Source organism: Rhipicephalus microplus, chromosome 4, assembly GCF_043290135.1.
Source record: "Rhipicephalus microplus isolate Deutch F79 chromosome 4, USDA_Rmic, whole genome shotgun sequence".
NCBI lineage: Eukaryota > Metazoa > Arthropoda > Arachnida > Ixodida > Ixodidae > Rhipicephalus > Rhipicephalus microplus.
The window spans coordinates 66,424,418-66,712,775 of NC_134703.1; the positions used below are offsets into that span (position 1 = coordinate 66,424,418).

The window sequence follows — 288,358 nt, forward strand, 5'->3', positions numbered from 1 at the left end:
CCACAGAAAGAGTGGTGGGAAATTGACTGTATACGAACCAGCTGGCCCAGCTGCAAGCAATGGGTACTGCGCGTATATATCAGTTTTGTTTTGTACTTTTTCCATTACCTTGTTTTTGCTTACACTGAACGTGTGCAAGAGGGGGTTTGTGTTATGAGGGATACACGCCGATTTCACTGAATTAAGCTGAATGTGCGTAGCAAAGATGATCCAGCGTTAAGTGCACGAACAAAAAAAAAATAGGAATAACTGCTAAGGACTGTTAACTAGCCATAGGGAACACGCTAACAGAATTAAATAGAAATAAGGTTCAAGCTGACAAACGTTTTCTTTTTAGACGTTTTTCCTAAAAACCAGACGCGATTATCACAGAGAGCGGTACTCACTGTAGAACTATAATCTGCAACATGTGTAATCCACATCGCCATGTATTGAGGGGGTGTGAAGCTATTACAGAGCCACTTAGAGAAAAAATGACATTCACCCCCTTTGCACAATGCATCTGCCCTAATCCACGCCTCAAGCTTTGCGAAAACATGCATTTAATGAGCAGCAAGCCCTGATATGAATGACTTGCCAACTTTTCTAGTCGTGCATCCAATATACAAGCACATTTCGAAGTTACCGCTGTTCAGAATATATCCTGTCCTCATCCATAAATGCGTCCTCAGTCTTCGAAGGTGCCAGCAGCAGCTCAATGTCGCTTTTTAAAAGATTGCTTTTGTTAGCCCTTAGCCAGCATGAAACAATAGTGACGTTTGGATCAGATGCACTTCCTGCCGCGGGGTGGTGCCACATGCCAGAGCCGCGCTACATTTGTCCCGCTTTGATTCGAAGATGCAAGAGACCCTGACGCAAGAAAAAACCTGTCGCTAGTCTGTGCCAATGGGATTACTGATGATCCACATTCTGCGGTTGTTTAAAATCACAGACTCTTGGCAGACTTGAATATAGTATATCGGTTATTCCCCAGAATTAAGAGGTGACGTGGCATTTCTTTATTCGCAAGTTGATTATGAAAAAAAAAACCGATTCAGTCAGGTCAGAAAGCCCCTGTTCCTTGAAAATAGTCAAAACGTTATACAAAATTGCTACAGTGTTTCTTATTTCTGAAATATAAATCGTCTTTGATGAAGTTCTCACTTTATTTCATTATTTTATTATAGCTCATAAAGATGTTTCAGAACTGTATGAGCGCAGTTGGAGTGGCTCTTAATGTTTCCGAGTATCAGAGTCAAATGCACATTTTAGTGTGTCAGAACTCCTTAAAACACAAGTTTTCGTTGTCCCTTTCCTACGGTGATGACATGAAAACTCGTAGCTTTTTATGCGTTCCTTTTCACTCTCGATTCTACGTCACGCCACATCCTATACTTCCTATTGTCCTGTTTTTTGTGTCTTCACCTTATTGTGTAGTTTTACAAACGCGATTCCTTTTTGTCCCGTGCCCAAAGCGAAGCAGTTGGCCGCGTAAGTTGCTCCGCTGTGTCCCGATGTGTGTTCGACACCGCGATTTACAAGGAAGCTACGCAATCGTATTTTACGAGAGATCGAGTGCGCTGGCCGACTTTTACGAGAAAAGGGAGGACCCGCTGTTGGGCATCATTGACTGAGCCCCTTATTTACAATATTCCAGTTTTCTTCCCGTTTTTTTTTTCTGTGCCGTTTAGAAGGGTGCAATTCTAAACTACTTGGACACGCTATGGTCTATACGACGTGAACGGGAAGCAAGCACGTCCACGCTGTGGCAAACCCTGCAAGTTTGCTGTATGTTAAATTGTCGTCCTGAAGAAAATATCTAAGACACGCCAAGGCACAATATAATTTGTGAGAACGTAGACGAAAACACTTATTATAGTTCAAACAATAAAAATATTGCTGCAGCACAATGTATTCCCTTAGCGGACGCACTCTGTAAGCTGGTAAACTCGACCTACGTCCTGGAAATAGCGGTTTTTAAATTTCTAAATCTACCGATCCAACCTTATTGCTATCAATTCATTAATTTTTCGCGTGCAGCACTGCGTATGATCATCCTGGTGTCTTGACCTTGTTATTACGGCGAATATAGAGGCTTACGATATAACGCGAGAGTGTCGAAGAGTTCGCAGAAATTTCGGCGTTGGTGTCGGCATGGACGTGAACGTCGTTGGCTGTGAGCGAAAACTCATAATGTTGTCCATGACGGAAAAATCGAGAAAGATGCAAATAAAGTAAACAATAATATTACCTAGTCCGAGTGAGGATTGAGCCCGCCCTGTTTACATGGCAAGTAGGTGTTCTACAGCACGGCCGTGCCTCTGCTTGGAAATACAGTTGAAATGGCTTCGTTTGCTTGGAAATGCAGTGAAAATAACTTGCATGCTTTATAAACACACACGTCCTCTACCTAAGATTCATAATAGAATACGTGGTACAAGCGTATACATTGCCACCGAATGTCAGAACATCTGCTTATCATAACGACTTCATGGTTTAAAGCCAGTCACACAATTTGAAAAATGTAGATGCTAGTGCTGGTATACTTTTTTTATTAGGACTAGGTAGTGGGTACATAAGAAATTTTCAAACCTTTGACGAGCATAACTGCTCGTGGTTTAAAGGATGCTACTCAATGGACAGAATGCAGCCATATGCGAAAGCTTCCCTGACATCGCAACTTTTGACTTTATCGATCACAATGTTGGAATAAAAAAATTAAGCTTTTCGATCAAAATCATACAATAAAAGGTATGCACTAAAAGGCTGAGGTATGTGACAGAGAATCTCTATCGCATTCAACACGCAAAGACGAATCTTAAGGGTCCCCTGATTTCTCAATCTATTTTTCCGGCATAGCCTAAGTTTAAGAGTGGCGTTTAAAACTTTCATTGCGTTTATTATGTTAAGCATGATGAAATATTATAATGTGTTTATGTGTGGGTGTCCGTGTCAAATCGTGGTTAGCGGGGAACACAAGCCACTGGATGAGGACCGCAATATCCTTGCAGCGTATGAAACACGATGTAGCTGAAAAAGTTGGCCTGAATAACTAAAACACAACGGTTTTTCATAAAATTTTCAGGTTAGTCTAAATCAATCAGCAGTCACGTAAGAAAGTACAAAATTCCCAAAAGTAACAATCACTTCTAACGCGGAGGGTGACGAAGAGAACCACTGCAACGACACAAGACTGGAGCTGCGTCACATGTAGAGCAGATAACTGCTTGCCAGCGCTCGTGTCAACGACCTGGCAATCAACTGCGGACACGCATGCGATGCCGACACAGCCGGCACTGCTTCACCCTGACCCGCATTCTCTAATTACGCTCCTAACTCTTCGTAACGCTGCCAACGAGGCAAAATATCTGGTTCTCGTCACCTCGTTAGAGCGCAATCACTGGCTGAAAACGTATAGGAAGCAACAAAAGAACAAACAGCAAAAACAAAAAAGCGTCCCTTATATGAAGCAGACCAGCGTCCTAAAAGCAAAAAGGCGCGCTTTGTTGTCTGGTTCCGCGTCAACACACTTATATAGGCCTGCGCATCAACACCGTATCTGTGTAACGGGCAAGCAGAAAAAAGATGGGGGGGAGGGACGGAGAGATAGAAAAAAACAGCAATAACATCGCCCTTCTTTCAACGTTTTGAACTAGGAACGTGCCTGTTTCCGCTGCTGGTCAGAATAGCGCAAGAAGAGGCCTTCTTAGGCCATGGCCCTTCAGAAAATACGCATTGCAAGTTCCCCTAGCTTCAAGTTGAAGAATGCACCCAAAGACACACGACTTAAAATTAATGTTCGTCATTCAGCCTTTCCCAAGCGCCACAAGTAGCGTGAAAGATAGAATAGAAATACAAAGTCAAGCAAACTGAACAGCATTTCATGGCTTCGGCAGTTCGCGGAGATGAACACGGCCTGTTTTAAATGGTCCATGACGGCAGCGGCGCGTGTTGCTGGGATGATGAATACGCAGACCTCCCTGAATCGCCGCAGTAACAGCCGTACAAAGCGTGGAAACGGTCTGTTTCGCTAGTTTTCCGTGAAAACCAACAGCCGAAGCAATACAGAAGGGAACACTCAGTGTCTTCCGGCAGACAGGCCTCAAAGAAAATGTACGCGGCCGAAGTTCCAGCTTTTTTTTTTACTTTTTTGAATCCTACTCATGTTCCCACTTCGTAAGTGGCTGAGCGAGTTCTCCAACATATCGGTCCAGTGCAGCTTTTCAAGCAGCCATGTTTTGTTTATTCAATGTTTAATCCATATATTTAGTGACTCTGCGAATCTTCAAATCGGCAGTTTAACCGAACGCTAAATGACCATGTAGGCGCTTAATGTAAAGGCTGGGAATCCACTAGTGCATTCAGTGGCAGAGTAACTAGTACGAAACGATTACTTCGGTTGAGTTACGTCAAGTTTCGTTGCCGCAAGAAAACTGAGAATGGAAGTGGGCAGATGCGTACGGAACAAAATTGGGTCACACACACACAAAAAAAAAAAGTTTTCGCTTTAGTGTATTGCCAAACACCATTCTTTCACAGACAGCTTCACATCTTGTGAAACCAAGAAAGTCCAACTTGAGCCGTTCAGCATGCCACTTTTTTCGACATTGTTAGTCTTTTTGACTGATTTATATTTTACGCATTATTTCAATCTGAACCAAATTTTAGCTTTAGCCCAGTTGTGGTGGTCTAGTGGCTAAGGTACTCGGCTGTTGACACGCAGGTCGCGAGATCAAATCCCGGCTTCGGCGGCTGCATTTCCGATGGAGGCGAAAATGCTGTAGGCACGTGTGCTCAGATACGGGTGCGCGTTAAAGGGACACTAAAGTCAAATAACAATTTTTGTCAGAGTGAAAACTCGATGTATGACAGCATCTAAAGCGGCATTATTATGAACAATGGCGCCCTACGTACCGAGAAATCAAAGAAATGCACAATAACACAAGCGCCGTTGTAGGACATTTTCATAATGATCCTGATGACATCAGAAGGACCACCTACAATTAATCACAAGCAATCGATCTATCTGCACTAAATAAAGAACCATCTATACATCAAGAGATACAATGAAATGCTGCTTGTTTGTTTGTGCTACGATGGGGAATAGCACGAGTGGTTAAAAATTCAATTTTGCGTAGTTACACCGGACAAGTGCTGTAATCTAGTGGGGCGCAGTTGAAACAAAAAACGTCTGCAATCTCGAAGTCAACGGCGGGAAATTGATCAACGGCCGTTGTTGCTGCTGTCGCTCCCGCTGCTTTCATTCTGCTGATACTAGCGCAGTAAAGCCGGGCAACTATGTGCACGGCAACAGTGACGTGAATCGGTCCGGTTGGTCCGCTTCTTGAGGTGGGTATCTGAAGTGTGCCAACCCGATGCGGACCACTAAAACGTGATTTTATTTCAAAATAGGCCCTTTCTCGCCACAAAAGTAACACTAAGAAGGTTCTGGGCTACTATTTCAACAATCGATGTCAACTTAATAGTTGCCTTCAGTGTCCGTTTAAAGAATCCCAGGTGATCGAAATTTCCGGAGCCCTTCACTACGGCGCCTCTCATAATCATAAGGTGATTTTGGAATGGTAAACCTCACATAATGTTCAAATCAAATCAACAACATTGTGTTTCAAGGTAGTGTGGCAGTGGATTAATATAGCGGAAACATGTAACGTTCATGCTGGATAGGTTATACGAAGAAAGTAACTAAATAGAATAGGGTATATGGAGAAAGTAACTAATATATGGTAATTGACGAAGAGCTGAAGTGTGGAGCAATGGAGCGATTGCTGTCTGGACGTAGTGGACCTTCACCACTACCGATGATCTTGGTACTATAACTCGAAATAAAATACCGGACACCAGTACGAAAATCCAGTAATGTGCAGGATGTTAGTCTAAGTCAAACTTAGAGCAACAAGTATACAAAAACCTCAGTATATATATATATATATATATATATATATATATATATATATATATATATACATATATATATATTCACGAAGGCCGTGCCATGGCCGAAACGTAGAATAAACAACTATCAAATATTCGTAAGTGTGCTCCTTTATTCCTAATTATATTTGCACCGCACCCACAGAATTTCTTTTTTGAATCATATATATATATATATATATATATATATATATATATATATATATATATATATACATATATATTTATAGTACACTAACATGGCAATCGCTTTGTTTCAAATATGTAGTCAAAGACCGCAGAGCAGACGTCTCTGTGGCTATAACCTAATTTAATGCTGCCAAACGATAAAATTAATGGCACATTTATTTCTAATTCCAATTCTAATCCTAATCCATATGTTGTGAGACAATGCTCAGCCTCCAAAACTTTTGTTTATTCAGGCTCGAGCAATACAATACAATAGAATATATATATATATATATATATATATATATATATATATATATATATATATATATATATATATATATACGCGGTTTCGAACGCCTACGTCGATAAGACTAAGTTCTATGTGGATTGTTTTATTGGCAGGACTTTATAGTTAGCATTTTTTACAGTTATGACTTCACAATATATAGAAATATTGAACAGAGTAACCGTATCACCTGTACAAATTATCCTTGAAATATTTGCAGTTTAAAATTTATTTTGATAATAGCCATTTTTGTTCAAGCAAATTCTAACGCCATGCTTTGACATACCCTTCATTTATTTTTCGTATTGTGAAAAGTATATGGGGCACTGTTCATTCAGAAAAGAAAAAAAGAACATGGTGAATAACTTTTTTACTTTATAACATTCCTACCATCGAAGAAAAAAAGGCGCCTTATGTACACCAGGTAACAAACTTTTTGTGACAAAGCTTAGGAATTCGATGAGGAAAGTGTGTTGAAGTGGCTCCTCTATGCCATGTCAGCTAGGTTTCGCAAACAATTAACTTTGCTCACCAAGCTTCGATCTTGACGCAAAGTGTCTCAGGGCTCCTAAAACCAAGCTTATGCAACGCTCATTAGACTAAGAAACTAACTCCAACTTTCATTTCCAAATCTGCCATTGTTAGTGTCGTAGAGAAAACAGAAATGAAAACATTGCCGCTGTAACAAGTTTTTTTTTTAATGAATGCATGGAGCCTTCTACACTATGTTCTTCGTCCTTCATCACTCAACGTTCCGCCCGTCTTCGCTGTTTTGTAATAGTTGCGAAAGAACTGTCACTGGAGGGCGCGCTTGAAAGCATTCCTATTTATGCAACCTTACTTCGTCAGACTGTTCGCGAGACACAAGCAGCGACGTGAAGCGGTAAGCCACCATTTTGGGGAAACGTTTGGAAGAGAAATGAGTGAACTCACCAACCGTGAAGTCTTGAAATATTTCACGAAAACAACTGGAGCGGAAGGCCACAATTTTTCACGCTAGTGAATGCAAGGCAGTGAAAATGTTGATGATCTAAAGAACGAGCGCATCACTTTACGCTAGCTCTACGTGTGTGTACGTGACTTCAATGCCAGGTGTGGCGCGTGCCACTCGGGGTATTCGGTGTTTCTACCTTCATGTATCTGGCATGCGCATAGATAGACTCGTGTCATAGAGACTCATTGCGCAAGGCTCACAAAAAAGTTCATTAAGTAGAGGAGCGCGAGGCACGTGATGAATGATCTACCAGTAAGCTATATACCATGGTGTGCCGATATCACTGACATCCAATGCTGCAGTGGCATGTATTCGATGCTAAATTGCGAAACCCGCCAGACCAACTGAATGCAGACTCAGGCATAAGGTTCTGTTTTATTTTTCTTTATATTTTTCTATTCAAAGCGTTTCAAATGTATGAAGTATGCGAGCTCAAATTTTAAGTGACAAGCATCTTTCGTAAGAATATTGTTATTGTGAACAAAACGCATTTTGTTCATACGTGCGAAGAGTTTCAATTTGAGCGATGTCCTTTGACAAAGTGTCTCGCGACAGTGATCACTGCAGCAATCGGCAGAGATGGCTGCTTTTGAGGTTTGAGCATCACACATTTTCTGTTCTGTAGTGATATGCATTGTAGAAGATTCCCTAAATTGCCCTTTGGCTTGGCTGCCTCCAAGTATGTAATTTAGGAGCCCCAAGTCAGAGAACTTGCGTCATCTAACGAAGGAATGATAAGCCTTCGCTTGCTCAGTTCTCTAAGACAAATAGTTTTTCCTTAGAATAGACGCAAACATTTGTACCATTCTGTCCTAAGCTAGCAATTTTAAACATTGTCCGATGGGCGTAAGACAACAATCAAGATGGGTGATTCTTTCTTTCTTTCTTTCTTACGACTTTTCTTTCTTTCTTTTCCTTTTTTATTTATTTCTTTTTCTTTCTTTCTTTCTTTCTTTTTCTTTCTCTCTTTCTTATTTATCTCTTTCTTTATTTCTTTCCTTCTCATTTTCTTTCTTCATTTCTTTCTTTCTTTGTTTTTTAGTTGCGAAAGACAAGATTTTTAGTCCATGCTTTTGACCAGTAGTGGACGAAGCAAACCACACCGAGCAAAGTTCTTATTCAAACCATGTACGCCAGCTCTTCTTGTCTTAGAGGCCAAGAAAGGGACATATACACACAGAAGAAATAAGGAACGCTTCAGTAATGCTGCAGCCCATCATAAGTCCCTCCTGCCGCGACACGTTGTTGCCACGAAGAAAAAAGTAGTGCAGGAAGCACTAAATGAAGAGCATTTAAATGCAGACGTTGACTTGGTGTGAATTTCACGCGTCTATACCATTCGTGCAGTGTTGGTGGGGTGAAATTATGAGCGGCACATAGACGCACTGCTCTGCTGCTAATGCTTCGCTTATGTGACCTGCGCTCTATAGTGGTTCGACAGCTCTGATGTAATCATAACGCCGCATTACAAGTCAATGAGTGAGTGTAGAAAATCACCATCGAGCCTAGTATTATATGCGTGTAGAAGAAAGCAAAACCATGCTCAGATGAACTCCTGTTGCGAACTAGAAAGACAAATATATCTTACTTCTGGCTTCAATGCGCGGAGGAACGTCTTGACTCAGATCGGAAAAGTCGGGTCGCGAAAAGAAACAAACAGCTGCGGGATTACTTATACGCTTGCAGCCTGGGGAAGGTAAAAAAGAAAAAAAAAACGGTGGCTGCATCGATAGGCGCAATGCAACAGTGGGAGAACGAAGCAAACGAACCAATACAGGAAAGGGTTATGTTGTGAATCATTCGCATATATACTTTCACGTCGTCACGCCGACAGACTCGAGGGAAATAAAGATGCCATCCTGGGAGTGGCACACCGTGAATGGTAAACGTAAGCTGATGCGGGGCACCGATTCCTAGTCGTAAAGAGAAGCGGCAGAGACACTAGGAAATCTTCATTGATTGATACGTGGGGTTTAACGTTCCAAAACCACCATATGATTATGAGAGACGCCGATAGAAATCTTCATGATATGGGTATGGTTATTTCTCAAGACGTGGTTTTTAAACCTGTGGGTACAGAGAAGGATCTCAATTTACTAAGATGCTATTTCGGAAAATTCCGGAAATGTATTCCCATTGTTGTTTTACCATTTAGGCCACCGTCGTAAAACAAGTGTTGCACGTCGTGTCGTATCTGCAACACGTAACATTAGCTTTTATTCAAGGAAATTTTCAGGCGACTCTCTGTGTTGGCTCGAACTTTGTAACATTGGCAGATTTTCTTAGTCTATCTTTTTACGACCTTGTAATGTTGATTACAAAGTGATCTAGGTTACCCTCACAGTGGAGACCCGCTTAATATTCACATTCATTTGAACTGGCTTCTTGTGCGGCCTTGAATAGGTTGCCTTTTAAAAGAACTTTTTGTTGGGCGAGTCGGTGTTCGTTCATACCTGATTTTAAGGCACAAAAAAACGCAATCACACAATAGTGACACTCGTTTTATATGGTATTATGTGATAGTTGAATCAGTGATGACGTTGTCCCTTTACTGCAGCATGAACGCGAAAATCCGGAAGGATACGGTGTAGGCTACATCAACGACGGTGTCAATGGCCACTGCCAGCGAGGAAGGTTCAAAGGGATAGCCATTTTGAAAGGACATGTTGAGCATTTGCATGAGGTAGCGAATGTCTCTCATGAACCTCCACGCATGGGGTACCTTCGTTTGGTTGACGAAGTCAACCGGTAATGCATTAGAGGGGAAAGAGAATTTAGCCTATTAATTAGAAAGCTTGCTTCATTTATACGCAATTACCAACGCTTCAAACATTTCTCAACACCTTTTGTAACCTCCGTAAGCCATTATACACTTAATTGTTCATAACAAAAAATTTTACAAAATATTGTATAATTTCTCACTTTATCTACCAAACCATTTGCGAGTTAAAATTTTTGTTAAAGGTCTGGCTAGTTCTGGAACCCTTTCATGGAGATCAGTGTGAGATAATTACCTTACATATGCAAAGCCTAACATAAGAACACAAATGACAGTCTCAAAACGTTTAAAGGATGTTTTAGTAAAATATGCAAAAGCTATCTCGAAACTTTTCTCGTCTATTTTATCTTGAAAGATCTAGTTGCGCACTGACAAAGATTGCGTTATGGCAAAGTGAGATCTTTTTTTCGTACAATTTGGAAAGCTGAATTTTCAAATACGCATTTCATGTTTCTCAAAGCACACACTGAATTTACAAGGACGGCACACATGACGAAAGTCCGGGTGAAATGGGGGCCTCAGGGATGAGAACAGGCAATGTTGCTTGAACCAACGTCTCGACAGCAAGACCTGCCTTCAACAATTTTAGCCCTGAACAAAACAAGTCGCCTTCTCGAAATGTTGACTCCACAGATATTCCCCGTTCCACAGTTTTTGCACATACATATTTAGGTGATGCATAAACAGCCCAGTGAAAGACATTTCAAATTATTGCCCGAAAAATTGTGCGCACTCATATTAGTCAGAAGGCAACCTTTATAAAACGATTTGTGGCGATATTCACTATTTGAAATATAAACTTCAATAATTCTCTTTTCCTTCCGCAATATCGCTCATTAGTTGTTAGTAACCGCACTGCATCCACTTTTTTGTCATTGTTTTTCGAAAAACACAACATCTCGTTATATGTAATACTATTCTACAGTCTCGTACCTGCTAGAAAACGCATACATTCAACTGCACTCGGCATAATAAACAAGCACATAGCTATCGCGAGTGGATCCGCGAACCGCCAGGGAAGTCGAGCAACGCACGGGACGCAAATCACGCCGGCTGCGCTGCCTGCGGTGCGCCGCGCGCATCCAATTTTACGAAGCTCACTACATGCGCACCAAGTCAGCAAATGAAGACACGCCGGCGCAAACTCCACGCCTGAGACCAACCACGTCGTTCGGAAGAGCACTGCGCGGCCACCCCGCCGCCCTGTGAATCTCGCTTGCACTGCGACTCGCGTCGAGTTTCGGCTCCCACCGCGGGTTATCGGGGTGGCGCTGCTCTCAGCGAGGCCCTAGAGCCACGGCTGGTGGCGCAAACATTTGAGCGAGCGCGCGCTAAAAGGCTCCAGCCGGAGTCCAACTCGTCCAGAGAACCCGTGGCGCCTGAGAGAGGGAGGCTGCCTTTGCCGCCGCCACGCCGATTTGCAATGTGCCCCTCGCTCCGCAAAGTTGGCTTCGCGTCGCATCGTCGCGGTTCTCTTTGAACGCCGCCGCCGCCGCCTCTTTGGACGAGTGTGTCGGAGCTGATCTTGCCGCTCGCTCCGCACCCTCCCCATCCCGGTGCAACCCGCGTTCCCTCCGCGCGCTCTTCGTTGTAGAGTCGCAAACTTTGAAGTGTGAGGCCTGCGTTTGGGCGCTTGTTGTGCTGATACTTCAGGAGTTGCACTTGTTTGTTTGCAAAGAACCCTCTGTACGTCCCAGCAAAGGCAGCCCGGGAATTAACGCTGCTTGGAGGCGCCCCGTTTTCTTTTTGTGCACAGTTGTGTGACTTGCTTGGAATAAGTGTTGAGTGGTGCGGCGCGCCGGCGCTGTTCGGTCCTTCGTGGATCCTCGAGATCAACAACTTCTAGGATTGTCACAACCTACGTGTGTGTTTTCCCGTGTGGCGAATGGTACACCCAGAACCCAGATATCATCTCGGAAGAGGCTTCTAGCACTGCAGTGACCGATAATACTGTGTGTGATCACGCGTTCTCAAGTGGCATGGGGACGGGTCGAGGACCGTGAAAAAGCATACGATCGCGATTGACACTATATGAACGTGATTATGAGTGGCCAGAAAGTACTTACAAGACTACTGCCGTCAATGTCGTTGACGGACATCGTGTCTTCACTTACGAAACACGTCAGGCGCTAGTGTGTCAACTAGCGCACTTCATCGTGTGTCAACCGCATTTTATCGGCAGGATATGTCGACGTCTTTTCTCTGCTCGTGGACAGTGCTGGCGGCGGGAGCAGCAATGCGACTTCTCTTTCACATTCACGTCTCAGCCGCGTCCAGCGAAGGCATCATAGGTGAGACACTGAAATCATTTAGTTTTTACACTGCGAATGACAGGCACGCACCCAGAATCACAGGCTATACGAATATACTAGGTGGAGTAGCTATGGTAAATAACTGAGTCACATGGTAAAATACCTCGGGATGAACTTTCACCTTCGGAAGGAGACACTCAGGGACGTGGCATTTTAGCAACTGCGTCAAGAAGATTAGGTTCGGTATTCTACTTGGAAGTTCTTCGGAATCAAAAAATTTTTAGGTAAACAAAAAAGTGCAATCAATGACACATGCATGATTTTAAGGATCGTATTGTACACTTAGAAGAAGTCAAAGTATATTAGCTATGCTTGATATTATTGACGATATATTTATGTGTTCTACCTCATAATATATAAAAAGAACAATAACCTCAACAATTATTTTTAGTAGTATAGAAAATCACAGATTCCCATTCGCTGATTGAATTCCCACTTACCATTGCTGCGCCAATTGGAATATTTGCCAGCAATGAGGTCTGCAATATAGCTAAGTAATAAAACCAGAGGCAATGTTGAGTTACAATTACCACACTTTTACCTCATCATTGAAAGCTGCCGCATATGACATACAACAATGTGGCGCCCTGCGAAAATTCTTTTAAGAGAGAGAAAGAGGTAAAACGTAGAGACAGGGAGATTAACGTGGTAGAAGGGGTATACACACAATAGGGGTATAGTTACTATAAGCCCAAGTTTTATAGGTATGCTTGACATTACTGATGACATATATATGTCTTCTTCCTCATAATAATTAAAGAAACAATAACCTTAACAGTCATTCTCTAAAGAAATCTTTTCAAACAAAATCACCACACGTAGCAGCCAAATAATTACTATTTATAGAATATATATCATTCAAAAAAGTGGAACTGGTAATTTGTGCCATTTGCAGCCTTTAATTAAACCTAGCAGAATTTTAAGTTTACAAGGTGTTCATCTCACGTGCAACGGTGGCATTCATTACACTGCAGAATATTCAGAGACTTGGTGCACGTATGTCTCGCGTAACGCCTTTTTTTTCTTGCTTCTCGATGTCACCTTTAAAAGTTACAACGACAGGAAATCGTAGATTATTCTTATCAGAGTCTTGTAACAAAATTGTACAAACGTTGATCTTGCAAGAGTTCCCACTGACCTCCTAGTGGACATTACAAGTTTTCCCGAACTTTTATGAGAGTGATGAACGTTGATAAGTATGTTCCCCCACAAGATTCTTCGTAACCGATGCTACATTTACGTTGTTATGGATGCTTCTTGCTTCGAACTGCTTTCGAGTGGCTTCTGCTTGCCTATGAATTGACACCTGAACGTCAGCAGCTGAAGAGCAACATCCAATAAAACTGAATCGTAGCCTCTGTCGACTAGAATGCGAGAGGAGAGACAAGGACAGGGCACAGCGCTATGTTCTCGGGTCTTCTTTCATGTGCCCACGTTCTTTCACGCTTAACTTTAAAAATATACAGATACCTCAGGAGCTCAATGAAGGTATTTTCAGACTTGGGCAGACAAGTGCATACATACATACATACATACATACATACATACATACATACATACACATACATGCATACACATACATACATACATACATACATACATACATACATACATACATACATACATACATACATACATACATACATACATACATACATACATACATACATACATACATACACACATACATACATACATACATACATACATACATTACAAATGTTCATTATATATCACCATTACGAAGTGTGCTTGTCCTAGAATATGACTCACTAGATGAGATAAACCAACTTTTTTTCAATTTTTCTTGGTCATACTGCAGACGTTGACAAATATTCTGTCAGCAGCCCATCATAATTGGCAGATTTTCAAGTAAACAATGATGACATGACATAAAAAAACTTCTAAGCCTAAGCATGATTCTTGATTTAGCTTAACATCAAACGTTTTACGAAGAATACACCAATATTAAAGAGCCTAGGCTGAGGACCGTATGCTTTTTCTCGAACCCTTCTGGATTCTAAGAAAAATTCAATAGATAACAGCATAACGAACCCTATGCGCAGAGATTTCATGGCAAAGCCGCTTTAAATGCCCCTTTCGTGGTGGGTGCGAGATGAACTTTTAAACTCGCTGTTCAACGCAAGTGTCTGTAATGACGATTAACACCATATTTCGATTAGCATTCTATTACACGAAAGAGTCGTTGCTGAAGCTTAATTTCTTTGTCGGACATACAGAACTAATGGATGCAACAGCTAACAAAGACAACTGCGCCACCATTTCAGTGAATAGAAAGGGCACCAACTATTCAGTTCTTATCTTGACAGAGTGTTGTAAATGTCTTTCCAGGATGCTACTATAATTCAGGGTAGTTAGTGGCTCACCCACAGGCGTTGGATTACGAGCGCACTGTTCTTCTAGCGAATGACTATCTTTACTGCAATCTTGAATAAGAGCTTCAAATAGTCCGCTCACGAAATTGAATGGGCGGAAAACTCAGAATGCACTGCAGTGGCCGCTGTGTGCTTTGCGTGGGCAGAGTTGAATGAGCGGAACGTTATCTGCGGAACATCCCTTTGGCACGCTGAGGAAAAAAAAAAGAATCGTTTTTTTTGCGTATTCTTTGAGAGAAACGATGCCTTTTTTGTGAAGCATCCTCCATTACGCATATTGCAGCGATCCATTTAAAGGTCTTGAACATAATTCGGGGAGCTCTCTACGCAGCACATAGATAGGCTATGGTTAGTTACTTATAATTATTAGATTTTCACAATTTTCTTCAGTAGTGTTTAAAGAATTCTTTTAGTGTACATGTGCAACGCCGAGACGAAAGTGCAGCAAATTAGCCAACGACTTTTTCTCGCGTCTTTTATAAATGCCTTAGACACTGAGAACAGCAGTCTGAATTAACCTTAACTAAACTATGGGCGCATACAAACAACAACACAGTTGCGCGTTTTCATACATACGCCCTTCTTTAAAACATGTATTATGGGTTGTATCATTCAGCTGTAGCGCCAAGGAAAGAGGTGCTAAATACTACTCATTATCAGGGAAGTCAATGACCTTATATTTCGAGTGAACGCAACGCCTCATACATAATATATGAGCAGCCTGAACAAAATGATGTTAAAAGTCGATTGATTGATTTTAATGTGGGGTGTAACGTCCCAAATCCACCACATCGATATCAAAATTTGAACTCCGTATAATACAATTTCAACTTAACACGCTTTCTCAAGAATTATACTACGTTGCTAGCAAGAAAGAGAGAGAAGATAATAAGAAACGGAGGGAGGGGGGTTGAGTAGAATAAGTTCATTTTGCGACTCTACACGTGGGGAGAGGGGAACAAGGCAGTAAAAGAAAGAAACTGCCCAAAAGCCTTACCGGAAAGAAACCACATTATTTCACCTCAGTATCAAGGGTGATAGCGAACCAAGATTAGATAAACACATGGTAACAGCGTGTGCGATATATATTACCTCATTTTTTTTATTCTGCGCATGTTGAGAAAAATGGGAGTGCGGTAGAGCAAAATGGTATGGATGGTATGAGCATTTCGCGTGATAGTGCGAGGAGAATTTAGCTCAATAAACTTGTACTGTGCTGTTAAATAAATACTCTAACATAAAAACGCTATACATTGTTTTCCGTACGCGTAAATATATTACTTGCACGAAAAAAAAAACGTATATTGTAGCTTCATTAAGTTAGATAAACCAATGAAAAGAAAAGCTAACGAGTGACTTATTGCTGTTGTTCCTTTTTTGTCTTTCCCCCTAATATACGGTTGTTTTTTAGCTGGGCGGATCGCTTCATAAACCTTCTCAGGTTACAGAAAACCGCTAATTTCATAGAACCGCTGCACCAATTTGCAATTAAGCCTGCTGAAGCTTAATGAGCCTTGGAAGCACCTCTTTATTGATGCGCCGATTTTCGGACAGGCCGTGCACAACGGATATGATCCGCAAGTGGTGCAAGATGAAAACGTAGAAACAAAATGCAATTCAAAACCGAAAGATTATAACAAAAAAAAAGCTCACTAGCAAATGAAGAAGAAATCCTGGGTTGCGGCTGCTGTGAAACACACACATACACACCACACACACACACACACACATGCACACACGCACTCTCACAGACACACACAGACACACACACGCATACACACACACGCACGCACACACGCACACACGCACACACACGCACACACAAAAGCTATAAAACGAATGCGTAGGTAACAAAAGTAGGACATCTCTCGTGGCAGCAATGAATAATCTCCGAAGAACAAACGCCTGTCATAGCAAACGCTTCCGCACTTCCATCTTTTTTATTCCTTGTTTACTTTACCACCTAATTTAACACCATATCTAATATTCATGGCCAGATTAGTCTGTACTAATCAGGTGATGGTTCGTGCAATTTCTTTTCACTATATTCATTTTCATTCTTTTTCTGTATGTGAGTGGTCGTTCTTTACACCAATTTTCTATGCTTGCCCCAACAAGCATGCATCTACTACTTTTGTACTTGTGCAGAAACACGTAGCGCTAACTCCCAAAAGCAAGACATAGTTGAAGGAAGCGCCTTTTTTTTTTAATAGGAGCCATAGAAAATGGGTCAATAATGTTTCTTCCTACAGATAAGCTGATGTGGAGGCATACTGGCTCAATGTGCGCACTCCTACACACTCACACACGCATCCTTAAACAAATGAGTAACTGAAGAAATCAACTAATATATATATATATATATATATATATATATATATATATATATATATATATATATATATATATATATATATATATATATATATATATATATATATATATATATATATATATATATATATATATATATATACATATATTTTTCACCCATTTTGTCATACTTTTTGGATTCTGATATTTTTCTCCGCTCTTCAACTATTGTACCTTATTTTCCGTTGTAAATCTTGTCACATTTGCGCCGACTTTCAACGAATCTTCGCTAACAGTTCAACGCAAAATCATCGCTAATAATGATTGAAAGACATATTGAAAGAAATGCGCATAAATTGGCACAACACAATCAATATACGTGACTCCAGATAAATGGCATTTTGTAATTGTCTTTGTTTACCGCAACCCTTTTGTCAGTTGTGCTATGTGAAATCAGCTATCACGCGAAGTGCTCCGGTGAATTTGACGAGGTGTGGTAGATGTTTAATTCAACGTCTTTTTGGATACATCTCTCACTTAACGAGACAAAACACAGAATAAAAGGATTCCGTGACGGAATCACTTGTAACAACGAAGCTCGTTTGTAAGTACTTCATTGTTATTCGTCGAATAATCGGCATGTCGAGTCGTTACATGTTGACTTCTCAGATGAGCCTGCCAACTTGATCAGTGAGCATGGTCGGCTTTCGTTTGGCAGATAAGTTACGGGCTGGCAAGTGGACCTACTTATTAAGTTGTGAAAGTAAAGGAAAGAACGTGTACATCGCAAGCATATTTACGCGACATGATCTGTTCGATAAGAGCTGAATAAAAAATGAGCAAGTGGCTATGTTTACAAAGTGCTCGTGCAGACACCTTCGATTTATGCAAAAGAGGCACGAACTGTTTTTTTTTTCGTTTGCCGCTACAAAATGATAGCAAAATTTCAAGTACTGCGACGATGCGATCGGAGATCACTTCCACGTGTGAAGCGAATCTTACACGTCGAAGTAAAATGCGCGTTTTGAACGCTTGTGTTATGAAACGCAAACGACGAGAGTTGGGGTGACAGGAAAAAAAAAAAAAAGAAACGTCTCCGAAGCGTACACGCCCAAGCAATTTTTTCGCTTTCTTTTTTACATGCTTGCCTGGAAGAAGCCATATCAATAAATGCACGTGGAAGCAGGAAGATGAACGGTAGGCAAACACAACAAAACAACGTCGTCCCGCTGCAGCCTGAAGTAATCGATGAAGCTGGCGTCTTTAACGCGCTATAGAATATCGATGATATCCTGTTCCCTGGTACTCGTACCACGCATTCACACCAAGGCGCCACCCTCCCCCTTTCCCTTTACCGTGTTCGTAGAAAACTGGCGCTTGTCCAAGAGCCATAAAGTTGGGAGCCACGCAAACATATTTTACAGCTTTTGCGGCAGATAGCTGCCATCTATACGGTAACTGCACTGCGGCTGCGTCTGTCGGTAAACTTCTGTAGTTCACAACGCCACAATTTACTCAGAAAAATCGACGGGTGACATCGTGCTAGCAGACACGGACGAGAACGACACAGTGGTGCGAGCCCCATCGTTTCGTCCTCGCCCTTGTCTGCCAGCGCTATGTCACGTCCGGATGCATTTAAGCTATTAGCTCAAAAAGGCCGTTTATGAAGTCTATATACTGAGAAAGTTTGCTGCGTCGGGACCAAATATAAATAATTACTGAAACAAAATATTCCATTGGTGTTTGTCAGTATGAGTAAGTAACTGATACGTCAGTGAAAGCGAAGTTGTTGTGTGCCGGTTCTAAAATCATTTAGAAGTACTATAAGTTCCTTTTTTGGTCACTTTTGCCATTCATAATAATCGCCACATTAACGTTCTCTCAACGAAAATTCACAAACACACAAAAAGCATGAACAGAATCACACTCCATACCGCTGAGAACATTTATTCTTTATTTCAACTGAAGCAGCTGAAACACTTCGTTTGTGATGCGAGAACAACGAACAATGAGGTAATATTCTTTTAATAATCTGCCTATTAAAGCAAGAGGCGCCTAACGTAAGTTTCATGCTGTGACCGGTACCCATAGCGTTTGACAAACTTGTTACTCTGGAAGACATTTTATTGCATATAAACCACACCCCCGCACACCATGCCTTTAACAGTGCACGAAAGCAACCCCGGAACTCTTCCTTTACGACTTGACTGTAAAATTAAACCCTCGGTTTTTACGCGCTCTAACCAAGGTGGAATCATTACGTGCGCCGTAGTAGGCTGATGAACATCCCGTAAACGTTTACAAGGTGAGGTCTTTTACTATACATTACATCCAGGTGAATGGCTGTTTGTATTTGATTTTTATTCATTGAGATGCAGCCGCGACCCCTGCGAATAAACCACTCTCCACAGGCGTGGCCATCGTAACCTTTTCTTTTTCTCTAACGTAAGACCAGAGAGACAGACAAATCCTAACTAAACGAAAGCAAAGATAACCAGAGGCTAAATAGTTTTGAGCTCTGCAAACTGTATAAACTGTTTTCTGACCCCTGCAAAATACACAATATGCAGCGAAAGGTATAAAAGGCACCTAAATAGAAGAAAAAGTAGGAAACCATTAACGATGTATAATCACGTGGTGCTTTCGCACATTGTGTGACAGAGTGAACTAAATACTGTACAAGTTCGATCGATAATCATATATTGACTCAATGTCCATCGGCGGCGAACCCTACGACGTGACACAGTGTGTTTATATAAGAATGGAGAGAAAAATTGTTTCGCCACTTCCGAAGTGGTTTTCTCACAATTGTTCTCTGCATTTTTATGTACGTATTTACTATTTAGGTGAATCATGTGGTGGTTTTGGGACGTTAAACCCCACATATCAATAATTTATTTAGGTGTCTATATTCCCACATGAAGATATGTGTGCATTCTTTTTGCTGTGAAATTTTGTGTCAGGATGTTTTGTTTAAGAGAAAATGTATTTATGTGAAAAACTTTCGTTGTTTTTTATTATTTATTCCAAAAATACCAGTTGCTGAAAGAAGCGTTCAGGCCTTATCTCTCTCTTTCATTACAAGCAGTCCAAAATAAAAAGTCAGTACATACGACCCTGTCGCTTTAGTCACGCATTTATCAGAGTGTAGTGAAGTGGCGTGAGGTCTGACGCAGCGTTGTCAACCAAAATTGATTTTAAGGCGAAATTATGTCAAGTAGAAGTCTTGTTTATTTCAGCGCAAGGCCAATTTACGAAACGATGTGTCAGAAACTCACTTTTTTTTTTCAGACGACTGATCATAGATGGTGTCAACCTAATTACGCATACCAGGCTCTGACATGACATAGAGCAAGTCATTTCTAAGCGCACTCGTTACAAACCGCGAAGGGTGTAAAGAAGAAGACGCAATCCTATACATATTCCAGCAGAATAGCAGCCAGAGAGACGATAGTGAAATGGAGGCGGAGAAAAACAATAAAAAGTCGAGATGTAAAGAATAAGCGAGAAGAAATGCACAGTAAAGAAAGATGGTCCCAGTCGACGAGGGGGTGGTGCCGACGATCGTCTGACGTGCCCCGGCCGCGCTGGCTGAAATATTGCCGGCGATATATATTTCCCCTCGACAAGAGTGAAGCGAGCGTGCGGATCCCTGACGGGCGCCGCCAAGGAGGCAAGAACAATGAAAGAAAGGGAGCCGGTTGTATAGGCAAGGGGCACCGTCTCACAGGGCCAAGGGCGGCCGACAACGACGAACAAACGAGTACGCTGCCGAGCAACGCCCTCGCGTCAACCCGCTCGTGAAGAACGAGAATAGAGACGAGAAGGGGGGTGAAGGGGTGCCTCTGTTTTGCAGTATCGCGTGCCACAGCGAGTCAGCCGATCATGTCGAAATGCCAAGAAAAGGAGAATGGAGGGTAACCGAAAACGTCACGGGAAGAACGAGAGGTGGAATCGAGTCGTAGGCGGGAAAGCAAATGTGCCGAAACCATCTCCTACGGAGTCGAAAGGGAGAAGATGGAAAAACTGGTTTCGCGCGGCGTGTGTCTTATATACAGGCGAGATACGGAACAAATAAGAGAATGGGGTAACAGGCACAAAAACAATAGTGACGATAAAGAGCAGACAAAAGACTGCACAACACCTATTGCTAAACAAAAAAAAAGCTCATACATAGCGGAGGTTTCGCCCCCCACTCGTCGGCCCGTTTGCCTCTACGGTCCCACCATCTCGGCTGCCTATATAGCAGTTTCCCGGATGCCTCTGGTTCAAACGTTTCGGGTACGAAGGGAATGGGGACAGACAAGAAAATATTTTGCTCCAGTGGACTTCTTCGATTCGCTCCTCCTCTGGTATTTCTTTTTCGGTTCGCATCAACCAGTACACATGAGCACTATTTGTAGCACTTGGTGTTCCTGTTCTTTACTTTCGTCCTTTCTCAAGGATCCTTCTATACATTTTCAGACATGCTTCCCGCCATCCGACAGACCTATTTCTCCTTTTCCTATGGTAGCCTCTGAAAGCGTGCGAAAGATTGTAAGAGGCAGAGGACGTACGCAAACACAAACTCGCGAGAACACTGACATAAAGGAGGAGGAGAGAAAAGAATATACGTTGCGGTGGCTCGCGCTGCGACATGGTCGGAGGAGGCCGAAGACAGCCCGCCGCCCATGCCGCTATGCCGTGCGGATGTTATTTCCGTCTTTGCGTTGTACGCCACGCCGCCCCCACGCGACAGAGACCTACAACGCTATAGATATATACGCCGCTCACTGAACGTGGGCCGTGGTGCCTTATCGTCTGTTTGTAGGACTGCATGCCGCCTCTATGAGCGGAAAGCTGGAAATGGGACTGCCTTCGTTACATGGAGGCGCTGTCTAATAAAAGGGGGCCCCGCTAGCTGCCGAGAAGTTCACGCTTGCGTACACCTTCATCTTCTCTCTCTTTTTTTTCCTATTGTCTCGTAATCATCTTTTCGTCTTGTCTTTTTAATGGGCCGACAGATGAAAGAAAGCGAAGATGAAACGGTGATGTCTTGTTCTTTTGTTCTTCCCATTGTCTTCCGGCCTGTAGTACAATACGAGAGCCCGGAGAATGAGAGATAAAAAGGAAGACGCAGATAGAATTCTTAAAGGCAAAAAAAAAATGGAAAACAAAAGAGTAAAGGGTGGGAGTCGCCGGAATTTCTTTGTGCGTCGTCGCGTAAAGCGCAACCATTATTAGGTTATTCACACGCACGCTTTATGCACCCGCTCTGTACTCTGAAGCGGAAAGGACATCGTTGTATTTATTTATATTTTGTCCTAAACAGCTGCATTTTGCATTGTTTTGTTCATAAAATCTGCCTTGAGAGTGCTGCGAGAGAGAGAGAGAGAGAAAATTTTAATGCGGAAAGGCAGGGAGGTTAACCAGAAAACATATCCGGTTTGCTACCCTGCACTGGGGAAAGGGTAAGGGGAAAGGGAGGAAGAGAAGCACAAACACACATACACACACTCGCACACAGTAGTGTCACAATCGTTCTACGAGGCGGGTCGCTCGCAGAAACTTCATCAGCGCCTTCGTTGCTTTCTGGCGTGAAGCTCGATCTTTCCGACATTCCAAGATTGACTGCTCAGAAAATGGCTGGTCGTCGAGGCGAGCAAACACTGCTGAGAGGGACTGTCGCTGAGAGCTGTACTGGGGGCACTGACATAAAATATGTTCAATTGTTTCGTCATTGTCGCAATGGTCGCATGTAGCGCTGTCTCTCATTCCGATGCGGCAGGCAAAAGCGTTCGTGAAAGACACCCCAAGCCACATACGGCAGAGAAGGGTCGTCTCGGATCGGGGTAGGCCAGATGGAATAGTAAGTCGTAGGCATGGGTCCAGGCGGTGAAGACGGGTGTGGAGAAAACCGGGCGTATTCCGCATAGACCTTGCGACATCCTGCGCAAGCGTATTAATCTTTGCTGCTGCGTCGCTTCTTGATAGTGGAATAGGTTCCATCACTCCATTTTCGTGAGCATTCTTAGCTGCATTGTCGGCATGCTCGTTACCGATGATGCCGCAATGGCCTGGTAACCACTGAAAAGATATGTCATGTTCGGAATGGTGGTTGGGCTGCTTTGTCCTCCCTTTTTAGAGAAACACATACTTCTTTCGGTTAATCACATTTGTAGCTGTGTGCTTTTACAACACATGGTGTTATTTTTTCCTAATTTATATTCTATTTTTCTATCTCTATCCTCTTTCCGACCCTTTTCCCCACCCCCGTACAGGGTAGCAAACCAGTTATTCTAGGTTAACCTCCCTGTCTCTTCCTTTTACTTATCTCTCTCTCTCTCTCTCTCACACACACACAACACATGGACGAGTTCGTCCCTGTTTTGCGAGAACATGACTCCTTCTTCGTGTATTTATTTAGCCCACAGTTATTGCCCGCTACTTTGTGAGCTACATATTACTTAATTTTTTACTTGTTCTTCGCTGAATCCAGAGCCAGAAGAACGCAACTTTCAAGTTTCGAACTAAGTGCCGGAAGCGTCTGCTTAGCTCGAGAAAGAGTATAGCTGCAAATCGTAGCTTACAAAATACAGCAAAAGGCCCGCAGCAGTACCCGGGTAATTAGGCGCTCAGCCAGACGTCGAGTAATAAGCAAGGACGTGTTTGTTTCCTTTGCGCGGTAGAAATTGTGAGGGGCAAAGTAACTCCACCTTGACACACAAGCTTTCTATCGTTTTTATTACTCTCTCTCTCTCTCTCTAAAATGAAACTGTACCCATGCGTGCCTTGCCGTTCTGCAGTCTAATTAGCAGTGTTTACGCTTTGACTTATAGCAGACTTTCTACGTGGAATCTGCATGACACTTTCTGGGCGTCATGAAGCGATTCCCGGTAAACAAATTGTATTTCATGCGCCACGCATTTGGCACCGTCAACGGTTTTATTAAATTCTGGGCGCGTTGTGCAAACATACACCACGAAGTTTCAGAAAGAAAAAAAACTTCAATTTCAGTAAAACACGCAGGCAGATGCCATCGGCTCCAAGTGTTTATCTTTACTCTCTTTTTTCTTTAATTTCTCAGGCACCTTTTTACCTTTACATTTGTGAATCACTGGTGGAACCATGCGCTTTGCTGAGGCGTCCATACAGTGAAAGAGAAAGCGGCCGTCAAACATGGGCATTTATTTTGTTTTTGTCACGACGTAGCAAACTCGGTTGCCCGATGTTTTCGTATTAGGTGCGTGAAGACGAGCATTAAAAAGAAAAGCAGCCCACATTTGGAAAGGATACTGCACTCGGACGTGTACGGCGCTGCACTCGTAACAAAAGTGTTTATCACAGCATGTCAAATGCTTGCAAATAAATCAAAAGCTTTCAAAAACTAGCACGGTCGCGCCATCGATCACCTGCTGTATACAGACATAGTCAAATATCTATTTCAACGACAACCGAAAACAAGCAAGGGCGAGGCATCGTTCAGTGAGCCGCATGGAAAACTACGCGTTGGGAGAAAGGAATAGAATTAAAAAAGGGGGAAATTCAAAGGTAGTTAGGGTAAAAGTGAGGTATAGATGCCTGCGAGAGAGCCGAAGGGACGAGCAGTTAGATGGACTGCAAGAAGGACTGCCCCAGGATTTTCGGGAGGGGGTGTCTGACTCGGGCATCGTTCCGGTGCTTAATGGGCGACCGCCTCTAATGAAAGGCTGAAGCAATTTCCGTCCGGGGCCTTCTCCGATTTGGGGGGGGGGGGGAGGTGAGAGCGAATAGGGGAAGTACGATGGTGTACGCAGAGAAGGAATAATTGGCTTCTCGAAAGAGGCGGGTGAGGAGGAAAATAAGGAAAGAGGACAGCATTCATGGCTGGCTATCCGCTACTTACTCTACGTGTCTGGCGGTGTGCGCATCTCGGGCGAATGCGCCGAGAAGGCGGCCCAAAAGAGCAAGCAGAGGCTGTGGGCGACTGAAAGCGACCGAAAAAAAAGAGGGAATCACCGGCGATGCGGCCGTCGAGTGAGCATTAACGCCGGCCAACGAGGCCTACGTGCCGGTCACGCGGGGCACGTTTTTGGCGGGCCATCTGTCAGCGTCGTCGACTGCATCGTGTCCCAGCTCTTTAACGTGACTGCGCGCTTCCGACAGCAAACAATCCGCTCGACCGGGCTCCGCTCGGTGCACCACGCACGGACACCGTCGAGCCCGCTGCCAATTCGCTCGCGACGCGTCCATTTGCGAGCCGAGTCTATACCGGCCTCCGCAGTTGGTCCGCACCTCCGTGTACTGCCACGGGTTTCGTGTTTGCGCTTTCAGTTTGCCGGATGGCTGGTCGCCGCTGCTACTCTGTGGCGACGGCGTTTTGCGGCAGGCGGGTCAAAAATGAGGACCGCGAACGTGGACAGTTTTCACCGTGGTTTCTCAGTGTATTGGCACATACCCACTTTACGCGTCTGTCTATTCGTTCATCTGTCTGCTAGTCTGTCTGTCCATCCGTCCATGCATTCGTCCGTGCATCCAGCTAACGAACACTCCAAGCAGCGCCATCTACACACTTAAGGGGGGAAAAAGTGTGCGCTTCAATGCTCTCCGTCCTATCCTTGAGTAACGTTTAAACAACGTGTTTCAATTGCATGGCACACTGCGTTAGTTGTTTCCCACTTTTCTTGTACCCATTTTGCAGCAATTGGTAGGAAAGAAGTGACTGCAAATGAAATAAACACACACATAAACGCACACACATGCGCGCAATGCATTTTAATGAATTCGGTTGCTCCGACAATAGCAAGCATAGGCTCCATATGCATGAATAATTAATGAAGCTAAGAGTGAAAAGTAAAGGTTCTTTCTTATTTGCTGATGCACAACAATATGCAAAATCATATAAAGTTTATACACAGTGATTATGATCCCACTCGTGACTGTAGTCATGACACCAGCCATTTCCAACGAGAGATAGAGAGTGGAGCGAGAAATCAAATACACGCAAAGAGTTTAGGTAGATTATGTCTACCTTTTATAACTTAGGCGTTGTTAAGGCAATAGGAAACTAAAAGAACGAAAGAAAGTGTGTGTAATTAAGTCTACACGCCAAAACTTTTCTTCAACTCCCTTCCAAGTCTCTTAGTTTCTTTCGATAATTTCATTGTTGCCGGCAGGTAAAGCTTCATCAGCGTAGTTCTTTCAGGGCTTCAAAGCGTGCAATCACGTTAGCCTAAAGAATAGCGAGCACCTGAAGCACTGTAGTGTTTCCGACCCATTTTCCGGCTCCACGCTTAAAGCCTGACCCTCCTTAAATTCAGCTCGTTTGTGTGTACCTGCATCTGAGGAAAACAACGTAATTTATTTTTTTTATGTTGAATTCTCCTCTTTAGGTTAATAAAGTTTGGTATTCTCGGCATCCAGGTGAAGAGACCTCAAACAAAGTGTCAGGAGAAAAATTTTTAACTTTCAACTTTTATTACCTTTCTGAATCACAAAGTCATGGCGAGGTTTAGAAAGCATGCATAAAACTTTTTAACTGATTTATGGTAAGTACGACATAGTCCAATAATGGCAAAAATTACAAAACGTGTATTCTTCATGAACTAAATTGTGTCTTAACTGGATAGAGACATAAAATTGGGAATAAATAAGGATACGTGGAAGTTTTACAATTAAACGTAACAGATGTAATACGCACACCAAATGCTGTAGTACACCGTGGCACCTTTCAAATGTCAAACTAGTTTATCTTCTTTTGTTCTTACGCATTTTCGGCTATAAGCAACTGCACCAAATGGCATAAATAAATTTATATGTTAATAGCGTGAACAAACAAGGCTGAAGTATTGTGAAGTATTCCGAAAACAGGGGAGCTTTAATAGTGAGAGCGGAAATAATGGGACCGCTACTCACCTTTTCTTAACTATCGCGAATATTTAGTGAGCCTCGTTAATTAGTGGGCGTTCTCACTTGGCGGCGAGGCATCGTGTTTCGAGATGCAGTGGCGTTTCGCAATGTGCTGGAATATTACCACCGAACAAACTTTCCTTGGTGCAGTCTCAAACGTAGCAGTAACCAACAGATAGGTGATGCAACAAGGTGCACTGTAAAGCGAAGTTGCACAGCAAGTGAGCCAAGCTGCAAATAAAAAGAAAGAATGGTAAAGATAGTATCATTAACCTAACCCTTGTAACTTCGCCTTACTGTATGGAACAAATGGCTTGAAACATGTTCATTTTATCCGGCAGCTTTATTTCATTCCACCTGGTCTTGATGAAGGAAGAAAACAAACATTCAAAGTATAACCATGCGTGACGGCAGTAGACTTAAGTTGGTGTAGGTTACAGTAACAAATGCACGTAAAATTTGCTGTCGCGAACGGAACCAAAGATAGAGAAACGCTGTTTAACAAGCGAAACCCACACGCGAGATAGTGCTTCTTTTTACCCTCCGAGTAGGCATAACGAGATGGCATAGCGTATATTCATCATATTGAGCCATTTTTTTATAATGATCAAGTGTCTGTCCTGCCAGCCATAAGGTTATCTCACGAAGGAATGAATTTGTTAAACAATATTCAGGTATCGCTTGCCTTAAACAAATAATTCAAGGACAGCTTTATGGTATACACCAATTTTATTGCTTTTATATCGCTTATTCACTCATTTCTACAAAATAAAAAAAACTGCATTGCACGCTAAAAACGCGTTCAGCTGTTTCAGAACGTGATTCAACACGTCATATTTGTTTCTAAAGAAGCGAATGACAGTAAAAAAAAAAAACCAGTACTAGAACATAACTTAATTTGATATTGTATACTGTTTTCAGGAAGGCAAAGAATTTCCCGCGCCATTTCGCCCCAGATATTTTCTCGATTACCTAGATTGTGCGCGTTTCACGTTTACCCCAGATATTTCTCTCGCTCGTTCCTGAAATTCACCGCTTTTTTTTCCGCATTTTTTTGTTGTTGCTGCTGTTATGTTATAATGTTCCAAAACCCTCCATATGAATATGAGAGAGCCGTACTGGAGGGCTGTGGAAATTTTGACCACCTGGGGTTACTTAACGTGCACCTAAATCTAATCACACGGGCCTCATGTATTTCCACATCCACCAATAACGCGGCCGCCATAGCCGAGATTCGAACCCGCGACCTGCGAGTCAGCATCCCAGTGCCTTAGTCACTAGGCCTCCGCTATGGGTGGGTCACTTTTAGTGCCAATATGAAAACAACGAGTCCTCATTTCAGGGCTCTAGAAAGACGTCTCTGACTTGCATGGCGTACAGGACGCCAGAGGATACATTTTTATCAGGCCTCCCATTCAGCCACCAAGTACACCACCAACGGTGCCACGTCTGCGCGGGGCAAACACTGCCGGACGCGTGTGGACGTTAAGAAAAGGCCTCCAAGAAACTACAGCTCGGACGGCGCTTCCATCAGGACTCGCCCGCGGCGATCTTTTTCGGGGCCGCATAACACTGGGCCGCTTCGTTTTCGGGGCGGGGATTCTTGCTGCTTGCTGTCACTTACGTTCATTACATTTGCTTTATTCGTTCTTCTAAACGAAGAGAAGAGGACGCCAGCGAGATAAGGCGTGCAGTAGTTGAAGCGAAGCAGCAAGCTGAATCCACGCCCGGATGAGAAAAAGAAGAAGAAAACAAAACAAAGGCGAAGCTTGGAAAGAGGGAAAAAGGAGACGAGTGGAAGAGAGGAGACGGGTGAGTCTTCTTGTTTCATCAGGCACGGAGAAATGGGTTTAGCCTGAAGGGGAAGAAGAAAGAGAACGGAGGCAGCAGACATTGAATTGAGGCTTTTCCCGCTTTTGCTCGCATTTCAATCTTGTTTTTGTAAATCTAATCTGTTTTTATTAGGGCTTTCGTTTAAGTGAAGCAGCGTATGGCATGATTTTTATCCATCTTTACGACATTTACATTGTTTTCTTTTCCTCCAGGGACAAGGCCCATACTCTTAATTTTAAACGAAATCAGTTTCTTAAAGAACAAAAAAAAAGAAAGGATAGTCACCGAAACAAAAAAGCCGCAACTAGATTCTAAGGAAGCAGGAAAATGCCATTCTTTTGTACGGGCATGGAGTGGCGTAAGAAGAAATATCTCTACGTAGTTTTCGTTTCGAGAGGTCGCATTGTTTTACCCGAGGCTAGGCACTCCCAGGCTTCCCATCTTCGCGCCCGCCTTTCTTGCGTTCACTCCCATCGTGTGTTACCGATGACGCGTGCTTCCAAAAGGGAGCAGTGGGTTATTATTGTGCGGCCTTGTCGTTTCTTTCGTACTCTGAGTTTCCCCTTCTGGTTGCAACACTATTTTCCACAAACAGTGCCAGACAGGACTGATTTTCTGCGCGCAGGAAGAGGAGAGGAGGAAGGGGCTGGCCGGATCCTTACCGCCACCTGTTTTTATGGGTTAAAGAACATGCACTGTCTTAGAATAACTGAAAAACGTTCTTTTCTTCCCTAATCGGAACCGACCATACAGGCCGCCCGCTTGACGTTCATTAAGTCTGTCACATGAATGAACGCTGACCAGTTCAATCACTATTTCCCCTCCTCCTTTCGTAGTCTAGTTAACCTTCCTAACTTTCTGATATATTTTCTTCTCTCTCTATTCATCTATTGCTGCGTTAAGTATACGCTACGCCATGGGAACTTCATTATCTGCCTATATATTTCTGCATCCAGGCGGAAAAAATTGTTGACGTCAGTTTAGTCATCATGCTGTCTGTTGATAGTGTGAACTAAGATTGTATTTGGACTAACGTAACGCGAGTGCATTTTCAGATATTTGCTACCTAAAGTCCACCCTCGGGTTACGATCGTGCCCGTGCTGCAAACGGAAAAACGGGGTAGTACTTGCATCGCGAATTTCTCATGGACGCTAGCGGACCCCAATGTGAGTCTCAAACGTAAAATTTAAGTTGCCGGGCAATACGCGCTACCTTTCCAAACGTTAAGAAATGTACACATATGCTAACACATGCTAACACAAATTAAAAGATTTGATAACACGTATGTTAACACTTGTTGTTAACAAAGATAAAAAAATGTTTTGAAGACGGCATTAGTTTGTAGGTGATGACGCTACCTTGCGAGTGTGGACATGAGAAAATTTATTACGTGGCTGTATCTCTAGATAGGTAAAGATAAGGTCTATGGCTTCACACACATATTATAAAACAACATAATGAAGCATAGAACTAAAGGGAAGAATAAATATAGCGTGTTTGATTTTAGGCCATGATGTCTACTACGGTGTGTTACATTTGGTGTGTACATCCCAGTTGAGGGAGTGCCTCGAGTGCGGATGACATATTCACATACGATAAGCGCACAAAGCTCCCATAGAGGCTGAAGCACAACTGAGTGCCCACGTCTCAAACTTGCAACGGCACACACTTCAAAGACAAGCTACAGAAATTTCACAGCGACTGCGCAACACATCAAACCTTGGGACTGGATGTGAACGAGAGTGACGACATATACTATGCATTGAAGCTTAGTACTGTAAGCGCGGACGAATATGATTTGTACGAGCAAAGTTCCATGGTGCACCGCCGTTGTGTGCTCAGCTCTTGAAGACGCCGGCTCATTTTAAAAGCCTCTCGTAGGGTATTGTTCTCTTTGGTAACGATGCCTTCGTGTATACATCTCAAACACGGCGTTCATCTGTCTATCACATCACGACGTACAGCGAAGACGTTTACTTCGCCGTGTTAACGGCACGAGAAGGATCTAGCCACGAGAGCATCGGGTAAACACACGTGCGCTCTGCGAGTCTAAAATTCAATATTCGCCCGGAGATAAAGGAATTCTTCAGACAGGAGAACAGCTGCGGCAAAGGTTGAACCGCAATGGCAAGGAGAGACATGCAAACAGCAATATATGAAAGGAGGGAGGCGACCGATAGGAAATTAAAGAAAATACAGGGTCCTTGTAGAGGGCTGGTCCTGACACGTGTGACAGGCTGGAAGAAAACGGAAGGGTAATAGCTTCTATTGTGCGCCGAAAAACCGCAGCATAGGCCTTTCCTTGGTATACGGGTACTGCCAATTTCTGTTGTCTTTCACGAAGATTCGTTTTTTTTTTATCGGCATCGAAAGAGGCTTCTTTGCTGTTGATCCTGCTCGCATCGTACTAACACGAAATACAAGGGAATTCTATGCCCGAAGTGCGTTCAGAAGGAACAATAACGGTGACACATAGGCTGCGCCTGCAGGCTCAAAGCTGTTGCAAATGTTTTAAGGCATCCCGTGTTGCGTTTCCCTTCAAAGCTTTCTTTTTGCCTGAGTGCTGTGATATATATATATATATATATATATATATATATATATATATATATATATATATATATATATATATATATATATATATATATATATATATATATATATATATATATATATATATATATATATATATATATATATATATATATATATTAGGAATGAATTGGCAGCATATTTCAAAAAGCATGTCGCTATAGTTCTCTGTAAAAGTGAGTTGCGCTATAGGAATAACTTTTCGCGAAATGGCTCTCCGGTAAAAAAAGTACATGATTCGCGGCATCCCATTGATGAGAAGTGTAATTATTATACTTAATATGATACTATTCTATATGAATAAAAATATAATATATAATATTATTTTTATTATTATTATTTTCATTATTATTATTTTCTATTATTTACCGAATAAACATATATAATAAACTGTTCTACATTTATATGCATGCAATAGCAGGAACTCTTCCTGGAAGTTTTAACTTCACTTCCGTCAGTTTTGTGTTTCCTTTTTATTCAGTTACTTTCTTTGAGTGATTGATTGATTGATTGATTGGAGAAAATAATGTTGCAATTAATGTTTTACGCACCCATTATTTAGTATTCTTTCCTAACATACTCGGAAATAGTTCCGCCACAGGACCTTAATTAGAAATAGAATTATTCACACAAGGAATTCGAATCGTGGACAAGTAATAAAGATGAAAGGCCTAGCGTATTGATTGGCGATAAGAGTGTTATCGTAGCAATAACGTATCTTGCAGCAAAATAAAGACACATAGAGTGACTCGATATGCACTTCAAATCTTGCATAAAATGCTTATAGCATTTGAACCACAATCAATCAACATTTAAATTTGTAAGTAAACTAAGGCATACTTGAAGGACGAGAAAACTCATAACATTCCCGGCTGCGGCGGTTGCATTTCCGATGGAGGCGGAAATGTTGTAGGCCCGTGTGCTCAGATTTCGGTGCACGTTAAAGAACCCCAGGTGGTCGAAATTTCCGGAGCCCTCCACTACGGCGTCTCTCATAATCGTATGGTGGTTTTCGGACGTTAAACCCCACAAATCAATCAATCAATCAATCAGAAAACTCATAACATAATGACAGCCGCAGCTCTTGCGGAACATGATCTATTCGAGGAGACGTGATCCGGTTCGTTTTGTGGGCTGAACCAACGCCATTGTTTGTATGGTATATTGTATGGAAGACGAGCGTATATTCAAACGTGGTTGCACTCTAAAAGACCTCAACACAAACTAATAATAAAATTCTTCTCGTCGACAGGAATTCGACTCGTAAGCATGCTTGTCTAGAAAGTGTGTTTCTTGAGTAGGTGTGCGGTTTCAAAGTGCATGACTACCGGTGTTCAGAACTGAGTTTGTAGCGCATACACGTTACACGTGTTATTTCTCTCTTTCTGTCTTGATATATATATATGCAACCAAATGCTCGATGAAAACAAGGCTTACCGAAGAGGCTTTTTCGTTTGCGCATGCAAACTAGAAGATATACTATCCAGGAAGTTTTACTATGTTTGCGCATAAAAACTACAAGAACAAATATTGATGTCATGTAGCGGGTAGCCTGAGAGACAGTCGACAACTGCAGCCTCTACTCAGGTGTCTAGCGCCGTGCTTCCATCCACTCTCCGGCACCAGCAATGTGAATGCGCGGAGTGTATATAGAAAGGTTGTTAGAACGATTGGGGTTTTCCTTTTCCCCTTCTTTGTCCACTTCTCCTCACGGCATCTCCGTTTCGTGGTCCATCGAAGAAAGGGCAAGTGGTGCGGGGCGAGGACATAAATAGGACCATCGTACGTGCTCATGAGAATGGGAGTACTGCGAAGATGTCGCGCTGCAGATAGGAAGAAGGGTGTCTGGAAGAGGCTATCACCGCGTGCGATGCCCCCCCCCCCCCCTTACGGCTAGTCCGATGAAATAATGTGTGGCAAGGCAGGAGGGGGGCAGGAAAGCTGGGATGGTATAGTGGCGTATAAGAGAGCCGAGTCCGCTTCAATAGATCGATTGGCCGCGCTAATGCACGCGGGCACGCGTCGAAAGAAGAGGCTTCGGTCGCCCCCCTTGGTCGTCGTCGTCGTCGTCACAGCCTTCGCATCAATAGAGGAGAAAATAAAATAAAGAGTAAGGCGCTCATACTCTGATCGGCTGCTTTCGCAGACGACAGCCCCCACCCGCGCCTCTCCTGGCGATGGACCCGAGGACCCGCTGGGCCGCCAGCCAACGGCGCCTTCATTTGCGCCTCCCGAGATGCTTTACTTTCCGCGCTCACACTGATGGCTTCTCCGTTTCGAGGGCAGAAAGAAACACGGAAAAACCGTGGCTTGCTCTTTATAATTTCGGGAAAACGGGTGGACATGCCGAACAAAACGTTCGACGCTTGTTACGAGCTCGGTATTCTGCAGCCAAATCTTCCACCACTTTCAACGCCCCAATGTTTGGGAACAAACTTACTATTAGTGCTTGGATTTATTAAGTAATATCTGTTACATAGGAATACCTTTAATATTTCTCATCAAACAAGGCCTCTTTCTTCCGCGAGCTTCTACATAAATTCGGATGTGAAGCGTGCCGTCTTTCACTTCAGAAAAAAAAAAGTTATACAGAGCAAGGACTGGTGTATCGTTCAACCTTAGATGAAGAGCTGGCATCATGAAGCCACTAAATATGCTGACGAAGCAATTCTTCGCAGTGTACACTTAGTGACGGCATGCGTGATTTGACAAGCTTGTTTGCAGCATCATAAATACTGTAACTCCTACTTGATGTCCTTCAGAGAGAATTGCGAACACATGAACACGACCTACCAGCTGTGTATAAATAGACGCCTTTAAACACGGCAGAAATCTGAACGTTGAGAATGGCGCCACTCATAAGCTTCAAGGTAGTTTGAATCAAACCTGTGGGTTATTGTTCATCAACATAGCGTTATAGTTGCACGACACTTAATTACTCAATAGTTGGTGCACACATCAAGCGGCTCTTCACTAGGTACTTTCATAACTGATTGAAAAGCTAGTGACTAATTACGTTAAGTGAACCGCAAGGCCTAGTTTCTTCACTGCATACGCTTTCTTCGCTTAGGCGCCTTAAATGTGGCACGTTCTCTTGCAAGTACTACGACAAAATGGCAGGGGAGGAAGTGCAGCTGAAGTATACGGGTCGCAAACAAGAACTTCGCATCTCAACAACATCCACGTGCTTTCACAGTGCCTCTAAGATGTCTAGGACGCGCGAAAAATATTGTCGCTGCTTCGACACTGTATTAAGCAACAAGTTCTAGTACAAAGAGGTTAAGGTTAGGATCAAGTATGCCGGAGAGCTGGTTCCGACAGCTCCTTCGCTTTTCGCAGAAGCAGCGAAGTCTTAGAAATCTCTAAAAGTGTGTAAGGCGCCGACGTGCTAAACAATGGCCGCGTGTCACTGCGAGGATGTACGTAGGACAATAGGTGCGCATCGTGGTGGTATCAGCGCTCATCGCAAACTTTTTCTCGGTCCTCGTCTGCGAACAAGTTACCTGAGTACACGCAGCGCCAGGCCCCGGCAAAGACTCTTTGTGATGAGGACAGAGGCGGGCGTTGGGGACACGTGAGTTTGCGCGCACGTTGAGTATAATAGGACACTGCACGAAAGTCAAGAATTTGGAAAATGTCTGTAGTCCAAAATAGCGTCTTACACTTTTATTTTTTTATATTGTTCGTAGTATGCAGATTGAATGCAGGATTGTGAGCAAAGAACGCCAGATATAGTATCTTCAGACATGCGAGAGCGGGAGCACATACAAGTGATGAAAGGAGGCTGGACAACTACTTTTGCAGAAATGCAAAAGTGCTCGAAAGAAAGCTTAATACTTTAAACGACACAGTTGACCACACACTTGGGGCTAACAAAGTATTTTCGAGCACAGTGAAAATACGTTAGTGAATATTGCGTGCAAGACACGAAGATGGGCAATAATGCTCATTCATAAAGGATAAAATTTGACATTAGAACCCGTCATTCACTCACAAGAAAATTTGGTATCGATAAAAAACATGCAACAGGCAGTGAAAGGAGAGATGTCGAAAAAAAAAAAGCTAGTCACAATAATCGCTGCGTGATGTCGCAACTTTCAAGTGCACGAATCGGGGTCCGTAATACGTATTTGTAATCCCATGGACGTACTGGTATATGTATGCTAAATAAATAAATTGCAGTTCACAGCGAATTCTTTCCTCAACGGCTCCTCAACCCTTTGTTCGCTTTCCAACTCTGCACATCATCATGAAATTCCAACACAGTACCGAACCTACACTACGCTTCCCAAAGTTCGAACAAAATTTACCGACTTCGTAACCCATCCCTGAAGGATCGGCTAAAAAGTAGGCCGGTTCTTCTACCAGCCTGTCTTTACTCTTTATCAATTTCTCGCTCTCTGAGCCACGCTTTTAGGCTGCCGGTCGAAAAATTGAAACCACCACGCAGCTCTAACTATTTGACGCTTCTCAACCACCGCGCATAAACGGGCTCACGCACCGAAGCTCGGGCACAGTGTATAGCTCTTGGGCTCCCTACCGTAACCGCAAGGGCGTGCTGAGCGAGCAAACCCGTGTGAGTCCGGAGGGCCGTGATGTTAAAGCGGGCGTTCCACACGCGTGCTCCAGACAAATGGTGGCGAGCTGGAGCTCATGATAATCCACTCTTTTCTCTCCTTTTGCGGTTTACCGCGCTTCGGTGTTTCTTAATCTTTTATTTTTAGTTTCTTTTTTTTTTGCTTCGTCACACAGGCCCCACAGGAGCTCGAGTGGTCATGTTTTAGAAAATCCGCAGCCTACGCTTCCCCTCACACACTGACAGCGATGAAACCCTCTCCACTCCCATCCTGGGTTTTTCTACGATCCGCTAGAGTTGTTTCTGAGCCCATCTATTTTGTCTCCGCTAAGCCGCAGAGAGTATTGCGAGGCCTCCATTAGCAAATTGCGGTGCGAGCTGACTCGAATATGCGGAGCACAAGATCTCTCATTTTTTTTTCTTTCTTTCTTCTGACTCGCTTCTTTGTTTTTTTGATTAAAGCAGTGGAAGTGAAATGACGAATCAATTTTTATTTGAGTGTAACGTAAGTTTCCGCGCGTTTTGGGCTGCCTCTCAGTCACAAATTGGCATCATAATAGCCAGGCGCTCACTAAACAGACAAAACTAGAGCAGTAACGTTTAATTCTTGCTTTTTTAGCGAGTCGGCTTATTAAATCACCCCGACACGGTGTTAAAATTATGTGTGAATGGGCCTGTTTACTCTTTTTACCACTGGCTTTTACAAAAAAAAAATGTGCGCGAAAAGTAACGCCACGGCTATGGTCGATTAACCAAGCTGATAATACAGTAATTTGTTTTCAGAAGTACGATAGGTCTTGTGACTGGTAATCGAACAGCTACTAACAACGTAAAACGTCTGTAACACTGCGGTCGTTTTTCTTGAGTGTATTCAAGGGGCTCCTGTCACTATGAAGTTTGTCCTGTCATACTTATCAAATGACATTGTGAATCATGCTCAGAACGGATGTCGATGAAACTTGAAGATAGAACATATCTATTCTTATATTCTTAGTCTCTTTCAAGTTAGGATAGATGATATCTTAATTTGAACTCGCACCACTATTATTCTGTCATCAGTCGCAAGTAAAATACTCACAACAGTGCATTCTGTAGTATGAGAGTTCACGTCCACCCCGGCTACTTTTGGTAGTCTGTCAAAAATAGTAATTTATTAACGCATCTGTCTTATCTTTATTTACTATATATTTTGAACTCATAACTTTTCAATTAAACTACAGTTGATATGATTTATCAAATAACGTGTCCTTCGAAAAATGTGCCCTTCGCATTGCTTATATTGTTTTTATTATAGACTGTTTATAAAAACTGAGGGGAGGAGTTTTATGGCTGGTAAATGTTTAGTGTCGTGTCATTGTACGCGTTATTTATTAGCATTTTTTTCGAAGAAGTCGGTTATGAGCACAATATTTATGTAATAAGCTTACCTATAAAAGTGATGGTCACCCGCTTACTCTATGAGTCAATCGATCAATCAACAAATCAATAATTCTCTTATTGCCAAAAAAGAACCCGGCTATCGCACATTTCCTGTGAGCTGAAAGACCAACATCCAGACAAAATGAAGCACTTACAAGCTTTTCTAGGTTTGTTTACAAAATGGTTTAGTTGAACGAATGTGCAGTTTTTTATGTTTAAGTATGAGCAGGAAGGGTTACTAAGTCGTACTATGTGACAGTGACTGCGCATAACTATACAGTCACCACAAAAGACAGAAGACAAAATTGGTGCTATTTTAAAGCAAAAGTCTTCTATATGCTTCACCAAACGTCAAGATCAACCATAGGTGTTGGCGTGCGATGACGTCCGGCCTATATAGTGATGCAAAACATTATCATGACGCAATGAAATCGCCATATGACAGGACGATGACATCACAAATATAAAGCACTTCTGACGTTATTATGACGTCATCATCACATCATCACAATGCCACTGGCACATCACGGGACGTAACGTCGCATTAAAACGGGAACACGTATATCATAATTTGGGCAAAGGTGATCGGATCGTGGAGGCAAGTGCGAAACCTCATTAGAGTACCTCAGATCTTGGAGGCAGTACAAAAACACGTTAGATGCAGAAAAATTTCAGAGGCGGAAGGCGGGAGTGAAATAGCAACTGAAAAGTGAAAGAAGATTGCTTCAACCTTCGAGTCTTTTTAAGGCATTTTAAGGGACCGTATTATTTTTAACACAGCTGCTAGCTATAGCTATACACTTAAAGCGATACATAAAACTTTTAGAAATTAGTTACAAAGACACCAATGCGCTTAGGCCCATTGAAGCAAGATTATTTATGGCAATCATTAGCGAGGGTTTTTAGCTCTAAATCGTTTTCAGCACATCAAGCAGCATAGCGTTATAAAGCTACTCGCAACATTACAGCAGTAACGCATGAGTTATTCAGCTGAGAGTACACGCTAACATGACTCTTACTGAGTTGAAGTGGCTAAGTTTCCACGAACATCATCTCTTAATTAATTCTTGTTTCATTCTTGGGTATCACCGATCTTTTACGCTTGTGCACATGCTCTAAGTTTTGGGGAAGCCGGCGGGAGCGAGGCATCAGAGCCCCCAACATCTCCAGAGCGAAAGTTAATAAACCCCTGCGCTCTCCGGTTTCCCAGGAGACCCGAGGCAGGCGGAAAACAAACAAGTGGATCAACGCCGCCCTCGCTCGCCCTAAGACAACGGAGGCTCGCGGTAGTTTAAAATTTTCATTCTTTTGCGATAGCATAACAGTCGCGTGGAGTTGAAGCAAATCCCGCCGCAAACACGCGGTGAGCTGCCTGCAAGTTTACCAGTTTCGCCGTGGGAAGTTAGGAAGGTGGGCGACAAAAACAGTCGATAAAAAATTTCTTCATTATGCGGTAGTGAGAAGATACCGCGCAAGCCAGGGCTCCCAACGATCCTTCCAAGGTGACGTTGAGCAACCAATAAAAAAGAAAGGCCGGATTGTGAGGTAGGGCGATGGGTAGGAGTGAGGAGAAATGAGATAGTATGGCGATGGCAACACTGTTCACTGCCCAGACGCAGCATAGTTAACTGTGACCGAGGTGCAGAGTGCCAACACTGGTTAACGCGTGTTCGACACTACTTAGACAACACTGTTCCTGGCGTGCACCCCATTTGCCCTAGTGTTGTTTAACTTCTTATGTGCTAAAAAGATGAGGTGCCGCTAGGCTTTTAGCTGAAGTAGAGAATTTGGGATTTGTTGTTCGTGTTTGAGTCAGGATGCTTCTGTATTCCATAGCTTTCCAACTTAAAACGTGGCCTAATAAAAATATTAGACTGACTGGAGCAACCAGTTTACAATTAATAGCCTGATTGGGTGTACTGATGCAAATATGATGTTTGTATCTAGCCTCGTTGGTTCATATATATATATATATATATATATATATATATATATATATATATATATATATCTTGTGATGTAACGGTGAACGCAACCTTTAAGGCACAGAAGACACAATGAAGCGACCAAGCCCAAGGCACAGAACTCAGACAAGCCAAGTCCCCACAGCAGATGAAGAACGACCACTAATGATGATGAATATGTGTAAAAATAGTAGATGTACTTAATGAATGCCTACACTATATATATATATATATATATATATATATATATATATAAACAAATGAGACTAGATTCGACGTTAAGTTCCACAAACATCATATTTGCTTTGCATGAGTACAGCCAAGGAGTGAGAAGAGCTACATGACATGCTATACGCGGTGCTTACCAGTCATATCTACATGTGAGTGATCATGTTTCTTCTTGTTTCCTTAATGTTCATCAAGCAGCTATACAAACACAAACGTTTTTTGGCTATGGCTGGGCACGTGTAGCGCCCGAGAAAGGTCAGGAAGGGGGACACGCTCATGCAAATTAAGAACCACGTCTGCAGACCTGAAAGCAAACACATATAGGCTGCCGGTATACCCTGTTCCCCCATCTTTGCACGGAATGTTCCACTTAGGGACACTGCACATGGATTTGTAAACGCTTATACCGCATACGAAGCGAATGACTCGCACTGCTAACGTGCTACTTTCGTTGTACTGCGCACTAACGCTAACCGTTCACTCGGTGGTAGCCCGAGTGCATTAATGCACGAGGAGTAAGCGCGAAAGGAAATCTCCGTGGTTGGTTGTCTCGCTTTCAAAGGCTGGCAGGATAATTAATATCGGATCCTTTCACTTTTTACGGATATGCTGAAACTCGTCAAGGAGGATCTCGGGTGAGGACATTACACCAAGTGCTCTTGAGCACGCCACGAAACAATGAACGCTACGCGGGTGGTGTCGATTCGTAGCAAACGGCGTTTGGGCGGTGTGGAGCTGGTCAGACTGTCGCTTGATTGAAGCATTTTTCATCGTTGCGATTCCTCGGGGAAGATGACTCGCCTGCTGTGGCCGCCGCGCGTGGGCATTACAAAGCGAACTCGAAGGGCGTGTGCTTCGCACTGGGCGTGTCAGCTCTGAGTTACGAGCAACGGAAAAAACAAAACAAATGCTAGGCGGGAAAGAGGCGCTGCAAAGCGACGTGTGCCCCCGTGGCGGGGGTATAAAAAAGGTGCCACTGTTGGCTCGCGCATGCAGAGCCGGAGAACTTGGTGCTAGCTGGTTCGATTGTTTTTTTTTTCTTTACGAGCTTCAGCGTGCATGTCCCAGCATGGCTCTCGTAATTGAGCCGCTCGCGGCATCGTCTTTTCATTTATTGAGCGTTACCCGGATGACCACATTCATTGAAACAAAAATATAGAAAGAAGTCACTTAAGCAACAAGCGTTTTGTACGTGGCCCTCCGCCACACGGTGTTTATGGAATGCTTGCAGTGGCGCGGGCGCGCACGAAAAATGAACGTCTTCGGAGTATACAGGGACGTATTTCTGGATTATTGAACAGCACCAGCTATGCATGTTTCCGGTTGTTTCTTTCATTTCCTCCTGTTGGTTAGGTCGGACGCCCTTTTCGGAAGCACTCGACTTCACGTCCCTCGGTGGAAAACAGTGGCCGCGACATCGATTTCCTTTTGACCTGCGCGTAATATTCTTTCAGAAACATAACTTCTGTCACACGCTGACGTGTTTTTATTGTGACATTGTTTTCGTAAACGTTGGAGGTACCTTGTTTTGTTTTCAACGATAAGGGAACATTTGAAGACACGAAGGGATCGCCATCTATAAACTAGGCGGCTCCACACAACAATGTATAATGTTTTTGAAATACGAGAAAAAGAAAACCAGAGCGTCAAAGCCTGAAAACACGGTGCCATACATTTTTGTTTGCTGTATAATTTTCACAGATATATTTTTTTACCTTTTTCGCGTAAATAAAAAAAAGAAACAGCTAATAAGGCTTTGCGTAGAAAGCGCAAAAAACGTTGCTATCTTTATTCGCTATCAACGAAATTAAATGGTTTATAAAAGAAGCAACTATCATTGCTTTGTTAGTATTGATAGTGCCAACACTATTATTCATGGCTACGGGCCAATAAAATGATAGAAAATAAACTATTTTGGCTCGTAATAGAAAAACAAAGCCCAGTGAGAAACAAAACAGACTGCCATATGACCTGCCATATGGCTCCTTGCAGTGAATATAAACCGGCGCCTCGCTCGAGATGAAAAGGTTCCCGGAGGAACGGCATCGTGAAAGATTCACACGAGAGATGGACACATCGCAAGTCAATATACAGCAAGCGTTGCAACACGGGCGCGACGTAATAAGTCTGTATCTTGTTTACTTCATGGTAAGAAAACAGTTTCGTCTTCCGACACTGTAAGAGCACCGTTTTATTGCGGCATGCCGCAACCCGAAAATCAATCCTTTTAGTTCTCTCTCTCTCTTTCTATCTCTTCTACTTGCTCACGGGAAAATACCTTGCCGTGAACTTCTAGGTGTTTCGAGTGCTCCTTTTGACCTGTCTGGCGCGAAGACGGCAAAAATTACAACCGCTTCGCTAGGCACGCAGGGATAACGGTTGCGCAGTTCTTGAATCGAAGGAATCGATTACGATCCACTTCGGTGCTTCCGAGAACGAGGTGTTCTGTGGAAGCCATTCATGTTCTTCATTCATGCCCGCTGTAGTGAACAGTGTCTCGTGAGGACATGGCGGCCCGCGAAGCGGCTAAATAATTTCTTACTTTATTTACGAGTGGGTGAGGTGACGGTTCGGAAGTCGGGCAAAAAACGCAGATCCCTGCTAGTGGAAGATTGTAATATTATTCTTTCCTCTTGCAGCTCATTGCTCTTCCAAGGGAATTTAACGGAAAAAAAGTAAATAGCAAGGCTGAACGGATGAGCGGTTTATTACTTAACGATTATTCCGACTAGAGCGTGTCTTCAATATAGTGGCTTAATGAAAATGATAAAAAAATTACAATATTTTTAAGAATGTCAGACAGCTCTGCCGAGACACATATTAACACTTACGAAAGGCTTTTTATGTAACACATGTCAGGTAGATGTTAACCAGGGCACGTAATAATAGTAATAAAAAATGTGTTACACTAAATTCGTATGAAAATATCTTCGTCAATCACAACGCTGGACATATCATTAGCGAAGCCATCTAAACAATAGCAAAACGCACTAACGAAAAATCTTCTGTGAATTCAGCCCCAGATAACTTACAACTATTTTGCATTGGGTTATAAAATAAACATCTATTTTGAACGATGGTGTTCCGCAAAACGTATTTTTTTTTCCTGTCATCGACATGAATTGCAACTTTTGAGACCCAATTTAAAAAAAAATTTCTACCCACTACATCTAAAAATGAACATTATAAGAGTGCATTTCAAGTGAGTACGCTTCAAATTTCATTTAGGCATGCAACGTGCGTTTTAGAAATGTCATTGTATATAACTAACAAAAAATGGGGTGATGACAGAATTTTCGACCACGTCTTTTCGCAACGCCTTATTCTTACATTATTCTGTATGACATGATATTCTCGAAGGAAGAAGCCATCGCTGGCGCAATCCTATACGAACGATTCTCCTTTGCGCGCCACAAGATGTGAGACACGGGCTGTTGACCGATGACAGATTCGGTGTAGATTCGTAAGGACACGTCTCAAGAGAGCTTGCCCACCCGTATGAAATCAGCGGTTGCGCTAACAGCAGATGGATGATGAATAATACTTCCTTGGGGACATCTGCGAAACGTAATATACTTCTCTTTAAACCAACGTATGACTAATTTTACGAGGCAACGACACTTTCTATTCTCATGGCGCTGAAAGTTTTCAAAATTGAGAAAGTGAGGTAGGTTTTACGCAATTACGATGACCCATCGCTTTTTTACCTTTTATGTTTAGGTCAAGTATGTATATCACTAAGATATTGAAAGTGAGGTGATTCGTGTGTCTCTGAGTGTGTAGAAACTGTAATGAAGAAACAAGCCAGCACGCTCTACCTCTAAGTGTCTCCTCATTTTCACTAGCTTGTCCTCAGGATTTTCCACCATTTATGGCTAGGAATGATACCTATCAACGCATAAATCACCACACATGAAATCATCTAGGCGCTATTTTTATTTCGTCGGCTGGCGTAACCAAACGCAAAGTTTGAAGCACACATTTCCTAAATGTAGTGACAGTGAAACCAAGATATACAACGCAAGATAATTGGAAATATCCCAGGTCGATATAAACAGGGAAGCCGCACGTTTCATCTTCACTGGTATAAGTGGCGTAGGCGGTGACGCGGAGGGACGTTTAAGCCTTTCTCTGAAATTTTGAAATTGTGCGTGTGTACTTATACACGCACACGTACAAATACACGCACGAACATGTATATACAGTATGTTAGAACCCTCTCTCTATAAAAAAAGAATGTCTGGCAGCACTGCGGCTGCCTTACCATGAGGATGAACTGCTTGGGCGGCGATAATAAACAAGACATGACTCGTATTGCTTCTCCTTGCTAGTGCCAACAAGGCAGGAATTATATGACGATACGTATGTGTTCTCCGTCGTAGTGGTTCGCATATACACAAAATATCTTAAAGCTAACGACTGCACAAACTAAAGCGAGTCTTTTATGATATTATTTTCCTGTAGGTTCCTCACTAGGTTGATCTCATAGCAAGGCTTGCTTCAACATTGGGTAGGTTTTAATAGCTTTAACGTAGTTTTAGTTTAGTTGGTGGAACTACATTGTATGGGCGTTTTTTATTGCTGAGGCTCTTTTGCACATATTTCATATCTCTGAAATAAAAAAAAACCACCTCTTTACAAACTCTTGCTATTGGGCAATGCATCATCTTTTGTATAGGGGTCATTTCCATTTGAGAAACAGGCAAGAAAACAAGCAGGCCGTAATGGTACTTGAACGATATACCTGTTTCGGCGAATCTTAGACCACGCTATAGTAGACAATTCAGTCACACAATTTCGTCTTGCGAGAAAACGGTACTGGTTTATAGGTTATGCAAACTTCAAAGAGCACAAACGCCATATTTCAGTATTTTTAACTCAATTTTAGGTATTAATGAAAAGCTGTGGAATCGTTTAAAAAAGGTATAAGCAAAAATCTCACAGACTAGAGCCAATCATAAGCCCAAACTTCATCAACACGCCCAAACAACTACTTTAGCCCCAACTGTATCCATTCTGCTATTGACCATATCAGTAGCAGAGGCAATTGCTCAGAGCCACAAAATTGTTACGAGCAAGAAATAACTGTGTATTGTTCAGATATTGATAATGAGAAAATGGAAAAGAAATGTCTAAAGCCATTTTCGTTTCGTTGCTGTACAAAGTAAGTTCGCCATGTTGTTAACTTGAAGTGCTGGCAAAAATGATAGACTCAAGCATGCAATGACGTGACCGAATAAATAGAAAGGAGAAAAAAGAAAGAGCAAATAACGTTTTACAATATAACGCTTTGGTGGTCTATGGCTTAGATTTCAGTGATAGTGAGGCACTTGACGTAAAATACCTGATAGCAACCTCTTAAAATAATTTTAAATTGAAAGAACTAGAGAGAAAGAGTGGATGACGTTCTACAAAATAACACTTTGGCAGTCTATGCCTTAACATTCAGTGATAGTGAAGACTTGCATAAAATCTTCATAGCCACCTCTTAAAGTGCATTTATCACCTCTATTCCTTTCGCTATTACTTAACCACACTCTGTAATTTTTGTATGCGTTAAAAAGCATAATGCACCGTACCCTGTGATTTGAATAAATTGTTATATGCGTGACGACGTTCATCGCAGGCGTGCAATGACTTGACAGCAATGAAATATAACAATACGACAACAAGAGGAAGATGTATTTCATAATTTTCTCTAGAAGAGCGAGGTACTTCAACTTTACCCTTATCTTCGCAATGCACCGAATTTAGAAAAAAAAATTGCGGTTAAAGGTGTTGAGGCAAGAGAACGATGGCAAGGACACGTGCCTCAAAAGTAATTTTTTATGCGTTAGGATACACCCCTCTAATAGCTATCCCCAGCTTACAGTAAGCGATGAGAAATCAGTCGTGATGGCTGTCCTTCGTTCTGCCCACGTGTATCGTAGCCAACCAAACACGTGTTTGGTGCTTTAGAGCGGCAATTTTTGTGAGTTGGTATCAGTTCATATTTTCATGTAAGAGCGCCCAACAATCCTACGCAAGATGGTGGCGACAATTTTTATTACGTGCACCTGCTTGTTACGTATATATATGAGCAGTTTTCATTAAAGCGTTCAGTTCCGGGTCAGTGCTTGCATAGTGAGCCCGTGCGTCGTTTTCTCGGCTGTGTGCTGCTAGATTAAAGTATGAACGCGTTTTGTTAATCTCATTACCATTGCTGTTCGTTCCTCCTTCCCCCTGTAAAACTCAACAGTCGACAATGCATTCTGCAGTCTGTTAACTTTGTATAAATAACGTTCAATGATGACTAATGTCTGTAAATACTAATTATTACTTCTGAACTATGGCAGAATGAAGGCTAATTTCTGCAAGTGTTGATTGTCATCTAAATAAACACTGACTAGTGCTGAGTTGTTATTAGCGAGTTTCGGCCACTCTTATTATATGTTAACTAACTGAAACTCATTGAACGAACGTAAAACTTTAATAGCAAAACACAAAGTAGTGGTAACTGCGACCCTACTTGAATGTACTAAAGCAACGAGATATTTCCTTTCTTTGGAGTTGATTTTTATTCATTCCATAGATTCACAACTTCCTTTCATAGCAATAAAATTAAAAGTATATAGTCAAAGTTGATCACCGCTATTTAAAATAGACAATAACTTGTGGTGAACATACATACGACCTCCGTTGACCATCAGAAAATATATCAGACACATTTCGTCACGAAGTTCCGAATGGGAAATGTCAGCCGTTACTTCGGTATACTTCTTGTATTTTTTGAAAAAATAAGATTTGTTGAAGGATAATCTTCGCGGGCGTTGAAAAAACATGTGCGCTTATTATTCATCTGAAATCTCATTTAGCCACAAGATTAGGCACCATATTTTCTATTTCGAGCATGTCAAAATTGAAATAACGTTGTAGCATAACGGGGCAAAACCAAAGTAGCTTAAAAAAAGGGGGAGGGATTTGTTGAAAATGTAATAAAGTAATTTGTATGTAAAAATGCATTGAGAATGTAAAAAGGCTTACTACATACCTCTAGGACGTTTAGAATGTATCGAACGAATGCGGTGCTCCTATCATACAACTATGGTTGCTACTTTGACGACTCCCTCAATCTAATAAAACTGGAATGCAATAACGCTCGTGTTTCCCGGGCCTTGGAGCAATCCGTGCGGTTAAAATTAATCCTGAACTCTCCACTACGGCTTCGCTCAAGCAGCTTTGATGCATTCAGTCCCAGAATTTAATTTTTGATAACACGCGTTCTTGTTGTGTTGTCTTTCGTTCATAATCCTACAGTAATAAAGAATGAGAAGCGCGAAATCATTGGTACTGTATACAAAGTGACAAATCCTCCCGCTTATATTGTTTCTTGGTTCTTTATTTTAAAAAATAACATGGCTGATTCAGAGCATCACCCGGGGATAGCAACAGAGCGTGCTCTGGGAGCGTGACGGAACTCGCGCTGCCCGCTGTGAGCCAAAAAATAACGAGAACAAATGTGAAAAATAATGAAAAAAAAGGCCGGGGTCTCTCAGTTTAAACGCCCAGGGGTCAGCGCCGGATAGGCGTAGCTGCGCTCTGCCCCGGGGGTTTTAATATTTGATGGGCCGAGCGGCGCGACAACCGGCAACAGGGCGAGTTGGGAGAAACGCCTCGGGGCAGCGCGCGCCGCCGCCTCGCACATCGATCTGAGGCCGCCAAGACGTTGGCCCAGTGTCGCAAACGGGGTGGATTGCTGGGTTCCCCCCTTCGGCCGACCGAGGAGGGTCCAGGAAAAAAGGGGGGGGGTTGGCGGTCCGGGAGTGCGTGCCGTAATTTGGGCGAAACTACGAAAACGCTAGTCCCCCAACGCCGCGCGAGCGTTTTCTGGTATGGCATTTTTCTCCGAAAAAAAAAAAACGACCCATCGCTGGTCGAACTCGACCGCTCCCTATCTCACTTCCTTGTATCCGCTTTGGTTCCCCGTTTGCCTACGCTCATTTTCGCCCTCCGCCTCTTTCGGTCGTTATTATTCATCCCGCTATCGAAACGAAGAGAAAAAGCAGCATCAGGAAGCTTTCAAAATTGTTCCTAACGTAAACACGTAACTGATAAAGTACTTTGAGGCATCTTCATATTAATAATATACTTTTGTTTACTAGAATTCAAAGATTGCTCTCGTACGGCAACAAGACTAGCCCCCAGTGTATTTTTCTTTAAACCACCCGCTGCACTGGTGCAACTGTTACGATGTTCGGAAGCTAACCCGAAATTCTAAGGCTTGATTCCGAGCACAAAACGTGAGACACTTGAATACTGTCAGACACCAGCGCACGTTAAGGAACGCCTAAAGGTCGAGACTTCCGTAGCCCTCCACAACTGAATGCTTCGTAATCATATCGTAATTTTGAGACATAAACACCTCGAAGAGGTTTTGTATTGTCTTTCTCTCGTCTTTCTTGTCTGACGTCATCAACATGTTTGATGCATCGAGATGTCACAGTTCACCCGGAAAGCCACTCAAACTTTAGACCAGCTTCGGTGACTTAAGGTGACAAGAAATCTGTAGTTACCAAATGTTGCATTACCGTATTTTCTAGTCAGATTCATAGGTCGGGAAAAAAATTGTAGCACACTCAGGCTCACTTTAGAAACATACTTTGCTCGGAGGTCTCACTCATACTTAGACTCACTGTCACAAACGAGTGCTCATGAAAGCACATGTCTCCAATTTCTAAAGGCTGAAACAATACCGAGCGCTGATCAGCTGCGATGAAGCGCCACAACATAAAAAAAAACAAGCATCAGAAGACGCCGAGCACGCACCTCTTCTCCCCCTCGACGACCACCTCAGATCAAACACAGAGTGAATTCTAGAAGTATCTGGAAGAGAGGGGGTATGCACTGCAGCGTTACGTGATGGAACGCGGAAACTACGAGAAAGATCTCGCCCTTTCACCAGCAGTAGTGGTGCTGCGCGACAATCAAATGCCGGGAAGCTTCTAGAAGCCAGTGTGAGCGTATTTAAGAGAGCGAAGGTGGAAGGTGAGCCCAGTGAATTCACTGTGTGATTGCGCTAGTGGACAAAGGCCTGTCCTGCAGTGGCAGTGCGTAAGTGCCTGATGGTGTAGCCGAAGAAGTTTTGTTTTTGAAGTGCAGTAAGTCTATCTGGAAGAATCAAGTTACGACGACTTGATATCGGGCGAGTTTTGAAGAGCGTTTCCTGGAAGAAAAACCTCGGACGCAGCGGGCCAGGCGACAACCGGCGCTGGATGTAGTGCGAGTGTTTCTTGGAAGAGAAGCATTCTAGATTAGTTCCAGGAACTTTTAATTCAATGTTTTTGATAAACATTCCACTCTTCAAGTGTCCTCGGGTAGTTAATGCATAAGATTGCAGTGTAGCATGAGCTGTTATTTGTACCCGTGGTTTTTAATGTATCAGAAGAAATACCTTGTAAGTTGTAATGTATTGTATATGGCAAATAGACAGTGTTCATGTTTACGTAGGGTTTGTTCTCCCTTATCTGAGAATATATTTCATTTTGTTATCAACTCTCGCCTCTGTCCATATCTTTTAACAGAAATCGGCGATCACTGGCGCACCTAAGGAAGCAACACTAAATTCTCCGCGCTCTTGTGGGGCGTTCCGGGGGCCGATATGTCAGCTCTTGGAATCATCCCAGCGATTGCCTCCCAATTAACAGAAAAAGTGACTTCCATCAAAAGTTTCCTCAACCAGACTGACTCGGTTACTCACTAAACTTTGTTTCGAGCGATATCACTCGGACTCAAGCTCAGCAACTTATAACTCCGCCACATTCACTCAGGCTATGACTCATGGCTTGACCGGTGTCTGAGTGAGTCCAGGTGAGTTGACTCTTGAGTCCATTAGCGTAGACTCTACTTTTTCGATCGTACTCTGAACGCTCTATGTCCCGTAATGTATGTCCCGTAATGGTGCCCTACGATATACTTTTTGATCAAGTACCGCCTTGTACGAGTTACCATTAGTTTTAATCCAGTAAAGACATTTTTATGAAATACATGACTACCACAAAATATTTTTATCAAGAACGTCTCGCGAAAGAGTTTGTGGGGGGAGGTTAAGCCATCCCTACATCCTCGCTAGTTTAAGTCATTGGTTAATAAACGTTTAGGTGGTTCCTAAGCGTTACTGCCTCGAGATTGGTGTCAACAGAGTTGAGTGCAAACGTAAAGCTGATTTACGCTGAAAACAAGTAGGCAAAATCATTACCAGATGGAGATCATTCAGACTCATGCAAGAATTACACGTCGCGTCTGGAAGTCACTCGAACTCAGATTCACCAGTGCTTTTTTTCAGTGAACTCAGTGGGACCCTAACTCACGAAAATCTTGCTGAACTAAACTCCGACTCAAAGCCTGATCTAAGTTGGGGCGATTCTGAGTGAGTTGGCACAAGAGTTGATGTTGATGATGATGATATGTGGGCTTTAATGGAGCAAGGGCTGCACTTGGCCAGATAGCGTCATGATAATAGTCTCATGAGGGAGTTTGCCCACCTGCAGTCAGATTATGGCACGTGTTACCACGCCTTCCAAGTTGTCAAGCTTCATTAGGTGTGCTACTGTGGTCCCGGTCATAAAGGGCAGCGCGAGATGTTCTTAGGAGCACGGTGAGTTGGAAAAGAATGCTTGAGAGTGGCGAAAGGAAACTTGGAGCTGGACTTTTATAGGAATGTTTTGTTCATTCACCCTGGCCATAAAACAACCACGCCATTAGAATGAGATATTCTAGCTAGTTCATGGGCCAATACACTGTGTGATAATGGATAATCAATGTACACCACTGCAATAAAAATTAGCAGATCCCGCGTACAATGGGAATTGATGGTATGCGTAGCATGAATGAGAAAGGTGAATATTTCACTTAAAAATCAGCCCAATGTTACGACGTGGAGGTAAACGATGCCGTGCCTGACTTTCGTGTCATGATTATCATGTTTGGATGTGTCGCTTACCTTCGTCATCTATTCACCAAATTTAGTATATCTGAAGTTAGCAAAACAGCTGCGAACACATCATGAAGGGCCCAATATACTCCAATGTAGCGTTGACGCGCGCGCACGCTGGGCACAGCGACGCTACGTTAGCAAAATGCAAGCACTCTATAGTCGGACGCCTGGCGCGACAGGCGCGACCAGCGTCCGTCAGCGCGGCCCGACAGCAACTGGCGCGAAATGCGACATGCTGCATTTCGCGCCGACGCATAACCCACAAAACTGCGTCTCCCTTTTTTCGTGACGGAGGGACGCCGGACGTGCCGAAACGCGCATGCGTCAAAGCAACGCAGTGCGGCGTGCGCCTTCGAGTACCGGCAACGAAATGAACGCCGGCGAGCACGCGCACCGTGTCACGTCGAAATGTATTGACACCTTGACTGTGGCATGTAGTCATGTTCTCACATGACACGCATCTGATGACTATCATGTTCGCACCAGTGGCATACCTTCGTCCTTAGTTGGCGTCACGTAAATACCATATTTGGCATATGTGAAGCTAGCGAAACGGCCACGAGCGTATCATGAGTGCGGCATGTAGTCATGTTGCTACATCACATGCATGTCGTGCTTATCATGTTTGGGTGTGTCATTTACATATGATGTCCGTTCGCGTTACGTAATACCGAGTTTGGTACAAGTGAAGCTAGCCAAACGGTCGCGAACACATCATGAGCATAACATGTAATCATGTTGTTACATGACATGCATCTCATGTTTATCATGTTCGCTCCAGTATCATACCTTCGTCATCCATTCAGTCCAGTAATACCAAATTTTGTATTAGTGAAGCTAGCGAAACGACCGTCAGCGCATCATGAGCGTAACTTGTAGTCATGTTGACACATGACACGCAATTCATAATTTTAATGTTAGGGTCTGTCGCTTGTGTTCGCCATGCAATCATGTCATACCATACCAGTTTTGCAACATGACTTGTGAACAAAACCACCGTAAGAGCTGCAGGACTATGAAATGTAAATCATGACATTCATGACATACATGTCCTGATTTTCATGTCATGACTAGTCAAATATGATCTTTATACAGTCGTGTTATGCCATTCCAAGTTTGGTATCGATACCATCATCGAAACGGCCATGAGAGCTAAAACTGGTAGGCGACTAGACAGACAGACAGACAGACAGACAGACAGACAGACAGACAAATAGATAGATAGATAGATAGATAGATAGATAGATAGATAGATAGATAGATAGATAGATAGATAGATAGATAGATAGATAGATAGATAGATAGATAGATAGATAGATAGATAGATAGATAGATAGATAGATAGATAGATACGATCAAAGTCGCTGAAGTTCGCTAAGAAATGCTTCGCATTTAAATATACATATATATAGTTTATAGGCGAATATGCTCCTAGATATTGTTCTTTTCAAATAGTTATACAACCTAAATTATTGCAAATGCAGTTCACGTCATTACTATGTCAGTGCGTTCGATAAAAAGCCGAGTACGGTTACTGCAATGACACATCAGCTTATCTAACTTATGAACTGAGAAAGAAAGATTGGTATAAACTAAATGCAAGAACAAGGATCAAAAGTGAGTATGTGTTGCTGGCCATAACGCTAGACGCATTGCGAACGCATAAGGTGAATCCAAGGAAACTAAAAACATTGCATTTTTAGTCGCTTTTATATTGCAATATTGCGCCAGTCATTCTGGTGATAACAAGTAAGCGTCTGTGATAACCAACTGCGACTCTATCACTGACCTGTATTTGAATAAACGATAGAAACTAGCAAGCTTCTTTCTAATTTTAGCTACATTTCGCATCCGCGTGTTTTATCAGCAGCCCTCATTGAAAAGCACGTAAGTTACTTGTGAAATGTTTGCACTTGGCAGATAATGCTAGTCCTTCTTTTAGTATACGCAGCATGCTGAAGCTACGTCGTCAATTGAGAATAGAAACGAACGCTTGGAGATATATCTTGGTTAATCAGGCAAAAAGACCGCAACAAACCTCAACTATTTTATTCAACCACTCAACTACATTCCCTTATGAACTTCGTCATTTTGCTAGAAAACTTGTTTCTGTCAAGCTATACGGTCTCAAGCACCTTATAATTCACCCAACTGTTACACCATAGTCTGCACAACCACATGCATAAACTTCATTTTCAGTGTGTTTTAGTGCATTAGGTTTGCGCGAACAAATGATTTCATAACAAAACAACTAAAAAAAACAAGGCCTCCACACAAAAATTACAAACTGCATATTGAATGGCAGTTGCACAATGTACTCTCGGTACTAGCAAAACGCGTAAGATGTTCCTCTCTTCGCTTTTTTTTTTCTGAAAAAAGAATATCTTGTAACACATTTTCTTCAACTTACGTGGTTCTTTTCTTCCCGGTAAAGCTAGTGAAAGAAAAAGAAAGACATAATGAGAATAAAAAATGACGTAACCACAGATTAAGTGCTCCATTTCCCGTTTCGTACGAAAGACAGCACAGATTCGACAGCCATAAGAGAAAATAAATGCGAGAACGACTGAGCACAAAGAGATCTAAAATGCAAGCGCTGAAAAAAATAAATGGGAAAGCATAAAAAAGGAAACACACCTCCATGACACTGGCGGCAGGGAGGAGCCGCGCGGTGGTACAGAAGAGAGGGGAGTTTGGGGAGGGGGAGGGAGGCAAGAGCCGATGCGTAAAAAGGAACGGGGAGGCCGGAAGGAGATGTCACGCGCCTTGCCGAGTCGTCAAATATGCATGCAGCGAGCCGTTTTATTACGCTGTCCCCTCCCCCCGCGACGTGTCGCCTGGTGCCGGCATCCCGCACAGAGTCATCCCGCCCGTCCAGCATTGGGTGTCGAGAGACGCGAACACCAACCACGCAGTCCATCGCAAACCACGCAATGCCAGTGACGTTCCCCGTGCTCGCCTTATGTAGTCGCATGCAGCATACGTGTTTTCCATCTCAACTGCCAGAAGCGGAGACGGGTGGCCAGCGCTTGCGATGTGTTCGTTAGTGGGCCAACGTTGGCACTTCGGCTCTTCGGCCTATGCCCCTTCGTGCGTGCGCACACGCACACTTGTGCGTATGTGTCCGCATGTTTGCGCGCTCCCTCGCCAACGCGTCTCAACGTGCACATACGATGTTCCCGCTTCCTGCTCTTGTATGTTAGTGCGTGTACTTGCATCGTCCCTCGCTCACACACACATGTGCGCCGCCTGAGTACTAACTAGCTGTGGCCTTATTATGTTCGTTTACGACTGAGTCCCATGTTTGATCGCGAGGCGTGTGTCGTATACGTTGGTGGGAGACATATTACCAGCTCACTCGCTTGCTGGCTCATCTAGACGCGACGTCGGCAAATCATTGGCGCAGTTTTCCCACCAGTGGTGTCAATTTGCGACGCCTACCCCTCCTGCTTCGTCGCACGCTCCGACGCACTGCGACACCGGTGAGGGGAAATATGTGTTCAGGTCACCGTCTTGCAGAACCGTATATTCATGTACTACCGCGCAAATACAACCGATGTTTCCATCGTGATTGCGTATTCATTTGTTTTGACGTTAAGAAAATTTCCTTTGTTGCTCATAGACACTTCAGGTTTCTTAGAATCCAAATGAGCATCATAAGTAAATGTGGTGGTACCATGTGTTTACGACAGCCAAAAGCTAAATGTTTCAACTATACGAACCATGAAACAAAATCTCGGTTTTATGGGCCCCTACCATACGATTACAAGGCGCGTCGTAATATAGAAACGAAATTATACTTGACAACATAGTTTTTTGAAAATATGCTTTTCGAAGGGCTGCTCGTAAAGTGCACGCAAAACAATATATGTTGTACATAAATATAGCCAGTGCGTAGTTAAAATAAAAAGAGCTATGTACCAGAGCGTAAAATCAGTAATCAATGTATGCCAAAACACGAAACTCATTTTGAAGATTACGCTCAGTGACTCTTTGTCCCCGAGTTGTAGGAGTTCTTTTGGTAAATGCAGAGGGAAGAACTTTTTAGGTTATGCGTACGGTGACATCATTCCACTAAATGAATGAACCGAGAGATGCTCGAAAAATATTGCACGGGATTACAAAATCACAAGAGTTGGCAGGAAAGCGACTAAAAAAATTTTTTTATTAATGAGTCTGTGATTTCAAAGACGACTTTGCAAGACAGGCCACTAACCATTCATGATGACCACTAGACAGCCTCAGACTTAGTCCTTAAAAAAAAACTCCACAGCATTTTTACTGACAAAGTATTTCAGTGGAAGTAATGGTAGGTGGGAGATCCTGGTACTTACGGCAGTGAGCGCAGAAACAAAAATAAACACCACAAAAACTTCGAATGCTAAGCTAAACGAGAACGGGTAGTAGTTGGGTGTCTCGGAGAAAGATGAAATAGTCGGGGGAACTGCGGAGGAAAATTGAAGTTGATGCATGTCTTCTTCCGAAAGGATTGCGTTCCGCCAGTAACATCGTAAGCCCTTCCCTGAGAAGCGTATCACTCAAAAGCTTATCTTCATCCCCTTGCGAGTTCTGCCAGCACCAAAGAAAGTGCATCTGTGTTTCTTTTTGGTTCGAGCAAAAATAATCGTGGAAGCAGCAAGTTTTCATGTGTGTTTTTTTCCTCTCCGAGAAGTTCGTTGGTGGGAGAGTCTCGAAAACTCATCTTTGGAAACTACTCCAGGAATTAAAAAGAAGAAACAAGAATTTTAAACAGGAAAATGAGCAAACGGAGAAGCGTGGGAAACAGTACACCCTCGAAGAAGAGGTGAAAGGAGACAAGGATTTGTACCATTTCCGGTTCTTTTTTTTTTCGTATTGTGCTGAAGTGGCGTTGTCAGATGGAGCTGAGAATATTTTTTGATACCGAATGACAGAGAGATAGTCGCAACGAAATTGTAAAGATAAACGTGCGAGTAGGAGTGCAAGGGCTGGGAGTTGAAGTAATACAAAAAATATTCCAATACAGAAAAACGTGAAACTATTCTGTCAATCTCGTGGTTTGTTCCTAAGCAAACCGTAATCCATGCCACAATACACAACAACAACAAAAACAAGGGATACCAGACAACGCTTGTTTTGTCATCCATGCCACAACACACACACGCGCAACCACATAAAAGAACAACAAAAAAGGGGATACGACACAGCGCTTGTTACAAATGAAACCGAGAGTGCAAACAGTAGCGCAATTGTTGCTTAAACACTAAACTTACGATCAAAGCGAAAAAAAATGATGAATTGTCACATGACTTCTTATTCATCGCCGCCATACTTTCTTACGCTTCGTGTTAGCGTATCAATCGGTGCCAGCAGCACCCCTATGCCATCGCGTTTCTCCAATCTATACGATGGGACGACCATCTAAGTCGGACGAATACATTTAGAGCGCTCATCACTACCCTCTTATGCTTGCATGCGAACCGCAGAGGAGGGAGGATCTTCTCGCCGCTCAGCCGCCATTTCAATTTTCCGTGGCAGATCGCTCCGCACGGCCTTATTTTTCCTTTCGTTTATACATCTATGTATCTTCCTCATCGTATCCGGAACCACCAAACTTCCCGTTCCCTTTCCGTCAGTAGATTTTATTTGCTTTAGACCTTTCCAGTGGACAGGCTTGTGGTGCTGCGGCCGCCTCTCTTTCCGGCCTCTTCGCCTCAGTGCGGGGGCACATAATCCATTAGGAATCTGACAGCTTCCCCTAATGTAATCTATTCTCCACGAACGTAGTGCGCGGCACCATCTCGCTCCACCCAGTAAAAAAAAAAATTAATAACAAGCGGCGACTAGCGTGCTGTCTCAAACCCCCACTTTTTTTGTTGTTGTTGTTGCCCCTACTAAGCAAAGCGTGTTCGAATCCAGCGTCTGATGCTATGTAGCGTGCGTCGCGAGCTTTGCTGTGGCGAAAGCTTCGGCGGCGGAGATATGGGTGCGCAGTACGCCTCAACCCACCCAACCCGGTCTGCGCGGACATTCAATCCATCTGCGGCTCGTGAGAGATGGGAACAACGAAACACGACACGCGATGCCGGGAAGAGCGGAAGTGTCGAGCTGCTGCACTTCCGCGTGGCCGCTGGCACGATGGGCGTATCTTGTTGCGCCGCTTTCCAGCTTCTTTCGTGGTCGCCTTCATGTATACTGCTTGCATTAGCTCTACGAACACTTTTCTCTTCCTTTTAAAAGAAAGTACAAAGCATCACGAGCATGCTGAATGCGTTGAGGTACACGCTATGTTGAGAAAGATGTTAGCATACACGGGTATTGAACTAGAGACGGTAGTAACGTACGTCCTTTACACGTGACACGAATGTACAACTATGGTGGCCTGTACATGAGCGATATCTTTTGTGCACAATGTTAAGAAAGACATTAACGACGCGTTGACAACATGCGATTACACTTCCGTATATCCCACACTCGTATAAATATGAAAAGAAGCGAATAAGGTGGTGATAGCTTTGCATCTCTGCAAATCGCAAATGTTGTTTCCGTGTAGAGATTGCCTCTCTGTTCTAGAGACGCAGTAGGTTACTCCTTCTAATAAAAGAAAGACAAATATAGTAAGCCCAGTGGGGATAGCAAGTGCACCGTGTGCGTGCAAGGGATAAACTTCTTCCTCACAGTATTGTCGTACATTTTGAAGGAGATGAACAACATTCTGCGTTACACGAGCAGAAGATAAACAGCGCTGTAGAATGTTTTGTCGTCTCGGCACGCATTGTGGTGTGTTATGGGGCGCATGCAGGTACGCTAAAAGAGCGGTATTTCTGCGCATATTTTTTGCTCATTGAGAACAATGTCGCAACACACGGTAATGGATCTATCTCTGAAGACTCTGCAGCAGCTCTTCTGAAGAGAGTCAGAAAGAAGGAAGGAAGAAAGTAAACAAGTAAGAAGGCGGGGAAATTAAAGAATATTGCTGGTTGAGTACCCTGCACTGGGAGGAGAGAGAGAAATGTAAAGGAAAGGGAAGTTGAAATAGCCGGCTGGCCACCATGTTTATTTGAAGGGTTGGTGGGTTGGGACAGTATGAAAAAGAGTTTGGGATGAAACTACAAGTTTAAAACAATAGCCCTGTCCAAGTACTGCCCATCAACTTTTTCATTGAACGGTACCAATTTTACACTCAGTCTGGTTTCTCCAGAAAACTGTATTGACGCTATTGTTACGGCTCGCGGTTAAGGTCGGGTATGCCAGTACCCAAGCATTTTGTTCTTTAGGACACTGGAACACCCAATTTCATGAAACGCCTCAAACAATACTGTGGAGCCCAGGTTTCGTCCATTCAGTGGACGAAACCTTTGTGCGGCAGCGTTTTGCGCATGCAACAAGTGAACACGTACGTTGTGCCCGCAGTGGCAGCCTTACTAAAAGACCACCATTTATCACGGAAGCCGAACGCATGAAACCGTAACTCTAACTACGCCAGACAACAAGGAGTGGGGGACATGTGGCTCAGGCCCGACAGCACTCTCGCCAAACCGTACCTCGCCAGCCTGCACATCCAGCCAATAAGTCTTTCTCTAAACCTCATCACTTCAATAGTGTTGACGCACCATGGGCCCGGCCGCGGAGACTGCGGCGGTATAGAGGAATTCCATCACTCCGCACTGGCGGGACGTCAGAGAGGAAACCGACTGCGTTCGTGGGATGGCAAGCTATATAATGGTGACTAAGGATTTCCCATTCTGCGTGCGGTGTATAGTTATTAATCTCCATAGCTCGCGCGGCTCCCTCATATTGCGCGAGCGCAATGCGCGCTTAAAACACCGCCGTCGAATGCCTCCCCCCTCGTCCGCTCACTCGACCGAGAATGGCGTTTGCAATCAATCTTCGGCGCTGCGAAATTGTGGATCCCTATCCATATATTGGACTTCCTTTGAACGGCCGCCTTCCTTTTGGGTCACGTGGTAAAGCCGTATCAACGTCGTCGACGGTGCTCATCAATCCGCAGTGCACGCTTTGTGTGCGGACCGACGGCTGCTCGGAAAACTCCGGAGCCATTGCGTGCTTCGCGCAGATCGAATAAAAGAATGTCTTTCTCCCCTAGCCGTGGTGCGTGGTTGGTGGTTTGTGGAGGAAATTTTGTTCACTCTCAAATTTGAAAGCCTTAATAACGTCACCGATGTGAGGAGGATACTTCGTGAGGAAGCACTATTTTTCTCAAAGTGGGCAATATTATACAGCAAACATGCACGGAATATCGCGTGCGTAGTTTGTCTACAGGCTGTGTTTAGCGTATCGACCACTCATTGATTTGAAGTGTGCAGACATACTTGGAAGTTTTATTACGGCGATATCGCATCGTGGATCGAAGAGCTTTGTTAACAAATGCTGTTCTGAGGAGATGAAAAATCGGAGTTCTCTGAAATGATTGAGGAACGAAACGTTCGGAGTGTCCGGCGTATCGTATAATGGCAGTGACGCTCTTTGAATCAATGTGTACTGGTCATGTCATACGCCAGCAAGAAATATGAAGAAGGTTGAAGTAATCGATACGTTTTTATAAACCTTTTTCAGTAGTACAATTTTTCCGATGCTGAAAGTATTCTGTTTCTCCAGCGCTTTAGTTTTGTATGGGTATTTTAGGGGATTATACAGGCTTGGAAATAAATATTTATTAGACAATGCCGACCATATGTAACAGGTTATTAATAGATAGGCGTTCTTTGTGGAGTGCACCGGAAATAAACAGAAGTAAAATCGCATTTGTTACCTGAGGCCCTGTAATTTTAAGCGCTCTTGACAATATAAAACTATTACAACAATGCAACGTTGAAAAATTGCAAGTGATAATAACTCGCATCATCAAGAGATAAATGTAGAGCATATAGAAAAGAAAAAATGCATTATTATGTTAATTTCTTTCTTCATTGCAGTACTATGCTTACAATTTATGTGGTCGTGGAAGCAGCTGCTCTCACGTGTGCTGTAGTTTTCACGAGGAGTCATTGAATAATTTGCATGTGTTGATTTATATGTGGGGTTGAACGTCCCAAAACTACCATATGATTATAAAACACGCTGTAGTGGACGGCTCCTGAAATTTCGACCACCTGGGGTTCTTTAACGTGTGCCTAAATTTTAACACTCGGGCCTACAGCATTTTCGCCTCCATCGAAAATGCAGCCATGCTGCCGGGATTCGATACCACGACCTGCGGGTAAACAGCCGAGTACATTAGCCACTACACCACCATGGCGGGGCAAATTGCGTGTGTTGAACATCCTCGCCGCAAAAACAGATATTTATCTCACTTGGTGAGCTATTGGTTGCATGGAAGAGATGCAGTTTGGTATTTTTGTTTTTCCTACTTTCAAAATTTTATATTTTAGGGGGGGGGGGGTAATTTTCGAAACAGTTCTTCAGATTAAACACCAAGCTCTACTCTTAAGTGGCTCATTTAACAGGCACCAGAATTATGAAGCATACTTTATTTTTGAACAAAACTTTTTAGACGAATACTTAAGCTCTGGCAGATTTATCAAATGATTCATTGATTTTAAGCAAGCATCAGTGTTACGTTATGTCACATGTTTTTACGAGCCTGGGAATCTGAAAATCTCAAAGCGTCTTTTTACGCAAACGTAACCACAGCTATCGTCAGATCACAAAGCGAAACAGTCTAACATGTCTTCCTTCGGCATCAATGGCATCTCCTTCTTGTATGTTTGAAATACGCCACCGCGCCAGCTGCAAAAGATATGTCTACCCGCTTCGAGGAACGCGTGAACAAAGCACATCGTACGAAGAGCTGCTACACACTGCTATTATTACGTGAGCTGTACTTAGACAGAAACGCAGATATACACTGATGGGTCCGTCTCGTCCAGCAGCTCATCAGGTGCCGCTGTAATTCCGGCTGCAGCAATGACAATCAAGTTTAAGTTGTCGCATATGACTACATCTACGGCATCAGAGCTTGCTGCTATAAGGGCTGCTTTACAATATCTCGTCCAAGACGTTCCAGGAAAATGGGTCATATTCTGTGATTCGAAGGCAGCGCTTCAGAGTTTGCAGTCTGCCATGCGTAGGAGGAGTCATGACCAATTGGTACAAGAAATAAGACATTGCCATCATGAAGCTCTAGCACGAGAGCATGGTATTATATATCAATGGCTGCCTGGACATATCGGTATTACCGGAAATCAATTAGCCGATGATGCAGCCCGCTTAGCTCATGAAGGAACCCGTGTAGTCCCGATTCCTCTATCAAGGAATGATGCAGCAAGACAACTTTACCTGCTGGCTTGATATCTCACACGCACGTTCTGGTCATCTGCCAGCTTCCAAAGGTGTCAATTTTATGAACTGGATCCTTCGCTCAAGCTAAAGCTACTATCACAACTTTCCCGCTCCGATGCGACACTGTTATGCCGCCTTTGGTTGGGTGTTGCATTTACAAAGGTGTACTCCTTTTGCATTGGTATGGCAGACACTCCTACATGTGACTACTGCGGAGCTGAAGAGACCATCGAGCACGTCCTGTGCAGCTGCGCTTGCTACGACACACAGCGATGCCAGCTCCGGATGGTTTTGAATCAACTTGACCCCGGACCACTTTGTGTGCAGAAGATACTAGGACCTTGGGCATCTGCCTCAGTTGCGCAGAAAGTGACTAAAGCACTGCTACTTAACTTAAAGTCAACAAACTTGAGCGACCGGCTGTAGACTGTGTGTGCTCCCCGAGTGTGCTCGTGATTGTGTGTACCTTCTCATCTCTCTGCAACCTGTTTTCTCCCCTTTATCCCTTCCCCAGTGCAGGGTAGCAAATCGGATGTGCGTCTGGTTAACCTCCCTGCCTTTCTTTGCATCTTTATCTCTCTCTCTCTCTCTCTCTCTCTGGAGCTTCGGTTATGACCAGCGACATTTCCGATAGCAGACTCTTCTTTGGAGAAGCAAGACATACGTCTTGTTTGCTTGCTTCCTTAGAACTTACGTCACTCTGTTCATATAGGGTGAAACTAGAAAAGCATAGTGAAAAACTAGAAAAGCAGGAAAAGAAGGCTTTAAGAAGGCTCCGAGAAATTGCCTTAACAGAACGCTTGTGTTAGCTCGGCTAGGCGTCTAGTCCATCTTCGTCTCGCTCTTCGTATGGGAGCTGTGAAGCAAGGATGGCACGAGAGAAGATCTAGGGTCTGGGCATTTTCTCGACGCCACGCCTTCCTGTCCAAACACGAATAGCCGGTAATCGTAGAAGAAGCGCAGAAGGCCCTCTTGTACGAACGAAGGAAAATTACGTGCCTGAGAATTGTTTCCGGATAGGACGAAGCAGAGGAAAATCTCGCTGCCCACTTCTCGGTGTCCGTGTCAACTTGAATGAGTGCCCGTACTTGGGACGATTTTGTGCAGAGCGTTTTGGCGAGTTCTGTCACCTCTTATTCGCAGGATAGGGTGAGCGGAGTAGAAGATGACGATTTGTTTTGTTTCCATATTAATGGTAGACATGTCAAACGTTCTCACAGTGCGAAAAATTATAGCCGAAAAAACGCATATAAAGCGTTTGCGTGTTACGGAATAAATCATAGATATATCAGAAAGAATCTAAAATAGAGCGGGCAGGAAAAAAAAAGTCAAAGAAGGGCTAGCAAAAAAAATTTGTTTCTTAAAGACTTATTGCTTAAATACAGCTGGGAATCGCTGACAGCAGCAAATACGCCGATAATTGCTTTTCTACCGACTAAGAATGTTGGAAGGTGCCTGAAGACTAACGATCGGGTCAATAGTACTATTTTCCTGGTAGTGTATAGATTTTTTCTGACCATTTAATTTTTTCCCTATCACTAGGTGTAGAAAACTTGACTTCCGCCCTTGAATAACATGATATATTTTGTTCTTCATAAAGTCTATATTGTTCTTACTAGGTGCGGGGATGAAGGAGTTTTATTAGTTTGAAAGAATGCTCGGCGCTCTAAAAGTTTACGGCCATTTATAACGTGTGTTGTGACCGACCTGGTAGACTACTAAACTCTCACATTTACATCGGTAAAACGGTTCCAACTTCTTTCCACAATAAACCCAGTTCGAGGCAAAATAACACTAATGGTTGCGTTTGTTGCGTTGGGATGAGGGCGTCCAGCTACTGAATCCTAAAGTAGCGGAGACAGTGGTTTGAGTCTTCAACTAGATAACCAAGCGAAAGTTCTTTTCTTTTGAATGAGAGACTTAGCTACCCGGTTGTCCTTTCATTCCCGTCAGTTTCATGGCGGAAGTACACGCGTCAATCCTACGTAGAAATAGCACAGAACTCTCTCCTGCTAGAAGAAAGCGTAGTCCAATAATAAAAAGTGGGTATATACAGTAAGAACGGCAAAAGTGAACTCCAAGGGAGACAGCGGTCATTTGCCTCGTCTCCAGAGCTGTCACAGCCTTCAAGCTCCCAATACAAGCGCTTCGCCCTTAGCGCCTTTCGAAGGAGTAGCCGGCCCTAAACAGGACCGGGCCCTCAGACTGGCGCACAGCTAGAATACAAACAGCAAGACGAATCGAGCGTTGGCGCGTGCACTTGGCAAATACCGAAGGCAAACGGGCATAGCAAACGAAGAGCCTGCTGCAGGCATTCCACGCCTGCTCGCAAGAACGCTAAGAAGCGAAGAAACGGTGGTAAATAAAGTGCAGCAGTCTGGGATTGCAGTGGCCGCGCGACGAACTGGGACCCACGATAACACGGCGGGGCAGGATTGCGCAATATGCGGTGAGCAAGGGCAGCATCCACGCTCTCCCGGTATAAGGTATCGAATACATAAAAAGGCAAAAAACAGTGAAGACACTGAGGACAGGAATGGCAACCCCACAGGCACAGGCACGTACCCGAAGCGAAACTGCCGAAAAGGATAGAAGGGGAGATAAATAAAGGGACTTCAGGCAGATAGACAGAACAGCAAGACTCGGAACCGTTTTCTTATCCGTGTTTCTTCTTTCGGCTAGCTTCGTCCTACTCCGCATGACTTGCAGCCTCGGGCTTGCGGTGCTGTGGTGCCTCAAACATGAACGAACGCGGTTCTTTGTGAAGCGAAAACTGCTGCCCGATCTTTTTTTTTTTCTTGTTTCACGGCTATCTCCCTTTAAGGAGAACGCGCGCCGTCTGTCGCACGCGAGTGGCCACAGGACCCGCGGCGGCTGGCAACCTTCGTGACAACGCTAAGGAGGTGGAAAGGAGAAAAAACGCAGGGGATGCGAGGGGCTGGCACTCTACAATGAAATTGGTCATCCGATCGAAAGATCTGAGGTGGTGACGCAAAAACGGGCGCCCGTCTCACCACCACACACACACGCACCCTCTCTCTCTCGCTTCGTTCCCAAAAACAGCCGGCCAGTGCCTTGTCCCACATCGTTCTTTTTTCTTCTAGGCGCTATCGCTTCTTGGGGTGCCTGAACCCTGCATTGGTATAGAGTAAGAAGGGACGACGTGCTTGTCGGCTTCCCCATACCGCTCGCTTGGCGCGACGGCCAAGCCCTTTTCAAGCGTGTCGTCTCATGTACATTTGCTTTTGTTCTTTAATGTGCCTCTTCTCATTTATATTTTGCTCTCTTTGCGTGTAGGTCTTCCCTTTTCGTTACTTTATTCTTACCAGCTGCTCGCAGGCTAGAGACGTTGAACTTTGTACGTTCGTACACCATCGTTCTAGGGCCGCGTCCTTTTGTACAACTTTATCTGGGGCGGAAGACTGCAGTGTTTTTTTGTGCTCGCTTGCGGGATTCGCCTCTAAAGGCTTGCATAGTGTCAATGTGCAGCGAATGCATGTGGCACGTGCCTGGCAGCATTTATTCTCGGAAATGCACCAGTGCTAGGTTTTTACGTCCCTACGCTCGAAGAACACGCAAGCGGTCCCGAGGCGCCCGCAGCGGATTGAGCTGGTTGGGGGCTCCGCTTGAGGGGACAGCTCGTGGACCTCGGAGGAGACGGTCGGCGCCATTGTGCTGTGGTGCGTTCCGCATTTTCATTTTTGGAAAAGAAATGAGACGGGCGCACTCAAATGCGCCAAGATCGATCGCTCTGGGCGGTTCCTTGAGCGCGCCTTATCCGCTTGTCGTTTCGAGGCGCGGGCTTTTTTTATTTCTTTAAAAGTGGCTCAAGGAAGGGACATGCTTAGTACCGGGTGACAACGTTTATACCACTGCGTATGAAATCAAAAATGAAAGGCAAGGGCTTTTATTTAATATCTGAGGTTGTATGTACTAAAACCACGGTAAGAATATGAGGCACTTCGTATAGTGGAAGCCTGTGACAATTTCAACCATCTCGTGTTCTTTAACAAGACATTGCACAGTACACGGACCACTATAGCAGACGGCTTGCATCGATATGCGGCTACCACGTCTGGGATAGAAACCGTCGCCTTCGCCTCACCCACTGTAACCGCTACATCAACTCAGCGACGCGCCTTCATCCCCGCCTTTCTGAGCTAGTTTTAATTTAGTAACTTCATATATAGCACATAACCTATGTGTGCTTTATGGTTCGTGATGGAAGCGGTTTGGAGCTGTCCTGCACTACTTGAAGAGCATTTAACACTCCGAGGCAATCACATACAAGACAAGCAGATTAAACTATAAGGTCACGAAGAGTTAATAACACAATATCTTGCAGTAAGGACGAGAAGGCAAACACTACGTTGAACAACGTCGGAGAAAACAATTTGAAGACAGGGAGAGAGCTTAGCACGGTGAGAGGGAAGAGCGTATAATGAATGAATCTGGCATGAAATGAAGATGATGCATATAACTGTAAACGAATATTCGGGTTTGTGCACCGCAGGAGCTTGACGGGAGCACGAAGAATGCTTTGCGCCAGCGTCCATTGCCTAAGGACTTTCGCTTTCAAATCTAACGTCTGTATTGTGTTTCACTTGTGGTGCTTCTTCTGTTTTCTTCATGTTTCGTAGCTATTGCGCAGCAGTGGTTTAGTATGCAACACTTACTCACCTGCACAGTTGCTCTTGATGGTGTCAAATGCCAGGAAACCAGAGCTTTCGTTAACGCTGCTTCCAAACATAACAAAACAGGAGCGTTAATTTGCAACTATCAAGACTAATTAGCTGAACCTAGTTTTTGAGTTACTCGAACGAACTGCGATATGTAAAGGCGTCTTCCATTTTTTTTTATTTCTCTACGTCCGCACTTGACAGATTCGTGATTCAAACTTGGCATTTGGGGGCGTTAGCTTAAAGTATTTAAGAGAGACCTAAATAATTTCGTGGGTAGCACTTCATCTGTGGCGGATATTGTTCTTACTTGAAGAAATTCTAAAGAATAATTGGTGTAAGCGCGAGGACCCTTCGAGGTAGCATATGCTGGCATTGCTTCTTTAATATATCATCTGCGTTTTCATCTGCTGCCCCAATTTTCCATCTCCTACCAATATTCAACTTCACCCTAGAACTCTTGCCAGACACCTGCTGCCCACAACACCAAAGCGAGATTCCACAGGATTCGATCAAGAGAGCATTCTATTTGAATGCCGAGACAATGCGGGGCAGTTATTTCATTTTCTTCTGCGTCCAAACGTTCATTTCCCAAGAGCAAATCACAAAATTTCTTTTCATGACTTTCAAGACTGTCACTCGCGAAATATGCGTTCGTGGGAATCTATTTTGGTCTCTCGCGCCGTCACCACCGACGATCGCGGCGACAACCGGAAGTCACAAATCTGGAAGGCGCCCCAACTTGAACGTGCCCAGCGGCACTTCCATTTCCGCTTCTGGCCGATCCTTCCCATCGCTCATTTGGGACGCCGTTCATCAGGCCAGCGAAAAAAAGGAAGCGCCAAGTACACTTCCTGACCCGCACGGGACGCAGGAGAGGTCTTTCTCTGTTTCCTTCTTCTCCATCTCTTCTTCCGCCTCCGCATTTATCCTTGGTCTTCTTTCTCCACAGCTCCCATACCGCAATCTCAAAGCGCACCCTTCCGCTTCGGGCGTCTTCCTGTTCTTCACGATGTAGGGAGCTGAACGCAAAGTGTTTCTTTCGAAAAGCTATTCGGACAGAAAAAGAGTGAAATGCCTTTACAGAAAGGAAATGACATCCCGCGCTTTTGTGCACTAGAAGTCGCAGAGTTTCAGGCCCAAGTTTTTAGGTTCAGAAAAAAAAATATCTGGCGTGGCTCCTTGCGAAAATTCCGAGTACTGTTATTAAACAATAGTGAAGGTGGGAGCTTTGGTCTCTCTAAGCCACGTCATGCGGAGCCGTATGGGCCCTTGGGTGCTGTGGCATGGAATTGAAGAACTAAACTATGGCCGCATAGAATTAGAGCATATTGTGATCGCCAAAATATAAACGCTTTATATGCGCCATGAAAGACGGGGGCGGACAGACACTCATCATGAGGAACTATTGAACTGGTATTGCTAATAGTGTAGTTGGTGTCAACGCTCAAACGAAATAGCTGTGTTGTCTGGGGCTACAGTCTTCTGTACAAGATCCTCGTTATTTCTAATGTTTATCTGTAGCCCCAGATTTCCTTTTGTTTAGAAAGCAAATTTCTTACTCAAACTTTTTTGTGGCTCTTGACCAATTATATTTTAGTGTTTAACAATACACGTTCTTTCTTTCTTCTTTTGTACCATTGAGCGCGCTCATACCCACGCAAGGGGTGGGAATGGTACAAGAGGGCAAGAAGCTCGCTCGTCAGCGTGCGTCACGTCTTTCAGCACTCTGTTGTTTTATTCCTTGTATTATTTTTGCTTTGCGAACTAGTGGCTTACTTTGAAGTGTACACGCAAGGCAAGTGAGCGCACACGAGTTGGCATCCTGCGGCGGCTGCGGCAACTACGTAGCTCGGGATGCTGAGTTAAGTCAATGACCTTACAAGGTGTATTTATGGGACATTCATTCGGTTTTGTGAGATCATTTGTCAAGAGAAGAGTGAGCGCGATTTCTAGCTGACTTCGAAAATTTAAAAATTTTGGCCACGTGCCACACTATAATGCTTGGCTCACGTTTTCTCAAAGCATCGACTACCGTTCGGCAGCGTTTTCTTACTATGCTGAAAAATGTTGCAGGGCTCGTTTGAGTTTACCATAAATTTAAGTTATACCATAGTTTTATAAGCAACATTTCTTATAAGTGAGAATTTTGTCGACAGGAGGTGGGTGCAGGAGCCGACATTTGGACATGTCTGCCTGTCTTTTTAGCCTTGAAAAAGACAAGCCCATTTGTCTAAACGTCCGCTGTAGCACTCACCTCCTGTTTAAGAATTTCTCGTTGCAAGCTTCTAACATCCCTTTCTTGCCTTTCTTTTCGATTTTCTCTTGAGTCGGGTTCGTTCGTTCGTTCGTTCATTCATTCATTCGTTCGTTCATTCATTCATTCATTCATTCATTCAATAACGAATCTCATATCAAGATATTCTATCCAAATGGCCATATATGCTGTGTCCACTAGTCTGCACCGGTCGTATCATTATATTATATATTCTAACACTTCCGATGAAACAAAGCCTACATCCTCAAGGTTTATTGATTGTTGTAAAAACAGCCACTTTCCTCTCACTTGCTTCGGATTGCGAAACTGAAATGACTCCCAGCTCGTGCTCAGCAAGAGATGAGGCGTGAGTCGTGTTCCTAATGTTCCCGTAAAAAGGGCGTGCGTTTCGAAATCGCAGTTGAAAGAGCTGCAAGAAGTGACGTTAGCAAATCTAAAAGAACCAAAAATAACGAAAGATATAAAACATTGGAAATACAGATAGAACCTTAACCAGTTGTCTCCGGACACGAGCGGACGCACCGAGAAGGCATATAGAGATTCTTCCAATTTCACACTGCTCGTTTCCCAAATCCCCCAATTTCCGCACGCTATAAAGTTAAATCGGCTGCTGGTCTCTTCTAACTGGAGCCAGTGGTGCCGGCCGAGGTGAGCACAATGCCACGTTCATTCTGCTCCAGTTGTGTACACCACGGCGAAATCAGTACGGGCCAACTGGAGTTACGCAAAACGCCATTATCTGAGCTTCTTATTAATTGCTTCGTGTCTGAGGAAGACATTTCGAGGTAGCTGACAGCTTTGTTGATGACGATGACAATGTTGACAATCATAATCTTCGAATGAGAAGCGAACGAATGAAAAGCTTGTGTAATTGGGCCTTTGAGAGTACGCGACGTATGGAAGTGGTCTTCATTTCACCGGAATCTATATGCGGCTTCGAGTCTTCTTTGCCTGCTCATCAGCTACAGCTGATGTTTGAGAGCGGGACATAGCTGATGTGGCTCCTATTCGCAATGAGGGACAGGTCAAGAACTGTGTAGTGGTACCCTATATTAATGTCTGGAAATTTTACGTAATAATGCATATCATAGGTAAGTGCAGGCCTCTGTTCTTCCTCCCCTGCGTTCTTTGTTTAATTATTATTATTATTATTATTATTATTATTATTATTATTATTATTATTATTATTTTGTAGAAGTATTAGTAGTAGTAGTCGCAGCACTAGTAAGAATACTAATAGTTTTAATAGCAATAATGCTAATCACTTCTTTCATTTTTGGGCCTACGAAACGAATTCACTTGGGTAAAAAGTAATAGTATTATTTGGGTATGTTCGTGTTAACAGAAGGATGTAGTTACGAAGCGTACCATAGTGGAGATCTCTGAATATATCAATGTCATTTTTTTTATCTCCCTCCCACTGACTTGGCATGGTACGCAGTTCTCCAACGTTACGACACCATTGAAATGCAAAAAAAAAAAAAACACTGCTGAGAACAACAAAAAGAAGAATTTTGATTGTGCCTTTAATTCGCTCTTAAATAATTGATAATTGACCGTATCCCTTTTTCTAGGCACAAGCTGGAGCAACCTACTCGACATCTATTCGTTTTATAACAAGTAAAAGATGCCTGTCGTTACGTTAAGGACAGCCATTCCCTTCGAAACGTGCTTCTGTTAATCGGCGCTGATTCTTATCTGGTTTGCTTGCATCTCTATTCTGGAAAATACTTAACTATTTTCTTATAAAGAATGCAATATCACTCTGATAGCGTGTATGTTATTCTGAACCTAAAAGTATTAGAGGCGGAACAATACGGCGAGATATTGTTACGCGATAAACACCGCAAATCTCGATACGCGGGAACGATAAGTTTGACTGTTTTTAGAGTGCGCACAGGTGCTCGTGACTAGCGATCACAGAGGCAACACTTTGGCCAGCAAATGCCTCCGAAAGCTGCACCCACTACCCTCGTTACACCCCGACGTGGGCGCTATCCGTAACAGCGGTTGGTGTCATAAAGCCCACTTCCGCGTCGGGCAGGATTCTTCGCGGCTGACCCGCACTGCACCGAATTGTTAGCACTGAATCGGCACCAGTGGGAGACACAGACGAGAGCCTCAAATTACGACGGCTTAAGCGCGAGACGAGCGCGAAGCACGAGGGAGAGGGGGTAACAGTATCCTCTGCCGGCCAGCATCGTTGGGGCAGCAGCTGGACTGGGGCTGTAAGCCTCCATTACGCGCTCCGCGGGCCGCACAACGAGCGATGGTCCACGGCCCGCGAAGCGAGCACAGCTGTGAGTCCGGCTCGGTTAAGGGTTGTTAACTCGAGCGGTCAGTGGAATGTGTCGCCCTCACACATGGACCCATTCGCCCCAGTAGCTCAATGTTAGCCTTCGAACTTCGTTTCATTTCATGTGTAATCGAAGGGAGGGTGTCGAAAAAGGGAGACGCATACGAGGTCAGGCTTTATTGTGCTGTTTGTAAATAGGCTTTCGTTATTTTCTTTTTGCTAAGTGTCTTTTGAGAGCAACTGGCCGCAATAGAAAGAAACTGCTGACTTTCTTGCTACGTTTATAATTCGAACCAATTTTCGTGCGTGGCAGTAATACAATACCTCCTGTCCCATAAAAAGTGCCAATTTTTTTTAAAGAACAACGCATTTTTAAGGGTAAAACTATTGTTTGAGAGAATTAGTGTTTGAAATCTCACTCTTACTATTAAGCCGTTGCGCTGTCCCTCTAACACTCATTTCCATGTTTAGAGCTTAGCCATAGCTTGGTTAAAGCTCATTGGCTAAACTCAGTTTGATGTCTTCGTCTTTATTGCATCACTATATCTGTGAGAATCTAAACAAGGAAAAAGTACGGGGGAAACTTGATGGCTTGAAGGAGTTCTTGTGCTTTTTTTTTATGGAGCTTTGAGGTAGCCGAGCTGTTTTAAACAAAACGTTTTTTCGAAGTTTGGTCTTTTGTAAGACCAAATAAAAAAAAACTTGGTTTGATATCATTTGAGTTGATCACTTCAAGACGGCCACTTACGAGATGTTTGCTGCAGTGACAGTCTCTGTCGAAGAACAGTGAAAGTAATTTCCGTAACGTCTTCCCACAGGGTAAAATATAGTCACAAGTCAAAACAAAAATTATATTGTGAAACAGCAAACATCGGCAGACGCGTATGCAAATTTTTTGGCGTCCATAAACCCTCTAATGTGTCACTACAGAATTCCCAATGCTTTACATAGCCTAATGCGAAGCTGTGGCCTCGGGGCTAGAACCTCAAAAATGTAAGATGGGCTTTCTTCTATCCAATTTTCTAATGGTATTTCATCATGAAACACGAAAAACAGTAACGTATCAGAGCAGAGTATACGCAAGATGAGATCATGCTCTGTTAAATAGGCATACTCTGTAAATCTATACCCTTGACGACGTTATCGACCAGATTGATCCAGTTTCCTTAAACGCTAGTCATTAGAAGCCAAGAGTAGGGCAGGGCAAAAAATAAAGCCTCGCTTTTAAAAAAAGTAGTCGTGGTGATTTGGTGTCAAGCATATGCAAATACGCGTTTCTCTGCGTAATTTAACTCGTGCGCACGCGAACGCATGCACTAAACGTGAGCACTTCAATAATTTGTAGGTATTTGGAAAGCGAATGCTTGTCAGCAGTAACGGGTTGCTTATATATTCGTAACTTTACTTGGTGATACTATCAATTTTTTAATTTTTCTATTGAGTCGCATGACGCACTTATGTAGAGCAGGTGTAGCCGAACAGTTTAAGGGCTGTGCAGAAGCTACTCAAATTGCATATCAGAGACAAAAATTTCGTGAATATGGGGTGCCGCAAAATCCGACGTTCCGACAAGCGAACGTGTCTTTAACCACTTGGAACGTTCGCTTTAGCGATACTCCATATTCGTGATTTTGTTTTCTTCGAAGCTACCATCTTTGATGAATGTCTGCCTGTTTGCGCAAGTCACAGTGGCTCAATGCAATATGCAACTGCACAGTCATCAATGGTTACCCAAATTTATTTGTTTATAAGTTGTCTCGAGAGTGTTTTAAAAATTCTCTATAAAGTGCGCTCCTCCAGCTTTTGCTGAGGCAGTGGTGCTGGCTCACAACATGAGCGCTTATTTTGAAATTTCTTGTGAAAATTACAAAGGTAGCCATTGTCATCTCTTTATTAAGAAAAATAATTTTTTCTTAAGTGGTAGCCAATTAAGCTACACAATGCAATGATCCCAAGAACTAAAAACGTCGTGAATGGGGTTCCTGCACACTCTAAGCTCTACTCAGTTATTCATCGGACATTCATTTACTAGTTGCTCGATTAACTGCCAGAGGTAAAAAGGAAAAAAAGAAACAGTCCCTTGATTGAAAGTGCTGTAAGCCCGAGCGTTAAGGGATTGCGCGGCTAGCGAAGCATTGAACGGCTTAATGTGGCTTTTTGTTTGTTTTATTTGCCTTTGTATATGTATGTAGCGACGCAATATTTCAAAGCTTTAGGTTTACCAGCAACATGCGTGTCTTCCTTTATTTTTTAATCTTTTTGCTACACGCATTGTGGAAACTTCTCATACTCCATGTGGTAGGAACATCTTTGTGAACCTGCAGTAAGAACACTCATTCAAATGAAGAGTGACGTTATATTTAGGGTGTCAGGTTATAATGGTTATCGGTAATTGCGACAAATTAGAAATATATTTTCCTGTCTTGGAAAGATATGCTACGTTGTGTAGGTAGCATCCTGTGTACTCATAGAGTAATTGCTGCGATTGAAGCAAGGAACAATGAAATTTTATAGTCGTATTTTCTGTGCGTTAGGTTAAAGTACTGCAAAGTAATATTGAATGAAGAGGAAAAGTAGGTAAAATTATATGCTACTTAAAGCTGAAACGCAGGAATAAAAATATTCATCCGGAAATGTAAATGCGCGAGAATATAGACTGCCCTAAAGCGGCGCCCTACCTACGTTTTATGTTTTTACATCATATTTTGTTTTCCTAATGCTCATTTATTCATCAACTTTTTTACTCAAGAATTCTGCTTTTATGGTAACAATTATTCATGCATAACCCCATCAATTTTATTGAGCGTGCCGCACTCCACCACTCATTTCTCGCAGAAGGTATGTCTTCGTTAAAAAACGCTTGCCCTCTTGAAGGCTGTTTGCAATCAGGGTAAAATAAGCCACAAGTCGTTTCGCTCTTCTAAAGAACTACAGGGAACCAAAACTGCATGTGCAGTTTGACGCTCACGTGGGTGAAAGCATGCAATTAAATGTGGCATCATTTTAAAAAGAGCAGCAATTAAGCGTACAACAGTAGTCTTGTGCTGCTTGACGAAGTGATACTGTTTATAGCGCCTTTTGTTTCAGAACGAAGGTAGTTGTCTCCACGTGTAGTAATTAGTTCGTACACTGGTTTTTGTACAGTAGGTATTCAGTAAGGTTGTTGTTTGCATTTCATTAATCTGCTAGGAACTTCACATTCACACTGCAAGTAGGAAGTATGATCAATCAGATGCACAAGAAAACAGAAAGATTGTAACGCAACTTTGCTGAAAGTGTACAATAGACAGGTGTCTTGTGTTCTGGAGAAAAAGAACAGCGCATACCATTTTCAAGCACGAAACCTTATCGGTCACACAGGATGGTTTGAGTAACCCACATATGTTTCAGATAGTCAGGTTGAGGCACCTCGGCTTCGATGTACACGCCTGAGGTGACTCAAGATAAACTTTCGTCGTCGAGTACCTGTATCACCGAATGTCTCTTGACAATCTTTGAAGTTTTTAGATACCTAAAGCTACATACCATAGTTGCGACAAGAGTGCTAATGCATTTGCAGAAAACAGTTGGAATGCCACTGCTACTTGAAGCCACCCAAGCTGAATACAAGAGAAAGTCTGGTTAGGCGTATCAACAAAGGCAACGGCTAAGCTTTGGAACGAAGGTGTTCCAAGTATAAAATACCAAAACAGAACGAACCATAGCAAGTGACTCGTCAAAGTGCACTCCAGTATTCTATTTCTTGATACTTTCTCAGTGAGAATGAAAAGCCAGCACCAAGGCAACGAAAAAATACCAATATATACAAACAATAGGCGAAGATAAAAAATGCAAGCAGTAATAAAAAACACAGCTTAGAAGCAGACCTTCACCAGGAGTGGTCCAACACGTCCTCCCAAATCTGCGAAGCTTCATCGAAGCGCGAGTCTTTTACTTTCACGTGATTATCCGGGACTTCACGTATTCCATTCCGGAAGGATATACACAAGAACGCTTCCAAGCGGGGAGTACAGGCACCCACTGCCCAAGCGTTTGTTGGTTTCTCCTTTGTTCACAGGCGCAAAAGCACATGCCATCTCTGCCGTTCCGTAAGGAAGGGAGGACACTGAGCACTTTCTACTCTTCCTTATCTCACGTTTTGTTATAATGTATTCTTCCTTTCCTCGCCCGTTTTTTCTTATTTTACCACTCGTGTGGACACAAGGCTAGTGAAGTTCGGTGTCTTTGAGCCTCTCACGTGCAGTAAAAACAGGGAAAGAAGCGGTAAACGGGTCGCCAGCCGTTTGACCAAGCGTCGCGCATCGTCCTATACATACTGGGCCCATGGGTCACTCCCGGCGTCCTTTCTTCCTTCACATTCCCAGCCCCGGACGTCGCGTACACAGTAGCGAATCTCCTCGCTTGGCACAAGCGACGCAAAAGAAAGGATAGTGGATCCGAGTGCAATCGAATTTTACGTGGCCGACTCGCGAAACTCCCTCGGGGAAAGTTGGTGACGCCAGAGCGGCAGAAAATACGACTTTTTTCTCCTTTCTTTGCGCTATCAATTTTCTTTGTTTTCTTGTTGTTTATTGTTTTCTGCACTGCCTGGTATATTGATTTATATTTGTTGATTCTTCAGTCATCAATATCGGACTGTTGCGCGATCACCGTCTTCTACGCTTTAAGTAAATCGAGTTGGGGTGAGCGTTATCGCTGACGTCTCTGCAGTTGCGGTGAATGGACTCGCCTTTATTAACGCGAGAGGGTTGAAGAGCTCGTTTTTATGAAACTTCTGCGTCGGTGTCGGCATCGTCAGTTTTGAGCAAAAAACCATTACATTTTGCGTTAGAAAAAAGTCGAGAACGATGCAAATGAATTAAATGATACAAAAATCCTGGGGCTGAGTGGAGATCGAACTCGGATCGATTGAGTCCAAGTGGAGATCAAACTCGGATCATTTGCGTGACAAGCAAAACTTCTACCACCCGGCCAGCGTCTGCTTGTGTGTACAGTGAAAATAACTTCCTCTGTTCGGAAATGCAGGGAAAGTAACTTTCATGCTTTAGAAACACATGCGCACTGTATACGTTTGTAGAGGAACGAGACGAGACGGTGGCGGATGAGACCATGTCTTGGTCGCAGCTTTTTATATGGCGCGGGCGAAGAAGAAGGCTAAAGCAGTTGCGGCTGACATGTCTCGTAAAGCCCAGAGCAACAACGAGCCACGTGGCTCTCATCTTCTTTTTCGCATCAGCCCTGGAGATACATAGGGCCCCCTTCTTAGCACGTTGCGCGAATGAAAAGAAAATATACATACATAGAGAAACTAAAGCAACAAATGTTATATACATGTACAGCAGTCCGTATAATATCCCGTGAGAGGCCCAGAGAGAGTCCGTGGTCAGCTGAACGGGCAAGTGGAATGCTCCGGGTGTCGAGGCTGAGAGTGTCGTTGAACGAGGAGCTCGGCGGGCCCCAGGACAAGCTCGCGAATAAGAAGGCAAGACCTGTTCACAGTGTAGAACCTCACAGTCAGACGCGCGCTTCCAACGTGAGGATGGGAAATATACTGCTGAGAACACCACCTTGCAGGCAGGAGACGTCGGCCACAGCGCTGAAGACGACGCCCCGTGGTGCCTGCGTTCCCATACCCAGCGCCGCTGAACTCTGCAAGAGGGTTCAGCTGCGGTGTGCTCTGACTCAAGCCTGTAGCATGTCGAGGGAAAGTGCCGTGGACTCTGACGGCGCAGATGACAATGCTGAAGAGGTCGTCGGAAATCTCCCGACGCTGGCACGGAGAAGCCGGTAGTACTGCTTTCTTTGACTGCTGTTGTGGAACGCATATGTCCTGGTCGGGCCGTGGACAGGAGCATACTGATAGGCGACTTAGGAAGGCGTTCATTGAGACCAGCGTGTTGGCCCATTCGAGACAGTCCAGGCGCTGCGTCTGCCTCATGCGAAGGGAGCCAATTATTGGCGCTGATGTCCTCTGAGGAGTCATGCAGCAAGTCTATAGGTTGAGAAGTCAGGGGGTAATAAGAAGGACACCATGACGCCTTGCCGAGCGTCTTGATCTCGCCGGAAGGTCGGCGGAGAAGTTCCTTGTCAGGGGAAACGTCCTCGGTGTCTTGACGGCCGGTGGAAGATCCCGAACCTGGGTATTGCAACCCGTAAACATGTGGTTGATAGTCTGGTTGAATGTATGGTGATATTTACGGAATCGCTGGCTTAGTCGGTAGTCCGCAGGAAATTTCACGGCACGCAGAATTGCAGCCGCCATAAAGTCTGCAGTGCCACAACTGCGATTTGTCATCGTTGAGTGGAAACACGCATGGATGACCGGCGTGGACTCTGGAGTAGCACGCTTCTTTGTCGGCTGGTCGCTCAATTTAAGAAGTAGGGCTTCCTCATTATGCTGACCGGGCGTAGTATGGTATGCGCTGGAGGGGCGCCGTGAGGCTGAGCTACGTATCGTGGGGTTGGGATCCTGTGGGGGGCGCTGCTTTGTGGTGTCGTGGCCTTCCAAAGGTGTTAGTGCAGGCGTGCACTATTCAGGCAAACGAGGTGGCTTGGCTGGGGTTATCACATTGCTTAGGGCAGAGGGTGCAGCGGAGCAGGTTTCTGCAGCAAATTCTGCGGTGCACAGGGTAGGGCCGGCGTAGAATCCTTAATTGACACAGGTGGCAAACCGGCATTTGGATGCAAGAGCCGTGGGCTACGCGGCTGCAGGTCTCTCGAATGACGGGAAAAGCAGCACAGAACGGTAGCATTGGAGGGTCTCATATGTACGTTTTAACGCCGCAAAACCACTATATGACAATAGACAGTTATAGTATACTGGGCTTACCGGGATACCGGGCGTACCGTGATACCGGTATCGAAGTGCGCATGCGCAGATACGTACGTTACCCGTGGCGCGTACCATACGTGCGGTATTTTTCAGATTGAAGGTTACCCATGTAGCGTAAGTGCACGTAGTGTACGTAAACATGGCGGCACTCTCGGACGCCCGCTTCGAAGTGATTTTCACGTAGTTTTGATAAATTCACCTTGTTCGAAGCAAACGACTGTTTAAAGTGACTTCGCTTGCCTTCAGTTAGCTTCGATGATTGAGTATTACGGATAAGTTGGCGTAATTTTTTAGATAACTTCCCATTTTAAGCTAGTCTAGGCCTAACTACAAAATCAATGTAAACAAATCGACAACATATTTTTTTTTTTCACGTTTGGTGCGTCGTTCATATTTATTTGCTTTTATTATTAGTAAAATAAACTTGCCATAATGCTTCGCGCGGTGGCATAAGCAAACATTCTTGTTTTATTTTCCTTTTTACTGTCTTTTCTTAACCGTTCTATAGGTGGCGCCAGCGTCTCAGCTGGGGCATGCAAACCACGTAAACGCTTTTCCGCTAAACTATAAGACGCTGTCCACAACAAACATTTGCTGCACGGTAACGCCATTTCCTTAACCTCCGCTATCACGTTAACCTTAAAAAATAACTGTCTGATGAGGGATGCCGTAGTGGAAGGTTCCTGAAATTTTCACCACCTAGGGTTTTTTAACATACACCCAAATCTGAGCACACGGTGGCATTGGCGGGTCAAATTTCGGCCTGCAACTGTTGGCTGGCTGGTGCATGGTCATGGAACTGGGTAGCAGTGGTGCAGTGCTGGTCACTGGCTCTTGCGTCCGAGGTCGCCATTTGTAGAAGAACGAGACAAGTCTTGGTGGTGGATAAGGCCATGTCGTAGTCGCAGCTTTTTGTTGGGACGTGGGCGGAGAGGAAGACAAAAGCAGTTGCGACTGACACGTTCAGCGGAGACAAGAGTCGGGGCGTTCTGATCACCACGTGGCTCGCGCCTAACGAGCCACGCGGCTCTCATCTTCTGTTGTGCATCAGCCGCGGAGCTACACGTTCTTGGCGACACAACAAGGAATATTGCAGCAATAATGCGTGGTACAAGCGCCCAGTGTCAGTAGGCACCCGAAAATGTGATTATCATAATGATTTCGTAGTTTAATGCCGGTCACTAACTATAAAAGGCACACATGCTACTGCACTTATTCCCTTAAGGTGACGTGGTGGGTGCATAGCAAGTTGGAGAAGGTTTCATGAACTAACTGTTTGAAGTACGCACAAAGAAGATGACATCGCCATCACGTTTAACTCTAAAAGCTGATGGTTTAAGGTCCCTAATTTTTTATGCCTCAACTTTTGCTTCATGACTAATATAAGTAAAAGAAAGCTTCAAATTTTGTGGTTGCTTATACAAGTAACCATATCTTGCCTCAAAATAAATGAATGTGTTGTTGGCGCATAAAGGGTGCGAAATAGTTGGTTATATTTTCCTCGCATTTGTCGCGAGTCGATAAAACTTTTGTACAAATGTGGTCGTGGAAGCGATCAACCAATAAATCCTGGTTAGACTACTACCTCACCCCAACAGGCGTATTTTAACAGCGGAGTTTTCTGTGCGAGTTATTTGGTGTTATATGTGAACATGACATTATCACTAATAATAACCGACACCTGCTATGATCATCTGCTTCAGTTTCATCATTCATTTTTTTTTATTTTCTGCTATCTGCTTCTTTCTCTTCATTCTTTTTTTTATTTTCCACTTCACAACCCAAACACGTTGATCGATTTTTCTGGCATGAGATGCAATAGCTCTGATGGATGAGGTACGAAGTAGAGATAGCAAAAGAAAGGAAAGGTAGAAAAATTATAGGAAAAAGAAGGAGGAACATTGTTGGTAAAAAAAGTTTCAAGCTGGACTTGAACCTTCGTACCCATGATTCGAAGTTGACGGTGGTAACCACTGGACTATCCAGGCAAGCTAGCAGAGCATAGCATTGTCTTGTAGAGTAGGCATAGCAAGGTGGCAGGAAAAAAGATATGAGGGCGTGGAGGAAAGACTTGGGGATAAAAATAATTAAACGTTAAAATGTGAAAGTTAAGCATCGCATAGAAGAAGTACAAATTGAGTATTTTTGAGATGAAAAGAGAAAGAAAAGACGGACCGTGAAGGGAAGATAGAAAGAGACAGAAATATATATACACAGAAAGAAATAGAAAGAGAGGAGAAGAAAAAGTTAAAAAGAGAAAAAAAATGAGAAAAAATAGAAAAAACACAGACTATAAATATAAAGCCATAAAAACAGAAAGACAAACATAAAGAGAACCAAAGATACACGTGGGCGCTGGACACACGAGAAATATGGGTTCAGGTGATCCTAGGATTTCAAAGTTGCCGTAACTGGGACCAATGTTGCTGAGGTGTGAGATACGCTATTACGCCTCATGGTTCTGACACTGAAAAAAATATGACTCATTATGCTTGTAATGTTTCGCTTCATATTTGGAGGCGCACGGAACTTCATAACATTATTACGAGCTCACAATTACACGCAACGCTATATTTCCAAGCGGACTTTTGTCCTTTTGCCTTTAGAGCGTACTTCACAGCTAAACTACCTGGTACTAAGAGGCAGCAAACTCAAAAGTAATGGGGCCAGCGATCGTGATCGCAAGTGCAGATAACCTTGGTTTGAACTACACATAAACGTGCTCCAACAATCGCTAAACGTTTCGCCTCTATTTCTTGTTGAGGCTTAGAAGAAAAAGAAACTGAACGAAACACGCACAACCGTGGCCGTACTGCCTCCGAGACCACAGGCGGTGCCAAAATGCCTTAGAGGCAGTTGGAACTCATGACAGGTATAGGAAGTTTTGAGTAGGTGGAGGCAGGATGAATACGTCGACGGAAAAAAAAGAAGATTGCACTTGAATTCGACTCGTCTTGGGCGAATAACTAAGAGATTCTCCCATTATTGCAATTGAACTCAAACAGAAATTTTTAAAAGACAACAATAAACGCTTCATTTCGCTAAATGCCAGCCGCTCAGGCAGAAATAGTAGTCTACTTCTACTTTCTTCCATTTTTACAGTCCAAACTACCCCGAGAAGAACAAGGCTCCCGTGCGGAAGCCGGAACTTTCTTTTTTCAAGACAACGGGGCTGCCTTATTTCAAACTCAAGTCTCTTCGGTGATGTAATAGTGCAATAACTATCATAATTTGATTCCTGTATTAGTTGGAAAGCTTCCGTGTCACATTATTTGAAACAACTGAAAAGCTGATATAAGAGAAAAATAAAGGCGGGGGGAGGGGCAGTGATGAAGGTGTGATTTGGTGTGGACAATTGGAATATAACAGAGCAAGAAAGTACTTTTTTCTGCATTCATCAGCTTGTAATGACGATATTTTCAAAGTGTTATTCGTCATGCGATAGTTAGAAGCTTATGTTCTGCGTATTCCAAGTACTAAATTAAAGCCTTCTTGTCATCGAAGCCTTCTTGTGAACCAGCATCTCCTAATATCATATCAGTAACAAAAGAATAAGCTTTTTACAGAAGCTCACAAAAGTTAGTTATGTTTTACTCTACCACATATAACTAATATACAAACAGCTTGTATGCATGGGCACTTTAAAGAGAAATACGTTGTTACTGTATGGTTCTTATTGCCATGAACAAGAGAAATGAACCAAGTTCTTACATTTGTAGTTCAGTAGCAATGATCATATTCTCACTGGAAAATCAAGAGAAAAATTACTGTGAATACTAGCCAAAATCAACCAAAATAATCTAGAGACATCTTCAATTTTATACGAAGCAATGCACATTGAAGAGACGAGCTATTATTTTGGGGTTAGCACTCCGATAGCAGGGATCACAAGCTAGATGTCTGAAGTTTTGCAATGCGGATTGTCGAACTTACCATCGCAATAACTAATAGCTAAGGGTGCAATAAAAAAACAAAGACGAATTTCTATCCAAAATAAACTCTAACTACACCTCTTGGTATTGTTCATGGAGTCATAGCATGAATCGTTTTGCGCATATCTACTTCATGAAATGATGCCGCTCCCCTTTTATTTACAATTAATTTTGCAACAAAAAAAGGTGTAGAACGAATAACAATTCATTCCTTATGTTCCAAGTAGGGCTTTAAGAAGGACTTTGGCAACACCACACGTGAGGAACCTGTTCCTCATACGCTGAAATGCGTTATATGGCGCTTCTTGAGAAATAAGTACCATTAGGTGGATAATGAGTCAAATTCAAATGCTCCGCTTCCCCATGAAGCCTTGAGGCGAATGATACTATGCTTTTCATCCGCGCCGCAGAGGAGCATTTTTCATCTTTCTTTAAATTGATGTCTCTGAGGGTGTCTCAAAAGTGTGTTCTCGCAGAGCATTTGGAGCCGCAATCAAACCCGCGCACTTAATTTAAGAGACCGTGCACGAACTCACACGCGCTAATCATAACCTGTGCCTTTTGTCGAATGCATCCCTCAGGGCATTTGAAACACTTCATCCGGTTGCGAGGAGCGTTCCACTGTACATGGCTCTCTGTCTTAGGCTCGTGATAAAGGATGTCTTTCTTTCAAAACACCGTTTCTTCTTCTTTTTTGGACTGCTGAGTGGCTCACAATGAAAGATTCGCAATTAAAGCTGACAGAATATTGATTAAGACAGACGAAAGAATACAGCCATCGGGAAGTTAGCTAATTAGGAAAGAAGAAGTGCGTCTCCCTGTTAATGAAGAGCCTCTGTTATAGTAATAAATTATGGCTGCTTCTCTTTGTTTCTCATTCTCATTACGGGCTGGCCCGGCAACCACTCGCAATCATACAAGTTGATTTATCCCATGCGCTCTGATTAACAAGCTTAATTAAGGCAGCGGTGCAAGGTAGTTATGACCAGGATAGTGCGGTATTGATGAGAACGTTTGCACACATGACGTAAAAGGTTATATCTTACCTTGAACACCTAGCGTGCTTTAGCATGTGCGTGAGAAATGGGACGTGAGTAAGCTCTTGTCAAACAATGGCGTAATGAGGCTTGGAAGCACTGCTAACTGAGAAGTGTTTGACGACAGATGCAATCGGATGCAGCGTTCGCGATAAGCGATGCGTCACTTGTGCTTGAATCAATTTCCAGGAGCAACTTTACCTGAGCAGATTAGGTATTAATTAGAATGCGTGCATAGCCAACGAGGTCTCATAGGGTTCTTTCCTCCTGTATTTTTTACACGTTAGTAAACGGTTATGTGCAATTTGGGATTCATGGGATATGACGATACGAAATGTGCTGGTGTGCTTCAAATACTGACAGCAAAAGGCCTGTCGTGACTTCGTCTATCTGTGTTCACGTTCTTCGCATGAAGATTCGTAGTGTTAATAAGTGGCCCTGAATTGATGCAAAGCAAACCAACACGACAGTTTCTCGTATACCTTGTATATTCACGTAGCTAAAAGCTGCATTAACGTCCGCGTGGCAGTGCACCATCAGGTACAATGTAAAATGTTTATGATTATTTGATATAAAAGAAAAAACAGTCACACAAATGACAAATAATAAATGATGAAGCAGCTGCCTGCCAACTTTCACATATAATATTAGCAAAGCAAGAAGGATGTACCTCCTATCGCGAATACCATTTGGCAAATACCAATTTGGCAAATACCAAGAAATTGCATATGTGGCTTTGATGTTCAATGATTTCCATGCCACAAAAATAATGCCAGAAAAACATGGAGAAAAAAACAACAACAGCGCTTTGACTAGTACGCCTCCACCCTACCCCGCCAAAGAAAAGCAATACATCATTGCGAACGGTGTCAAGTAATGGAAGATGTGACAATTGAAAATAAGACCACGAAAACATTCGGTGCTAACAAGGGCGCAGAACGCATGCGCGTGGTTGTACGCCCGCTTCTTCGTGCAGCGTCCCAGTATAGCCCGGGGTGGTTCCAAGAACGTAAGGAGGAATAGAGGAGGGAAATGATGGTTGGATAAAGAGAAGACGACAAACGAGGCGTAGAAAGCAAAGAACAAAGTGGCAACATGTTCGGGTGGCTGTAAATAATCAGGAACCCCGGAGTAGCAGCGTCGACCGGAAGACAGTGAGGAAGAAGAAGGGGGCAAGGCGGATGAAGCTGGTGAGTGAAGGAAAACCGTACTGGGCGATAAAAAAGCACCAACGTAGAAAACCAGCTAAGCTAAAAAAAAGCACCCACTTGGAGAAAAGCCAAAAAAACAGATAAAAAACAGTGGGAGATTCATTATCCTCGAACGACGGGTTGTAGGGAAGGGGGCTAGAATGAGGAAGAGGGCATGTCCTCGCAGTTCATCATTTGGGCGGTAAATGAAGGGGAAAACAAGCCGCGAGCAAGACGCGTGGTAATACGTCGACGGGCAAGTTGGTCATCTCTCTCCCTTTTCTCCCTCACCCCAAGCCTCATGGTGCCCTCTCTACTCCATCTTGATAGGTTCAACAAATCAAGCACGAAAGCGTGGTCGGCCCGGCTGTCCGCGTCTCAAGACAATGTGTGGCTCTCTTGTGTTTCTTTTGTGTGTGCTCTTCTTGTGTTTCCAGGGCACGGGGATTCCCCATCGATGCTCACCGGATTCTCCTTGTTATTCGCGTGTCGCTGAGAAAGTGTAGCTCGAATGTCGGCAGGAGAAGCGGTGCGCAGACTGTTAGAGCCTCGACGTGGTATGCGGATGCAATCTCGAAGGGCGTATCTACTTGGCCAATTGAATAAAAAAAAACGTGTTCGGTAATGAACCACTTTCGCAACACTGGCGGGTATTCTATAGCTTCGACCCCCATAACTGGCATTACGTAGATTGTTGGATCAGTAGAGGTTTTCTCAGCAGTGAAGTATTTGCGTTTGACGTCGACAACTGGGTGAGTGACAGTAATCTCTTCTTTAGCTTGCACAAGATCGTTTGGTGCACATTAGGCTTGCGTGCGACTCTCTCGCGTACGATATTGCGTAATCTGATATCACTTAGACATAGCTGCTGCCCATAGGCTTTTGAAGGATGAGTTAAATAAGTAGCAAACTGCCTACAATATGCCACTATCAACTACGGCAGAACTACATACAAAGTGGTGATGTCTTCTTACCGGCCTCGTGCTCAGACGTCTAGACCAACAAGGTATTTAGTACGAATAAAAGTCGTAAGAAGATCTCTGCTCCATCGTCATTTCGTCGAGAAACTGCCGTCACCTTGACTTGTTCCCATAACAACCACCTCATATATACCCGGGGTACTACGTACAGTTGATCACAGATGCTTGCCTGCCCCTTCATTTTCCACATCTCCATGGGAAAATTGTCTTGTTCAGAACATCTAGGTTTATTATATTCAGAGTAGCTACGAATAGTGCGCAAGAAACTGTAGGCATGTGCACTCAGACTTTCACAAGGTGGCGCATTGATCGACTTGTGACTCATTGCAAAGAGCAAGATACTGCAGAGGTGAAATGCCTGACCACATTTGTTTCAAAGCAATCCTGCTTGTGGGAGCGCAATTACTTTCATGTCTACCTTCAATTTCAATACCCAAGCAGCCAAATGAACAGCGATAGCTATAGTAATATAAAGAAAAAAAGAAGTACAACAATATTCCACAAAAAATAACGCGGACAGATTGCATCTATGAAAGCAGGAAGAAAAAATATCAAGGTCTGTTAACAGGGACGAGCTTGACTGCAAGAGCAATGGGGCTTGTCATGCCGCCACCTAAAACAAAATATTTTTATATTTAGCTCTTGTGAACCCAGTCGGTGCTTAGCTCACTTTATATAGTATTGTTCATGTTATTATCTGCAGGTTTACGTCCCGAAACCGTGGTACATTTATCAGAGCTGCCATAGTGGAGGGCTCCGGAAATTATGACCACCTGGTGTTCTTTAACGTGCCCCGACACACACAGCCCACGAGCCTCCACCATTCTGTCCCCACCAAAATGCGACAGCCACCACCGGGGTCAAATCAGCTCACTTGATATGAACAAGTGGTAATATTTTTTTACAGATATACCAAAGTACTCTTTGGCTTGTTCTTTCTTATCTTAATTATTGTTCTTTTACAGACGTACCGACTCGTTAGCCTACAGAAACCAGATTATTTTGGCAGATCAATATTAGCATAAATGTGACAAATTACAAAGTTTTCCTCGGGTACCTGCGGCCAAACCTCCGGTCGACTGATTATACCAGCCTCCGGTTGACTCATTATACAGTCCTCAAGCAATCGACCTATAACGTTCATATGACTGACCAAGAGTTTTCGAGGAGCCTTAATAAAAAGCAGTTGCAAACGCTTTCTTGCAAAGTTTTACCGCTTGTATATTTGCCTTGCCAGCGCTCTGATTTCATTGAAAAGTACCACGATTAGAGACACTGAGAAGTACGACGACAACCGACTATCTATTGAAACGCATCAAGTACGCGTCTCAATAGATAACAGGTCACACAGTCTATGTTTAATATCGCTACGTGATCGTAGTTTTTCGCATACAGGTTTTATTCTATTTTTTTAAGAGTATACTAAACATAGCAAGATGGTTTCATAACATACACAAGGTTTTTATTTTACAGCACGCATGCATAACGTCGACCTGAAATTTCAAAGCAGCTGCTCTGTAACATCGTTAGGTTAGTCTAGGTACATGTTGAACTAGGTGAAACTTTATATTGAGAGCGACATAGGGATTGTACTCGATGCTATTCGCATATGGTTGTTTCCCCAAGAAATAGCACATAGTTCAAACACACGTGGCAGGATACGCCGTGGGCGTAATGCCCGGAAATTGGCTAACGAAGGGCTTCCTATATATACGTGTTGCATGCATTTTTTTCAGAACATCGATCATGTAAGCATTGTTCAATTTCACACCACTATGGCATGGAGACTTGAGTCTAATGCTTTTATCTTTGCGCGGCCCACGTCACAAATTTCTTTTGAGGAATCCGCCAAGGCTAAGGCTTGATGATTGGTTGTGTAGTATAGCTAAGCAAAGTGTGCCTTCAATATAATAATAATAATAATAATAATAATAATAATAATAATAATAATAATAATAATAATAATAATAATAATAATAATAATAATACAATATCAGGAGGTTTACATCCGAAACACATTATATGATCATGAGGGATGTCATAGTGGAGGGTTCCGGAAATTTGAATATCTGGTGTTCTTTAACTTGAACTGACGTAATAGTTAGAGCATAGGGATATTACCTAGGAACTCACCTAGTTATTTCCCTTCCCCCCTCTTGCAAGTTCTTTCACATGGCGGCGAAATTAACAGCAAATAACTAAATCGTCAGTGAGTTAGCGAAAAGCAATCCTGTTTAAAACTATACTAAAAAGTGAAGCTCTCACAGGGACATCACGTACTTTTACGCTCTCACTTTTTCCAACTGTTACAAATCAGTGGAAACTACATAACTTCACCCATAACAATTATCACTGCACTTCATTTGTCATTGTTGAGCTCGTAGCACGCCTTTGCGCAATCAGCGATGACACAGAGATGCAATGTCGTAACAATTTTTCGTGGTCGACATCGTCAACTCTTCTCGCTATAACCATTATGTTACGAGACAGTACGTTAGATGTTTCGCACAAGCGGTCGATATAAAGTGGCAGCCCTCTGGGCGTTTTGTGAAATGTCACTGAATTGCTATATAGAAGAGAACACCGGAAGAAAGAAAAATAATAATACACTGAGAAGCTGGAAAACGTGGGCAACGGGGCACGCCCGATCACTGGCAAGGCCCACCCTGTCTCACTGGCCGAACATGCTTCCGCCGCTAGCACTCTCGTCATGGTCGCTGCCATATAGCATATCCTGCATGCGCGGTGCGGCAATCACCCGTGCGGCACGCGCCGAATGCAACGTGCCGCCGACACACCGCAAGAGGCACCGGTCACGTTTCCAACGCACCTTGGGGCTATTTGTCTTGCTGAGGAGCTTCCGTTCCAACTGAGTCCCATTGTTGCTTGCGACACTATTATATCTGTTTGTCTATCTGCAACCATCTCTCGTTTTGCCTTTTAAGCTTTCTGACGGAGTATTCTTTTTTTTTTCGCCTCCCCATACATGACGCGCCTAACAGCAGGGACTGAGGTGGGCGTTGCGACATTGCTCGTCTTTTCACTGGGGGGTGCATATATACAGTGGCAAACGCGAATTGTCCGCTTGATATATGACCACGACAGAAAGCAACTGCCGCAGAACGTTCCTTTGTGTTTGTGACATTGAGGCTTCTCCGCTTCGCCGGTTTCCCTCCTAAGTGAATTATTGTGGGGGGCCTCATTTTTATTTGAGCCCATTCCTGCATGTCATGGCATCCCATTTATCTTTATTTTTATTTTAGCTGCTCGATTTGTGGTCGCCGCGTGTTTTATTTGCAGCGCCAGCTAGTGCCGAGTGCAACAAAGTAGACATCGTGATACTGCACATGTGAGGCGGGAACGATTCGTCATGAGCGTTGAAAGGTCTCTGTTTGGGGCTGTTCGGCACGGTCTTCATCTTAGGTTTTATGTGTGTAGTTACTTTTACTGCATTCAATTATAAAGACACTACGAGCTGTAATCAGGCTTCGGCGTTATCATGGTGCTCTGCGCAAAATCGAAACGGGATAACATCATACCACTCTGGCTCGGTACGCTGTGACATCGAAAGAACGTATGCGATTGAGAGCACCGCCCTCGTGAGTACAGGAGCCAGGGCATCTTATCAGGGACGTTGTCAGGGCCAAGCGCAGGGGAGCGAGTATCTGTTGCAGATGTAAAGCCCCTATACCTTCGGGAAAGTACAGCCTTCTTTTGATCTCCACCGCTTCCTCTTCTCCCCGCCGGAGCAAGCTCGTGGCGCGTTACGGAAGGTGTCACTAGCGAAAAAAAAATGGCCCCGTATCTGCATGTTAATCTGCAAATGTCGTCGAAAGACGATAGTCTTGCGTGTGGGGAGAGTGAACAGAACATTCATTTGATGTTCTGCGCAAGAAACTCGGTGAATGGTATTCTGGAGGCACTGCGTTAGAGTGCCTTGAGCATGCAGCGGAGGCAAACGAGCGCATTAAGTCACGTCACACGTGAGACATGATCGCCATCTGGCAGATCGCCATCTGGACGAACAGACAAATGTACAGACAAACCAAAGTTTTTGCGTCGAAGGTCCCCAAGAAGCCTTTAAAAAGCGACGCATTGGAGAGGAGGCGGCGAGGGGGGAGCAGATCGCGGTACTTTTGCAAAGAAAAAGTACAGCGCTTTTTTTTTATCTGCGTCACTTCCTCCTCTCCCCGCCGGACCAAGATCGTGGTGCGTCACAGGGGGCTCCATTGTCGCAAGCAAAAGGAAAAAAGAAGCAACGCGCCTGAGAGGAGGCGGTGAGGGGGAGAGGAGATGGTGGTACTTTTACGAAGTATATAGGGCTTTATAGCAGATGGAGCGTGCAGCGCCACCTCTAAGCACCACATGGAGTGGAGAGACCTATCCCGCTCTGCGTACGAGGGTGCAGTGTCATGTCATGGATTGCGCTCCTCCAATCTTCAAAGTAGTCTGCGCCGATTCTAAAGGCTGAGCGAGTCACATTGCTGGTCATTTCCTGCTCTCTCTCAATACGCGCGTTATGCTGTGGCTCCCGTTATCTCAAAGAAGTGACAACCGAGGCAATGCATTGCCGCTCGCGCTGCTAATCAGGCTGATGTGTCCGTCAAATGAGACATGTTGGTTTATGTCTACTCGTTCATGACATCACGCTCACGAACCTGTTCAATAACTAGAATGTAGCGTCAGCGTCATCTCTTTTCGTCGTCGTCATCATCATCATCATCATCATCATCATCATCATCATCATCATCATCATTTCTAGTCACCACTACACGCCTCTCGTGCAGCTCATGCAGAGAGCTCGAGGTGCGAGCCAGATTTAGCGCACTAGGGCACTTGGTGGTCTGGACCATACTGTTTCCCAATATACACTAGAGGGAACTCTTACGCTAGTGTCTATGGAAGCTGCAACACACGGTGCTTCAGCAAGCATGGCAGTAATGGTAAAGCACACAAATTCGTCTAATATTCGCACTTCTGGCCTGCTTTTGGCTCAGTGTGTATTCGTGTGACCTGAAGCTCTTTTCTCGGGACACAAAAATCAGCAAATGCTCACGAAGTTCAAAACGATTCGTTCTTTCCTTTGAAACAAAACCGAAAGAGAGCAATAAACGAAGCCGCAAGTACGAATACTAGGCAAATGTGTCCACTACCCCTCATTCCCATGGTCGCTCAACGGTCGCAGTGACAGACTCCCCTCTAGTTAAATTTAGGAAATTCTATGGTCTGCACGCTGCAGCCGCAGCCGCCACACTTCTTCGACCTTGAAGAATTAAGTGGCGAGACAACGTCATGGCCACGTAGGCTACCGTCACGTCTTCTCTCCTCTCTTGTCTTTCTCGCTAAATGCAATATAAGGAGCTGATATAACTATGAATCTTATTCGGCTTGGCCGTTTACTAAATCGCGATCAGTTGGTACATTTTTTTGGCCCAAAAGTTTCGTTTTCCTAAAACCATGCTTCATCTCCTGCATGAACGCCTTCTACCATGTGAGTATTTACCAGATATAGTGTATCAGCGTAATCTACCAGAAACGAATGAAGCCAGCACGTATAATTAATTTCATTTGCAAATCGTGTTTTGGTCAAATTATTTAGCGAATGTGAAAACAGGATCAAAGGACGGCCCTTCGTAGTGTTATGGCTAGTGTCATTTTTTCTGCTTAGCAGCCGAAATCTCGGCACAAAACTTTGTTCTCTTTTTCTCTCCTTCTTTGTCGGATAGGACATATGTCATCTGTGAGCCAGAGCTTTTCCCTACGGAAGCTGGCGCCGATGCCGTTATCGTTACTCACGGGGAATCCTGTTCAGTATAATCCTCTTTCTCACAAATCACGCAAGTGGGAAGCGTAGCATGTTAATCTTTTATTAGCACTTAGCTGCCTAATTGATTTGAATTATACCAATTTCTTTTCATATCCATGGGTGGATAAGCAATAACAACGGGACTTTCATCTTGAGCAATTAACAGAGGAAGTAGTGTCGAATGGTTTTCCGGTTTAAGCGATACAAACAGGCGAGCGCGAGGCCCTCATTTTTTAAAATTAATAAACATATTACTTGAGAACGTTCTACATTTACGAAACGGAGTAAGCACGGCCAGTTTATTGGTGAGGGGTTTGAAAGTTTCTTTCTTTCGTTTTCATACTTTTTTCACATATAAATAAAAGAATAATATTACTAGATTCAATAATGCCGCATAAATTTCGCCCAGCGTAATAGTACCGGAAAGGTGGGGTGAAAGTGAAAGCAGCAGAATGCTGGTTTCATTAAAATGCGAGTGCGAGGACGCAAAAAAATGTCCAATAGAGAACGAGAATTTCGAAACACCAGGCAAGCCTGATTTATTAAAGCAGACCTTGCTAACGACTTTGCGATGCGTGCCGTACTGGCACAAACACGACATTAGAATTCATTTTGTTTAGAAAAAATGTTTATACAAACTAATTTCAATCTGCTTCAAGGCAGTACAACAGTGCTCTGAAACTTGTTGCCATGTGGCCTAGGTCATGATGGTGTACACGTTTTTCGGACGAGTTCAGCAATCTATGCAATATGCTCGTTGCCGCGTAAAGGTACATAAGAAGCGACTGTTTCACCAGATTAGAAATTCATTTTACTTAAGCTGTACCAAGTTTTTTACGCAATCGTCGTACATTTATTTTTAGTCTGACTGCTTTACCAATATACCCAGATTAGATCTGCAATAGTGTCGTTACATAATGAAAAACAAGTTATTGTAGGGCCGCCGTCATGGATGCTCCCACTATCTCGCTTAATTAAGTATGGGATGAAAATTAACTATTGGAGAGAGATGTAGGAGTATGAAAATAGAAAGACATGGAAGTAAAATATTTAAAAAAATATGCTTCGTTTGGATACTGCACGACTGCACGAAAGTAAAATAAAATTAAAGAATGACTGCACGAAAGTAAAAAACGGCCGCACGGGATTAGTGTACTTGGGAATGCAGCCAGTAATTATTCGAAGCAAATGCCAATGAAGAAAACAAACTGCCTCCGAAGATCGTACGTAACATGTGTTTAAAAGAGCCCAGTAGTGAAGAAAAAAACAGAAAAAGAGCTTGCAAATTCACATCTTTCGCATATCAAATCTGATACTTAGGTAGAGTAGAACATACTAAGGTAGGTAGAATGAGAAAAGAGAAAAAAACTAGCTAGGAAAGTGAAATGACATTTGCAAAGATTGTAGAGCCCCCCTACAAGTCCGACTGCATGGCAAGGAAGCTTGTGACAGACAGAGTGAACGGAGTGAGGAAAGTCTTGAGAATGCTCTAAGCAAAACATCTTACTTTAAACGTTAGTAGCGCAACTAAACAGCACAACCAAAAGCGATAGATGGACACATTTACGCCTGCATTTGTCTACTCCTTTCTTTGCGCTGCTTCGTTGCGCCACTTACAACAGCATTGATGTCCAAACACCAGCTCGACAAGCAGTCAACACTTGTAATCCAAAAGGTTCGCATATTTTCATTGGCTCACCAGTCCCACAAGAATCTTGCGAAAGTTCAGGGCGGGTGCAGTCATATTCACAGCTCTAGAGGAGCGCAATGAAATCATGGCTTAATAATAATAATAATAATAATAATAATAATAATAATAATAATAATAATAATAATAATAATAATAATAATAATAATAATAATAATAATAATAATAATAATAATAATAATAATAATAACAATAATAATCTTTATTGTCATCTTGAGTTGTTCAAAACAAATAATAGGCCTGTCAAAGCCAGATGGTGGCTTGGAGGACTTGGCTCGGCACATCGGCAAACGAGAGATGACATACATATTGAAAAGCTTTTCATGTAAACAATCAGAGAAAGAATACATGTAGCTCATTTACGCTACATTTAAACACAATAACAATCAAGAATAAAATCAGCGGAAGCAATACTACCTAAACAGCAGAAATGTGAAGATAAGTAATGAAAAATTTTAAACAGATTTTACCCATAATGCGATATCTGATGCAGCATTAAAAAGACCTTAGGCTGTTTCGTAGACTGCGTTTAGTCGTTGCCGAAACAACACTGTCGGAGATGTCATTAAAAACAGTAGGGACATATAATAATAATAATAATAATAATAATAATAATAATAATAATAATAATAATAATAATAATAATAATATCTCAAGTATTACGTCCTACCACCCCGCAGGACATGGTTATGAGAGATGTCATGGGGAAGGACTTTAAAAGTTTGCTCCATTTATTTTTTTTAACGTCTACTGTCATCGCACAGAAGAGGCGCCTCTGGTATTTTGACTTCCTCGATATTCAACCGCCATGGCTGAGATCAAACCCGCAACCTCCAGGTCGGCAGACGAGCACTATAGCCATGCTTCCACGGTGGCGGACAGAGCTTAATATCGTTCGGACCGCTTGAGGACTGCTAGCGTGTTAGCATTGCGTTTCTTAGATCGTAGAAGCATTCATACTGAAGTGTGGCAGCTTGGGCTAGTTGTTATGGCATGACGATAGCTATAGCGCGAGAACAAAACGACAACACAGAGACAAGAAGGACACGAAGGACACGAGCGCTCGTGTCCTTCGTGTCCTTCTTGTCTCTGTGTCATCGTTTTGTTCTTGCGCTATAACTATCGTCATTCATGCTGCTTCGGCAGACTGGTACAGCGCAACAAGGAAAAGGAATAAAAAACCAACCTGGTCTTAAAAAAGAACAGAGCACTGATAGCACTGCTACGTTGCGGTTCGGTCAGAACAATCTTTACGCATTGCGCGTTCGTCCAAGGCTCGATCTTTTGCAAGAGATCAGCAGACGTTGCCCGTATCTTCGAGCTGAGCCCATCATTATTTTATTCTTCATCCGTCAGTTGCAATTTCTTTGCGCGGATACAGAAACAAGAGGGCAGACTTTGGAGAGGCAGTGTTCTCGAAAAAGGTGGCGCCGAGCTAATGTGTTGGAAAGCAGGCTCAAATCGACTGTGCTAACGGTCGAAGATACTAGAGAACACAACGAGTCTACGAAAAGGAGTACTAGGAGCGCTATCCAGTGCCAGCTGCGAGTTCCAATAAAAAAAAAGCATAGATGAGTCGAGAAAGAACACAACCGAGACAACAAATCGCGACGCAACCAGAAAATACGGGGGAGTAAGTTGTAGTGGCGTAACGCACCGGAAAGAAATAGGGAACAAATCGATTGTTCTTTTCTCACCCGGAAGGGGCTTCTGCACTGTTAGCGACCCAGCCCGCTCCTTCTCCCGCACCCGAAATTGATGGCTTCTTGAAAGCGTAGGCACGAGAAAGAGGTGCTCATGCGTTTTCGCAAAATCGCTGGTGTGGCCTGGTGGATAGATCGCCAATGCGAATGGAGCGGCCGAAAGCGACTCAGCAGATATAGCCGGATAGCGACAAAAAGAATAACTAAAGCGCGGACAATGAGAAACGCTGAGCCCGCGAACAACACATCGAATGCTTTCCTATTTAACTGGCTTTCTCATTGTTTTTTCTCTCTTTTTTTTTGCCACTGTGCGTTTCATAGCGCGGACACTGTAGTGTGTGCAGGGCGGAGAACAACCGAGACTATTCTACTTCACTTGCTTATGTCGTGCTCTCTCTCTCTCTCTCTCTCTCTCTCTAATGCTAAGAGGCTTTCCAATTGGCAATTCCGCAGCCAAGCCGCGGGAACACAAATTGCACTCTTGTTACAAAAACAAATATGTTGATGTATATAACACGAAAACAAATAAGGAGATATTCATGGAGCAAGTTATGAATATTTTAACATCAAAGTAAGTGTCGTGTTAAGAGACGCAGTGGACATTCACTGCTTTTAAACACATTCATTTATCATAACTACCGCTGTCTTGACAAATGCTGCTCTAAACAATTCTTTTAAACGAATCAAGCTAGTAGTCAAAACTAAACCCGCCTTTATCGCCTTAAATAAGTTTAGTAAACGTGACATGTTCACTCAACGTACCAACCTCAAATTAGCTGTTAAATTGACGTTTGAATGTAGGACGTTTAAGACGTGATATTTTGTTATTTTTGTCCTCATTTTCCTCACTGTTTCCTTTAGAGCTCTGCTCGTAAAATTTACAGTTTGTCAAGCAAGCAAATTTTATACTGTCACTCTATTGAAAAATGTGACAATGGTAACAGTACAACAAAAAGCCTCCAAAAATGTCATTTACAAAGGCACTGCAGTAGGCTCATCAGCCGGCACAAAGGGACGAATAAACAGGCCCAAGAAGGCAAACTGCGCTGACTTGGTAGCATGCAGAACAGCAAACAAAGCACGCCTCGCTTGTTCGAATGATACCAGACACCGATCGCATGCTGAAGGCCATTCTAAGAAAACAAGAGTAGAATGGGACGAGATGCACCGCTCCCGAAGAGATTGTCAGCAGCGTTAACAATGCCGGTGACCTGCAGAACGTTACCGCACCGAGTCATACATACGGACCCAATGATGGCGCGAATATTGCGTTGGCGACTGTGTGCCGTGCGGGAAACAACGACCGATACTGTGGCCTCCAGCTTCATTAGGTTAATGACTGTGGTCGAGGCCAAGGAAACCGTCCTGTGCAGATGCGAGAAAGAAGATGGAAAAACGTAAAAGCACCGAAACAACATTAATCATTGTACTTGCGTCCTTAGCAGCAGTGGTCAACGCAGCGGAGTGGTACTGGGCTATTCTCTGTTCCAGCCATTCCGTACTGTTAGCCTCAGTTACTCTATTCGCTGTACATGTAGCACACGGTTTTGACTGGAACGTGCGTATAAATAATTGAGCCTCGTGCGGACGAACTAACAAAAATTAATGCACCGTTGCCACAATGCGCAAGAAGCTATGGACGCAGTCGGCGATCAATTACAGGTGCCTTCTGCAGTACTCCACAACGACTGTGTAGGTTTGGAGTAGTTGCAAAAACACCTATACTTGATAACGCTGTCAGTAATTTTTCTGGCCAGCAATATGTTTACGCGGTAGGTATTCATGCGGCCCAACTTTTCCATACGTAGCTATAAAATACGGCTATGTTGTGGGAAGCCGGAATGAGAAAGTAGAAGTATAGTGTTAAAGAACCAGAGGAGTCGTTAAATTCACGCTCAATCGATGTTTAGCTGTGGTGTAATTGTTTCACATGCAACATGTTGGTTTGTGAGACGCAGGGTTTGGGTTTTAAGTTAGTGACATGAAGCACTGATGCGCCTAGTGCCAGAATTTAGAACAGCCGATATCTGAGCCAGTCATGTTGCTTGAAGAAGAAATGGCAAAGTTTATTTGAGGAAGTGTAACGTTTAGGCTCGTCATGGGACAGCGTGACTGATATTGGGTTCTCGCGTGGTCACTCATCTTCAGAAAGCAGGTGTCGCGACTTATTTTAGGAATTTTCGAATGCTACAGACCTCGCATGTGACTGGTGATAAGTGACAATTATGTTTGGGGCATGGTGCAGCGAGTACGGGTCCAATACTGCATGTGGGATAGCACCGAGGCCATCGGCTTATGCAGGCTTACGTCGCGCTATGCACGATTTTTTTAACAGCCTGCTCATGATTAGTTGAAACACAAATAAACGAAAACACATTATATACAATTTAAAAGTGGAAACTGGGTGGGGCAATCGCCTGCAAATTCTGCGAGGTTAGAACCACTGGCTACCCCCAACATCCTAATCTTAATCCTAATCACAAGAGAAATAATCATGATAGCACACACAATGTGGTAACTAACGACTGTGCTCCAGGACACTCGTTTGACACGACTTTTCCAAAGTAATCCTTGTAACACCATGGAACACTTTGTTCCAGCGTCGTGTGTGTAAACCTTCTTTGTCGTGCCTGGTGATGTTGCTGGCATTTTTAAGTAACATCATCTCGAGAACAGTGCTTCGAGATAGATAATTATGCACTTGAATTTGTAAAAGACTATGTCTACTTAGGACAGGTAATAACCGAGGAGCCGAACCACGAGACTGAAGTAAATAGAAGAATAAGAATGGGGTAGAGCACATTTGGCTAGCACTCTCAAATCATGACAGGTAGATTGGCACTATCCTTCAAGAGGAAGGTATATAACAGCTGTATTTTGCCGCTACTTAGCTACGGAGCAGAAACTTAGAGATTTACAAAGAGGATTCAGCTTAAATTGAGAACGACGCAACGAGCAATGGAATGGAAAATGGTAGGTGTAACCTTAAGAGACAACATGAGAGCGCAGTGAATTGGGGAACCAACCGGTGTTAAGGATATCATAGTTGAAATCAAGAAGAGGAAATGAACATGAATTCGGTATGTAGCACGTGGACAGGATAACCGCTGGTCACTAAGGGTAACTAACTGGATTCTTAGAGAAGGCAAGCTAGTTAGGGGGAGACAAAAGGTTAGGTGGGCAAATAGGATTAAGAAGTTTGTGGGTATAAATTGGCAGCAGCAAGCACAGGACCGAGTTGACTGGCGGAACATGGGAGAGGCCTTTGTCCTGCACTGGACGGAGTCAGGCTGATGATGATGATGATGATGATGATTATCTATACCCCGCTATATGTCCTTCGCGCACGCACGCACACACACACACACACACACACACGCGCGCGCGCACACACACACACACACACACACACACACACACACACACACACACACACACACACACACACACACACACACACACACACACATGGGCACGCGCATGGGCACAAGCACGCGCACCAGTAAAGTGGTAAAGTGGCCGATATCACTATAATCTATTGAAGCAACCATCTTAGACACTTATTTGCACACACTTAGCAGTGCACTTCTATTGCTGTTTAGTGTTGTGTTATAGGCACTACAGAAATAAGCAACTTGAAGGTTGATGTCATTTATGCGTTAAGCATGCACACCCTATGTCTCATAAGTCGACTGTTTATGGGCTGTATATGGTACAGCTAACCTGTACTTTCTGGCTTGCGTGCAACGTGCCTTAGTACTTTGGTGAGTCTTCAGGCACGATCACTGAGAACATGCCTAGACCTACCACGGTGTACGTCAACCTCTGACACTATTGAGGAGTCTCGCATCTACCCTATACTGGTTTTCACGTCCTGTGAGCTTCCTCGAGTGCACCGTCGTCTGCTGACCCGACATGCACAGCACCCGTTGTCTTCACTCCTAGTGGACCAACCAGGCTGTACCTATTCACGATGCCTTGATACACATAGGCACATAATCCCTTCAGGCTTTGAACCTGGCATAATCCCCGACTAAACCGCTGGTGTGCCTTCACATACGCGGAATTTCGTATGCGTCACATGTTTCTGATATTGCCCTCAAGCAACTCACCTTGGCACATTTGGATGACCAATACAGCGACTCTGTGCACATCTACACCCATGGATCCGTAACTTTGTCTGCCTCAGCTGCAGCTTTCGTGATCACTCAACTTGGTATTTCCCGACAGTACAAATTAGATCACAGGTCATCTTCGACAGCTGCAGAACTTGTTGCTATACAGGAAGCCATAAAATTTGTGAATGGCCAAGCACCGCATGAGTGGACTGTTCTATCTGATGCAAAATCAGCTCTTCAAGCCATCCATTTTTGCTCAAGAAGAGGCCAATTTTACGCGTTAGCGTTAGGATTCATCTAAGCATTCGTCCTGACGCATGAGTGGTCACTTAATTACACTCCAATGAATTCCGAGACACTGTGGTCTCGTTGGTAACGAAATAGCCGATAGTGAAGCAAGAGCAGAATAATACAACGCTCCTATGTACGTCAAAGTACTTTGTTCGCGAAGTGATGTCAACACATTGTTGAGATCATGCGCTAATGCACCACCACTTACTGGTCGCTACCAGATCATCGGAACAAGCGTCTGCGGGAAACAGACCCCGATATGACTTTTCGTATTCCGGCTGAAATCAGCCGAAGAAATGCTAATATACTGAAATGGATTCGCCGGGGTGTCGCCTTCACTCGTCATTACACCCACCTAATCGGCCGTGGGGACAGCCCGAATTGTGAGCGCTGCCAAGTGCGAGAAACTTTAGCTCACATATTTTGTGACTGCCCAATAAATGTGGCGCAAAAAAAAAAATGCTAGCTTCAACATTGGCAAGCATTGGACGAACGCCATTGAGTGAAAGCCACATGTTGTCAACAATGAATGACCAAACAGTGTCAAAAACTGCTACAAAGGCTGTTTTAGACAGACTTTGTAAAAAGCACTGAACTAGATACTAGACTGTAGGTTGAGAGAGAGAGAACATAAGGAGAAAGGCAGAGAGGTTAACCAGGGCTGAGCCCCAGTAGGCTACCCTGCACTGAGGAAGGGAAGAGGGGGAAGGGAAGTTATAGAGGAGGAGAAAAAAGGTCACTGAATGGGCCGACGCGTAACAGTTTCACATCAGAAATGATGAAACAGGCCAGTGTCATTGAGAAAACGCAAAAGCGCTTTCGTTGCCTTTCGGAATTGGGATGGGCAGTGCTAAGTGACTACTGCACTAAGCATCACCTCTTGTTGTCCTCATCAGCATCCTTCACCTCTCTTTCCTTCGTCCTTCCTTTATCCCTTGTGTAGAGTAGAAGGCTAGAGCGAGCTAACTCAGGCCGACCTCTGTGCCTTCTAACAAATTCTCGCTCTCTCTCTCTCTCTCTCTCTCTCTCTCTGATAAGTCTATCTTGCATTCATATTGATTTCTTGAGTCAAATATAATCAGTGCCGTTAAAACTAGGAAATATCTAATATAGATCAACCAACTAGAACGTGATTTTCTTCCGAGTGTAAATAGAACCCCACAGTCAATACAGACAACAAAACTTGTTTAACTTTAACCTCTATGCACGTACCTAAGGCTCGTTTCGGGGATATTAACTGAACGATCATTACAAACTATACAAACTCGATCCGGTGCTAATTGAAAAAAGTAACATTTTTAAGTGCATGCGAGTTATGAGCACGCATTTTTTTTTTCGCGAACCATTAGAGTCGTCTTTCAAGCTCACCACTAACTTGAAGATGGCCGGTACGCCCAGTATATTCCCCCAACCGCCTTTATTGGTTATCTTGGCTCTCCACGCAATTTATGCGTCGCAGCAACCGCCGAGCAGCGCTCTTCCTTTCTTCATCGACAAATTGATTCAGCGGGGCCAATAGCCCTGCCATTTCTGAATAGAATTGGGTCCGTTATTTTTAAGCTCTGCTCTCGTTCCCGCGCTGCCGTGGCCCGCGGGCATCGTTCTTGTGGTCGATATTTGCCCTCCCTTCCTTAACAATAGCCAGCGCGCGTTTATTCCTCAGAGCCGGCGCAGCACCTCGCCTCTGTGAACTTGCACAAGTTGCCCGCGGGGTTGGCGCAGTGGAAAAAAAGAAAGAGAAGCTCAGGAAGCGAGAATAAAGATAACCAAAGAGGACGTACAACGTTGTAGCCATGGCGCGAGGCCAGAGGGAAGAAACTAATATGCATGCCACAGTTCCGCCTCGCGCTTATAACTATAGTGGCAGTCAATGTTGGTTCAGACATAGATGGCTAAAAGGTAATTTTGGGTTGTCGTGAGTGTTTACACTAGTTCCTCTGTTTGCCGTCATGGAACGTAGACTCTAACCTGTAATATCAGTGAATTCTATAAAAAACTAAAGGATACAAGGAGGACTTGGGCGGCTAGACGTTGAAAGATCGCAAAAATATTGCAAGAAAGGATACGAACAAAGCATACAAAGATCTTTCCCTCTTCTTCCAGTAAGCGTTTTTGACACATCTGCGTGTTGGTTAATATAGATACACTGGTCAAAATCAAACCTACGGATGTTGGTTGGTTGCCCAAGATTTAGTGTCTAATGACTGCTATTGAATGCTTCCTTTTTTACGTTACAAGCGCTGACTGCTTCAAGAACCATAGGAATTTGCGAGCAAGCATTAACGTGTGCAGAATGTTGCCTTAGTTCTTCATAAAACAGTGTCTGAATGTAATGGCTTTCTGTTGAATGAACAGGTGTGAGCAGATATACATCAACTGTATACTCAGTGAAAATAAAAATAAGCTGATTTCTAGTTATCAAGGTACGTAGCCTAATTCCTTGTAGCGTGCTGAATAGTTTGAAGTGTCAAGTATAGGCTCCTGTGTTCACCAATAACTGTCGTATATAGTTGGCAGAAAATATCGCCTTTAGTGCCTGATCTGATGTATACACACCCTTGTTCAAAGAAGTACATCTAAAATTAAATTTTAAATTAAAAAATATAAAGTGCATTTATTCAAAGAGCGTGCTGTTATTCCACAGTTCGTTCAAAGTTATGAAATTTTCGTGAAATGCTAATGAAAGATAGCTTCATCACTCAAGAAAAATTTTAATACGATTCCATATATTCAGAAGTCTCACTGCAATCATTTCTGAGAACACTGAATTTCAGCAATGAGTATAACAATGTTTATTGTACTAGTATTAAGAAGCGAACTGATATCTTGCGGAATAAAACGCACGATACATAATCATACCAAGAAGCTTGAAAATACACGTTCGCTTGCGCACAAGGAAAGATTCTTTCTGTTACAGGTGTACACAAATGTTCGAGTTTTCTTTTTTGTTTTTTCCGGCTTACTTCGGCTCCATCAAACAAGTAGCCAAGAAGTACTTACATTCAGAACTTCATCTAGAGGGCGCACAATTCAAAACAATAAGAGCAGACTTCTAGGAGAACGTTAGAGAACAAAGCAGGCATTACATTTACCTCCTACAGGTTCGAAAAGAACGGTAAACAAAAATGGAAAACAACAAAAAAGCGAATGTAAGCTTGAGCATAAATGTTCGCTTCGGAGCACGTATAAGCAGGAACGGCAGCAGTGTACACATGGTGTCTAAACAAAAGACCGCGACGCCGTACGAGGAGGTAGGAAAATTGAAAAAAAAAAAAGGCGGCAGACGGGATCACTCCGAGTCTAGCAGGTGTGCCGAAGACAAAGTCTTATGTACAAAGGATGCTGACAAACAAACAACGAGCCAGAACGCCTCTCCATAAATTGACTTGAGCCATCTGTGCCCGCTTTAGGGAAGAAAAAGAAAGAAAAAGAGAACAAGGGGAAGAGCTAGGTTCTGGAAGTAAGCGAGGGCAAGGGCGAGCTTCTGCAACCGGCTAGTCGAGCGACTTTAAATGTGAAACGTTTAGGATGTTCCTCCCCTTCCCGCTTTTCCACGTTGCGTGAGATCGATATATACACAGATCCTGCTGCTTATGCTACCGAGACAGAGGCGCCAAAGGAGCCGCTTCCACCTCGCTCAACGGGTAAAAGCTGGTGTGTACAGTTTTTTTTTCTTTCCTTCAAGGTATTCGAACTTTATTTTGTGTGTGTGTGTGGTTCCTACGCTTTTTCGGTTCTTAGTTCTTACTTGATTCTCCTTTTCGTCAAGTTTCAGCGAAGAGAATCAATATTTGCGTTGCTGTCACGAACCAAGGAGGCCGGTTTAGCTCTTTCCCGGGACACGAAAAGAGCAGCCCGCGTTTTGAGGAACTTCGGCATAAAAAGGTATATCGGATCTGTGACCGTGCGATAGCATCCCACGCAGCGTATCTTCAACGCAAGCGTTGAAGTACATGTTTGTGTGCTTTATAGTAAGGGAGGGAAGAAAATCTTTGGTGACAATATTATTTTAGAGGCAGGCTTTCGAGACAATTTTCAGGCTCAATATGCAAAGGGAAGTGGACTGACGCGATCAATGAGTGTTCGCGTAAAGCTCTGCACTCAGAAAAGCGGGAAGTACCACCTGCACGTGAAATCAGTGGAGGCCGCTTATAAAAGGTGATTCGTAGGAGTACAACATGCAGATGTAAAGCGGACTTGGTCATTTTCATTTAGTTTTTTTCTACCGGGGACCTTCTGAAGCCATGAGCGTATCTTCCCAAAGGCAATAAAAATGCCCTAAAATTATAATAAACTAAAAACAGAATGTGTCTTATCCAGTAATATGTTTATTATTGCATAGGTTTGTGTCCGTGTGAGGTCAAAGAAAATTCGGCTCTGCTTCTCTTCTGCTCACAATATTTATATTAAAGCTGGCACTAAACTTTTTGCCCCATTTCATGGCCTAGAGGCACAACTGGGTATTTGACAATGTACATGGTCATCATAATCAGCCTCACTTCGTGCACTGCAGGCCAAAGACATTTCTCATGATCCATCAATCAACCCGCTTATGTGCTTTTTGTTGCCACAATATACCCGCGAACTTCTTATTCTCATCTGCTCATCTAACTTTCTGTCTCCCGTTCGAGCATTTTCCTTCTCTGGGAATCCAGTCAGTTCCCCTAAAGACCAGCGGTTGTCCTGCAAACGTTCTATACGTGCCCAACCCATGTTCATTTTTTTCTTTTTTGTGTCGACTAATGCGTCCTTAACGCCTGTTTGTCCTTAGCATGTCTTGATCCAGTGGCTGTGCCTTGACCTTCAGCAATCTAAAAGTAGTTGTAAAACTACTGGCAGAACAACAGGGGTGTAGCCAGAAGCCTGAGATACAGAAGCAAACGTTCGCCAGATGAGAATGGCCATGTCGGCGAGTTGGTGAATGTAGATTTAATGTGTTTGCAGCTTTTAAAGTGTTTGCATGGCTGAGAGAAAAGAGATGCAGTGAAGTAAGCGAACCAAAACGTGATGAACGCGAGCGCTGTTGCGAATTTCTTAGGTATAGGAGCTGCCACCCAGGAACACGGACACACCCTTATAGATCGAGGTTTTCATCTCCGCACCTAACGCGACGCAAATGACACTCAAGCATTCACTGCGATGTCGCGGTGTTGTTCTCGCACTACCGCATCGTATGCCAAAAATAAAAAAAAACGCACGCCCCTCTTTTTTACTATCGATCACTGAGACCACACCACACGGGGCGGGCGACTTTGGCGAAGACGAGAATAGTAGCCCACGTAAACGTGGCATCTTTATTGCCGAGGTCCTTTTCTTCCCTTCCGAACGGCCTACGTTGTCGTGGCGTGACGAGTTCGATTATTGTAGTCGGCGCTCCGACGAAAGGTGCTCTGGGCCTAGCCCGGAGGGGAAAAAAAGTAAGGGAAAAATCCGGAGCATGGCTCTGTGGTGAGAGGCGGGGAAGCTGGTTGGGGAGGGGGAGGTCATGATCGGTTGAGACAACAAGGAGTGCGCGAACATTGTGAGGAAGGGCCGTTGCTCTATCCGTAAAAAAGTATTGGTGCCCACGTCGGGGTGAACTTCTTATTACTTTTCTCTTTTTGCTCGCTTCGTTCCTCACTCTCTAGGCAGGGGATTGTCGTCGTGCGCTCGTGTGATGACGGGAACGCGTTTCTCCCCCGCCTCCAAGGCGTTTGATCTACGGGGCCCCGCGGCGGGGCTTATCGGTTTCGTTCAGAGAGGCTCGTCTGTGATAGAAAAAAAAAAGAAAAAAAATCCGGCTGCGCAAAATGCGATAGCGAAAACAAGCTAGCCATGCGTGTTTATCGCGACACCTGAGCGCGGCGATACAAGCTCGCTTTCTTTTTCTTTTTAGACTCAAATTTGTTACCGAACAACTTTGCTCCTCGTTATCCCGATCGGTATGATTGAGTAGGAGCGTGGAAAGATGTGGTTTGAATTTTTTTTCTCGCATAACGCTGTTACCTGTTTCCTGCGTGTCTTTAAGTTTTACAAAACTTTGGCCGTAAAGTGCGAAGGAGACTATTAAAGGTAAGAAGGATGACATGATGTTTGCTACTAGGTCGCTGATCAAGGGGACTAATTAATAAGACGACTCGAAAGAAGTGTTTTTTTTTTTCCTTTAGGGATGGATGACATTTTCATCCCTTTGCCTTGCCGCGAATGGCGAGAGTTTTCAGTGAACGAGAAACCCTGCGCGCCTTTATGAGCGATTGAAGCTAAACCCGTCAAAAAGGCAAACAAAGAAGAAATATATATTTGGCGTCAATCTGTATAATATTGCACTTCTCCACATTCTCCTCATTCTTTTTTTTTTCAGGAACAATTTATTGCTATTACAGTAGAGAACATTACTTTAAATATTATTTCCCAATGCTGTAAAGAAAGCTTATTGAGCTGTAACCATTATATTGCCACACAGATGACGATGTATATTCTTTAATTTCTTATTTTTATAAAGAGGCCAATATGTCCCATAGTGATGTCCCGAATTCTTTCATGGATCCCACTTTTTGTAACACGCTGCTCCATATCATGTTTTTGTTTCGAAGCTGTCTTTCGATATCGGACTTCATTTTCGGAGTACTGAGTATTTTTAATATACTACGAAACTTATAATACCAGAAGTCTGATTCTGGTGGTGCTGTCGTACACTGATCTCGATTGCCCGAAAATTCAACGCTTCTTTACTTCACGTTTTTATACATCATTCTTTTATTTGATCACTACTTTTTATGCAGAATACTACTTGATTATAAACCCAATTTTGCGGTAGTGGGTGTAGTATAATAAAGACAAATTACTTTGTATGCGTTTACTGGTAAAATGAACTTCACCTTCACACAAGTTATTATTCATATTGCTTATGTGACGAGTACAGAATATTTAAAAATCTATTTAAATTAAAATGGGATTTCGCTGCAACGCTCTGCAGACATCATTGCTTTACACGAACACTCTTAAAAACTTGGAAGTGAGAAGCACTCGGGGAATAGCGAATTGTAAGTTCTAAATGATACAATGAAACAATGCTTATTGAAAAAGCCATATAGACTCGTTTTGAGATGAGCAAACTTTGAGTGGTGCTGTCGAACGTGCTGGACTCCCACGCCGGTTCTTATCGGCAAAAATATGTATCACTCTTGCCGAAAAAAAGGGTCCCTTAAATGCTGCACCGAAATCAATAAAAAAATCTCACCAGGTCATACCAAAGACCTCGTGCTTGAAAGCCGATTAGACAGGACACACGCCCTGATGTTGACGGAGTACAAAAATGGCGTGCAATTTCAAAATGCGAAACACGTCTCTTATCTCGCCATGCTTGTCAATTCTTGTCACTCCCGTATTTGCATATCTAGATCCATAGCGGGAATCGAAACACAGCACACGCAAGAACACACGCACGCACACTCACACACACACACACATACACACAAAAATCTCGTCATTTGAAATAGGTTACGAAAGACTGGCGATCGACAAATGAGCGAGTTGCGACGGCCAGCACAACAAACATTACCGAGATGCGGAAAAGACACCTTCTTCTCATCCTGTATACGACAGCTCGATGAGCGATTTCCAACCTTGCGATAGAGAGAGCAAATCGGGGCGAACACGAAATGAGACAACTACGTAACCAGGCAACATGAAAGAAAAAGACAAAAAGCGGGACTTCGACCGGTGTCCGTAGAAGGAGTCCGTTTCGAAGACATTAGCATGCACGGGGCGCATCTAGGACCCCGTCCTCTAATGATCCGTAAAGTCGTTAGAGTCGCTATTTTGAGCCCGCACGTATGTATGTATAAGCCTCTCTTTTTTTACCTCTTTCTAGCGCTTCTTCCTAAACCTGACTGTGACCCATCACGTCGCTCGCCATGCATCGGTTGAAGAACATGGATTTGTTTCTCTTCATCTACTGCGTTCCTCCCTCTTTCTTTACCCTTTTCTTCACTGACATCATCTCCATTCACGTATATGCGATCAGTCGCTCTTGCAAATGCGTGCCCGCCTTTCATAGCGGCATATATACGACTGCCCGATGGCGAGCCCTCCTATTTGCGATTGCGGCCCCTCTCTTTCATTCTCCCATACTCCAATTGGTAACGGAACCGTTCTCTGCGCTGCTTCTTCAATGTTGGTTCATTTTCTTGACAGTGCTTGCAGCCAGTCGCTCGTTTCTTGAAAAGCCACCCGCGAGACCCTCATCACGCCCTCATTTTTCTTGTTTTCTTTTTTTCAGAACAGCGACGTAATGAAAATGGACCGTTTTGATGCAGAAGTATTCACCGCCTAAGATTGGGGCCGCCGCGTGGTATCATAATAATTCCCTGTTCTGGCTTGTTTCTTTATTTTTAGTGCTTTTAATAGCCGGCGCATTACTGAATTGTGGCGAGGCTGTTACAAAAACGGTTGTGCTTGCGCTGTTCGATGTGACTGCCCCACACGTGCCCTTAAGGCCTCAAAAACAGGAAGCGAAGATAGGTCAAATGCTTGAACATTAACATGAACAACTCGTGTTTGTTCCTTTCTTTTTGCAACGACAACATTAACAACAACAACAAGAATATAATAATAATAATAATAATAATAATAATAATAATAATAATAATAATAATAATAATAATAATATTAATGGTTGGCATTTAAGTCCCAAAACCTCCACTGGCCGTGATAAGGCACGTCTTTGATGATTACCAGGTTTAACCTCTGAAAGAAGACGCTTCACCATCAATCACTTCATGTATATAGCGTTATTTTCTTACTTTTCTCGCAACGCGTTGCCCATGGCAGTGACTGCTCAGAGGGGCAGTGGGCTGGAGCCTAGTTTTTTTAGAGACGATAGTCTGTTTAGAATACTTTATTGTCACAGACGTCAATAACGTTTACCAAAACATTTCTCTCTTAGACATACAATAACGATCATGACAAAACAGACGTCATTTAGATGAACCTGGGTATGAGACGACGTTGAAAGAGCATGTACACTCAATGGTTCACACAAAAACATTTGTACAAAAATGTGTCACAAAAAGACATGCACACATATGAATATTGCAAGGTAAACAAGAGACACAAATAAAACATGAATATGTACACTTTGCATAGTTACATGTTGGCATGCCATTTCTCCCGGCGCATCAACATATCAGCCTACCAATACCAGCCCGGCCGACTCGTTTGTCACAGACCGACACAAAAAGGCAAGACCAATGGCGAAAGAATCCTTCTTCACCAAGGAAGAAGAGCTCCTCCGACCAAACAGACATCAGCTCCGAGTGCAATCGCTCTAGGATCGGGAAGAGCGCGCGGCGGCGGCAGCCCACTGCAACCGCCTCGCAGCGGTTGCGCCAGAGGCAGAAACAGTCGGCAACAATGAGAAGACAAGCATAGTGGCCTCGCGAAGAACGCCCAGAATGAAGAAGCGATTTTCTCTGAGGCAGTGAAATACGGCATATACGGCTCTCCGAAAAACGCTATCAATGACACAATGCCTCAGAAAAATGCTGATTTCGTGAAGGGAGCATTTCGGGAATGTTGCTGACTGAACCACTCTCCACCTTTCGAGGTGTTCGAGAATGAGAAGCACACGCCATCCTAGGCGCCACATGAAGTCCCGGAAATGTCCAGGCAGAAAAGAAGCTTTTAAGGTGCTCCAAGAAACCCGTCTAGAGCGAGCACGGCGGGCTGGGGGCACCAACGAAAGCAACAAAGCAGCAGTTGTCTCAACTATGTGGTTGTTCAACCCATCTAAGCCAGGACAGGTCGACTGAACACGGCGAAAAAATGCAACAGTTGTTGAATAAAACGAAGGAAGTGTTATTTACACCCCCTATTAGGTGCACATTATATAGCGTGAAATGCCGAATGTGAATACCCAAAACGTAGGATGCAAGCGTTTCTGCGGGAGATTCCTCCCCTTGCACTAGGTGCAAACGGAAGCGCAGTGCCAGCAACCAACAGCGTATGACACAGAAGGGAAAGCAAAGCCTCCCTGAGAACGCTGCTGTCGCAGTGCCGCACGAGACACCAACTCAGTGCCGCCTGACAGAAAAAAAAAAACACAAAGCCGACGGCAGTGATAGCATGGTACGTAAAGGCGGTAGCGCAACGTGAGAAAGGTACCGAATGCGACCGCAAAATACAGTCTGCGCAAGGTACCTTTGCTCAAGAAGCAGAAGGTCTGAATCCCGTGCTTCCTGAATTTTAAGTCTTACTTCTTTGAGAGCGTTTAAACAAACGGATTCGCAAATGCCTTAGTGGTTTTATAAAATACCTAAAATATGAAGAGACGTGGCCGACTGAATAGTAAAAACGACGCTTAGCCTGGAGTTTGGAGAGCCAATGAAGAAATACAGAATTTGGAGATGTTCAACGCTGCACCTGAAATGTCGCCATGCTGAAATAATACACGCAGGCTGCGTGAAAGGTTATCTTCATCTGAAAGGTACAAGGTTATGTCTTCAGCGAAAGCTGTGACTTTCATGACATTGCTACCAGAAAGCGCAAGACCCCGGACGCGTGAATCCGCTTGAAGAACACGCAAATATGGCTCAAGGCTGAGGACAAACAGCACAGGGGAGAAAATGGACAACCCTGACGGACACCACGTGTTGTGTAAAATGCAGCACTTTCCTAGCCATCCAGAACTATACTTTTCAGACCAGTGTATGGATTTTTAGTCATTTCCACAAACGAGTGAGAAAAGCCAAAGGCTGTGAGCACATTAAGGATATACGCGTGCTCTAGTCGGTAAAACGCTTTTTGCTGGTCCAAAGACACAGGGATACCACGCGCAGATCGCGACAGAGTATAGGCTATCATATCCCGTGTGGTAAATAACAAGCTGTGTATTTCCTGTCCATGCACTGATGAAGCCTGGTGATGACTTACCAGGGCGTTGAACAGACAAACGTTGAACAATTACCATCGCGAATATCTTATAGTCAACGTTCAGGAGCGTGATAGGTCTCCAATCTGCAAGATTAACAGAGGTAGCATCACCTTTTGGAATACGCACAATTCATTCATCTCGAAAACTTGATGGAAAAACACCGTCCTCGTAACATCGCCGGATAACCAACCGTGTTAAAGGCAGCACCAATCTCTTTACAAAATGTCAAGTAAAACTCAACAAGAAAACCGACTGGCCCAGGGACCATTCCACGTTTCATAGATTTCAGTACCGCCTTTACCTCTACCGACGAAGAATCGCGCAGGCAATCCATAGCTTCTTGATGAATACGGGGCAAACTTCTAAGCATTGGCGGTGTTTCATCACAGTTTGTCCGCATGGCCAAACATGACATTGTTTCCAAATGTGCCAAAAAAAAAACAGATCAACCACGCGTAGGAAGCGGCTGCGCAGGTGTTGTTTGTGCTGCCACAGAGACAGATGGCTGTGATTGCCAAAAAACGACTGTCTCGCGTATCGCAGCACCTCAGGATTTTGCACATCGGTTGTGTCTACAGCGCCACGCTGCCGCCAGGGACAAAGCAGCAGTCAAATGCTGAAAGCGTTCACGCTTACAAGCTCGCATCAGAGGAGAAGACATTTCGGCGCGCAAAGCAATGCGTAACTTCATTGAAGTATCTGCAAGCTCTTCAGAAACGTGTCGACGAAGCAAACGCCCCTCTACTGAGCAGTGCAAGATCATAATCTTCAGGACCAGACGCCGTGAGCGACACACGTATTGCGCATGACAAATCTGATCTTGAGCGCACGTCCTGCAGGACACGAACATCAAGACGCCATGGCTTTTCCGAAAAAAAAATAGAACTTCGAGCTTCAAGACCATATGCCGATGATCAGATACATACACAGGAGAAGGTGGGTAGGACGGAACGCATAAATCGCAGACAAACGCTTCTTACGCATGTGGGGTATAATCCGGTCGAGTCTGCTTGAAAATCGTCCACGTCACCATGTCCAAACAAAGGTATTTCCGTGCACTATATTGTGCGCGTCCGGTAATGAAAAGTGGTGGACAAGGTGTCGCACCTCACGTGAATTCCAAGGAGACAGGCCACAGCCAGGACCTTGTACATCGGTTCGCGTATTTATAAGGCAGTTGAAGTCACCAATTAGAATGACATTACGACCGCCGAGAAAGAACACATCCAGGTCTCTAAAAATGTCATTAGACTGTCCAGCTTGTGATGGCCCATGCACACACAGTATCCTTAATCTGCGGGAAAAGTAGCCACACTTTAAAGCCAAAATCCTACCCACACCATCGTAAAAAGCATGATGATCCCCCAATAAAGCCCTATTAAAAATAATAATACCTACTCCCGCAATTCGCTCTCTCACTCAAACCTTCATAAGAAAAAAATATCGACGGGAATGCACTCTGCGAAAATGGCGTGTCAAAGACTCAGCATCGCCTTAAAAGCTTGCCGGAAACAGAAGAAAACATTGTCTTTTTAGACATAAAATGATCCCGAACAAAGTGAAAAATAAAGACATGCACACACAAAAAAAATTAAATCAGCAGGAATTCTTTCCCCACCACAGCCACGGGGCAGCGTATTCTTGCAGGAAGGAAAAGAGCCATTGTTTGCCAAGAATTGCGCGGGAAGACATCCATCTTCTTCGCCGTGTGAGCGAATCGCATAAGAGACGCCGATCTGACTTGGCTTTCAACGCAAACCAGACCACGGCTTGGCTCCCGGGAACGCGAGCTCACCTCGTACACTCCAGCACGCCGCCGCTGGTCAGCGCCGGCATTTCCATCTCAATCAATGAGTATGCGGCGAAGCTGGCAGACTAAAAAAAGAAAAGAATGGTGAGAAAGAAGCGGAGGAGAGGAATGGGGAGAAGGGGAGACGGAAGTGTAGGGAAGCATGTGCGAAGTGAACCGACAGATGTGAGGGGCCCAAGAAAAGTTAGATTAGCCACAATGGCATAGCGTTAAGGAAACAACGGAAATACTGAAAAACGAGACGTAACAGCATGGAGGAGGTACTATGTGATGGAATGGAGAAACGCGTTCTTACAAATGCGTGGAGTCTCGTGTATTGGAAGACATTTGTGAAGGCGTAGAAAAGGCGATACACTAAATGAAGCAGTTTAACTCACTGCCTACTAACAGTACACATCGTAGCGAAGCGTTTTTTCACCGAAGCAGCTTATAAAATATGTCTTATTCATATAAAGTATTTTAATAGCACTATTTTTTCTTCAGTCACAGGTGTTCTTTATAGAAAAAATGCAAACATAGTTGTAAAATATGTTGAGTCGTGCCATTTCTTTTCTCAGCGGCAGTTTTAATAGCGGAACTATAATGTTGCAAAGAAGTTAAACATGGCAGCTATAGCTGGTTGTCTTTTCTCGCGATGTATTGCCCTTAACGATGCACTGATTTCTGTGTTGTGCCTTCAGGTGTTTAATGGCCATTGGTGCATACAAGTTTCAAATAAGAGTCATTTTTCACTTTCTTGATTACACTGTATTAATCCGCAATTTCAACTTCTCCAGCAAAAGCAAATATTAAAAAAAAAACATGCACTGAGTGGTTCAAGCACACATTAGAGACAGCATATCACTATAGCGTTTAACTCTTGAAGGCGAAGCTTAAGGATCGATTCCAAAATTTTTTGATAACTTTTTTTAAGACTATAGTCTTTCTTGGGGACCTTCAACGCCAGAATTTAGGCCCCTCTGTATGTCTTTCAGTATGTATGTCTGTACTTTTGTCTGTTTATCCGTGGTAACGGTTTCTCTAAAGGCACCAAACTAAACTTCAAATGGTCAACCCCATTTGCAGTGCCCGCCAATATTGCTCAAGTTTCAGCATTCATACTTGTGCGATCGTTAATTAAAAGCAGTTATTGCCCATATCTGAGTCACCATAACTACACATTGATGTTTTTTGATGAGTGCCTTTATACTAGAGAAGGCACACACAAGTAATTCTAAGGACCGTAGCGTTTATCACGCTGCCCTGACAGTGCAATGCGATGCTCAAGAAGGAAAGTGTTTCCAACACTTTGCTAAGACTAGAGTTACTGTATATGCTACCTTTAGATAGCTACCTAAAGGTAGCATATACAGTAACACTAGTTAAGACGACACGGAGGTAGCACCTGCCCGTCGCTTTGCGTTCTACTCCTTATCGCTTTTCTGAGACAGGCGCGCATCGTTCCCCGTGAGTGTTCACGCCTTCATTTGTTTTCGAAGATGACTGCCAGATAGCGCTCGTGTCTATCGTGCCTCGATGCGCTCGTTCGCCTTCGCTGCACGGATCGAGAAACTCTAACGCAGCGCTTCCAGAATACAATTCACCAACTTTCTCGCGCAGAACATCAAATAAACGTTTTGTTCAATCTGTCCACACGCAGGACTACCGCCTTTCGACGACATTTGCAGTGAAGCATGCAAATACGGGGCCAATTTTTCAAATTGATAGTGTTTGACGTGATTACGCACTACAAAGAGGTGGGCAGTGTTATTTTATTGTCAGTTGCAGGCCAGCGCTTGTGCACCGTGCGCTATAAATGTAAATCCTGGATGGCCTATTGTCATCCCTAAAGGTAAATATGAAGGCCAAGCAAACTTTCAGGAAGGAGAGCGTTGTTCAAAAGATGCAATAGCAGGTCGGATTGCGTTGTGTGCTTGCTCGGTAGCCGGGCTACCGACATTCTATTCACCGCGATTTTATAGCAGAGCTCTCATGTTAGCTCTGTATGAGACTTACGCCCCACACTAGCTGTCGGCAAAGCAAGAAATTAAAAAAAAAAGTAGTGAATAGTGATGTCACTAAAGAATTAGAGAATAATAACGATGAAACGGGACTTTCGAGAAAAAAAATGAAGTTATTCATGCGGTGGAAATATTCTGTGGAGATATCTTCTTTTTTTATTAACACGCGCAGGGCAAAAAGAAATCCTTTCAAATTACAAAAAAATACACCTCCATTTTTCATCTTTTTCTGCCCCCGCCTTCGCTGCGCGCCTGATGACGCTTGCCTGGTACGCGAGGAGTTATCGTACTACATAAATATTTATCGTCCTTTACTTTCGGAGACGCTGGGTGTCTCATTTAAAACCGACCAGCGGGGAGATATTCGCGCAGAACACCGAGACACCACCCTAAAATTGAAAAAAAAAACGTTTTGAAATGCCAGGGCGTCGTTGGGCGCAAATAAAATCAAACGTGCACACGGCCCGTCCAATCGGTGAAGCGACGCCGTAGCATATCACTCTCCGCGATGCCTCATGAGCCCAACGGGCGCATCCACTGCTGAGCCTGGTTGCGTCGTGCGTGGCGCGAGCCTTCATCCTGCATTCACCCTCCTCCTTCCATGCTTGCCGTATAAGGAATAGGGCGGCCAAAGGCTGTGCATGGGAGTGGGAAAGCAAGAAAGAAGTAGCCTAGACTACAGTAAGGATGAGCCTCCGTATAGCTCTCGTACTCTACGTCTCCTCCTCCCCCGCGGCCTCTCAACCCTGGGGCAAACCGGAGGCCTCGCTCACCGAGTGAGGCCGAGGCGCCGCGAGCTACACGAGGGTCCCCGAGATTGATGCCTTCTCGGGCCATCTCGGCGGCCAGATAAACGAGCGGCCCGGGCCTCTTTTTTCTTCATCCCAAGGGCTGCCATTGGCCGAGCACTGATTTGTTTTCTGTCCCCGGCACATTTTTTTCCTGTCATTTCCTTCGCTTCACCTTTCGGCCCCTTATCTTTCACTCTTCTCTCGTTTGCTGCTTTCTCGCGCCATCTCGCCTACTTTGTCCACACCCACTTTACAAGTTTAGCTTATTCCTTTCTATTTAGCCACTTTCTTCTTTCCTAGCACTTTTTATTTCTATCTTGACGAGCACCAGTGGCCTACGAAAAAGAAAATAAAAGTCTATTATTTTTCGTGAGACAATTTTTTGCAAGTTCCTTCAAAAACACTTCTGCATTTTTTTCCCCTTGTCGAGCCGGCTTCACAAAAATGGCGTTCCTCCCCGATGACGACGTTGCATGACGTTGCAAAACAAGATCTTATGTGTACAAGTATAGAGCGCCAACACGAAGTGCCTCATGCGGGAAAAAATACGTCCTCCCAGAATTCAAAATACAAATAATAAAAAGACAGGGTTTTCAGGCCGTGTTTGGTATGCAGATGAGGACTAGATGTACGAGAAGAAAATGACGGACAACGACGCTTACTTTGTGTAAGCATAGCTAATGTTACATACACGGCTAGAATATGTCGACGATCGTTTTGCTATGAGAGAACCTCTCAAGTGTGCATTTCTAATTCAACCTCCACCGTTTTCTCTATTTTTCTTTAAAAAACTAAAGCTAACCAACCATTTTTTTTTCAAAACAGAAAGGGCTGGTATAATAAAACTACATAAATAACATCAATATTTCCTTTGTTTTTAGAAGCACCGACAGCTGTATAAAAAAAGAGAAGTCAATAATTAAATAGGCTCTTCGATCTGATGTCATTTACTCGCAGAAGCAAGATTTCCGTTAAAAGCATAAGTTATTGGGAGACACAGGGATATTTTTATCTGTTGAAAATCTTTGAGCAGCACGTTAAGTATATTACCATTGTTTAACTCCGGCGCCTAGAAGTGTTGTAATCGTAATAAACATAAAAAACTCTACCTAAGTTTTAAGCAGCGTACTATGTAAGGTAACCACTAGTTTAGAGGTCATGCTAAAAAACCAACAAACTAAAATGATAGTTACGACAAGAAGTCAATGATCAATAAGTCGAGTCTTGTCTTAATAATCAAAATTTTTCTTCACTGCACTTCAGTTAGATTGCTAATGTGCCTTCTCTTTCTCTCTCTGGAAATTAACTACTCTGCATACTTGTTTATAAGTGGCTTAACAATACTTTTCTTACTTTAATGCATAGTCCTCTGGCATTTAGTATTTTCTTTGTAGCAGTCATATCATCTAAGCGTAAGTCGGGCACCTCGTATGAATGACGAAAGAAACTTACAAGCTTGTCCTGCAACTTTTCTCTGCAGAGGGCACTTTGAAGCTATGACTTCCGTGTTACAAGCGACCTTCGGCCACACAACGCAACAGTTTAAAGTAAACACACCAGGATAACTTCATCAGGCGTAGGGTTGACACTCCCCCTCTTAAAAGGAAGTTGGGTTATCTGGCTCCTCGGAAGATTTTCTTCTATTCATCCTTCACACTTCTTTTATTTTTATTTCTCTTTCTTCTTGAAGAACGCTGAAAGCCAGTGGCAGCGATAAAAGGTCCGTGAAGTATAGCCTCACCCATGCAGGTCGCTGGCGACCCACTTTAATTTCGCCCAAGGCAATGAAGCAACATGAAAAAAGGAAAAAAAGAATAGCACATGGAAAATCACTGGGAGTTTGGGGAGTAAGGGAATGAAGGACGTAGTCAAAGACGTGAGAAAGAAAGGCTTGTACAAGAAAAGGAAACGTGTGCAAAGGACAAGTACTAAAAAGTGGAGTTGTGCGGCGCGAACGGAGGCCATGTCATTCGATTCATCACAGGCCGCCTACCAAGATCGCTCGTGCTTCAACTGTGCGCTATTCGTCACCGACACACCAAGTGGACGCACCCGTTGGAACTGCTACGTGGAAGAAAGAAAATAAAGAGGTGAAGTTGGTGAGCGATAAAAGGGTGGAGGCAGCAAACACTGACCACGTGAAAAATGTCCCGCTTTGCCGAGAGAACCGAGTCGCAGGCCGGCGGCACCCGTAGAGTCAAAATGAAACAGCATCGTAAAAATGGAGAATCAAGCAGGACGTATAAGAAGGGGAACAATGTTATTGATACGAGGCAGCCGACGCTGTTTTCGATCAGGGAAAGTACAAGTAGACCTCTCAATAAAGCGTTAAATCGGTGCGCTATACGCTTGCGGGTGCAGTTCTTCGTGATAAAGGCGCGAATGGAAAAGTAACGAATATTGTCGGCGATGTCATTGCGAGTTTTGGAGCTTAAGGCTGCGGACTTGCTGTATAATTGTGATCAAGACCAGTGCAGTAGTTTCGGTTTCAGAAAATGGGCATAGATAAAAGAATCCTTTTTTACGTTATTCTTTATGCTGCGCGGTAGAACGCAGCTGCACCTAATAGAAAGATGACGAACCTCAGTGCTAGTCCTGGGTATTTCTGATTTTTCTCTAGCCTCTAGAGTATAGTAGACAATTACTATGCCTTCGCAAGGAACTCGGCAAACTAGATAATCAACCTCTGTCGGAGGAAATAATTTTACAATATTGACAAGATGCAACATCACAGAAAAAGGCCCTGAGAGTGCTACTGCACTTTTTCCGATCGACCGGCCTTTCGGAACGGCTGTAGCCAGAATGCCCTTCCTGTGTGCGTTTTCGTTTCTCATGAGTGCACGTGCGTTTGTTTATTTTTCCTCTCTATCTACGCCCTCTTCCTTTCCCTATTTACCCACCCCCAGTGCTGGGTAGCAAACCAGATGCCAATATCTGATTAACGTCCCGGCCTTCCTTTCTCTCTCTCTCTCTATCTATTTCTCTCTAGTGCGTTGAATCTGCGCTGTCCAGAATTGAAAAACATGAACTTCAACACGTATAAACAAGAAAGAGATGAAATTATCTAGTTGCGAAGTTCTCGTGCCATCTCTCGGGGGTGACCCGCACACAACTGAAATCACCTAATACGCAATTTACAATGGCTACGTCATTGTTTAGGTGACACATATTCAAGGCGAGAAAGTTAATTAGGCTGTGTTCAATCTCACTGGTGACACAATTCTAAGGGGTCTAAGACGACATCAAGTCTACGGGAATCTGAAGTCATCGGCTGTAATTTCATTCTCAAAGCACCGTCCACACAAGTGGGCACATTAAAAAACGAGATAGTGTTTTTCTTCTTTTTTTTTTATTCAGGACAGAGCGAGCTTGAAGACTATATGTTGAACATTTCAGCTGGCGACTCCGCCAACCTCAATTCTTCCTAATTCTCTTACTGACAGCTTGTCTCGATTTTCTGACTGAAACAAACGAGCCGCACACCCAGTGGCATGTGCTCTAAAGACAGAAAGAAAAAGAATAAGAGGCAAAAAAAATAAAATACATGGCGACCTGTCTCCTCGTAGTCGTCAGAAGACCATTTAGGGAGTGCTGTCAAAAGAAAATTAACGCGCAATTAATGCCACTCCGTGTTAGAATTAACGAGAGGCCCAGAATGTTAGCGCCTTGTACGCGCATGCAGATTCGGAGAGCTCTCTGTCCAGAACTGCTCGCATATCTTTTTGTCTTCATCTCAGGACGCGCGCCCGATAAAGATGGGAGGGTTGAGAGGAAGGGCTAGTCGCGACCGAGATGATCGCGGAGAACGTTCGGCTGCGAAAGACAGCGCATCCAACGTGAGGCACCGATCGCCACCTGGGAGCTATCAAACTTCGCTCAGCGTCACCACTCTTGATTTTCTCTCCGCTCTTTACTGGCTCGTTGACTAGCGAAGCTCTTCGCAGACACTTTCTTGTCGTAAGCAACTTTGGCGCCAGATGGGGTACGATGTCATGAGGAAGAAGCCGAACGTTATCACTGAACTGTGGCTGGTTAGAAACTGTTAAAAGTAATAGTAAGCTTCGAAGTAATGCGGTAGAGAACTTTCTTCGTGAGAGATAAAGCAGCGCTACACTTCAAAACAGAGCCTAAAAAAATGTTTTGTGCATGTGCTGTAGTAAATGTACTTCACATTTGGTGCAGAGGAAAAAGAAGAGTTCTGATTATCTTTTGCGTGAACTTGAACGCACGTGTCTTATCACAGCCATCGCTAAGCCTGTTAAGAGGTCGTTTAGTTCGTTCATAGAAATAAAGATGCACAAGAAGAACAGACTACGTCACTTACTTGAGGCTCATTGATTGATTGATTGATATGTGAGGTTTAACGTCCCAAAACCACTATATGGTTATGAGGGACGCCGTAGTGGAGGGCCCCTTGAGGTTCAGTCATCAGTAAAAAAAATGGATAATATAACACATTTGGTGAAAAAAAATATACGTTTCAAATTACATGATATACGGCTACTTAGGGGCTGACGTATCTAGTATGTATGAACAACCCCGCTGTCATCGCTAAGCCCATTCGGAGGCTGTTTTGTAATGTTTAAAAACAGAAATTGAATGAACAGTTAAGAAAAAGTACGTAAATACTTCAGGCGCCTGTCCAGTGCTTCTCAGTTCCTCGACCTCGTCTCTTATGTGCTGTGGCAACCGAGCATATTACAAACCTTGTCATTCCTGACTAGGCAAAATTTGACATTTTTGTGAGACTATGACGGCTCTAAATATATCGCCTCCACAGCGCATTTAAGAGGGCTCGTTGAAAGAAAATTAATCGAAATGCCGTGCTTTTTATACACAATGCGTTCTGCGTTAATTACACTAGCGCTGAGGACCTTAACCAATTGAGACCCCAGGATCAAATAAATTTAATTCAGCGGCAAAGTTCTACAAGTTACTCCATGTCCACTGCCCTGCATTCGATTTGGAATGATGCGACTAAATCTAAACTGTTAAGCCGCACGACAGGCAACCCTACCCCTCCTGTACTTAAATTTGTTTTTCTTTCTCTTCTTTATTAGACCGGAGTAAGAAATTTTTGGCAGGTAATGACCTGTGGCATTTAATAACGGGAATGGTGACCTCATGATGTGGGGTTGGAATGTATAAAAAGAAACAAATACACCCAGCACACTAAACGAACATCAAGCCAGTATATGTGGGGCTATATGACAGTACCTGTTCTGTGAGTGAGCGTACGCACACACTCCATTTTTGCACACACTCCACCACGCACACACGCGTATATATATATATATTAATATATATATATATATATATATATATATATATATATATATATATATATATATATATATATATATATATATATATATGAAAAAACTGAGATTCAGCGCGCGGAGCTATCGGATAACCGCTATTGTTCTGTTCTCTTCTGTTTCTGACTCGTTTCATTTCCTGCTAGGTGTTCGTGCCCCGCACGCGAGATGAGGCAGTCGCTGACAGCACCCCGCGGTATATGATGCCAGTGGGTGGTGGAGGTTAAGGGGAGGAAATGGAGGGTAGCGCGTCTAAAGCAAGGCAGATGCGAGAGTGTCAGCGGTAGTTGGTCTATACTGCGACCCCTCTTTTCTTTCATACGAAGAAAAAAAAGAGGGGGATGCTGTTACAGGCCTCGCTGTGCCATATAGGGAAAGGTGGGTGTTGAGACCAGTCGTGAGTGGTGATCGCATAGAATTGAGACCCCCGCCAAGCGAGCGCTGATCACGTGCAGTGCCCGGCGGATGCTCTGTTTCCTTCCTTTTCATCACCGTGTCCCAAGCGGCGTGTTACTTACTACGTGGTCGGGATGCGGCGCTTTTGGTACCCACCCCTTCCTTCTTTGTTCTTTTTCCTGCTGTCTTCTCCTGTTTTTGCGGTAGCGCTGGTCGCAAATGGTGGCCTTGATAGTGGACGGGTGTTCGGATGGTTCGGACAAGCAGGGTTTTGAGGTTACCCGGGATGTGCTTGTCTTCTGCCGCTGGTGGCGATTATGAGAGTCCTATTGCATGCTCGAGCTGTTGGACATGGTACCGCATCGCAGGAATACTTCCTGCCTGTCTCTCGTTCTGTGCGTGGGTTGGTGCACCGACCTCCTATAGTTTCTATGCTATGTATAAAATAAGTGGAAAGGCGATTTTACTACCCGAGTGCTTGTAAAATGTTGACCAAATTACTGGCTTGGCGAACGCTTCTCACTTGCGCCTCTCGCAAACTAAAGAAACATGTTACGCCTTCCGATATATGAAAAGAATATAAAAGCGCCACTTGGCTGTGAAACCAACTAATCAGCATGCATCAGCCAGGCAGCGTATTTATCGAGCTTGCGAGTCAGAAAATATCACAAACGGGAATCCTATAGTATGACTACTGAAAAATAAAAACTCGGCTCGAATGAACCAGTTTTAAAACATCGGTCTTCTTTATTAAGCCTTCTGAACACCCTCATTGCTCATAACAGCTGCGAAGTTTGTTGGCATGGGGGTTATGCTGCAATTAAAACTTTCGAAAACAATTCGATTTTCTATTTCATACCCAAATTGTTTTTCTGGCTTTGCGCATTATGTTCAATTCATTGTGCAGTGTTAAACGAAGGCAATTAGCCCTCAATGATTTGATTGATATGTGGGGTTTAACGTCCCAAAACCACCATATGATTATGAAAGACGCCGTAGTGGAGGGCTCCGGAAATTTCGAATTAGCCCTCAAGATTAGTGGTCCCGAGCCACTGAAAGTACGCGTATTGTAGGCTGCCACCGTTCGTTATTAAGCGCGCTCTTCGCGAAGCCGGTTCGCAGCTGCACCTGCAGAGAGAGAGAGAGAGAGAAAGAATTTTACAGAGACCTATACAAAAGGACGCGCCACTCATAGAACTCCCACGGCCAACTCTGCGGCCTCGTAACGAGGGGTGCGAATTCGCGACTAACTTCAGCGCAGCCCTTTCAACTAGGTCACGTATTCGCAACACGGATCTGCGTTCTAGAGTTCGGGCTCCCCAGCGGCGTTCAAAATCGTCCGTGCGGAAAACTTGGTTCCAAGCTCACCGCCGAATCTTCGCGCAGAGTGGCAGCCCGTTCGCAACCACATTTATAGGGCGAGAGATACAGAGAAAAAAAAAGGGGGGGTGGGGTGGGGGAATGATCTCGGTGCAGGGGGCACCAGCTGACGACCGTAATTGTCCCAAGCCTCCAGTGCGGCCTAGTTCGCAGATTTCTGGCACGCCATATAGGGCCGTATCGTTCAGCTGCTGCTGTAACGGTGTCCTTCATTCTATTTTCCCAGTGCGCCCTTTGCTCCCTTTTCCCCTTCCCGAAAACCCGACGGCGCAATGCCGAAAACGACACGTCTCTGGTTATTTTGCGCTCTAGCAACTCCCCGCTCTCATCTTTCGTTCTCCCTCTTTTTTCCTTTGTCGCGTGTTTTTCAGCTTTCGGTTTAAAACGACCCCGAGCGACCTAGCGCGCAGTTGAGAAATCAAAGGACCGGCGCATTCTAAAGCGCGACCGGTGACTCGCATACTAATGGAGCGCGCTTACTGCGGCGTTGCAGGCGCTACAGGCTTTCGCTGGAAGGTGCTGGATGCGAGACGACTTCGGGACGTCTCTTCTGGCGTTTTACTTCTTTTTGTGTGTCGTAGCTCGCGCTATTTCCTTAGTCTGTGCTCCATCGCTTTGTTATGAAACTTGGGCGCTTTTACCTGTTGCATTGTTTGCGTTTCTTTTCGTATCGCTCTGAAATACGCAGTTCTTTTGTTTGCAGGATTTGCTTGAAGACCAATGCTGAAGTAGTAATTCCGTTTGTATTCCGGATGGTGTGCTCACGCATACGCAATCGAAGGGTATATAGAGCATGGGGGAAAACAGGGCCAACAAAATGCTAGCGTCAGTGAGCCTTTATAAATAAAAATAAATAAGAGAGGAAGCGCAGTGTCCCCGAAAGAATGGGAAAGACAAAAATTTCACTTCTTGCCATTGCAAACAAAAGAAAACTTGTTTCGCTAAAGAAAGTGACGGAAAACCTGTATGCGACATTTGTGATGAGGTCGTGCTTTTTCCGTCTTCCACTGCGCGAAGAGAGAGCTTATGTTTGAAATATACGGGAAGAAATGTCGGATAGGATGCAGGAACGCAAATCCTCGAGATCTGCGATAGAAGTAAGCAAAGAAGTAATGATCAGTAAAAGAAAAAAAATGGTTGTGTGAAAACTGCAAGGCCACGTAAATATACGAGCGACTCGAAAAGTGATCATGCCAACCGTGCCCCGCTAGTCCGTTATTTTTTGTCAAAGTTTTCAGGTTTCGCCATCTCGTTCCTTCATATGTCACTCCACGAATCCTTGCCCTGGCAACTTCTCTAAGGCAGCCTATCAGTCGCTTTTTTTTCCTTTTAACTTGATCGCCGCATGGTGTGCAAAACACACAAAGTTACCCGCATGCATGCAGACCCAGCGGAGCTGACAGACGATGCGTGGGATTTCCTCCGCGCGGCACTACGACGCACGCTCCGACTTTGCCGCCAACGGCACCGTTCGCATTTCGAACGCCGACACGTGCGGTGTGTGCTTATGCGGAATGACTTCTTTTCTGCGCACGGGCGCTGGGCGGCTCTACCGAGACTTCCGTACGAGACTCCCGTACCAAGGTAGATAAGAAAAAGGCAGAGGGTGAGGAGAAGGAAGGGAATTGTCGGTTTTCGTGCAATGGAGTGAACAGCGCGAAGAAGTCTTGAAGTCACAAGAAGCTTGCTGAGTGAAATATGTAAAAAAAAGGGTGAAAGTAAAGTAAGGCGTCGAGAAAGCCATCGCCAAGCCGTGGCTCGAGATGAGGTATGCGGCAAAAACGTCACCTACACTAAGTTCTTCCTTTCTTCATACGTACACCCAATTTGGAGAACAGTTCTCTGGAAAAGCGAAGATCCGGGGCTTGCGAGGCAGGAAGATGCGAAATGAAACATTGCGAGATGCCGCTTCCGCATCGCGGGCCACGCATTCTCGTATCTGTTCTCGGTCTCAAGACACGGAATTTGGATCGAGTTTTTCCTAACGAGATACGAGCGAAACAAGAGTAAGTTGATACAAAACTGAGAAAGGAATGAAAGAATGAAGTATGCGCTCTCAATAGAGTCGAGGCGCGTCAGCGCCGTGCTCGAACATCGCGGTAGTTTAGAGTTATTCCCATTCCGGCCTAAATGGACGTCTCCATCCCATTTCGCAGGAATTCACGACGATGCTTCGGAGTCGGCCTTCAAATGAACACTGTTTTGCCAAAGCAGCACTATGAGGCAGCCAACCTTAAGAGAGCCCCAGGGAAAAACCATTTGAAGGGGAGGGGGTAACAAATATGTCAACTGCCCGTATAAGTCTCCAATCATCTTTATATTCTTCAATTAGCTTGGAATTTAAGCTTGTAGCGAAAGACACGTCAGTTGCAGTGATGAGCTCAACCTCGAAACGAGGTCACCCTTAGAAGCCTTCACGCTCAATAACACTTTAGGCAAACGGCGTAAACATTGAAGCAGCACTGAATACTGCGGGTATTGCAATGGATGACGGAAATTTGGTTTTTATCAGAAATGTAAGGGTGAGTACATACCTGGCGTTAAATTTCTAAAACGTGGTCACCGCGCTTGATCCTCAAGGTATTTTTATGAATATATAAATAAACTTTTTCGCATTCTAGCTATCTGTTCATCATAAAAACTGATATTTCTGTTGCTTACTGACGCGAAACTTTAGAAGACTTCTTCTTCAAGATGAAACCTAGAGTGGCGTCCTAATAATGCCAGTGTACTGTAATGTTACATTTTACGCATCGTTCTATGATGCTTGAGTAAGTGTGCAGTTATTTTTTATAGCAAGAATTACTTAAGGATATGAAGATATTTGCAAAAAATGAGGCAAAGAACTATGTTTGAAAAAATAATCTTTAACATTTTCACTGGCAAAATAAAGCAAGCATGAATCCAACTGTTGTTTATCGCAAGAAAAGCTCTCTGGCCAAGTTATCAGCATAGTATAAATATCATAATTGTATCTAGCAAAATTTTCAATTTGCAATCGTTCCTTTAGCAAATTTACCGTAGTAGCAAAAAAGAGCCAGGTGAACCTTCCTGCCCTTCAGACGCCTTCTCTTTTTTCCTCACCACCAATATTTCCTTGCGCTGGCATTTGTTTACCCTCACGAGGAGCATTGTTCGGTGTGATTTTGTGAACAATATTACCTACACTGTCTCTTCTGTTCACTCATTGTCCTACTAGGCTCAAGACTTCCCACGATCACCCGGAGTGGCCGTTTATCTTAACCTGGAAAACGCAGTTGAAAAGCCGACCTAATTTACCCGACATTTCAAAGCGTACTTTAGGTGCTTAGGGCTTGGAGTCGTAGATCTTAATAATGAAAACATACATGCAGACAGTAATTGGTTTTGAATCTAGACTCGTAATACTTGAGACATTTATCCAATTTTTCCTCGTATGATTTATGTTCTTTAACAAAATAAATATGATTGAGTTTCGTAAACTGAACTTAAGTGCGAGCGCATTTACAAGTTTCGTTTGTCATCAAGTATAACTAAAGGATTGATTGATTGATTGATTGATTGATTGATTGATTTGTGGGGTTTAACGTCCCAAAACCACCATTTGAGTATAAGAGACGCCGTAGTGAAGGGCTCCGGAAATTTCGACCACCTGGGGTTTTTTAACGTGCACCCAAATCTGAGCACACGGGCCTACAACATTTCCGCCTCCATCGGAAATGCAGCTGCCGCTGCCGGGATTTGAACCCGCCACCTGCGGGTCAGCACCCGAGTAGCTTAGCCACTAGACCACCGCGGCGAGGCAATATGGCTAAAGGCACGAGTGGTTGTTCGTAATGCCGGAAAATAAACCGAAAGCTATTTTGGGAGGTTATCATTCGGCGTGATTAAAGAAAAGAGTGACAAAAACTAGACAAAACACAAGCAATGATAGCGTGTAAGAGTTCAACAAACTCGGGTACAACATTTTGCAGAATAAGCTTTCATTCCAGGACGAAAAAAGCGAAGAAGTAGACATAAAAAAAAATGTTCAACGTGCTCCAATGCAAGGAATCCGGTGTAGAGAAGGAACGTCCATGACATGCACGCACCATTTTTCATTTCACCTTGGGCAACCTCTCGCCGGGTCGTTTTTCTCCCGGGGCCGCTCCTTTAGAACTTCAGCAATGTCTTATCGCTCTGGAATTTCGCGAGAGTAATGTGTTCATCTTTGTCCCAGGCGCGGGCAGGATGTCACTGCAGGGCACTCCAGTATTTTATTGATTTTTGTTCTTTTCAAAATTACTTCTGTCTTTCGGCCTACATTCACACGCATTCATCCAAATTTCACCCAAGTTTAATGAATATAAAAGTTTTTCGCAATTACTTTTCTATTTTTTTCTGCGTTCAAAATTACTGCATTATATAGCCGTGCCACAATCTTTTCAGGCTGTGAACACCCACCTTTCTAGTATAAAGAAAATGAGGACTGGACGGGAAAATCAAGAGCACATAGGAAGGGTACATTAAGAGTTGAAGAAATATGCATAATTGCACGCATAATATTTTAGAATTGGATAGCTGTGTGGCAACGCAACAGCCCTTATCATTGGAAAAAGCGCCTTACACCATCATCTTGCAGTGAAATTCACACGCAAATATACGAAGTCTAAATGCAGCAGGGCATTTTCTTTTTCATAGTTATCATAACGCAGCACAGCCGCGTTGACCAGGAGCATGGGACTGCTGCTAGGAGACAATCAATATCTGTGGTTTACGTCAAAAAATCATGATATGGATATGAGAGATGCCGTATAGCAGAGGGCTGAGTAAATATCTTCTATTCGTTTTCTTTTAATGTTCTCTGAAATCGCAGAGTATACTCGGACCTCTGCTATTCTGCCTTTGTCGAAATGCGACTGTCGCAGCTGGGATCCAGCTCGCGATGTTTAGGATATAAAATACGTAGTATCACATGTTATGTTTTTCCCCTAATTCTCCACTGCAGTAGCTTTTGTTTACTTATGCTCACAGCATAAGCAAGCGTCTATTATGTTCGAAGAAAATTTCGAAGAATGATTCATCACATTTTATTTTTCTTGAAAAGAGTCTGCAATTATTCGCACCTGAATTACCGCTAGCACGATGTTACTAGAATCTATCTTCCAAAGGCATTCCTGTAGATATTTATTACAAAATCAGTCTTTTTGTAGTCATACAATAAAGAAAACGTGACCTGTGGAGAGAGGGTTATCGCTCTTTCTGCTAGTGTTTAGAATCAAAAGCACCAAATCCCATAGCTAAACATTTCTTGGCAGGAAGCAACAGAGCAGAAGCAAGCTGATACGTAGGTACCATGAAGTGGCACGGCCGCATTAGTCTGCTCAAAGAAACGCAGAGTCTCGTAAAACCGCGAAGAACACACACGCACTCTTCTGAAAGTAAAACTTGACGTAATATTGATTCGCGCATACAAAACACAACAAAAAAGTGAAATACAGTATAATAGTTGTAACAAAAAACGCAGGACCAACCTGCACGTTTCCGCGATTGACAGCAATTGGCGGAGCTGTGCGGTGGATGTATAGCTCGCAATAACAGCCAAATTTACGACAAACATGAACTAGACGTGAAGGGAGTGTGCGGAGACAGGAGCCACACTCGCGTGTTTCGTGCTACGGGAGTTGAGAGGCCACAAGAAGAAAAATAAACACAAATAGGCACGAAATAAACGATGGACCCTATAGTTTGCTCCTAGCAGCCAAGAGGGAAGAAGACTGAGTCGCGGGAGTATTTCGCTTCACGACTCCCCAGAGAGCAGGCACAACGCGGTTTTTTTTTTCTTGCAGACCTGCTCGCACGCCCGGCCTGTTGCCCTGGCGAGCGATAACAACATTCAGCCTGTGGCTCGTGGCAAGAGTTTGTTCCTGCGCAGCCCTGCTGCTTCTATGCCGACAACCACCTTGCGCACGTGGTCATTCGTTGTTTCTTCGGAACAGTAAAGCGTTGGCGGTAAAAAGGAAAACGCTTCTCGAAGAGTGCCACAAACACACACTAGCTGTACGCTTGACTTCGCGTCGGCTCGCCATTTGCTTGGCCTTGCATCGTTAACCCTTCCGGCATTTGGAAGTACGTTTTTGCCGGAAAAGAAGCTTAGTTGTGTTTGCCGACCCATGTCAAAGCGGGAATATAGGAAGGAAGTGAAAAAAAAAAACACTCCAAGTTTGTTTGCTTTCCCATCTATGGGATGGAACTCGGCGCTGACTGACGCAGGTTTTTCTCTTGGTTGCTTTGAAGTCTTGTTTCGTCAAAACAAATTGTTTCCGCGAGCTTCCAGCACTTGCGTACCCTGATGTGCTTTCCGCGAAAACTTTGCTTCCTTTGGCTAAGTCGGTAAATTCAACAAGATTTAAGCATTTTAAGAGTGCCCATGGGATTAAATAAAATAATAACCGTCGAGGTTGTTTAAAATGTCAGCCGTGTTTTTTGTTGTTGTTGTTGAGCGTATAAAGGGAATCCGGAACGTAGGAAAAACAAAGAACCTACTTTGTTTTTTTTTTGTTCTTTCCCTTTTCCTTGAACCTCCTCGGTACCCACATTTCAATTCCGGTAGCAATTCAACTTTAGGCACATAAAAAATTGCACTGAGTATCATAGAGTACCGGGAAGAGCATTTAGCAGCGTACCCATTTTATTTCTGTGTGAGGAGTTTGTCAGCCTATCGCAAGGAGTTTTTTTTTTTTTTCACTGGTGGTACAAAATATGTACTAAAAAACAAGGCCTCCGCTAGACCAGAAGTCATCAATGGCATTGACCAAAAAAAAGAATCGTGCCTCAAGCTCATGAGAAAGCAAGCACCACCCAAATAGGCCCAAGAGACATGTTCAAATATAAGAAGTGTTCAAAACATTAGTGAACAAACTAGCAGACAGTCATAAGAAACAACCTTGTAAAAAAAAAGTGACGCATACCGTGAAGTAATTCCACTTAAAAACTTTAAACAAAGCTGATTCAGACACATAAGAAACAGCCAGAACATTGCGGTCATTAGGGATAGGAGTCTGGGACAATAAAGCTTACAAGCAACATCTATACAGACCCCACTAACCAAATAACAGAACCCAGGCTCACATATACAGGGACCCAGAATAGATAGCAGATTTTCAGGGAAAAAAAGACCCCGGAACAATGATGCAAAGCACGTATGTTTCTAAATTCTAACTAGTCCCAGAATTACCCATAGAAGCTACACGGTGCAGCAACAGAAACTGAATTGATATCTTAACTTTATATAGGGCTATACCACAACAACGAGCATGGAGGTCAGGTGGGTACGCCAGGATAACGGTACAGCAGTGTCTATGGTTACCACACCTAGAGGAGAAATAATGCTACCATGATAGAAAATGCTATATAGGACACTCCTTTTTTGAAGAGTTATGTGACCGAAACGGATATGCAAGAAATTTAATATGAAGGTTTGGTTTTCGTCCTTATTTTCTTCCTGAAGAAAAGAAGTTTATGTGACATTCACTTTTTTACGAACGGGAGGGCGAAGCCGGATGTCGTTTTTCACTTATTTCATTTACTTTTCCTACTACCAAGGACAAGAGACATAACAGAGAGACTTGTTTATATATTAACAAGATCACCTAAATTACATGATTATGACCATACATTCGAGATGCTTCATGAATGATTGAGACTATATACCTAACTGGACAGAGAGCGTCATTTCAGGTCAGACACCTACACTGCGCTGGTTAAATACTCATTGCCCCAACTGGCCACGAGCAGTGAGGCGATGACACGTTAGTGCAAGTTTACACTATGATTTTCGAAATGACTGCTTATACAACACGGTAATGTAAATGTCAAATAGAAAGAATCTTAACGTGGCTGTAATGACATCGCGAGTTGTTGGCGCGCAAGTATACAATGTACGCGCCGGCATAGGAAAAATATGGCGAGTGCCATGTAGAGTGGCTGGAAGTTAGGCTAGTTGGTTCGTCTTCATTGTGTTCATTGCTTGAAAATGCATAAGAAGACGTTCACAATAGAAATGCAATCAAAAGGGACCATGGAACAAATTGTGTTCAGCGTGCAACCGTCGGTTTCTTGGCTTTTCAGCTAAATATCGTGGTTTTCAACTGTCCTCCGGTGCAAGGCAAGCTCTCGTGAGATAAACACTTGATAAGCTCAAACAGTTCCCGCCACGTCATTGTACTTCGAGTGCTTTTCGTTTTTCTATGCGCAAGTTTGCTGAATAAGGCGTCTGGCTCTGCACCCAGCGTAATTGGTGTTTATTTAAAAATCGTAATTATAAGTGAACAATGTGAGCTTTGGGAACTGCGTAAGAATCGTGCGTGCTTCGCTATTGTTGTTTTTAGACATCCATTACAAGCCACGCGAAGTTTCCAAAGTTTTTTCACAAATGGGCTGTTCGGGTATGTTACCAGAACAAAGTGGGGTTTCTTGCTCGTTTTTAGTTTAAGCTCTACCACCACCATTTGGGCTAAATCTCCCACGTGGATGACACGAGCATAGACGGTGCAGCCGTCGACTTCCTCGGCTTCTCATACTTGCCGACAAGGTTAACCCATTAGGTAGAGCTCAACGAGGAATGTTTTAGCGGTAAGGAGCTGTTCGGCTACACGGAGCCGCCCTTTCACTATGGCACTTCCAAACAAATGGTGGAAATGTCTTCCTTGCGCACCTCTTGCACACGTTTTCATGCGTTCTGCACATTTTGGTGTCAGCAACAACATCCGTGACGATGAGTTAATGAAAGAAGGCCACAAACACAAAGGGAGAAGGCAGAGATGTAAATCACAAAAACTTTTGGCAGGCTACCCTAGTGGGGGGTATCCGGAAAGGGTAATAGAAAAAAAAACGAGAAAGAGAGAAGGAAGGAAATGAGAACATAAAAGAGGAACATAGGGAGCGAGACATTGAATTTACTGCAGCGTGTCAAACTGCACCAAATGGTAACAACGATTCGCGTCGGAGAGACAAGTGCTTTTTAGATACGATGGCCTCGTGAGCTAATGAAAAAGCCAAAACATATAAGATGCTTTCTCGGTTCAAATTTTGCATGAAAAGTAACTGCTATTCAGCTCCTCTAGTGTTCATCACTGAACGCTATCTTAGTGCTCCCAATTTTAACTTCTACAACATACTTATTTTTGTTTTTCGTTTTCATCTCCAAGTTTTTCCAAGGGCAGCGTAGCCACGACCGCGGTTAGCATCTCTGTTAGACTTTCCTTCGTTCGTCTTTCTTCATAAAGGTTTTTATTACTTTCTTGGTGTCCCTACGGTTTTGTTCAGTTCGATTTCTGTTTCATATTTATATTTCTTATTGCCAATTCTTTGTAAAAATATCTTTATCTGAATGAACATTGCTAATTGTTGTAAATTCTTAGTAGATTAATACACCTTCTTTTCCTTATCGCACTGGCGAATGCGACACTAGTATAAAAAATGTATTGCACTAAATATTTCTGTATGGCTATAGTCACAAAGCAGGTTTTGAAAACGCCCGATGATGAACAACGGTTCATATACAAAAAAAGAAAAAAAAAGAAACCAAAGACACGATGCACTGCAGCACTGTACTTGACCGCAAATTTCCGCTAAGCCGGCTTCTGAACGTGTTAGCGGTCTCTAACGAGCCCTTACGAATGTAATAATTTGTGCATTGGGGCCTACGTCTGCTCCTCGTGAATGAGCGGCTCCTGGGAGCCGTTCGCGGATGCAACGTGCCAGAGCGCCGGAAGCGGAAGAGGAACGCGCTCGGTGCTCGAACGTTGGCGTTCTCGAAAGCTTCCGCGGAGTTGGCGCTAGGGCCCTTCTTTCGCGTCGCGGGAAAAGTGTGCCGCTCGGCTTCTTCAGGTTCGAGAGACCCCGGGACGAACAAGATTAATGGCGCATCCAGCGAGCGGACAACGAAGAGGGTTTTGCGCGCAGAAGCCTTCGTGCGGTTAGGGACCCTAAAGAAGCTGAAGCTAGCTAAGGGAACGTAAAAAAACAAGGCAAATGCACGCAGCCTTCATTCTAGAGAGGCTGTACAGGGTCATAGCAGCGAGAAGAACTTCATCACCGGGATGTATTCCGGCTTGCCTGCTGTGGTTCTCCAGTCTATTCTTCTTTCGAAACGAACAGGCTAGGAGAAGGGCCGGGAAGAAAGGATCGGGTTGTGGAGTGCGCGAGGAGGAAGAGAGTGTGGAACGACGACGATGTGCTTCGCGCTGCTGGACGCGCCGGTCTACTTACGTAATCATCCATCTTGCCATTAGTCCGGACACTGCGGCGGCCACCGGACACGACCAACACAGCCCGTATAGAGCCCAGCGGCATGCGGAGAAGCTCCAGAACAAACGCCAGTATTGTTTCCTTCGTTCTTTACTTGCGGCTGAAGGAAGCAACACAAGTCGTAGGGGTCATCGGTGGTCCTTCGCTTGGGCGCCATCCGTCTGCTAAAGAAGCAAAGGCGAGAGCTGAAAAATGCGCAAAAGAGTGTCGGTAAAATATAGGCAATAGCAAATTACAAAAATAAAATAAATTATAAATGAATAGACAGTGCCTGTTTTTTTCTCAGTAACAGTTGTCGGCCTAATTCCTCGCTGCTTCCTCTGTGACTTTGCACATTTCTGCATGCTTGTATACTGAATAAAAGACAAGAACAACACGCAAAATTTGCACTGATTTTCACTGAACACCACCTAGCCAATTAGGTACGCTACCGAACTGTTGGCTCCAAAGAGAAAAAGAGTGCGTCATGAACGAAGACTTCGTAGAAACAAAAATAGCAATAAAAGTAAATAAAAAAGAGAAAGAACTTCGGGACCCGTAACAGGACAGCAAGACGAATGGGTTAAGAAAGGCGACATGGCAAGAATCATCGGTCTCGCTAAGCAAACATGACATCAAGAGTCGTGTATGATGAGAACACGCACATCCGAGAAAATCCCGTATTGCTGAAAAAAAAAAGGCGCTGTTGAGCCTTTGGTTATGCGATGAATTCAAACAAACAAACAAAACAGGTATACGTGCAAGAAAACGACAGGGGGATAAGCTCGAGGCATAAGCCATACGTTCACAGAAGCTAACGAGAAAGAGCGAGCCGCTGGGCCACTGTAATCCCCCAGCGTCCAAAGCGCGATGCTCGACAGCGAGCGGGCGTGGGCGGAGGAAAGGGGGGGGGGAGGTGCCAAAATGTACGCCGCTGCCAGTTCGTGATTAACGACCCAGTATCACCATTGACTCGGATGACAGCAGCGAGCGGCTCCTGCTAGTGGGCCCATGAACAAATCCCTGACTTGTGAAAAATAAAGTCAACGAACGCCAGAAGACACAAAGAATCGAACGTTGCGAGAAAACGCAACAAGGGCCACCGTATGCTGCAGGCTGGCTGCCGCTGTTGCCACGGCACGGTGCCCAGGCGTGCCCCGAATGCGGCACCCAAAGCGGGAAACGCAAGGGGTGGCGGCGAGAAGGCATTTGAGCAATACACGCCACCTGACGTCTTTGGCAACGCCGACGAGTTTTGGACAAATGGATGCCCGCGCGGAAGAGACGGCTTGCGTTTTCTTTTCCAGTGGCGCTCGAGGAAAACAAAGTCGGTAAGGTGGCGACCCTGGCACACGCGCGCACCGGCTGCCGATTCCTTTCTTGAATCGCGAAGCCCCAAACAAAAGGCAGAAAATGAAAAAAAAAAGAGAATAATACTTTCCAGTCATCCCGCGAGTACTGGAGAAAAGGCGAGGCCCGGGTATAAACAGAGTTTCCCATATCACACACCACGCCGGAAGGCTGTTGCTCAGTGTGATGATACAGTGGGTCTATCATCCTTGGTCCTAGTTTTTTTTCTGCCTATTTTTTGCTGTAAGCATGAAAGCGATAGAAGTTCTAAAATTTACGTTATATGCGTGCTTACTGGGCTTAATTGGAATATTTTAAAAGGGCTTGCTGCACACTGGCGCTTGATGCATTGTTTTGTCTGTATGACGATCACTCCTGCTAGCCGAAATTTTCCACGCATGCCTCGGGAATATAAAAGAACACTCTCCTTAAAAAATTCCGTTTTAAGCCGATGCCTTAGATACTTAATCAAACACGAAACGTAACCGTAGTCGTTGGCGTCAACACGTGCGGCTCAGGGAAACATCGCCCTGTGATCACGTAACCTCATAACGTCATCATTATGTGAATAATTGCCAAATTTTGTGACGTCATTATGACATGACGATAGTTATAGCGTGAGAAAAATACGACGACATAGAGACAAGAAGGACACGAAAGACACGAAAGACACGACCGTGTCTTTTGTGTCCTTCTTGTCTCTGTGTCGTCATATTGTTCTCGAGCTATAACTATCGTCATGCCATACCAACTAGCCCAAGCTGCCACACTTCTAAGTCATTATGACGTTGCTATGATGACACGTAACGTGCCCTCCCATGGCACTATGACTTTTTCAAATAGAGGTCCATTTTCTAGGCACTGCCGAACCATGTATGTTGCAGAAAGCTTCCAATGCTCACTGTAAATCAGTTTGCACTTCTAAGGGTGCAGTGTGTGTCTATAACTAATACTCTAGGATAAGGGTGCTTTGAATGACCAAAACACCCATGACATGGGCGTGTTGTTTTGTTTAACAATCTTATCGAAGGGTGTTGGTTATGGACACGCATAGTACTCTCAAGGGTGCACAACTGGTTTCTAGCATTTCGATCCCGGACGCAGTGCAGAACCATATTGCGTAAAAAAATACTTTCGAAGAAAGGGAGGGAGAGGGGTAGAAATCAATAATGGCGACTGAAAATTAAATAACATGCATTTTCACTTTTTAATAGTCTCAGAAAATGCATACTGGACCGTGTGACTTGTGTACGTAGAACATTTAGCGAACATTAACGTCGATTTTCAAGCCTATCTCCGTTAGATATGCCTTAAAGATCTCGCCGACCTTTAATCGGGTGGAACTATATTTATATGTAGAGTTAAACAATAATGCTCATTGCTGACATTCACGTGCTCGCACGGGGCATCTTTAGATGCAATGTATAGTTGGTATGCGGCTGCCCAAAACAAAGCAAACCCGGGGTAAGACGTATACAGTTTATTTGAGGCAAAAACCACTCCCAAGCGTATGTTTTGTCTGTCAACATGACGTTTACCCTGTTTTGTCTCTCAATCACTCTGACAGCGAGACTCGGAAAGAACAACAAACGGTCCGAATAAAAACAGCGCTGCGCGGAGCGAGCCAAATTGGCCTGACAAGGAGGTCACTTCCGTCATCTCGACAAACGAGCGCACGCAAATGCGAGTAGTCGCGTGCAAAGAGAGCTTACCAATTTGCACGCGCGGAACAGAATACTAGCGAGCACATACATGCGAAAGAAGGGAAAAAACCAAAGGTAAATATATGAAGCAGGCAGCGTAATAACCCGTAATCTGAACCCACACCGTAGAGAGGCTTCTGGGAATACAAGAGACGGCACCTCTGCGCTACGTGTATATGTAAGCCGAACACGCAGAAGCATTCATTTCTCGCGAGGATCTATCTTCCTCCTCGTTACTCGTTATCGCGAATAATCTTATTGCGGCGTGGGGAGTCTCACGAGCGGCGAGAAAGCAAATACGACAAGAGTGGGCCATCGTGTGGCTCGAGGTGCGGGAGGAGGGGAGGCAGAAGAACGCTGAAGAATAAGCGAGCTCCTTACCCGAGGGCGCAGGATAAACAAAACCTTTGGGGGAAAGGGCCACGTGGCTGACGCATCCAAGGCCTCAGTATTATTGCGAAGTTTCACCGTCGGTTCTCGACAAACACTCGTGCGCGAGAGAAAAGCGAAGTAGTATTAATAAAACGGGAAATCGCCAGCGTCCAATCCGCGGAGCGAAGGCCCGCGGTATATGCGGCGCTCTCGGCGTAAGACGAAGCGCGCATAATGAGATTAGACGCCGGTTTCGCGGTGCCGCAAGCGCGGTGAGGCGCCGAGCCTCGTACCCATGCAAGGGTTTGAGTGCACGGAGAGCCCTGAGAGGATATGGGGGAGAGACTTAGTATGAACGAGTGGCTCGGGATACGGAGGAGGCTCCCTCCGTTTCGTCCTATAGGAGCCCGGTGACCTAGTGAAGATTTCTGGTACCACGGACTGAAAGTATAACGAGTACTGAAAGAGTACTGAAAGTGCAAGTCTTAGCAATGAAAGTATACACATCGTGGTAAGCACTAGTTCCACAAAAAAGCATCGGATGCAGCGTGGGCTATAGAGAGCTGCTCTTTATGACCTTCGGAATGCATCCTCCTGCACTGTTTGGATAGCTACGAGTAAGCAATGTAACAAAGCGCAGGCTCATGATTGACCTTATTCGCGCATCCTTCTAAGTATCTTGTGTGGTGGGTATAATCAAAATTTATCTAGACGTACAAACAGGACACAGTCCAGACAAGAGCCTAAATATGTTTAGGGTAATGAACGCACATGCAAGAATTGTCTTTGTGCGAGCGGCCACTCTTCTTCAGTCGGTGGTACTTGCCGTAGCGACGTGGAATACTAGTTGTTTACTGACGTTGTTGGTTTTCTATTCAACATGACAGTGCTGTCGTCATAAGCAGTCCAAATTCATCATTCTGGCCCCGAGTACATGCCGGATGTCACAAAACGCAGCTGTACACGCATACACAAGCACAACTCTATATGAGTGGCCTCCAGGGCGCAGTATTGCGCAGATAAACATAGCCTAGCGTGATGGAATACTGCAAAGTTTTGTTATCTGCAAAGGTTGTAGCAAGTCCACTTTATATGGATGAGAATGAAATGGGAAGCGACGTACTCGCAAAAAGAAGACGCAGCAATAAGTGATTTTCTTTTGCCAATTCTGGCGCTGTCAGAAGCAGCTTACAATGAATTCGTAGAACCAGGAGAAGCAATTTCATTTTAGGCCGAATTAGCTTCCGCGCAAGCCACAAAGTATTGTGACATGAGAAAGCGAAATCTTTCAGTCTAGCACGTATACGCGTAAAATGTAGCTTTCGAGAACTTAAGAGGAAGAAACTTAAATTGAAATATGAAATTGAAGAAAGAATCAATAGGAGTAGAGCTGGAAATCTTGAAAGCAAGGCTATTTAAGTTTCGCGCTTATCCATACATTCAGCAGGCGGGCATGAAAAAAATAAAACGGAACATACGCGACAAAAGCACGAAGAAATAGAGACGGCCGGAGAATCGCATATAAATCATGTCGGTTGGAGCCAGGAAACGTTTTGCCGTGAGAGCACGATTTATTCAAAACTTTGAACGTCCTAATTAGAGCGAGCCGGATATGCAAAGTCGGACGAGGCGGGTGTATATTGGGTTTCCTGCTGTTATTTCGCTGTCTTCCTGAACATAAACTTTTTTTATACGAGAGATACATTATTTTCCTCATGCGCCACATGAAATGGACGAATGAATTATTGATCAGACTCGAGAATGAAATATATTTTGAGTGAGACCACGGTATAGCATTCGGTGAAGGCGTTTGCGGCCTTATCTGCTCCCTCAAGGGGAACACAGTCAGCGTTCCTTTATAACCTTGTTTGTTTTTCTTTAAAATACGAAGTTTGCCGTATGTATAGGGAACATCACCGTGTGATGCTCATATCAACGGGAAAAAAATAAACTTTTCTGCAAGAATTGTCTCGCCCGTACATTCATCTTTGTTATGCAAAGATTCGATATAGAGGCTTAGGATTAATCTGTCTTAAACTTTCTCCGTCATCTCCCAGCTGACTTTTTTATCCCGCGACATTTTTTCCTTGTATTTTTTGCTCGTATTCTGCCTCTATTTTCATATTCGTGGAAATCAAGAGACGCAGTTAGAGTGAGTTGTGTAAGCCGCATATGAATATTATTGATTTAGATCTCTCACAGCCAGCTGAATTGCATTAAGAGATATGTCACCGTATCTAGCGTACGAAAAATCATAGGGCAATATCTCTCCATCATTCTTTCTGTCTTTTAACTAGAATGCTGGAATTATTATTATTATTATTATTATTATTATTTATGGCCCTAATGTGACAACATAAGCAAACTATATGTGAATTGAAGTGTATATTTCAGTTGACATAAGGCTGCTTGGTATAAGGTTACAATAGTCACTCGAATCATAAAAAGTGAAACTTATCAAGACACTCAGAATGAAAGCAATGAATAGCCTAACAAAACGTGCCAAGTTTTCACAAAATACTAGATGAAACTGCACACCAAACTGTACAGGGTGATTATCGTATTTCAGATTGTCTTTGACAGCCGTTACTTCTATTGTATTTGTTCAGGGCTTACTCTTCCAGCTTTCGAACTCCCCACTCTTTTTCCCCAGTGCATGGTAGCATGCTGGTATTACTTGAAGGTAGGTTACCAACCCAGTTTTTTCTGTCGCTGCTTCTCTGTTCTCACTCACTGGATTAACACGCACATCACACACATATATATATATATATATATATATATATATATATATAGGAGAAAAAAATTGCGTGCGCGGACGCCAACAGAATAACAAATATGAAATAAAGACATTAGAGAGTTTTAGTACTGCGGAATGGTGCTACGTACGCATCACGCAAGCGCCGTGCGTTACGTGGCGTCGTTAGCCACTAATCGGCTTTTAGTACGCCGTATTACCCGCGTACGTAACGAGCGTGAAGCGTGTTGCGCCATCTGGTAGATCAAAATAGAAGCACGTGTTGTTGACCACGGCCGGGCTAGAGAGCGAGCGGTGCGCGCGCCCGCCGCTCGCTCTCTAGCCCGGCCGTGTGTTGACAGCCAATGTGAGCCCATCCAAGTGTTATAGCCAGATTATGGCCATATTTTGAGTCACAGAGCCGGTCGGTGCTGGCCTTCGATGCCACCATTTTGCAAAACGAAGTCTCGCGCTTTCGCGAACTTGTTCGATTGCGGCGCAATTACCTCATACGTACGCACGCACGCATCTCATGCGTGCGTACGTAGCGGCTGCGTACGTAATGCGATACGTGCGCGTTGCGGTCTGCGCATGCGCACTACGCAGAACGTGGCGTCCTTACGTACGCAACGCCGCCACGTACGCAGCGTACGCAGTACTAAAACTCTCTATTAAAACTTTCGTTGGATCGGCACTGTATATTTTCCCTAACATTGCGTCTGCTGGTTTCGTCTGCTGAACCAAAGTCTGGTCGACCGGACCGAACGTTAGTTAAGCTATACATTTACGTTCGCAGTGGATTTGGTTATGTAGTCGCAATAACTGGCCCCTGTTTTAGCTTTGCCAGCCTACTTTTTCTCTTCTCTCATCTTTCTACTGTCTCCCTTTCCGCTCGTGTATGGCAGCATGAAGATGTTTGAGTGGCGATTAACCTATCTGCTTTTCTTTAACTTGCATTTCTCGCTGTCTCCATTCACTTGCCTACACTACGCTAGATCTCAATCCTTCAACTATGCTGCGCAGGACGTGAGCACAACGTGACCGGCTTCGTGGGCGGCTCGGCCGTGCTACCGTGCGAGGTGGACGAGGCGAGCTGCGGCCGAGTCTACTTCATCACCTGGACCAAGAACGTGTCCCAGGACTGGCAGCGAGTGTACCTGTTCTCCGAGACGGTGAACCGCGTGATGGGCCCGCTGAGCGAGCCGCACCGCGCCACCTTTCAGCCGGGCAACGCGTCCGCCCACTTGCGCATCCAGCCACTCAGCGTCGAGGACGAAGGCACGTACAAGTGTGACGTCACCTACGTCCAAGGAAAGTGCCCCTCCTTGTCCTTCACCAGGCTACAAACGCTCGGTGAGTGTCTCAAATTCATGGTACCCCTAGCACGGCTCAAAGCCTACAGTAGACAAACATGTGTGGTCCACCATTCACAAAGGAAAACATGTTTTGAGACTGTAAACATACGCAAGAGATCATTTGTATAACATTTGGTGACTCCGAAAAGGACAAGTTACTAGAGGACCTTTTAGTACACAATACACTAAATAAGTGCTTCTGATTGACAGCTACGGGTTAATATATACGAAATGTGTCAGCTCGTATATGCATATACGAGCTCTGCCTATAGCATGCTATAGGCAGAGCTTGGGTAGAAATGTGTGTGTATGAACGTTCTATGGCAATGCAATCTCCGGAAAACAAACTGTACACCACCATGTTAAATTTCGCTTGCTTTTGCTCAATATACGTTTTTTCACCTGCTTGCTAAACTGTTATTTTCACTGCAGAAGTTATAAGAAGGGAGTAAGAGTGTTGACATAAGCTTCAACCACACTCCAGCAAACCAGTTAAAATTGAACAGAACAAGGATATGTTATTAGCCTTGAAGATATTTTCATGCATCAATGCAGCACTCGGTAGTTCTGTTTGGAGAGTGTAAGCAAAACTTCACCCAGCCACAAGTGATAGGTAAAGGGCAGCGCGATATAAAAAAAAAGCACGCTTGCATTTCACACAAGAAACAACTTGCTTGACGAGTAACATCCAATTATTAAGTACTGTCAAGAGACTCTTTGCTCTTTTTGTCGCAACATATACAATGCCAGTGACTTATTTATGCACCTGGGAAGTTTCCTGGTTTCTAACAAAACTTTCTTCTCAACGAAAATTTGCAAGTATTCTTCTTATATTCTTAATGAACTATCTACCATTGGTGAAACTGTTTGACAGTTAAAATGCACTCTCAAGCAAAAAAAAAAATCATGAAGTCTTCCTCTGGGTTTGAATTAGGCTTGTAAAAATATGTATGACAAAACGCTCGCGTGAGCTTGGTTTTTAAGCGGACTTCATTTAATTGGAAAACTATTGACTCTAGTGTCGCCATATTATAGACATAAATTTTAGGTTTCGCAAGTTAAACACTTCCGCCTTGCAATAACCCACACCAATTTAAGAGCAGTGATATACGGAAGCGTGTAAATAAGGTATTTTATTTTCTTCCCGCATTTTTTTCCTTACGCTGAACTAACTCGACTCATTCTTCTGCAAGGGTATCATTGGTGGGCCCGTTCTTTTAGTGCAGTCGTAAATATTTCGCCCCAATTAAGAAGCGGACCAGTTGCGCTTAAAATATACTGCCTTTCCTATCTCTAGTGATAGGCATAGTCGAAGTTTCGATGATATAAAACCATGGTCGCCAAGTATGGAGTGAGTGAGAAGAATTAAAAGGAACTTTACAACACTGCATGACTAAGCCGAGGCATGCGGTTTTATGACCCAACTAAGTTTGCGCTTTACGACTTTCATCCGGGATCCGGTACACCTACATTTGATAATACAAGGTGTGCACAGAGCCACACATACACACTCTGTGTGTCATTTCTCAATTCACTTCTCGTGTGTTGAACAGCTACAGGGTTCACATGCATAAATGTGTATTTTTATGTTGTAAGTGCTAGTTGTTGATTATTAAGATTGATGTGAGCTCATAAGATGCTTTGATGCTACTAGCAAACTGACGTTATGCGTGTGCACAAGAGTCTTTATTGTGTGTTGACGTTGGCTTCCTTCTTCGAAATGCATATTCACAGAATAAATAACAATCTTTACTACATGCATTGCTGAAACATTGTTCATTGTGTTTGGAACTCAGTAGCAAAGCGAGACAATAGAAGCTATAATTTCTGCCTTTGCGAAACGGGACACCCACTCACAAAGGAAAACTTTTTGTGGAATCTATCGGCGTAAATTTTCAAAAATTTGAAAACATAATGAACGGTCTAAAGCATCGTGATATTTCGTTGCATTTGATAAACGAGCCAACAGGCGCATTTGCGGTAAATATTCGATTGATGAGCCTAATTTAGCGCAACAAAAAAACATCATTTGTTTAAATCGTGCGGTTTTGAGCTCGTTTGTCAATGCCTCGTTACCATGCCATCTAAAACTGGGTCAGAAAATAAGAAGGAATAGTGGTACTTTGCTTTTGACTTGAAAGAAAGTTAAAGAAGACCCATATCATGTCACAGTAAACAAATAAAAAGAAAGACCTGCCTCCTATATTCAAAGGCATATTTATGATCGGTTCAGCTAATTCTGCAGTACTCTGCTGGAATATCAAAACTTTCGATCCATTCTATGAGGATAACAAGAAATTGAGAGAATGCTCCCGAAAGACATGATCACCTTACACATTGTAGGAAACTTTCATTATTTATCACATCACATCACATCACTTTATTCGACATTTCAATTGCATGGTTATTTTTTTGCCAAATTTCGTTTGGTGTGGACAGATTTCTGTATTGAAACATTTAGACTCAGTGCGCAAGAGCTGTGCTATGTACCTTTGTTATCTAGTTGGCGATGTCTACTGTGTGCAAGAAAACAGGAGTAGCCGGCGCCACGCGTTGGCACCAACTTGTCGTTGTCTACATTTTATTTAAAAAAAACAAAAGCAGGACCACTCGTCTGCCATGGCTAACAGCAGGGCCAACACTTACATAAAGAGGAAAATTAAACCGAACATTAAGACCAACTTCAATTGTTTCCCTTCTCTGCCTTGTAACCATTCCTAGTCCGAAATCTTCGAGCTGACTTTATTCTGTTCGATACTTTTCTCGAACAACGTACTCTCTGCAGAGCTTCGCTATTTCTATGGCATAACTTGATGTTGCCCCAAGCTTAATCTTCACCGCATTGGATGCTTCTACTATCGACGAATTTAATTTTGAAAACTTGACTTGGATTACTGAAGACGACAATGATAGAAAAGTGGGTTCGTGTGTTAGTTTGACCCATCTATTTTATGGACGCATTTGACTTTGCAGCACCCGCCTTCAATACGTATACGTTTAAGAAGTGAGTTGACCTGTCTGCTTGGATAGCGATATTTTTCTTTGCTTTAGATTCGGCTTAAAAAAGCCGGCAGACGACGTCAAAACACACTACAAAAAAAAAACGACCGTGGTATCTCAGCAGGTCAAACAAAAGTGGCCTTGCAATAAAGAAATGTCTTTTTGTTCGATAAGGAAAAGCCGGAAGCCCAATTTACTATCAAGCTGAGTCTTCTTTGCGTACGTAAACCTAACACGCTGTATTTGTGATCATAGTTAGGAAGAATGAAACTGCATGTTTTAGGATACAAAACAGTGTCTCCATTACAAATGTAGACTCTACAACGATAGCACTGGTGTGCCTTTGAGATACACTGGAGCTTTCATTTGCCAGAGTGACGAGCGTGTGTTTCGCCATAAAGAAGATCAAAATCACTAAGCCAGTGGTACATATCGTTGGAGTATGTTTTTTTTTTAGTTGATTACGCCGTCTTTTAGGTTGTGTTAAATTTTGTTGGCTTATGATGATGTTCTTTCGCAGAGTGGCTTTTTCAGAGAACATTACGTGAAGCAATCGTTAATGATTGAAATTGAATGCCCGAAAGAACAACAGATGTCGCGCAGTTTCAGTACTTTTAGGGTGCTTCAATGGGCCCGTGCCTCCGAGCACATTGAGGCACCCTAATACTTTTATTTCGAATACGAGGCCATAAATTCCGTGCACTTAATTTTGTTTTCGCAATCAGATATTATTCTTGAAAGAAACAGTAAAACTTTGTTGTCTGAATGAAATAAGAATGGATAGTAAAAATGAAGTAGCATTATGTAACTCCTTTGCAAAGAACATGAAATCACATCGTTAGACCATCACAATAGAAGCTCCCGTAAGTTTCCCAAGAACCCTGTTTAGGGGCATAATGCAAAAAAAAAAAGCAATGACCTTGCCCGTTCGAAAATGCACGACTCAGAACACCAGCCCAGAGTTCTCAAAAGTAAGGTGATAGATCTAAATTAAGATAAAAATACTTCTTTCACCGTTTCAGTTATCTCGCAACAAAAAATGTGTTAGGTGGTAACGACATAATTCAGTAGTTATCGCCTATTTTGTAAAATATTCTCCTCAAACTAACTCATGCAACTTCTCTGAAAACATGCAGAGTACCCAGGAAACGTTCCAAAGCCTGAAAATTGAGCCTTTTCGCATCCTTGGCTCCAATTCGTAGCTCGCATCGCAAACAAACTCTTAGAGAAGCAGAAGAATCGTTTTTTTTTTCTGCGAATTCGGTTAGAACTTGTTCCGATTCAGTTTGTGCATGTCCCAATCTTGAAGCTAGGTTTTGAAGAAGATAGAAAACCTTTTAACAAGCCCGAGAGAAAAGAATAAGCACGTAAAACTAGATCATATGATTGCAGCAGCGTCAGACACGAGGTAAATCTGCAAATTTGAAAACTTTCTACCTGCTACTTTTGTTGTTGAGTGGTGTGCAACGCGGCCCAAAGACTCTTCTTAATCAGACGCCTCAAAAAATGACAACATGTCGTTAAATAAACTATAAAAAGCTTATTTTTTCAGCGGCTCTCGGTAGTGCGGAAGGCCTCCTGAGTTTAAGATTGCGGAAACGCTTGAGCAAAACTTGAAACGTTCACGCAAGGCTGCGTTTAATCAAGGAGACGTTATCGGGGCCCCGGATTGCACTCCCAAATGCTTAGTTGGCCGAGCTCTTTTCACTTCGGCGTTGCTGCGCCATGTAAGGTGATCTGAAACACTCAAACTTGAAAAAACTTAATCTGAGAGAAAATTGCGCTCACGTAGAAATGTCTTGCAAGATCAGTAAAAAAGAGAGGGAGGGCGAAGTTGTGAAAGGAGTTACTCTCCAAGCTATCTCTTCGCCAAAGTTTTCTTGAACAGAAAAAGCATCAAGCTGGGGATTGACAAAACAAGCTTTTCGACTGCAATGTCCCGTAAGCATGCAAGTGTAAGCAAGTGCTACTCTTCTCGAACAATGTTGACCCTGTTGTAGGTCGCATAAACACAACGACGATTGTAGGGTCACTCCTAACTACATAAAACGGTTAGTACATGAGCATCTCCTTCCCCTACACACTGTTAATTATCTTGTCTTCAGTTTATTGCGACACAAAACTCTATTTGGAAGGTAACACTAAAGAAAGACTTGCTGTTCTATCGTTACGTAGCAATCTGATGGGCATATAAAAAACCCACAATACCCATCATTGCGTCGCTGCCAGAGATAAAATATTGCGGCCGAAATTTTTGTAAACAAAATTCGGGACGTTTGATTTATTATGAAAAACTAGTTATGTTTTCAAATAACTCGTCTTATCTAGATCCGAACAGCAAAAACTGACACGTGGCACTTTTTGAAAATTTCGTAAGATAGTGCATTGAGATAATTTATTGCGAAGCTTCATTGCGTTTTTCGTGTTTTGCCTGTTCCTGTTGCTTGCTGACGCTATATGCATACACTTGTGGAACATACAAAGACATAGAAAAGTGTTGCACTTTTCCTCGGAGTTGATGTTTTAGATGTGAAAGTAGGTTATTAACTACCGCGAATCAGTCCTGAGAGATATGGCATGCGGAAGGAAGGTTATAAAAGGATACATTGACGTTCACCTGCTTGTAGCACGAATTATTATTATTATTTGATTTGCATACACAGATTCACAAGGACACAGAGGAAAGAGGGAGAGAGCAAGCTGGCAACTGCCACCTGGAGGGGCACAACGCCTGCTCACTCTTTTGGGGCGAGGGAAGAAGCAGAGAAAACAAAGATTAGATGGGAGAGAGGGGAAAGAAGATGACGAAGAGAGAAAAAATGACGTAGAATTCGAGAAGTATGAGCGAAAAAATAAATTAAAATAATAAAAAGAAGAAAAGTAATAAAATAGAAGAAAAGCATAATAATAATAAAAAAAGACCGTCTATAAATGGATGGCCAGGTCCGTTTGGTTCATAAATGTAAGGAGAGCTCGGTGGGCCTGGTCGCGTCGGGAAGCAGTACCACTCGGAAAGAGGTAGTCATCTAGGGTCGCGCACTTGAGTCCTAGGAATTTATATTCCTTAATCAGCAAAGACCACTGCGTAGAAAATGTGGGACAGTGCACTACGAGTTGCTCAAGTGTTTCGCAGAAGCCACAAGCTGCGCACAACGGGCTGTCCACACGCCCTTGATGGTGTAATTGTTCACACACGAGCAAAGAGCCCACTCTTAGTTTGTACAACAGCGCTGGTACAAGAGAATACATGCAGATCTCTACGAAAGAAATGCTTCTTGTTGAAAAAAAATTCGCCTTTACGTGGGTGCAAACTATAGACCATCACCATTTTGATGTGGTAGGTGTTTTGATTGCGCTAACCAGGAGGATTCTAGTCGGCAATACAAGGCATAATCAATCAATAATTCGAAGCAAAGTAAAGGAAGGCTATGAAAGAAATTTCCAAACAGCCTTTTCTCTCCTAAGAACCTTTTATAAAATTATAAAATAACTTCTCGAATTCATACTTTATTTGTTGATCTACTTTTATCTTTTAAGTTACGCGGTCTTCTGTCGTTCATAGAAGTCCACACCACTTCTCACTTTTCCTTTATCGTACATTCAGTGCCAGTTTTGTTCTTGCATATTTAGGACAATGAACTGCACATAAGTACTAAACACGCTCTTGATGACATCTAGTTTTGTTCTCCGCGTTCCCGGATAGCATCGGTGGGAAATAAGAGCCTTAAAAATTGCCTGCTGATTTTCTACGGTTTTCATATTTGGCAAAATATATTCAAAGAGATGTTGTTTTGATCTACATAAAGACTATAAGAGATTCCACTGAAATTAACGCGCGTTCCTTCATGTGAAAAACTTATGAAACACTTCCCTTTTACCTAAAAAAAACAATATTGGAAAACGTGCTTACAGTTTCGACGTTAGGAGCTGGTGAATGAGCTAACCAGACGTTTTTTGGGGTGCAACGCTTGTGACCTTGAAACCTTCTATATTTGTTAAGAGAAGTGAACGTAGCATGCGTTTTAAGAAGAAAAGAAAGATCCACGGCGCACGACACGAGGAGTTTTTTTTTTTTTTTTGATTGAACAAACGGCTGCGTTGAGATGCGTTGCATGATCTGTTCAGGCATATTGTCCTTGAGACTTGGCTCATCTTTGAACAAACACTCTGGATTTCACTACATATTGCCTAACTATTTATCGCCTTCTGTCGCCTTAAGGTGGACAAGAAAGGTGAAGTGGTATTTAAAGCGTGAGATACTTCAACTGTGTAGTGCTGTGCGAAAAATATAAGAAAGAACAGTTTACATGAGATTCAGGCAGTGGACAAAGTTTTAAAGCATTGCTGTTTGCTGATATATGATACTGGTTTCAAAAAGTTCTGAAATACGAAAAGAATTTTAGTCGCCCTTGTCACTTCTAAATAAAACCAGTTTTATGTGGCTAGGTTTTACCTTAATGAAGGCAGAAATATAGACGTTAAAACAACATTTCGCGTGTCTGTGTATTGTGCAGAACTCGAAGCTAAACACGAGCTTATCTACCTCCTTCCCCTCATATTTCGGTACGTTTTCTCTCTTCTCCTAGTACTGGGTGCTCAACGGAGCTCAGTCTTGCTAACTTCCCTGCCTTTCCTTTATCACTCGCATCAACCTGATGCCTAACATCAGCTCATTTACCAACTTTCTGCCTTTTTTGCTGCCTCTTCTACATCCTGGTACAAGGCAGGAAGGAGGGCTCAACCTGGTCGACATTCCTGCCTTCATCTTAACACGTCTTCATTTCCTGCTTTGTGGATATAACTGTACTGTCTTATAACTTGTTTATCCACGCGTTATCTTCCTCACTACGCAGTCACGCCTAAAGAGCCAGTGATCAAGATGGACGGCCGCCGGCTGACCAATGGCTCTTTGTTAGGACCCTACTTGGAGGGTACCACTGTGGTGCTCGACTGTTTCTCGTCAGGAGGGCGACCAGCGCCGCAGGTGCTGTGGCGCAACGCATCCGCCCAGCTGCCCGTAAAGACGTCCGTAACGCCCCATTTGCGCGGAATTCATGATGTCACGTCAACGGCACGTTTCGTGCTTTCACGCTGGGACCTGGGCGCCCGGTTAGAGTGCGTCGTGATCACCAAGGCCACGCCCGCTCCAGTCGTCAAATGGGTCCAGCTAGACGTGCACGGTAGGCAGCGCGTATTTTACAAGCTCACGTGAAAGAATTAGATGTGGACGCGCGATGCCTGTTTGAGCAGCATTTATTGGTCCCACTGTAACAAACTTGTATTCTTTCAATTTGGAATGTAGTATTGAATTGTAGTATTGTGTTGTTTCCCTTTGTAATGTACTTGTAAAGCTCATGAAGAGAATTGCGGTATCGCGGCGTTCGTCTCGTGTGCTAGATCAAACTTCTAGAAGTTATGAAAACCAGAGAAGCGTTACATACTCTCTCTGTTGTAAACGACAGTCGGGCATATTTATTCAATCTTTCCTTTTATGAACATAGCAGACTGGTGTTACTACCTATGTATCCTTATTTACTATATTCACTTTTCGTGATGCCAGTTGCAGGCTTAATTGCAGGCGCACTAGTTGAACCTTTAATACCAGCTATTTCTTTAGTGGCTCGTTCTTTTATTCTGCCATTTATTCACGAAACGCCCAACAAAGTGGTCAAACATTAAATAACAAAAACAATTGTGCATTCAGAGGGACCAGTATTTCCTGGATTACACTTTCTATTGGTTTATTATTTTGGTCAATGCGCACACTGAACACTTAAATGGTGTTTCATCTGCACCAAGAAAAGAAGCGTTTGTTCTAAACAATGCCCTTCTTATTCGGCTGAATGCAGTACGGCCCCTTGCCCTACGGCTACGTGGTCCCAATCACCCGGTCGTGGCTGGCGAGATGGTGTCGCTCACGTGCATCGTAGAGGGTGCCAGGCCGGCAGCAAACATAACGTGGTACAACCGGTCTGAACTGGTGCGTCCACAGCCACCGGCTGCAGAGGACCTCATGAGTGACGGAACGTACCGCACCGCAAGCACACTGGTGTTTGTGGCCAGCCTTTACGACCACCAAGCAGAGTTCTTCTGCAAAGGAACCAATCAAGTGCTCAAAAACAGAACGGAAGCACCACTTCTGCAGGCCGTTCGACTAGAAGTTCTATGTGAGTTGATCACCACGCTCTTCTGTTTATGATGCTGGGAGAAATGCTGGTCATGGTGATGCAGCAGGTAGTGTTGGCCTGGCGTAATGAGTCAGCAATCGTCAAGGCTGAGGCTGTCATACATCTACATGTGAGGCGTCTGAGAGAGCTCTTGTAAGGCTCGTATCTAGGATAAAACTGCTTAGTCATTCGTCGACTCTTTTCCCGATTACTGCAGGCTTTCGAAGAAAAAAACTTCTTCGGAACTCGGGGATGATAAGCAGCTTTGTTTTAAACTACGCACTATTGCTTTTTTTTTTCGCGTCTAACTTGATGTCGCCAATGTCGCAACAAAGACACAAAGTGATTCGGCTGCCATCCAGGCTTCGCTATTGTAGCAAATACTATTTTGTCTATTGTAAGATCACTCAAATGTTCCGGCTATACTTGAAATATTGTTAGACATACTTTCTGCAGCAGTAAGTTTTAAAAAAAAAGATATCCTAAGCGCAAGGTGCTTCCAAAATAAACAAAAAATCTCTACGTATATCTGATCCAACGTAGCCAGCGGCTAACACCTCACTTCCTTCGCAACACGTTTTTTTTTTTTTTATTGTACAAGGGTTAGTCACTCTGTCATGAGAAAGACCAAGGATAAAGACAAGAGGTTTAGGTTGGTGGAAGAATGCACATAGGTATTAATTGAGGAAATGAAAACAGGGCACAAAATGATGAAAGATTGGTGAATGAAGATTTGAAGAAGCTGCTACAAGTGTACACTATGTCCGGTAGGCTTCAATAGGTGCAATAGAACTCTCGCCTTCATCTGCAGTAACGAGTCACATATGTAATCTCATCTTGACAGTTAGTCAGTCTGACATCTGGGGTACAGTGGTAGAAGGGCTTTTGTGAAACTTCTAACACTGACCCATATTATGCATGACAAATTTCTTTTAATCGCACTTTCTACAGGCTGTGGCGCAATTCGGCGACCTATATGGAAGGCCATTTTCGCATTAATCAAGCTACCGTTATGAATTCTCGGCATTTTCTTCGATTAAAGTCCGCTGTTATACGATGGTCAAGAAACTTGTCATTAACTTTTTTCACTTAAAAATATTACAATAAGGAATCAGACTACGACTGCCGTGTTGGTAGCGGAAGTACCGTGTGAGAGTGAAACTCTTGGAAATACCGAATGCTGATAAAAATGTAATATACTTAATTACAACAATAACAACAAATTTTCATCGTCCCTAATCACATCCGGACTGGTCTACTGACGCGTAATGGAAGCACTCATTTGTAAATAAAGCAATGTATAAAGGTAGAAGCTCCAATAAGAAAAATTGAGATAATCCTCAGCTTCTAATCCTCCTAATACTAGAGCAACATAAGGGTGTTTTTTTTTCGAAAGTCTTACTCAGTCTCCTGGCTAAGAACCTCCCTCAAGCACAATATTCGTGTATCATTTCTAGAGTGCAATATGTAATCATAAAATTACGGACTTTTATTTTATTAAAGTGCTTACTGGAAGAGCGACTGCATAACAAAAGACAAAAGAAGAGAGAATGCTAATTAGACGGCTTGTGCGCTTGACAGCGGAACTCGAGCACGAAAAGAAAGAGTGACTGAACAAAGCGTTAAACCTCTTGCGACAGCTTTGCTTCTGCACACGTAATACGGGTCAAGTAAGAGCCCCTTGGAAACATAAGAGTGGCTAGGCGCACGAAAGCGTAATTAGAAACTATACTACCGGATGTTGTTGAGCTGTGGAGAAAATCGAGAAACAAGTTGTGTGAACATGCTTAAGTGTCCACGATTCTATATACCATGCGTGATCTACTCAGTTTGACACATAGTAACTGGCTATAACAGGAATAGCCCTTCAGAGCTGCAGCGGATATCGAACTCACGTTGGTAGTACTAACATTAGTTATTACTTCGCTTCATGCGCTTAGCTTTGTTTCTCTTTGCTGCTTGGTAGTGGGTCGGCGGTCTTTTTAGCGAGAGAATAATTAGAAGCGCCTGGTGGGATGTGGCACGCGTATCTCTTCTGCTAGTTGAGGTACTTGCAATGTGCTTTCAGTTGAGCGCTGAAACATAACAGAATAAAAAAAAAACTTTCGCTCACTTGCCTTTTTTTCTTTCTTTTTGGTAGAATACTTTGAGGAATTGCCGAAAACTTAAGGTAGTGCGACCAGCATGCTCGCTAAAAAACCCCTGGTTGTCGAAATTTCCGAGTCCTCCACTACAACGTCTGTCATTATCATAGGGAGGTCTTGGGACGCTAAACCTCACATATCAATCAATCAGCATGCTCGCTCCGGCTATTGCTGGCATGGGGTTCTCATTTCAGTAGTTCTCGCAACTTCTGAGACATTATTATAATAGTAATGACTTCTTGTATCCTGGGAGAGTGACCTCGGTAGTTATGCACAATGTCTATGCGCTATTTTGGAAAAAATCGCGTTTAAAGGTGAAGCTCACAAAGTCGTGGGCCTGTTCATGCATATATTTTATGACCGGATCATAACCACCTAGTTGAATGAGTCACTGAGCAGGTGGCGCTATTGTAAGTGACAGATAGACAGTCAGACTGAGAGACATGTGGATGGATGGACGTACAGATGGTAGAATGAACAGACGGTCGGACGTCATTGCCAATGACTGCATCGTGCAGCACATGCTTTCCAAATACGAATTCAGATGTATCCATATGCAACCTACCACGGTACGAGGGACCTGCATTGACAGTGTTTGCAAACTTCCTACTGCAGCCAGTACAAGAACCTCTCTCGCTTTATTTCACCCACTATAATGCCATAATAATGAATGGACCTCGCAATTCAGCCAACCTCACAACAAAGAAATGAAAAGAACAGATAAAAAAACGAAACAACAAAGAAACAAGAACAAAAATAAAAGTCTATTTGTATAACACACGAGCAGTCTTACGTCTTTGTAAGGATGCAATGGGCTAACTTTGCACGGGAGAGTTGCGGTTTACCGATGATGTCCCCCTCTCGAGCTTCACACAATTATCATTTATTCCCTGGATATGGCGCGATTTTTTTTTTTTTGTCGACGCAGACCCACCTGCTGTGCGCGTGTTGCCGGCAGAGGGCGTGAACGTGAGTGAGTGGCACGCGTGCAACCTTACTTGCCACTACGACGCGAACCCTCCCAACGCGACCGAGGTGGCGTGGTACAAGAACGGAGAGCCGCTCCCGCCCAGAACCAGGGGACACCGGCTGCTGCCCAAGACAGTGCTGCTAATACGGAATGCGACTCGCAAGGACGCCGGTGTATACAGTTGCCACGTGAAGAACGCGTTCGGACGAGGAAACGCCTCAAACTCCGTATACCTGGACGTTTTCTGTAAGTATAATTAGCGAGTTTAATGAGTAATAATGATAGCGCAGCACCGAAAAAGTACTACAGCATTTTCATGCGCGAAAAGAAAGCTGCGCGCTATCGTGAACGCTGCCTATCCCACTTGTTTCAAGGCAGTAACTAAGTGTGAAAAGAACGCTGAGCTGCTTTTCTTCTGATAAAACGGACAATAGAAACGTACTCATTCGTGTTTCTCGATGCCTCGCTGAATGGCTGATTGAATAAAGAGAGAAAACTCTTCGCTGCAATCTTGACATGCTGTCTGACCACTTTAAACACTTTCTTTTTTCCTGTTGCCTGTGGCGCCGAAAGGACATTTATTTAGAACTCTCATGAACTGCAACAAGGCAGAAATATGTTTTTGAAGAAGGGGCCAATAAAATGAGGTCGGCATTCAACACACCTTTTAATATATTTCGGGGCAAGTCGAGAACTTCCTGAACATATATTTGGCTATTTTATGGGCGAGGGCTGTCACTAGAAAACCAGAACGACCCTACAATTATAATGAAGAACGAGGAATAAAATCATACAAATATAATCATTATGCTTAACAACTTTGAATGTTAGCAGGAAGATATTTCGACGAACGCAGTTCTAAAAGATGGCTAAGGCGTGTTCAAGTGTATTTTCATAACAGCAATGGCTCTATCAAGGACGTCTCCATTGAGAGCTGTTGAAGAAGGGATCATCTCTTTGTGACAATGCACACCAACACAATGCCTGTAATCGATATTTGGCCCGTGAAGTCATCTGTAGCTCGATGACCTACGAAGCATTTGAAAAATATTTTTGTTTATTTTTTGTGACTTCGTCCAGCTGCGAGACATTTTCCGTCACTCTAAATTGACCCTGCAGATACCCCGTTGGTGAGTGTCTGGGTGAATCCGTCAGTGGTGGCGCTTGGCGAGGGCCCCGTGCTGCTTCGCTGTGAGGCCGAGTCCGGTAACCCGCAGCAGCTGCGTCGGGTACGCTGGTACCGCAACGGCAAGCTAGTCAACGAGACCAAAGAGCCTGACCTGCTGCTCGAGGAACTGCGGCGATCTGCCACAGGCAACTACAGCTGCGAGGCAAAGAATGATGCCGGATGGAGCCCCATGTCTCCTCACAAGTCTCTCGTCGTCATGTGTGAGTGCTATAACATGAAGGCGTGTGTGCGTATGTATGTATGTATGTATGTATGTATGTATGTATGTATGTATGTATGTATGTATGTATGTATGTATGTATGTATGCATGTATGTATGCATGTATGTATGCATGTATGTATGCATGTATGTATGCATGTATGTATGCATGTATGCATGTATGTATGTATGTATGTACGTACGTATGTATGTATGTATGTATGTACGTATGCACGTACGTATGCATGTACGTATGTATGTACGTATGCATGTACGTATGCATGTACGTATGTATGTACGTATGCATGTACGTATGTATGTTTGTTCGTATGCATGTGTCTGTGTATGTATGTATGTATGTATGTATGTATGTATGTATGTATGTATGTATGTATGTATGTATGTATGTATGTATGTATGTATGTATGTATGTATGTATCTGCCAGTATACCGTATGGCCAATACGGATATGCATGCCGGGGGCTGCTGATCGCGGGTGATGATGCGCAAATCACATGCCCTCTCGGATAGTTCGAACGCACGCTGACTATCACCGCGTTAGAGGTCGTCATATGTAAACGCAAGCAGGCTTGTATGCAGTGCGTTGGTCGGACGTACGACATCCATGAACCATTTCACAAGATAACCATTGTGTCGATCATGCTGCAGGTAGTGTTGTACCCGATGGTTATCTTGCACTATTACGCTGTCAATTGGAGGTTTCGTAAATTTTCTTTAATCACTTTGTATTCTTTCATGCAGTCACTTTGGCGTCTAGGTGAAGTGCGCTTACTAGCATCAACAATTACTTAAGTACAGTGAAAAACTTGGGGTGAAAAAAAACGCTGTTTGTGTTAAAGCAGCTGTTCGTCCACGACTACATAGAAACAGCTCAGTCAATATCTTGAGATATATATGTATCACATTGAAAAGAGAGAACCCTTGCGAAATATAGAAAGCAATTTCGTAAGGCGGCCATTATTATCGGGTCCAGAAATAAACGCGCCCTCACAATGGACATGGCCTTGAATAGCGTTCTCATGGCAGCTTGTTAATATGAAATTTCCCATTTACCGTAGCAGCAATATGAATATTGTATTTATAGTCGTAGTACTCTTTACATCAATGGCTGTATTGATCCTATGAAATCAATACGACCACTGCATAAGAACACGCAGCAAAGCAGTTTGTACACGCTGGTAGCACGTTTTGCAACAGAGCTTCCAAGCGACTCGGTATACCGTTACGAAATGTACAAACACAGTCAAGCAGACCAAACAGTGAAGTAATGCTAGTTCGTTTTCCTTTTCCTGGTCAAGCACAGCAAGCCGCTCGTGCAAATGGCGTCCTGGACTGAGGGCCCGACCAAACTGCCTGCATTAATTTATTTCTTTATTATTTTTTCCTCTTGCTTTTTCTTCTGTCATTTCCTTCTGTTTGGATACCTATAGGATGCCTGAAAAAAAATTCAATAAGTCTGAATATGTTGGAACAACATCGCCCGAGGAATTCAGAAACGCACATATCTTCCAAGGAAGATGTGCAATATGTATAGAACCGAAAAAGACCAGCAATATACATATATAGAGAAAAAAAAACATTAGATAGACGCGAAGACTATGTATATAAGAAAAGCGCCAAACTATTGATTACAGCTCGCGTTAGGCAACTGAACTGACTGGACGCTGGACGTGCTTCACCACCCGGGGGCATCAAGCAGAGAAACCCGCAATACTGACCATTGCCCGTCAGGCGAATAGTGATGTCGACATCACTCGTCATTTTAGCGCTCGCGAAACCGTTTTTGTATCTGTAGTTTCCATTCCACGAAATCAGCCCCACTCGGCGGCAGACGGCACTGTCCACCATTCTTTGTCTTCTCTTTTTGGAGGGCAAGAGCCCAGTTGATCTGTTTTTTTCTTTTCTCGTGTTATGACTGGATTTTTTTTTTCGGGGGGGGGGGGGGGGGGAGCTAACCAGGCAGAAACTTCACCGCGTTGGGTGTTAGCCAATGGCGGTGTTCTGCATGGCGCACTGAGTTAACAGTGGGAGAGAGCGAGATGGTGTCATATAAGTGCCTTCTTTGATTCTCCGGTCAGGCTACACAAGGTCCACGGTCACCGGTGGCCGGGCTTTTATTTCGTGTCCGATTCCCAGGCGGTCCAAAGCCGCTACTTGTTCCCGCACATTGAGCCCGCGAAAGTCGCGCCACGGGTGCCGTTTGCGATAAGCTACACGTTATTGCGCTCACCCGTGCGGCGGTCGCAGTGTCAGCTTCTGTCCAGAGTTTGCGCCTCGACGAGCAACCCGTTTTTGTTTTGTGCTTTTCGTCGGCGATGTTTGTGCGCGGCTGTAAAATACGCTGGGCAAGTAGCGGTTTGTGACATTTATGCGGGACGCCCCTGAATACCCCTGGACTCGCCCAGCCGAGTCTTGTTTTATTGACCGTAACGTGTTCACGCAAAAAAGACAACTCCCTTGTCGAGCCAATCCGATACGTGCTTGTCTGTCTACGATGCAACTTTGAACGGAACAAAAAGTGATCGCCAGAAACAGGATTTCGAAAGAGTGTCGGAGAGAGCATTATGTCGACGTGGCTGCAGTAGCGCTATATACACGAGGTTGGGTAACATTTTTTCGAAAGGCAAGCGAGCTCTGAAATTAGGGTAAGGTTAATGAGCATAACTGTCAAGAAAACCAGGGGCGCTGTTGTATGCGCGGGCCGCTTCACTGGACACTTACCGGGATAAGCTTTACGGTATACGGACAGTGACGCGGCCATGGTGATGCAACATCTTGAAAACTGGGGAGCACTTCACTAATTGGCTGCGATTTCTCTTTCGTCGACAAGCCGCTTTTGCAAGCCCTGCTCGGAGTTTTGTGTAATGAAAGGCGCGTCAAATTCAAAGAGAATATAGCCTTTTGGTTATTGTTAAATGATCGCTGGTGCGGCGCCTGTCGTAAGCCCTCCGTGTGTATTAGTAAAAGTAACGTAGACGTATTTAAACGCCGAGTCCTCGCTCTTAAAGAATGCTTGCAACACCAAGCAATGATTTGATGCCTTGCTAACCTCCCTCTATCTCTACGCTTTGGATCTTCCCTCACGCTTAAGCCTGATAGGTCTTTCGCATTAGCAGCTTGTTTCGTTCTGTATAGTTCGCTTCGGGTCGTTGCGTAACAGCAGCTTGCTCTTGAGGCGCAAAACTGAGAATGGCATAGGCATGCATTTTGTCCTTGTAGCTTTGGCGCGTCAAGTGCGACTTCGCAATCACATTACACGCAGTTTTGTAGCCTTTGAAACGGCTACATGCTTATCTCTTTAGTCTGGTCTCCTGAGACATTCAGAATAACATAAGGGTGAGACAATTATCTTTAGGTGCCATTGAGGCTTAACATTTTAAGCTGCTTTAAAGAAGCTGGTTACGCAGGGAAAAAAATGTCTGTGTAGCATAACGTCGTCTGCTATTATAAAAATCATAAATGTATTATTATATAGGAAGCGTTATCAGACCATTGGCGATTGAAGTTAATATTGCCGAGAGAGTATGTGCTCGATTAACGAGGAAATACAAAATGAAATTGGAACTCATGTGTACGACACCTGCCACAGCTATAACAATCCAAGCCTCAGAAGAACTTACTCGGACACTGTTCGTAATTGTTTAGGTGTGGTTCGGACTAGTATGCGCACCTTGCTCTGTTCAGGTCCTGTTATACGAACCGTTACTGATGTTTCAGAAGTGAAATATTCATAAGGATATTAAGAATGAAATCCGTAGCTTCTTAGAAACTATTCAGTTCCTCTATATTTTTCAGCACATTACATTACGTGCACACAAGCTAGGCGTCGTAACAGCTACCGCATAGCCACCCCACCCCCCCCCCCCCACCCCCCCAGGTTCCCACCAGCTACGCACGGCAAAATCTGGGAAATTTACATTTACACTACTAAGGCATGGAAGCGTACACGTAAACTTTCAACAACTACTCGTCAGGCGTTTGCACCGACGCCAGTGTGTTCTTACACCACTTCTCTATGGTTCTGTAATTCATTACATTCATGTGATTGAAGAGCTGAAGCGTCGCTCTTCAAAGGAACCTAGACGTCAAAGAATATACGAACATCGCTGACACAGACATTCAGAGAACCTTTCGTGCACATCCACTGTTTCGGATTGCGTGCTGCGCATATAAAGCATAATCAGAAAAGTGAAAGTGCGGATGCATTCAATTTTATTGTATTCATTTGTTTAACTACGGTGCTGATCTTCAGCAGAAAATGCGAAGTTTATGCCATAAAAGGCAACTATTATTGAAAGGCTCGTGTAAAGCTCCCGTCTAGACACGTCTAGACATTAACACTGAGGGAGCACCAACCCTTTGCTCCATTTGCTCAAGCCAATCGCTTGCCCTGTGAGGGAAACGAAAACCTCTGCACACAGATGCATGCCCGTAAGCGGGTGCTACGTCAGCTTCAGCGCTTAGAATTTGTGAGTTTAAGTCAGCTGAGGAAAAGAAGCAAAGTATGGGAGGCCCGGGCAAAACCAGGAGAAACTCGAGCGAGAAAATTTAACTCACACGCTTTACGCTCCGGAGAGCTACTACTTTTAGCGCAGAACCAGTGAGCCAAGAGCAAAGGTAAGATAAACGCACACACAGCAGGAAGCAAGGCTCGCAATGGCTGTGTGACAATGTGTATGAAAATGTAAGCGGCCAACGGAGTAATAGGCAACAGGGCGGAAGAGTGCAGGAAGATCCGGGAAAGAAAGGAATTTCGGAGCGTTGAACATCGGGGCGGTTTTTAGAGGCCGGCTGCCGGGAAGGGGGCAGCTATGAAAAAAGGGGTGGAGGAAGCGAGCTTGTAAAGGGGAGAGGGTGGTTGGGAGAGGGAGGTTGGACATCGATCGGAGCTCGACGAAGCGCGAACACGCGTGTCCGCCAGCGGAGACATCGATGTGTGCTTTATCGACTGCGGCAGCCGTCACAGCCGCCGAAGCCGAGGCTGAACCGCTTCACTGGCGAGCTCGCGCGCTTGGTCGACGCCTGCGTTCTTTCGGTCTCCAGCGCTTCCTCTCTGTTTTATTTCCCCTCCTGCATCGGCAGCGGAGGCCCCTACAGGGAGGAAGAGGAAAGGAAGTTGCATCCCCGCTGGACCGACAATTGAGCACTCGTTTGCGTGCGTCGACCGGCGAATTTCGGACATTCCTCAACAAAGTTTGTTCACTCGCCGTTTTCCCTTGGTCGTCGTTGGCTGTCACCTGCTGTCGCCACGCCACTCGGGCACAGAACTGACGCGCGTGGTCTAAGTGACCCTCCGGTGGCGCTCGGAGCTCAGCGATTCACGGGCCTTATCTCCCCACCGATTCACTGCCTCTGGTCTTTTCGCCAATAGATGTTACTCCCGCGTTCTTGATTCAATTTTACCGTTAGGCAAACAGTGACATTGTTTTCTTTGTCTTACTACTGGCAGCGTTTATGTGTTTTTCGCATGTCCAAGTGACGCAAAAGGGGTTTTATTGAGGTACAGTTTGATTTCGACATGGAAGTTCCATCTTGTTTTCTACAGTCAGAACGTAACCATGCATTTGCGTTAGATTTAAGGCACACTCGATATCGCCATTTATGTTTGGCGTTAATGGGCACTCTATTGCTTTTAAAAGATGCCTGTTCTTAACGGGAGAAGGAATATCCAATTATTGTAGTACAACTGAAGGATTCCGGTCAGGTTTTCGTTCTTACCCTTCTCAGACGTCCAGTGACACGCGCCACAACACGCGCCTATAACACGTCGTTGCTATGCGTCCTCCCCGTTCCGTGGAAGCTTGTCAACGCCTAAACACACTTCGAGGTGGCGTAACACACCTTGAGTCCAAGCCTCGGTCCCTCTCATAGCATCCAATCATGCCTAAAATAGCTCGTGACGCCTGCCTGCCTTGCCTGGTTGTAAAACCACCTTACCCGCTTACTCACTAGAAAAATCGTGGTCCGGCGCGAGAGGGGACACTACGCGCACTATGTTTTTTTATAGTCTGGCCGTGGTCTTAAATCACTCTTCAACATTCCTTGGGATACTGACCTCAGCCCAAGATCTGCGTCTAATCAGCGACGTCCTTCTGGCTGTAACACGGCTTTCTGTGATTACACTCTCACCGTTCTTTATGTGTTTACACAGCTACCACAAATGTTCGTTTATACCACAGAGGTGCGTTTAATTATTGACCTTGGATGTTAGCCATCGTGATAAATACGTACCATGAAGCGTCAAAGGGGGTAAACGGCGCTATAGCTGCTAAGTCCCGATAAGCATTGTGAAAGCTTTTTTATATCAACGTATAGAGGAAACGCTCAACTACTTCTATAAGGAAACGTTTAACGTTCGAGTTACAATGATTTCTATGACTAATGTATCGACCACGTTTCCTTTTATTTACTCGAAACACAATGTCAAGTACCAAGATATAATATAACTAATTAAAAGAATAGTCACCACAAGAGCAGTGCTTGGAACATTTGCACGGGCGAAGTATACATGTCAGACAAGTGCTTACGTTCAATGTTTTATCAACAGATAAAGTTTGCGGGACGCGAAATGTTCAATAAAGCTGAATTCCCACTAGTATGGGAATGTAAATTAAAAATAAATGTTCCATACTGCACTTGGCATGCTGACCTATACAGTCCCCTACTGAATTACAAGCGTTAAGCACTGATATAGCATAAATCTTTACTTGTTGTGGATCCAACGTTCCGCTAACGCTTGCTGTTGATAGTACATTTAGATGCTTGCTATAAGTCCATATGTTTCTCAATCTAAACTTTGTTCAATACTTGCATTTGTTTTAACACCTTCGCATATCTGGGCGTTTGTTGCACTCCTTTGTGCAAACTCATTGGTTCGTGCATCAAACGGTACGTGTGTATTTCGTTCCAGGAATAATTTGTCACTAACCACGAGCTGACGTTTTCGGCATCCATCAAATAAAGCATGCCATGCCATGTTGTGCAGATTGCGTATTCCTAATACGAGGCGTGCCTCGAAAGACATTCGTCCTACTCAGTGACTTCGAGTAGAAGTAAGAAGTGCGGGCTGATAAAGTGTTTTGAGAGCGCCTGAACGAAGGACCGCACAGCAGCGTGCCACATGGTCTCGGGTCAGAGCATGTTTCTTTTGCCGGAAAGATACAAAAGCACTCAACGTGCGCTCGTGTACACTTGTCGTGCATAAATACCTTCTCTCTGTGAGTGTGACTGATGTGTGTGCTGATGAAGGTAGCTTTCTACGACGCGATCATTCTTCTGCATTTTGTTTCGCCCTCCTTGCACGCATCGACACGTCAGATCCCCCGGGCCCTGCGATCTTGGTTCCCGAGAACGGGGCCCTGCCCCCGCTGAAAGGGCAGCGCGTGACGATGCGCTGCCACGTCAATGACACGGGATTGCCGCCCAGCGTGGCGTTTCGTTGGGAACACGGGGGCGTGCCGCTGAACGTGACCGGAGCGACGCTGGTCACCGAACCCGTGACCACTGCCACGCAGGGAAACTACTCGTGCGCCGCGGTCAACCAGGTCGGCGTAGGCACGCTGGCTTTCTGGATACTCGACGCCCAAGGTGCGTGCCGGGAGCTTTCGTAGCTTCTTTTTTTTTTGTCATCTTCTCATTTTTCGCAAATGACTTGAGCGGCCAGTCATTTGTCATTGCCACAAGCTGAGCTTTGACATAGGTTTGAGGCGTGGTTTTTCATGAGCCTCGAGGAGTTCTTGCTGCTGGAGCAGGCAATTTCTTTTTTTTTTTGTTGCATGTCACGTTGTACGTGACGCTGAATATGCACACACGTGATGTTGTGCATTATGAGTCACCCCAGGAAGTTTGATGTCCTCTGGCCATGATATTTTCTTTCTTTTCTGCACCCTCTTTTTTTCTTTACGTCACGAACCTAAAATTAGAACAACTGCAGCCAACTAATCGTAATAACCTGGCCCAACTTCTTTTTCTCTAGCGTTTAGGGTCTGTCAAAACAGACAAAGTTATCACCCAAAACAAGACAAACGATGTGCTCCTAAAGAAAGTGGCAATATTAACGCATTCAGCAATACATTTATTCATATTTTATATTTCATCTGAAAGAATATATATTTCTAAACCCTACAGAAGAACAATTGGGCTACGTGAGAGTGAGCTCATGAAACTATTCTAAGCTGGGATAAAGTTTCACCACTGAAGTAACTCTCGCAGTCACAGTTGTTCAACGTGACTGAGGACGCTAATATATTACCTGAGAAATAAGATGAGTCAGTGGCACTATTCCACTGTTTTAGCATATATCAAGTTATATATACATGTATTATCACATTTAAACCTTTATTTATGCTGCCTATGGCTGATAGCATTATTAACACATGAATGCAGCAAGTACTGTGGAAAGTGTGATAACGCACCATATTGAAAGGCGAACAAGCATAAATTTAGACCTAGTCGTCCACCTGTTCTTGACCTCGGGATTTGTGAGCCTCATGACTGCGCATTACTTCCTTTTATACACGAAGCCAATTTACATGTGTATATTTGAAAAAATTATTATGCCTCAGGGCAGACTTCGACAATAATATAATGCACGCTTCAGTATATAGATTACAACAAATGTGAAATGACAACAAACGTGTTATAAATTGGTTGCTAGCATCGATGGGGAGAAAAAAAAAGACGTTCAGCCGTTGAATTTCTTGAAGCGCCATGCACGCAACTGTATGCGAGTGCAGGCTGACAGCTTAGTCTAAGTTAGAGCATTAGTATAGTACTAATCATTATAACCATCTAGAGCATCACCACCTCCTAATGCTACGCTTTTCCCTCCTACGTGTACCATCTCGTCAAGTGACCTGCTGGACAGCGGACAGACATGCAGACGGCCCAAGTTCGACTCAAAACAACTCACCCTAATTAATCCATGGGGATTCATTAGGCGGAGATAGGAATGGGAAAAAATGATGAAAATAAGGTTGGAGGAAAGGAAAAAAAAATGATGAAATGGTGCTCAAAGAAGTGCGTCTCAACGTAGAGCTATAGGCTCAAATTACATTACTAGCAATAATAACTAAAGTACCAGCGCAATATAAATGAGATCTTTTACGACAACAGTTATGATATCTTTATTTATAGAAATAGTTTGTTCCGCCTTCAACAACCACTTCAAGTCTGTTTTTACTTGTGATAACGGCATCCTTCCTGATTTTTCAATATCGCTCCCACCAATTCCAGACTTAGTCATTTCCGAGAATGGCATTTTAAACTTACTGCTGAATCTGGATGTTAAAAAATCAACCGGGCCAGATGGCATTCCAAATGCCTTCTTGAAGCGCTACGCAGAATGGTGTTCTCGCTACTTGTTTATTTTGTATACCCATTCGTTGAATGAGGGCCAACTGCCAGATGACTGGAAGATCGCCAAAATTAAGCCTTTACACAAAGCGGGAAACAAGTCATCTATTCCGAATTACCGACCGATTTCCCTTATATCAACATCATGTAAAATTCTAGAACACATTATTCATAAACATATAATTACCTTCCTTAATTCTCATAAAGTATAACAAATGTTCAACATGGGTTCAGGCGGGGCTTTTCAACGAATACTCAATTAGTGAAAATTACGCATGACTTTGTTCAAGCAATTGACGAAGAGAAGCAGACGGATGCCATATGTATGGATTTTCAAAAAGCCTTCGATAAAGTTTCGCATGCTAAAGTAATTCACAAATTAACTTGTATTCTACAAAACAAAAAGATCCTTGACTGGATAACAGCATACCTAACAAACAGGCGTCAATTTGTTACGGTAAAAAATACATCTTCTAAACAAGCTCCTGTAAACTCAGGCGTTCCTCAAGGATCCGTCCTTGGGCCTCTATTTTTTTATTATATATAAATGATATCGTCACTGACCTTTCTGTTCACATTAGGTTGTACGCCGACGACTGTGTCTGATATGAAAAGATCACCTCAGTTGACAATCAAATTAAACTAAATCGGAACTTTCTAAAAGTAATTTCGTGGTGTGACAAATGGCAGATGCCTGTTAATTTTGCTAAAACAGTTTTTATGAGAATTACCCTTAAAAAAGACTCTCTTTTGTTCCAGTACTCCACCAACAATAAAATTCTGTCAGAAGTAACTCAATGCAAGTACCTTCGTCTCTGGATTACAAAAAATCTATCCTGGTCAAAGCACATAGATTTTGTAGTAGCTAAATCTCTCCGTAAACTTTTTTTCCCAAGGCGTTCTTTAAGATCAACCACACCAAGTATTCGTCTCCTCGCTTACAATGCCATTATTCGTCCTATACTGGAGTATGCTGTGGTCATACGGGCCCCGTTCACTCAGACTGATATCCAAAAACATGAAAGGGTGCAAAAAAAGGTTGTTAGGTTCATTTATAACTCGTACTGTCCTACTTCGATTACAAAACTTCTCTTGAAAAGCAAATTTCCAAACATTCCGGACCAAAATCGAATATTGCGCTTAAAATTTCTTTTCCAGTTAATAAAAGGTCACTATGCAGTTGACACATCACATATCGTTCACTTTTCATTGGGTTACGGAACAAGACAGAGACAGAATCTTACTATCTCTCCATTGATGCAACGAACAAATTGTTTCAAATATTCTTTTTTTTTCCGAGGACTATCGTGGATTGGAACAATCTACATAACGATGTTGTTACCCTAAATACATTGTCTGCATTTGAAGAGTCACTGCAGAAATGATTGTTATCTACGTTTGTACCTTGCTTTTTGTTGATTCTCTTGTCTCGAAGAGTCACTGTAGCTATCAATCACATAAGTTTGTATTACATTTGTTTTTTGATTGTTTGTTTGCCTGTTTCCACTGATGTTTATGTTTATGTTTTGTACCACCCCTGCTATGATCTTGTAAAAGATCGCAGTACCAATAAATAAATAAATAAATACAAAATTTCAAGTAGAGCCATTCTTGACTACTAAGTCGCGCACATCGTTGTACAGGTTACCATGGCGGGCATACACAGAAAGTGGCAATTGCAGGCGCGGCAAGCAAAACGTGCCGCAGGCCAGAGCATCTCGCTTCAATCAGTATCTCCCTGGTAACACGCGTAATTATAAATTAATTACTCGGTATGAGAGTCCCAGCGCGTGTCTCCTGTCGCTTCATAAAGAATCCCGGAGTGACGAGCCCACGAGGCTGAAGGTGAAGCAACGCGCGACGGCGCCTCTCGGCTACCGTTATTGCATGCTGCACAGCTACGACATAGAACAGCGTCGTGCTCCACGCATGCCCGCTTTATATATACTCCCTGTACGAGGTAGACTTGTTTAGAGGCCGTAGAGAGGAAGGAAAACAAAAATAAAAACTCTTGTTTAGGCGTTGTCGACATGACGCGCCGTCCTTGGTGCTTCACTTTGGGAGATTGAACAGCGTGGCCGAGCTTTTTTTTTTCTTTTTTTTTTCACAAAGAAAGGGGCGTGTTTGGTCAAGCTGCTCCAAAGTGGACGCGAACAGTGAGTGGCGGGAAGTAGCAAAAATTATCATGAGGCAAAAAAAAAAATGATGTCACATGAGCACGCACTCGCGGTCGCACATGCGCGCACGTCACTTGCAGTGCGGTAACCGTGTTCCCAAGTAATCCTGCTTTATTTTTTATATATTTTGTTGCTGCTGTTTCCAAGTTGTTGTTCGCGGTCAACGCCTTCTCTGTGTCTCGGTGAAGATCACCGCTTCTCTTTCTGCATAAAAGTACGAAATGTAAAGAATATCTTTTTTTTTTTGTCGGCGACATCTTCGAGTTGTGATTCGTGCTGGAGTGAATACATGCTACCTATCCAGGAGAAAGTGCTTTCTCTGTAAATATATATATATATATATATATATATATATATATATATATATATATATATATATATATATATATATATATATATATATTTATATATATATATATATATATATATGCAAGAAAGAGACCACGAAACTTTCGTGGAAGCGATAGTCTATATATATATATATATATCATCATCATCATCATCAGCCTGACTACGTCCACTGCAGGACAAAGGCCTCTCCCATGTTCCGCCAGTTAACCCGGTCCTGTGCTTGCTGCTGCCAATTTATACCCGCAAACTTCTTAATCTCATCTGCCCACCTAATCTTCTGTCTCCCCCTAACCCGCTTCCCTTCTCTGGGAATCCAGTCAGTTACCCTTAACGACCAGCGGTTATCCTGTCTACGCGCTACATGCCCTGCCCATGTCCATTTCTTCTTGATTTCAGCTATGATATCCTTAACCCCCGTTTGTTCCCTAATCCATTCTGCTCTCTTCTTGTCTCTTAAGGTTACACCTACCATTTTTCTTTCCATTGCTCGCTGCGTCGTCCTCAATTTAAGCTGAACCCTCTTTGTAAGTCTCCAGGTTTCTGCTCCGTAGCTAAGTACCGGCAAGATAGAGCTGTTATATACCTTCCTCTTGAGGGATAGTGGCAATCTACCTGTCATAATCTGAGAGTGCTTGCCGAATGTGCTCTACCCCATTCTTATTCTTCTAGTTATTTCAATCTCGTGGTTCGGCTCTGCGGTTATTACCTGCCCTAAGTAGACATAGTCTTTTACAACTTCAAAGCACTACTACCTATCTCGAAGCGCTGCTCCTTGCCGAGGTTGCCCTTGCTGCTCCTTGCCGAGGTATATATATATATATATATATATATATATATATATCATGAAGCGGCATGTACCTACTCGGTGGGCGTTTATAACTATTTTCACGAATAACTTGATAACTCGACGCTAAGATCTTCTACAGGGGTTAACTGCGTAACGTATTCCTGAATGCCTGTGTACGCACATTACTCGTAATACATGAGCGCTCTTGTTCACATCAATCCACTAAAATACGGGAGGTTTCACGAGGCATGTAGTCGTTCGTAAAAAAGGCTCTAACTGTGACGAGCTGCTCACACCGTGTTGCATATTTCAAGCCTAAACTGTGCCGCACCCCTGCTTTGATCATTTATTCACTGCGCTGTGCACTAGCATTCGCTTTGACGCATAGACCAAAAGGTTCTTAGCAGGTGTGCCATAGTGAATACTTGTAGTATCGCTCCCGAATTGCAGGAAATTAGCATAGAACGATTTTCATGGTTCGCCTAATACTTATTGAGGTTGTTATAATTTTGCTCAATTTCATTGCTTCATTCTTAATGGCACTAGTGTGCGCTGAACTATCATGTTATCAAGTAATTGCTACACACGATGCTCTTCTATACACAGTATTCATGACATGCATCTCTGATACACTAGCACGCTACCCGCAAATACAGTTGTGCACTTGTCGAATATGCTCCAGCACTGTACAGATTACTTATGAATGCGTAAGTCATATGTCACAACGAGTGGCAATTTTCACTCACAGTTCTAAAACTATATGCCCCTTCACCGTCACAATATTTTTTAAATACTATCGAGGAAAGAGAAAAACTATAAGGCTCCATAATATTAGAAATAATATAAGCAACTGTGTGGCCAATACCTACAAGGTACTAGAAAGTTATTTAAAAACAGCAAAATGTACTATAGGTCGCGGTGAGTCTCATTCGAAGCTTACCTTGGACAAAAAAAAAAAACGCCGCCAACCCAAAATTGTACAAAACACGATTTTAAAAATGAAGTGGGCAATCAAGGTGCATGCTGACTTTGTTTTTTTTTTTTGATGAATAAGACAATCTTCTAAGACAAACTTATATAGGCCATCATCTTCATTATCAGCAGCAGCAGACGTCATGCAAATCTTTTGCGCAGCGCCGCAGGCCGCTAGGAGAGTGTCGCAAAGCTAACCTAAATCAAATGCGATGCTTTAGTCTTTAATGCTCTTGGCTTTCGCGTTTATGTCTTAGGCGTAGTGAAAAAAAACATCAGAACTATTATTATTATTATTATTATTATTATTATTATTATTATTATTATTATTATTATTATTTCCGCCCCACTTATTTGCTGTGTATTTTCATTCTCACTCAGCCAGGTCACCAACTCACTGCCACAAAAAAAAAAAATGATGAGAGGAAGAGACACAGAGAGATTCTGCTAAGGGTACTTACAAGAGCGTGTGTACACTATACCTGATGCGTCCAGAAGATAACGCTTATTAACTATTATCGCGCCAAGTAATCCCCAATGCTAACACGTTCAAATTTCCGGTTGGCGCCCCAAAAAGCGATTTGTTTAGGAGCTTAAACGCCGAACCAGGACGGGCGAACCGGTAATCGCTTATCGTTTCCTGCAGGAGGCCCATTCAGCGGGCTCTGGACAAGCGTGGTCTCGATCAGCAATTAGCGGAGCTTAGGGACGGAATCGAATCATTCATTACCAAGCACGTCACCATCAGCTCTTGGGGCCGCTCTCGCCCGATTATGGACTACGCACCGTCTGCTCATTAGTTTCATGCAGTGATGCGAAAGCTGTGCGAACGTGAACAGGTCGCGTATATTTAGTACATGGAGATGCCACTGGTTTATCACTAGTTTACAGAGAGAACTCTTCAACTATTGAAGTTAAAAGGCAGGTAGTTACGTCTATAAATGAAAGCACGAAATCAACTCTACGCAAAAGTTACTATAATTCTTGTGATGTGCGATGAGATATAATACGTAAACTTGCTTTGCTCTAAGCTTGCATATTTTACGCTATATACTTCGCTTTTACGAAATCGCGTGCTTTAACAAGCAGGTCAGGCGTACATGGTACACGAGAAAAGAAACTGAAGTAATGGTTTTTCCGTTTATAGTCAGCGGAAGAAGAACACATTTTCGTGCGAGACTGCAGCGTAATTGCGTCATCGAGTATGTTCATCGCTACTGATATTTGCTGCTGCACGACCTCCAGCTTTTACCACAATGCACCCAATTAGAGATGTTAAGCGCATCACATCTATCAAGAAAACGACGGATACGTTAAGCAGGTCGGGTCATGCATGAGCCGTTTTCGATGGGGTTTATGAGCAGTCGTTCAAGTACTCTGAGTTAACAGAGATGAAGCATGGTCAGTTATCTATATCGTTATTCTAAAGCCTGGAGCGGAGCCATTAAAGTACTACGGAAGGAATGTAGTGAGTTTATTGACGAATGAAAACTATGTGCGTACACAAATAAAACATTTACAAGAAGGGATTAAAGTTATACCGGCGTTCTCATTGAAAACTATCTCTCAGACAGGAAAAAATCTTTGCGAAACTGCGGTGTTCACCGGTACACGAGAAATAATAGTTACGAGAAAATAACTCGCGTCTTTGGTTACAGAAGAATAAAAAGGAATTTCTTCATGCATCAAATCAAGATGAGCATCATTTGTCTGTCAAGTCACGGAATCGAGTCCCGGTTGTAGCGGCCGCATTTGCGAGGGAGGCAAAAATGCCTGAGGCCTGTGTACATAAATGAAGGTTCACGTTAAAGAACCCTACGTGGTCGAAATTTTCGCAGCCCTCCGTTATGGCTTCTTTCATGATCATATCATGGTTTTAGAATTTTAAACGTCAATAGTTGTTTTTATTCTTAGTTTCCTAAGTTTTAAAGTCGCTATATATGTATAGCATATTTACAAGCTCTAAAATTATGTTTGATTGTTGAAGAAGAATGCAGGAAACCGAACTTTCAACGCATCAGCGCTGGTGGCCTACGGATAACAATAATGCACGACTAAAGGGCTATGAAATTGTACTCTAATAGTCGCCATCTATCTTGCGTATAATTTTCTTGCATTATTGCCGCTCGTCCTTTGTTTGGAATCTACGAAAAGAATGAGCGTTATTGGTATGACACAGTATTTTTGTTTTGTAAGAGTGACGTATCCCAAGCTAAAAAAAAAACGTTCTGCTGGACTATATAAAATTATTTTCAACTCACTTCAATGAATTCAAACTAAAAGTACAATCATGCTTCGGAACCTTATATACGCCTTCTTTTTTAAAAAAATGTAAGAACGCTTTCGTGCTAAAAAAGGGAGAAAAAAAAACAAGGGGGTCGGGGGGTAGGTTTGAAGCTAATGCAAGGCTTGAAATAGCAAAAATGTGCTATTCTGAAGACCAAGTTTGCTTCTGGGCTGTTTTTGGGCTTTAGCAAGGTGATGCTATTTTGTTTCTACGTTGATTCTCAGTGCATAGAGGTCTTGAGTTGAACGACAGAAAGTCACCGACACGATATGTGGTTTCAAACTTCAGAGAGAGATCCTCGCTCAGACAACAAGCGGTCCTGCCTCTCATGGATACGGACACGTCGTCATCGGCGCATGCTTTCCGTGCTTTCGGTGTCTTCTTAGCTCCACCGCTGCCTCTTCCATTCCTTAGTATTCTTTCGTTGGGCTAGCAGCTAGACTTGGGCTCGCCGCCATCACTTAGCAGCCATAGTTGGGCCAACTGTTGCCTTGTTCATATCTTTAGTGGGCCAGTGTGGAGTATAGTGGGACTTACTCGATTTCCGTGGCGTATAACCGTTCATGAATTCTTATACGGCATACAACTTACGGCTAGCTTGAAACCTTTTTTTAGAAGGTCGCTCATATAATCCCGATATGTTCACATAACTCTTCAAATTTCTTCTTTTATGGACGATTATGGTAATAAAAAAAGTGTATACTTTTTGCGGAGCTTACAGTGTGTTAGTCGAAGGGCACCCGCGTTATCTTCGAATGACTCCCTCTAACTAGCGTGGGAGCCATTTGTCGGTTGCAAGATCTTCTCAGCCGTTAACTGGGCAAACGCTGGTGGCCACCACATCACGGTTGACGTTTCCTTCCGCAAACAGTCAGAGCGATGACGTGCGACTTACTGGCGTTCGCTGCTTAAACACAGCGATGCGTGAATGGAACGCGACGAGATCAAAGCAGATTAGGCGACTTGTATACAGCTTGGCAACCAAACCATACGCGGACTCGTGTCGCAGTTCCCACGACCACACGTCGAAACGAACCGCTTATCGACACTTCCGGAACGCTTCGGAGCGTTATTCAAAGGAGCGGGGAGATAGAAACGTGGTTTCGGCAATGCGAGGCGCCACTGCATTGCGTCTGACAGCGGAGGATTTGTCCGGCGCGCAAGCCACGCAAGTTCGTATACAGTTCTCGGCGACAAGCGGGTGCGTGGTCCGGCCCGTCGAATTCCGTTACCACTTTCGACCAAATGGGCTTTCTCGTTCCGATAACGCGTCCTAGCATCCGACCGGATCCCTTCCGTCGGTCCTTCTGCAACCGGTACAATTTTTCAGATTAGACTCCGCTTGCCTTCCGTCACCGACAGCGGTAAAGCTTTGCAAATCGCGCATGGCCTCGGCTCCGCGGTGACCGCGTTTTACGTGGCTTCCACACGGGCCGACTGCTATAACTTGGTGATAGCCGTGATTTATTGGTCGACTTCGCACAGTTGTTCTGTGAGCGATATAGCGTCGTCATTCGCGTCCGCTACCACATTCTCCCTGCATGCGTTCGCCGTATAATTCGTGACGGCTCCTATAGTCACAAAACAGCAACTCCGCCCACGTTGTCTCGCTTCTCCGTTCGGGACTGACCTTCTGACGTAATTCGCATGAACTAAGCAGCGATTAGCTAGTAAACACTTAACGTATCTACCAAAAGATGCACCATGAAAAGCGTGATTATGTGTCAGTATATTTTCGTTCTCTGTTCTCTTGAGTTCATTCAGTGTCGTGTAATCGAAAACATAGAAAGCATTTTAAAGACAGTTTTACGGAACTGAACAAAAGTAAACAAATTTTATATCGCTATTGTTATCATCACCTGAAAATTGAATGACGTTTTGCGGTCATTGTTGAAACGTTCAATCTTTGAGAGAAACACTTAGACAATTACAGACCAAAGGAATGAACGCAGCGTGATTCACCAGCTTGTTTTCACATTTGTTTCAGCATATGCAAGGTATTTGAAGAAAATGGTCAAAGATCCTGGAAGTTGAAGAAAAAAAAATTGCTCGCTGCCTTTATAAATACCTCCTTTTTGTCACTGCAGACTTCTTTAGATTGCCATAAATATCAATCGCGGTAATAAATAAGAAAATTCGAACGAACTTTTAATTAAGTGGAGAAAGCCCGCGTAGCCACGCTCGTCAAACTGGAGAACTGATGTTCCTCCTGCATAAAGATTATAAAGAAAAAAAGAATGTGGGCTAGTTGGGATAAATAATAAAGGGTAATGAAATTCAGAAAGTTCAACGGTGAAACCGAAGCCGAAGTGCATTTGAGTGCAAGTACCAGTTGACCATAAAGACGTCACTGTTTACGAAAATGATTGCAGTGGTGTTATCGTTTTACATTCATTAATGTACACGTGCCACACGTGCTATGCCAAGAGCTGCCCATACACACGCGAAGCGAAGTCGATCGATGGTTTATGTGAGGATGCTCGCTCATTCTGAGCGTCTCGTAATAACAGTGCATGGTGCCGCTCTTCCGTGTATCGGTTTAGGTTCCACCGACGCGATCGCTCAAATTTCATCATTCTGATACATTTTTAGGAGCCACTGCTTTTTCGCAATTTCAAAGAAACCATAGCCGCATGGAGGATTTCAGTTTTTCTACTTGTAGCGACCACCTGTCTTCACTAACTGGATAATTATTTACATGTTTCTGTATTTTGCTTTAGGGTATGTTTCTAGCCGTTTGAAGCTGTCTGCCGTCACAATAAAAGTAATTGACGAGGCCGAAAAGGAATGTTCCATTTCCCTATTTTGATGATTTTGAGGCACATTCAATTTTTTTGAAACACTGTGTATAACAGTCAATAATGAATGTAGCAAAAACGAAGGTAGAGTACAATAATAATAAGCTTCTTCTGCTTCTTCCTATGCTTTTTTTCTTCCCTTTGATGCTGCATCGTTGCGATATACCGACTATATCCTAGAAATTCTCTTTGCCGAGGGGTTATTTTGTGTCGTCATCGTCATTTTAACTTCATTCTTTCGATGCATCAAAGGGCTTCATAAATTTTAGCTATTGTCCCTGCCATTCCTAGTTCATTTCTGTTGCTCATTATGTCGTAATATTGTGGTTGGAAGCGACGTTTCAGCAGTGACTGCGCATTGTTTATTTGGAAGCGCTGCATGAGCAGTCACCTGCGGGCGATAGGTGAAGGAACATCCCTTGCCACATTCCAACGGCGATGTTGTAGTGTCGCCTCTACTAAGCATCATCCCTTGTGTTCACTTTTGTATAACCTTTCAGCCACAGCAACAAAGCCCAATAGAATATATATCTGTGTTGTAGCAACACTCATTCACACACAAAAAAGAATAGCCCCAAAAAATCTACAGCTGCTCGTTCCACACTTTATACAATAACTTACTCTATACTACATTACGTGCACAACATGGACTGTAATTTGAGCACACGTGCCTTCTTTCCCTAGCCTAATTGAATGTGTTTTTGTGATCAAGTGGCACTTAACCTTTGTCTCTGCATAATTAGACTTGACGCTGGCTATGCAGAGGGTCTAAGTTTAGGAACTGAAACTACACATGGGAGCACCGTGTTGTACTTAGACTAATATTATAGGTCTTACGAACGAGTTACTTTAACGTGAAAATGATGCTTCTCAACCTCCTCCCACATTTTCCGTCTCACTCACAGTCATTACAGAATTGAAAGTGGTCTTCATATAAGCTTAGAAGTACGCGGGGGAAAAACGCCTCGCGAACAAATGCTCTATGCTATTTGTAAATGCCTAGCATTCTAGCCATGCTCGAGGGACGATTGCACGACAAGTTCACCGACCACGTCATTAGTGAGACATGCGAGCCGGCCGCCATTCTTTGCTCGTGCAATAAAAGCGCTGGCGTCAGACATAGAGACATAGCTTTACGCCAGCGGTTCTTCCATTCCGTAATTATGCAGTAAGAGATGACAACACTGGGAGAGACCAGAAAAACGACGGGTTAACACAACACCACAGTGGGCGCAAGGGAGAGGCGGAGAGGGGTTGCATTTCCGTTTATTGCACTGCCTTTTTATTTATCGCTATTGCCTCGTGCCGCCGCTGACCTCGTTACAAATGTATCGGTGAGAGATGAGGTTTACAGCTACGTTTTAGAACACGTGCGCATTTGGGTTCGTTCGCGAACGAGTTCGTCTCTCCACAAGCACTACGCGACTGAGATCACAGTGCTATAGCTTATTTTCGAGGTGAAGCGCTAATGCTTTCTTCCACAAGTTGCATATACCGCCGCCACTGGCTTGTTTACCGAGAATAGTCGTTTTGTCGTCCGTGCCAACATTGCTATCATTTGTTTCAACAGCATAACGGCGCTTATGCTTTTGTGCCTAAATAGCAAGCTCAAAGCACAATGCAGTCGTCACTCAAGTGTGGTGCACCAAAACAAGCACTACGGAATGGTTTTGCTGTAGAAGAAGGTAAAGTTTGAAAGCCAAATTGAAGAATCTGTTGAAATAAAACATTGATAAAGTAGACTTTTGTACTAAGTGTGGGCCACCAAGGAGGAGAAAGACACACATAGAAAAAATAACAGAGGTTGTGAGATGGGGCAACTAGAATAAGTATGAAGCTTTACACTCCACATACGAGGTTGAGGGGATATGATAGAAAGGTAACAATGGTAAAAATAGAAAGGTTTTGAAACAAAGCACCTTCACTCTATACCTTGGAACACTTGTCATAAACCAAAGGTGAAGGCCAGGAGCTATAGTTGTCAATACCGGTTAATGCGGAAGTCGGAATGCCACGATATTAGCCATCTTTCCTTCCAACGAAGGTGCCCAACTGTTTTTTAAGACGATTTTCAGACTCAAGGAGCATAACTACTGTGATAGTTCATGTAGCTAAGTAAGATTTGAAACATAAATAAAAACACAAGAAGTAGGTCAGCTATATATTTCGAATTTAAACTATAGGGTGCCTAAATGGGGTGCTGAAGTCCATCATATTTTCATACACTGCATTATAGAGCATCCCAGCGGGGTGAACTGCACCACGCTGTCACGTTAAGATGCAGCATGTCTCCGTATAGCCATGTTCCCTTTTCTTTTCACACGCAGCTCCCCCGTCGTTCCTACGCTCTTTGCCGGCCACAGGAGGCAGCCTTCGCAACGCGACCGCCGTATCGCTCGAATGCGTGGTCGAGTGCGATCCGGTGTGCGACGTGCGGTGGCTGCGCAACAACGAGACCCTGGACGAGTCGCCCTTCTTCCACGCCAGCCAGGCCGTGAGACCCGAAGGCGGCGGACACTTCCACTCGGTCGCTTCGATTCTCTCGTGGAACATGAGCCAGCTGCCGCCTTCCTCATTCGACTACAACACCTTCACCTGCCAGAGTAGCGAGAACGACGTCGGGCCCGGAGTCTCTAGCACGATGCTCTTTCGAGTAGAATGTGAGTACTGCGTAAGGCTTATATAATGTTATAGCGTTACACTGGTGGGAGTTTCAGACAATGTATATATATATATATATATATATATATATATATATATAGTAAAGTAGATCCTCCGTGAGCGGTCACAACGTGGTTTATTTTGACGTTCCGGCCTAGAGTCTGGCCTTCATCAGAATGGCCCTCACGCCCAATTCTGGCCTTCATCCTGATGAAAGCCAGACTATAGGCCGAAACATCGAAATAAAACACGTTGTGACCGCTCACGGAGGATCTACTTAACTGCTTGCAACGCTACGGCCACTCTACCACCATGCCTGAGTGTATATATATATATATATATAAATATATATATATATATATATATTATATATATATATTATATATATACATATATGTGCGTGTGTGTGTGTGTGTGTGTGTGTGTGTGTCGTTTCCACGCTAAGAAGTCTTGAAGGAGCTGTGAAACTAGTAGAATTAGTTAAGAGTTTTGACAAGTCGACATATTGTATTCTCCTTCATTTAGGTACCACTCCTGATATTTAAATAGTGCGTCTTGTTTCATTTATTCATAAACAGATGTCAATTCTTTTATGTACGCTACTCGTACGCTACTCGTACTGCGACAATATATGGCGTGCGGGCAGGAGGGGGGTAATCTCTTCTTCACGTGTTATTTTTATTATTAATAATAATATAATTTTTGCCACATTATTCAGAATCACTTATGGACACCGATGGCTTAGAAAGAGAGTAGGTTGTTTAGTTTCTTGTTACTGTTTCGTGCACAGTGCGCCTAAGGTGTACAAAAAGAAATATAGCTAGAAAATATGTTTAACAAGTCACGTTAGAAATGGCTATAAAGCCCTGAAACTACACCTATAATGAATCTCGGTGCTTGTATTGAATGCTCAGTTGGATATGTGCCATGGCATTATCATTTAAAAGTACAAGAAAGGCCAGAGCTCCGTGTTCTGAGCGAGCAAACAAAGCCCAAATTATCGAAATTTCCTCTGTCATCCGCTGCAGCATTCCGCATAATCGTATTGTCGTTTTGGCACGTAACAATCTAGATATTGTTCTGTAAGATCAGTTGGTGCGTGGGCACATATGTAATGACACAACGCGTGCTAATTCTGCAGAAATACCTCATCAGCAGTTCCAGTATCCTTCACCGCACGGCGAAAGTCCTTCGACTACGATAGGTTGTGCAAGTTTCACCGCAATTAATGTCTGTTACGCAGTGAAGGTCAACATCAAAACACAGGAACATTTTGTATGAAACGCATATAAGGTCTTTGGCCGAAATTAATCTCGCGTCTACCTCTACGGCCTGTTTTGTAACAGGAACACGTTTTTTTTTAATTCCAAGCATTTTTTGCGTACTGCAAGCACTTTTGGTGTCTATCTACGTATCAATCAATGAATCAATGAATAAATTATTCAACCATTCTATCTATCTAACTAGTCACCTACATCTGTGTGCTCTCGTGATATTAACTTAAGAAACAACCAAAATGAGTCTGGGAAGGTAAGGTGCTTTAACGAATACGACTCGCTGGTCAAGAGATGAATGGTGCCACAATCCCGTCGTGTAGGTCGTCAAACACTTTCCGCCAGACAGTGGCAAATACCCATGGGTGGGTGAGTGCGACTGATATGCGGGTATGTGCCACAGGTTGTTGACATTTCATATCTACCCAGGAACGGCTAGAACACACATGAGTATCTTGAACGTGCGAGCGTGAATAAAGTGGTGACATCTACTGCATTCAGCCATTGAATCTAAAGAAAAAATGTCAGGGTCCCAGCAAGAAGGAAATCACAGCATTCTGCGTGGCAATCATGTATCTACCACAGAGCCATGTCACGTCTCGCATATGCTCTTCGAACATACTGTAGAGTTCATGGAGCAACTATTGATGATGCAATGATGGCCATCAAATTTTATAAACATTGCATTTGTACTCTTAAGATACAGCCGTCACGTCTGGATATGATCAAACGTAGTTAAGCACAATGCACTGAAGGTTATTGACAGTTTATATCAATCAAGGAACAGGGTGAATAGACATTTGTAATAATAATTCAACAACGTTAGGAGATACCATTTCATCTTTACAGCGCGCACGAAGCGAATGGCAACAGGTTGGCGAAGCTGTCGGTGCTAAGGTCCATAATGTATACCTTGAAGTCGCTGACTGATATAAAGAAGTGAGATCAATGAACGGGCGCACGAATGGATGGGGAGGTGGACATATGTAATTCCTTACAGTTTAGTTGTAGCTCTTACCAATTTCTCTGGTGAACATAGCTTTTCGAAGAGGCAAGGACTATTATTGCTATTAGGTGAGCGTTTGTTCTTTGTTCTAGCTAATGTGGCGCTATAGCTCTGAGCGGGGTTGAGCACACATGGCTGAGACCATATGCAAATAGAGGCAAGAAGTGCGGGTGCGATGTGCGCCACCGACGTAGACAGTGAGAGGGAGAGAGAGAGAGAGCACACAAAGTTCAACGCATCACGTCCCTTTCCTCATCCCTGAAACTTCAATTTTACATTGGTACTCATGCAAGCACACATACAAACCAAATGGAGGCGTGAACGCAATGGAAATTGTTAAGGTAATGTTATCAGAAGCACGTTGAAGCGAAAGGTAACGTAGTAAAAAACAAACAAAAAACGATAACCGTGGTAAAATGGACGAAATTCAAAAACAAAATGTTTTTGTGCATTTTACTTTACTCTACGTTTTTGTTTTCCTACTATGTTTGTCCCCGACCAGATGAAATTCATTCGCACTCTTAATCATAAGAAAGCTATCCTGAAGCGTTTCATCACCCCTGACGTCACAGTTGATATTGTCAGCGTGGTGAGAACGATGAATAGCCATAGTTGATCGAATATCGTTAAAGTTTGCTTGCATCTCTATGAAAACTTGAACTTCACATCCTGTAGTTTTCTCTTACATTGCTATCACTGTCAAAGCTTGACTTCTCGGGCCTATGTACAATTTTTTATGTTTCACTTAAAATAGCCACAATATTGGCTGACACGTTATGTGTTTTGTCTACATGAGATTTCGTCACACAAAGGAATAACGAAATTCAAGTCCCCTTGTGACTTCAATTACACCTAGGTAGTGTTATGAGTGGCGCAGTGTATCGTTACGCCCATACACTCACCCTAGTAGAGCTCTGTTCTCTCTGTTTTAACCCAATAAGGCAGACACTTGCTTAACGCAGTGACTGCCAAACGCACATCTAATATCCATACATACGTACACCTATCACTTCCAAATTCCAGTTCAATGTTTCGAATATGTTCTTTTTCTATGCTCTGTGATGACCAAAGGAGAAGTATACAAGTAAGGACAGTTCGAAAGAGTTATTCTATTTGGTTATCATTTCCTTGTAAAAGCGATAGTTCAAAGCAGAAAAGTGTATGGCAAGAAAAGAAAGCTGTCAGTGCAGTAATTCTCATGCATACTGTCATAAACTCATACAGCCACCTTCCTTCCCCCCCTTCCCAACGCCCCCCGCAGTGTCAGTATAACATAGGCGCACATATAAATCGCCAGACTTATCCATGTCGCCAGCTAGTACAGAAAAAGCCGCAATGACCCAGGTTCATCAGACTACACACCGCTAGCAGCAGCAGTCACCAGACATCTCCGACTGCTATACGACATTTTGCAGAGAAGAGAGGTGTGTAAAATGAAAATGAAAAAAAGCGATACAACGAGTCTTTTTCGTTTGATCTGCGGCGGATCGTGAGAGACGAGGTTCCTCTGCGGGTTGCCATATAAAGTCAAACAGTGCCGTCCCTAATTTGGCACCAGCACGCGACATACCGAATGGAACGCGAAGGGGGAAAAAAGGGCAAACAGGGAGCAGGAAGCGATAAAGGAACTCACCTCCCCTCTGAAGCTGTCTCTCTTTCTATCTCCCATTTTTTTACTGCGCTACTAGCTACGTTCACACACTTGGCGCTCCACGGCGACAGCGCGGTTTTTATGAGGCCACCGCGCGACGCTGTCAGAACAACGGCGCACACAGCGCGACGGCGTTTTATTCACTTCGCTCTCGGTTATTTGAGAGAACCTTGCCCGTATAAAAAAGGAATAAGAAACGCGAACCCCGAGGCTCGTTATTTACGCTCGACACGGAGAGTCCCGCAAAAAACGAGTTCAAAAACGACCACCTCTATCCATGTTTTTTTTTTTTGCCAGTGCCAGTAGTTCCTCACTCCTTTTGTTTTTCGCGACAACGCAGCGCTCGTCTCTTTGTTCTGATCCCTAGCTGCTCTTTGACATGTAGTTCGCGATAGGGGTCGAGCGGGCACCCTTACCGAAAGTCGCGCTTCCCCAACCTCCGTTCTCTTCCCCCTACGCGCCATGATCGCAATATATTTGCGGAAATGTCGCGACTGTATACTGCAGGCGCAGACTGCCACTGCCGTAGTGGTGGTAATGCGTGCAGTGCATTGAAAGCTATTTCTCGCGTCAGAGCGACATTGAGATGCATGAAATGTGGAGAATGTTGTGCGAACCGAGTAATGATAAAGCTATTCACGTATAGACCAAGACATTATGGCCGGCTATAAAACCCAAAATGGGATAAGCAGGGCTGTACACAAAGTGTGCCTGCACGTTTTAGATCGTTCTTGTGCCTTTAGATACAGCTTTACACATTTCTTTTTACAACAGCAAAAAACAATGCCATTGCAATTGATACACAATAAATGAATGGGCACAAGTTGCCAGACGTTAGAAAGCTAGTTAAAGTATTCGGATTCTCACTCGCATGCAAGGAATTCACGTGCATTGTCAACCCATAATTTGTGTGCGCCTGACGCTTTAGCTTTAAAGCTTCCTTTGCACTATAAAATCCCATTGTTTCCGGGTGTGTTGAAGTAAGCAGCTCTGTAAAGAGCCATGAGCACATCTGTACACTATTTTACGCTATTGGGACGGGAAAAGACATCCCTTGAGTGTAGGTGACAATGCGCCTATGATGCGCTCATTTGTTCTGCCTTATACTCTTAACTTCCCGCCTCAAAGACTGTTTGCTGGCGACCTAATAATGCACCAACCAGTGAATGTTCGCACACTCCTACATCTCTACACAAACATATCCTTATTGTGTAGAGGCAGAGAACAATGAGTGTACAATATTCTACCACATCCACTATCATCTTGTTTTTTAACTGTGACGCTCCTGATCAGTCACGCTGGTAGTTATCCTTGACACTCTCCCCCTCTTTCTCCCTTTATTTATATCTCTCTCTTTCAGTCTGTCTTGTAAATAATTCATTTGTATTCAAATTGTGCTCAGAACACCTTACGGATGACCTAGCGTTAAACGCAATGCGAGACCATTCACCATGGGCTTTCAGCTTTTAGAACAGTGCCCACTGACTTTGCACAAGCATGAAAATTGGTTTTTCTAGGAGCGAAAAACCTATACTCGGTACTGTACGTTATCTGCATTGACTAACTAACAAGAAATTTTTACCAATCACGAAAACGTTTCGTCGTGCATGAACCCTTGTGCACTCGCTTGCTTGAAGGCTGAAGTCTGCACTCAATTCCGCATAAAGCGGACAAGATTTGAGTGTGAGTAGTATTGCGTATATAGATAAAACGAGAACCGCTACCTGCTGTTGTGTCGACTTCACACCAAAATTCTAACCTATCGAAAGAAGGTTGGAGGGCGTGTTTTGAAGTTGGGGAAATAAAAGCTTGAACACCATGTATATATTGCGGAGGAGAACGAAATAATCGAAGGGAACAGAGTCGCCGGCAGCTAGGAGAATAGTGGCAATAAAAATGCCGTGCGCGGGGAAAATGTCTCGCGAAAGCGCAGTTGACTGCAACTGAAAAGGCAACTGTTGGAGGTCCACGGTGGCGCGAAAAAAGAGGGGGCAATGGGGAAGTATAGGAGTGAAAACTTAGTTTATGCTTTTTCGATCATCGAAAGTGAGGGTTGGCAACGGGAACTTGTCGAATTGCGGCAACATTCGGGCAGCCATATGTGCAATGGAGCGCCAGTTGTCGCACGGAGGCTGTCCTTTCTATCGACCTATAAACCCAAGAAAATAAATTGCAGTAAGATGTGCATAGGAAGAGGAAGACAAAAAATACTACTCTGACACAGAATTTTACGAAGCTTCTCATAATGCTGTATGTTATAATGTGGTACTTTAAAATCACGGTTTTGTCGTATTCTTCTTGGTTTTCTTTGTACATGATGCAGATTGGAGTACTTATCACGTGACATGGTATCCTAGCTTGCTGAGCATGTTGATGGTGGCATATGGTTGAAACATGAATTAAAAAGAAGAAACAAAAAACAGGAAGGAGGCAGAAAAGGCAACGAAAGCTAGAGCATCTGTGGAAAGGCGCTTTGATCTTAAGGGCACGTGATTTCGAAAATTTGTGCTCTTGTATATATTAAGAGGACACTTGGTGACACCGTTACTTTGGTTTGCTGCCCATGAAGAGATACGAGCAATACACGTGAAGTAATGCTTGGGAGTTTAATCGCACTGAAACAGAAGCTTTGTCACAAAATCACCTCACTCGTAATTAGCATTTGTGGACATTTATACCCATATTTCATCGTTGTTTCCAGTGTCTAAGAAGGAAATATACTAATCACCAGATTGAGAGTAATAAGAAATCGCAGACAATAAACGCTCGCGGCAAGCATAATGCAATTGCGTTTAACCTGTCATATAAATATTTTTTGCTATCATAGAACATGCCTACACATGCCTGCACCTGAGGTGCAGGCATGTGTAGGCATGTGCTTTGAAATTATGTCAAGAGAACCCTTTTTGTGTTTTTAGCAACCCACGTCGAGGCCATGCTATAACCGCCGGAGCAAAGTTGCAAAGTATTGATATGCGAGGTTTAACGTCCCAAAACCACCATATGATTATGAGAGACCCCGTAAAGGAGGGCTCCGGAAATTTAGACCACCTGAGGTTCTCTAACGTGCGCCCAAATCTGAGCACACGGACCTAGAGCATTTCCGCCTCAATCGGAAATGCAGCCGCCGCAACCGGAATTCGAACCCGCGACCTGTGAATCAGCAGCCGAGTACCTTAGCCACTAGACGACCGCGGCGGGGCAGGTTTCAAGGAAACACAACCTTTAATATGGCAGAATGTTGCTGTGCGCTATGAAATAGGCACAAGACACAGCAGTGCGTGCCGTACGATGCTGTATAGGGCTATTTCTGTGCGCCTAAGTTGTTAATATGTGGTAGCGTTGCACTCATCGCAGCACGGCGTTCGCGTCGATCCGCAGATCCTCCGGAGAAGCTGCAGGTGTCGGTGGTGCAGCTCGACCTCTCGGAAGGCGAAGTACCGCCACGCGAGGTGAGCTGCTCGGCGTCGGCACACCCAACCGCCGAGTACCAGTGGCGGCTGGGCGCGCTCACCGTCTCGCGCGGCCCCACGCTGCTGTTCAACGCGACCGCTTCGAGGGAGATGGCCGGAAACTACACCTGCGTGGTCAGCAACCGCCACGGACGAGCCATGGCTGCCACACTCGTCACCGTCAGGCGTGAGTGGATGAGCGTCTGGCGTTTGCTTGGCACGTTAACTATGTAAAAGTGCAGTGATTTTGCGCAGATACACGTTCTAGTTAGTACATGTCTCTTGCGCAGCCCTTAGGCTGAGAAAATCAGGAAAACAGTGGCAACCTGTAGGCAAGTTTGGTTATGTAAGCTCATGTACTTCTTAATAATACTTCTTATGGAGATCAGTTGTTACGGTTTGTTAAACACGACTTTTCTGGGCTATATAACAGCCGCAAACAGAAGAACACAATTATACTGAGCACCAATTAACAGATTTTATAGAAAACTAAAGGAGGGGCCCAATAACATTCAGGACCTTCAAAACAAAGCGAATGTTCTATCTTTACACACATACTTATTGACGGACTAGTCAGTGAAGTTGGTGAAGTCAGTGATAAAAAAAACAAATTTAGACACCAAGACACCACATAAATGTGTGTTGTAGCAGTGCAGGTTTCATTCTCATGCTGAGAGTGCCTAGAACTGCCTATATAAATCGTGCTGTACATGTGGACCTCTCATCCCCTAAGGTGTGCCAAGATAATATCCTCTCTTAAGGAGTGTGAAAACACCTTTGGCTTGAAGGGGTGTCACAGTTCATGCGTTGAAGCAACTTTCCAATCAAATGGCGTGTAATATGGCCTTTGTGCAGAGATGTGTATGATCAAGTCGCTGTGACTCTAAGGGAGCATGCAACACATTATTATGAGTGGCTACGAGAGGAGTCCTCTATAACCTGATAGATGCTTTATATTACGCCCATCGTCATGTGGTTTATATATCCCTCAGAATTTGAAGGATATCAGGGGTCGTAATAACATAACAAGCGAGAAAAAATACAAAAGTAAGGGAAGGGTGTCCGGGAAATGTTTGATAGCACAATGACTTGGTGCGAGAATTTCGACACAAAATTTGCTTCAAAGTGGCCGGAAACAGCGGTAAGCAAAGAGTGAGTCATTTCTAGTTATATTTCGTGGCCCTGTGTGGCAGATGACAAATATTCTTTTGAACGGGGTAGAAGCATTGGGCGATACAATTCCTGCTCATTGGTCGTGGCTAAGCAAGTTATCAGACCGGTACATTGTCATTTTAGCGAACGTCAATACCCCGATACCCCGAAGGAAGAAGCAGTTATAATCACCTATGCGACAAATAAAAAGCAGTCACTGGATCCAGAGAGCGCGCCGTCATCGCGAAAAAGCAAATAAATGAAACAGTGCCCGAGGATCGCCGTTTCTCTCTCACTTACTTTTAAATGGAAGTATTCCCCGTTTCTCTATTCCCGGTGTCAAAGGCAGAAATGAAGACTTCACAAAATAAAAGAAGTAGAATCCTCCACCCACTGTCTTCCTTCTTTTTTACCTATTCTTCACTTTCCAATCTCTCAGGCTCTCACAATCTTTTCATTGCTGGAAACCATCGGTGGTATCCGCCTTTTGAGTTCAATTCTGGGCTTAATCGCTTCCTTTATCACACGAACGCTTTTCACGGCCCGCTGCCTCTCTTGTCGTTCCTTTGAAGCTTATCGACTGGAGTAGCCCATTTTTACTTGTGCTCTTTGTTGTATGTGTTGGTGCTGTACGCTAGAGCTCACTGACATCGGTGCCTGCCTTTGGCTGACGGCGTGACAGTCGCGCAGGATCACAGACCCGCACTGCCGTTGCTGGTCAACTTTTCTTTGCCGCTACTAGCCGCTGATGGCGAATTCATTTTCTGTTTGTTTTCACGCATTGTCCTTTTCTCTTGCGAAACCTAATTCTTTGAATCCCTCTTGTCGAGCTGTGGAAATCTCCAGATTGGGACGCTTACTGGTGCTTTGACGTCGTTCTCACTTCTCTCTCTCTCTTTTTTTTACTCGCCTCTCGTCAAGCTTAAAGTTTCCTCGCAAATTCTATCGAACGAAATAACAAAAAACACATATAAAGCCATGTGTTGCGTGACAGCGGTAAAAAAAATATTTGCGTAATGTGAAATAATGTCCGAGCAAACGTTCTAAAAGGTAAATGCAGTCACACAAGACAGAGAAACATGTGACAGGAAATATATCTGAAGGAAAATAAAAGAATTCACAAGAAACAGAGCAGGGATGCACCAACAGTGAACATGAACGTCATTTCAGCGTGGTCGGCCTCCTCTTTGTGTTCCGTTTTTACATCCTTACTTTTTCATCAATCGAAGCACTCAGAATGAACACAATGGCACACCGAGTTCGCCACTTTTCAGTGTCAAAAAAATATTAACCCGAAACCGCTCCAACGCTTTCTTTTGAAGGAAGACAGGGGGCTCATGGAGCACTGTTTCTTTAGCAAGCACGGCCGAATCGCGATTCGAGACGAGAATAGAGAAAATGTGGAGCTTAGTAAACGCCACAGGCACAAAAGGAAGCAAAAAGCTTACCAAAGGAAGACCTGAATGCGTACTGGAGAGGCGAGGAAATAGAAGAAGTGCTAGAAAAATTTGGAGGAGTGCAGGGGAAGGAAGGGTCGACGGGAATCCCCTCGCACAAGAAAAGTCGCCTTCGAGGTTGGCTGCGGCGGATGCCCAGAAGGTGGCAGCGGCGTCGGTGCCTCCAAATGGGCCTCCGGCGTTTGTGGTCAGCCGAGCAATAACGCAGCGTCGAGATCCAAGCACGCCGTGGCTGGGGGCCGAGTTTTGAAACAGGTCACAGCCCCAAGCTAGCTCGCAAGCGGAGGGTCCCCGAAGCACGTATGCGGTCAACGGGTTATGAGTTTTGTTTCACTTTTTTTTCTATTTTATCTTTAGGGTTCTTTTCCAAGGCTCTCTGGAAACCAGCGGAATGCTCTTCTTTTTCTTCTATTCCCTTTTTTCCCCTTGATTCTGACGGACGCAATATATACTCTCATATGTTGGTATCTGTGCCCGCGTTCGTGCGGATGTGTGTTTCTGCCCGCTTTGGGCAAGCTGCTGTGCACTATGAAGCCACGTACTGTGCCCCTCGCTCGGTTATATTTGATTTTTCTTTACTTCGTGACAGCCTACAGCAGTGGTTTGAGGCCCGGAGAGCCGCGCTGCATCTTCTTGGTTCGGCCGCTATGGCTCCCGACGATTGCTCTTTGCCTTGGGAAAGCCGGATGCCACATAGGGATTTTGGTTACTCTTGTGTACCGCAACAACCATTGCAAGAAAACAAAAGTCGAGAGTGAACGAGCGGCGTATTGCAAGGCGGAGGCTCCTTTGAAACCCTAAGTAAAACAAATTCACAAAACTCGACCGAAAGAACCATAGAGGCGTCTAAAAAGAAGCGATCAACGCAGATACTGGGTTGCGGCAATACTTTTTTGGTCGCCAAAGAGGAATGCATATTTCTTCGGGCGGGACGTGTAGGGGTTAGTTGGCGGGCGTGATACCTGTCTCTGCCAAAGCTGGGGAATACGTCAACGTTGTGTTTCCGTAACTTACGATTGTTCCTGCCGCTTCTCTTTGTTCATTTGTTTGTTTGCAACAAACGTTATTCCCTTTTACCATACGTCTTGCTCTTCCGCCAGCTCCCACGACCGCTTGAAGTGGAATTCAAGCCGGCAGCATTCGCATGGCCAGGAAGTTGGCTGCCGCAAAATGGCTTTCGCTTCCCTCGGCAGCTTCAATTCGAGCGCGGCGTCGGGTTTTGTGTCTCGCACTGTTCCTTCCTCCATTTCGTTAAACGTAAGAAGCGAAAAGGTGGTTGTTGATGTGCACCGTAGTGTTTTTCTTTTTCATCTGCAGCAAAGATGGATTCGCCACGGCAGATTGCTCTTTTAGTCAAATTTTCTTTCTGCTTTCCCGTCTCCGTTCCAACAGATGCATTAGTTTTCATCCCGAGAGTTTGTATGCTTACTTTTGAAGCGGCGTGCCGTGTTGGAGTGGTTGTATTATTGGTCGGCCACATTTCAAACGGAGCAGATTAGAATTCGCCACCTGAATGCTGCGCCACGTGGCACGCATACAGAATATGAAGCGAGAAAAAATTCGATGTATCATTGGTTTTTCAGATGGGTTTAGACTGTATTCGTTTGATAAAGGCGAGACCGGTCTGATTGAAACGAAGCTTTCACCAATGCGAAAAAGAGGCGACGAGTAAAAGTGGTTGCGCTTCTTGACAGAATGTGAAGTAAACTGAGTGAAATCAGAAGTAATGACATCTACATGCTGGAACAATGTACATTCTCTTAACATGCAGAATTGTAGCGATAGCATTTTTCATATTTTCTGTACGAGAGGAGCCAGGATAACAAAAATGAATGATAAGGAAAGGCAAGAACTTTCTGCTGGTTATGCTTAGAATATAAGGAAAAATTCAAGACAAGTGAGCTGTTATTTACAAAAAAATACAGTTAAATGACATTTGAAAAGCAGAGTAAGAAAAATAACACATGTGTAAATTCGGCAGACCACACGTACCTTGGGAATCGATGTCATGCGAATTATGCGCGTGGTAGGTGACTGTGTTGTAATTTTCTTATTGAGTGAAACGATACAATGTGCCAAAAAATATGTGCAATTACATTCAGAAACAAAAGTTAAATAGGCGCTCATGTTTTATATATCCAGTTGTTTACAGTTTCAATGATGATGTCAACAGCAACATAAATATTAGCAACACCAGAAACCGTAATTTGATATGAAACGCTGGTGCTCGCGAGGATTGTAGTCCTGGACACTGCAGCATAAGTCAACCTCAGCGGTGGCACATTCCTACAACTGACGTTAAACTGACATGACAGCTGTATAATAGGAGAACATGTGTAATGTTTCTGAAATTGGATAGCCAGCACTGCAACCACAATTGTCGTTTCATGAACAATAAGGTCTATTTGAAAAGTAGTTGAGAGACAGAGCGTGGCACGGCACTTGAATACTTCATTGCCATGCAGAATGCTGGGGTTTGGTTCGTTATGGGAGCTTTACGTTTATTCTTCGAATTAGTCGGTGTAAATTGAGCCGATTTCAGCTTTTTTTTTTACACCCACACGTTAGAATTACCTAAGTCTGTTCCCGCCATCCCTGGGTAGATATAAAGTGTCAATTACCTGTGGCACATACCCGTGTACCAGGGGCACAAAGCCGCCCTTGTGTTAGTGTCGCTGTCCGGCGGAAAGTGTTTGACGACGAGCACAACAAGATTGTGACATTTTTCATGTCATGACCAGCAAGTCATGTTCTTCAAGCCATCTCACTCTCCCATACTAATTTTGCTTTACCCTAAGTTAAAGGGGTGCTCACGAGATCACCCAGACGTAGGTGGCTGGACGGACGGACGGGGATACATACATACAGACAGACAGATAGATAGACAGAGACAGACAGACAGATAGATAGACAGAGACAGACAGACAGAGACAGACAGACAGAGACAGACAGAGACAGACAGACAGAGACAGACAGACAGAGACAGACAGACAGACAGACAGACAGACAGACAGACAGACAGACAGACAGACAGACAGACAGACAGACAGACAGACAGACAGACAGATAGATAGATAGATAGATAGATAGATAGATAGATAGATAGATAGATAGATAGATAGATAGATAGATAGATAGATATGATTGATGATTGATATGTGGGGTTTAACGTCCCAAAACCACTATATGATTATGAGAGACGCCGTAGTGGAGGGCTCCGGAAATTTAGACCACCTGGGGTTCTTTAACGTGCACCCAAATCTGAGCACACGGGCCTACAACATTTCCGCCTCCATCGGAAATGCAGCCGCCGCAGCCGGGATTCGAACCCGCGCCCTGCGGGTCAGCAGCCGAGTACCTTAGCCACTAGACCACCGCGGCTAGATAGATAGATAGATAGATAGATAGATAGATAGATAGATAGATAGATAGATAGATAGATAGATAGATAGATAGATAGATAGATAGATAGATAGATAGATAGATAGATAGATAGATAGATAGATAGATAGATAGATAGATAGATAGATAGATAGATAGATAGATAGATAGATAGATAGATAGATAGATAGATAGATAGATAGATAGATAGATAGATAGATAGATAGATAGATAGATAGATAGCGGGACGCCTCCCGTTCCGTCGTCATGGAGTCTACGTTGCCAAAGTTTGCAGAGCTGTCACATAGTCTTCTGATGGATTTATTGTGGAGGGGGTCTTGTTTTTGGAAACAATAAAAGACAATTAACTCAAAAGTTCTGGGGCCCAAGCTTCAATTCATTTCAAAAACACTTGGGTGTGGTAGCTTGCTTGCTTGACCCTTTATATGTGGCTCGTACTCACTGCGTGGGATTGGCTATTTCAACAGATGGCAATATAAGGTTTATTTGCCGTATTATTAAAAATAAAATTTAGATAAAGAAAACTGAAATAGTTGTTCGTTTAAGGATTATATAAATATAAAATTACGTTTTGAGTACAGAGTCTCGGCGGAGCCACTTCGCTCTCCTCGTCTTCGCTCGCTAGTACAAACGCTGATATAAGAAATGTAGAAACGTTGAAGTTGGCGTCGTTGTTCGGGTCGTCAGTTGTCAGTGAAAAAAAGTATTATTCGTGAGCGAAAATTCGAGATAAGTGCATGTAAAGAACTTACTCGAAAAGTTACCGATTAGCATACTCCCTAACGAGAATTTCGAGCCCAACTTCGTCTTGTGCCACAGTTATAGCGATGTAACACTGGTTACATATTGCCACAAAAGCTGCCAGCGTTTGAGTGCTACGTGCGCCACTCTTCGCACCGCAGGCGCCGTGAACAAAGCGAAACACCTACAGAACCATTACGAACATAGAGCTCACACAATAATTGATCAAAGCAAGCTGCAGAGCACGTGACAGCCTTGCATACGCTCGAGCTCCAACTGAGGGGCTGGCGCGTGTAATGGAGGAAAAAAGCGATGTTAGAGGCCAGTGGCTCGTGATATGGACAGACTTCGTGTTCGCTCTTTTAAAGACAACAATCTTTCTAGAGATACTTGAAACAGGAAAGTTTAGTAAATACTGGTAACCGCACTTTGTGTGACTACAACTGCACCGTGTAACAGAATGCCTTCAGTGGGACCTGCATAAGACAGAGCTTGGCACAATGTACTTTACAGCACTGCAATACAATCACAGATAAAGAACTCAACGCAGAAATTTTAGCCTGTCTGTACTTCTGATGAACTATTAATTTTAATCCTTTGCTCAACGCTCCCTTATCTTAATCTGATGGTTGCGTTTATACGTGTGAACATTTTGCAGTAAAAACAAATATGTATACTTGAGGCACAACATCAGTACGTAGATGTTAGGCAGAGTATCTTTTAGTTTAGAAAATGCGTAATTACGCAGTTTTAAATACCAAAGTGTATATTACGCTGCGCTTACAATGCGACGCTATGAACGAAATATTGGTTGTTTCCTACACTTCACTAAATAATTCAGCGGCTTCAACTAAAACCACCCAGTGTGGCCACCTGCCAGTGGCTTTGCGTTCGAAAAAAAAAAATTCGTTTCTTCCCATTACCGCCATATCTCATAAAGCGCCTCCAGACAAGGAGGCTACATTACTGAAGTTTTTGGCATTTTTTTTTGCAGTGAAGCATGAATTTACACTGCCAATGTTTTGTCTTTGTTCGTTCTATCGGTTATCCTGACGCCAAGAACACCAACGGTAACACCGCTCAACTTAGGCACGGATGGCTAGAATTTCTGCTGTGAAACCCAGGAGTTCTCCATGCCTAGCAACTGTTATACCTCAGTGCCACGCCCATGCTTGGAACAGTTTCAGAAAAAAACACTAGACGAATATCATGTAGCGCAACGAATAACGCATGCAATATATTTCTTGTCGGCAGCGTAGGATCGTGCCATGCGTCAAAATGTGATTTACGCAACGAATGCTAGTTTAAATGTGTGGCTATAAAAAATTGCAATGAAATGGGTAATTATCACCGTCAACAACTGGATCAACAAAGGTTAAAGTTACGCAGGTGCACGTGTCATCATAGGAACGTGTACTGGAACCTGGGTACTGGAATCTGGGTACTGGGTTCTGGGCACTGGGTACGGCATCACATACTGGGTAATTATTATGGTGTAGTGGACACTCCGAAACTAGGCATGCACTAGTTATTGTAGGATAGAATAAAGGGACCACTTTTACGCACGCAGACCCATTTTCCTTGCGGCAGGGCGGAGTTGTCCCACCGAGACCTGAAGTCAGGCTAGTGACTGAGGGTGCTATGTGAACGAGGTCCTTTTACACGCTATCACGTTCTGCTCCTAAAGGCGAAGCTCAAATGTCGTCCATGTTTTGTGGTCAGTATTTAAGAATATATATGAATTTATGATAACTAAGTGAATCCGGAACAAGAAGTTGTTATTCCTGCCGACAATAATTAAAGCACTGCGGTAAGAAAGATCCAAGCAGTTCTAGGGGCAAAGCGGCGGGAATGTCATGTTCATCGATTTCTTCTCAGCACCTTCCCCTTCGCATCACCCTCCTTTCCACGGCAGCTTATCACTGCGGCTGGAAGCTCAGCCTTGGTCCTGCTTCGCTTCGCTAATGGTTCGGTAATGAGCCCCAACGTCCGCCCTCGTTACAGGTGCATCGCTTCAGCCACGCGGTCAAATCCCCCACTTGATGCGGTGCTTTGTTTTTACCGTGTATCGGAAGTTTTCAACCGCGTCAGTTCACAGCAAGGGTGCCACAACGAGTCTCTGCACTTTCTTTTTTTATTTTTCTAGCGTTTTAAGCGCCCTAATCTTGTTGAGAATGAGGAGATGCATATTACAATAAGCGCAGAATTTAATTTGAGCGGACTTGCTATAAAAGAGTAACAAGAAGGTTCTGAAATTTTAAGTTCTTTATCTTAGGTGGTGCGAGGTGCGAAAAGAGGTAACTACTTCCATAGTAATGACAAGATTTCCGCCATGCTAAGTGCACAGGGTAGGTAAAATACCTTTCGTGTATTTTAAGGCTTCTTTAGGACACATTTTCTCAAGAACTACACTATGCAAAGGGTTCAGGTTTGTTTCATTTTATTCCTCGGCCTCTTTTCTTGCAAGTGAACAATAATTACAAATGTATTTTCAGGGATGGCACGTTCGTATTTTTTTAGCAAAAAAGAAAGATTTATCCACTGTTTTTGAAATAAAAATGCAAAAGAAAATGTTCCGGATAAGTAGACCATTCTATAGTTCAGTAGCTTTGTAGTTATGTTTGGTCCTTTGTAGTTAAAAGTCAACCTTCTGCTTTTACATGCTAACCGGGCAACTGTAACAAACATGGTGTATTTAAGATATTCTAAGTCCAAGAGAAAAGTGAACTTTATTTCATGTTTTATTCAGAATGAAGATGCGCTGAACAATTTATATATTAGCAACATGCCATATAAGTATCGCACGTATCACCTTTTCGCTTATTTTCTTCCTTTCCTGGCTTGTTCGATTATATCTCGTTTGTCTGTACTAGCCAAATACTGTAAATTGGAATTGATTTTACCCGAAAACATTGCAGTATTTTGCCTTGATTAAATTCCAAACGATGTTGAGAAAGTTTACTCTGACCATGCATGCCTTTTAGAAAGTTAGAACAGTTTCCAAAGTGGCAGTTCTGAGGGTTTTCTTTCTAAGGAACGTGATTCATTGTGTTCCCTACGAGTGTCCTGGTTCCTACACATTCTGTGCGAAGACAGCTACGCTTCATCACAGCTTGTAGTCGATACAGAATAATTAAAGAATGTCCATTGTTATTACAGACAACATTTTGTGCTTGCGGCGGCATGGAATGACGAAACTCACTCGCTAAAGCGATCGCACTAGCGTTCCCTGTCTAGTTTCTGTTATAGCTGAAGCGTGTCTATTTCTCATCATACCACGCTTCCTAAAAAGGATCGCTGGTTTGTCAACACGAGAATATTTTTTGCTCCCGCAAAAAAAGCCAACAAGTTTGCAACTTAACTCAAAATGAATGCACAGAACCCAATCACCATGCGAGTCTAGCACGTAGAAGGAAAATGGCCCCTTGAAGAGCCACGCGGGTTAAAATAAAATGCACTATGTGCCTTTCACTAGCACAAGTACCTTTTTTTTTTACAAATAGTCTATGCTCAATGGAAATAACAGTATAAGTTTTTCAAATGTTTAATCAAGGCAGAAAGCTCAGATTGGCACGGTTATAAAAAAGGAGGGGGGGGGGGGTTGGCTGCTCGTCAGTTTGTCTCGAAAGCTTGGCTCTTTTTAGTCAATCAAAAAGGCAGAAATGTGTGGAGCACACTGCTTATTGATACAGAATGCTCTGTCATTTCAGACAAGTAAAAACACATTTCGATTAAATTCCACCCTTTCTCATTAAAAGCAGATGCTGTTGCGTCTACGCCTTGTTTTGCATACGATATGCTCTTAAGGACCACTAGGGTATGAAGCCTTAGAAAAACAGTTGCTGTAGCAACAAAACCTTATCTTCCGATGATCCAATACAGTTAAAAATTTAACAGGGAATTGATGTGATTACATTTCGTGTATGTGCGCTTGTAACTTGACTACCACATTGCGTTTAACTTTTTCACCTATATGTTCTCGCTGCATCCCATTTGACATTAGTGTAATTTTGTTTGACCATCTTCGAAGTTGATAAGGTTCCACATCTTTTCATCACGTGCATAATCTGTTCGCTACAGCAATATATGCGAACAGAAGAAGAGCATGTGTCAAGTCTTGGTGAATATAGCTCTTGCCACCGTTTTTGTAACAGCACTGAAAGGAAATAGTGCTTCTTTCTGTTAAATATATAGTAGCTTGAGATAGAAAAAGAAAGGAAAGCCCATGTATCTTTTTTTACGTGTATAATTTGCCAACGTGTCCATGGCGCCACCAATCATGACGTGAACTGGTATGGCTTCATTCTATTATTTGTACCACTAGGTCACAGGCAATGATGCTACTCTAGGCTAGAAAGTTTATAAGCGAGATTCGCAACTGTTAAGTTAAACAGTGACACGCACCACCTCTAGTAGCATCACCATCACCAGCTCTTTCCTTCCGGCTGGTAACCACGTGTTTGATGAAAGGCGCCTTTGGTAATAAGCGCCCGCAGGCTCGTGACAGCGTGACGCAAGTCAGCATTCCTGTAGGAAAGACTGTTTCAGTACTTACAGAATATTCTGAATACACTTGGATGGTTACCACGAATGTTGACGTCAGTGCGCCAGATCTCGAGCTCCGGAGATATTACTCAGCACATGTAGAAATAGACTGTCCTTTTTGTGAGGCTAACAGAATACCTACACTGCAGAACAAGCTGTAGCATGGCCTGGTACATTTTGCGATGGAAAATTAATATTGCGTAGACAATCAGCGCTAGGAGGGACTTACTAGTGCTGTGTCGGCACTCTCTTTCTCTCCCTTTTTTACCCTATTTCCTAGAACATTGCCTCCTATAACACAAGGCCTGCAACGCGAGCAGCGAATGCACTGCCCTTCCTGTCTCTGCTCCCCTCTCCTTTTGATACAGTGACTAGTGCCTCTAACAGCGTTTCCTTGTAAAAAGGAACTACTATCATAACTGTTTCTGACAAGCTGTTAGCTTTATGCCATAGAACTAAGTCGTACGGTGGCGAGCGCTCCTTCACGGTGCCTGGTCGGAACACACGTCAAGAGGCGTGGCTTCTGCGATTGTCTTCGACGGGTGGTTTTTATGGAAAACAGTGGCGTTCCTGGCACATAGAAGAGGCGTTCCTTGGGGTATCGGTGGCATAGCAGGTTTCCCTTCTTGTTAGCTTCCTTTTGTTTTTCTTCACCATTTATCATATCTATTTTTCCCTCTGAACTCACCTGCATCTAACGTTTATTCAAACACACACTTTTTACCTAACACCATGAATCGATGGTTACGCACTCTTCAGTCAGTGTTCCACGCTCCTTAACCAATGCAGACCGCCCGCATTGTGCCGTGGTGAAGGAACACGACTCATCAGGCAACGTGGTGCTTCGCTGCGATGCCCAAGCGGTGCCTCCCGTTGTCGCGTTTATCTGGCTGCGGAACAATCGCACCGTGCAGGAAGACCGGGGACCACGCAGTACCTTAGTGGTGCCCGACCGGACCTCATTCGGCGCCTACTCCTGCGTAGCCAGCAACGCTGTCGGACACTCCGAGCCCTGCCAGCTGAAACTCACCAAGCTCCCCAGTGAGTGTCAAATCTTGCGTAATAGCATACCTCAATTTATTCGCGTAACCTTCGAAGTATCTAGAAACATGCGAAACTGCAGAAGGAAAAATAAAGATTGCACAGGGCCAGCGTTAGAGAAAAGACAAAAGAAATTCACAAAGGAACTATTAAATAGGAATGTCTTGTATGTTGTATGCATTGAAAACACAAGTGCTCTTAAAAATTATGTCCCTCTTTGGCCGAATCTACATTATAGTACCGTTATCACAAAGATAATGCTGATGCAAATGAGTGGGCTTGAGTATGGAAGAAAAGTTGTTCATGTGATACCGATTGCCCGGACACTCTCAGCGGGTTTTCGCCATCGCCAGCTCCAGCCTTCTTCACACAATGTCCGAATCGGGGACCTCACTTCGTGCTTGATATGTTTTATGCACTAGTAAAGGCGTGTGAGTTGTAAGAAAGAGTGCGGCTTAAGCAGATATTAATATAGTGGCCGTCACCCTCGCATGAAGGACACGTGCGAGAACATTGCCTTGCGTGCAAAGCCTAGCGTTGATGGCTCGTCATGCAAACATGATACGTCCCGTCTGAGCGTGAAGGGTGCCGCTGAAGGGGGGAGGAAGGCTGTGGCACACGAGCAGCAAGTCGTAATTTTGATCAAAAGAAAGCTATCTTAATACACATCACTAGATGGCTCATGTAAGTATGCGGTGGGCCATCATCACTTACATGATGATGAGACATCAAACTGTGGAAACCTCTGCGCTGCTTGGAGCGGCAGCGTTCACTTTAACCAACATTTTGTAGAGTTACGTGGAACTGCATTCAAGAGAAGTAGCTGCTAGCCTTACTTCGTATAACATCTTGATTTGTTGCTTTTTTTATTTATTGATTTGACGTTGTGGCGAAGCTGTAATCATTATTTTGCCATCTGCTTCTTACGTGTTACCCGATGCATTATTTGCCTCTTGTTTACTGAATGAGGCATCCTGAACTTTTAATAAGAGGTTTAATGGTTACCAATGAAGTACTCTTGAATATTACGTAAGTGAGACTAGCGTAAATTACCTCCTTTACTGTACAGTTTCCTGGTATAAAGAGTAGTTTTCGTGTAAAGCGAGAAACCAGTTTTAACTGAAAACTGTTTCATTTGTATTGTTTATATCGAAAAATCAAACAAACTAGATTTAGGTAAGCTAGACGAAAGCTTTATTGACAACACTGATTTCTTGTACAGTAAAGCAGGTTCAACGCATGTCATACTGGAGGTTCATGTACGTTTTGACATTATGTATAAACGTTATATTAAAACCTACTTATATACAAAACTGTGATATGAAGAAATACAAAGTTAACGTTGGACTGCTTTCCCAAGAGAGAGTCCATTTACGTTTTTATATCAAATGGAAACAAAAAACAACGTGCTAGATTGCAAACTCAAGAATATGTTTTAATGTTACACATTGTGCCCTGGTAGCCACTTGAACGTGTGTTACACAAGCAGTATCTTAGCGTAAAAAAGAACAAAAAAGAAGAAACTTTCCCGGTACCAACTGCCGTGAGTTTTACGTCCATTACTGAAAGCAACGTCAGACGCTAGGCTCTTTTATCTTCATCATCCAAGATGCTCACAGGATTGACGGGTCACTATGCTAACGAGCGATCGAAGGGAGCGCCCTAAGGAAAGCCGTGGAAGACTTCTTCGAAAAATAAGAGACTAAACGTTCTGCCCTACGACGACGTATCCACGATGTCAATGTCCATAGCTGCTCGCGTCTTGTTCACGATGGAGGGACGTTCACTGCTGCGGTGTAACGACCGTGCGAGCGTTCGCCGTGTCGGGCTAAGCTGTCCGGCGAACTCTTAGTTTGCAGTTGCTTTAGCGGTAGTCAATGTAATCGACGAAAAAGAGGCTCAAGACAATCTGGATGGCCGCTTATCGACGACTCTGTATAATCCTTCCACGCCCGCCTCCTGCCTTTTTCGTAGCAACGAGAAGAAGGCCTCGTGTGCCTCATTAGGTGTCCCTGGGCACTCGGCGAGATAAGGAATCCACTCTGTACCCATCCTGCGCTTTCCTCATTCCACGCTGCTGACACTCAATCGTTCCCGCTGGTGAGATAAGAAGCGAGACGCGCAGCAGCTGCTTCACTGCCAGCGTCACTTCCTTACGGAGGCGACCGCTTGCGTCGCTGAGCAATCATCCATTGACGTATACGTACGTAAAGCAAATGAGGGTTCATACGGGAACGAAGACGCGTCTTTAGGCATTCGGAGAGTATACGGAAACTTGACTTAGGATGCAGCGAGATAAATCTGTCAGGGAATAAAGCATCATGAAAAACGAACAAAAATGAGTCGTATTGATATATCCGAAAAAAAATCCTTACTTATTTCAATAATGCATTGACAATGTACATATTTTACAAAATATACAGAATCAAGTATTTTTCGAAATTGGTTCTGAAAGTTCACAGCTTTTTTTGTCTGTCTTATATCTACGTACTGAACAAGGATGCCTCATTTTCAGTTCTAAGGCGTGAAAACAGGGCTAGTATCTCTGCTCTTTACTCGTCTTATAGGCTTCCAAATAGGCGCATCTATATCTCAGAGTGTCGTTCACTAACTTAATATCGTATGCCTAATGATGGGTGTGTCAAGATGACTCACTAACGTCAATCGAGAGTCCGAGAGCAAGCATTTCATACTGCGAGTGACCGACGTGGCGAAGGAAGTGATCACACCAACAACGAACTTATGCATGTCATCGAAAATGCGTCGTACAGTTATCTACTCAAAGAAAGTGATCTTTAGAACTTCGTACGCTGCATCTTCACGTCTGCTTTACTGTGGACGTTTTAGCATATAAGTTGGTAAAGCACCAATTGATTGAGTTACCGGTCGAGCTTATCAATCCATAGCTACACAACCGCGGAAGACATCTTGGTGAATGTTTATTTTAACCATCATCTTGTTTATAAGTGCACAACATTAAAAAATTAATTACGCCGGGTCATTACCCCCTTCCTCGAATTTTTTTCCCTGTATTCAACGCAGCTGCTACTGTCGCGAAACTAACCTCGGACATTCATCAGGAAATCATTGCAGCCAGCAAAAGCAGTAAGAGCGGATGTCAACAGTACTAAGTTATTCCGAAAGGCAACCTATGTGTCGCATTATTCACGTCTGTCAAAAGCAATGCTGCACATTAACGCCGGAAAAAACTAGTACAAGTCATCTAAAAAACCTTGCTTTCAGCTACAAAGGAAAAAAAATAATCAAAAAAATAAACGGATTCAGTACAAATATGGACAAAAAAAAGCTAATTTAAAATTTACTCTGGTCATTTGCATATTCAATTTTCAATTTATTGTTTTCCGCACTCGAGTTCACAATGACAGGCTTTTTTTTTCTTTTTTAGCTTGTGGTTTCACCTGAGAAATGCAAATATGGTTCAGAGGCACGCAACATTTCCATATTCTGGGAAGAAAAAAGCGTTACTTGTAATCTCGAATTTCCAAGACTAACAATGAAGAACATTGAAACAGCGCATTTGTTTGAATATTCATAGTAGTCACACTTCAAAGAATATTAGTCGCATTGGAAACAATGCACGTGACGAGCTATATTATGCATGCAAACACCTTGATCAACCACCTCACAAATAATCTGTTGCCCGTGGTCGCTAAGAAATGCAAATGTTTAAATTCTGGGAGAAAACAAATCGATTTGATTATACGTTATGAGTGCTTTTTGGTGTCGATGCAGAATGGCCCTCGGGGTAATATAGAACATGTTTTAAAGAAAAACTTGCATTGGGTGATGTATAGGCAGCAAAGTTCACGTGTGTTTCATCCAAAACATAGCTGGTCATACTTTTTTAGAGGTAGTGGCATTTAGGAAAGATGAACCAAGCACACCATTTTGTATTAAACAAAAAAAAGTCAAATAACTTATCGACAAAGCACCCACCGTGTTATTCACTGCCCCATAGTAGTTGTTATTTAAAAGGCTGTACGTTGGAGGCGTGATGTATAAATTAAAATGCTATACTTGTGTCTATGAAAGTGGTAGGTAACGAGCTGTACGTATATAATTTGAGGTTTAAACCCCACACAAGGATTTGTTTTTTTTTTGTCTTTTTAACAGCGTATGCAGAAAATCAACGTAACATTAGGTTACCTAACAAAGCAAGCCAAGCCAGCAGTCGGTATTAGAATTTTGAGAGTCTTGCAGATGTGGTGTATCATTATTTGGGGTTGTTGTCGTAGAAAACGCAGCTGATACGACGAAACTTTCCAAAATAGTAAGAGTAACTCCATTTGAATAGAGCAGGGGGTTTAGAAGCTATTATTATTTAAACTATTTTTAAGTACAATGACTACACTCTAACGGTATTATTCTAGAGCGAAGCAGTTAAAAAAATAATGCATTCTTTATATTATCATAAATGCCATTGATAAAAGAATATATGAAAAAGCAAAAAAAGGCTTATCACAGGCCTACTTTTTATTCTATTTTTTGTTATTGCCGAACAGTAGGTTTCTGCAGCTAAGAGGATAAGAGCGTCTACTGAACAGATAACGTAGTAGCTGACATGTTCATTGATATTAAGAGGTAAAAAAATGAATCTGAAGAAGGTAATATATTCATGAACACAGAAGTCACCTCGTTCTCATATACCGCTATCTAGGAGCCCACTAAGAACACTTTACCGACAAGATCTCGTCAGTTTAGCAATTGTGTTCAACAAACAAAAGTTTGTGAACTGCACTTATACTGCCAGCTCTACGCTTAACAGTAGTAAACAGGCCTAGTCATCGAGCGCTTCGAGAGCAACGGATCTCGCTGTCGTCAAGCGGATTCCTATTTACCCTTACGCCTCTCCCGCGAAACGACGAAACGTGACGCTGCAGACGTGATGACCCGCTGTCGTAAAAAAAAATAATAATAAACCGTGCCCTCTTCGCAGGTCCGGCTGGCTGGGCACAGCTTCTGCTGAAAGAGGAGAACCTCATCATCATGGCGGGCATCGCCGGTGGCGTGGTCATCATCATCGTTCTACTCATCGTTATTATTAGCATCGTTGTTATCCGAAAGCGCATTCAGTGTAAGTGGGTACATACGTATTACAAGTGTGCGCGCCCCATAACTGCCCGTTCCGTCATACGCACTTGCATTCTGTCGCTTTTCCTGACATCACTTTTCTTTATTCGTGATATGAGCCGTGCGCTCTTTCATCTGACGCGCGTGTCGCGGTAATTTCCCTCACGCGCCCGTTTTGATTTTTTTTTTTTTGAGACCGGGAACAGCCGTTTTAATGACTCTTGCATTGAATATTCTAGCAGCGATGCTCGCCACTGTGGTATGACCCATTTTTGAAATCGTTTCCCTTCTTATGTGAGGTCTATTAGCGAAGAAAAATATAACAAACGTTTAAACGTCCCGTGCTTCTCGGAAGAGTTCTGTGGAGTACAATTTTCTCGGGGACCTTACGTGCTCGCGAGTGATTGTTATAGGAGGAAGGACTTTTCTTTTCTAGAAGTAAGATGGGGTAGGGTTGTTTTGAAGACGTAATGGCGATGCTGTAGCATTTGATGGAAGTTCGCACGAATATCATAATCGCGATAATTTGAAGCCTTTCGGGGACCTAAACATAATGCGTGCGTTCCCTGACGGTGCATAATAATTTAGCTAAAACGGATGCTTGGTCGAGCTGGTCCACACTTCGAAAGATAAAACAAGGAGAAAACAACGCAAGAAAAAGAACCGAGCGCACTGAAATAAGCACAGATACAGAACAGACGTAGTACTGTGTCAATACATCTTTCTGTATTCTTCTTTTGTGCCATTTGGGCTTTTCTGAACGTGGGAAATAATAAGCAAGCTGATAATTTTTCTAATTAAACTTGCTTACTGTTTCAATAAAATACCAAGATGATGCATGGTATTGTATGAGAGTACTATCAGAAGCACGTGAAAGTCTGAGCGTTCATCATGAAAGTCTCCAAGCACAGTGACTATAATGAAGTCATTAGAAGGCTTCATGAGGCCGCCACAAATATATTATGTGACGGCGTTCAAGCTAGTTGAGACGGAAGTAGTAAAGTGTACACATGATTGTCGCTACGTAGGAAAAACAAATATAAATGTCACCGTATATATTTAGAGATATCACAGATGAATTATTAGTTCAAAAAGCACAAAAAAATAGACCGATGAAACGGCTTTCAAATAAAGAGTCACTATAGCTATAACATTGCTCACAGTGGCATGGACAACAATTCTTCCTGAAAAAAGGGCAGTTACAACCATTGTTTGTATATGTGCGTGCATGCGCTTATATGTGTGCATATTCACTTGTACACGAAAAGTTTTTATAAAAAGTGTTGAAGGGCAGGGCAGGTTGAACTCTATGCAAGCGGTTGCTAACTTCATGCTTTCATGTGTTTAAGCTGTTAAAATTACAATGATTGGCAGAGAGGCTCAATAAAAAAACGACAACACTCCGGTGCAATTTACTTCTAACAACAACCAGAAATAAAAGTCAATTATTGAAAAACAAGTCTGACAGGAACGTATATGTATAATCACCAAGCGAATGTGTGAAAAAGTGTACTAAGTCTATCGTTATGTTGGAATGACACCGGAGTGTTGTAGAGAGGGCAACAAAGGTCGGCTGGTATAGTCTTAAAATCAGAGAAGCTCAGTATAGGTTTGCTTGAAATATATGTGATAGCTAGAACCGATGTTTTTTTTATCATAATAGGAAGGAGTGCCAGAAGAACACAAGTGGCAATCGAACATGCCAAAGGTTCAAGGGGCATTATAGAATTCATAACTTTGTAAGTGTAGCACAACCTTCGCTGGCCAAAAAATGTTTGTCAGACACTACTATAAGGTTTGTCGCTGCAGTGGTCACAAAGTATTTACGTTTGTGACTGCTACAGCGGTAACGCCAAATAAGTCACGTAGAATGACCCATATAGATGAACACAACGACCCCTGAAGTGAACATGTATTTACAAGCATGTGCTCCTGCATGTGCTGGTGTTTTTGCGTGCCCGGATACACTTTAATAGAATGGCATATTAGTGCTAACATAAAAGAGGGAATGATTGTTTCTCACGATAAAGATATTAGCGTGCAATGAATATAGACAATGGTGCATTGCAGGAACAACCAAAATAAGGTTCGTTTATTTTCCTTTTCTTTCAGCGAACACAAAACCACGTCTCGATGAGCGTGAAAAGTGAGTAAAATGCTTTTGCTAAGGAAATTCGTCATTGGGTCTGTTCTTCGTACAACAGCTGCATCACGGCGCAGTCAGATATTATAACGCGAAAATTTCCTGAAACATTCTCAACTCGTAATCTGTTGCGCCAATGGTTAATCTTTCTCGAAGTGAATTAAGCAGACAAATAGTTTGTTGTATGGAGAGACCAATCTGAACGAATAAGTATTAGCTGCCTAACTTACACCAATATATGAAAACATTCTGTATGTTTGCCTGACTGATAGAAATGATTTCATGTCGCAACAATCTGAGCTTTTCCTGACAATGCCTTGTGGTTATGCGTTGAGCTCTCTCTACAGCCTATCAGAATTTTTCAGTGACTGTGGTGCCGTTGAGAATTCCGAGTATAGGAGTATAGGAGTATAGGAGTATAGGTATAGGAATAAAACGTGCTAACCATGAAATATTATAGCACCTCTGATGTCGTTTCGCAGTGTGTGTTTTAAGCATGTGATGTCGAGCAATCAAACAACCAGCAAATCAATGAATCGTATAGGCTCGTTATCATCTTCTGGTCAACTATACTCTAATTATGCATACAAATTACATGCATTCGCGTAGCTTCACCTGAACGTCCTCAACGCTGGCACCAGAGTTACCTTATGCATTGCTCTTTGAAAGAGCGGTTGTTGGATGCCACATATACTTGAATTACTGAGCACAAGTTCCGCTAAAACACTGCGTAGTGAAGGGTAATATTATGAAATTTAATACTTTTTATCTTCAAGTTTTCTTAACGTTTTTCATAAATTTATGTAGATGAACTACGTTAAGTACCGGTAGCTGCACTGAATAGGCAACTGTTAGAATTAAAGGTTGAGTCCTTGACGAACGAATATACAAAACACCGAGAAATGTCATATGCCATTATTGCGAAAAAAACAATAACAAAAACAATAGCTGGTGGCGTTCTCTCGTTTTACAGAGCTATTGTGGAGATTGGCCATGGCAGCCCCCAAGGAAAGCTCTCTTTGTTGGCTGACATGAAACGCGGTGGTAGTCCGCTTTTCGAAGAAGGTACACATCCTTCGTAGAATTTCTAGCTAAAAAGCCTGCACGTGTGCTTACGTTTCAGATATGTATTAACATCGTGTAGGTCTTTTAACGACACTCCTGCAGCATTAACAGTAAAGTCACACGCCGCGTTCCTCTTAGTTATCAGCTTGTTGGGCGCTTCAGATAGTTCTTCACGTAATTTTTATAGCCAACGCCTTTACAAAGATGAAATAAGGGCTCAAGGCAAAAGACATCCGCAATGCAATCGTACAAAAAAATAAAGTGTGTTCTGCAACAATTTTTGAGATGAAAGTAGTGATATAAAATAACTAAAGACCATTTATCAAAAAGAAACGTGGAACTTATTGGGCAAAAACATGTGCTCGCCACTGACTAGTTGAGATTTTTTTTTAATATGTATGCTTACACCTATAATTGAAGTTGTGATGCTAGTGAGTTCAAATATATTCTTATAAACAACATCGGCTCTAGCCTTTTTTCACTCAGTCATATGCAGTGAGTACTTTCAGGTTGCTTCTCATTTGAATTTCTGATAGTGGAAGAGTGTGAGTACAGTTTTACGATGTGCCCACGCTTTATATAAGCGTTGTGTTATAAGTAATTTACTATCCGCGGATTGTCACACTCTTATTTTGTTTTGATTGTAGTAAACGATGACTTGAGTTATGCGTTAAGCAGGACGCGTCACAAATGATTACGCCAGTCATAGCGCTTCTTTGCTCACTTATATTTGCAGACTACGACAGCGAAGATGGGCACCGGTCAGCGACGCGGCTTGTCCGGCGTGGAACGCTGGAACTCGGCTGAAGCCCGCGCACCACCAAGAGATCCACGCGCAGACCATCCATCACACGACGATAAAGTGAGTGGCGCACCACGCGGAGAATACGAATTGCCGCTGCTCTGCTACGCGAAGGCGCAGCGTCGGGCACAGCGCGTGGCATAGGTGGGCCGCTTCCGGCCCGCCTATCTTGCGACCCAAATTAGGGGGCCCCGGCTAGTTTGGAATATTAAAGAGCCGAAGAGTTGGCCAGTGAACGTTAGGCAGTGTAAGCAGCCCAGGTGTGGCCCTTGAGATCGCCGAAACGCGGGGTTTGATCTCGTATAGGGAAGTGTGTGGCCACTTTTCTAGCTTTGACAAATCGGAATGTTTTCGTACTTAACAAAAGAAAGCATGGGTTTTCAAAGGTTTCTTCGTGGGCAACAGTGCAACAAACTGTACTCGACAGAAAAACCACAGGCAGAACGTCCTAGCTTTAAAGTGTTTCATTTCGAATTTACAAAGTATTTTACACACAAGGGCCGTCTGCGCCTATATTCGTGATTGTGTTATGAACTGAAACATTTGTGATGGCTTTCGAGGTAATCTCACAGATAATCGGGACATAAACCCCTGTAGACAGTGTACTTTGTTGGTACAGGAACATTTCGAATCTAAATGCAAAATAATAGAAGTAGCCGGAAAGAAGCCATATAGTAACCACGAACTTTTAGTCCCAAGACGAGGTTGTGAAAAAAACAAGTGCAAAGCAGCCACTCAAAGCAACCCTGAGGTCAGACGTTAGTGTTCGTCAAACTTTCACAGCTGAAAGCCGCGTGTAATACCAGCATATGCATTGAAATGCCATTCCGATCAACATCGACCGAATGATACGTTGCACTTAATTGGCGTATGGTGTGAAACATGAGAATTGAAGCTTAGTGCTTCGAAGACGGAATGTATTACATTTAGCAACAAAAAACAACCCCTAGAATTTGCCTATACTATTAATAATGCTTACATTAAAAACCAATATGGAAGTATTTAGGTCCTACACTTACAAACAAGTTAGCTTGGGAAACACACATAGAAAACTTGCAGCAACACGCTAAAAAAAGCTTGCATTTTTGGAACTAAAACTATGTTGTACGTCGTCGACCGTAAAGTTAACTGCACACAAGCCTCTCGTGAGACCAAAATAGAATATGCTGATGTGATCTGGAGCCACACCAAAAGTACTTGATCAGGGAATTAGAAAGAGCGCAAAACATAGCCTTGAGGTTTATGTACACTACATACTCACATTTTTCCAGTTTGATGGTCTTCTGTGACAGGGCCAAATTGAAAAAAAAAACTAGCTCATCGCGGAACTGTATCTCGCTTGAAACGTTTATATCAACTACAGCATGGTCACTACAAAATACCGCGTGAAAACTACATAATTGAGCCCCCATGAGGTCTGGTCATGCAAACCACAACAAAACAGTCAGATAGCCGTTCCGTAATCCTAATATACACCTATATTTTCTTTTTCCGCATGCTATAACACAATAAAATAAACTACCCGAAGAAGTAGTAAACGCTAATACTGCTGAATCACTTGTTCACTTTCTAAATAATGTTTCGTTTGATATGTAAAGTTATGTTTATGCTGAACAACTTTATGTCAGTTAACTCTCGCGTTAACTTTTTCATGAGTAGTGTTCATCTCATGTGTTGAAATATTGTACATGCACGTTTTATCACTTACTAAGTTGTGCATTTGTTATTGCGAATCATATATATTTATTCATTTTCTTCTGATTGTTGATTATGGTTTACTACTCAAATTGTCGATAGTTGTAAGTTTTAGTGTTGGTATTGTTTTTTCAATGGTATTGCCACTCCTGCTTGGGCCCGAGTAGGGCCTGCAGTATTTGTAAGTAAATAAATAAATAATAAGAAAGTGTAACGCTGTGCACTGAGTGTATTTTTGTTGGTTCGTGATCACACCTCAAATTTATTGATTTTGATATTTGATACGAATGCGAAAATCTTGAAGGGGTATATATATAAGCCTAAGAAAACTCAGAAGTGTGTGCACACACACGCACACACAGTGAGAGGTAGAAAGAGATAGAGGAAGGTCGAACAGCAGCCATGACCATCCGGGGCCCCGATGCATACATATGCACAAGCAGAATTTTGCATGTGCAAAGCAATATAAAGGGTGTGAGCTGTCACTTAATGAAATACAGGTGTCGAATTCAAATTCAGTGCCCAATCATGATATGTTTCTCAAGAAAGAAAATCATGAAAATTGCCTGTCTAAGTAAGTCATGTCAGTTCTGCGAATTTCACTTAGAGCTTTGCACGTGCAGAACATTTCACTGGCGCAAAAACAAAAAAGGGCAATAAAAGAAAGTAGAAGTGAATCTGCTTTCAGCACCACCATTGACTAGCAGAAATCGCCGTTGGTAGGCTGTCTCACGGGAAAATGATCAAGAAGAAAGGCGTGTCTTCAGTGCACAAAAGAAACAGAGGTGCGAGCTAAAGGTACTCAACTGGCGCTGCTGTCACGAACACTTAAATTAAGAGTCTCAATGCTGTTGCATATTTATAATCATTCTTCATATTTAGACGTCAAAAGCAAGCGCATTAAAAAAATTTGCGCCGTATATGCATGTTACACTGCAAATGTCGTCGAAAGACAATAGTAGTCAGCGCAACGTGATAAACTCTACCGTACTTAGAATTACTTTTGTATGCATTTTCTAGTAAAACACACATTCAGAATACTGACGTGTTGTTATGGTGCCTCAGATATGCACAACAGCTGATTTTTAATTGCCAATCACACAATTATGAACGCCGAACCTTGAGGAATATTGGTGGGCGCGCCAGATAGTGTCGGCCATTTGGGGTATCGTCTGGTGTCGTTTATGGTGCCGTTAAGGGATGAAAAATAGACATAAGTACAGACAGACAGACCCAAATTTTTGCGTCAAAGGTTTCTAAGAAAGACTATCGTCTTTAAAAGTTTGGCATCTCCGACTTTTCAGCACAATAAAGATCCCACTTCCAGTGACATTTCGCACAAGAAACGGCTTAGTAATTTCAATATTTCTTAACAGAACTTTTTTATACTGAATTCAGTTAGGTCTAAGCGTAAACTGTGTAATACGTGTGCATCGGGCATATTTTTAGCCTGTACAGTTATGCACTCGAGAGCTGAACGGTGCCGAAAACGACATCTTGTCGCGCTTCTCTACGTCTCACCTTCAATATCCAAGTACATTCAAAAGCCTTGGTGCACCGAGTGTTAGCGTACGCCACTCACACTAAAGTATCTTTTACCGCAGGTACCAATTATGCAGGTTTTACGCGCTGTGCCTCATCTCAACATACAATTCTGTGTTATAATACTTCTTCTACGCCGCAAGCCTAGTTTCTTTAGGCACGTTGAATTCCTCCAGGGTAGAGATGTCAAAAGCGCGACACTTCTGATCAACTTTCGCCAGGAACGGAAAACGGAAGAGGGTTGGTGCCTTTATGAATAGTAGCCCCCTTCAACATCCTCCTTTATCGACGCAGAAAGTCACGCTCGTTCCAGAATTCCTCGCAGTGGATAGCGGGAAATACCTGCAGGGCGTGCCTCAGTGATATTACATCTGCATTGCAAATTGCTTCATATCGAAGTTAGTAGGGCTTCTACGTGAAAAAAAAAATCTAGACGACTGCTGAAGGAACGAGGTGTGTATGGCAGTCAAGTAGTTGGTGGATGTGGAGGCAGGATTTCCTCTAGCATTGCGGTCGGTGAGAGGAGAAATGGTAGTTGGCTGCTTACTTTAGAAAAAAGCATGGCTAACTGATGCGAATAGGGTCTCCGCGTCTCTCCGCCATGCCTTTAGGGTAAAGGAATTCTTCAACCTTACATTTTCTAATTAGTCGTCTGGTCGTGAAGTCGCGCTAGTTTAACGTAATTTGCAGCCCACTCAGCGACCCTGCTCCAGGTTTCTTTCCGTGGTTCGTTTGCCACGTCTCCGTACTCGCGCTACTGTTCGCATTCTTGTGGGGACATGCCCTCGGGGGAAAGTCAGTCTTAAGACCGCAATAGCGAGCACCAAGGGAGCAAGCATACTTAAGAGTAATCGGCATAGCTCACCGCTTTTGTGTTTCCTTTACCCTGATGAGTGCACGGCGCCCTTTCGTCCTAATTGCATAAACGCCGGGTCTGTTGCGATCAATTTCTCAAGAGCTCACTTTCTCGCTCGTCGGGCTTTGAAGAACTTGACGGTGAATCAGCCCCTGGCGCTCTAATTATAGATGCCGTGCTAGAAACGTGGACATCACTTTGTTATTCTGCAGCGAGTACTTATATTATACCGCAATATTTCCACCTGCAATGAATGTAGTATAACAGTCAATGATAAATTGTGAAGACGTGAAATGTTAGCAAACTTCCGCGCAACATTTCGTGCTGCGCTGTCCCGAGCAAAAGACACACCCGCGAAAGGATTTCATGAATGCTGATCTGCATCATCAGGCTACCTAGCGCGTTCCCACTGACCTGTATGCGGTGTTGAGGGACATGATCTCTGCTTTCGGTTTAACACCCCGATAGTGACAATTTGTGTCGTACTTGGAGCACCAATTTCATAAAACTCTGCAAAATAGCTTTAGGTTATCAATACTATGCGAGAAAGCGGGAGAGGTTTGGCTGATGAGGCTGCTCGAAAACAAAAAAAACAGAAGAGGCAACGCAATAAATACAATAATGATTGAGAATATGTAAGCAAATAATAATGGATAGACATGCAGTGTTCATTGGTGTCCAGAGAAGAGGAGCTCAAGCAGCTAAGAATTTTCAGCGATGTCATGCCATTCAGTTTAGGTAATCCGCATGCCCACATGAATTATTCTAGCTACAATAATGTTTTCTGTACGTACCGAAACAATTAACGTTGTATACGTTTGTTCCTTGAATAGGCTGTTTTCTTTCTTATTTTTTCCCAGTGGACTTTAGCAGAGTGGTGACCTGGGTCTGTTGCCTACTACAGAAGTGCATCAACCAGCACTCCCCTCCCGAAGCGACTTTGAGACACTGCTGTCACAGACGTTGAGGACATCGCTGGAGACAGATGAGGTGCTGCAGAAAGTGCCAGATAGGGGGCTTCAGCAAAACCCCTTTGCAACGAACGTAATCTCTAGAAAAAGGGATGAAAACATCACTGCTCATCAGCCGGGACTACTTGGTGCTTTACTACAGCATGGAATACCTTCGCATTACCTCGCCTGTAATGAAACCGGTCGCGATGAAGAGCGTGGGGGTGGTTGCTTCCCCGTAAAAGGAGAACAAAACAAAAGGTTATTCAGTGACGTTTCTAGTGAGTTTTGAAAGCGATTGTCGAGATGGCCTTTTCTGGTGGCAGGACATCTCTTGTCAAACGCACTTTGATGCCTTCCAGTGAAAGACCGCGAAGGGTGCGAACACGTCTAACCATTGTGACTGGAACCGTCCCAAAGTGATTCTCTTCTAGTGAAATCAACAGTGACACCAACCCCTTGACTGTGTGAGCGTGTCACCGCCACGGTCACCAAGACACGAGAAAAACAAACACTCAAGACAGCAGCGCCAGCGACGTCGGTGTTATTGACGCTTTTGTTAGTTTTTATTCTCTTTAGGTTGCATTGCGTATGTGTGTGCCTGTGTGTACTGTTTTCGATGACAGGGACTTGGTCCGCTTATATTTGTGACGGTTAGTGCGCTGTGAAAAAAAAGTGTGTGTAAGTTGCATTTTTACTCATTGCTTAGGTGTTTGAGTGCGATCTCCTGGTGGTACCGCTCGTGTGGCAAATTCTCAAAAGTCAGCCGCCCACGAACGCGGATTTCAAGCATTCGCGTTCTGGTATGCACACCTGAAAATCGAAGTTATGTGCTTTAGAAGCAGTCAGTGAACTGTGCTCATCAGAAGTGTGGTATCAAAACCTGTGCTTATACGTAAAACTGCGTCTTGAAAGCTCTCCGTCATCGAAACTGCGAAGCATAGTTTTTTCTTCGCTAGTCTTTGCATTGAGCGACTATACGTCGTAACGTCATCAGTGCAGTTTCTTCTTTCTCTTATCTAACCGTCACTTAATGCAGCGACAAGCTTGAGCAAAACTTCGAATCAGCTTAATGCTCGCATAAATACTCTCACATGAACGCAATACTCAATATTCAATTTGAAAGCAAGCCACTCCCAACCTATTTCTTAAAAAAAAACGTTGTTTGTTTGTCGATTAGTGCCATCGATCAAGTTTAGAAGCACGCTAGTAAGTTTTATGCTAACACTTCAGTTCTCTTAAAGGACCTCAATGTATATAAAATTCCAATGTAGGCATGGCGAAAAGTAGTCAAGTGTAGGTCTTCGTGTTCTGCTCCTCCCAAGCTTCGCAATTTCGATGGGTGGTGAGTTGAATGTAAATACTGCTACTTCCGCTTTGAAACCAAAATACGTCAAAAAAGGTGCTGGGATTGCGCACATCCTGGTTGATGTTAATGTACAGGGGGCGTCTTAGCAAACACAAGCGAACTCGTCCACAAGTCGCTTTGCTTTATTTTTCAATGTTTGTATAGCTCAATCGTGCAAGTGTTTGTAAAGTTAATCTGATTTTCTCAATGTTTGCAGCAAGAAAGGGTCAATGGTTACGTTTTTTTCGTGCAAGGTGCGAGCTTGAAAGATTGTTTTTTCCGTGTTAGTTTAAGGATGGCGAATATGAATGGTCATCAGTTGGGGGAAATAAGGGAGGGATAGACACCGCGAAAGTAATGCATAAAACATTTGTTGTACGATTCGTTTTCACTTACAATAAAACTATTTGCAATAAAGGAACAAAACGAGAGCCTCGTTTCAAATCATGGACATATCCACGTGGTTTTTAACATTATACATATATATATATAGCATCGAACGCATTATTTGAAGGTCGTAGGTTCGATTCCTGCTCACGGCTGGTTATTTTTTATGCACTTTTCTTTCTTCTTTCTTTTTATTTACATTGCATTGGTTCTAATAACTTCCCCTGTACATTCCTTGGCGTTACTGTCTGTTAGATCTCACTTAATATTGTGTTAAAACACGGAAAAACGAGCCCTTAGGTATACACTTCTTTCCCTTATTTTATATATATATATATATATACATATATATATATATATATATATATATATATATATATATATATATATATATATATATATATATATATATATATATATATATATTCTGTTCAATGTCCTGGTGTATTTTACAGGTTGCAAGACATGCGACATATTTAGCCTCTTCGTGCTCTATACATTAGGAAAATAAACACTTCAGCATGTTGACTGCGTTTGGAAAAACATTTGTGTGCAGAATTTTCAATTGAAAAGTTGACGAAAAAACTGTTTTAGTTCAGCAAATGCACCAAGAGAGCGTAGTTAAATATATCAAGCTACAAAAAAATCATTTTTGTTCAAACTTGCCGCAGGACTAATACTACCTGTGCTTTCTGTTATATCGATACAAATCAATCGAAATTTCTAGAACCATCGCACTGCGTACCATGCGAAGGCGAGAAATAAAAATTTCAGGAGTCACGCCAGTAAGAACAGAAAAAAGGAGCAACAGAGGAACATATTCAGGAACCTTGTCAGCGATTATTGAACGTGTCAAGGCATTTGACCGTCTGTTTTCTGTTTTTTTCGGATAGGCTTTTCTATATGTTACCTAATGATTTTTCAATAATACTGTCATGTCATGAGATTTTCTAAGGTAAACTTCATCCGTCGAATGCATAATAATAGACTTGAGACGATACGCAAAGAATATTTGAAATCAGTACAGCTTCCTAGGATGCTTCCAAGCTCGGAAAGTTCACCGATTTGAACTTTTTTTGTTTTGACATTCTCACAACGCTATAAACAGCGATGTACAATTAAAAAAAAAGCTTGAGCATTGTTATTTCTTTTATTTTCTGCTTTTTCGGTAAAGCTGGTACTGGGGGCCATATTCAAGTGAGGATAACTGCTTTTCTATTGTTATTCACTCGAGGAAAGTTTTATTTAGGAGGCAGGAAAAAGACGGATGCTGCAGCAGTGTTCACGGATCATCGAAGCTAGGTTGCTTATCCCTAAAGGCTACAAAAGAGAATAAAATGTGGAATATTGCTCTGATTCATTTCAAAGTCTTTCTTTTGTGGAGGTCGTTTCTACCGTGATGATTGAACTAAGACAGTTTCACCAAGACACAACGGCAGGCAATCAAAACATGCACACAATCTTCAGACACGTCTGCGACAACAAAAGTGATAGAACACTCTGGAGCCAAGCCTATGATATGCGAACAAAATGAAAGAAGCTACGCCTAATACCCGAGCTTCATTTTTAAGCTTGACTTGTCGACATTGCTTTTTACAGCATGGCTGTCTTGCTTTTCATTATACCAAGTCACGTCAAGAAAAAAACTATCATCATCATGAAACGACTCACTTTGTCTTCTGCTTTGGTTCCACAACACGGAGCTTATTTGTCCAGAGTGGGGTATATCAACTGACGGGCGAGAGAAGTTTTTCACAAATATACCTAGATATTTTTGTGACAGTGGCGTCACAAAATTGTGGAGCCACCGTCTATACGAACTTCTTAAAGCGCCTTTAGGTGGAAGCACTGGGAATGATGGTATATGTGTCTGCGAAGCTTGTGTTGGCTGGTGTTGAGTGAGGCTTCAGTTCGAAAGCGAATACGGCTGTTTAAATAAAGCTTCTCTAAAACAAAACGTTTATAAAAGGATCTCATCCACGCGAATTGTATTTTAAAACAATAGTCCCCTCACCTTGACGGCATATTAAAACGGCGAAAGAAAGAAACTTCTCTTCGGTCGAGTTCAGTGGGCATGCGGAGAGCCATCAAAGAGGACAGGTGGTGTTCACGATTCGTATCGATGCTTGGTGGGCACCATAGTGAAAACGTGATTTCACGCGCAAGTCGTCGGAGATTGCTGGCAGCATCGATCCTCGAAAGTGGTATGGCTTCTTCTCGTGTTCCTTCAAGGGCTGCCCGCGCGGCAGTATCGGCATATTCGTTCCCTATGATGCCGCAGTGACTTGGTAGCTATTGAAGCGTCACATGATGCCCTTTCTCGTGTGAAGTGTCGAGAAGGCATCGAATTTCGAAAAGAAGCTGTTCGTATGGCCTGCGACGCAGTGCTGAGAGCACAGATTGTAGGGCAGCCCTTGAGTCACTGAAAATCGACCATTGTTGGGGTGGTTCCCGATTGACCACACAAAGTGCAGCGCGCATAGCAGCTAGTTCCGCTGCTGTAGATGCCGTGGAGTGGTCAGTCCTAAAGCTGATGGTAACACCTCTTGCTGGGATAACTACTACCCCTGACGAACACTGGTGGTTCGTGGAACCATCGATGTATAGATGTATGCTGTCTGAATGTTTCTCGTGCAAAAGAAGAAGAGACAGTTGTTTCAGCACGGGCGACGAAAGCTTAGATTTCCTCCCGATTCCTGGTACACTAAGATGCACTGTTGGTCGAATAAGACACCAAGGTGGTATGGATGGTTTAGATGCAGGAGTGAAGCCCAAGGCAAGTTTATTGTTGTATTTCACAATCATTTTGGCGAACGATGCTTGGCGCCTCTCTGAAGGCAACAGTGCAAGGTGATGGCAGGGAGCACGTGCGAAGTGTCTGATGTGCGTTCTCAGGACTTCTACAACAATGTCAGTTTGTATCGGATAGTCACCAGCAATTGCAATTGTTGCTTCCGTTGACGTACATCTGGGCAGACCAAGGCACACTCTCAGCGCTTGGGCTTGTACTGCCTGTAGAACACGAACATTGGTCTTGCAGGTATTGCTAAGCATGGGCAAACTGTATCTGAGGAAACCGAGAAACAGGGCCCTGTAGAGCTCCATCATTGCGTCTACTGACATCCCCCAAGTCTTTCCTGACAGGAACTTGAACAGTTGGGAAATAGCGGTCAGGCGCTTCTTCATATAGGTCACATGCGGACTCCAACAGAGGTCCCTATCAATAATGATGCCCAGAAACCGGTGGGTTTCGGCGTAAGAAATCGGTCGCCCGCAGATTGAGATGACTTAAGGGGTCATTGCTTTGCGAGGGAAAGCCACTAGCGCGCATTTTTCTGGTGATATGCTGAGACCTTGTTTGAACAAGTTGGCAATCATAGTTGCTGCTTTTTGAAGCCGGGAACGTATCTGAGGACGTGTGACTGCCGATGTCCAGACACAGGTGTCGTCTGCGTATATTGAGATTTTAATGGTGCTAGGCAAGTATTCAGCAAGGCCAATTAGTGCAAGATTGAATAGCGTCGGGCTAAGAACTCCGCCTTGAGGAACACCCCTGGTAGTATAGCGTCGCGTAGTTGGGCCATCTTCTGTTAACACAAAGAATGATCTTGCAGCCAGGTAACTCAAAATCCACCGAAAGACTCGACCACCAAGGCCAACCACCGCAAGAGCACTCAAAATGGCTTCATGTAGTGCATTATCATAAGCGCCTTTCACACCCAGAAACAAAGCTGCAGATAGTCACTTACGGGATCTTTCATGTTGATCGTACGAAACTAGATCAACGACATTGTCAATAGAAGAGCGGTCGCGTCGGAAACCAGCCATTGAATTCGGATAAATCTTGTAGTATTCAAGATACCACTCCAGGCGGCCTAGTATCATCCGTTCCATTATCTTCCCTACGCAGCTGGCCAGTGCTATTGGGCGCTATGAGGTGAGTTCGAGTGTGGATTTGCCCTGCTTCAAGTGGGGTAACAAGCGGCTTACTTTCCAGTCATCAGGAACATTGCCATCCAGCCACGAGATATTGTGGAGGCTCAACAGTTCTCTCCTTGCACCTTCCCAAAGGTTGCACAAGGCTCGGTACGGAATACCATCTGGGCCCGGAGAAGTTGAACGCCTGCAGAGAGCTAGTGCCGCCTCGAGCTCCTCCATTGTAAAAAGGAGGTCCATGTGGTAGTCACGGGAACGGGGGACGTCACCTCTCACTGGAGAATCTGGACGAGTGGCTTGTTTGGCGATCTGCGCACAGAAATATTCTGCGACATCGATGTCTTGCCTCCTTTGAAAGAGCGAGCGCTTTGAATGGAAATCGCTGTTTCATAGGGTGACGCAGACCTTGCACTGTTTTCCAAATGTATGAGAGTGGCTTGCGAGGGTCTAGTGACTGGCAAAATGTTGTCCATCGTTCCGACGCTAATCTATCCATGCGACGCCGAATCTTCTTTTGCATCGTCCTGGCTACCCTAAGATCGTGAATTGATTTTGTACGCCGATACCGACGCTCCACCCGGCGTCGCAGTGCTCGCAGTCGCTCCAACTCTGTATCAAAGTCATTTCGTGTGGAAGATATTGTCACCGTGCGAGTGGCGTTTTGCATTGGGCTCCTAATTGTTTCCTCTAACCCAGATCGTAGGCCATCATTGCAAGCATCTTCCATGTCAGATTTGAAGTTGGTCCATTGGACTGCTCGAATGGTCGTCCGTGGACCATAAATAGACACGCCTTTGATGTTAAAGTAGATTCGAATATGATCACTTCCTCGTGTCTCAACATCTGGAAACCACTTGACGTATCTCGCGAGGGAGTTGGAGACAAAGGCAACGTCGAGACAGCTGCCGTATGTCACCCCTCGACGAAAAGTGGGGCTGCCGTCGTTCAGGAGAGTAAGGCCATAGTTGTAGGCGATGTTCGCTAACCTGCGTCCTCTTGCATTTGTCCGCGTACTTCCCCATGCGTGATTGTGCGCATTGAAATCACCTATGAGGACCCATGGTGCAGGACATACTCTCAAAATATTCGCTAATTACCTGGAATCAAGATTATTCGACGGCGATATATAAACGCCTATGAGAGTAAACATGAGTTTGTTCTTTTTCACGGTGATGCAGACATACTGATTGTCATCGTGAGGTGCAATTGGTTGCACAACATACGTCAGTTCACGACAAACGAAGACGATGATTTTTCTGCACGCACCGTTCGTTGAAGACATGACAGCTTCGTACACCGATAGTCTTATTGGTTTCGACAAATTGGGTTCACAAATGACGATAATTGGAAACACGTTGCTAAACACAAACTGACAAAAATCTGAAATGCGTGAATTTAGTACTCTGGCGTCCATTGGATGACGGATGCAGCCTTGACTTCTTTACAAAATGTTGAGGAGTGAGTAGCCATCTTTCTAGTTGAGAGATTCAAGCACTGGGCTTAGGGCGTCCAATAGTCCAAGTGCGCTTCGAGCAGATGATGTCTTCATGTCGACTAATATCGCTCGGATGGCTTCTATAAGGGAACGCAGCACCAAGATCACTTGACGATCAGTTTTAGGCAAATCTTCCATGGTTGGAGAAGGCTTTGTGTGGCCACAACCTGCAGAGGTTCCTTGGCAGAAGAGTGCGTCGGGAGCGTGGGCCATTCCTCCAGAGAAGGAGGCTTCTCTGTTTCTTTCGTAGAAGTGATGGGTCTTTTCGCGGCGCTACTGGATGGAACCGCTGAACAGTAGGAAGGAGCGTCTCGGGAATGTGCCTTCTTTGAAGACTTTGGATGATGCCGACGTCGACGCCGACGACGGACTACTTCGGCTGCCTCCGTGTGTGTCGAGTTGTCTCGGGCCATTAGTCTGAGAATCACGCGCTCATTTTGGATTCGAGGACAGTCTTTCGACGAGGCAGCATGAGGACCGCTGCATGTGTGCACTTCAGAGTAGTCGCCCGACAGGCGTCTTCAGCATAAGGTTCAGCGCAGCGGGGACACAGTTGTAAGTTGGGGCATACGCCCTTGACGTGTCCTAGCCTGAAGCACTGATGATATTGAAGAGGCTTTTGAATGAATGGTCGAACCGGATGTCGAAAATGTCCAACTTTAACGTGGGACGGTATGCAATCTCCCTTGAAAAACACTTTTACGCAGCGCGTATTTCCAAGGCGCCGCACTTGCGTAATGACAGTTCCCTCGTTTGCAGGCTTGATGAGGGTAGACAAGTCAGCATTAGAAATGGCAATGTCGATGTCATAACTTACACCGGCAATTGATTGATCATCCATCGGGATAAAGGGGCGCATTTTAATGCCATCTAGCTCAGTCATTTCCTCCAGCTGTCCTAGCGCACTCACATAGTGCACGTCTATGGCGAGAATGTTCTTCTTTGGGTTTACTCGTACGTCCTTAATTTGATGTGGCACCACACATTCGAAAGCAACGGAAAGGGCTTGCCTGTTCAGAAGCCGTAGGTTGCTTTATGCATCTTCGGGCATGAAGATGATGACGTGCGGCCAGTGCGCAGGCCTTGACTGCGCAGTCGCTGTGCTTGCAGGAGCTGATGCTGCTGTATTCGCCGTCCTTCTCTTCGCCCTCTTACCCCGGACAGGTATAAAGCTGCCATCGGATGTGTCGTCTTCTGACATAGAATAGAGATCGGTGTCCTCAGTGTCACTGGGAGAACCAGCTCGCTTCCTTGTGGTTGACGGGTGTGAGGACCTGTGACCAGGCGGGCCTCTGACATGCTCCACGGCCATCACCGCAAGACGGGGAGGCGAGGTACCTCAAAAGACCGATGATTTCACTAAAATAAAACAGAGCGCAGAAACAAGCGTTCTTTTAAAGAGACACTTCTTCTTCCTCTTCTTCTTCTTCTTCTTCTTCAGTGCAACGAAAAAACATAAACAGCTTATTACGTGCACATTTGATAATAAATTAACCATTTTAACATGAAGCCAGGCACGTCTTCGAGGTGTACAAATCCGGGACAAGTTTGAAGCTAAATATCCCTGTATTCCCTTGCATCCAGCAGCTCACTAGCACCAGATTCCCTCTAGTTAATTTTTTGAGAAACTCTATAAGCGAGAGAATGAGTACATATAGAAAATAGAAAAAGAAATTAAAAAAATTATATAAAGAAAGAGAAGCAAGAAGATAGAAGCCAAAAAAAATAATTCGGCAGATCCCGCGTACCTGGGAATCGACGTTATGCGAAGCATGTGAAGGTAAGATTGCCATGTTGCAATTTTTTTATTGAGCGACCCATCATGAAATGACTGTAAATATACGTACAAATGTTGCATGCACAGCAGACATATGTTGAGGAGTCGCAGATGCTTATACAGCCAGCTGTTTACACTTGCATAACGATTCGAACTGGAACATGATTATTAGCAACAGCAGAGGCTGATATGAAGCGCTGATGCTCCCGCGGATGCTGGTCCTGGGCACTGCTACACAAATCAACTTCAGCACATGACAACTAACTACAATGGACGTTAAGCTGATGTTACGGCTGTATCAAAGGAGTACATATGTAATGTTTATAAAATTGGGTAGGCAGCACTGCAACCATTATTGACGTTTCACGAAGATTAGTGTCTATTTGAAACAAAAGTTCCGAGACCGGATTGATTGATTGGTATGCGGGGTGTAACATCCCAAAACGACCATATGATTAGAACAGGCGCAATAATGGAAGGCTCCGGAAACTTCGACCAGCGGGTGTTCTTTAATGTACACCCAAATCTGAGCACACGGGCCTACAGCCTTTTCGACTCCACGGAAAATGCAGTCGCCACAGCCTGTATTCTATCCCGCGACGTGCGGCTTAGCAGCCGAGTGCCTTAGCCACTAGACCACCGCGGTGGGCTCCGTTCCGAGACCGGGCGTAGCTTTGTGGCAAAGTGCTTCATTGCATCGCAGAATGCTCGGTTTCGATTCCAGCTGGGACCCTGACATTTATTTTTCGCATTCGTCGGGTCGACGTTACCGATTTCGGACATTTCTTAACGCTCGTGCGTTAAAATTGCTCGTGTGTGCTATCGTCGTTTCTGGGTAGTATCAGTCACCTGTGGCACATACCCGCATACCAGTGGCACATACCCGCTCGTAGATATGTGCCACTGTCTGGCGTGAAGTGTTTGACGACGTGCGCGACGCGATTGTGACATTATACTGCCTTGACCAGCGCGTCATATTCGTGAAACTATCTTACCCTCCCATGATAATTTTAGTTCACGCCAAGTCAAGAGGGTGACCACGAGAGAAGCAAAACTTAAGTGGATAGATAGATAGATAGATAGATAGATAGATAGCTAGATAGCTAGATAGATAGATAGATAGATAGATAGATAGATAGATAGATAGATAGATAGATAGATAGATAGATAGATAGATAGATAGATAGATAGATAGATAGATAGATAGATAGACAGACAGACAGACAGACAGACAGACAGACAGACAGACAGACAGACAGACAGACAGACAGACAGACAGACAGACAGACAGACAGACAGACAGATAGATAGATAGATAGATAGATAGATAGATAGATAGATAGATAGATAGATAGATAGATAGATAGATAGATAGATAGATAGATAGATAGATAGATAGATAGATAGATAGATAGATAGATAGATAGATGGATAGATAGATAGATAGATAGATAGATAGATAGATAGATAGATAGATAGATAGATAGATAGATAGATAGATAGATAGACTTAAAGTCGCTGAAGCTCACTAAGAAATACTTCGCATTTAAAAAGAGCACAGAGAAAGCAAAATTGAAAAAAAAGGAAGAGGGGAAATGGTAAGAAGAGAGAGAAATATACAGAAAGAGTGGGAGATAGGAAGAAAAAAAACGGAAGCATAGTCATGTACAGTATATGATAGTGTAGTAAAAGCAAAAAGCACAAAATGGAAGTGCGAAGGAGTAGGATAGCAACGTCACCAGCTCAGCTGTTTGTCAAGCCTTCGCACCATCAGTACGTCAATACCCCTATCTTGTTTTCTTAATTCAGGCTTATTACCAAAGCTTCTATCACTCAAGGCATTAAGGCGAGTCTCACATTACATCTCACACCTCTTTCATTACCTCTCTCTGGAAAACACGATTCAAGCTTGGTTTCAATATTGTCGCTCCGAATACCCCGTACAAGACATCACTTTCAGAAACACTGGGTACGGATTTCCAGGCGTATGTTCAGCTGGAAGCGGCACACGAAAAAAGTGCTTAACAACGCAAACGACAGGAGGGGCTAGAAGAGACGAGAACCAAGTGCTCTGTTCTCGTCTCTTCTATCCCGTCCTGTCGTTTGCGCTGTTAAGCACTTTTTTCGTCTACCATGCAGCACCAACCAGCCCAATCAAGCATCTTGTGGAAGTGGCACGAGTACTTGAATACGCGCCTCACACACAATGCCGGTCGGCACACTTCTTCGGCGGCGTCCCATATATATTTCCTCGGCACGCTCATCATACCCTCTCGACAACAGAGGAACGTTGCGACATGACACGGGGGAACGAGAAGCAAGTCGACGGGTGGACACTCCCCAGGCAATGCGGGGAAGCTTGTTCCGAGGGCATAAGCTAAATCAATTCCAGCTCGCTGGCACCGGCCACAGGGACGGCTTTGGTGTGGCATGAACGAACACTCGCCTGTCAGCCGAGAGCCTCTTCGTCCCTGGTATTTTCTCCTTCGTCTCATACGTGCAAGAGAGAGGCTCGGAAAGTATCAAGAGACAGGCGTCGACAACCTTCGTCAAGTCATATTACTCCCGTTGCCCGGCGAAAGGATTACAAGAGGACGCATGCCTCTCGTGGCGTTCTTTCCACCCTCTCGCTGCTGCCACCCTTTTGTGCTTTATGAACGAGCTACTGCAGATCGAAGGCCAGGGTACTTGTCCGAGCAAAATCAATGAGCAAGGCTGCCTCATTCCACTCGTTTGTGGTGGTGCTGGTAATTTTCATACAAGCAACAAGCTATTTACCTTACTCGTTGTTTCCTAGTTCAGGTTTTTTTTACGTATGACCGCAATAACAAGGTTAGACACTCGTCAACAGCTCCTGGCGGGATTTTGTATGCGCGGGTGTTATGCGACTGAATCTACGGAGCACCGAAGACATCTCGCCCCGGGCGAAAGGAAGGAGCACATTGACAGCTATAGAGATTCCCACGATGGCCGGTCGATGATAGACGCCGCCAGTGCATGATAGTGACACCAGACACTGATTTTGCAAGGGAAACACACGTTATCAATCTTCGTCTTTGACGGGAATACATTGATTTTTGACATTTGCCTTTTCAGTCACCGCATTTCTCGTCCCAGTCAGAATGCACAAAAATGGTTGCTCTGCCGAGACCGTCTCATGCTTAAGAAATAGTGCGCAAAGCGTTCTTATCAATATTTAAAGCAGAAAGTTATATTGTCCCTATTCCCTAGCTGACCGAGCGGAGAGTTTGGGTTTGTGCCCTTCGCTTCATAGACCTTGAAGTCGGGTACCATCTGTGTTTTTGTAAGCCTCGGCACCCACTTGAGAGTTGTGGGTTTGCCGTCATTAGTAGGAAATTCTGACAACGCCAACAGTGGTGCTGGCGATAACAAGTGCTGAAAATTGGATGACTTGGTTTGACCTGCTTGAACTGGTCCAGTGCATAACGAGAAGAACATTTAGCTGAGCCGGCCATCACAAAAGAACAAAGCGCTAATTTTGAGTTGATTTCTACTGGCGAATCACGTGAAGTATATAGAGTTGTGCAAGCTGAAGAAAAACGTCTGAGCATAACGTCAAAATAATAAAAATGGCAGCATATCCACGGAGTAAATGATGGAGAGTTGGGCGAAGCATTCTTCTGTTCATTCGTTCTTGCTTCCGTCCGTCCATGTGTCTGTCTGTGTGACCGTCCATGCATCCATCCGCCCATCCGTGCGTGCATCTGTTCGTGCGTCCGTCCCTGCGTTCGTCCATGCATCCGCCCCTGCGTCCGTTCATGCGTCTATCCATGCATCTGTGTGTCTGTTCGTCCATCTATTCAACACTCCACCACAATCTCGCATCTTTTCATCATATATTCCTCATATAGAATCACCGCCATCCAGCAGACATTCCAAGGACTAAACGAGAGGTGGCACATCGACACTTTCTTACGGCTTGCGCTTCGTATCTACTTCCCACCTTTAACCACCTCGAGTTCATGGTATATACTAGTTCATTGTATTCGTGGCACTGCGGCTTAACGCTCGCTTAACCTTTCTAAAACTAACGAGGTTACACCCAGCGAGTATAACGTAGCAACCCTTTCTTGTCAGATAGTGCTCAATGTACATGCCAATGGCTGCTAATGGGGAATGAGAGACAGGAGCATTCGGCTTTTAGTTAACGCGCACACCGCAAACTTTTTATTGTTCAACAAAGCACAGGAGAAATCTCACACCGGCACCACCTTGCAGGTGCAAATATAACACTGGTTACACACTACGACTACGACAACGAGAGACGAACGGGTGCCGCATTAAGGAGCTTCGCCCCTAAAACAGCGCCAGCCCAATGTCACAAGCCAAAGCTACATGGACGATTTTGGAAGGCCAGTGCTTGTTCACTTAAGGGAAAGTAAGGGGAGCTGATCCGTCCGATTGCAGCACTTACTATAATGGCGGTAATGCGCCTCTTCAGCTGTATAATCACAGTCACAATAACGGATACTTCCGCAAAAAAAGATCAAGCTCTCACTGGGAGGGCAAGCTTTATTGCTCCGAAGCTGTTTCACAAAGCAGAAGTAAGGAGGTACGCAATGTACGTTGTTGCGATCCGTAGTCACGAATTATGAAGCAGAGCGCTATGGTGCACACATAAAAGCGAGGAAAGTAATTCTGCGTCTCTTAGCGCTAAACATCATGGAGATTAACCCTAGTATTTTCTATCCCCAACGCTAAGTGGATGGTATGATCTGCCTCAGTGGATCAGTGGCAAGGTAGCTCAGCTGCTGACCCGAATGTCGCTGGTTGGATCTCGGCCGCGGTGGTCGCATTTTGGTGGAAGCGAAATGGTAGAGGATGGTGTCCTGCGTGATGTCAGTGCACGACAAAGAACACCGTATGGTCAAAATTTCCGGAGCGCACTAGTGTGTCGTCTCTCATACACAAATCGTTGTTTTGGGACGTAAAGTCCCAGACGTTGATATTTATTAAGTGTATGTTGTAAACCAAAGCGTGGTTACACCGATGCTGTTCTACTCTGTGTATTCAGCGTGAAGAAGTTAAGCAGTGAGATACCGCGCTTGAAAGCAGCATGCATTCGCACTCACTCGGTTTTCGGGTATTAAAACTCACTGCACACATGATGTTTGTGCTCGATGGAACAACGCCTACAGGACAGAGCGAAAGGAGAGGGAGGAGAGAGGCAGAGAGACGCACACACGAAAACTGAAAGAAAAAGAAAAATATAGAAAGAAACGGCTCCCCTCGTTCATTGTGTTAACAAACGAACGTGATATATTTTTTTTTAATGTATCCCTTCCTGATTCTGCCTTTCTCCTTGCTTTATTTTGTGCAATAGTCTAACCCAGACTCCTTTTTTTTTCAATATTATGAGCCAGTATTGAGTGCAAGTTCAACATGCCTTGAGCCTGTGCACTGGCTTCTTGACTAAACGAATCTTAGTGCGGCAGAGCACGCTTTACAGTGTATTCACACATACCCACACACGCACGCGCGCACACAAAGTATTGCGCTTGTGGTACACGCCGGAAGCGCAACACCTTCTTTCTGGCAAGATCTTTTAGAGTGGAGTATAAGTAGAACTACACTAAGTTTAATTTGAAATAAAATATCACATGGAAACAAGGCTACCTAAAAAGAATTGACTGAATGGTATCTTCTTACATCAATTTGAAGAGGCAATGGAATGTATAGTAGCACGGTGTAAGCTCATGTGAGTAAGGGATGCACATTTTACGTAGTACGCTTTGTATTTGAGAATTCGATTGATATGTAGGGTTTAACGTCCCAAAACCACCATATGATTATGAGAGACGCCGTAGTGAAGGGCTCCGGAAATTTGGACCACCGGGGGTTCTTTAACGTGCACCCAAATCTGAGCACACGGGCCTACAACATTTCCACCTCCATCTAAAATACAGCCGCTGCAGCCAGGATTCGATCCCGCGACCTGCGAGTCAGCAGCCGAGTACCTTAGCTCCTGGACCACCGCGGTGGGGCTATATGTGAGGTGTTGGGGATCTAATGTGGTGCTAGCGAAAATTGCGAATTCTTTGCGCGAGCTCTCCTGCGATGAGTGTTTGTGGAAATACAGTAGAAGTGATCAGTACTTTCCAATGTTTTAATCACTATTTCTGAGCTCACTACTGCTTTAGGTATCCACAATCTCAATCCATGGTCCCTAAAACGGAACTATGAAGAAATAATTTAGGTTACCTTTTAGGGGCGAAGCTCCTTATGGCGTGGCTTGGGCGTCCCTCGTAGTACGTAACCACCAGTGGCACATACCCGAAATAGGTATAACATTTGACCTCCAAGGTGGTGCCGGTGAGAGATTTCTTCTGTGCGTTGTTTAACAATAAAAAATAGTGCTCAATGTACATGCCAATGGCTGCTAATGGGGAATGAGAGACAGGATCATTCGGCTTTTAGTCAACGCGCACGCTGCGATCCCCATTAGCAGCCATTGGCATGTACATTGAGCACTATCGGACAAGAAAGGGTTGCTACATTACACTCGCTGGGTGTAACCTCCTTAGTTTTAGAAAGGTTTAGCGAGTGTTGAGCCGCAGGGCCATGAATACAATTAACTAGTATATACCATGAATGAATTCGAGGTGGTTAAAGGGGGGAAGCAGATACGAAGCGCAAGCCGTAAGAAATAAAAGCTGAATCCTCGTGTGTCTCATTTCACATGAGCAGCCACTGGCATGTACATTGAGCACTATCTGACAGGAAAAGGTTGCTACGTTATACTGGCTGGGCGTAACCTCCTTGGTTTTAGAAAGGTTTAGCGAGCATTGGGCCGCAGTGCCATGAATACAGTGAACTAGTATATACCATGAACTCAAGGTGGTTAAAGGTGGGAAGTAGACCCGAAGCGCAAGCCGTAAGAAAGTGTGCGTGTGCCACCTCTCGTTTAGTCCTTGGAATGTTCACTGAATGGCGGTGCTTCTATATGGGGAATATATGATAAAAAGATGCGAGATGTTGGGACTTGGAGAGTTGAATAGATGGACGAACGGACACACAGACAGATGCATGGATGGACGCATGAACGGACGCAGGGGCGGATGCATGAACGAACGCAGGGACGGGCGCACGAACAGACGCGTGGACGGTCACACAGACACGTGGACGGTCACACAGACGGACGCATGGACGGACGATTGCTTTGCCCCACTCTCCGTCATTCACTCCGTGGATATGCTCCCATTTTTTTTAATAATCTGATATATCAAATTGAATTGAATTTGTTGTACGGTCATAGTGTCTTTTCCAACTTCGAAGGTTCATTTGCTGTTACCGCATTTCAATGAGCACTCTCGTGTGAAAAACGAAACTTTCTCAATGAAGCATACTGCAAAGACTTAAATCAAATGGTCCATTCACTAGCAGGAATGCTATTGGAATAGAGCTGCAGTTTTAACAATGAAAGTTTCACGAGTCTGTGCCTTTCGACGCGTCGTAACACGAAACGAATCAATTGCAGATACTTGCACAATATGTTTTTATTTTGTCACTGTCTACGTAAACAACAAGTTAGCAGCCATACGTTGCATTCTACAACGCAAAAACATTTTAACATGAAACCTTAAATAGCTTAACTCAATGCGGGGTAGACTCACACGTTGAATGAACGGATAAATAGTACACATCGGACAATTCTTTCTCATATTTTTTCATGCGTTACGTTTAGCATTTTGCATACATGTGAAATGCCAAACCACTGATATGTGTAATATGCTAAAGACGTACATAGGTCATGCATGCCCAAACAATGAAATATAAATACCTCACTACAGTGGCCATTTAATCCGTTCCTCGCCGGGGTCGTGCGAACAAAAATTTGAATTTTTAATGTCGCACCCCATAAATATCCGTTATGAAGCCATGTACATAAACAGCCTTTTTTTTTTACTTTAAACGACTGGAATTAAGGCCTGTTGCTACACAATAAAAAGAAAAAAATAAGCTTGAACCATAGCTTAGCAAATAAAAATCGGCCCGACGCATTCCGGAAACTTGCATCGCTGCGAACGGGAAATCTTTATGCACGCTTCGAAAAATGAATAGCGGAAGTTGTCTTATCAAGATATGCAGAAACGGTCATCCAGCTTCGCTCTATATCATCTGACGCTGTTTTTGCGGATGAAGAGCACATAGTTGACATTATGTACTTCTTCGCGTTAGAAACCATGCCAGCGTAGCCGCTTCAACGAACCCAGTGGGTGCGTCTAAAGAGATTGACGCTGAGTCAATAGATTCGCTTTGCAGTCCGCATTTTTTTCTTCGCTGCTCAGTACTTTTGAAGGGTTTCTAGTTGCCTGGTTTTTTCTTTTTTTTCGTCAGGCATCTTCTTGGACACGTAATTTATAACTCGTGATTTCTTTCAGTGCCAGCTTTTGAAGCTCGAAAAAAGAGGCTCCCCCTTTTCGTCCTACGTCTCTACCATTCGAAGATCATTGTGAGCTTAGTGGTCGAAATGGCTTGGTGAACAAGCTGATAGATAAGGCAGGCACTGCTTTCGATGCGTCTGGGCGAGGATAATAGGCGTCCATTTTCTGACGACAGCAACCCAAAAGTCGGGGGCGGACGTTCGACAATTTTTCTTTATATCATTCGTTTATCTACCACGCAGTCTCAAACAAAGAAGAGAATCAAAGTTCAACGAAGCGGCAACTGTATGAAGGCACTGAGCCAATGCGAGTAAGGCAAATCACCTCAAACGGGGGTCGAAAACGGTCAGAACTGCTGGCGCTATGATCGCTGAAAAGACGCCTCTTCAAAGATTGAACATCAAGCAAAAACGTCTTACCGAAACAGCTGAAGCAGAGAGATCGTCAAAAACGGCACTTGAAAACGTCGAAACGCAATTTCTTGTACAAACGCACAGACTGAACACCGAATCTTATTGTGAGCCTCCAACTCTCGTAGCAACCGTACGAAATATATAGCTGATCGACTTTAAACTGAGGCGAACAAAAGCGGATTTACAGACGCTGCCGAAAGAGTAGAGGAGGCACATTGAAAGAACGCGAGCGCGCGAGGGGCTCGGTAAAAAGAAATGAAAAAATAGGTACAGAGAGCTATCGCTTCCGTACAGTCGCGGCTACAATCGGCGATATCTTAAGAGGAAAGCTCGACTGCAGTGGGTGTGCGTTGGCCACCACCACTTTAACGCTCACAATGAAAACGCCGAGAAACATGAAGAAACTGAGGATATCGCCAAACTTCAGCTTTAAAGAGGAAGATAAGCAGTGTTGAAAGAAAGTCAAGTAGAAGCAAAATCAAGAAGATGGTGGGACTAGGGGGCAGTTGGAAAATGGGCGCCCGAGAAAGCTCGGCCACCGCTGCCACTTCTGAGCCACGAAAGCAATCCGGCTAAGAATTTCACAGACTTAATAAACAAAAAATAAAACGAAAGCATGTGGGTGGTAAAGCAAGAGAAAAAGGCAACAGCAATGACAAGATTCGTGCAATGAAAGCAGCGCAGCAGCGCAGACAGAAAGAAAACTCTTCAAGAGTAGGAAACGAGTGTAATGTCGGCATTTCAAAGCTATCGTCGAGAAGCTTGAAGAGATACAATGGCTTTAACCATGCCTGAATTTTTTTCTTCGTCTTTCAGCTTTCATGCACGTCAATTTAGAAATAAAAAAGGACGCAAAGCCTAAATACATACGGGAGGCAAATGAAGAGTTCTCTAGAGAACGACAAGAAGGAGATAAAATTGAGGGCAGGATGAAAGCGAAGGGCAAACTACGCGGCAGCCACACCGTAATGGTCGCAAGCTGAGGGTCCTCGCGAGGCTGTTCAGTATAACAGCGGAGGATGGAGAAACCTGGCAGGCGTGACTCCGTTCTCTACAAGCGGAGGCAGTCTCTCGTAAAACAACAACAAAAAGCCTATGAAAAAGACCCAGGAAAAAGTTGCGCGTAATGGTAAGCAGCACGGATAAAACAATAAAGCTTAGCCATACGAAGAAAGAAAAAGAAGTGTTTCAGAGAATGGTGGCAAAAGACGAACCAGCGCTACTTGAATCAAGAGCGACCCCTCGAGGAGTACGGGCTGGGAAACTGTGGAGCGGTGAGCGAGGCGGCTGGGAGTCTCGGGTGTGCGTTAAGGCGGCCACGAGTCTAGGGATAAGAAAGACGGGACTAGGCGAAGAGACTAGCGTGTCACAGCTGAGTGGTTATGACGCTGGCGGTGGCTTGGCGACCCGCTCCGGTGCTTGCGTTTGCCGACTGGGTTGCTCAGACTTGGGGTGCCTGCTGGTGTGAAGAGTTATGATGATGATTTCAGGAGTGAATCATTTTTAGGGGCAAAGCACCTCATGGTCCAGGGCAATCCCTCGTCCCTCCGGCGTACTCGCTTATCATACAAAGGATGGCGATGCGCATGCATAGAGATTCATGCAAACTGCAGTTGGGTGACGATATACTAGATGGCGCTGTACCCATTCTGTGTCATCATCGCCAATTCTCGTCTATTGTTCTAGATGGCGCTGTCCCTTTGAGATGTGTGCAATATGGTGGTTGTGTGAATGGACACTGGATGGCGTTGGAGGTGCCGCTGCTCTCCAATTGGCTGCTGCGCGGGCTGTGAGGGGCTGCGCCGGCGCACCTGTTATCTCTAATTTTCCTGGATTGTCGCCGTACCTGTTGGATTGCGCTTGGTGGCTCGAGAGGCTGCCGCCAAGCGGGTGCTGCGCTGGGCGGAAACGGAGATGGTGCGCACCAAGAACGCTGTTGCTACACGTGCGCAATGACAAGCGTATCCTGGTGCGGTGAGCGCCAAGGAACGCTTCTGCGAAATGGAATCACCCAGAAGTGGACCGTGGAATGCGAAAGCGCCGGGTAGACCCGGATGCTGTTCCTCGAATCATTCACGGAATAACCGATAACCTCCAGAGCTTCACCATCACCCACTCCGCAGAAATGCTGGAATTTTTTCGTCTGTCTTCAATTGAAACGAACAGCAGAACGCAAGCTCGTTTTATTTAGCTATAGCAACAGCCAAACGAAGATATGGCGACATCTTATTAAGTTAAATTCTGAGCGCAAATTTATGACGCGGCACCAAGATAGAATAACGCATACCACAAGCTCTGAACACCAGCTTGCTTAAATCGAGCAAAGACTGATAGGGTCGCGATGGCTGCGGTAGAACGTGTGACATGTAAATAGAAAGAAACAGTACAAGTCTTAGAGTTATGCGCCCTGTCACGTTTTAGTCAATATACTGCTTTGCAGGCAAAGAGGGTGCATGAGTCGATTACAAAAAATGTTATTCAATGCTCTCACAGAGAGAATAGGAATAACGACAAGCGCTTATGCCGACCACCAATTTTTTTGCGGGTATCAGAATAGCCTCTACCGTGGCTGACTCACAATGCGTTTAATAACGTGAACACCTCTTGAGACAGCTGTGGTTGGGAAACTCTTCCACTCATGAACAGCCTATTGATGTGTGTCCCTAGCATTCAATAAGAAGACGTAGCACGAAACAAAATACCGGAGTTTGGAATTTGACGGGTGTAGTGTCTCCCATACCTACGCAGCCTTGTAGCAGAATAGGTGAAAGTATTTTAGAGCTGCGTTGAGTTTCTGTCAGAATGGTAAGAATGTTTTACTTCAATTTTTCATTTCCGCCACAAGAAGGCTTTGCGCTGTCATCGATAGATCTCTGAAGAAACATACACGTCTGCAGATTAAGTCCTCAACGAATCCGCCTAGAAGGACATCTCTGGCCATTACCTGCGTGCTGTACGCAGGAAAACATAATTCCGTTTCCCTGAAGCTGTCATCTTCCAAGTTTTCTGTAATGCCCCCCCCCCTTTTTTTCGATTTTATTTTTGTTGCATACGCTACATTACATTACAAACTTTTTCCGCTTTAGATTCTAGCTTTGTGATCATTTTTATCCTCAGCTGACAAGGTATGTCATGATCAATTTTTCCGTGTATTCTAGACTGTCGAAAACGCGCTTGTCTTCGGAGTACTTTCCACATTTCACTTCGCTCATTGAATATTGCTATGATCGTGCCAGACTCAATGTAGCTTGCAAACTGTACCGGGTACGATGATTAAACCTATGCTTTTACGGTAATTGCCGGGCTCCATACAAGAGCAGCTTGGTTTTAGTAGCATTTTCATAACCTGCTTTACAATGAAGCGCTGACCATCTACTCATGAGAACGACCCGACATTGGCGAAATGGGTGTGTCGTATGTGCTATGCACTTTATAAACCATGCTTATCAGCCATTAAACGCTAACGCTACTGTATCAAACAGTTTTATAAACCTTCTATATTTCTCATGAGCAAACTGACCCACGCTTTCTGATTCCGCAGTGGGCAGATGATAACAACGTGGATTAAGGATCCTACTTGCGAGAACAAGCACTCTTCCGAGAAAAAAGAAGAACAACCCCATTATCAGTAAGCATGATTCATCGCATACCGATCTTCGAACCCAGCCTAAGCATTGGAAAATGAAGTTTCATTACACCGTAATATATTAGACGTATGCAACAAGGTCACACTTGATCTGGCCAATGCGCTGGCGAGTAAACTTAATCACCACGAGTACTCGATTTATTCCCTCCTGCGCGGCGACTTGTCACTGCCTTAAGACCTCGGATGTAATGAAACGCTTTCGCCGATCGCCTAATGAAGTCGAAGTCTACCTTGAACCGCCACTTGTACGCGCCTGGAGCTCCGTAATCGTGCGGTTCGAGCCCCCTTGAAAGCATGCGCAAACGATGCGCCAGTAAGGCTCGTAATGTATAATTCATTAGGGTCGCTGGTCTGTGGCAGCTCTCGCACCTTGATTCAGTGCATTACTTAGTGCCCATAGGCTCGCCCGCCGTGTGTACGCAGCCGCGTTCGACTTCCCAGCTCGACTGCAATTAATTGATCCTCCACTACAAAGCCTTTATTTTTCCCTGGAGTAGCTCTCGTGTTCGCTCTATAGGTGCGTCTCACTGCGGTCGTTATTTTCATGACTGCTGGCCTATTAGTGTTACTTTCTTACGAGTGTGGCTGGGGCCGCTTGAGTACGCTTTTATTACCCGAGAGGGCGATCTGAAAAAACGCTATTCCCGTTTGGGTTAGTCTTATTGGTCTATTGTTTTTCCCCTTGATATCGGCCTTTCAGGACTCTCTGCACAGGTGCAAACTCATTTTCTTCTTGGCAAAGAAACAAAAAAAACAAGGACGACTGATTGGCAGTCTCACGAAAACCCAATGAACGGCCTGCGAATACCGAGGAAGGCGAACAATAGAATTCATAACCTAAAGCAGCATTGGGAAACACGTACATCACATTTTTAGGACACGCTGTAAAATGAGAAGGATTTAGATTTTTAGGTAAAAGTTTGGCAGTTTCTATAGCCAAAATAAGCATTAGTTATAATTTATCGAGACCTCGCAAGGTTTAAAACAGCAAACTCGACAATTCTAAAGACTGATATGGTTGGTTCTGGGTTGTTTCTGGTGTTAGCAAGGTTAAGCAGGTTCCAGATTGCTCGTGCGGCCGCCCCTTGTCTGTCCATCTATCCGTTCGTCCATGCGTCCACCCCCTATGTCTGTCTGTCTGTCCGTTCATCAGTCCATCCATTCATCTGTATGTCCATCCGTCCGTCTGCCTATCTAGTGAACACTTCAAGTATCACCATATCACATCTTTTTATCATGTATTCATCATATACAAGTACCGCCACCCAGCGGACATTCTAAGAACTGCTCTTTCGGGTATGTACCACTGGTAGTTACGCACTACGAGGGACGCAGAATCCTCGACATAAGGAGATTCGCCCCTAAAAAAAAAAACACGCTCAAGTCAGGCTTAGCTACTTCATAGTTGAACTGTGCGTGACCTTACCTGTTTGCTTTGTGCGATGTCAAATCTTGGTTAATTTTACTTTATTTAAAACGACGCCTGCGATTGGTGATTTACCTGCGGACACTGAGGAATATTGTGTTTGCATGCAGAAAGAATTGTCTAATTACGTGCCTAATTCTTCACACTCTTTTCTGAAATGCTTCGAAACCACAAATGCACGAGTGAGCGCTTGGACTAAACCTCAGTTAACTTCAATGGGTACTGGAAAATCGGGGTGACAGTCTTTCACCGAAAGCGTACTTGGTTCTGTATAGAGACGCCCTTGTTAACTAAAAATTAAACATCTAGATGTTTTCTGTGGGGAAACTGGGCTTTCAGCAAACATTGGCCCGAAGTGGTGAAAGAAAGTTGGCTAGTGTAACTGTTCTGAACTGTCTAACTAGTCGAACACAGGCACTATGTTCGGGTGCGTTTTCAGAATGTTCTTTTTACAACTATTTTTCTTTTTGTAGAACAAACTGAAGATTTGAAAGGGGGTCGGTTTGGGACCAACTGACTCACCCATTTCAAGCATTAAGTTTAAAAAAAAAGTGCGGCGTGGACGGCGGGGACCAACTGCGTCGTGCGTTTTCGAGCTTGAAGCACTCCATTATCATTACCGTCCCCGTAACGACTGCCCAAGATATCCATCTTCATTCAACACGCTTCCCCCCGATGATTTCACGGATGTACGTGCGCGAGGCTAAACCAGGTAACCATTGAAAAAGTCACGCACAAAGAAGTAAGTAAAAACGAGGTGTCGACAGGAGCAGACCTAAGATAAAGCGTAGTGCGTAAATCAGAGGTTAACTTATTTTCCTCTTGTCAGTAGAAAAAAAAATGTCCCAGAAGGATCAGTATGAGAAGCGAAGCGTGCATGACTTACAGATATCTGAAAAGAAAAAAGAGCGGCGTTTGTACTCGCTAACAGCACAGTCTCCTTCGCTACTTTTGCAGTTTCTTGACCGTGGTGCAAAAGCGTAGCGCTCATCGTGCAATACGTATGTTTTGCAACAATTTTACAACCTACATCTTCGAGAGAAGCGGGGAGATTTAGATATTGCACTCTTTGAAAAGCTACGTCGCGCAGGTTTCAACATTGCTGCAGCACGCTCAGTCAAACCTTCAGAGAGGCATGTTTTTCTATTAGCCATCCAGCACACTCTTGGTCAAACGCACGCTAAGATTTGCAGTGACTTATTTGTTGTGAGTTTTGCGAAGAATATTTTGGTCTCTCTGCAAGATGTTAGCATTGAAAATTTTAAAGATGAATGAAAACCGAATAAGCAACACTGATGTAGTCACGTAGCAGGGAAAAAGTACACCTAAAGCCCTGAAACGTAGTACAAGCACAGTGGACGAGGCGTCTAATGCTCGATAATGGCTCGGGTGCGTGTGCATCTTAGTCAGAATAACAATACTGGCACAAGGAACCGCAAAAGGCAAGCATGGTCAAGTATCACCAAGTGTAAAACATTATCGAAAATAGCCAAGAAAATTTTGAATATGAAAAATTGATGTTTGGGACAGCTACCGCCATTGGTCGGCCAGGGTGGAGCAGTCGGACAGTTCAAGAAAGTAAATGGCTTCTAACCAATCACGAAAGAGATGCAAGTACAGCGTGACGGTACAGCAAGTACAGCGGTACGTGCAAGTACAGCGTACACACCACGTGATTGCGTGTGCTCTGTGGCTGCACACGCCCTCGCAGCCACAACTTGCTCGAGATCGGCAAGTCGTCATAGGTATGGATCCATCGTGGGCAGCAACCTCGACTGTGATACCTCTAACAACAAGTAGAACGCAATTGAATGCGAGCATTGCACGCGTCGTTGAAGATGTCGCGCCGGTTGAAGACAAGGCAGCGCGGCGAAGGGCCCGTAATGCCGAGCGCAAGCGGGCGAAGAGGGCCGCGGACATAAACATCATTATAGCGCGAATTCACTCTCACATATACGCGTAAACTCAACAAGATATCCCGAGAGGGTCTATTGGTTCCTGGGAATCACAATCCTCACACCATACATTGGTTCCCCGCGTCTGTCGGCTCCGTAAACGGCGTTGCACTGAACCCGAACGAGTCGGCCAACTCGGCAGCGCGCGCACTCACTGACCGCGCTGCTCTCGACCTGGGCGACGGCTCCAGTGCCGGCGACATGGGGCATAAAGACACACCTACTACACACAACGAGATTACGAAGTATTACTACATTGCGAGGCGGGCATTCCCAATGCCACATTCAAAACTCAATAGAGCACAGGCCGTCTCGTTGCGCTTACTTCAAACCCATTCGTACCCGTCGTTAGCATACCTAAACGCAAATTATCTTCACAAATTCCCCGATGCCGCCTGCCCCGCTAGCGGGCAGACCGCTACATCAGCACACACGCTGTGGGAGTGCGGGTCGCTTGGACCGACTTATAGCAAACCCGAGTGGGATGCGCTCCTGCACAGCCCAGAACTTCAGGACCAAATCCTGGCCGTTCAGTGTGCCCGCGACAAGGCCGTCAGGCTAGACCTGCCGGTCCCCACATGGGAGTAGCTGGGTGACGCGTGGCAACCTCAGCGTCTGCACTGGACCATAATAAAGTTGTTCTCACTCACCACAAGGGGGAGTTTACTCACTGGCGAATGCCAACGGATTTTAACTTTACTCCCCCTTATAGCATCACCCCGTGCATTCGCACTTACCCATGCTCACCCTCGGGGAAATGCTTGGGAGTTTTTGTGCCAAGGAAGAAGCTATTTTGAAATATAATTACGTTTTAGTGGTCCGCATCGGGTTAGCGCACTTCAAGTTATCCGCCTCAAGAAGCGGAGCGACCGGTCCATCTGATGTCACTGTTGCCATGCCCAACGTTGCCCGGCTTTGCTGCGCTAGTAGCAGCAAACCGAAAGCAGCGGGAGCCACAGCATCAAAAAGAGCCATTGATCAATTTCCTTCCGTTGGCTCCGAGATTGCAGACGCTTTTGTTTCAACTGTGCCCCGCTAGGTGGCACCCGTGTAACCACGCTAAAATGGAATTTTTGAACCACTCGCGCAATTTATCATAGTAACGTCTGGTGGTTCCTTTTTCTATGAATCAAACAGAAACGAAGAAGAAACATTTTCTAGCTTCTCTTGATGCACGGAAAGTTTTTTATCTAGTGCAGTTAGATAGATTACTAGTGATTAATTGTAGGCGGTCTGTCTGATGTCATCGGGATCATTTTGTAAATGTCTTACTGCGGCGCTTAGGTTCTTGTGCATTTACCTTAATTTCTCGGTAAGTGGGGCACTGTTGATAATATTGCAATTTTAGGCGTTTTCATGCATTCAGTTTTCACTGTGATGTAAATTGTTATTTGACTTTAGTTTTCCGTTAAGTAGAAGCTTACGCCTTCGGACAGCAATCAGACGTCAATAAAGCACAAAAACATTGCGCTTTATCGCAATGTTTTTGAGAGAAACTTCGCAAATATATTGCGAAGTTTCTCTTAAAATGTGAATGATAAATAATCATAGTAAACTGAATAGTAGTAATTAAGACTTAAGGGTGTTTTTCATGCCAGGAAAACGATGTGAATGTGGATACACCATATTTAGGGGCTACAAAGTTGTTTTCACCATGAGCCCGTGTTTTTCAACGTGCACTCGTATGTAAGTATATTTTTCTTGCCTAAGGCCCTAATAGACGTATGACCGCCCTGGTTGGGAATGGTAATAGTAAGCTAACGCACAATTCCACGTCACGTGCCGAAATTCAGGGCAACATATAGCATCGTCATTATGTAAAAAAAAAAGGAAACAGTGATGGAGTTCAGGAGTCAGTTTGAATAGCATTAAGAAATTCGTGACAGTGAACGAAATCACATGTACAGAAGTTCGCAGCAGTTTAGAGGTGTGAGTACAACATAGGTCACTTAATATAGCCCTAACTCGGTTTTCCAATATCTGCGCCACAACTGAACATTTTTCAAAGGTTTCACATACCAAGGTAACATGCTCATTTTACACGCTTTGATGTGACGGGATTGAAATTTAATTTCTCGGTTGCAAATAGCTTTTTATCTAACTTTAGAAAACCCAGTCAGTATCAAGTAGCTTCATAACGGTCATGCCTAAGAGAGATAGAGATAGGAGTTGTGTTTATACGTGCTTGTAAAATATGCATCAGTGAAATGAAGCCCCCAGATTTTCGACATTACATGAAGTCAACCGCCAATTAAGTGAATGACAGCAGAAAAATCTAACTCATTTATTTAAAAAAAAATATGTGGAAAACTATGACTGTAAGATAGACAGGAAAAGAAACGTGCCTGATCCTCCCTTACAAAATTTGGTATTAAACGAAAGCGAAACGTGTCTTTTCAGAAGTAGTTTAGTGTTTATTGTGCATTTTTTCAGCAACAACAACAAATTGCAAAGACATGTAAGGAACGACAGGCAGCTCTAAACTTGCAGCGCACACCTTAAGCAAAAAGCACTCACGAAATAAGCATACATAGGACAAGCACGGACTAACAAATGTGACGGTGTAACACTTAAAACTCGCTGTTTAAGCAGAAAGTCGCACGAAAGGAGTGCCCAAGTATCCACACGACAAGCGCGAACAACTGCCCCAACTCTTCCTCCATCATGTGTAAGCAGCGCAATCCTTTCGTAAACGCGGCCGCGGCAGCATGCGAAATGACCGGCGTCCTCTACCGCATTGTGGGTCTGATAAGCGCGCGTGCGCAGGAGAGACCCCGCTCTGTGGGGGCAGCGTTTCGGGGAGGCGACGACCTTTTGAGAGCACCCTTTTATAATGTTAGTACACATGGCCTATGTAGGTCCTTGCTAGAAATTAGCGCACAATTTTTTCTCTTTTTTTCTCTCTTTTGTCGGCAGCATACCGCAAAACAGATTAGTCATTTTATCGAACCGCAGCATGAAAATGATGTCAGTGTGACTGCATTAAAAAAATGGCAGCATATCCACGGAGTGAATGATGGGGAGTGGGGCGAAGCATTCGTCCGTCCATTCGTTCTTGCTTCCGTCCGTTCCTGCGTACGTCTGTGTAACCTTCCATGCGTCCATCCACCCATCCGTGCGTGCGTCTGTTCGTGCATCCGTCCCTGCGTTCGTCCATGCATCCGCGCCTGCGTCCGTTCATGCGTCCATCCATGCATCTGTCTGTGTGCCCGTTCGTCAATCTATTCAGCGCTCCAAGTACCACCATCTCGCATCTTTTCATCTTATATTCTCCATATAGAAGCACCTCCATCCAGCGGACATTTCAAGGACTAAACGGGAGGTGGCACATGCACACTTTCTTACGGCTTGCGCTTCGGGTTTACTTCGCACCTTTAACCACCTCGAGTTCATGCTATATACTAGTTCACTGTATTCATGGCTATGCGGCACAACGCTCGCTAAACCTTTCTAAAACCAAGGAGGTTACACCCAGCGAGTATAACGTAGCAACCCTTCCTTGTCAGATTGTGCTCAATGTACATGCCAATAGCTGCTAATGGGGTTCGCAGCGTGTGCGTTACCTAAAGGCCGAATGCTCCTGTCTCTCATTCCCCCTGAGCAGCCATTAACATGTGCATTGAGCACTATCTTTTATTGTTCAACAACGCACAGAAGAAATCTCTCACCGGAACCACCTTGGAGGTCAAAATCGTAAGGACCGCTATTTCGGGTATGTGCCACTGGTGGTTACGAACTACGAGGGACGCACAAGCCACGCCATAATGAGCTTCGCTTCTAAAACTTGGCTTCGAGCTTGCCTTGATGATTGTAACTGTGTTGCATGCATTTGTACACTTTATTCACTTTTGTACTCTTTATTCAACGAAGGAGGAGCGTTGCTTTCAACGCATGGTGGGACGCTGATATTGGGGTGTGTCCCACTAGTAGTTGAAGGTACTGTTGCTTCCATCGCATCTACTCGAGTCGAGCAAAGAGTGAAGTCAAGCGAAAGCCAAGTAAAAAAAAAAGTGGCCCCATATCTACACGTTAATCTGCAAATGTCGTCGGAAGACGATAGTCTTGCTTATGGAGGGAGTGAACAAAACATTTATTTGATGTTCTGCACAAGAAAATCGGTGAGTGGTATTCTGAAGGCGCTGCGCTAGAGTTCCTCGACCGTGCAGCGGAGGCGAACGAGCGCATCAAGCACGTAACACGGGAGACATGAGCGCCATCTGGCAGTTTTCTTAGAAAACAAAGCGCGTGGCTTGGAGACGGGTGTGCGCACCCATCTCAGAGGTGATAAGGTGTAGAACGCAAGGCAGTGGTAGGTGCCACCACCGTCTCGCCTTAGCAAAGCGTTGGAAACACTCCCCGTTTCGTGCAAGCGTTGCATGATCAGCGCAGCGTGATAAGCGCTATGATCCTTAAAATTACTTACCTATGCCTTTTTAGTAAAAGACGCACATGCAGTATATATACGTGTTGTTATGGTGCTGTAGACATGTGCAATAAGTGTTTTTAATTGGCGATTGTACAAGCATGATTGTTCAATATTGAGCAACATTGGTGGGCGCTGTGGATGGAGTCGGTCATTGCAAGTACCCGACGCCGTTAAAGGTGAACAAAGAGAAAAATGCACAGACAGACAGACAGACAGACAGACAGACAGACAGACAGACAGACAGACAGACAGACAGACAGGCGGACCAAACTTTTTGCGTCGAAGGTCCCCAAGAAAGACTATCGTCTTTAAAACACCCTTGACTGCATTCCAAACGCGCGCTCCGCCGCCTATACACCTTTTCACAGGAAGGAAAAAAACACCGCCATGATGGGCTGTGCGCGGGGGTACAAAGGCCAAGGGCGCAGCGTTGCCAGTGCATTTTCGAGGGGACGCGCCAATTTGCATAGCCCAAGGAGGGCTATGGCGGCGCCCAGGGAGGCGTTTATGAAAAGGTGAATATACCAAGTATCTCAAAGCGTGGCTATACACACCCCACCAGCATTCGAGAGACAGAAGTACGCAGGCGAGGTGTTGTCTTCCCACCCCCACCCCCCATCTGCGCATGCTCAGCTTCCTGAATACCCGGCGGTGTCTTATTCTTTAACGGCTCCTGGAGCGACAGTTTTGAGGGTGTTTTCGTGGGCTAGCACGAGACGCGAGCATACACAGTAGGGATGTGAACGGTGCCGTCGACGCCGAAGCGCGACTTCGCACGACTAAGAAGTGATCCGCATTTAAAAGAGAGACAGAGAATAAGGTTGAGTGAAAGGCAAGGAGGTTAATCAGAAAAAACACTTTGGCATGCTGCCCTGCACTGGCGAAAAGGAAGTGGGCATGAAACTGTAAGCATGAAAAAAAGAGGGAAAGGGATGGTTAAAGAAAAGAAATAGCGCACACACTTACTTAAAAGACACTACCAAAAACACACTAACTAATCCAGTGCAAATAAAAACTAATAATTCTGTGAGTGAGTCCTCGGTATTACTTCACCGTGAAGAAATATTCTTCTTGATGAATAGGGTGCGCCAGCACTTGATGTATTTGTGCGCGTCGGCAGCAGCTCTGTTCAGATAGCCTATATAATAACGCTCTACGGTCAATAAAAACAGTCAGTCGCGCCTGATCTGTTTGTGTATTCCTTGTGTTGTCCCTTTCCAAATTAGCACAATAAGTTTCCGGCATGTAATTAACCAATTAGCTCCTCGAGACTGCCTGATCAACTTCGTTCTTGTCCCTGGATCTCCGATCACTGTTGTAGGTAACCCAGGGTTGAATATATTACGTGGAAGTCACATCTGACATGTCACAGCAGTTGAGTTATATTACATCGGTGAAGTTATTGAACCTGTACCCAAGTATTCGGAAGACTACATCATTATTGGCCAGTCTGAGCGGTCATTTGTAAGAGAACGTGCAGTACGAACGATCACTCCACCACATTGACTGCGCCACATCTTCAACCCTAAAGTTAAAGAGGCAGCCTAACCAGCAATTTTTTTTGGTTGAGGGGAAGGGTTGAACCATAATCTATGTATGTACATTCCTTCATTGGTATGTGTGCTCGTATATGCAGCACAAATCTATATTAGAAACATTTCCTGAGTGTTCTCACGGAAGGGCATTACTTAGAAATTATGTTATTGCGTTGGGTTAAAAGCGAACATATATGACCTCATAGATCTGGACAAAAACAATGATCATTACGATGACGCGGGTACAAAAGAAGGAAGAGAGCCAGAAATACAAGAATTGAGAGAAGCAAGGAAATAGGCTTGCGGTACGGTTCTTCATGAGGAAGGGGGTGGGGTGGAGGGGCAAGTTAGCCTGCAGCGCCGTCGAACCCGTCCCACAACCTTCAAGGTTTTGGGATGGATTCGACGGGACAGGTTGGCTGGGTCTCAGAAAATAATAGCTTCGCAATGAATGCAAAAAGGAAAATGAATTGACAACAAAATTTTCACAATGGCCTGCCTTTCGTCCTCCGTTTTCTTGGGCTAAACAAAAGCGATAGATGTAAGCAGTTTTTAATGCAATGTAATAGATCTATGGTCAGTCACCAATATCGTTAGAAAACCCGTTTAGAATGACTGGAAACGCCCGACTAAGCAACCGTGTACACAGACTTAGCACCGCCTCCCTCCGTCTCCTTGAATATTGGGAGAGTAAACGCTCTCGTGCGCCGCCCTATCTAATTTAAGGAAAATAACTGAACGGATCAGACGTTCCACACTTCAAGTCTGTTGTTAAGAACAAGAATGCAACGACGGGGATGGCGAACATGAGGCTTCATTTGACGGTTGCCTGCCGACGCATGCACATGTAGCATTGATACCTGAGAGTGTAAAAGGCCATGAAACCCCACATTGTATAAAGCTAAAGGATAATAACACTACTGTTACCAGAGATTAGATTGTAATTTTGAGGTAAAAATGTATAAATGTGGCTTTAAGCAAGGTAACAGTAATAAATGTTTTGTAGCGGCAATTCGATATATTAAGTATCACATGCGGCCTTTTTATGGAACGAAGTAGCAGCCGAAATACGTTATATTACGCTGCCCTTTTACCTCGCTCTGAAAAATCAACATTAAATGAACATACAGAGCCTACATGACTGCCTGTTTTAGGGTGTTGCCAGCCTTTTACCCACTACAGGCCGCCAACGCTCCTCCGCCCGCCAAATTACAATGTTGCCAGACGACATTGAGGCGCTATCAGGCCATATTATGACCCGCACTGCGTGTACGCCTGGCTTCATTCCATGCCCGCAAATACGACCCGGCGTCGCCGTCAACACGAAGCAGGAGGTGCACCAAGCGTGAAATGTGTCCGTCAGTGGCGTCAAGCTCGGCTTCAACACTAAACAGTTGATGCGTCAAGCGTAACCGTCGGTGGCTTCGTCCAGCGTCGGCGTCAACACGACATAGTGGGTGCATCAAAGTCTCATTGATTAATTTATATGTAGGATTGAACGTCCCGATATCATGATTATGAGAGAGGCCGTAGTGGAGGGCTCCGGAAATTTCCACCACCTGGAGTTCTTTAACATGCACCCAATTGTGAGCACACGGGCCCACAGCCCTTTCGCCTCCATCGAAATTGCAGCCGCCGAAGCCTGGATTCGATACCATGACCTGCGGTTCAGAAGCCGAGTACCTTAGCCACTCTAGACCACCGTTGCATGGCTACATCAAAGTCCCAGGTAGCGCTAAAAATCACACCATATCCACGAGGTGAATGATGACGAGTGGGGCGAAGCGGACGGACGGATGAATGGACGGACGCACGCACAGATGAACAAACGGATGCACGCACGGACGGACAGGCGCACGTACGGATGGTCACACGGATGGATGAATAGATGCACGCATGCGCACATGCATTCATGGATAGACGCACGGACGAATCAAGCATGGACGGATGGACGGATGCACGCATGGACGGACGCATGGGCTTTTGCGTTTCGAGCTTCATGCGTGTAATGTGTTGTCACCGACGCTGGACGACGCCACCTACGGTTACGTTTCGAGCTTGATGCACCTAATATTTCATGTCGGCGCCTACGCTGGATGCCAGTGACATTTTACGCCTGATACATCGAAGGCTTTTGCCTTAATAAGATTTCAGCTTGAAAAAAGACCTTTTGAAAAGACACTGCAAGTCACAAATCTTGCAGATCACGAGTAGCCGGGGAAAAGGGGGGGGGGGGGGGGTTACGGCTGGCTTTATAACAGCGGCGCACAAACATGATGCTAAATTTGGCGGAAGCTAGCAAAAGCCTGCCCGATTTACACCTGATTTGGCGAATTTTTTAGGGCACTTTTTGAGATGTCTTCACCCTAAAACAGGTGGTCATGTAGGCTCTTTAAGTGAACAAGGCTCATTGTGCCATCTGTTATAGACGGCGGAAACTAGAACCAGAAAGTGCTCTGACATCTAGCGGCAAAGATGCGTCTTACAACCGAAGAAAATTCGCTTTTCAACCGCCGCGACGCAGCACATGTTCGTGACTCCCAACGGCGGGAATTTCAAACTTTATCAGATGATGATAATAATTGTGCACTGCTCAGGGACATCAAACTCGCCCTAGAAGGCAGTTTGATAAACTCGCAGATTGTTTTTTTTTTCAACTGTTCGAAGGCTTTCTGTGAAGTAGTTCATAAATCATTATTTCACTGCCGGGTGGGGAGGTTCGAGTAACTAAACTGTTAATTTGCCATCATTCGATAGATACAGCATTTTCCTACTTGAAGCACGCAGTTTTTAACCGCTAATAGCTGTAATTGTTCATCTCGTGCCGTTCACTCTGGAGTACCACAGGGTTTTGTCGTAAGCCATATTTTATTTATAATTTAGGTTATTTATTTACCCCATTCTATTTCTTCTCACATAAAACTGCTTCTAGATGAGTGCATTGTTTTCTGAGAAATTAACAGCGTGAACGATGTCACTACTTTTCACAATGGCATTTACTTCACTTTAACTGTTGCACGACTACGAAATGTAATGTTTTGCATGCGTCTTTACTATCATTCATTTCTGCTACCTGCCTAACAATCTTGAGCTTCCTACTGGATAACAATCTACTCGAACAAGTCACCTCTCACCGTTATCGAGGCGTATACATTACGTCATGTTTGAGTTGGTCTCTCTATATTCTTTCTATTACTATACTAAGGCAAATCGCATGCTTAGGTACATTCACCGAACTTCTCCTCCACGCCCTAAATTTTAAGTAATGCTTATTAGCATTATTTAAGAAAATCACAGCATATCCGCGGAGTGCATGATGATAAGTGGGGCGAAGCGCTGGAGGGTTTCATCGCTAAACTGTGAACCATCCGCGAATATCGCCCGCTACATCATCAAAGACGGGACAAACTCTGCACACATGTTTATACAAGAAACTTTATTATTGGTAAGCTGTACGACGCTTCCGTTCCCTCTTAATTATAACGTCTGTTTGGTCGGTGAAGTGATGGATCGGTGATGGGGCGTAGCGGGATGTTTGCGGGGACAAAGTACAGGGCAGTTTTCAAAGGTGGAACTAAAGGTGGTCACGTAGAAGCAAGGAATTGACATATTCGGAAAATATATGGTTCTTTAACGCGCACCTCGGTACAAGTACACGACCATCTCGCATTTTATATTAGCTACTTCTCAACAGTATTGGCTTCATGGTCTCTGAAGTGGTGTATCGGTGATGGGGTGTAGTGGGATGTTTGCAAGGTGGCTACATACACCAACGGAGAAAGGACAGAACCACACCAACGGAGGAAGGACAGGCTCACACCCAAAGGAGTTTCGCCCCTAAAACATCTGCGCTCGCTACGTTCCTCACAAATACATCCGGCGCACTAGCATCACTGCCATGCAGAACTTACTCGAACTGCGGTCTCTTCTTTTTCGTCCTAAGCTTCTCCGCTTGTGTATCTTTTAAGATAAATTTATTATATCTTCGTGACAGCTCGTCGTCACATTCTCATATTCTCTCCTTCTTACATATCGACTAAGATTGACCATTTGGATGAAGTTGTTGCAATATCATGTCTAATCAAAACATCCATACATTCATTTATCCCCACAACATCTGTACATGGAAACCGCGTTTCTGGATCACCTATCCAATATCACCTATCATCAGTTGTTCCGTTGTGCCCTATTTAGCAATGTATAGCAAAGCACACCATTCTACTCGTTCTCTTTGTTCACTTTATCTAACATTGAATATGTCAAGAGAATCATGTCTCGCCCTGCTCCAATTTCGCAATATCCTCCTCCTGAAGGTATTTCACAATTTGAAAAAAGATATATAAAATAAAAGGAAATAGATAAAGCGAGTGAAAGTGGCCGGGTATGAAAAGGTACTATCACCAGGCTATCATAAAAATTGTTCACAGCAGTGATGAGGGGGCGGGGATGGATGCAGTGAGAATATAATTTACGCTCTCATACTGCGCTGAATAGCCAATTTTTAAAGAAGAGCATACTCTTTTCTACTTGCATAAACTAACTAGGGCATTGCTCCAGGACTGGCAGAAAACGAAGGAGGAATATGCAAGTAAAATGTAAATAAAGACATATTCACAAAAAGTTTCTCACGGTTGTGGTTGTATACGCCAGACTACATACCAGCACGTTTAGCCACCTCTTCTGAATGGTACGCGAACTGCTTGCTGTCTTTAGTGGCCAATCATGCTAAGAGATGGCGCACGGTGGCTGAAAACTGTGGAGGCCACTTTTTCATCTTTAAGAGGCGCTACAATTCAAAACGGACGATCAGCACTAACTTTAACCGAGAGATAATCGAAGTATTAGCACGTGTCGCTGATAACAATACAACACAGACACAGACGCATGAATAAAAAATGAGCTATCATAAAAGCAAAACCAAGACTGTCAGACCGAATAATGTCGAAAAGCACAAATCCATCATTCATCATCAGAACTATCACAAAGCTAAAGGTCATTGCTCTTTCGGTCCCTTAGACAATGATTTCTTGGTTTTGGACACTCTGCAAGTGTAATGAAATCACGACACGTTGATCGTATATCGCGGTAAGCATGTAGTGGGATTACATGCGAGGTTTCAGTGGATCTGCGGCCCAATGTTCATACATATATGCGTTCGTTCTCATACTAGAACCATAATTACTATTATCGGTCATTAAATCAATTTCATCACTTGTACTTATGCACTCTAAAAGGCTGGACTTGTATTTAGGCGGATATCACTATCTCTACTGCAAATAAATAATGTTTCCCCTTGTCTTCTTTGGCACCGTCTTTATTGCGCAATAGGATGCATATATCTAAAGAAAACCTATTTCAGGCTTTTAGTATCATAAACATGCAATAAAGGCACGTTTCATGGCACAAATGTATCTGCATTTGCTCAATTGATAAAGCTGCATTGATAAAATGACCGTGCTTTGGAGAGTCGTAAGTGCGAGAGTAAGCGCGTGTTCTGGAGAATGTCACAGCATACATGAAACATTTCAATATCGGACGCCTTCGAGGGAGCACATCCTACACTAGAGTATAGGATATAACCAGAAGAAAACGCAGTAGTTCATGTATTTACTTTGAGAAGAGAGAAATTTGATGAAATTGTTTTGTAATACTAGGAGGACGAAAATATGTCACTTTTGTGCAGCATAATAAAGTAAATACAAATAACTAGCTTTTTTGACGACACCCTCTCTTAAGTGTCAGGCAACCTGAATGAATGGAGGATGTGACCGGGGGTGTAGCACTGTGAGAGTGACTTCATATTCTAGAAAACTCGGAGTGCACGCACTGCGCTTAACACAGTATGAAATTGCTTCATAGGATCTTAGCTATTAAGAAGAGTCTGCCACTTCTCTTGAAACGTAAGCCTAGAAATGAATCCATACACTCAACACAATACAGAAACGCATGTCCGTGGTGTGTCGAGAAGCCCGCAGTGTACCCCACAGGATCGGAATGCCAGAATGTACCGAATATACTCGTGATACACAACAACAGCAGGAAGAAGTGCGAGGCTGCGCTGTCCGGCCGGGAAGCGGACGACCACATCTGGGGTGTTGAACACGCTAGGCGGGCAACAAAAGCCGAGGGAGTCCCGGACAAAGGACCCATCCGCAGCCTTTCTACAGCTGAAACGTTCCGTACGCGTTGTCCAATAACTCCGTATGTTTCCGTAAGAATCCTACGAAATTATGTTGAAAATATATAGAAAATGTACAGAATACATATGGATTTCGTATTGAAACATATAGAATTATTGGACTCGCATACGGAACGTTGCAGTAGAACAGCTACAGAGCCATAAGAGTTCTATCTTACTTTTCTGAAGGCTGCATGCCTCCCCTTTCTTCTATTCAGGTTATTTTTGCATCAATATACCATGTGGTAAAGGGCTCTTAGAATTTCTGTGCCATGTTTGCGCTCCATTTTGTCCTAGTATGTAGTATTTTTTTTTTGCGTGTGTGTGTGTGACTTAGGAGAAATTGGCTCGTATACCTATTACATACAGGAACTGCTTTATGTTCTCGCGCATTAGAGTATCATGTACTCTAAATCATTAAACATTTTTTATATACACACCCACAAGGGGAATTAACTACGCCGACGATTATAGAAGGAAATAAGGAAGATGATTAAAGCAATACTAAGCGTTATGCGATATCAAAAGGAAAAAGACTAAACGCAATTTATAAAGTATCAGAGAGCTGAACTCGTTGATACGTATTCATTCTAAAAAAAATGGCAGATTCATCGTACTGTGGGAATCGATCATATGCGAAGCACGAATGAGAAATGTCGATCTGTCACTTCAAAATCAGCACAACGTTACGAGGTGGAAGTAAATGATGCCGCACACGACTTCCGTGTCATGATTATCAAGTTTGGATGTGTCGTTTACCTTCGTCATTCATTGACGTTACGTGATACGAATTTTAGTATATGTGGAGCAAGTCAAACGGCCGCCAGCACACTATGAGCGTGGTATGTTGTCATGTTCTTACATAGCACGCGTGTCAGGATTATAATGTGTGCACCAGTAACATACCTTCGTCATTCATTTTCGTCACGTAATACCGAGTTCGGTACATGTAAAGCTAGCGAAACGGCCGCGAGAACATCATGAGTGTAGAGTCTAGTCATGTTGTTACATGACACGCATCTCATGTTTACCATATTTGCACTAGTATCATACCTTCGTCACCTAATCACGTCCCGTAATACCAAGTTTGATATAAGTGAAGCTAGCGAAACGGCGGACACCACATCATGAGTGCGGCATGTAATCATGTTGTTACATGACACACATATCATGATTATTATGCTTGCACCAGTCACACACCTTCGTCATCCATTCATGTACTGTACTACCAAATTTGGTATATGTGACGCTAGCGAAACGGGCGCGAACGCATCATGAGCGTGGCATGTAGTCATGTTTGTACATGACACGCGTGTCATGATTTTCATATTAGGGTTTGTCGCTTGTGTTCACCATGCAATCATGCGATACCATACCAGTTTTGCAACATGCCATGTGAACGAAACCTCCGCAAGAGCTGCAGTACCATGAAATGTAAATCATTAAAATCATGACATACATGTCATGAGTTTCATTTTATGACTAGTCAAATATCTTCTTCATACAGTCATGTTATGCCATACGAAATTTGTTATTGATACCACTATCGAAACGGCCAGGAGAGCTAAAAATCGTAGGAGATAGATACATATATGATAGATAGATAAGACATATATATATATATATATATATATATATATATATATATATATATATATATATATATATATATATATATATATATATATATATGCGGTAGAAAAAGAGGTCGACAAACGTGCGAAAAAACACTAGTTTTACTAACGTTTCGGCAGGTGGGCCTGCCTTCGTCGGAGTGAATGGTTACACATGGCACACAGGGCACATATATAAGCCGCTTCTTTGCGTATCACATGGCTAAGTCATTATCAGTAGTTTAGGAAACAAGATTATATATCACCAAAGGTACGTGGCTATAGTGCATATACAGCTGAAAACGCGTATCATTATACAATAGTGAATCGGCACGTATTAGATACCCTACATTTTGTGTGGAATGAAACAGGTCAGCAAAATATTAGACTGCACACGCAGTAGCTCACCTGGTCATACGTTCTGCGGGATAATCACAGCCTAAAAACATTCAGTAAGTTTTTAAAAAAGAAGAAAAAGAAGTTTAGAGAGATAAACAAAATCACAAAGCAGGCAGGGCAAAATGAATGCGAGTAAATGGTGAAGCGACAAAGGCCACATACATTATGTAGGTAATATTTGACAATAGGCCAACATCGTGCGAAGAATATACACTTGTCAGTAAAACAAAAAAAGCGATTTAATAAGGCAATATGCAAGTAAGCGTACCCGGGCTCTCGTTCATGCCGGCAGATAGTGTTTTGAATTTATGAATTAAAAATGACTCTTTTACTTCGCGTTCATGGTGTGATTTAAAACCCGATTCCAGTATTGTAGCTATCTTGTTACTGAATGAATGACCTGCCTCGGTGACATGCCTTGAAATCGGTAAGTTAGGAAGGGCATGCACATGAGCTTTATGATTATTGAAACGGTACCGAAAAGCAGTTTCAGTATGACCTATGTATTGTACATGACAGATTGAGCATTAAAGCAAATATACGACATTTGCAGTATCACAAGTAAAACTGCCCTTAATTTTGAACTTGAAGTTCGTCGCAGTACTGGCTGCCAGTGTTGTTGTCGTCATGTGTGCACACACTTTACAGCGGGGCTTTTTACAAGCACGGCAACCAAGCGTCTGGTCGTTATTGCTCTGTCTGGTTTTAGAGGAAGTTAATAAATCTCGCAAATTTTTGCCTCGTCTGTACACAACACGTAGTGGTTCTGGAAACGCTTTTGCAAGGCGTTCGCTCTGCATAAGTATGTTGTGGTGTTTACGGAAAATTGATGTGACGTTAGGTGCCGATGCGTTATGGGTTAAAACCAGGTTAACCTGTGAATGACTTTTAGGATTTTTCTTGGGGATGCAGAGTGCTGTACGGTCTTGTGCGTCGGCACGCCTTACTGCGTCATCGACTAACTTGGACGGATATTTCTGTTTAAGAAGTGCAGTGCGTAGCTGGTTACAGTTATTATCAAAGTCAGATTGCTGAGAGCAAATTTGCTTAAAGCGTAAGGCCTGGCTGTAAGGTATGCTGGATTTGCAGTGCCTTTTGTGGCTGCTTTGAAAGTGTAAATACCTCTGTCTGTCAGTCGGCTTGCGGTACAGTTTAGTGCTCAATTTCGCATTATCGAGACATACTGTGACATCGAGAAAGTTAATGGTCTCTGGTGAATATGTGTGCGAAAAGGATATGGAAGGGTGAGCATTATTAAAGTCCGAAATAAAAGACAAAAGTTCCTCCTCTCCATGTGGCCAAATCATGAAGATGTCGTCAATAAATCTTTTATAATAAAAAGGTTTTAGCGAACGACCCGACAAAAATTTGTTCTCAAGGGATCCCATAAATATATTAGCATAGCTTGGCCCAATATTAGTACCCATAGACGTACCACTTACTTGAACATAATGCACTCCATTGAATTCAAAGTTGTTGTACTGAAGAATCATTTCAAGCAGTATAGCTATAGTCGAGCTATCAATGGACTTGTCGAGAGCGGAGTGATCGTAAGCCTCAACCACGGACCTTATACCATCCAAGTGCGGTATGCTTGTGTAGAGAGACGCCACATCGAGAGTTGCAAGGAGAGCGTTGTTAGGTATAATAAGGTTGGTAATATCAGAAAGGAAGTCGTTAGTATCTCGCAGAAATGACTGGAACGTAGGGGGTATCTGGTTTATCAGGCTATCTACGTAACGCGACAGGTTTTCTGTCACGGTACCTATGCCGGAAACAATTGGGCGACCAGGATTGTTGTGTTTATGGATTTTCGGCAACAAATAGAACCTACCAGCTGCCGGACTAAGAGGGATTAGAGAAGCTGCCCTATCAGTCAGTTTTTTCTCCTTTATTAGTTTTCTTATTGTGCCGTCTAATATCGCTTTATAATCCTCAGTCGGATTGGCCTCGAGTCGCTTATAAAACGACCTATCATCAAGCTGACTGTTCGCTTCAGCAATATATTTGGTCGTGTCCATGACAACGATGGTACCTCTTTTGTCTGCAGGTTTTATTGTGATGTCGGTGCGTTGTGATGCGGTGCCATCGTTGTCATGGACAGTTACCAATGCATTGTAGGAGGGTTTAGAAGTTCTAAAAGATTCAAACTGTATAATCATTTATGATTCCTAAATTACTTGTTTTCAAATTGCTTTACTTTAAACTTATTTGTTTTGCTGCTGAAATTATTTACTTCATTTTTATATCCGTAACTCTATTCGGCAATTTCTAATAATCGATTGTTTTCTTGATCTCTGTCGTTTTAAAAGGCGTAATCTATCAAACTGAAAGTATTTCATTACAACTACCCGGTTCTTGGCCCATGCTGTGGGTGTGTGCCACAGCTTTCAGGCTCTTCTTTTTCCACTTCGAACGTGCTTTTCACCTTATCTGTCGCCTCGTTCGTACCAGCCTGGCTTCTACCATCTGTGTCACCTTGGGTTGAGCATAACGAAACAATGCAGAGCTCTAGCACCTCGGACCATAGAGCTATCATCGCTTCCAACTCAAGTCCTCGCAATACCTACAACATTGTCGGTGAGTGCAGAGAGGCTGTGTGTCTGCAACTTTTTTGATGTAGAGAATCGAGCTTTGTGTACCTTGTAACAAAACATATTAGATCTAAGACAGATCGCAGTGAAGTACACGTTGTTCATTTAAAAAAAGATGTTCAGGGTGAAATCGAAGATCCGGGAACTCGTGAAGCCGGGGTGTTGCTAGAGACACTGTGGAGACACCCCTTATACAACGAAAGCGCGATTGTCGATGCGACGCTTGGCGCGTCGGCCTCCCCGCTGGTGCAAAAACCGTGCGCTTCGAAAGACGCAACGCACTGCCCTGCACACGGCGTCGGCGTCTCTTCTCTGACGCCACTTGATGACCCCTCTTCTCAGGCTGCTGTTGTTGTAGTTGACCCTAAGACCCCTATTGTTTCGGAAAACAGTGGCGAAAATACCACAACCTCTTCGGTTGCTGCCGCTCCGGCCACTTTGACATCGCGTCGTACAGGTAAAAAATCGCCCACACAAAGGGTGCCTACACCGACGTGCCGAGACGTGGACAGTGCTGCCAGCATCGAGGATGTGGATCCAAGCTTGCCGGCGGCTCAGTCCCTACTTCCACAGGACACGTCTTCGGAAGACGGCTTCAGCCTGGGACTGGATAGTAGCATCGGACTGGCTAGCCTTGCCGATTTTGACGTCGACATGGGAGCTCCACGTGAAACCAAGTGAGGGCACACTTCCAGCTCTTGCTCCGATGAACGCAGTGATGTCTGTGGTAAATCCCAATGGTCCAAAAAACCTCGACTCTCTTCTGGAGGGTCGAACAGTGCGTTGCGATTGATTGAGGAAGTGTCCCCTGGACACTTTCCAGGACACCGTCTTGAACTATGCGTCCAGGTTATTTTTTACTTTTCATTATGGCTACTACACTGCATATTATTTCATTGAAAGTTCAGGATTTTCGCAATCCAGCAAAGCAGGCTGAAGTGATTAGTGTCCCCCGTGGTGCAAATTTTGATGTTTTGTGCCTCCAGAACAAATTTCTTCTCGCTGTCCGACGTGCTTGGTTTAAAACGAAAGCTCAACCTAGATTGTTATTTCTCTTTCGCTACATCTCGTTTTACGGGAGTAGGTATAACTATTTTTATTCGGGCTCTATTACGGGATCATCGTGCTTTTTACGATGGTGTGGGCAGGGTTTTGGCTTAAGACTGTAGCTACTTTTCTTTCAGATTAAGGATACTGTGTGTCAATGAGCCATCACAAGCTGGACAGTTTATTGACTTTTTAGAGACCTGGACGTGTTTTTTTTCTTGACGGTCGTGATGTCATTCTGATTGGCGACTTCAACTGCGTTCTAAATACGCGAACCGATGTACAAGGTCCTGGCCTGAGCCGGTCTGCTTGGAATTCACGCGACGTGCGACGCCTTGTCCACCACTTTTCATTACTGGACACGCACAACGTAGTGCATGAAAATACCTTTGTTTAGGCATGGCGACGCGAACGATTCTCCAGCAGGCTCGACCGGGCTTATATCCCACGTGCGTAAGAGGCGTTTGTCTCCGATTTATGCGTTCCGTCCTTCCCACCTTCTCCTCTGTACTGTACGTATCTGATCATCGGCCTATTGTCTTGAAGCTCGAAGTTCCACTTTCTTTTTCGGAAAAGCCATGGCGTCTTGATGTTCGCGTCCTGCAGGATGCAGGACGCGCGCTCAAGATCAGATTTGTCACGCGCAATACGTGTGTCGCTCACGGCTTCTGGCCCTGAAGATTGGGATGCGCTTAAAACACAGTGGCGCCTGCGCTGCGCAGTAGAGGGGCGTTCGCTTCGTCGACACGTTTCCGAAGAGCTTCTTGATACTGCGATGAAGTTACGCATTGCTTTGCGCGCCGAGAAGCCTTCTCCTCTGATGCGAGCGTGGCAGTGTGAACTGCGTGAACGCTTTCAACACTTGACTGCTGCTTCGTCCCTGGCGGCAGCAGCATGGCGCTGTAGACACAACTCATGTGCACATCCCGAGGTGTTGCGCTACGCGAGACATTCGTTTTCTGGGCAATCACAGCCATCTGTCTCTATGGCAGCACAAATACCACCTGCACAGCCGCTTCCTATGCGTGATCGATCTGTTTTTTGGCGCATTTTGAAGCAATGTTGTGTTTGACCATGCGGATCAAGTATGATGAAACACCGCCAATGCTTAGAAGTTTGCCCCGTATTCCTCAAGAAGCTGCGGATTGCCTGCACACCCCTCCGTCGGCTGAAGAGCTAAAGGCGGTACTAAAATGTATGAAACATGGAACGGCCCTTAAGCCAGACGGTTTTCTAACTGATTTTTACTTGACATTTTGGAATGCGATTAGTGCTAACTTAATCGTGGTTATCCGGCGATGCTATGAGAACGGTGTCTTTCCATCCAGTTTTCGAGATAGACGCATTGTGCGTATTCCAAAAGGTGATGCTTCCTCTGTTAATCCTGAAGATTGCAGACCTATCACGCTCATCAACATTTACTATAAGGTATTTGCGGCGGTAGCGTTAAGCATTTGAGGGGTCTGTTGAACACCCTGGTAGGTCATCACCAGACTTCACCAGCGCTTGGACAAAAAATACACAGCTTGTCATTTACCACACGTGATATCATAGCCTATACTCTGTCACGATCTGCGCGTGGTATCCTTGTGTCTTTGAACCAGGATAAAGTGTTCGACCGACTAGAGCACGCGTATATTTTTAAGGTGCTCACAGCCTTCGGCTTCTCTCATTCGTTCATGGAAATGATTAGAAATACCTACACTGGTCTGAAAATCACACTAGTTCGGGATGGCTGAGAAAGTGTTGCCTTTTCCATAACACGTGGGGTCCGTCAGGGATGTCCATTGTCTCCTGTGCGGTTTGTCCTCAGCTTTGAACTATATTTGCATGCTCTTTTTCGCGAATTCACGGGTCCGGGGTCTTGCGCCTCCTGGTGGCAGTGTTGTGAAAGTCACAGTTATCGCCGATGATATAATCTTGTACCTTTCAGATGAAGATAGCCTTTCACGCAGCGTGCGTGTATTTTCCCAGTATGGCGACAAATCAGGTGCAGTGTTTAACATCTCCAAATGCCGGTATTTCTTCATTGGCTCTTCAAACTCCAGGCTTTGCGCCGGTTTTCCTATTCAGCCGGCCCCGTCCCTTCGTATTATAGGTATTTTATACAACCACTACGGCATTTGCGAATTCGTTTGGTTAAACACTCTCGAAGAAGTAAGACTGAAAATTCAGGATGCACGGTATTTTGACTTCCCGCTTCTTGAGCGGAGGTACCTTGCCCAGATTGTGTTTTGCGGTCTCATTTGGTACCTTTCTCACGTCGTGCAACCATCTTTACGTATTGTGCGATCACTGCAGTCTGCATTGTGTTCCTTTTTTTGGTCAGGCGGCACTGAGTTGGCCTCTCGCGCGGCACTGGGACAGCAGCGTTCTCAGGGAGGCTTTGCATTCCCTTCAGTGTCCATACGCTGTCTGGTGCTGGCACTGCGCTTCCTTTTGCGCCTAGTGCAAGAGGAGGAATATCCCGCACGAACACTTGCATTCTACTTTCTGGGTACTCACCTTCAGCACTTGATGCCTAATGGGCACATTAACAGGGGGCTGCAGTCAATAACACTTCCTGCGTTTTATGCAACAACTGATGCATTTTTTCGCCATGTCCAGTCGAGCTGTCTTCGCATAGATGTTTTGAACAACCACATAGTTGAGACAACTGCTGTTTTGTTGCTTCCGTTGGTCCCCCCAGCTCACCGTGCTCACTCTGGACAGGTGTCTTGAAGCACGTTAACGGCTTTTTTTCTGCCTAGACATCTCCGGGACTTCATGTGGCGCCTGGGATGGGGTCTGCTTCCCACTCTCGACCGCCTCGAAAGGTGGAGAATGGTCCAGTCAGCAACATGTCCCAACTACTCCCTTCGGGAAGCAAATCAGCATTTTCTGAGGCATTGTGTCATTGCTCGTGTTTTTTGAAGAGCCGTAAATGCTGAATTTTGCTGCCTCAGAGTAAATCGCTTCGTTTCTTCTGGGCGTTGTTCGCGAGGCCGCTTCGCTTGTCTTCTCATTGTTGCCGGCTCTTTCTGCGTCTGGCGCAACTGCTGCGAGGCGTTTGCCGCGGGCCGCCGTCGTCGTGCGCTCTACCCGATTCTAGAGCGATTGTACTCGGAGCTGCTGTCTGTTTTGTCGGAGGAGCTCTTCTTCCTGGGTGAAGAGGAATTTCTTCGGCGCTGGACTTGCCCTTTTTGTCGGTCTTCGACGGATGAGTGAGACTTTTCTGTCGGCTGGTGGGGTATTTCTAGGCTGATGTGTCGATGCGCTGGCATAAATTGCATGCCAACATGTAAATATGCAAAATCTACATATTCATGTTTTATTTGTGCCTTTTGTTTACCTTGAGATATTTTTTGTGGTTGTGTTTGTGTGAACCGTGGAATGTGCATGTTCTTTCAACGTCATCTCTATCCCTGTTTATGTAAATGACGTCTGTTTTGTCATCATCGTTAGAGTATGTCTAAGAAGGAAATGTTCTGTTGAGTGTTATTGACGTTTGTGACAATAATTTTTTTTTCTAAACACACTGCAGCGGTTTCCTCTGGCTGCGCACTGGATGGCTTTATGCTCTCCCATAATAGAGTACATAGTACTCAAAATTGTTAACCACTGTTTCTAAACACAATTAATCTTAATCAACGTGTGTAGAACGCTCTAAATAAATTTAATAATTGATCAAAGACAATTTTTTGCGTGCACCAACATGCTTTATTCACCTTTATCAAGGAAATTACGCTACTTAAGATCAAATGGGTGACCACAGTCGAAAACGTTTGCCTGCTGCTAGTTAGCCTGCCCTTATTTTTGTATGTCATTGCAATTTGTTTAAGAGATTTCTATGCGAGGCTAAAGCTCCGCTTCTCACTGGGTCATAGCGATAATGGCTTGGTATTTCACAGGATCCTGCGAGCCTGTAGTTTTACGCCTGTCTAAAAATACATGAAATATTGAGGCGTGCTCCGAGTTATTACCATTGGCTTCTGCAACCACTAACGACGCATTTGTATTTCGCATTGAGTGATCCCTTCTTTCTGTGGTCGTGTAGCTTGCCGATGCAACTGACAGAAACGGCAATAAGTGTTTAATAAATTGTGTTCCGAACCTACAACGCAGCAGCCATGACTGCCCTGGTGGTGTTTGCTTTCCTGGCGTACGCACTCACTCAGGTAGTGGTGAAGCTGAGCGCCAACAAGCACAGAACACAGAGCATCTATTACGGGTCGGGTCTTGTACACGGTGGCACACTTCTCAACGTGATGGACCGGGGCGTGGTGCAGTATCTAAACCTTCGTTACGCCAAGGTAACGTACGAGTCTTCTTTAGTCTGGGCTGTTCCGTGACGTACGAGCGGGCAACGCATGTAACCAACTGTAAAATATAACTTGCTGTGAGCAGGAACGCGTTATTTTTTCAGCCACATTTCTTTCTTCCTATTTACATTACATTAATTTAATAACTTCCCCTATACATTCCTTTGCATTGTTGTCTGTTAGATCTTTTAGTATTGTGTCAAAACACGGAAAACGAGCCCTTAGGTATACACTTCTTTCCCTTATATATATATATATATATATATATATATATATATATATATATATATATATATATATATAGAGAGAGAGAGAGAGAGAGAGAGAGAGAAACGCAGTTCCCACACAATGAACGTTTCAGCACAGTTTGGTCCGACGTTTCGGCCGTGGGACCGGCCTTTGTCTGAGAATATTTATTCACTGTCTGCGGTATTTTTAAGTTCACTAAATCTAAATGAACCATTCGCGTCTCGACTTCTTTGGAACACGATAAATGTGAATTGAACTAATGAGCGTAATAGCGTCGGGTCAAGGCTCTTATGTCAGTTATTCTCAATGTAGGCTGTTTTCAGGAAACTAAACTAACGTGTTCATGCAAACACCAGTGCTCCCGCAGTATACGAAGACACTGCGTTTGCATGTAGTCTTGAGCACAGCAGAAATTTCTTGCAATTCTTAAGTTAATACACATTAGGCCAGTTCTCACAGACTGCCCGGCTGTATAAAGTAACCGATAAGTACTATAGAATATCTATGCACAAAGTGTGTAATCGAACTGGACGTTTTAAACCAATGTAGAACAACCTGAATTGACGAATACTTGCAGCATGTCCTCATTTAATATGAATAAAAATACAGAATTAAGCAGTCTGGTGCACAGTCTTTTGATATCTTATATACATAGGGAAGAATAAATTTAATGTGCAGTAAGCTGATGCTCCTTAAAATTGCTATACGCATCATGTTTTCTTATGTCATTGCGTGGTGAGGACAGATGTAAGAGCTTTGTCATCTAAGAAGTATTAAAAAAACAACGCGAAAGCTCGTGCATAAACTAGCCACCTACCAAATTTACATAGAGTTAAATATCGTACCACGATGGACATAAGCACCAATAATGCTATCTATTAAATTGCAGATGGATTTAACTTGTGATACCTTGAGCCTACACAGGTGCTTCAAAAATTAGTTGCTTCCAGATAGTACCCACAGCAAAGTGGTCAACCTTCGTTATGCGTTCGTTGTACATTTTCAACCACCAAATTTTCTGTACAGCTGCTGAAAAGTAAGCGATGATGTACTGGTATACCACAGTTTCTCCCATATACGCCTATAACTGCAGTCCAAGAATGAGTAGGGGTGATTTTTGTTTGAATGATGTTTTATGCCAGCTAGTGTTGGATTCAGTGACCTTAATACGGCTGTACTATTGCTAATAATTATTACTGCTCACTCATTATTGTTATACATTGAACTTGGTTTCATGCGCACGTAAATGATACTTAATACTTATATAGGCGCTACGCTAGTATACCACCGGCATTTTATCAGTTTACCAAAATTTATTGTGGTTTCGCATGCATGCAGGTGCTTTTGTTTCTCCCCTCCAATTCGTGTTATATCAGCCTAATTTTGAATAAAACATTTGTAGCGTTATCCAGCTGATTTTACGCGATGAGTATTGTGGCAACAGGATGCCCTGATGTTTTGCAGTATAGAATATTGCTCGTTACCTCAAAGCTTCAATGCCACGTTCAATCTTACACAGGACATCGCATAGAGTAGAACCCGACTGGTGCACGTGAATCCTCTTTGTGCCTGATTTATGGCAGTGTGATGTGTCTGTATTACTCACTACAGGTACCTGAACGCTTCGGGCGCTCTGTGCCGTACGTGCCCAAGTCGACCAGCGTTGAGATGCAGGGACATCCACAGCCGTGCGTACGTGGTGCGTACGGTGCGTTCCCGTCGCATCCTTTTTCCCTGTCGGAGCAGTTTGAGGACTGCCTCTTCCTCAACGTGTGGACTCCGCTCAGGGGAAGAGGCGACGACGACATCGCAGCGAGGCCAGTCGTCGTCGTCCTCGTGGGCGGCAATTTTGTGTCCGGAGGAAGCGGCGACTACGAGCTCTTCGATGGGTCGGTCATGGCCTCGCTATGGAACCAGGTGAAAACCTTGGTTTTCTTTATTGCATATTTTTCTAAGCTAGACACCGTAAATTCTATTCTATCGGCAATATACATGTATTTATTGCATCCTGAGTGGTGTACTGCGTTATTCTGCGCAACAGAACATGAACCTAAAGGTGTTGATAACAGAGTATTCTAGGCCCAATTTTTCACGCCGCCATAAAAAGTTCCCCTTTGGTAGTGGTTAAACCTGCAGCGGTCGATTCAGCATAATGTTTGAAACTGAGATACCAATAAAAATGCTAAAGTCCACTCATGCAGCAATGCTCACAGATATATCGGTGCCAGTAGCACTTCTCGCAAACTGTTCATTAGGCTCAGTGTTCAGTTTTTCAGCATTGAGTGCAACTGTAATTAACTACCTTCATCCTGACGTTTTATGCCATTTTTGTGCATAAAAAGCAGTCACACTTCGTGACAACTTGCTGAAGCAGCATTGCCAAAGCGGCCCCGCCGCGGTGGTCTAGTGGCTAAGGCACTCGGCTGCTGACCCACAGGTCGCGGGTTCGAATCCCGGCTGCAGCGGCTGCATTTCCGATGGAAGCGGAAATGTTGTAGGCCCATGTGCTCAGATTTGGGTGCACGTTAAAGAACCCCATGTGGTCGAAATTTCCGGAGCCCTCCACTACGGCGTCTCTCATAATCAGATGGTGGTTTTGGGACGTTAAACCCCACATATCAATCAATCAAGCATTGCCAAAGCTACGTGGGCAGAGCTTCTCCACATGTGTTATTATGACAGTAATTTTCTGGCTGGGCTGCGTATAATTGTAGCCATAGGCGTGAGCACGATAGGGTTGATCAGGCGGTGGGCGAGAGAGGGGGGCTCAATTCCAGCCCCATAGATTCAAATATAGGGAGGGGGCAAAAGGGGGGCGCAAAGTCAGTCTCATACATTGACATGAAAGGGAAGGGGGAGGGAGAGCTGCGATGAGCCTTTGCCTGCCCCTTTAGGCGAACTCTGTGTACGCTTATGGTTGTCGCATCCAATACATTAGGTTTTTTAATCCGTCATCGGGACGTGAAGTTCCTTTACTACCTCACAAGCCAGACTCTCCAGGTACTTCGATTCGTAAGCAGGCGTCACTAACAATTTCATGCTTGTGCTTATGAGCATGCTCAGTACAAACTTAGATGTGTCTGCACGTTTTAAGTTAGAAAAGATTACGCTAAAAATGGCACTTCATTTCAGTGCTAATACAGATACCTTCAAGCATGTTACATCATTATTAATGAACTGCCTTAAACTAACCGTGATAACTGATGTGATCAGGATCATGTGTGTCTTCGATTTTCTTGTTGGTGCAGGGAAGACAAATAGTAGTTTTTTGAAGTTTCAGTGAAGAAATAAAAATACAAATCCGTGTTCAATAAGGTCAACGAATTTCTTTTAGCCAGTACAATAAACAGTCTTCCCATCAGAGGAGCTGATCGGTTGTCATACTCTAACATGATTATTAATTCATTATAACACAAACACCAAATACATCAACCTCTTCTTCGCAGCAACAGGGGAAGAGGAGCTATTTCAGCCTTGACCTGGGCTATGACTGATGAGACAGAACATAATCGCTTTACTAGCTGAAATCGTCACATTGTTGAGTAAATTTCATGGATAAGTTTGTATATTGAGTGGGCAGATTTTCAATAAAAAAAACTTATTGTTCAGGCATAGTTGTAAAATCTTAACACCCATGCATATCCATCGGGAAATGATGTAACCATGTCTCTACATATCAATATTCTTTCTTTTTTGTAAATGCAGGTGATTGTTATCCCGAACTACCGCGTTGGTATGCTGGGTTTCTACACGACAGGCGGCGATAACACCACCCGAGACGCCGGCTTGGCCGACCAGGTCCTGGCGCTCGAGTGGGTGCGCACGCACATATCGGACTACGGCGGTGATCCGAAGAAGGTGACTCTCTTCGGCCACGAAGCAGGCGCTACCGCCGTAGGACTGCATCTCTCCTCCCCGACGAGCTCGGCGCTCTTTGACCGAGCAATACTGCTGAGTGGATCGCCACTGCGTCCAATGCCCAAGCACGGGGAGAGCATAATACGAGAAATTTCTCACGACCTCCTGTGCAGCGACGAAACGAGCCCGCCAGACGTCGCTGTGGACGTAACTTCCTGTCTCAAGATCAAGTCGATACATAGCTTACTCGAACACCAACGATCGGTCACGCTTGGCGGAGCCGTGGCTGTTTTCAACCCTTCATTGGGCAAGAGCGCAGTTGACATGAATCGGAGGTCTTCGCAAGAGCTCCAAGGCGAAACAGGGGACGCTGCCTTCGAGAGACGCAAGGACATCCTTGTCGGCACGACTGAGAACGAAGGGAGCGCCTACACTAGCACCCTCCTTGCATTCTACGGTGTGGAACACGAGGCAGACTTAGACCGAAAAACGGCTGCGCAGATTCTTCATACCTACTTGAGACACCATGGCGTCAGAGTCGACGAGAAGATTCTGGAGACCTTTCTTCAGCGTGATAAATCAAGCAGCGCGGTGCGCACCCTGTCGCACGCTATTGGCAACTTTGTTGTGCACTGCCCGCTGAAACGGTTCCTGGAGAGCTACACGCGAAGTGACTCGAGCCGGTCTGCACGCGCCAATGTCTACGCGTACTACTTTCGACACGTTCCCGATTTTCGATGGTGGCCGTACTGGATGGGTGCGCCTCAAATGCTTGACTGGATATACCTTTCGGGAAATCTCCAGGGTCTTCGTTCGGAGAAGATAAACATCGGGGACACCGAGATTCTTCTCTCCAAAAAGCTGGCCAGTTTATTGTCCTGCTTCGCACTGACAGGGTAAGGTGACAACGCAATGCGACTGGCCAATGTTCAACCTCGTAGAATAACGTCATTACTTATATATTTACGAGCTCAATGATTTATACCACCATGCCACTCACTACAAGATTTTAGCAGTGATCGCTGCCTAATGGTAAATAGTTTTTGCCAAGAAATTCAATCGAGCCAGCGAGACACCAGTTTAAACAAATGCGCATGTGAAAAAAAAAGTCAGGCCTGCGTCGAAGGCGCAGCACAGTCACAGCGAAAGCTAGAAGAGCGGCCTTTCAGAGCCTTTTCGAAACACTCACTGGTTGCGTAACTACTGCAAGCACACCTGCTTGATACCCACGAGGTCATTATTAATAAGTTCGTTCGGGTAGTAGGCTGGCATTCGCTATGCTATTTTTCATCATTCTTCTGGGAAGCGTGGTATCTGCTAAACACGTGCGAGGAAATTTGTGCCAATTGTTTTGCAATGGCTGACGACGGTGAGGAAGTATGGCTGAACTGGGTATGCGCCACAGTTAATAGGGGAACAAGAACAAGGTTTTGTAACTGGTTGGAGCATTGGACGTCCCACTCGTTTTGCTATTTGCATTGTGGGATGACTTATTGTTCTTTCGCTGTTTTAAAACGCTTTATAAGTAGTATTAACGCGATTGCTTTCCCGACATCATAAAGGCGTGCCTAAGGCACAGGCACCGTGTAGCTCAGTGGGGTGAAAGCGAGGCGTTAACCACTGAGCCAACCCTGAGTAGTAAATAAAGAAACGGTGTAGCTCAGTGGTAGAATACTGGGTTCGCACCCAGCGGACCCGGGTTCGAGCTCCAGTGTCAAGACTGCCTAAGGCAAGTTTGACAGCAAGTTACAGGCACCAGCGTTGCCCAGTAATAGAATACTGGGCTCGCACTCGGGTTCAAGCCCCACTGTGTCATTTGTGCTAAGTTTCTTTTTTCCAATATCACGCTATGTGGTTACGCACACCTGCGGCGGCGGCGGCGGCGGACAACTGCTCGTGAGCCGAGTTGTGATCTCATTACAGCTTTCGCTGTAAAAACTTGTAAATACTTAAGAAAATAGACATGGTGTCCTGCCAACATACGGCATGATTTCGTCAAAACCTATGTGTCTTGCAGTAATCCGGAGAAGTGCACCCATTCGTCATTGGCACACTGGGCGAGGGCAACTGACGGCAAACTCCGAACACTGGTTGTGGAAAATGCCACGACACTTGTGATGCAGGAGGGGTTGCCGTTCGGTGACGCTTGTCAAGAATGGGAAGGGGTGATCACGAACGCCTTCATTGGTGCCGAGAGGACTCACAATTCCGCTATAAGAGTTCTGAAAGGCACCCAGGTACAGCTGCAGCAACTCCAGGTAAGCAGCAGGTTTGTGGGTGTTTACATCGTGCATTGACTTATGTGGTGTTTTCTCCGGCGATAGAGCAGCTACGGTGACATAAGCACGACCAAAGTTTGTACAGAAAATCATGAGCTGCCCATGTGACTGCACATTGCTGTAACGTTTGTGTTTCGATTCATTTTAACGAAGTTAAAAACCATTGGGTTTTCTTCCTGCCTTACTACGTCATTACTGAGCTCAATATATACGATTTTGGCAATTAGAGCACCCATTGAGCCAAGACCCTTTAAGTAATAATCATCTGCATAATAGATGGAAATTGTGGAATTCACTCAGGCACATTCAAGAAATCGATTTTGCCCTTAGGACTCACTCGGACTCGCACTCAGCAAAGTTTTCCATATACGAACTCACTCTGACTCATTCCCACGAAGAGTTATTTCCAATGGACTCATTCGCGCTCAAACTCATCAAAATATTGAACGCTCAAAGTGTACGTGACTCAGAGTGATTTGAGTGCGAGCGAATATACTCATGAGTGCATTAGCCTAGAAATATAATTCCGGCCATGCTGACAACAATTGTTATCAATATAATGTGTAATCAGTGATCTGCTACTAGTGCTTGCTATCCAGTAAAGATTTTTTAAAAGAGATGACTCACGCGAAATATATTTAGGAATCATTTTGTGGAAGAGTTGGCGGGTAGAGGGGTGAGGTCTTAGACAATCTCCACTTAAATCACGCCTCTGATCAATAAATATTGAAACGGTGAATGAACGCTACTGATTTGGAATACGTGTGGGTAGATGTGAACACAAACGTTAATCCAGGTAAGGCTGATAGTAAGGCTATACAATGGGCCGGCAAAATATAGTGAAAGTCAGACTCACACGACAAATATATCTTGGGCTTTGGACTCGCTCAGACTAAGGCTCCCCAATTTTGCTGAGCTGGACTTGCTCTGACCCGCACTCCCGAATTTTGCATGAACAGGACTCACTCCGACTCAAACTCACCTGAAATGTTTCTCACCCGGACTACCTTAGACTCACTGTTCGCCGACCTATTCTCCTGTGATTTGCCTTCAGTGTCATGGCTCGCTCTTTAGGCATAGCTGCAACTTAATATTTTAAGTTTTTGTGGAAGTCTATTGAAGGAGTTCATGACGTTGTGCAGCATAGCCACACAAATAATTTGGCCGATTTGTTAAGGCATATACGTTCCAACTCATTGGTATGACCTTTGTCTACGTTTACTCAGCAACTTTTTATTTTGAAAACTTAGATTCGAATTATTTTGCTCAGATACCCTTGCTGTACTTCCCACGTTTCTGTGACGTAATTCTTTCTAATCTGTACGTTGTTACTCTCTTAGATTTAACAATTGAAATGGTATAGCGGATTATCATCTCAAAGCTACAAGCTCTGGCCAAAATTCTCAGTCGCAATCTATTAGAAATTACTGTACTTCCGGTCAACCATGCAAAGTTGAGATTACTGCACTTCTGGTCAACCATGCAAAGTGGTTTATTCTTACATCAGTTGGCAATTCGTATAGTGTAAACATCAAGCAATTTCAATGTTCTATGACCCTATGCACCAATACAACTTGTTTGTTTATATCTGACGAGACTCTCGCGTAATCATGCTCATTTGTTAAGCAAAAGGGTACTCTTTCGAAGAAAAAAAGAAAATCATATAGTAACTTGCTGCCTTTTCTTGCTTATTACATTTGAAACCTGCTCCTCTTGGTTATGTCGCACTTTTCGCAGCACGACGACAAGGAGGAGATGAGCAACGCCAGCGGTGGCGGAGATGCTGTGCCACTCGCAATCACTCAACTCAATGTCGGTGGACGCCGCGTTCCTATGTGGGCGACTTACCTCGCCAGGTTTATCAGGGACAACAATTTGCAGCGCTTGAACTGGAGCAATATTGACTAGGAGCATCAGATAGAGCGCTTTTCTTGAAAGTCTTGAATCGTGCGTTCCTCGTCGCAAAAACAAACAGAACAACGTTTTATAAAAATCATGATTCACAAATATACCCTCTGTAGTTTTCAATTTAGGTATCGCATACCCTTACCCATGATTACTTTTGAATAAATCTCATTCATTCAAATAGCCTTGGGAGAGAGATTCAAATGCCTTTCTCTATCTTGTATGTAATAAATGCGAAGCTCTTCTTTGTGAATTACGGGTGTTCCAAGGCGTTTTATATGCTTATCCATCTATTTATCCAGCCGCCTACAGCTTGCTGCCCTCGCAAACACCTTCTTAAGAAAAGGTAGACCAAAATGGTTTGGGAGAATAAGGGGGCTTACTAAATACGTCTGATTGATCATAATAGGAATAAGGCCCAAATCCTGTCACGTACGCCAGCATCCTTTTCTTCAGACACAGGTGGCACATACCCTTATATGGGGCTATGGTATGCTGGTAAGCACCACTAGGTGAATAAATTTATATCTACCCAGAAGCGGTGATTAAAGGCATTTGTGAATAAATTGTGAGAGCGTTAGGAAAAATTGAATACGGCTGCGTTTACCTGAAGAATGAAAAGAATATAGATATTGGGGTCCCAGCAGGAATTCACAAGCTTTGTGCGTGGTAATCAAGTATTCTACCACAGAGCTACGTCAGGTTTCGGTACTGCTAACGAAATACACCTTATGCAGATGTAATGTTTGCGAAAGTCAGTTTTAGGTGCAGTGCTGCCATTTAATTCTATACACATTACATTCCACTGAATCTAATATGAATATGAAGTCTATCATGTCTCTGATATCAGCATGAATTTCTACGCCACAGGTGTCATGTCGCTCTAGTGTAAATTGTAATTGGGCACCACCCACTGAAGTTAGTTCATGCAGCATTATGTAGGGCTATCATTCTGGCAAGCATAAGCGCTTTATATCAGCTTACCACTTCTGGTGTTGGCAATACCCATAGTTGCTTTGTTTGGCACCGTTACTAACTGTAAACAATTATTTATACAAAACATATGCACCACTTATCAACTTATGTCTGTGCATAACACATTTGTACAATTCTTTCGCGCTATTTTGTAACGTCTAACACTGTAAAAAATTACACTGCAGTAACCTTCTCCCCACATGCTTCGCATAACATTGGCTCACATGGCACGTGAGATATACTCCAAATTTTTGTAAATTGTTTCAATGCGTTTTAAGACAAACGACGGAGCTCACTCACTATAGTTATTGCTGATTAAGCTTTGTTGTTCCAACTATATCTTGAGAAGCATGACACAAAACGAAAGTTCTAACATGATGGCGTTTAAGAGACACTAAAAAGGAACATTGAGTTGGTTTAGCTTGACAAAGTGGAATGTGAGAACTGTAATATCTTATGTTTAACTACTGTAGGTTCATTATTAGCGGAGTAAATCAACATTTAACTTTCGTTTTTTAAAATTTGCGCCAAAAGGTGCGCGCGTGACGTAAAAAATTTCAAAATGTTTTTTCGGCATTTCCGTGGAATCGCCTCGATGAAATTGTTTTAAACTTTGTATGCTAAGTATACGGCACCCGCATATTCAAATGTACTTCGTTTTTATCTATTAATCTGACGCAGTAGACGCCTTCAAAATTTCTTACGTCACGGTGTTTGGTGCGGGGATGTCAAGATGGCGCCACCACGAGCATTTTTTTCCCGCAAATTTTCTCGCTTACTAAGCATCATGTCGTGGAAAAAGTGGTGTTTTCAGAATTCTTAAATTGTACTTTAATGTTACTCAAAACATTGTTTTGCTCTTAAGTGTCCTTTTAAGCAGCTCGTTTCGCTAAAATTCTGATTTCTTAAGCTTCACCTTAAAGACTAAAGCGGTATCGCTTTCTTCTTTTGAAAGCGGAGTTCAAGCGTCCTCCAAGTTTTTCGATCCAGCTCGAAATCATTGAGCACAAATACAAAAGCTCAGCCTGGACTGTTCCCCATTCGTTGAGTGCCAGCCGTAGACAATGATATCCTGTTGGACAGCACGAAATTGAGCGGAATAATTGGAGGCTTATCCAAGTTCAAATTTTACATTTAAGAAAAGGTAGTACATAAAAGTTGTTTTTTTTTCAACTCTTTACGACATCTTGTGGGTCACCAGAAAACAGATTATTTCGCTCTCTTGATTGCAGCCTACTCCATCTCTCAGACGCAAGAATTGTTTCTGAGCTCGTAACAAGAGCCAGTGTAGCACCTTGAATGAAAACTTTGCGAATGGAGCACTCCGAGAAGTTTTTGCAATCTGTAGTTTTTAATTACGAAGATAAGGGCATTGTTCACACTGCTTTTTATACTCTGCAAAGGGGGTGCATCTGGTGCTGACAGGACTAGAATACTCAATCTTTTCGAGTGATCTACTTGCAAGATATCAGGGGTCAGTTCATGGAAACTACTACTTTCGCGTTTTACGGTGAGCTGTCTAGAGCGCATACAAAAAAATTCCGTGGCAGTTACACGTAAAGGTCTCTCATCGATGTTTATTTTCCCTGTGAAGTTACGCATGCGGTTCGTCAAAACATAAACACGTGTAATGTTTTTTTTTTTTGCATCTTTTCTGTGAAAAGTTAACAATACGGCGGAATGACTGAAGTTAGACGTGTAGAAGGTCATGCTGGACGTCTACAGTCACTATCGGCAGGCGGGAGAGGTGAATATTGTACAAAATTTGCTGAAACCAGCTGTCGTTTGCATATGCTTTCTTATGCTGATAGGCACATCTTTTTAAAATAGAAGGAAGTATTTTGGCGCGGCACGAAGTCGCAATCATTCTTCAAATTAATCAACCAACCTGTACGTGACACATGCTAAAGGTGCCTATCTAGTTAAAAACATTGCACGGATTACATGCTGAAGCATCACAAATTAGTTCACGAAGGTATTAGCGAAAATACTAAACCTAATAAATTATCCGTGTTGAAAAAAAAATGGGTGATAAACTAGGTACTTGCTGCATACAATCATATCTTGATTTATCTGTGTGTACTTAAACAGTCGAAATGTTGCTGCGGTATAAGCTTAACACCACTCACGCATTACAAATGAAACAGTTTCTATAGATAGCTTTGTCAGCGTTTCAGTCCAGCTCATAATAAAACCCAAAGCAAATAGTGGCGTCTGATCATTGTTATTTTGGCTCAGCGCTCAATAAGTTATGCGAACTGAGACTTGGGCTGAATTTTCCTCCTAGTAAAGTATTGCCGGCCCTAAATATTTACTCCAAGCTACCCACTTTATTTGCCACAGAGATCTTCTAGTAAACTTTCATAGACGGCTGCAGCCTAGTCGTAACTGTACGTGTCGCGCGCTATGGTTAGTGTTGCGGGTGCTATAGTCAGCGCTTCCTGGCTGCCTTGAGCGAGTAAAGCATTTACACGACTGATCACCCTTAATGCCGCTGAACCACACTAGCTAGCGTCACCCATCAGTATGCCTATAGCACGCGCAAGAAATACATCACATAAAATAACGAAGAAAGAATATGTGTAGGGGTTTACACAAATGAAACGACGCAGTGCGCAGATACTAAAAAATGCGGCATGTTTTAGTGCTTTTTCTTCGCTCTAATTGTGGTTCTAACCATGGAAAGCCAACATGTCAAAGCCCTGGTTAACGAGATATAGTGCAGATGGAAAATAGGTGAGGATGCTGTTACTAAGCGAAGCCTTTTGAGAACCATGGAGAAATTTTAAGAAACAGAGGACTTAAAAGTTGGAAAACTTTCAGCTACTTATTCTTGCGTATTGCTAAATACATTAGTGTTGTGTTACACACTTCTCATTTACAGACTCGCCCTACGGACGTACAAGGAGTACGACTAGAAAAAGAATAATAATAAGAATGACTGAGCCATCGCGATATGGAAATTATTAGGAACGTGTAGCTGAATATAGGTTGCAGTAAGCTAATTGCGAAACTTTTATGGCCACTTTCAAGGTCAATAATTATATTAGTCTGATCAGACGAGTCATGCACCAGTACCATGTAATGAAGGGCATTAGCACTGCTATGACTGCTTAGTCACTTTTTATCTTTTAAACCTCTAATTTACGGTGATTACTTACGCAGCTGCACATCTTAAGTAATGGAAGGCAAGAAAGGAGATAATCAATAGGTTCGTAAGGGCGGCTTTCAAGCAGGCCTTCTTGTTGCCTCAAAACACCAGCACAAGTATTATTGGAGCTGGAAATGCATAGCACCTTGGCAGAATTGATTGAAGCTCAGCCAAGAACTCAGTGGGATGGATTCAACAGCATCCGGAATGACAGAAATATACTTGATAAAGTACTAATTTTACATGCACCCAAGGCTGCGTTCGCCAGAGTGACCAGGAGAAAGATTGAGAATGGACAATTTTACCCAAAGGCATGCAGCCACAATTCAATCAGGGCCGTAGAACGAGCAGAGCTCAAGCCCCAAGTGCTGTATTCCTGTAACAATGACGAGAGAACGTTATTTTTGGATGCCGAGGTATATTGCAGTGGCTTAGCGTTTGCAGCAGCATCAGTCAATACTAAGTAAAAGGGAATATACATGCGCTAACTAAAATTAGAGCCTTCGAGGTTGCACACGTGGATTCCATCACTCTTACTATTGTTTTTCTTTTTCAAATGTAGATATATAGTATTAGTGATTCTCAATCAGCTGTATGAAATTACGATAGATTACAGATAGAAAAAACTAAAATTGAAAACAATAGTGACAAATAATTTCACATGAAAAAAAATCATTACAGACGAACCACTCGGTTCTCAACTTAGAGTGAAAGCGAATTTATTACCATTCCCAACCTTACCGAGTTTGTTTATCTTGCGCAAAGACTCATTAACCACGAATGATTAGAAGAGGGAGGGAATCTACAGCTGGTATTGATTGGTAGATATTGCTAGACTTCACTCGTTCACTGACACTTTCGAATTTTATAGACTTTGGAAGTTTATATTACCCAACATTCAGCCTGAAAGCGCACAGATGTCAGGTGGTTGGCTGCAGGTAACCTCAAACCAGAACTTACGCGAACCCGGCGCCTCTTAACCAAGCGTTTTCACAATTATACCCTGAGGCGTAATATAAATTATATAAATAAAAGAACAGCCACCATAGGGCGTATCTGAGATTGCGAAATAGGTCAGAAGATAATTGCAGTCTCATCGGATAAATTACGGGTGTGGAGAAGAGTCGCGGAGAGTAACTCACATCTTCAGGGCCAACTTCAAGTGATCCAAGAAGTCTTGAAAGCTACCAAAAGTCAGGGTCTTTTAACCACCTCCGGTACAGTGCAGACCAAGAGCATCAATTTGCACAGTACTCAATAAACTTCTCACTGAATCCACTTTTTAACAGTAATATTTTGAAGTATCAGCCAAAACGTTTCCAAGCATTTCTTCATACTACGCAAACCTTGGTGCGGAATACTATTATAAGTGTCGACTATACGATTGCTCATTTCAAATACACATAAAACATTAGGCATTCCCTTCTTCGGCAGGTGCTTGAGATAAGTTGAAGACGAATAACTTCTTCCTAAAATTAGGAAGAAGGCATAGTTCGTAGTGCTTTTACAAAGGAACATATGAGAAAATAATTCTAAACAATGTAGACAATAATGGTTACAGAGACATTTCTACCTTCAATGCTCATTGTGATGGCTGGACTTCGTTATTAAATTGCAAGTTGCTGCTCACTATAAAAACAGTGGCTACATATGGCGAAAAACAACAGCCACAAAAGCCCCCAATGCGCTCAAAGCTATGCTTGTTGGCAGTGTCAAATGCCATAAACTCGAAATGTTTTTACGAATATTTACTTTTTCACTTATCGTTGAGCACGCCTAGAGGAGTAAAAAAAAAATGTGGGTTTTCTACTCCTGCATATCCGTATTTCTTGCTTTTCTTCCATGTCTAATGACGCTTCTTTTTTTGAACAATAAACCATGAATGCTTATAGAGATTTTTCAGTTTTTGCTGCGTTTTCGTTTCACAAAGAACAGGTGTTTTTGTTCTTCTCGTAACAAAGTCAACCCTAAACATTGAGAGTGCTGACGTGTCGTGACATGCATGCACTGCCAGCGCTCCAGTCAGCGTAATGCGGTGGTCATATACTAACGCTGTCACTCTGCCCACTTCAGGGAGTGGCAAAGGACGGCCGAGCTTGCAGGCACGTTTCTGGCTGCCACACGTTCACAGCTTAAGCGTACCGGGAGAGCCAGTGAGCTCACTTTCCCTTTTTTTTCGACGTAGACTCTGCTGTCTCACTGATCCGTGGTAGCAGCTGCAAGTTATGACCCCTTTTTAGGACGATGACTCCTCGCTGTGACGCGTCAGTGCACTATAGGCGCTGTACTTCAAAGTCAGCTGCGAGTGTAGCCCGTTCTCTTGAATGCAGAGCGAGTATTCAGTCGCAGTTAAGTGACGTGCCTCGTTTAGGTCTCGCGCTAACAAGGCTGATGGTAGCCCTTTTTGAACTCTTTTAGTATTCTCGGCCACTCCGCTTTTTTTTAAGGCATTGTTGTTGTTGGTCTACGTCTGGTGTTGACACCACCACTGACCTGAGTAGCACTGATTGCTATCTCACTCCTACGCTGGAGTGCTGCGGCGAAGGAAAGTATTCATGCAGGCTGCAGTTAAGTTGATTTTTTGCCTCTTCATCACTATTTCTTGTCGCATCAGGCTCGAGGGTATGGCGCATACCTCTAGGATGGTCTTGGTTATCTCCACAATGTGGTCTAACAGACGTCGGACCGCACATTTAGGAGACCAATGGCGGGTAGTGAGGTGCGCTTGATATTCCTGAGCATATCTCTGATAGAGTTTCCTGTTGAGAAGACTGTTGTCGACTAATAACTATTGACAGAGTTGCGATATGTTTATATTGCAGTAAACATTATTGATTAGGATTCCATGGGACTGGGCAAAATGACTGAACTAACCAGATGTCAATTCGTTGAAAGTATTAAGGAAAACAATGAAGAACTGTCTGTTATATCATTGCGCTTTAATTTTTTATGGATACGTAAGTCAGTACTTATTGTTAATTATACCAGTGTAAAAGCTACAACACTTCTCTCATTCGTGGCATCGTTCACAACATAAGTGGTGCTCAATACCCGTGAGTCATGAGCTAAAACGGGCTTTTGAACCCATTCCCCGTTACGTACTGCCACTAGCAACAACACGTCACGCCCGTAAAGATAATATTGCGACGTACATACAGCTGACTACAGATAATCCGTCACAATGAAGCAAGCGACTTTTGTGCCAGCATTAAGACTATGGCTGAAGCTCGTTATTTCAACAGCTTGTTTAATATTTGAGTTTTTTGTATTGGACGTGGATCGCCCGGAGTCCGAATGAAGCTGCTGTATTTTCAAGATTTGAGGATATTTTGATCGAGTGCCACCTTTCGGTGGTAGGAATGGCGTACTTTCACAGCTGAACGAGAAATAGGTGAAATAACTATATCTGAAAAAAAAAAAACTAGTTTCCAGAAGTAACTCCTGGTTATACGCAGCAGAGACGCGGTGAAACATTTTGGCGAAATTGCAGCACTAAACTACTAAGAGTGCGACTACCCAGTACAGTTGAGAATCACCCACTAGAAACACATAGGGCCTCATTAGAAAATATCTATCCTTTCATCTGTTCATGCGCCTACGTCCTAGGCTGTCGTGGTCGCTTCCTTGATTTCAGTTTGACCGAGACTCGCATCGGAAAGCGTGAGCTAATGGAGAACATGAATGTCTGGTCTCAACATAAATTACGTGAGAACCCTGTCGCATACGCCATCGAACCCATTACACAGTCACGTGCCAACTGAGGCACGTACCCGTAGGCCTGTGTGAGGCACGTACCGTAGGCCATGGTGTGTGGGTAAGTGTTACTGGAGAGTCAAAGTGCATATATGCACTGGAACAGGGGCAATATAGATAATTTAGACGCGAGACTGTGAAGAAATTCCTGCGTTGTAGCATTGATTTGACAAATACAAGAAGTGTGTGGACTTCCGCATGATTTGAACCTAGGCATTTTTTGTCAGTTAAATTTTCTCCAAAACAGCCACACCGTGCCTTCAGGCTGCTTCGAAAAAAAAAATCCCATGCAGGTATCATGTTTGTACATATTACTAAGTTGTAGTGCGGGCTATCTATTTTGTACCAGAATATTAAGCATTAAATTTATATTATTATGATACAACATAACGTCGAGTTAGCAGTAATTGTGGTTCCAGCTTGAGCTCCAATCCCATAACGGTATCAATCATTACGTAAGTGCGCCTTTGCAATTTTTAAACAATATAACGCACGCACTGAATGAAGGATATGGTAGCTTTTATAACTTTTAACACTATCGTAAAGTAACGATATCGGCACGAAAAGCCCATAGGGGGTTGAGAAACGCCCCCTGTTTTTACGCATATTTTTGGGCTGGTTATTGATTAAGTAAGTGGCAAATTAGGTGCATTGTGCCCACCGAATTTTAAGGTGTCATTTTGACCGCAGCAAAATGTTCAAAGTAATGTCTCTGCCACGCGAACAGGCTGTAACTTTTGATATACTGCCTCGAGGCTCTAAAGTATAGAGTCAACGATAGAACGGCTGGTATGACGCTGCAATAGGTGCCTAAATCTGCCTAGCATGGTCAAGGATACTTGCACTTGGCGGCGTATAGTAATCTATTTAATATGAATAATTTCTATACATGTTTCATTGTAGAGAGCTGTTGACATAAAGATTACCTAAACATTTATTATTTGTTGAAGGAAACAGCATATCAGACGGCACTCGCCGATGAGGGCGTTTTGTGCACTTGCGCATTCGGCAGATCTCGTCACTATACGAAAACGCTAACAGCTACCATGTCCCACACTCGGAGCTCACGTGATATTGTTAAATTTTGGCAAAAATATACTGCTTTGAATCGGGAATCAACAGTCAGTCAAACGTTGCTCGATCTCGCGAAAATGCACCAATGAATGTCTTGTACGTTGTCCTCATCATTCCACCACGGGGGGGAACTTTGCTCAGACATAACTCATGTCTGGGGATGCTGTGATAAGAGTGCTGATGTTGCGTCATATACTAAAGTACACTTTTAACGCCAGTGTAGTATTTGTTTCTAGAAATTTCATGACGTGTGAACTGATACATTTAGAAAAAATACGTGATTTGCTTCGTAACTATTCTCTCAAAGCCGAAAAATGCAGCACAGCAGCTACTTGTTGGCTACTTCACATAATATCAATTCTTACAATAAGTAGAAGCCGCTGTTTTTTTTTTTTACCTTGAAGACAAGGGCAGTGCATGATAAATGTATTTTTCGAATAAGAAGGTCCATGTTCGTGGAGTTATGGTTCGCCTAGCCATTTTCATCTGATTCCACATTTACACCTACACTGTAATACTAAAATAAACAATATGTAGCAAAAGTGGTCGAAAACGGCTGAGCGAACTTTTACTTCAGAAGGCATCATTCGAAAATGAGAGGCTACATGTCAGACTCATAAAACAAAACTTGGAGTATGTATGTCTCAATTCAAAACATTTTCAGAGCAAACATGAGGCGCCTAAAGCAACATAACGTCTGATTCCGGAGCAACGAACCTACGGCTACACATATGACTTGTTTTGTTTCCGATAAGAGCTCGGACAGTTGCCTTGGCTGACGACCGAGAGGCCGGATATTTGTTACTGGTTGAGCGGATCGTCAGCTGTATTGACCTGGTCTTGGGTTATGAGAGCACCGTTGCGAAACTCTAGGGACATGTCGTACATCTGCGCTGCTGGTTATAGATTGCCGCGGTCTTAAGCAGATGCCTACTCAAAGCGAGAGTTTTCTAGTCAAATAAAAAGTTTCCCACAACTTCTTCTATCAGCGAAGCTGATAAAGATGACGTTAAGATGCCCATGGTCTCCAGAATCTATCATCAACATGAAAGGAAATGTGCCACGGATATTGGGCAAATCCTAATGCTCAACGCTGATCCACTGCAATTTAACAAGGCAGCAGGGATCCCGAGAAATGAGTGCGCAGCGACGGAGATAATATACAGACTCCGAGTACTTACAAGAAAAGAAACAAAAATAGTAAAAAAGTGAATACTAGGGGAAACAACTTTCTGCGTGAGGTGACATTCGAACTTGCGTATAGACCATCCGAAGGCAAATCGCTGGCACAGCAGAACATAATTTTGCCCAGTACAGCATACCAAGGGGGTCGAAAGAGGAGTGAGAGAGAGGAGGACAGATCGGAGTAAGGAGAAGTGGATGGAAGAGGGGAGGGAGCAAAACACTATAGAAAGAAATAGAAAAAGAAACAAAATGCAGAATGCAGAGAAAAGAAATAGGTGCAGAAAGAGACAGAATCGGAAGCGAAAGGTATAGAAATGTAAAGAGGCGAAAAAGTAGGGGAAAATGTAAGTAGAGGATGAAAGGTAAACAGCACAGAAAGAAAAAAATTAAGAGAAAGAGAGTTGACGATGAGGCGGATGGCAAGGCCATCAGCTGCATGGCTGCCATAGTCTTTGCACTACTTGTAAGAATCTGCCCCTCCCCCCCCCCCCCCCCTTTTTTTTTGAGACACAAAAAGAAAGCGGCAAAGGCTGTAAGATGGGTTAGAATATACGAGATTGGCTAGCTACGCTTGGGGATGACAAGCAGGTGTTACTAAACTGAATCGATAAATGGGAAAAGGTCGCAGAAATAACAGAAAAAACAAGGTAATGTGAACGCACACAGCACGTATTTACGTTCCTCAAAAGCTCATAAGCTTTGTCGTAACTTTTACATGAAAAAAAAAAACATCGAGGGTTATGATACTGACTAAAGCAAACTGAGTGCAGCGTCTTGTTGGGTCAAGACCAACCGTGTTTGACGCGTTTGGCTTTCCGCAAGGTATTCACTACTCCATAAATCAATTTTTGTGAAGTAGTACAGCACCCACTACGCCATCATTCATCCTTCTGTGGTTAAGAGAGGTATCCCGCTAGTCACCGCTAATGCATTACGCGCACTTCTTTGATGCTGCATATGCCTGATGACGTCAGAGCTATGGCTGAACATTTTGCAGCGGATGGGAGGCACCGTAACACATGCCCATTACGCATTTAGCATTGTGTGATTATTGGTTTCTTATTTTACGTTCGTGCCTCAATATACTACACAGGTGAACGTGGTTCCTCGCCCGCCATGACGCCTGTGCAGGATGTCCTTGCAGATGTGTTCCAATTACCCGCGTAGCTTTGACAAACAAATTTATAGCATTTGTAACTGGTGTAAGTATGCACTATCTACAGCAAAAGCTTGTGGGACGCAAATTGCTCGAAAAAACTGAATTCTCGCTTTGTCTGGGAATGTAATTTCAAAATAAACGTTGCATGCTGCACTTGGCCTTCCGACCTATACAGTCGTCGGCTTGATTGTGAGCATTAAGCACTGATGTAGCGGTGACTCGCACTTATTCTGAATCCAACGTCCCCCAAACTTTCGCAGTTGGCATTGAATAAGAAAACAAAGAGAAAAAAACAGTGTGGCTCTTTGGTAGAATACTTGGCTGTGAAGCAGAGGGCCCAGGTTGAAATTACGTTTGAACTTCGGTGGTTTTTCTTATATTTTACTTTTAGTCTTCTCTACGGCAACGGTGATGTTGATAGCAAGAACGGGCGCCTCAAAGCTGTACTTTAAGTGACTGTGTATATCATAGCCATTCCTCGACACTCAGAATAGGAAGCCAAATGATATATGAATCACCAGTAATCTCACCTAAAATTGTTATCTACCCCTACTTCATTGGAAGGCAGTACCATTTTCTTTGGAAGCATACAATACAATGACTGGAGATATGGTTTAGTAATAATTTCCGTAAGAATAAATAAAAAATATCAGCCCCGCCGCGGTGGTCTAGTGACTAAGGTACTCGGCTGCTGACCCGCAGGGCGCGGGTTCGAATCCCGGCTGCGGCGGCTGCATTTCTGATGGAGGCGGAAATGTTGTAGGCCCATGTGCTCAGATTTGGGTGCACGTTAAAGAACCCGAGGTCGTCTAAATTTCCGGAGTCCTCCACTACGGCGTCTCTCATAATCATATAGTGGTTTTGGGACGTTAAACCCCACATATCAATCAATCAATCAATAAAAAATATCACTTCAAGTTAGTGAACGCCACTGTAACCGTGCACTTTCCGAAGTTTTATTATTGTAGGTTTGTTTGCACTTGTAAGTCACACCGATAATATAACCTAATTAGTCACAAAGCGACTGGGAGAAAATGGCCGAAAATGACCACTTTGGTGCCAAAGTTGCTGTTTTGGTGAGATCTGAACTGATCACATGTAAAGAAAGAGGAAATTAGTTTATTTCATGGGGCTATCATAACACGAGTACACAGGAATTCTGACAACAGGGCCTGTTGCAGAGCTAATTGGGGACATTGTGCATAATATAGTCTTCTTTGCACCATATCTGTTTTATTCTTGAGTAGCTCAGAAACAAGCGACGTTGGCCTATATTTCTTGTACAGTGAGCTCTTTGTGTCGTGATACCCATGGCTATAGTTATTTCTCTTCATGTGCTAAGGTGCACAAACAGAGAGAAGGAAAGAGAGAAGGGGCAGACAGGGTGGTTAACGAGAAGGGGTTTATCAGTGTGCTAGAGTTCCCTATCTAAAACCAAAAACCCAAACGTGCGTCTACACGGTAAACTCATCTGCTCTAAACACCACTTCTTGAAACGTATTGACGATGCGTCAGTCACCCAGTGACTAGTAAAGTAATAAGAAATGAATATTTTGCTCTGGGAAAGACCAGTGCATAATGATTCACCCCTCCCCACTTTTCCCGTTTGCAAAGCCTAATCACTCTTTCGCCTAGCGTAGTACTTCCACCAATAAATGATAAAATTTTGTTTCTTCAGACAGCAACTGCAGACGATTCCGTGTTGACAGAATTGGTCAATTGGTACAAAAAGTATCAGCGGGACACTTCCTGTTCCGCTGCCATAGCAGCTCATGGTAACGGCGAAAACACCAGCGTTCGCCACATATTGCATTTTTCGCTTGAAAAACACGTGATATGCGTTTCCAGCTTCAGTTTCCAGCGCATTATAGCTCCGTTCGCAAACTAGGATTAACCAGTACGATCCGATCGCGAGATAAAAAAGAAGAAAATAGGAGGAAAACCAAGAAATAAAATGTGGCAAAGAGAAAATTTGCTTTTCGCTCAAAACTGCTCCTGATTTATTCCATTGCGTTATTATTATGAGACATTCTTCAGCAGCCATACGTATTTTTTAAATTTATTGGCCTATTCAACAAGCGTGACTCACAGCATGAGTGCACCGTTTTTCGAAACCAAAGCTGGAGCTGGCTTTTCCACAAAAGGTTGGCTTCTCTACTAGCACACGCGAATGCATAATTCGTACCACTTTTTTTTCTTCATCCTCTGGTTCAATTCTAAGCTGCGGTGGCAGCATTCGGATGAGATCGAAATCCTAGCACAGCTATGCACTTAGGTGCTTCTTAAGGAACCCAGCAGGCGGAGGAGGAGTAAGAGGAAATAACATTATTTCAAGTCCGGTGAGTTTGATTGGGTGAGCAAATGACCGTATACCTATGTTACGACCAAAAGTCCTTGAATCCTGGCTCCTTTCTCAGCGTGCTGTACGGCCCACATCTGATCTTCGAAAACGGAGCTGAGCCTTGCGGCTTCTCAGCGCACGCGAAGGCTGGTAGGGTTAGAATCATCCGGAATTATAACATAGGGCATGCCTCGTAGTTATATAGTGGTTTTAGCACGTAAAACGGGAACACTTTTTACACCTTTTTTTTTATTCGTGGTGATTTTGAAATATCGCGAATAACGCTCTATAGTTTTCGGCGAATACTGCTCGCTTTCATAGTTTTCCTCCAAGAAAACAAACGTAGTACATCAAAATTTGAAATCAGATAAAATGTAAATTATTAGAAATTATATATTTGGTTTGAACCCCGAAACAAAGATATGGATATGAAGAACGCCACTGTGGAGGTCTTTACCGATTCGCAGGTTCCATATTTCAATCCCGGCTGTGGTGGCCGAATTTTAGATGGAGAAAATGCTTGAGGTGTACTTCGGTTCACGTGCGTGTTAAAAGACCCCGAGTTGGTCTTTTACTATGGCATATCTCCAAATAAAATGGTAGTTTTGGGATGTTCAAGCTTAACAACTATTATCAGTAGTAGTGGAAGGCTCCGAAAATTTCGACCATTTGGTGTTCTTTAACGTGCATGGCAGAGTGCACAGGCCTCTACCATGTGGCGTCCACTGAAATACGACTACTGCGGACGGAATAAAACCTACGACCTTCGCGTAAGCAGCTCAGTACGAAATCATACTGATCCAGCGTGGCCGACGAATAAATTGGAACAGCCCCGCCAGGGTGGTCTACGGGTTTTGGCGCTCGACTGCTGATCGAAGATCGCGGAATCAAATTCCGGCTGCGGAAGCTGCATATTTCATTCAGGTGAACATGGTGAACATTCAGATTTAGGGTCATGTTAATGAACCTCAGGTGGCCCAAATTTCCGTAGCCTTGCAATAGACGCTGTCTCTCATAATCGAATAGTGGTTTTAGGATGGTAAACCCCACATAATATTAGTGTTAGAATAGATTATAATATTGTTACTGTTAAATAATTAGCAACAGACAAGACGTAAACTTATTAGGAGAAAAACTTCAGATGCCTTATCAAATGCGAAAAATGACCGTTGGCGTCAGAATCGGTGTTGAAAAATATCATCCCATGTTATCCATGACATCATAAATCTCCAGAATTTGTGACGTTGGTGTGACGTCACGTGATGAAGGCATTACACAACATGGTCGCTGGCACAAATATGAACCAGTCACAGAGAGCAGTGCAAAAGCAAATGATGTAATTAATTGATTGATATGTGGGGTTTAACGTCCCAAAACCATCATATGATTATAAGAGACCCCATAGTGAAGTGCTGCGGAGATTTCGACCACCTGGGGTTCTTTAACGTGCAGCCAAATATGAGCACACAGGCCTACAGCATTTCCGCCTCCATCGGTAATGCAGCCGCCACAGCCGGGATTTGATCTCGCGACCTGCGGGTCACTAGCCGAGTACGTTTGCCACTAGACCACCGCGGCGGGATGCAAATAGTGTGCAGGAAGCCTGCCTTGCGTCCGTCATTGAAGGCAGCAAGGTGTATGTAAAGTGGAACTAAAACTTCCGTAGAAGTCAATTTGCCAAGTACCCGTGGCTCACTGCCACCGCCGAGATCTACCGATCACGGAAAACGAAAAGCGATTAAGAAATGAACAGAATATCATGCCATAATGGGAACCTTAGCGACATCATTCAAATACGCACAACATTGCGTGAATTCGATTTTTGTCTAAATTGCTAACCATTAGCATGCTTTTAATAGCTAGCGATCTTATGACGTCTTCATGATCGCCAGTTGCTTGAGGGAGAGAGAAGAAAGATCAATTAGAAATCTTGGGAATACAAGCTTGTTGTAATGGTGAATCAGTCTATACTTAGAATGATAACCGATTCGCAGATCAAGAAATTATGGCATACTGGCTCACGAGTCTGATAGCACAGTAGTTGGAAAACTCATGCCGCACATGCCCCGCCGCGGTGGTCTAGTGACTAAGGTACTCGGCTGCTAACCCGCAGGTCGCGGGATCGAATCCCGGCTGCATTTCTGATGAAGGTGGCAATGTTGTAGGCCCGTGTGCTCAGATTTTGGTGCACCATTAAGAACCCCAGGTGGTCAAAATTTCTGGAGCCCTCCACTATGGCGTCTCTCATAATCATATGGTGGTTTCGGTATGGTAAACCGCACATATCAATCAAACGCGTTGCACATTGAAGGAAAATAAGCGAAGCAAGACAGCAGCCTTGAAAGAGTCAGCTTTTTTTTTTTTACTGTAGAGGTGAGGGGACGTTAGACATGCACCAGCGAAAACAATCTGCAGTCACAGGAGGGAGTTATCTACACATTCAGCGAGCTATTTCAGCGTATCTTAGGGCTCATGCCACTAAAAAAACTCCCAAGCATTTCCCCGAGGGTGAACATGGTTAAGTGCGAATACACGGGGTGATGCTATGAGGGGTATTTATTATTTCGCACTATTATATTTATTAATCACACTATGGTGCCTTCATGGTGTAATGGTTCCTGGGAATCGCAATTTGATCACACGGGGGAGTTTACGTTAACTCACTGGCGAATGCCAACGGATTTTAACTTTACTCCCCCTCACGACCCGCTCTCGACGGGAGACTGAAAGAGAAGGCGGGCGCACGAGAGAGAGAGAGGGGTGCGCGTGCAGCTGCAGCGAGCGAGGAGAGCGGAGGAGCGAGCGAAAGGGGAGGGGGTATAAGGCGCGTTACTGACACCGATATCAGCGTCGCGTCCGTGGCTTATTCGGTAGAGCGTCGCGCTGCGGCCCGCCAAGTCCTCTTTCTTTTAAAGATAGAGAGAAGACTGTGGACGCCGCCGACGGCGGTGGATGGTTTGGGGTCGCTTATAAAGTGTATTCACACTTAAAAAACCAGACACAAATCTGCGAATAAATAACGTACAAAAGCTACGCACGAATCCATCACACAATAGTGAGTGATGTATGGTTCACTCGACAATGCGCCGAGTTAAGCACAAGCCCGCACAGCGGACTGCCTGCATCCCCCTTCCACTTCTTTACTGCACTCGACCAAAAAGTGAGGCAACTTTCTGGTTTTCGCTATTGCTACCCATCTTCACCTCCTTGTGCCTCTATCATAAGACGTTTGTTGATGACTGTGCCAACATTTTTATGCCCACTTCTTGTTCCAACTTTTGCAACAGATATAAATGGCCTCGAAGGCAGTATACAACACTGTGGGTGCATTTTGGCCGTTGTTGCTCTTGTGAAGTGCACAGAATGCTGGGCGATACATTTCACTATGAACTAAAAGACTGACGAACGTACATAATATAAACAATAGGGTCAGTGAAGCAACTCTGGAAACACTCAACAAACGGTCAGTTTTTGCAGCCTCAACGACAGGAACAAGCTTCGTCAAAGATTTACCGAAGCGCCATTTTCGGAAGCGTATTGTTGAAGCATTCACTTGACACGCCAATAACAGATGCGGCGTTTGAAGTACACCCGCAATTTCATCTCACAGTTGTTGCATTCAGTCAGCTAATTGCTTCGAGTATAGAACTAAAAAGTAACGTACTCACCTCTCGTTCGCTGAGGCTCAGAATGGCTTCGCATTGCTGTTCTTCTGAGACGGCGCGGAGGCAGAACACCTATCACAATTCACTCACATCAACTGGAAGAATCGTACTCCCGTGCTCACCTTGACATACGCCACCGCATAGCGTGACCAAGCTTACTGCAAAGTTGGGCAGTGGCACCGTTCATGGCACTTTTTCGAGTGGTTGGGAGAGAGTATCGCTTTTCTTCTGAGTTCGCAACTCTCGCCCTTTCTTACTTTCTTTCACCCACGAAGTTATCATTTTTGAAGTTTGATATGACCACAGGAGAAAAAAAGGGCGAGAGGGAAAGCAAGCGCAGGCGATGCACATTCGCACAATCAATCAAACCCTGCACTGATAAAACGAATTCATGTCACCACCGGCGTTCATGTACAATTTTGCGGCGCGCTCGTGTTTGGCGTGGTTCAGCTCATACGGAGTGCTGCAGAAAGTAATAATAGTATCTGCGGTTTTACTTCCCAAAACCACGAAAGAATTTTGAGAGACGCCGTAGTGGAGGGCACCGGAAATTTTTACCATCTGGAGTTTTTTTACCGTGCGTCGGCATGACAAAGTACGTGGGCATCAACCATATCGCTTCCACCGAAATGCCACAGCCGCAGCCAGGACCGAACCCGTAACTTTCAGGTCAGCAGCAGAGAACCGTAGCCTCTGATCCACTGCAGCGAATCGCGCGCTGCGTACTAAGAAGCAAAACGTGCTATTAGAGCGATTAGATGGCTCTTATATGTTACAATTGATGGCTGTTACATGCACGGGCCTACAGCATTTTCGCCTTGATCGAAAATGTAGCCACCGCAGCCATGATTCAATGCCGCGACCTGCTAAATAGCTGAGAAAGTTGGAGTTTGCAGAGCTTTCGTTGTAACTGCTATTTTGTGTGGTCTTCGATATTTGAGTCCACGTGTCATAACAAGCTATTCAGGCCCGTTGTCGTGCATATTGTTGACTTAATGCATCTGCAGTTATACGGTAGACCATTTGTGTGTGTGTGTGTGACACGTACCACCCCATTATTCTTCCATGCTTGCAGGGGACATTTCTTAACTCTTACGTCACTTGCCCCTTCAAACTTATCCGCACATCAATGTTTGTGGGTATTTTCGCAAAAAAGTTTGCTTGGAACTTCGCATTTATGATGAGTGGTGCGCGTTTGAATAGTGCTAGTTTAAGGTATGCTCCTTTTTAGAAGTGCCAACATGAACATAGTGGTACTTAGAGTGCGTTAACAGACAAAAAACGAAAGACAGAATGCTGCAGACAAGCGCTCACTTAAAACTAAAATATATTCACATAAAAGACCAAGTTTTTTTTTCTACCCCAAACAAGGAAACACATACGTGAAACTGCAATCTAAAAAAAAAATAGGGCAGCTATCACCTCAGAGTTAGAAATGCAACAAAATGCAAAAAACCCACGTGCTTCCTACGCATGACGACATCATACAGAAAACTCAAACTCAGGTCCAAGACCACACATGTGATGGTAAGTGAACGCGTGGCTATCACTGGCCTGCTCTCTGCATCAAAAACTTTCCTAGGTATACCACTTCACTGGTTAGTGGGTTCATTGATTTGATTGATATTTGTGGTTTAACGTGCCAAAACCACCATATGGTTATAAGAGACGCCGTAGTGGAGGGCTCCGGAAATTTCGACCACCTGGGGTTCTTTAACATGCACCCAAATCTGAGCACACGGGCCTACAACATTTCCGCCTCCATCGCAAATGCAGCCGCCGCAGCCGGGATTCGAACCCGCGACCTGCGGGTCAGCAGCCGAGTACCTTAGCCACTAGACCAGCGCGGCGCGGTGGTTAGTGGGTTCATATATGACTGGATGACGCACGTAGAAACATTTTTTGTGGGTATGAAAGCCTTCGATTATTTCTCTTGATGTGCTCTCTTTGTGCCGTAAAAGAACGAAAGTATTGCGGAACTCGGAAATTTTGATGATATTTGGAGTTTAACGTACCAAAACCACCATACTATTACGAGAGACGCCGTAGTGGAGGGCTTCAGAAATTTTGACCAACCGGGGTTCTGTAACGTTCACCCAAATCTGAGAACACGGGCCTACAACATTTCCGCCTCCATCGGAAATGAACTCTGGAACGCACCCATATTCTTGACAGTGACACGCAAGGTGTGAATATGGGGTGCCTTTTGGGGAACTGTGGTGTTCCCTTAGTCTGATATTCATGCAGCGGCCAGTTTGACCTATGTAGTGTTGGCCTCGTGTGAAAGGAACTAGAGCGCAACGAGAGGATCCCGCTATCAGTTTGGTAAGGTCAGTGCGACATGAAACATTTAAAAGGGCAAATCTTCGGGAGACTCGATGGTTCGTTATACTGACAAAGGAGGAAGAATAGCAAAAGAGAAGGCAGGGAAGGTACAAGGCACATGCCCGATTTGCCACCATTCGCTGGGAGAACGAGAAAGGGGAGTATAAAGATGAAAAAGAGAGGAAGAGAAGAGCAAAAGACAACAAAGTATATCTGACAATAGCGCAACAAAGGACAAGAAATAGGAAAAAGCACAAACGAGCGCTCAACATACAAATGAAGTTTATTTCTGAAATAAAGCAGAATGTAAAGGAAAAAAATGACATGTGAACAAAAGATTGAAGATTAATATTTGCCAAAGAGTTCATGTTCATCTGTGTTTCTTCTTATTCATTGTCCCTTGTTTCGCTGTTGTCAGTATAACGAAGCGTTTAACGCATCAGCGTTTTACACCTCTCTTCACGTATAATTTCTTGCGTGTACAGTACTCACGAAATAAAACGGGACAGTGCAAGAGCGTGGCCGATGGTGGAAGAAGCATCACCTGCCTGTGTCAGTGGTAGCAAGCTGCAGCTTTCTAGTATAGGGGGTATTCACAAAATCTCATCGGGTGCCATTTTTATGTACAATTGGCATCTTCCAGCTGTTCTTAAGATAAGCAGATTAACATAAGAGAGTGCGCCTCCCTCTGTGATTTGTGTACTATGAAATGGCGGCCACAGTGACATCAGTGCACACTCCAAATAAGTTTTTTTAAAGCATGATTACTGCTTCCGGTGCCTGGTGAACTGTTCTGTGGTTCACCGTGTTGCACTGATGAGCTGTAATATTGACGTCATTTCAAACACTTAGCCAAGATATTCGGCTGTGCGCACTGCCGTCAGCAGCGTGCCAGACCTGCATTGCCTCAGGCGCTGCAATGAAGAAGAGACCAGCTCGGAGACGGCGGCTGGGGCACTATGTGCGCTGTGCGTAGGCGTGAATGAATCCATGTCAAAGGCTACCGCAAGAGCGAAATGGAAATAGACTATTTGAAAATGTATGCTCTATTTCTTATAAGCCAACAAACCAGCAACCATTTCTATTAGGACGTGTTTCATCTTAGTATTATGCCTAATCATGGTATTATGTTCGAAGAGTGAACTATCTGTTTAAAGACGATAGTCCTTCTTGGGGACCTTCGAAGAAAAAATTTGGTCTGTCTGTCTGTCTGTCTGTCTGTCTGTCTGTCTGTTTGTCCGCGCTAACGACACCTCAAATGGCAGGAAACGGCCAACTACATCCGCAGCGCCCACCAATATTGCTCAAGTTCTAGTGTTCATAGTTGTGCAATTGTCAATTAAAAGGCAAATATTGCGCATATCTGAGGCGCCACAAAAACATGTCTATGTTTTGTATGTCTGCCTTTATTCTAGAAGAGGCACACGCAAGTAATTCTAAGGACTTTAGCGTTTAACGTGCTGCGCCGACAGTGCAACGCGATGCTCAAGAAGATGTTTCCAACGATTTGCTACAACGGCATAGTGGTGGCACCTGCCCGTCGCTTTGCATTCTACATCTTATTACCTCCGTGACTGGCGCGCATCTTACTGCGGGGTCGTGCACGCCTTCGTTTTCGAAGACAACTGCCTAATGGCGCTCGTGTCTAACGTGCCTAGATGAGCTTGTTCGCCTCCGTTACATGCTCGAGGCACTCTAATGGTGCGCCTTCAGAATACCATTACCGATTGTCTTGCGCAGAACATAAAATAAACGTTTTGTTCACTCTCTTAAGACTATCGTCTTTCGACGACATTTACAGTGTAACATATAGATTCGGACCAATTTTTTTTTCTTAGTGCTTACGCGTATTTAACATTCTGGCATGTATAATTTTTTGATGTTCCAGACATTTGGTACCATTACTCTTTATTTCGTAAGTTCACCAGCTGCACCAAAATACAGCGTTTGGTGAAAAGCGTCATTGCAATATTCACGACCCCTGTCGAGAAGCAGCGAACAGAGGTAAACAGGCGTAACGGTGCGTGATGCCGGTAAACTGCGTTGTTGCCCGACAGCTGGTTGGCAGCGTCGGCGTAGCAGGTCGAGCACCCGTCTCATTGTCACGGGTCCAGGCATACGCACTTTTTCTTGGGACGCTACACTCAATCACGGTCTTCTCCCTTTCCCCCACCCCAAGTTTAGGGTAGCCAACCGAGCCAAGCTTGGTTAACCTCCCTGCCTTTCTTCTCTATTTATCACTATCTCTCTCTCGTGTTGTCATTCCCAAAGGTCCCCACACACACTGCCGTAACTTCGTACTCAAATCCAAGCATCAAAAACACATCGTCGCGAAAACAGCTTCCCTGCGTACGAAGTTGTCTCGGTGAAAAGTACGCTGCTTTTGCATTTTTACTGTCGTACACCTCGTGAAGTGCTCCGTATGTATGACTGAGACGACACAACAATGCCCTAGGGTTGTATGAAAATGAACTCTTCTGTCTGTGCGAGTGCGACAGCGCGTCGCTGGAAAAGAACAAAAGTTTGTTAAACAGGAGTAGAGCAAAGATTTTGAGGGCAAGTCTGTTCTCACGTGATATACCCACTTTTGTACGGTAGCGTTCATTGCGGCCGCTGCTACAAAAGTAATGATTGCTCTTCCAGTGATTTTGGCCGAAAGCGTTAGCATGGGCCATGTGTGAATAATAGAAGTGTCATCTAGCTAAGGCAACAAAATATTGGCGCCAGAAAAAAATGAAGAGGACGCAACAAACCCTACATTGCTGAACAACAACACCATTTAGCCGCAGTCGTGAATGTGTGAATAAAAACAAGATTTGAGTTCTCAGATGCACTGTTTACACGCCCGTAAAATTAAATTTCCCGTGATATTAGAAACCTTTACCATTGGAAACACAAGTAATAATTTCGGGGAACACGTTCATGAAATGTACTTGTCTTTCTGTATTTTCCGTGCCACCGGCATTTTCTTAGGCGCTTATATTGTTGATTTGATTCCTGGGGTTTGACGTCCCAAAACCACCATATGAATATGAGAGACGCCGTAGGGGAGGGCTCCGGAAATTTTTACCACCTGGGGTTCTTTAACGTGCGCCCAAATCTGAGCACACGGGCCTACAACATTTCCGCCTCCATCGGAAATGCAGCCGCCGCGTCCGGGATTCGATCCCGCGACCTGCGGGTCAGCAGCCGAGTACCTTAGCCACTAGACCACAGCGGTGGGGCGCACTTATATTGTTAAGCTTGAACGTAAATAATATTCACTCAGTCATAGTCGACTTTCACAAATGTGACAAAGGTCCTAGGGAAGGACATACATAAAATTGAGCGATAGCAGAGTAGTTAACTAGAATTACAACACTTGGTTTGCTATCCTACACTAAGGGCAACGAAAAGGAAATGAAACCTGTCAAAGGAGCATAGAGAAAAGCTACGTGTTTTTCTATTCAATGGAGGCAAGTATAACATGTCGATCTGTCGCAATAACTTTATTTCATGGATTCTTTTTTCTGTGCGCGCACTCATCTGCAAATTGTAGTGACATCATATTTTAACAAGAAGGTACACGTCCTGTCTACCTCATAAAAAGAAGAATGAAGATGATGGCAAGTTGTCGGCATGGCCAGCCGCTTAGTTGTATTCGTGTGCTGCTGAGCAAGATGCTGACACCGGTAACTCGGAGCGTGTTGTACCTGCTGGATACCATCACTCAATTTCTCGGAAGCTTACAGAAGAGTATTGCTTGCGATCACTAGAAGCCCTATCATGGTTTCACCGTAGCCCCACCGCGGTGGTCTAGTGGCTAAGGAACTCGGCTGCTGACCCGCAGGTCGCGGGTTCAATTCCCGGCTGCGGCGGCTGCATTTCCGATGGAGGCGGAAATGTTGTAGGCCCGTGTGCTCAGATTTGGGTGCACGTTAAAGAACCCCAGGTGGTCGAAATTTCCGGAGCCCTCCACTACGGCGTCTCTCATAATCATATGGTGGTTTTGGGACGTTAAACCCCACAAATCAAATCAAATGGTTTCACCGTAAGCAGGATTTAGGCTACCCGGGACAGAACATGCAAGTTGCGTAAAGCAACGAGTGCGCTGCTGCGATTTCAACCACCGTTCTGAATCACCGTCTGTAATTTCTAGTGCAGAACTGATGTGGCGTCAACGGCAACAGTGGCTATCGTCTCCAATAACTTCCCTTACTGATCCCCCTTTCCCAGTGCAGGGTAGCCCACCGGGATCAGCCCAGGTGAACCTACGCATTTTTCTCATATTCCTGGTACGTTCTACTTCTAAATTTATGGGAGCAAAAAATTGAGAAAGAAGAATTTTCGACGACACTGGGAACACGAATAGGATTTTCTGACATGAACAAAACGAACCTTGAAGGTATTTCTAGCAGGCTCCATGTAAGCGTTCACTGATATGACCTCTTCTCCCTGTCGACGCTGAAGCAACGAATGCCCGGTGAGCTTACGTTGTTGAAATCAAAACTGATATAGAATATACTGATTGTTCCATGCTAAACAAATATAAACATGAAAATAGTTCAGGGTGACAGGATAAAAAATAGCTAGGTTAACAATAAAGCAGGACCAATTGACAGAGGCATTCTGAAATTGAGATTTACTTAAAGCTTGCTGCAGTACTGACTATAACCCTTTAATTTCTTAGTAAAGTTGCTTTGAAATACATCAGATGAACAGGTTTTTGGTGGCATGCAGATATTTTGTCAAATTTTGTTACAAGAAGGAAATAATAACTTGTATGAGAGATATTACAAGCAGATGCTTTGGAGAGCGAAAATTTTTATTAGCGACAGGTCGACAGGACACTGAGAGACGAGAAGCAGCATATGCAGACAGCTTCCTGCACAAAATACATCGATTCCGCGCACCAGATTGTAGTCGATCGTAGTCATTGAAGTCGAAAACTTGTGACTGATCAATGTGCAGGATAACAGACGGATGTACGACAGATGAGACTGAACTTCCGCACAGGAGAAAAAGTTATTTGATTTATTTATTTATTGATCGATTGTTTGACTAAATGATTGATTGAGTGATTAATTGGTTGATTGATTGATTGATTGATATGTGGAGTTTAACGTCCCTAAACCACTATATGGTTATGAGAGACGCCGTAGTGAAAGACTCCGGAAATTCGGACCACCTGAGGTTCTTTACCGTACATAGAAATCTGAACACATGGACCTACAGCCTTTTCGCCTCCATCGAAAATGCAACCAGAATAAAAACTAACGGCAACCCTAATGGGATGCAAAACAACAGTGTTGTGCACACGCTTAATTGGGGTTTTCGACTCGCACCTCGTCGGTATCGTTGGCCTTCCGCTGCCGACGTTTGCATGTGGCTTGCCTAGCTCGCGCCTCATCGGTGTTGCAGGGTGTTGGTGTTTTGGGGGGGGGGGGGCGAAGCTTTCTAGGCCTCGAGTCGTACGTCCACGATGTATGTAGTAGTAATAGTAGTAGCAGTAGTAGTAGTAGTAGTAGTAGTTGTAGTAGTAGTAGTAGTAGTAGTAGTAGAAGTAGTAGTAGTAGGTAGCCACCTCAACGGCTAGACTAGAGAAGCGACTTGCGTACACCCTAAAGCACTGCTACTTTACCTTAAGTCAACAAACCTGAGCGACCGCCTGTAGACTGTGTGTGCTCCCCGAGTGTGCTCGTGATAGTGTACCTTCTCATCTTTCTGCAACCTCTTTTCTCCCCTTTATCCCTTCCCCAGTGCAGGGTAGCAAACCGGATGTGCATCTGGTTAACCTCCCTGCCTTTCCTTGCATCTTTATCTCTCTCTCTGCGTACACCCTTATTGGAGGAGGAAACCCGCGCACGTTAATCATAAATATAAAGATAGTTGTCCCTGATGAAATAACTAGGAGACGAGTATTGGTGACAATAAAATTGGCCTTGAATTCAATGCTTACTGAAATACCCAGTATCAGAAAGACGCACTTTGAACACTATCTGTCCAGAAAGGGTTGCCACGTTAAACTCGCTGGGCGGAACCTCCTTGGTTTTATTAAGGTTTAGCGAGGGTTTGACCGCAGTGTCATGAATATAGTGAACTAGTATATAGCCATGAACTAGAGGCAGTGAAAGATGGGAAGTACACACGAAGCGCAGGCCGCAAGAAAGTGCGCTTACCTCTCGTTTAGTCTTTGGAATGTCCGCTGAATGGCAGTACTTCTATATGCTGAATATATGATGAAATGTTGCGAGATGGCGGCACTAAGAATGTTCACTTTATAGACGGACGGATGGATAGCTGGATGGGTGGACAGATAGATTGATACGCGGATGGACGCATGGATGGACGAATGCATAGACGAATGAACGGACGAATGGAAACAAGGATGAACGGATGGACGCTTCGCCTCACTCATCATCGTGCAGTCCGTGGATATGCTGTGATTTTCGCTAAACCTCCTTGGTCATACAGGCAAATGTGACGATGTGCGCAAATTC

The 288,358-nt window shown here is 43.8% G+C and overlaps 2 protein-coding genes across 3 annotated transcripts; both read left to right on the plus strand.

The window, feature by feature from the left end:
• The first annotated feature begins 11,901 nt into the window (after window positions 1–11,901).
• Window positions 11,902–207,317, plus strand: LOC119172705 (hemicentin-1). 2 transcript variants are annotated; one of them, XM_075892894.1, is made up of 15 exons: window positions 11,902–12,452; window positions 137,806–138,135; window positions 145,991–146,317; window positions 146,987–147,304; window positions 150,377–150,664; window positions 151,538–151,807; window positions 159,145–159,414; window positions 172,881–173,213; window positions 180,527–180,784; window positions 192,684–192,935; window positions 197,893–198,030; window positions 200,139–200,172; window positions 201,143–201,234; window positions 201,971–202,096; window positions 206,990–207,317. In XM_075892894.1, the coding sequence occupies exons 1-14, from the start codon at window positions 12,347–12,349 to the stop codon at window positions 202,039–202,041; spliced, it is 3,087 nt and encodes a 1,028-aa protein (XP_075749009.1). In that variant the 5' UTR covers window positions 11,902–12,346; the 3' UTR covers window positions 202,042–202,096; window positions 206,990–207,317. The 2 variants fall into 2 exon arrangements, with proteins under 2 accessions (XP_075749009.1, XP_075749010.1); XM_075892895.1 differs by lacking the exon at window positions 201,143–201,234.
• Window positions 207,318–253,767: 46,450 nt separating this feature from the next.
• On the plus strand, window positions 253,768–262,352 carry LOC119172709 (cholinesterase 1-like). Its single transcript, XM_037423859.2, has 5 exons — window positions 253,768–253,951; window positions 255,821–256,126; window positions 257,915–258,963; window positions 260,085–260,325; window positions 262,084–262,352. The coding sequence occupies exons 1-5, from the start codon at window positions 253,769–253,771 to the stop codon at window positions 262,252–262,254; spliced, it is 1,950 nt and encodes a 649-aa protein (XP_037279756.2). The 5' UTR covers window position 253,768; the 3' UTR covers window positions 262,255–262,352.
• The last annotated feature ends 26,006 nt before the right edge of the window (window positions 262,353–288,358 follow it).

Excerpts from the sequence above, each read along its gene's own strand:
- LOC119172705 (XM_075892894.1), top strand. The coding sequence starts at position 12,347 with ATGTCGACGTCTTTTCTCTGCTCGTGGACAGTGCTGGCGGCGGGAGCA. Across the intron at positions 12,453-137,805 it reads GTCCAGCGAAGGCATCATAG|GACGTGAGCACAACGTGACC; the intron begins GTGAGACACTGA and ends TATGCTGCGCAG. Across the intron at positions 146,318-146,986 it reads GGTCCAGCTAGACGTGCACG|TACGGCCCCTTGCCCTACGG; the intron begins GTAGGCAGCGCG and ends GGCTGAATGCAG.
- LOC119172709 (XM_037423859.2), top strand. The coding sequence starts at position 253,769 with ATGACTGCCCTGGTGGTGTTTGCTTTCCTGGCGTACGCACTCACTCAG. Across the intron at positions 256,127-257,914 it reads TGGCCTCGCTATGGAACCAG|GTGATTGTTATCCCGAACTA; the intron begins GTGAAAACCTTG and ends TTGTAAATGCAG. Across the intron at positions 260,326-262,083 it reads TACAGCTGCAGCAACTCCAG|CACGACGACAAGGAGGAGAT; the intron begins GTAAGCAGCAGG and ends CACTTTTCGCAG.